General features: G+C 40.0%; 1 protein-coding gene and 1 pseudogene across 1 annotated transcript; one reads left to right on the forward strand and one right to left on the reverse strand.

The window, feature by feature from the left end:
* Positions 1-9599: 9599 nt before the first annotated feature.
* LOC126088258 (mutS protein homolog 5-like) lies at positions 9600-239713 on the forward strand. The gene is made up of 16 exons (XM_049906387.1): positions 9600-9709; positions 9791-9920; positions 10387-10455; positions 33816-34038; positions 62557-62788; positions 62872-63042; positions 63267-63405; positions 93944-94015; positions 94095-94224; positions 102205-102395; positions 149673-149718; positions 176970-177108; positions 177202-177418; positions 208859-209008; positions 209177-209389; positions 239540-239713. Exons 1-16 carry the CDS (start codon positions 9600-9602, stop codon positions 239711-239713), a joined length of 2406 nt encoding a protein of 801 aa, XP_049762344.1.
* On the reverse strand, positions 40592-40709 carry LOC126089651 (5S ribosomal RNA; annotated as a pseudogene).
* Positions 239714-254869: the final 15156 nt, after the last annotated feature.

The raw sequence follows: 254869 nt of genomic DNA on the forward strand, positions 1-254869 counted from the left end.
GTAACATAGTATAGGACATTGTCAAATAATTTTTATATCTCAAAAATACATGAAACAATTTCTGTGGTATTATTGCACAGTGTAAGTCAGCAGAGATCAACCACCAGACAGAATAAAATGACATGTTGCTCATTGTTATTCCATGCGCCCCCTCCAAAAATGGTGTATAAACAAATTTGGAAATTTCTGGTAAGATCCTATGGGACCAAACTATTGACGTCATAGGTCCCTAAGCTTACACACTACTTAATCTAGCTTAAACTAACTTACGCTAAGTACAACACACACACCCATGCCCGAGGGTGGACTCGGACCTTCGACGCACGCAGCCGCGCGAACCGTGCGTGAAAAGGCACCAGACCTCGCGGCTGTGTGTAAACAAATACCGGTACATATATTTTACATTTATGATTTTTTAAACAATTGTCACCAAATATGTATTACGTTAAAAACAATGCAAGCAGTTCAAAAATAGTTATTCCTTACATTCGCCACCATCAGTAACTTTTCTATACAGGGTGTTACAAAAAGGTACGGCCAAACTTCAGGAAACATTCCTCACACACAAATAAAGAAAAGATGTTATGTGCACATGTGTCCGGAAACGCTTAATTTTCATGTCAGAGCTTATTTTAGTTTTGTCAGTATGTACTGTACTTCCTCGTTTCACCGCCAGTTGGCCCAATTGAAGGAAGGTAATGTTGACTTCGGTGCTTGTGTTGGCATGCGACTCATTGCTCTACAGTACTAGCATCAAGCACGTAAGTACGTAGCATCAACAGGTTAGTGTTCATCGCGAACGTGGTTTTGCAGTCAGTGCAATGTTTACAAATGCGGAGTTGGCAGATGCCCAATTGATGTATGGATTAGCACGGGGCAAAAGCCGTGGCGCGGTACGTTTGTATCGAGACAGATTTCCAGAACGAAGGTGTCCCGACAGGAAGACGTTCGAAGCAATTGATCGGCGTCTTAGGGAGCACGGAACATTCCAGCCTATGACTCGCGACTGGGGAAGACCTAGAACGACGAGGACACCTGCAATGGACGAGGCAATTCTTCGTGCAGTTGACGATAACCCTAATGTCAGCGTCAGAGAAGTTGCTGCTGTGCAAGGTAACGTTGACCACGTCACTGTATGGAGAGTGCTATGGGAGAACCAGTTGTTTCCGTACCATGTACAGCGTGTGCAGGCACTATCAGCAGCTGATTGGCCTCCACGGGTACACTTCTGCGAATGGTTCATCCAGCAATGTGTCAATCCTCATTTCAGTGCAAATGTTCTCTTTACGGATAAGGCTTCATTCCAACGTGATCAAATTGTAAACTTTCACAATCAACATGTGCGGGCTGACGTGAATCCGCACGCAATTGTACAATCACGTCATCAACACAGATTTTCTGTGAACGTTTGGGCAGGCATTGTTGGTGATGTCTTGATTGGGCCCCATATTCTTCCACCTACGCTCAATGGAGCACGTTATCATGATTTCATACGGGATACTCTACCTGTGCTGCTAGAACATGTGCCTTTACAAGTAGGACACAACATGTGGTTCATGCACGATGGAGCTCCTGCACATTTCAGTCGAAGTGATCATACGCTTCTCAACAACAGATTCGGTGACCGATGGATTGGTAGAGGCGGACCAATTCCATGGCCTCCACGCTCTCCTGACCTCAACCCTCTTGGCTTTCATTTATGAGGGCATTTGAAAGCTCTTGTCTACGCAACCCCGGTACCAAATGTAGAGACTCTTCGTGCTCGTATTGTGGACGGCTGTGATACAATACGTCATTCTCCAGGTCTGCATCAGCGCATCAGGGATTCCATGCGACGGAGGGTGGATGCATGTATCCTCGCTAACGGAGGACATTTTGAACATTTCCTGTAACAAAGTGTTTGAAGTCACGCTGGTACGTTCTGTTGCTGTGTGTTTCCATTCCATGATTAATGTGATTTGAAGAGAAGTAATAAAATGAGCTGTAACATGGAAAGGAAGCATTTCCTGACACATGTCCACATAACATATTTTCTTTCTTTGTGTGTGAGGAATGTTTCCTGAAAGTTTGGCCGTACCTTTTTGTAACACCCTGTATACATCAAAACAAGGCACTGCATCATTCAGCATAGAGGTAAGAAATGAAGGAAGAAAGGAAGGAACTCGAATGCACTTGCTATCACCCTAACATATTTTCTTTTCCTCCATAACAAGATTTGTGCAGTAATGCTTTTCTTGTAGCTTCTGCCATCGGAGTTTATGCAATTTTAGCAACCCCATGAAGATCACATGATCAGTAGTATCTGGTAGCTGAACTCTGCGGATGGGAGACAGCACAAAATTCATTCATTCCTAAAGATAGCAGTACAATACAGAACCTCTATACAAACAAACTTTTAGCGCTATTCTCTCTCTCTCTCAGTCCCTCTCTCTGTCCCTCTCTCTCTCTCTCTGTCTCTCTCTCATTCTCGCTCCCTCTCTCTCCTCCCCTCTCTACGTCATACTGTATGCAGCTATATAACTACCATAATTGTTACCTATTCACAATAACAGGCAATAGCAGGTAGTGCTGGCAAACACTTCTACACCAATATACACTCCTGGAAATTGAAATAAGAACACCGTGAATTCATTGTCCCAGGAAGGGGAAACTTTATTGACACATTCCTGGGGTCAGATACATCACATGATCACACTGACAGAACCACAGGCACATAGACACAGGCAACAGAGCATGCACAATGTCGGCACTAGTACAGTGTATATCCACCTTTCGCAGCAATGCAGGCTGCTATTCTCCCATGGAGACGATCGTAGAGATGCTGGATGTAGTCCTGTGGAACGGCTTGCCATGCCATTTCCACCTGGCGCCTCAGTTGGACCAGCATTCGTGCTGGACGTGCAGACCGCGTGAGACGACGCTTCATCCAGTCCCAAACATGCTCAATGGGGGACAGATCCGGAGATCTTGCTGGCCAGGGTAGTTGACTTACACCTTCTAGAGCACGTTGGGTGGCACGGGATACATGCGGACGTGCATTGTCCTGTTGGAACAGCAAGTTCCCTTGCCGGTCTAGGAATGGTAGAACGATGGGTTCGATGACGGTTTGGATGTACCGTGCACTATTCAGTGTCCCCTCGACGATCACCAGTGGTGTACGGCCAGTGTAGGAGATCGCTCCCCACACCATGATGCCGGGTGTTGGCCCTGTGTGCCTCGGTCGTATGCAATCCTGATTGTGGCGCTCACCTGCACGGCGCCAAACACGCATACGACCATCATTGGCACCAAGGCAGAAGCGACTCTCATCGCTGAAGACGACACGTCTCCATTCGTCCCTCCATTCACGCCTGTCGCGACACCACTGGAGGCGGGCTGCACGATGTTGGGTCGTGAGCGGAAGACGGCCTAACGGTGTGCGGGACCGTAGCCCAGCTTCATGGAGACGGGTGCGAATGGTCCTCGCCGATACCCCAGGAGCAACAGTGTCCCTAATTTGCTAGGAAGTGGCGGTGCGGTCCCCTACGGCACTGCGTAGGATCCTACGGTCTTGGCGTGCATCCGTGCGTCGCTGCGGTCCGGTCCCAGGTCGACGGGCACGTGCACCTTCCGCCAGTGAGACCTCACGCCCCACGTGTTGAGCAATTCGGCGGTACGTCCACACGGCCTCCCGCATGCCCACTATACGCCCTCGCTCAAAGTCCGTCAACTGCACATACGGTTCACGTCCACGCTGTCGCGGCATGCTACCAGTGTTAAAGACTGCGATGGAGCTCCGTATGCCACGGCAAACTGGCTGACACTGACGGCGGCGGTGCACAAATGCTGCGCAGCTAGCGCCATTCGACGGCCAACACCGCGGTTCCTGGTGTGTCCGCTGTGCCGTGCGTGTGATCATTGCTTGTACAGCCCTCTCGCAGTGTCCGGAGCAAGTATGGTGGGTCTGACACACCGGTGTCAATGTGTTCTTTTTTCCATTTCCAGGAGTGTATTTAAGGTGTGATGTATCCTGCCACAGATCCGAATTCACATCCATGATGATGCCGGCCGCGGTGGCCGTGCGGTTCTAGGCGCTTCAGTCCGGAACCGCGGGACTGCTACGGTCGCAGGTTCTAATCCTGCCTCGGGCATGGATGTATGTGATGTCCTTAGGTTAGTTAGGTTCAAGTAGTTCTAAGTTCTAGGGGACTGATGACCTGAGATGTTAAGTCCCATAGTGCTCAGAGCCATTTGAACCATTTTAATCCATGCTGATGACATGGTGGCTGGTCAAAGACGTCGGCTGCCAGAACAACAATAACTGTGTCTACAGCTTCACAAAACACATTGTATTGTATTTCAAGGCATCCATTCCTTTATGCTTTGGGGTTAATTAGCCCCATTGTGACCACTTTCAAGATCTTTCAACAACGTCTGCGACACCATCAGTACACATCGGACAAGACCTTGCCTCCAGAATTGACTTGCATGTGGAACACACTATACAGCGAGATTCGAATGATAGTCAATATTTGTGTTGATTGTAGAGTCATTACAGAAGGAACACCTGTCAGCACCCACAGTGTGGATTCTGTGACACTTCAGAGAAGGCCTAGGTCTGTTGTATGTACGCACGAGCAACTAATCAGCATTTGGGAAGTTTGTCATATGTTGAAAACACGGAATAGTGACCAACTACAACGTCGAAGGATCGCATATACTGTACAGATCCAAGATCAATATAACAGATGGAAATGATGTTCGAGGGACCAGATAATTTATCAGTGGGAATTTTATGCAGACGGTAGGGCCTATATCATATAAGTAGCACGGTCTACCCTATTTAAGTGGCATGGATGGCGTGCCACTTGTACTCGCAGGAGTAGCCTCCCTTGCTCTCACAGAAAAATTGTCTAGTTCCTCGAACACTGTTTTCACTTGTTACATGCAGCTTGGAGAGACGCAGTGGGGAAGGGGGTGAGTGGTGGTGACATTGACCTTGACTGTGAACTTGGGTTTGGCGGCCATCTCGGATAGATTTGTCAGCAGTGTGGGAATGGGGACTGGGATGGAGGCTAGCTGAAACTGGTAAATCTGGCAATAGCCTAATGTATAGCACACCAAGACTAGCTCGACCACACATCTTCATCTACCTCTAGATATACATACGTCCGTATTCTGCAAACCACTGCAAAGTGCATGGCAGGGGGGTATGTCTCAGTGTACCAGTTATTTGGGATTTTTCCCTTTTCATTTACGTATAGAGTGTGGGAAGAATGACTTTCTGACTGTCTCTGCATGTGCCGTAATTAATCTAATCTTGTCTTCACGATCACTATGGAAGCAAAACCTAAGGGGCTGTAGAATATACCCAGAGTCATCATTTAAAGCTCCTTCTTGAAATCTTGTAAGTAGTCTTTCTTGGGATAATTTACGTCTGTCTTGAAGAGTCTGCTATTTCAGTTGTTTCAGTATCTCTGTAACATTCTCCCATGAATAAAAACAAACCTGTGATCAATCGATCTGCCCTTCTCTACAGACGTTCTAAGTCCCCTGTTAGTCCTATTTGGTACGGGTTACACACACACACACTTCACCAATATTCTACGATGGGTCACGTGAGTGATATGTAAGCAGTCTCCTTTGTAGGCTGATCACATCTCCCTAGTATTCTACCAATGAAATGATCGTATGGCATTCTTTGGCCGGGATATCCCCTTTCTGGGTTCGGCCGCCTAGTGCAAGTCTTTTTAGTTGACGCCACTTCGGCGACTTGCGTGTCAATGATGATGAAGTGAAGATGAAGGGCAAACACCCAGTCCCCTGCCGGGAATCGAACCCGGGCTCCCTTGCGTGGTAGGCGGTATCGCTACCGCTGCGCTATGGAATCGGACATTTTACCAATAAATCGATGTCTGCCAGCAGCTGCAACCACCACTAAGCCTAGGCGATTGTTCCATTTCATGTATCTAGAAACTGTTACAGCAAGGTATCTGACCGATTCCAACTGTGACTCACTGATATCATAGTCATAGTAAATCACTTTTTTTTTTTTCATTTCATGAAGTGCACAGTTCTGTACGAGGAACGGTTACAGCAAGTTGCGAATCTTGGCACAACTTTGAAATCTTATCAAGATATGACTGTACAATTGTGTAGCTTCCTTCAGACTGTACTTCATTATAGATATCTCCACCACCTGCGAAATGTCTGAGTTTATTCGTAATATTGTACATAAGGATCTTAATATACAACATGAACAGCATGGGATTCATCACGCTTCTCTGGGCATACCTGAAGTTACTTCTAGATTTGTGGATGACTCCCCATGCAAGATAACTTGCTGCGTCTTCCATACCAAGAAATCCTCAGTCAAGTCATAAATTTTGCTTGATACCCCATGCGATAGTGCTTTTGACAATAAGTATACGTGTGATACTGGGGCAAATACTTCTCGGAAATACTGTAACACTGTATGAATCTGACTGCCTTGATCCATGGTTTTGAGTTATCTCGTAATATTCCAACACATAATTGTGTTCTAAGATTCTACAGCAAGTGGTGGTCAAGGAGGATGGACGGTAGTTTTGTAAATCACCTCTGCCATCCTTCTCGTAGACAGGTGTGACCTGTGCTTTCTTCTAACTACTGGACACGGTTTGTTATTCGAGGTATCTACGACTGATTATGGTTAACAGAGGCGCTACCACAGCCGCAAGTTGACTATCGAATCAAGTATGGATTTCTTTGAGTCCAAGGGCTTTGTTCAGTTTCACCGATTTCAGCTGTTACTCAACGCCACTGACTCAAATATCTATTTCACACATCTTTTCAGTGCGAGAATTAAATTTAGGCAATACTCCTGGATTTTTCTTTTGTAGAGGAACATTTTACATCAAACTTTTGCTTTGCTGCTATTAACTTCCGTTCCTGCGTCATCTGTGAGTGACTGGACAGTACACTGGTGCCAATAGCAGCCTTTACACATGACTAGAATGTCTTTGGATTTTGTGTAAGACGGTTTTCTACTACGGTCGTCATTGATGGGTTCTTATATTACTCTCTTAACAGCCAAGTGCGTCTCTTTCAGCATGTCTGTATCGATAGCCCTATGCTGTACTCTTTATTTCTTTAGAAGTTTCTTAACAGTGACCATATACCAATGAGCATTCCTTCGATTCTGAACCATTCAACTGGATGAATGTCTATCCAGAGCATGGTCTTAAACTTGACCCATAGTTCCTCTCCGTGCTCCTGTCCTGAGATAAAAGCTTCGAATTCGTAATTGAGATATAACTCAACTCTTTCTTTGTCTAGTTTTCTGAACAGGTATATCTTTCTATTGATTTTAGTTGCTTTTTGTATTTTTTATTAATCATCTTTAACTAGTTGGTCAACAATACTTGCTTACTCACACAGAAAAGATCCACGCATCAAATAATAGGAACATCATATACTTCCCCCACGTACATTAATCGTGCTCATAAAGGTTTTATATACTAATTTGTGCATGCGTAATTTCCTGGAAATGGAGGCCGTGCGTAAAGAGAATTTCTTCCAGCCTATGGTGGAAGTCTTTGCGCTTTTTAGCGGACAACAGGCAGCTGGGGTTCATGTGTGTTTGACTGAGTAGTGCTTAGAAAAAATTCATAGATGATCACAAAGAAAAGTCGTATGGAATGCCGCTTCCAAAGACAATTTGGATACAATTTTTAGATATAATGCCCTGAGCGTAAGTAGTAGATAAAAAGTCTGTAGGAATAAGATAACTTGCGTTTAGAAGTAGGAAAACAGAGGAGCACATCCAGAAATTTATAAAAAGTTTATGTGAAAACTGTGGGCGTATTATTCTTGCTATGGAAACTTATAGCACAACAACTGAGGAACTTAACAACTGAACCAAAGAAATGACTGGGTATATGTAGCTCCTCAACAAACTGCTAGAAGTAGAAATGAAGAGCCTTGATGATGAAAAAAACACTAAATTGGAAAACACCATCTCCATTCTAGTGGATTCTGGCGCCTATAAAATTCCTAAATTTGCCGAGTCCGAGTATGTTACGCTAAATATAATCGTTCATGATTAAAGTTGTGTAAACAACTTTTTTATATAAAATGAAATACAAATGACCCATTGAAAGCTAATTAACCTTCACATAAAGACGAAGAACCTCCCTTAAGTATTTCTCAATGTCAGGATTAATACGTGAAATGATTTGCTTTGAAATGCGAAATAACCTGGTATAAAAGTTGCCTGGTATTAGCTAACGAAATTATTGTCAACTTCATCGCTGCAGTTTCCCAAGCAGTAAATCTAAAATCTAGCATTGACTTCCTTCTGAAATTTGCAAATAAAATGTTCTCGTCGCTTTGCATTTCTCGTACCTCTGTTATTGAGATACTTCTTTACTTATCCTCACCTTTGTGTTTTATTTTTCTGTCGTCTTTTCATCACAATAAACGCATCACAATCTCCAAAGCAAAGAAGGGGATCCATAGCAGAACGCTTGCGCAAAGAGGCACCGTGTGGATTTGTCTCCAGTATAACTATTATAAACATAACACAGAAACAGGACTTGTACACACCCAAGAAGTGAAAACTGGATGCACAGCTAGTGTTCAATAATCTAACAAGTACTTGCTGTGGAACATCCGTTGCTGCTGTAATGAATCATATATCTTGAGACATAAATACGATAATAAGCTAATTGTCAGTTCTTGTGTTGACAACATTATCAAATCTTGTATTTTAGTGTACATAACTTCAAACTTATGGTCCACATAAGAACCACCACAAGTCTTTAGCATCTGCTACCTTTCCTGGTCATAATTTTTGCGCGTTTCATTTTTTGAAAGGATCGTACTTCCACTCAAAATCATTTTAATTGAATCAACTGTGGCTTCTTGGTCAAACATTGTAAATTAACTAAACAAACAATCTTTTTTGCCTTGTTTCACAAATTTCATTGTTGTTACTATGCATCCTAGGTTGGCTTATAACACGAAACCTGGGTTGTGCAGTAACAATAACAAAATTTGTTAAACAAGGCAACAAAACAGTGTTTAGTAATCGTACTTCCATTGTAGCTGCTCTGTCGATCTATGTGAAGTTGTTTGTGAACTGAAACTGTTGCATATTTTTTCCCGCGTGTTTTATTCTGAAACTTAGGAAGATCACTTACTGATCAAACAACAATTACTTGATCTTTTCAGTAATTTCAAGGTAGATCTATATTTTACATACGAGTACCTTATAAGTTTTGCATTAATCTTTTCCTTGTATGAGCCCGCATCAGTTTTCGTGCTTTCTGCCACGCTCTTCTCATGTACATCATCGGTCAGCCTCTGAATGTCCTCAAGCGTATAGATTTGCCATCTGAAATGCTCATCGCCAATACACGCTGAAGTCTTTCGTCTGTGGCGGGATCGAAAAGAGCGGCCGATTGCAGTCGACCTTGCTGCCGAGGTTTCCAGGGATATACTGCTTCTGCGATATACCGCTCGCGTTGGAAAAGGGGGCGGAGGGGATAATAAGCAGACAGTGCATTGTTGTAGCATTATATTGCTTGTGTAATTGTTATCAGTTTGTGATTTATGTAGGTATTGGATCTTATGGCATAATGTCTGATGTCTCGGCAGATTTGGGTGACGATTGTGTGTCAACTGCTTCGACTGTACTGTTTCACAAGAAAACAGATGCCAAAAAAAGGGACTCTCCTAATTGCAACCCGTGAGTTTAACAATTAGCTATAACTTTTAATCGTTGTGAATGATTGATTACATTGTGAAACATGTATTTATTTTTCATTAGGCTCAGTTTGCTCTCATATTCGACGCCAGATACAGCGGAAAATAGTTTACTAGATAAGGAAGATAACTGTGGTGCCTCTGAATTCTATGTAACAGAAAAAGATGTTTCAACGGATAATGAAAGTGAAGAGGTATCGTAAATAGTTTTCCTGCTTTTGTAAGAAACCACAGAAGTTTCTCTTATAAGTAAGTAGAAAATAAAACAATAGAACCATTAGTTATTCTGAAAGCTTCACCCGGACATGGAAAAGAGATTTGCTGGTAATGTGGCTGTCTGCTAGTCACATCTAGTTTACAAACCATTCCAAGAAAGAAGCGTTTTTTGATTATCAGTATACTTGATTTGGCCACCTTCGCATTATATCTTTCTTGAAAAGGCGTCGCTTTGGTACGATTTGTATAATAATTTTTTTGGAATGAGATTACGCTATAGAAACGTGCTACCGGTACCGAAAGAGTTTTTGTTGTGTATGAGGCTTTATTGTTGCAGTTTACTGATATTGTATCTCGCTTGCCGCCTATTTTGGGTGCCACGAACTGGTTGTGCAAAAAAATTGTGAAACGCGGATGCCATATGATACTTATTTCACTTTTCAGGTAATTCTGTCGGTTTATTGGCGCAAAGGACTGCTTGGTGCTGCTTATTACACCATGGAAACTAGCCAGGTATTGATATGTTTTAGAACGGCAATTATATGATATACAACCCACATACGAAACTGAAATTGTACTTTTTTAAAAGTTGACTATTTCCTTGCATGCTGCTCTAGGTTCAAGGTGGCCTTCTGCCTATGGCGGCAGTCCGTGCAATTTTTACTTTAATTATTGATATTATACATTAACGCAAATGCAGTGTATAAAATGCAACAAAGGGGGATTCCATTGTCACGGGTGGGACAGTTGCACTACGTTTTTCAACAGTCAGATGCTGATATAACATTAAGTATCAATAGAAATAAAGTAAAGATTGACTGTTTGCCTTACAAATAATTGTTTTACCTTCCCTTTAAATCTGAATGTCAGAAGTTTACAACATATACTTAGAGGGCACTTTAAGTTTTAATAACTTTGTAGAACATTTTTGTTGCTTATAAATAATATAAATTTTGGTGTAGTATTAGTTTACAGTTCTGAGTACTTAATTATTTAACTTGAAGAATGTACCACTTCGAAAAAATATACACTTGACCTCTCACCCACTTTCGAAAATGTCTAAATTGCCGGGAAACTCAAAATTTAAGGTGTCCCTAACATGTTTGACATTTGGATTCAGGAGAATAGCAAGAACTTGTTTAAACACTATGTAGGATACAGCCTGCTTGTCAGCTTTAAATACCTTTGCTGAGTCCCCAACAGATCGCATACACACAATCTGTATTTCCCCATTGTCTTCTACACTTCTCTGTGCAATTACAGCATATTTGTATGTAGTGGATTTCTTTCTTGCAGTTTGGAACTCAACTAAAATAAATGTTCCTGGCATGATTTGTTCCACAGCTGGTTCTGAACCTGTAACTTCTTGGGAACTGGGTGTCAACAGGACATCAGGATATGATTCCTCATCACTCATCTCAGAAACTGTGTAGATTATTGAATATATGTTGGGTGAAAGTGGAAAAACCTCCACTTTCTCTAAATCTGACTTTAGGAAAGTTCTACGGCATACTGGGTTACAGGTATTGTAACCGTTGAAGTAATGCTTGCTGCAAATAACTTTTATTTTTTTAACAGCTTTCCAGCGTCCATCCAGAAGGTTTCTGTTTTCATCAATATGATCTTTTGTCAGAAGAAGAAAGTTTATTCCAGAAACAGATGATTTGGCACAGTCTAAAAATTCCTGTGCATTGCTGATGATGACTTTTCTTTGCTTAACTTTATTATTCCAAACAGTCCTTTTGTTACAGCTCCAATGCCATCCACTGCACCTTTCCCATGTGATGTTGCAAAGAAAAACCATTTTCCAGACACTCCTAAGTCTTGCATCATGTAGCAGAGGTTAGAAATGGAATTTGTTCTTAAATTGACCTGCGCAACCATCAGAAAAAATTCATATTGAGGTCAAATTGGGAAGCTCTTGTTTCAGCTCACTTATTATAATCTTCAAACATGCATAAACTGAGTACTTGTCATGGCACAGTTCATCGCTCACAATTGCAAATGACTGTAACCCTGTTTTCATCCAAACACAAATAGTGACCACTGTAATCTGTGTATCACTCCAGTGGGCACTTTGTATCTCATCTTGTGCCAGTGCTACATAGTTTTCTGCAAAATCTATTTGCAATATCACTTCATCATCACTAACTGATGCTCTCACAGTCTTGAAAGCTCCAGATTGCATCCTTTTGACAAAGAAGTGCTCCTTGAATGTTTTTAGTTGAGACTGAAGTTCAGAGAGAGCTTCACGAAATGTTCCACTGGTAGTAGTCAGTTTAGAGTGACACTCATGTTCAGTCCATTTTCTCCAAGATATTATGTCACACAAGTCAAACTTTCTATTTATCAATGTTTGCAAATTCATGATGCATTTCTTGCATTGACTTGTCATGCATATTTCACTTTCTACATCACAGCAAACAAGATTCATAAGGTCAGTGTGAGTAGCAGGGAAACTAGCTATTTCTTTGTGAATGGCTTCAATGATGAAGTTGAAGTTAGCATGATATCTGAACACACATACATTGTGATGCATTTGAGACGTTAGAACAACATTTTTAGGCCGCAACTCGTAGAATTTTGAAATCTTGATATCAATATCTGGATTGTGTTGCTTAAAAAGAAAAAATGCTTCCTTAACTGTCATATTCATGTGACGTTTCCACAAGCTAACTCTTTTCCCAGTTTCATGGTTCAAATGGCTCTTAGCACTATGGGACTTAACTACTGAGGTCATCAGTCCCCTAGAACTTAGAACTACTTAAACCTAACTAACCTAAGGACATCACACACATTCATGCCCGAGGCAGGATTCGAACCTGCGACCGTAGCGGTCACGCGGTTCCAAACTGACGCGCTTAGAACCGCACGGCCCCACCGGCCGGCTCCAGTTTCATGGTCTACAATAGACTTTACATCCTTTATACTAGGTGTCTGGTTGCTGATTTCATCATTTGTGAAAAATTTTTGTATTTTGAGCAGATTTTCACCTGTAAGTTTACGAGATGTTTCCTTCATTATTGGGAAAATCTGCTTTACTACCTTTTTAGGTAAGCTTTCACTTACAAGCTTTTTTATTACTGCTGATTTTTTTTGAGGGGCTTGAAGGAAGCACCTTCTTTACCCGAGAAACAGCTTTGCCAAGGGACTGAGGACATTTTTATGATCCTAACTGGGAAATACAGGTCTCAGACTGATCATCAATTAATATGGATTTTAGTTAAAGTCTGTACTTCCTTTTTCTTTCAGCTTCCTTCTTTCGATATTCCAATAAAGATTTTTCACTGGAGGATACCTTCATCTTCATATTTTCCCTTCTTCTTTTATCCCGCTCTCTTTCTTTTTCTTTATGGACATTGTACTTGCTGGTATCTTTCTTCAGTTTTTCTCGAAGTTTTCTCATACGCTCTGCTGACGTTGTTTTCCCCATTTTCTGAATAAACAGTAAGTTTTTATTTAGTGTAAACCATCAAAGCACTTGTTATATCAACCAATTTAACTTAAGAATAACAAGAAGTGTTAAATGGTTTAGATTTGAGTAACATCCAAAAAACTGTCACAGGTGGGACACAATTTCTTTTAACATTTATAAATGATCATTTACAACTTAGAAGGTGCCTTATGGTTCATTGGATGTATTTATTTGTTTTTCTTACTTCTAACCTAAAATATATAGAATTACTATAATTGCTGAGTTAGAAGGTAAACTTTTTCATGTTTTTTGTCATGGGTGGGACACTAAATACATAGTAACTTTTGTGAATTAGCTGCATACTTAATAACTTACCTTTCTTTAAAAACTGAAGTTTGTCAGAAAGATAAGATTCTGCTCTTGAAATTTAACAATTAAAACATCAACAATCGCTGCAACCCAAATTTAAACTGCTGCCAACACATAAAGCAAACCTTTTGTTTTCCATCCTCATCTGTAGAATCGCCAACTTTGTTTAACTATATTTCCTCAGCTAATTATGTAATTTTTATAATTTTTTCAGGACAGTAAAATTCAACTTTTGTAGATTCGAGAAACTATAACATTGTTAAGTTTGGCGTTTTTTTCAAAAAATAAGCCTCAGGCTCAGTTTGGCATGGAATGACCCCAAAGTTACTTTCAAAGCAAAATTTACTTCTAGTCAGAAAGTTAAAAGAAACTGTGTTAGTACAGCTGTTGGAAACTAGCTTCAAACTATTTAACCACCAAAAAGAAAATGACTGTGATCATTAGTTCTGTGTTGTATCTTACATGTATAAATTTTCAGTCTGCACCTCACACAGTAGTAAAGTTGAATCAGTGAAGTTCAGTTAATTAATTTTACAATCTATTTAATATAAATACTTAAGAAATTTTACCGAATCTGAAGAATAAACACCGGCGAGCATGTTTCTGGCAATTTGCCAGATGCCTGTTGATCTAAAACGACATTGTATCGGCTGGTGCAAGGACCTTCAGATAAACTTTGCCAAAGTTCTCTGCTAGAGACTGATGTACCAGTATGCGAATCATGACAAATGTAAATATCATTAATTTTTTAAGCATTTTATAGCTAATAGATTTTTTGGGCTACAATTATCAGCTGAAAGTTCATTTTTTATGATTTACATTTGCTGTGAAGATTATGCACTGCCTCAGCATTTTACTGTGGTCTTGTACATAGGTGCATGGCTATAGGTACAGGCATTACAAGTGGCCCTACATACATATGTTTACAATAATATGCAGTTTTGACTGTAAAAACAACATATTCTTGGAAAACCTAGATCTACAATATGTTAATAAAGAATACACTAAATTTTGCATTGTAAGGTACACATTCTAAAAACTGATAGTGCTTATGTCAGAAGAAGAATAAAATAAAAAAAAAAAAAAAAAAAAAAAAAACACACAGAACTAAAGACAGAAATTTTACTTTAGCAGGATGAAAACATGAAAAATCTTCCACTTACCTTAGTGGCTGCCAAATTACTTCCAATTGTGAACTGCTGTCCGGGTCATTCCATATCAAATCACCCAATAAAAAATAAATTTTACACCCACCTCCTTAGATTTTCATGAAATTTGGCTCAAATGGTTCTAATACCATCCTGACAACACCTGCAATTTTTTTTGTTGTATCTCTTACAGTTTTTTTTTAATAAATTTTTAAAGTTTTTATGTTTTGCGTTTTCTGAACCTTCGTAAATGGTCAGTTTAATTTGTATTCAAAACTTTAAATTTGCTTATCTTAAAAACTCTTTTAGATAACATGATGAATTTTTGCAGCAAGTTTATTTATTATACATATTTGAAGATAAAAATGATGCTATTAAAATATATTAATATTTTCTATGAAAAAAATATATATATGTATTTTTTTCTTTTTTTTTAACGGATGTTTTGTTTTATAAGAATTGCAATATCTCAAGTCTCAGACCTGATAGAATGCTCAAATTTGTTTTAATTTACTCTTAAACATATAGGCTACTTGATAAAACAAAAATAATGATGGCTTTTTAACATGTTTATTAATTATAGTAGATTACATTAGAATTATGTACAAAGATAGTTTACTTACAACACTTATGTATAACCCAACTGATTGCTTGAAACATTGAATTTTTTGAGTAATTTTGTCTTTTTAATAGACATTAATGCTGATTCAAACTGTTTTTCCACTTCATCCAAGAGCTTTCAGTTCTTTTGATACAGTCTTTTTTGAAGTAATACATTCTCCCAGTGCCGCTTGATTGAGGTGCGTCTACTACACAGACTATGTGCTCCAAAGGCACTATGCAGGAATCTTCTCTTTCAGGCCAATAAAATGATGCAGCGGGTCCTGAAGGATGTAGAAATAGAATTTCTGCATCTTCTTCATCATTGAATATTGTTTTTACCAGTCCAAAGTACCAGTTACCATCATAATTTGCAGCCACATAGCAATTTATGGATGGTTCAACACGAACCCAATCAGAAGAAGAATGGAAAGAAAATACTAAGGAGGGTTTTGCACTATCTGTAGTCCTTCTAATTTCAAGGTTGTTTGTTGGAAGTGGTTTGAAGTTATGAAAACTTCTAGTTCCAGGAATGGTTCGGGTTGCTGAAAAACGTTTTTCTAGTTTTAACCATAGCAAATCAGCTTCTTTTTTGTCAATAAAGTGAAAATGAATGTTTTCAATATTTTTTTCACAAAACTTATACACATCGATTGCTGTCATTATTTGTTCTTTGTCTGAAAGCTGTAGACTGGCTTTCCTTAAAATTCTTTTAATAGTTCCTCCTAGGCCATCACAAATTGACTTCCCATGACTTGTTGCAAAAAAAGAGTGTTGGGCCTTCAAATTAAAGTCTCTCAAGTGTTCAGTCAAATTTTTAAAACTGTTTCTGTTTTTGTACTGCCCAGCACAACCATCTGTAAAGTAGTGAACTGAGTCAATGTCAGTATGATGTAATGATAGCCACTTTGTAATTTCTTTTTGTACAAAGTTAACAAAACCAGTGTCATGTTCTTGGTCATCACTAATAAAACAGTGGTTGGAAACAAAAACATTGTTTTCCTCATTTCTTAGAAAAACTCCAACTGGGTGTAGAGTATAACCACCTCTATTCCAGTGGTAACTTTGGATCTCATTCTGTATAACAAAGGAATAATTTTCTCTGAAATCCATCACAATAATTGCTGTTTTGGGTGGTGGGTCTTCTTTCAATCTTTTAAACGCTGCTGATTGGGATTTTGCTATAAAAGAGTGTGGGGTGAGCTTTTCCAATGACCTAACCAATAAAGAAATGTAGTCTTCAACACTGATAGACTGTTTGATCATTTCTGCCCTGTCTGTGTTAACCCACTGACTGATTACAATTTCTTCTTCTATATCATAATCTTTACTTAGTTTTTCAGTTAAGCACTCTGTTAGCGCAGTATTTGCAGGACAGCTGTTGCAATGATGTAGCATGCAGTTTTGGTTTTCTGTGTTGCACACAAGCATCTTAATTAGGTCTTTATAAGATTCTTCAATTTTCACAGCATCCAGTAATAGTTTAACATTCTGGTGGATACTGCATACACATACAGTGTGTGTGCCTGCAGCACCAGCAAGGATACACCATTTAGGTCTCAAGAAACAAAATTTTGAAAATCCTACTTCTACCTCGGGATTCTCCCATTTGAAAGAATAATAGAGTTCTCTCAAGTTACACAAAATGAGTCTTTTTTGCATGTACACATTTTTTTGAACACTTACTTTGTCTTTTGTTCCAGTTAGCACTCTGGAACTTTCATCCTTTTCATAAAAATCTGTTACAAGTCTTACTGTATTTTCAGAAAGAGTTTTACCTTTTTTTGGACCAGGAGTTTCCAAAATACCCTTTTCAGATTTTAGTTTTCTAGCTTGTCGCACCATGTACTCACTTACATTAAATTCTTTCATCACTTTATTTCGAGTCCAAGAATCTGGAGCCAAGGTCAGAATCTGGATTTTTCTAGACTTCCCAACAGATGAAATCTTCTCTTTCATAAGAGAAATCATTACATCAAAATCCTTTGCTTTCTCAACCACACTTTTATCTTCTTCGTCATCATCAGAACTTGGTGCATCATATTTTAATGCTTTTGAAACCGCCTTTTTTGCAGTCTTTTCAATACTGCTAACCTTCCTTTTAAAATAAGACCCATAATTAAGAGCAATGTTTGTTTGTACGAGGGATTCATTTCTGGATTCCAATGATTCTAATTCAACCATGACTTCATCATCTGTTTCACTTTCATTGACTTCAACTCTTAATTTTTCCTCACAAAAGTTACGGCATGTTGAGCAAAGCTTTTGTCCAGGTTTTATGCTAATATTTTTTGTCAGTAATTGTTTAGAAAGATCCAAGCCTACACTTCTCAACGATTTTTTGATGGGCTTTTTGTGTTTTTTTAGTGAGTCTACACATGTTGTTTGATACTTTTCAAAAACATTTAAAAAGTAGTAGCTGTGGTGTGAACATATATTCTTAAATTCACACAGATTAATTCCAGATCGTAAGTGGATAAAATCTTTTTCTTCCTCACTCAATTCTGATATCGGTTGTAACTTTTTTGAGGGTGTGTAGGTTGTTTGGAAACAGTCAGATTTTTTAAATAACCCTACACTACAGGTTTGAATATCTGACATACTGATTTCACTTTTGGTCTGATTACTGTTCTGGTTACTTTTATAGGATATTGGAAAAGAATCTCTGTAAACTAAGCAACCGTACTTACTGAGAGTTCGAATAAACTTAATAAAATACTATCCAAGCACTATTTAACACTGTAATAATTTTTTACTTCAAAACACAGGAGTAACAATACAAAATCCAAGTGTACATTGTTACTCCAAGAAGACAAAAACTTATTTTCGGTGTCTAAGTCACTTGGCATTTTTTATTTTTAAAATATAATTAATATTATTTTAAAAATTAGATAACTATTAAACAGGTTAAAAAGCCAACATAATTTTTCTTTTATCTAATAGCCTATACAATTAAGAGTATTTTAAAACAAATTTGAGCTTTCTATCAGGTCTGAGACTCTAGATATTGCAGTTTTTGTAAAACTAAACATCCGTTAGCTAAAAAAATAAAATAAAAAACTTTTAAATTTTTTTTCATTTGGAAGAATTTAATATATCTTTATGGTAATTTTTTTTAACATTTAGATATAATATACAAACTTATTCCAAAATTTCATACTGATATCTTGAGTATTCTTTAATATACAAATTTTTTTAGTTGTGAGGACACGTTTAAGTTACAATTTCCGACTGCTGAAACAAAGCCAAATCTAAAAACTTTAAAAATTTATAAAAAAAAAACTATAAGAGATAGAGCAAAAAAAATTTTACAAGTGCTTTCAGGATGATAAAAGAAGTAATTGTACCAAGTTTCATCAAAATCTGACATGGTTGGTGTCAAGGCCTGGGTGACTTGACATGGAATGACCCGTCCAATTGTTTATAGAGCTGCCAGCCAACTGGTACCACAAAACTGAATGTCCATATTTTTTTTCCAAAATGTACGTTGCTCTAGGTAGAAGGTGGCCCTAAGTACTCTGGTCTCCCCTACATATTTTAATATTATTTTTCATATATTCTATTCTCTTATCATTCCCATAACAGATGCCCACTACAGTGATAGTAGTGACTGGGTAGCTTTGCAGACATTCTAACTGTCAGAGGAAAAATGAAATAGGGAATCGGAAGGTTAGGGTTCAATTCATGTTGGTTGTAGATCAGTCTGGGAAGAGTAGACTGTACCCAGTAAGACAGTGTTGTGAATGCTACTTCATACACCTAAAGTAAATATGAGTGATGACAGTGTCAGCTTGTTTCGAAAATTAGTGAGGGTGTTGTACCTGGAAATTTTTAGCCTTTGTTTTGAAATTATGTAATTTAGTTTTCCAGAACATCCAGAGAACCAAGACAAAATTAAGAACAACCCTGTGAAACGGAAACAGGCAAAAAAAAATCTGTTCATACACATGCAGAGCTATGTACTGAACTCGGTGGAGACATTTTTGAACATTTATTGTGAATGTATTGTGAAACTGTATGTACACTGTACAACTTTCTTAACACTGAACTTTGTTTTTTTGGGTTTGACATAAATTCATGTGTGCTATAGTATTAATAAAAGCAGATTGTCTGACACAATCTACAGTTTCAGTTAACATTATTACCATCATTTTTCCAAAATTAAATTCTCTACAACATCTGTTGAAAACTTAATGCAGTTGTCTGAAATTTAAAAAACTAACTGGGCCAAGTAGTTAATAAATTAAAAATTTTATGAAATTGCTTCTTTACTTCTCTGGATGTTCTGGAAAACTACTCCAGATACATGTCTGGGACATGTTTTATTAGATTCAACAGACCAATAACAACAAAGATAATAGAAATCGTGCTATACTTTAACCTCGTACAGTTCTGTGATTGCTTCATATTAGCAAAGTTCCTAAATTTCAGGTAAAATCTTTTATTAGCTGTAACTCCATAGCTAAACATTAGTGGACCTCTGTTCATACAAACTTTTTTCTTTAATTGTACTTGTAGGATAACATATTAAAATATTTGCATATCTTCGTGAATCACCCTGTGTAGCTGTACCATGACTGTAAACACTTTAGGATTAATGGTGACCACTCAACAAAAAGCAGGAGTGTTAAGTTGTTGGTAGACACACACAAAAGAAAGAAAACTTGCTGTTTTTTGGAGTTATCCATTGATGAGCTGGAGTAAAACACACACCCCTATGACCCTACACAGTGCTGGTAGACTTAACAGTCGTATTGTAACCTACCTGAACCTAACAAAATACCAGTAACTGAATACAAAACTGAAGGTCATGGTACAAATGTTGTCGCAAAGTTCTTGGAGAATGTAAATACGTTAGGGTTAAAGGAGACCACTCACCAAAAAGCAGGAGCATTGAATTGGCAATGTCCTTTGACTAGCTAGAGTATCACACACACACACACACACACACACACATACACTTGTGCGTGCATCTATGCCCCTACATGGTGCTGGGTAAACTTAACAGTGCCAATGCTATTTTGCAGCAGGTGGATTGGTTGTGGTGGGGTAGTGGTGGGTCTGTTGGACAGAGAGGGAGCGAATACGGAGGCAGGGAGAAGGAGTGGGATAGATGGCTAGTGGCTCAGAGGGAGATGGCTGGTTTGCTGGCTAGGAATGTGGGAGGGAGTGGTTGCAGGTACTAAATGGGCCGGCATGATTTTAGCAGCCTGTGGGAAGCGGCACATATTGAAAGCGACTTGTGGACATGAATTGGGAGGGTATGACAGGATGGAAGAAGGGAAAATGTTGGATGCAATGTGTGGGGACAGTGAGCGTAAGAATAACTCCCATCTGCATAGTTCAGAGAAGCTGATGGCGGAGGGAAGGATCCAGATGGCCTGGATTGTGAAGCAGCCATTAAAATTCAGTGTGTTGTGATGAGTCTCATGTTGTGCCATTGCATGGTTAACTTCGTTATTGGCAGCAGTTTGGCAATGGCCATTCATTCTGGTGAACAGATGGTTAATAATCATACTGACTTAAGAGCTGTTCATTGTTTGCAGCACTGTTGATATATAACATGGCTGCTTTCACAGATTGCGCAACCTCTGATGGGGTAGGATAAGCCTGTGATAAGATTGGAGTTGGTGGTGTTGGGTTGGTGGATTTGGCAGGTCTTAGTCATGCCCCTTGGGCAAAGGGGATGGAGTGGCATTGGTATGGACGAGGATATTATGTAGGTTGTGTGGGTGACACAGCTCCACTTTATGAGAGGTGGAAAGAATCTTGGGTAGGATGTGCCCCGTCTCAAGGCAGGGTGAAGGATAATCAAAGCCCCAGCAGGTGGTGGGTTTCAGTTGTTCCTGTGTAGGCTGACATGGTGATGAGAGGGTCGCTCCTTTGTGGCTGGTTCTTGGAGGTGGTGAGAGGACTGTGGCTGTGCGTGGATGTGGCACAGTAAATCTGTTTATGGACTAGGTCTGAGGGGTATTGCCTGTCTGTGAAGGCCTTTGTAACTCCATCATGAGCAAGGGAGTTTTTCTCACTGCAGATTCGTCATCCACAGGTGGCTAGGCTGTGTAGGAGGAGTGCAAGTGTCCCCTTCCTCTGTCTTCCACCCCTTCCTCCTTGTCAGTTCACATCCCTATGTTGCCTTGAGCATGTGCCACTTATGACCAGCTGCTACAATTGTGCCAGCCCACCCACATCTGCTGCCACCATCCCCTTCCGCATTCGTAACCGTCTGAGCTGCTAGCCACCTATATAACCTGTACACCTGCTATAAAATAACACTGGCACTGTTAATCTGCCCAGCACCATACAGGGGCATAGGCATTGCTCACTAATAAACCTGAACGCTTACAAATTGCTGTGATCACCAGAATTCAACACTGAAACTATTCAGAGGAGTCTAGAGTAACTTTAAAGGAAAGTGGTCAAACAGAATTGAACAACCAGAGCTTCAATTTATGATTGTCAACTCATGAAAAACAGCAAATCTCTTTGGTATGAACTGGTTCAATTCCTTCAGTTTAAATATTAGTGAAAATAAGTCACTGATTGTAGTCATGGTGGATCAAAATAGACTTAAAGAAACTGAAGAAAAAATATATCAGGATCATGAATCTCTTTAACAGGTTGCCTTAAGTGTCTGAAAAACCTTCAAAGTAGTCCTGGAATTGAAGATAGGATCCATACCAAAATTTTCCAAACCTAAAATCAGTGCCTTTTGCTGTGATGCATAAAGTTAAAAAAGAAATTGAAAGATCCATCAAAGAAGGAGTCTGGAAGCCAGTGAAGACGAGGCAATGTGTAACGGCACCAGTTTTTCTAGTTGGTAGTTGATAGATTAGTACTGATCGGCCCTGGCTAAAACTCGGCGATAGTCGGTAGAGCGATGATACTGTTATTAGGTAAAGACGACGTTACAAAAAAACAGTGCTGAATTGAACTCTCAACGTGTGCGTGATATTTACTTCACCAATTGTGACCAATATTACGCTACTCTTCATAATCAACTCGTTTATATTTGATGGTTTAACAGTTGCTATTAAAATATTAATGATAAATTCAATTCAATTCTACTGACACCCAACTTCCCCATAGTTTGCTTGTAATTTCAAATCTCTAATAAGTCGTAACATTGCAATTGCTTCCCAACATCAAAGAGTTTCTATATATGCACCAAGTGCTTCGGTCAAATATTATCGCAGCCTGAAAAGATCACAGTTATGTCTCTAAACAATTTTGTAATTTGGAATCACAAATGCGTAAATTGGCACGAAAGGGTGGTTTATTTCACAATAACAATCACTTCCTAACAAGGCCGTGAGGAAGAAGCTTTCCCAGGGGGGGATTTATAAATAGTCTGCTTTAAAGCTGTTGCCAAGTTCCAGAGTCCATTTGCAATTATGAATGAATTTAATTGTCTATCACTGTTCAACGCCTAACTAGAATGGCGTTCGCTAACTAGAATGGCGTTCGAGTTATCTAATTAAAAAGTTCACTTCGGTCTAATATAAGGTAGTCCTCTATCTGAATGATGTTATAGTTGAAGTCAGTGTTTCATTTCACAGCGTCAGTTTAGATCGCAATTATCAATCCTTGAAAAACAATCTAACCGTGCCTACTTATACGAGCATTCAAACAACTCTGACCAACTTCGGCTAACTCTCATAATGTAGTGACAATGGATCAAATTTTCCTTAGCCATTATTCACGATTCTCAAAGAGTACTCACACGAAGTATTCTTTGAGATCATTGGTCCTACTTTGCTAATTTTAATTATAATGATTCTGCGATTTACTATGATTTTGAGTTTGAGTTTACTGAGATTCTATCTTTCTTTTGTAATTTGATAAATTACTAAGTATAAGGTTCTTGTTTCAATTATTATCCAAATAATAGTGTTAAATGGAACTTTGGTTACTTGTTCACTTTTCATGGAATTTGGAACTTGTTTTGGGGAAATGTAAGTGCTCCTTAGTATACCAGCAATTTTTGAAGCAGATCACTAGTACCATACCTGAATGTGCCAGTTACTTGGACACTGTAATTATCACAGCCAAAATTATGGATAAGGAATTTGGACATACTTTTCACATGATGTGAAGAGAAAATGGCATCAGATGCAAAGGAAATATGCTGGAATTCTTCAAAAAGAAAGTAGAACACCTAGGTCACATCATTGATGCAGATGGAATCCAACCATCCGAAGCTAATGTGGAACAAATTAAAGAGCTGTCTCATAAAGAGAATATTCAGAAACTAGAATCTTTTATTAAAAGAGTAAATTACTATAACAAATTCATCAAGGGATTTACTGAAATCACTGTAGCACTACTAACTTCGAAAGAAAAACTCATGGTTCAGATAGACTAAGCAAGAAGAACCAGCATTTTTGAAGCTTAAGAAGATAATTATAAAAGAAACTAAGTTAGTGCACTTTGACCAAGCTCAAACTGTGTAATTACCCACTGATGCATCATTATATGATGCATCATCATATGGAATCAGAGCACTATTGTCTCACAAGCATTCAGATGGGAAAAAAGCCATTACCTTTGCTTCCAAAACTTTAAATGAAAATCAGGCCATTTAAATCCAGACTGAAAAAGAAGCTCTATCCATAATTTATGATGCCAAGAAACTTCACTAATACGAGTATGAAAGAAGTTTTGAACTGATTACAGATTACAAGCCTCTGGTTTAAGTATTCCATTCTAGCAAAAAGCTTCCATAAAGACAGTTAAGAGACTACAAACCTGGGCAATCACATTAGTAGAACATAACTATTAAATCAGGTACAGGCCTACAGAAAAAATTGCAATGCTGACACCTTACCAATGCTGCCTGCCAGTCAAGATGAAAAAGTCGATATATCATAACAATCGTGCTTGCAGCATGATGAAGAAATTAATGAACAGATGAATTCATTCCCAGTTGATCACAGAAAAATTTGAGAAGCAATGAGTGAAGCTCAGCAGTAAAAATGTGTCTGCATTTTGTGAAAAATGGGTGGCCAGATTATTTGCCAAAATAATAAAAATTGCAGCTACATTTTCACAAAATGACTGCCATCAGCACCAGCTGTAGTTTATTGCTTCTTCAGACAGGTTTCACAAGGGTTATCATACCCGAATGTGCCAAAAGAAAATTCTGGAGATACTCTTCATGATGGGCATTGGGGCATCATTAGAATGAAATAAATGGCAGGAAGACTTTGTTGGTGGCCAAAAGTGGACAAAGAAACTGAAGAAATGGTTTCACAATGTGATCCTTGTCACATGACAAAACTAAATCCCAAAAAGATTTTCAAAACTGGCCCCAAGCAACAGAACCTCGGGGAAGAATTCCCATTGATTATGCTGTACCAATTTGGGAAGCATCGTGATTCATATGTGTGGACACATACTCACAGTTGCCCCACACGTATATTTGAAATGACATAAATTACTTCAGAAGCCACAATTAAGGCACTAAAAATTGTTTGCCGTAGAAGGAATCCCCAAGACCATAGTTTCTGACATTTGCACACGATTTGTCTCAAAGGAATTAAAAGATTTCTGTGGCAAGAACCTGATTATAGTTCTGTTTCACTCCCCTTCAAATGGTGAAGCAGAAAAATGTGTCAAGATTGCCAAGGAAACCATGGAAAAGCCTAACTTGGGGAGGAGAGAACAAGCAAGATGCTCTGTAAAAAATACTGATTACTTATCACACAACTCCAAACACAATAACTGGAAAATCATCTGCTGAACTACTTAATGACCAACAGCCAGGGATCACATTGTCCCTTTTCCATCCCTTGAATGAGGAGGCAAAGCCAAAGAAGAGTTCAAAGTTCCAGGTTGGTGACCAAGCACAGAATTTTCCAAGTGGCCAACCATGGATCATTGGCAGTGTAATCAGACAGCTGGGAAATACACTGTACACCATGAAACTGTCTTATGGAACTGTCAAAAGGCATCAAAACCAACGCAGAAAATGCAGCACCCTGAAGAACAGTTGTCGTCATACAACTGAAGAGCAGAACTGAATGGTGTGTAATTTGGCTGACTCCTGAAACAGGTATAGAACAGGATCAAGTCTAACATAGTGGTTAGGCACAGCCCATCCTCAAATTAACTGGATTGGAGATGTTATAGTTCAACTTACCAATGTCAGAATAGAATTTCTATAGAAGTGACATGACTCTGTTTCGTATTAAGTTTTTTTTTATTTTACTACTCTTGTATGGGTTACAGTATGATTGTACAGAATTACTGCTTTGCATTTGGTGTTAATAAAAGTTGGAGTATTTCAAGAATTACAGTTACGTGGCTGCTAAACAAATAACATATATATATATATATATATATATATATACCAAACAAAAGCGCTGGCAGGTCGATAGACACACAAACAAACACAAACATACACAAAAAATCTAGCTTTCGCAACCAACGGTTGCCTCGTCAGGAAAGAGGGAAGGAGAAGGAAAGACAAAACGATATGGGTTTTAAGGGAGAGGGTAAGGAGTCATTCCAATCCCGGGAGCGGAAAGACTTACCTTAGGGGGAAAAAAGGACAGGTATACACTCGCACACACACACATATCCATCCACACATACAAGACACAAGCAGACATTTGTAATGGCAAAGAGTTTGAGCAGAGATGTCAGTCGGGACGGAAGTACAGAGGCAAAGATGATGTTGAAAGACAGGTGAGGTATGAGCGGCGGCAGATTGAAATTAGGAATTAGCGGAGATTGAGGCCTGGCGGATAGCGAGAAGAGAGGATATGCTGAAGGGCAAGTTCCCATCTCCGGAGTTCTGACAGGTTGGTGTTAGTGGGAAGTATCCAGATAACCCGGACGGTGTAACACTGTGCCAAGATGTGCTGGCCGTGCACCAAGGCATGTTTAGCCACAGGGTGATCCTCATTGCCAACAAACACTGTCTGCCTGTGTCCATTCATGCGAATGGACAGTTTGTTGCTGGTCATTCCCACATAGAACGCTTCACAGTGTAGGCAGGTCAGTTGGTAAATCACGTGGGTGCTTTCACACGTGGCTCTGCCTTTGATCGTGTACACCTTCCGGGTTACAGGACTGGAATAGGTGGTGGTGGGAGGGTGCATGGGACAGGTTTTACACCGGGGACGGTTACAGGGGTAGGAGCCAGAGGGTAGGGAAGGTGGTTTGGGGATTTCATAGGGATGAACTAAGAGGTTACGAAGGTTGGGTGGACGGCGGAAAGACACTCTTGGTGGAGTGGGGAGGATTTCATGAAGGATGGATCTCATTTCAGGGCAGGATTTGAGGAAGTCATATCCCTGCTGGAGAGCCACATTCAGAATCTGATCCAGTCCCGGAAAGTATCCTGTCACAAGTGGGGCACTTTTGGGGTTCTTCTGTGGAGGGTTCCGGGTTTGAGGAGATGAGGAAGTGGCTCTGGTTATTTGCTTCTGTACCAGGTCGGGAGGGTAGTTACGGGATGCAAAAGCTGTTTTCAGGTTGTTGGTGTAATGGTTCAGGGATTCCGGACTGGAGCAGATTCGTTTGCCACGAAAACCTAGGCTGTAGGGAAGGGACCGTTTGATGTGGAATGGGTGGCAGCTGTCATAATGGAGGTACTGTTGCTTGTTGGTGGGTTTGATGTGGACGGACGTGTGAAGCTGGCCATTGGACAGGTGGAGGTCAACGTCAAGGAAAGTGGCATGGGATTTAGAGTAGGACCAGGTGAATCCGATGGAACCAAAGGAGTTGAGGTTGGAGAGGAAATTCTGGAGTTCTTCTTCACTGTGAGTCCAGATCATGAAAATGTCATCAATAAATCTGTACCAAACTTTGGGTTGGCAGGCCTGGGTAACCAAGAAGGCTTCCTCTAAGCGACCCATGAATAGGTTGGCGTACGAGGGGGCCATCCTGGTACCCATGGCTGTTCCCTTTAATTGTTGGTATGTCTGGCCTTCAAAAGTGAAGAAGTTGTGGGTCAGGATGAAGCTGGCTAAGGTAATGAGGAAAGAGGTTTTAGGTAGGGCGGCAGGTGATCGGCGTGAAAGGAAGTGCTCCATCGCAGCGAGGCCCTGGACATGCGGAATATTTGTGTATAAGGAAGTGGCATCAATGGTTACAAGGATGGTTTCCGGGGGTAACAGACTGGGTAGGGATTCCAGGCGTTCGAGAAAGTGGTTGGTGTCTTTGATGAAGGATGGGAGACTGCATGTAATGGGTTGAAGGTGTTGATCTACGTAGGCAGAGATGCGTTCTGTGGGGGCTTGGTAACCAGCTACAATGGGACGGCCGGGATGATTGGGTTTGTGAATTTTGGGAAGAAGGTAGAAGGTAGGGGTGCGGGGTGTTGGTGGGGTCAGGAGGTTGATGGAGTCAGGTGAAAGGTTTTGTAGGGGGCCTAAGGTTCTGAGGATTCCTTGAAGCTCCGCCTGGACATCAGGAATGGGATTACCATGGCAAACTTTGTAAGTGGTGTTGTCTGAAAGCTGACGCAGTCCCTCAGCCACATACTCCCGACGATCAAGTACCACAGTCGTGGAACCCTTGTCCGCCGGAAGAATGACGATGGATTGGTCAGCCTTCAGATCACGCATAGCTTGGGCTTCAGCAGTGGTGATGTTGGGAGTAGGATTAAGGTTTTTTAAGAAGGATTGAGAGGCAAGGCTGGAAGTCAGAAATTCCTGGAAGGTTTGGAGGGGGTGATTTTGAGGAAGAGGAGGTGGGTCCCGCTGTGACGGAGGACGGAACTGTTCCAGGCATGGTTCAATTTGGATAGTATCTTGGGGAGTTGGATCATTAGGAGTAGGATTAGGATCATTTTTCTTCGTGGCAAAGTGATATTTCCAGCAGAGAGTACGGGTGTAGGACAGTAAATCTTTGACAAGGGCTGTTTGGTTAAATCTGGGAGTGGGGCTGAAGGTGAGGCCTTTGGATAGGACAGAGGTTTCGGATTGGGAGAGAGGTTTGGAGGAGAGGTTAACTACTGAATTGGGGTGTTGTGGTTCCAGATTGTGTTGATTGGAATTTTGAGGTTTTGGAGGGAGTGGAGCTGGAAGTGGGAGATTGAGTAGATGGGAGAGACTGGGTTTGTGTGCAATGAGAGGAGGTTGAGGTTTGCTGGAAAGGTTGTGAAGGGTGAGTGAGTTGCCTTTCCGGAGGTGGGAAACCAGGAGATTGGATAGTTTTTTAAGGTGGAGGGTGGCATGCTTTTCTAATTTGCGGTTGGCCTGTAGGAGGATGCTCTGAACAACCGGTGTGGATGTGGGAGAGGAAAGATTGAGGACTTTTATTAGGGACAGGAGTTGATGGGTGTGTTGATTGGCTGAGTGGATGTGTAGGTGAAGGATTAGGTGGGTGAGGGCAATGGATTGTTCGGTTTGGAACTGGTATAGGGACTGATGGAAAGAAGGGTTGCAGCCAGAGATGGGAACTTTAAGTGTGAGGCCTTTGGGGGTGATGCCAAATGTCAGACAAGCCTGAGAAAATAAAATATGGGAGTGTAATCTGGCTAGGGCGAAGGCATGTTTGCGGAGGGAATGTAAATAAAACTTAATGGGGTCGTTGTGGAGGTGTTGTGAGGGTGACATGGTACTAGAAGGTGGAAAGTGGAACACAAGGCTGAAATGAAATGAAAATAAATATAAAAATAAAAAAATATATATGGGGAGAGATAAAGGTAAAACTAGAAAGCAAATGGAGATCTGGTGTGAAAAAAGGCGAAAAAGGGTTGGTTAGAGCTGGGCTATGTTGATCCTGTGGTGAACTTGTGTAGGTAGATAATGATGTGCATAAAGGTTAGTGACGCCAAAACACGTTAAAGGGTGGAGAAATACGGGAAAATTTCGAAAAAACTACGTGAGGATGTATTAAAAGGGTGGTTTGGTGGTGGCAGATTATGGAAATGAAGCTAACAATTATCTGATGAAGAAATAATGACGTTAAAACCTGTGGGAAGCGGCTAAAAATGATCGATGATGTGAGAAAAACGGAACTGGAAATAAAGCAAAATATATTAAAACTAGCCGAAAAGGTTGTTTAATAGCTGAAAGGAACTGTTTGTGAACTGGAAACGGTGGATTTTATAGCAGCGGTAGTGTTGAAAGCGGAAAAAAAAAAAAAAAAATTTGGTTATGGTTTGGAAGTGGGTTACGTATTATTACGTATTATTGAGTATATATCGGCGGGATAAAATTGTATAATGGATTACGGTAAAAAAGGAGAAGGTGAATAGAAAGTAAAACTGCTGGCAAAAACAGAAGGAGGAAATAAGATGACAGAAAAGACTACGAAATGTAACAGTGACAATAACAATAACAATAACAAACGTGATTGTTGGATTCAAATTAATGATATGAATATAATAGAGGGAAACATTCCACGTGGGAAAAATATATTTAAAAAGAAAGATGATGAGACTTACCAAACAAAAGCGCTGGCAGGTCGATAGACACACAAACAAACACAAACATACACAAAAAATCTAGCTTTCGCAACCAACGGTTGCCTCGTCAGGAAAGAGGGAAGGAGAAGGAAAGACAAAACGATATGGGTTTTAAGGGAGAGGGTAAGGAGTCATTCCAATCCCGGGAGCGGAAAGACTTACCTTAGGGGGAAAAAAGGACAGGTATACACTCGCACACACACACATATCCATCCACACATACAAGACACAAGCAGACATTTGTAATGGCAAAGAGTTTGAGCAGAGATGTCAGTCGGGACGGAAACATCAAACCCACCAACAAGCAACAGTACCTCCATTATGACAGCTGCCACCCATTCCACATCAAACGGTCCCTTCCCTACAGCCTAGGTTTTCGTGGCAAACGAATCTGCTCCAGTCCGGAATCCCTGAACCATTACACCAACAACCTGAAAACAGCTTTTGCATCCCGTAACTACCCTCCCGACCTGGTACAGAAGCAAATAACCAGAGCCACTTCCTCATCTCCTCAAACCCGGAACCCTCCACAGAAGAACCCCAAAAGTGCCCCACTTGTGACAGGATACTTTCCGGGACTGGATCAGATTCTGAATGTGGCTCTCCAGCAGGGATACGACTTCCTCAAATCCTGCCCTGAAATGAGATCCATCCTTCATGAAATCCTCCCCACTCCACCAAGAGTGTCTTTCCGCCGTCCACCCAACCTTCGTAACCTCTTAGTTCATCCCTATGAAATCCCCAAACCACCTTCCCTACCCTCTGGCTCCTACCCCTGTAACCGTCCCCGGTGTAAAACCTGTCCCATGCACCCTCCCACCACCACCTATTCCAGTCCTGTAACCCGGAAGGTGTACACGATCAAAGGCAGAGCCACGTGTGAAAGCACCCACGTGATTTACCAACTGACCTGCCTACACTGTGAAGCGTTCTATGTGGGAATGACCAGCAACAAACTGTCCATTCGCATGAATGGACACAGGCAGACAGTGTTTGTTGGCAATGAGGATCACCCTGTGGCTAAACATGCCTTGGTGCACGGCCAGCACATCTTGGCACAGTGTTACACCGTCCGGGTTATCTGGATACTTCCCACTAACACCAACCTGTCAGAACTCCGGAGATGGGAACTTGCCCTTCAGCATATCCTCTCTTCTCGCTATCCGCCAGGCCTCAATCTCCGCTAATTCCTAATTTCAATCTGCCGCCGCTCATACCTCACCTGTCTTTCAACATCATCTTTGCCTCTGTACTTCCGTCCCGACTGACATCTCTGCTCAAACTCTTTGCCATTACAAATGTCTGCTTGTGTCTTGTATGTGTGGATGGATATGTGTGTGTGTGCGAGTGTATACCTGTCCTTTTTTCCCCCTAAGGTAAGTCTTTCCGCTCCCGGGATTGGAATGACTCCTTACCCTCTCCCTTAAAACCCATATCGTTTTGTCTTTCCTTCTCCTTCCCTCTTTCCTGACGAGGCAACCGTTGGTTGCGAAAGCTAGATTTTTTGTGTATGTTTGTGTTTGTTTGTGTGTCTATCGACCTGCCAGCGCTTTTGTTTGGTAAGTCTCATCATCTTTCTTTTTAAATATATTTTTCCCACGTGGAATGTTTCCCTCTATTATATATCTATATATATATATATATATATAGTTATAATAGAAGGAAACATTCCATGAAGGAAAAATATACCTAAAAACAAAGATGATGTGACTTACCAAATGAAAGTGCTGGCAGGTCGACAGACACACAAACGAACACAAACATACACACAAAATTCAAGCTTTCGCAACAAATTGTTGCCTCATCAGGAAAGAGGGAAGGAGAGGGAAAGACGAAAGGATGTGGGTTTTAAGGGAGAGGGTAAGGAGTCATTCCAGTCCCGGGAGCGGAAAGACTTACCTTAGGGGGAAAAAAGGACGGGTATACACTCGCACACACACACATATCCATCCACACATATCAACGTATTGCTGCAACATGTCCAAGTAGGAACATATATATATACATACAGGGTGTACATAAAGCATGGGAACACTTTCAATTATTTATTGCACAAGAACTAAACATTGTACAGATGTCATACATATTTCATTTTGAAGAGAAATTCTGGAAGTTTTTTTTCCCCCAAAAGATTTGATATGCAAATCATGAGTGATCTGGCAGACGTCAATACGTTAATCGAATTCTTGCGATACCCGGCCCAGCATGGCATCATCAACTGTGGCAGTCGCTTCCCGTATTCTCTCCCGAAGCTCTGCTACATCACATGGTAGAGGCGGTATGTACACCAGATCTTTAATGTGTCCCCGTAGAAAAAAGTCACACGGAGTGAGATAGCATGGCCGATCCATGAATGCAGCAGCTCCGTTTTCAGGTATCCACGAACTTCACATTGAAAATGGGGTGGATCCCCATCCTGCTGAAAGATGAATGGAGAGTCCGATTGCATTAGAGGCATCAGCCATTGCTGCAACATGTCCAAGTAGGAACATCCTGTACAGTGCTCTCGGTGGCGGTATACATGGAGAAAAAAAAAAAAAAAAAAAAAAAAAAAAAAAACTTTCAGGGTTTCTCTTCAAAATGACATATGTATGATATTCTTCTTCTTTTCTCCTGTCGGCTCCACTGGTGACACTCTTAATCTCTTCCTTCGTTGATCTCTGGCATATTGGTCGGTGTATATTTGTTCCTCCAATTTTCCTTTCCTTCAACCTTGATCCCCAGTACCAACCAGTCCTTCTTTAGTTCAACAACGTACTTGGTTCCTGTCTTTCCCCTTGTCCTCCCTGCTGTTTCCCACACTCTCTTCGTCATTCTGTCCATGCTCATCCTAATTACTTGTCTAGCAAACCTTGCCCTTTTGAGTCTGATTTCCTCAGATATTGTTCTCAAGTTCCGGTACAATTCTTCCCTAGGTATATATGATGTCTGTACAATGTTTGGTTCTTGTGCAATATATAATTGAAAGTGTTACTGGACTTCATGTACACCCTGTACATGGAATGGGCCATACAAGCACTAGAAAAGAAGTAAATTGTAGCATTTGAGCTATGGTATTATCAGAGAATGCTAAAAATATCATGGACTGACAGAATAAGCAATGAAAAAGTCGTGGCTCAGTTGAGAATGAAAGCTGATCTATGGAAGATATTAACTAACAGGAGGGTTGCATTGATTGGCCATGTTCTAAGACATGAATGACTGATAAATGCTGTTTTGGAAGGGATATTAGAAGGGAAAAAAGTCGAGGTCGATTCAGCCTAAATTTTATTGACCAGCAATAAAAGAAAAAAAGTTGCAGAAGCTACATAAGATGAAGAGACTTGTGGAAGACCAGGCTTGTAAAATGGCCACTGGAAACCAACCTATAGGTTGATCACAGAAGAAGGTTTTTCCTAAAACAAGTGAACTTCATAAAAATACACAGTTTGCTGTATTACATACGTATAAATAATTTCAATAATTATCAGTGTGAGAAGATTAACACTAGTCATAATTTGTTGTTAGTGTACTTTACAGAAATAGTCTGAATGTATAGTGAATGTCTTGTTCCACATCCTGAAGACTCTCCTTAATGATGGGTTTTAACGGTCATGACAGATCAATTAATTAGTTGATTATAATTTTCCAGGTGTTAAATATCTCTAAGTCCTTGTAGATGCAAATAATTAAAATTAAAATTAATTTATAATGAGTATTATTTTTAGGTAGTTTCTACGCTGTTGAATTTCGAAATAACATTCACTATTTAGTTCATGAATTCTCATGTTTTCTAATTGTGGTTGTACCTTGCTAAAATGATACATAGCTTTTTCCACTCACACATGGTAAATTGTATTTAATGATGAAATATTGTTGTTTGAAGTTAGTGGTCTTTATTTGACTTTTAACAACTTAACAGTTTCTTTTCCTGTTTTAGATTACCGTGATGAATGATATAGTTGATGTTAATCCAGAATTTAACATCCTCCACAGTTTGTTTTATCAAGTACATCCCACAAAAGTTATTACAAGCAGTAAATTGTCACCAAAATTTATATCTGCTATAAAAGTTTTATTATGTGGTGATACAGAAGACATATGTCCTGGAAAAGACTTATCTGACCAAAGCAAGCTTATTTTATTGCCTGGGAAGAACTTTCGTAAGTATTAGAATTTAACATATACTTTTTTGAGTAGTTAATAAACATGACAGTGCATTGTGACAAACACATTGTGCATTAAAAGTACACATACAAAAGGGAAAAGCGATGGGAATAGGTTAACTTTATACACAAAGCTCTACCATTATTGAAAAAATGTGATGACAACTAATGGAGTAAATGTAATGTATGAGACTTCCAGTCATTTTCTTTTAATTCACATAATGTTAAAGTCATGAGTTGTACAATAAGAAATTGCAGTAAACCAATTAATTAGGACTTTCACTCCACAATTTTGCCCCGTTTTTGTAATTTTCATTATGCTGCACCTACACCTATTCTTAGAATAAAAATCTAATTAAAATGTTTACATTTCTCTCATGACATTGCAGTGATGTACTGCAACTGCCATCAGGGAAAATGTTTATTTGGTTTGTCACTCTCCCTTTTCCTTCCAAACAGAAGTATAAGCTGTGATTTGTAATCAAGGTATAAAGCAAATAAGCCAGGATTCAGTCTCAGTTAACGTCAAGTACTTGGTGTTGATGTGGCTATTATATGAACCCGGATGCTATCCATGTAACTAAACGTGTAAATACAGTAATTCTCCAGAGTTACACAATAGGCGGGACCAAGCAATAACCATGTAAGTTCAATTCGCATAAGTCAAGGTCCAAGTTTGCATATAAATACAGTCACATTATGTTCAATTGAGACAAAAGGCTAAAGAAAACAGTGTAACTTATGGATAGAAGTTTAATAAAGTGTTCAATAACACAACAAATTACATTGCGGTACAGTATTATGAATTGCAACAATATCAACCAAAGTTATTTTGACATAAAAGGCTTCATAACATATAGCAGTATCACCTGTCAAGTCAAATTTATTTTCTTCTCGTGAAAAATTTCCTTGTAACACACTAATAAAGCTTCTATTCCTCATTTTGTAGCAGAAGTGTGCATTTCATTGGAGTCTATGTTTACTAAAATTTGTAACCAGTTTTCAACTGAACTGAGGTCTTCTGTCAAGTTTGCATCTGCCATTTGATCTTCTGATTGAACTGATTCTAAAGAATCAAGTTGTTCAATGTTTTCCTCTTGCTCATGCATTTCTATAAGCTCATCAGTTGTCAGTTCCTGATTGTGTGAACCCAGCAGGTCTTAAGAGGAACAGGGGAATGACCTGGTGTGTTGCCTATTAATAGCATCATTTGAAATGCGATTTGTTTTAATTAGCAATAACGTTCTACTTCGTGTATGAAGTGATGACCAAAGAAGTATTCAAAAAGAGAAGTTGTCACCCAAGCTGTAGCATTCAGCATCCAAATCACAGGTAACCTGGCTTTAAATATATTTTTTTAAAGCTCTTTGGTTTTCTAAGCGATAAACGTAGAGAGGTTTTAATTTACAATAACCAGCTGCAGTTGAACCAACCATCGCTGTCTGTTGATCTTTATCAGTTTTTTCCTTACCTTTTATAATTGTTATGGCTGTTGATTCTATTAGATCAAACATCTTTTAAAATTGACAAATTTTAATTTTTTCATCAAAGTCTTTGTTAGTTTAATTAACATTCCATACATAACAATTTTTTCTTGTTTTATGCAAGTAAAGCATTTCTGCTTCACTTTTGGATGTCATAGTTAGAATCTATCAGTGAAGTCATCTCAGTGGATAAAACAATTCTGCAGAAAACACATCCAAACTGTCGGAAGCTGAATACTGTATGGGCGAAGTGGGGAAATAGAAGTGTGAAACAGACAAATTGTTGCATAAAACGGTGTAAGGTAAGCTGAGGTAGAAGTACATAATATCAAATGAGCATTAACATGGCTGACTAATACTAAATGAGTGTTCATGTGGATGCTATCCCCTGCTCTTGTGTTAGCCCCAAAAGTATGTAAAAATTAATTGTTTATTGCAGATTTTGCAGAAGTAACTAGGCATTCTGGGTTTTGTTAGTTTTATGTTGTATGCCAAATAAATGAACATGAAGACCCAGAATGGTACTCTAAACCTAGAGTGTTTTGGTCCCCAAAAATTGTAAGTTGCTGTTACATGAGAAAAAGTCCTAATACGAAAATTACTAGATTCAGATTAATATATCCATAGCTGGTTAGACAGTGTAGCATGTTAGCACCACATCCCAGCACAGGTTGGTCGGTTGATTCTGGGGAGGAGACCAAACTGTGAGGTCATCAGTCCCCCTGGCACTTGCCAGAAGCGATTTAGGGAAATCATGGAAAACCTAAATCAGGATGGACAGACACGGGTTTGAACTGTTGTCCTCCCGAATGCGAGTCCAGTGTGCCAATTGCTGCACCACCTCACTTGGTCCCAACACATGTTCAGGCTACCAATATAGAGTTGGTATGGCGTGCGTGACGCAGTCAGGATGATGACGAGAAGATTGTTCTGTTGTGCTTTTCCCTAATTAACATTTAAAATGGAGTTGAGAGGGAGTAGAACCTTTGTTGTTTAGAATTGATGCTGGGGAACAGAGAAGAATTTTTGATAGGGTTGGTGACCTGCCAAGGTAGCAAGTGATTGAACTCTTTAAGCAGACTCATTTACCAGTAGACATGTTTACATGCAAGGTGTCTGCCCACAGAATCTACTAACACATATACATCAACTGGAGCCCTTTTCACTGTGATTTCATCCTGCTAAATGTGGGCTTCCCACTATCAAGACACAAGAGCCATCTATCTTCCTGTTATAATCACTGTTAAATGCACTATCTAGGGTGCCTCACTCAGAGACAAATGCACATGTTGCCACATGTTCTGCCATCTTATGAATCGCTGGCCATTTGGTCCAATTACTATATCACAGGTCCCTTGGCCTAAGTCGGAGACAAGTACCAGTACTATTCAGCCATTTGCTCCTAACTAGCAAGTGACTTCTACTACATGGTATGTGAGATAGGGATGGCTTGTCACTGTTCAACACTATTTAATGAAATGTATGTTGTACACTTGTAAGATTGCTACTTATCTGTCAGTTGTAGTTTTGCCACCGGAGTAATAATGTGTTCTTGTGGATGAAGTATGAGAGTTTGATCAGTAACTGCTGCTGTTTGCCAATGTTTCTGGCTCCTGTCTTGGTGTACCAAGCTTGTTACTGCTTGGATATTTTATTGATACTCTCACACACTGACTGTCGCTGCCCTTTTAAACACTTATTTAGGGTCTTTTCCACTCAGGTATGATTGCACGCAATGCCCTTCATTGTATTTTTGGCCTGCTAGGATATTCTTCCCCACAAGAATGTCTTGATTTCTGTCTAATAGACATAGCTCTCCTCATAAAGGTGAGAACATTGAGGAATTTCTAAAGAAATTAGAGAATGAAATTACAGATTGGTCTGTATGGATATGGAAAAAAATAAGAAAGGAGAGAAGTTGATCGAGTTCTGCAAAAGAAATGGTTCGATCATGAACAACACATGGTTCAGGAAGAAAAAGAGCCAGAAGATAACAAGATATGGGTGGGGTGAGAGAAGGATAAAAACTCTCATTGACTACTTTCTGGTGGAAAAGTAAAACTGTTGACAGTTGATGGATGTAACTGCACTCCTAGGAGAAGCTTTGATGGGTACCATTGAGTAATGGCGGTAAAGACGAGGATGGGTAAAATGAGAGGAATAAAAACAAAATGGGAGAAAAAAATAAAAGTGTGAGAACTAAAAGATAGGAAGGTACAAGAAAAGTTCAGAAGGTTACTTAAGTTCAAAGTCACAAGCACTGAATGTGGAAGTGTGGAAGAGGAATGGGGTATGTTCAAAGAGGCATTTCAGACTATGTAGAGAACACTTGTGGCAGAATGCCTGAAAGGGCAAAGCATAAGGAAATACCATGATGGAATGAGCAAGTGAAAGAAGTATTACAAGGAAAAAAGAAAGTGTGGCATGAGTGGAACAGAGATAAAAAGGAAGAAAATAAGAAGAAATACCAGGAAAGTAAAAAGAAGTATATGAAAGTGGTAGTGGAAAAAAAGAGGAAGAGCTTGGAGGCATTTACAAATGAATTGGAGTAGGATGTTACTGGAGGGGGTAAAAGAATGCTGTATGGAATTACAAGGAGTACCGTATTTACTCAAATCTAAGCCATTCCTGGAAAATGAGACTCGAAATCAAGGGAAAAAGAATTTCCTGAATCTAAGCCGCACCTGAAATTTGAGACTCAAAATTCAAGGGGAGAGAAAAATTTTAGGCCGCACCTCCAAATCGAAACAAAGTTGGTCCATTGTAATATGAGACACAATTTAGGTCAGAGGAATGATGATACAGCTACAGTAGTTTGGCTAGAGTCGTAAGCTTAGCAGTTACGCTTTACCAGGTTTTGCTATGCTTCAGGCGCTCCGTCCGTATTTATACAGGTACCCTTCCTTTTTCACATGCTTCGTCTGGTTTGAATTGATTCCTTATTTTTCTTTGATCTGATAAGTGCCCTTCTCTTTGTTATAGGTGTTTACCTCACTCTAAGCTGAAAATGCATTACAGTACTGTGTCATGCATTGTTTGTCGCATTCTGATAATGAGTGTTAACGGCCTGTTGCAGCTTGCGGCATGACTTGCTTTTGTGAACGCTACTGCCGCTTACGAACCAAATAATAGACTGCATATGATAGAAGATGTTCTGAACGAGAGTTTAGCAAAAATTTTTCTCCGTTTAAAAATCTTTGCAGGCGCCTTTTTAGTACATTACATTCTGCACAAAAATTGGAGTCATCTTAGATTTAAAAATCTAGTCAATTGCCGTGCTTCATTTCTGACTGTATCGCTATTAGGCATAAGAATAATACGAATATAAACATGACATGATATGTATATTGTTCAGCATTTGCTGTTGTCTCACTCTAGTTTCATAGTTTATTAGGCAGACAGGATTTAAATGAGATAGCAGCAAACATGAAAGAATACATGGCAAAATGTTTATATTCGTATTATTCTTATGGTGAAGACAATACTGCATGTGATTCACAATTCATAAAAGTTCCTATTAGCAACCATCTCTTCTCACAGGTAGGAAAAAATTCAGAACATGGAGTTGGCCATATTGACAAACATCCCAGTCTTGCCAGTCGGATTTTCATAGTACATTGAAATGCTGCTACATTCGAAGATGAACAATACGGAATTTGTGTTTACTTTGTTGGATAATGTATGAAAATGCAGTGGTCGAAACTCGGGGCAGAGAAAAAAAGCTCGTCTTCCACCTATTTTTTTTTTTTAGATTTATTTACTGACACAGAGGTTTTGGCGCCAGTATTTATCCTTGTGCCTGCAAAGCATGCCTGTGTAGCGCTACATATATTCGATGACAGTAGTTAGTTGTGGCAGCACCTACCAACATTTTTCAGAACTTCCGCTTACTTCGCACTCTATTCCAAGCAGCAGGCGGTTTTTTGGATTACAAAAACCGGAAAAAAAGATCAGCTTAGATTTGAGTAAATATGGTAAGAGGAGGGAAAGCACTAACACAAAACTGGTGAAAGGGGAAAATGGAGAGTTAATAAAACTAACCAGAGGAGATAAGGGAAATATGAAAAGAGTACTTTGACAAATGGCTAAATGTGAAAAACAGTGTTGAAAAGGAAATAAAAGTTTGGCATGGGAACCTGGGCATGAAAGAAGAGAAAAACAGGAAAAGCACCCGGGTTAGTTGAAATAAGTGTGAATATGATAAAGGCAGCTGCACGTACTGGGCTACAATGGCTGTGTAGATTGCTAAGGTGCATATAGACTCAGAAATGTGTGCCTTTGAAGAATAGGGATAATAATTCAGTGTTCAAGAAAGGAAATAAAAAATTGTGTGATAACTATTGAGGAACCACACTCATATCACACGTGGCAAGGAAAGAAGATTGAGGAAAAGGATGTCAATTAGAAGAGGAGCAGTATTGTTTTCAACATGATAGATCAACAGTGGACCCAATCTTTCATAGGAGACAGTTGACGGAAAAAAACATTGGCAGTATGGGAGACCTCTGGTAATGACATTTTTTGACATAGTGAAGGCTGACGATAGTGTCCCCAAGAAACGCTAAGAGAAACCTAGACGAGGAACGGAACTGGAAAACAATCAGTTGAAATCTTTTAAGCAATATGTGACAAAAGCTTCAGCTGTTTCCAAACTCAAGTTGGAAATTGGAAAAAACTGATTAGTTTAGGACACTTACGGGGTTGAGGCAAGGAAGTGTGGTGTCACCATTATTATTTATAATGGAGATGCCTGAAGTCGTGAAGAGACAAAAGAAGCTCATAGAGGAAGAGAGATAAAGTTATTGCTATATGCTGATGATATTGTGGTGTGGGGAACCAACAGCAAGGAGGTACATGGACAAATAGCAATCCATCTTCAGGCCACGAGTGGCCTACCGGGACCATTCGATCGCCGTGTCATCCTCAGTGGAGGATGCGGATAGGAGGGGTGTGGGGTCAGCTCACCGCTCTCCTGGCCGTTATGATGGTATTCTTGACCGAAGCCGCTACTATTCGGTCGAGTAGCTCCTCAATTGGCATCACGAGGTTGAGTGCACCCCGAAAAATGGCAACAGCGCATGGCGGCCTGGATGGTCACCCATCCAAGTGCCGACCATGCCCGACAGTGCTTAACTTCAGTGCTCTCACGGGAACTGGTGTATCCACTGCGGCAAGGCCATTGCCTGGTACACGGACAAATAGACATATTGATTGAAAAATCAAGAGATACTGAATAAAATGGAGTGTGGAGAAAAGCAAGACTATGATGGTAACCAGAAGAGTAGAAAAGCTGAATGAGAGGATTGATAAAAACATGTTAAAATAGTTTAGACATGTAAAGAGAATGGAAGATGGAAGAATACCAAAATAAGTGGTGAAGGCCAAGTTTGAGGGCAAGAGGGAGATGTAGATCAAGATTGATTGACTCAATAAAGACCAGTTTAAGAAGAAGGAATCTGGAAAGGAACAGAACAATTATAGAAGAATAATGGCAGACAGACAGAGGAAAAGTGGAGAAATACCAATAATCTCGCAATGTGACCGGATGCTGTGTAAAAGGGAAATAAAGATGACAACAATGATACATGGCACTTGGGAGTATTTTTTCTATCATGAGTGCAGCTTCAAACCTTCATCTTCATAGCCCGCTGACAAGTAGTAGCCATATGCTAGTGTCTTGCCTGTCCTTCAGTTGATAACCCGATGAACAGCTGGATCCAAATGTGATATCTTTTCCAAATATCCTGCCCACTGCTCCATACCTTGCAGTTTACTCAGGCCCATCCATCAAGTTCTATATTGAACACGCTGGCATGCCTGTCAAGAACATTCGCCTGAATCTTTTCTCCTCATAATATGGTGTACAACTAAAATATTTCTTTATTAAGACATCTTCTCGCAAAAATACATTAGTGTACCCTACACAAGGTGCCATTAATACAATAAAAAATTTACATGACTTGCTTATACTATCCTGAAAGAAAACAGTTACATTTATACATCATTTATTTTTTATGACTGCTCTGTCATCCATTCTCTAGGAAGCCAGTCATGTATCACCATTTCCTTGTCTCTCTATTACTCACAGCTAGGCAATCTAGTTGTCTCTGGTGAACTCACTACAATTATCTTCACACAAATGGAATGACAACAGCTTCCTTGTCCAAGTTTATCAAATGATTTCTTATATAAATATTTTCAACATTTATATTTGCATCTTATAATATACAGCATTCGCCTCATCCAATACTCGGAACAATATATTGCTAATTTCTCCTACAAAATTAAGATTTCCTGTCTTCTGTCCAGTGTATTAGGAACTTCATTTCCTGTGATCTCTCTACATTGTGTGTACCCCATTAATCATAATATTACATCTGTTTTACTGCTGTTTAGATGCTCCAGTTTATCCTTACATTGTTGATCTGCCTTCAGTCATACTCTCTTTAAGCTGTTAAATGTTTCACCCCATGTTGTCAAGATTTCCAGATTACCATCTTTCAAGCTTAATAGAAGTCCTCATGTGAAACTTGCAGGACTAGCACTCCTAGAAGAAATTATGTTGCAGAGACATGGCTTAGTGACTGCCTGAGGAAGGTAGGAGATAAAGTACTGGTGGAAGTAAAGCTGTGCAGCAGATAACCCGTATGTGTTCCCTTGTTGATGCAACATCATTGTATGTTAAGATCGCAGTGGGTTGAGGATCATCAAGATCGGACTATTCAGTGGAAATATGTTGTCTTGACAGATGATTTTTCACATTTCTTGTTACACCAAGTCAATGGTCGTGTCTGTATACACGGTCATCCAGGCAAACAGCTGCTCAAAACCTGCACTACACCATAGACATAGGCTCATGTAGGCTGTATTTAGCTGGCTTTCCATGCATGGCAGTGGTCTAAGGCACCATGACAGCTGTGGACTATGTGTACATTAATTGCAGATCACCTACATTCCTTCATGCTTGATGTCTTCCCTGGTAGGATAGCTGTCTGTGTCATAAAACCAGAATCACACCACAGTAGTTTGAATATCATGGTAGTGGACTCACTTTGATGTATTGGCTACGCTCTTCTAGAGACCTACGGTACACCGCTGCAAGAAGGGGGGCAAGTTCCTTCGCGTACTCTGTGTAAAGTCGAACTGGTATCCCATCAGGTCCAGCGGCCTTTCCTCTTTTGAGCGATTTTAATTGTTTCTCTATCCCTCTGTTGTCTACTTTGATATCAACCATTTTGTCATCTGTGCGACAATCTAGAGAAGAAACTACAGTGCAGTCTTCTTCTATGAAACAGCTTTGGAAAAAGACATTTAGTATTTCGGACTTTAGTCTGTCATCCTCTGTTTCAGTACCATTTTGGTCACAGAGTGTCTGGACATTTTGTTTTGATCCACCTACCGCTTTGACATAAGACCAAAATTTCTTAGGATTTTCTGCCAAGTCAGTACACAGAACTGTACTTTCGAATTCATTGAACACCTCTTGCATAGCCCTCTTCACACTACATTTCGCTTCACATAATTTTTGTTTGTCTGCAAGCCTTTGGCTATGTTTATGTTTGCTGTGAAGTTCCCTTTGCTTCCGCAGCAGTTTCCTAACTCGGTTGTTGTACCACGGTGGCTCTTTTCCATCTCTTAAGATCTTGCTTGGCACATACTCATCTAACGCATATTGTATGATGGTTTTGAACTTTGTCCACTGATCCTCAACACTATCTGTACTTGAGACAAAACTTTTGTGTTGAACCGTCAGGTACTCTGTAATCTGCTTTATGTCACTTTTGCTAAACAGAAAAATCTTCCTAACTTTTTTAATATTTCTATTTACGGCTGAAATAATCGATGCAGTAACCGCTTTGTGATTGCTGATTCCCTGTTCTGCGTTAACTGTTTCAAATAGTTCGGGTCTGTTTGTCACCAGAAGGTCTAATATGTTATCGCCACGAGTCGGTTCTCTGTTTAACTGCTCAAGGTAGTTTTCAGATAAAGCACTTAAAAAAATTTCACTGGGTTCTTTGTCCCTGCCACCCGTTATGAACGTTTGAGTCTCCCAGTCTATATCCGGCAAATTAAAATCTCCACCCAGAACTATAACATGGTGGGGAAATCTACTCGAAATATTTTCCAAATTATCCTTCAGGTGCTCAGCGACAACAGCTGCTGAGCCAGGGGGCCTATAGAGACATCCAATTACCATGTCTGAGCCTGCTTTAACCGTGACCTTCACCCAAATTATTTCACATTTCGGATCTCCGTCAATTTCCTATGATACTATCGCACTTCTTATCGCTATAAACACGACTCCCCCTTCACTGTCCAGCCTGTCTCTGCAGTATACATTCCAATCTGAGTTCAGGACTTTATTACTGTTTACGTCTGGTTTCGGTCAATTTTCTGTCCCTAGTACTATATGGGCATTGTGACCGTTTATTAATGAGAGCAGTTCTGGGACCTTTCTATAGACGCTCCTGCAGTTTACTATTAGCACATTAATATTGTTATTCCCTGTTGCATTTTGCCTACTCCTACCTTGCCGCGTCTCAGGAGGCATCTTGTCAGGCCTAGGGAGGGAATTCTCTAACCTAAAAAACCCACATGTGCACTCCACATGTACTCCGCTACCCTTGTGCATGCCTGACCTATTCAGGGGGACCCTACGTTTCTCCACCCGATAGCGGAGGTCAAGAAATTTGCATCCCAGATCTCCGCAGAATCGTCTGAGCCTCTGGTTTAAGCCTTCCACTCGGCTCCAAACCAGAGGACCGCGATCGGTTGTGGGAACGATACTACAAATAGTTAGCTCTGATTCCATCCCGCGAGTGAGGCTTTCCGCCTGTACGAACTGAGGATGACCTCTGAACCCAGACGGCAGGAGTCATTGGTGCCGATTTGAGCAACAATTTGCAGTCGGGTGCACCCAGTGCTCTCTATCACCGCCAGCAGGGCCTCCTCCACATCTCGGATGAGACCCCCTGGCAAGCAGACAGAGTGAACACTGGCCTTCTTCCCCGACCTTTCCGCTATTTCCCTAAGGGGCTCCATCACCCGCCTAATGTTGGAGCTCCCAATAACTAATAAACCCCTCCCCCGTGTGCCTGCTTGGACCTTGCTGAAGGAGCGGCCACATATCCACGCACAGGCAGAGCGGGTGATGCCACACAGCCAGCCTCCACATTGACCCTCCGCCTCGTGCGCCGCGAACGCCACTGAACCCACCACTCCCCTTGGGGAGAGGGTGGCCCAACCGCGCCCGGTACCCGCGAAGACGTCTCGACAGCAGGGACAGTGGGTGAAGCATGTAACACCTGGGGTGTACCATGCGACGCTCCAGACTCCCCACTGCCACCACACTCCGAGGCAGCAGCCTGAAGACGGCTGACCGCGGCCATCAACACGTTCAGCTGTTCAAGAACAGTGGCCAGCTCCTCCTGCGTCCGTACACAGCAGTCACACATCCTATCCATCCTAAGAAATCAATTTACTGTAGAGAGTTAATCAACTTTTAACTAGACTGCTAATTCACTAAAGGCGGCTGATTGTTGACTGAACTGTGGTTGCTAGCCACTTCTTGTAGAAAACAATGAAAATAGCACTACCTGTCTCTGGACTGTATTGAAAACAAACACTAGCACTACTGGCACTATGATTGACTAAAGGGATTCTCTCTGACCCGAAAGTTCTCAGTCCAGTCATAAATTTCACTTGATACCCCATATGATCGTACTTTTAACAGTAAGTGTAGGTGTAGTACAGGGTCAAATGCTTTTTGGAAATCAAGAAATATAATGTTTACGTGAGTGCCTTGATACAAAAATTTCAGTACGTCATGTGAGGAAAGTGCGAGTTGGGTTTCACATGATTAATGTTTCCAAAATCCATGCTGGTTGGTATTGAAGAGGTCACTCTGTTCGAGGTACCTCATTATGTTTGAGCTCAAAATATTAAGATTCTACAACATATTGATGTCAAGGGTATTGGATGGTAGTTGTGTGAATCCTTCTACTACCCTTCTTGTAGACGAGTGTGACTTGTGTCTTTTGCCAAGAACTGGGCACACATTTTTTGTTCAAGAGATCTATGATACATTGTTGTTGGAAGAGGGGCTAACTCAGTTGCAAATTTAGTATTAGCATAGGTGCTGGTACATCACGATTGAGCACAACAAAATGGGGAAAAAAGTTGCCTGGACTGATGAGATGCAGTACACTTTGACACGTCCTGCTGGCAAGATACACTATGTGATCTAAAGTATTCAGACACCCCCCCATAAACATACGCGGAACTCACAGACTTTGGACGTGATCAGGTGATTGGATGTCACTTGTGTCATATGTCTGTACACGAGATTTCCACACTCCTAAACATCCCTAGGTCCACTGTTTCTGATGTGATAGTGAAGTAGAAACATGAAGGCACACGTACAGGACAAAAGCGTATAGGCTGATCTTGTCTGTTCACTGACAGAGATTGCCGACAGTTGAAGAAAGTCGTAATGTGTAATAGGCAGACATCTGTCCAGACCATCACACAAGAATTACAAACTGCATTAGGATCCACTGCAAGTACTATAACGCTTAAAGCGGGAGGTGAGAAAACTTGTCTGCTCATAAGCCACACATCACACAGGTAAATGCCAAACGACACCTCGCTTGCCGTAAACATTGGTCGATTGAAGAGTGGAAAAATGTGGGGAGTGACGAACCACAGTACACAGTGGTGCAATCCAATGGCAGAGTGTGAATATGGTGAATTCCTGGTGAACGTCATCTGCCAGCATGTGTAGTGCCAACAGTAAAATTCAGAGGTGGTGGTGTCACGGTGTGGTCGTGTCTTTCATGAAGGGGGTTTGCACCCCTTGTAGTTTTGTGTGGCACTATCACAGCACAGCCTACATTGATGTTTTAAGTACTTTCTTGCTTCCCACTGTGGAAGAGCAATTTGGGGATGGTGATTGCATTTTTCAGTACGATCGAGCACCTGTTCATAATGCACGGCCTGTGGTGGAGTGGTTGCATGGCAATAACATCCCTGTAATGGACTGGCCTGCACAGTGTCCTGACCTGAATCCTATAGAACATCTTTGGCATATTTTGGAATGCCAAATTCATGCTCGACCTCACCAACCAACATCGATACCTCTTCTAAGTGCAGCACTCCAAGAAACCTTCAAGCAGGTGATTGAACGTGTGCCTTTGAGAGTGGAAGCTGTCATCAAGGCTAAGGGTGGTTCAACACCAGATTGAATTCCAGAATTACCGATGGAGGGCACCACGAACTTGTTAAGTCAATGGTCCGCCGCTCGTGGTCTCGCGGTAGCGTTCTCGCTTCCCGAGCATGGGGTCCCGGGTTCGATTCCCGGCGGGGTCGGGGATTTTCCCTGCCTCGAGATGACTGGGTGTTTGTGTTGTCCTCATCATTTCATCATCATCCAGGAAAGTGGCGAAATTGGACTGAGCAAAGATTGGGTAATTGTACGGGCGCTGATAACCACGCAGTTGAGCGCCCCACAAACCAAACATCATCATCATCATCGTTAAGTCAATGGAGGGCACCATGAACTTGTAAGTCACTTTCAGCCAGTGTCTGGATGCTTTTGATCAACATAGTACATTGAAAACAACCTGAGGTGATGCTTTCTGCTTGCTGACGTGGTAGGTTGTGGATGTTTTCTCAGGATTACAATTTTTTGCAAAAGAGCAAATACATGTATCTCTGAAAAGAAAAATTAATACATATAAAACTTAATCAACAGTATCAGGACATTAGTGATATTATTAAAGCTATAATGAAGTGCAAACATAAAGTGTGTCCAGCATTATCTTTAGACAATAAGCAAAATACAGATTTAAAAAAATCAGACAGTGCAAATAGAATTTGTACTCTGAGGGTTCTATATAAACTTTTTTATGTATATAGATAATAACAATAATTTCATGTGGCTCAATGGCCTGGTGCAAGTCTTTTCTATTTGATATCACTTTAGCAACTTACATACCTGTAACCTACCCCAGTTATCTTTTCGGGGAAAGAGAACTTACGATTTAAAGTGGACTCCAAACCACGTGTTGTTTCTGGCAATTCCTCACATTGTTGAGGGGGTAAAGGCTTGGTTAAAATGAAGTCCATTTACAACCAAGATCCAGTCTTGAGTCCTCTCCGTTTCCAGACACTCACTTTTCCAGTAGACCACCAGGCAGACATAGTTATAGTGCATGTATGTGTCTTGAAGAGTGAGTTTGCAAGTATTGAAATGTGTGACACATATGGCCATATCTTTTGATTGCTTTGACTTTTTGAATTATATGCTCTGTCAAGGGACTGTAAATGGGGATATTTGACATAAATTTCAACTGGCTACCCCTACCCATTCCTGAAAAGAAATTAGGTTTTCATAGACTGACAACAAATGATAAAAAAATTTATGTGATATAATTACAGATTAACAATTTTCAGATTTTTTCCTTTTCCTTGTACTGTGAAAGCTTGCTTCTTGCCAAATTTCATGAATCTAGATCAATGGTAATTTCTCTATTGGTTTTGATGAGTGGATTTGAGTATAGAAATATATGGCAGAAGTGGCTGTATTTTGATTGCATTGACTAAGAAACTTAAATTTTTCACACCACCAAGGGACCACTTCAGAATGTGACATAAATTTTAGCTTGATACTTCTACCTGTTGCTAAGAGAAAGGACTCTTTTAACAGACAGACAGAAAGACAACAGAGTGATCCTATAAGGGTTCTTTTTACTGACAGCAGTATGAAATCCTAAAATACATGTTTAAACTCAAGAATATTGAAATCAGAATCAATGACAGACTGTAGAAATTAGGGCTGAGATAAAATTGTCATAGTTCGCATGCATAAGAAATATGCCTGTACACAAATACCTCAGAATGATGGTTACATTTTGTTATCCATGCAAAATTTACTAGGTGATAGCATTTTACATTGCACTTTATCATTTAAAAATTCATGTCACTCACAGATACTCTGCTTAGTTGGTATCCTAACTAGCACTTCATAATCTTCACAAAAAAGTGCAGCAGCATTTTCTCTTGTTTGCTTACAATGGATGTTCTTCAGCTTGACATCATGCAGCATGAGTGTGTTTGTAAATGTACACTGCCAGTCTACATATAAAGGCATGCCTGCATTGCTGTAACAGATGCACAGCACACTCCATGTTCGCTGAATTGGTGTAATGTTAATAGCATTGTGGAGTTGACAGCAGAGCAGCATCATGTAGCTGGTGTGCACCAACATAAGACACTGTTGTGCAGGAGGGCATGTATCAAGGTTTATCATATGCTGAAGTACGAGGGTTGGAACTAATAGTGGCAACTATGTTTGTATAGCTTGTACTAAATAGGTACATGTTTCAAAGTTTTACTGACCTTCAAAGTAATCACCAGCATTGTGTATAACCTGTTGCCAGTGATGTGGAAGTTATAAGATACTCTTAGCAGTGCCAGTTGTGTTGACAGTTCAAGCAGCGCGGTCTATTGCCTAACGAATTTGTAGCAGTTCTGAAGCTAATGCCGTCAAGTGTTTCCTTCAGTTTAGGAATCAAGTTGAACTTAACGAGCGCTTAAGTCAGGGGAGTGCAGTAGGTGGTATAGCACTTAGCAGCCCGATCAGTCAAACAAATCAGTAACAGCTTGCACTGTACGTACTTGAGCATTGTCCTGCAAAATGATGGTCAGGTACTGCAGAAAGTGTCATCACTTCTGTCTCTATGCTGTTAATTTTTAGACCACAACCTACAACCAGCTTAGGGACAGAAGTGATGACACTTTCAGCAGGACCTAACCATCATTTTGCAGGACAGTGCTCAAGCACATACCGTGCTCTTCTGGATGTTCGGAAAAACTACTGCAGATACACATTTGGGACATGTTTTATTAGATTTGCCAGACCAATAACAACAAAATAAATGGAAATCATTCTGTACTTTTTAACTTCATACATTTTTGTGATGGCTCCATATTAGTGAAATAGCTAAATTTTAGGCAAAATCTTTTATTAGCCGTAACTCCAGGATTAAACATTTGCGGACCTATGTTTACATGGACTTTTTTTCTTTAGTTTTGCTTGTAGACCAACATATTAAAATATTTGCATATCTTTGAGAATCATCCTGTATATTGAATCTCTTATTATTTACACACAACCATTCTGTTAAGCCATGATTATGTGGAAGTAACACTTCTCAGCTCGTACAGTCTTCTTTTGAGCAAGATCACCCTGTATTTTGTTTCTTTGCTTTCTACAGTGTTTGTTCATACTAAAGAACATGGAAAAGACTTTGTTAATCCGGATATAACTTCATGATTCATAGAAGTCACAGCCTGAAAATTTACACTGAATTTCACACAGTTTTCACATGTGGGTTTTATGCCAAAAGGTTATCTTACTTTGTAGTAACTCATCACTCAGGAAGTAAGTTGTAGTAAGACAGAAGTATATCGAAAGTGTAATATGTGGTGTCCACTATACACGGAGGTGACAAAAGTCATGGGGTAGCAATATGCATATATACAGATGATATTGGTATCCTGAACATGATATAAAAGGGCAGTGTATTGGCGAAGGTGTCATTTGTATTCAGGTAATTCATGTGCAAAGGTTTCCAATGTGATAATGACGGCGCAACAGGAGTTAACACACTTCGAATGCAGAATGGTAGTCGTAACTAGAGAGCAGGGGACATTCCATTTCAGAAGTTGTCAGGGAATTCAATATTCCAAGATCCATAGTGTCAAGAGAGTGCTGAGAATACCAAATTTCAGGCATTACCTCTCACCACTGACAGTGCAGTGGCTGGTGGCCTTCACGTACTGTCCGAGAGCAGTGGTATTTGCATAGAGTTGTCACTGCTAACATACAATCAACATTGCATGAAATAACTGCAGAAATCAGTGTGGGACATATGATGAACATATCCATTAGGACGGTGTGATGAGATTTCTCATTAATGGGCTGTGGCAACAGGTGCCTTTGTTAACAGCATGACATTGCCTGCAACACCTCTCCTGGGCTCATTACCATTTCAGTTGGACTGTAGATGACTTGAAAACTGTGGCCTGGTCAGATGAGTCCCAATTTCAATTGGTAAGAGCTGATGGTAGGGTTTGAGTGTGGCACAGACCTCAGGAAGCTGTGGACCCAAGTTTTCAACAAGTCACTGTACAAACTGGTGGTATCTCCATAGTGGTGTGAGCTGTGTTTACATGGAATGGACTAGTCCAACTGAACCAACCATAGACTGGAAATGGTTATATTCGGCTACTTGGAGACCACTTGCAGCTGTTCATGGACTTATTGTCCCCAAAAAAAAAAAAAAAAAAAAAAAAAAACAGTGGAATTTTTATAGATGACAATGCACCATGTTAGAACGATCTGGAAAATTCAAGAAAATGGTTTGGCCAGCCAGATTGCCTAACATGAATCCTATCAAACATTTATGGGACACAATCGAGAGGTTAGATCGCGCGCAAAATCCTGCACGGGCAACACTTCTGAATTGTGGATGGCTATAGAGACAGCATGGCTCAGTATTTCTGTAAGGGACTTCCAGTGACTTGTTGGGTCCATGCTTTGTCAATTTGCTGCACTGTGCTGAGGAAAAGGAGGTCCCATATGATGTTAGGATGTATCCCACAATTTTTTTGCCACCTCAGTGTACAACCTCTTGTATACAGCTGTTTAAGCAATTGGGCATATTATAACAGCCATACAATGGATTACTCCCTTACGGAGTTTGTTACGGTAGAAATCACAGATTGAAAACAACATTAGCATTGATAGATACACACTGAGGTGACAAAACTCATGGGACACCTGATACCATGTTGGACCTCCTTTTGCCTGGTGTAGTGCAGCAGCTCATTGTGGCAAGGATTCAACAAATCATTGGAAGTCTCCTGCAGAAATATTGAGCCGTGCTGTCTCTATACCCATTGATAAATGCAAAGGTGTTGCTGGTGCAGGATTTTGTGCACGAACTGACCTTTCAGTTATGTCCCACAAATGTTTCATGGGATTTATGTTAGGTGATCTGGGTGGCTGAATCTTTTGCTCGAGTTGTCCAGAATGTTCGTCAAACCACTAGTGAGCAGTTGTGGCCCAGTGACATGGTGCATTGTCATCCATAAGCCAAAAGCAACCAGGACCCAATCCATTCCATATAAACACAGCCGATACCGTTAAGGAGTCACCACTAGCTGGCACAGTGCCTTATTGACAACTTGGATTCATGGCTTCGTGGGGTCTGCGCCACATTCAGACCCTACCATTGGTTCGTACAAACTGAAATTATGACTCATCTGACCAGGCCATTGTTTTCCAGTCATCTAGAGTCCAAATGACATAGTCATGAGCCTAGGAGTGGCACTGCAGATGATGCCGCACTGTTACCAAAGGCAATTAAGGCAGTTGTGTCAGTCTTCAGCTTCCATAGCCTATTAACGCCAAAGTTCGCTACACTTCCTAATGGATGCCTTCGTCATATGTGCTGCATTGATTTCTGTGGGTATGTCACACATTAAAACTTGTCTGTTAGCACTGGCAACTCTACACAAGCACCGCTGCTCTCAGTTGTTAAGACAAGGCCATCAGCTACTGCATTGTCCGTGGTGAGAGATAATGCATCAGATTTGGTGTTCTCAGCACACTATGGACCTTGGAATATTGACTTCTCTAATGATTTACAAAATGGAATGTCCCATGTGTCTAGCTCCATCTACCAATCCGTGTTCAGAGTCTTTTAATTCCCGTCGTATGGCACCGTATCACCTGAGTACAAATGACAGCTCTGCCAATGCACTGCTCTTTTATGCCCTGCGTACATGATACTTCTGCCATTTGTATATGTGCATAATATCACTATCCCATGACTTTTGTCACCTCTGTGCAATTTTAGAAGAAATAATGGTTTACACTATCTGTCAGTGTGATTGCAGCACAGAAGGAAGTGAGGTACTAAGCCAGAAAAATTATTGGTTACCTACCTGATGATGTAAAGAATTTAACAGATAATAAAATTCACTTCAGTCAGTAACAGAAGTCATATTGAGAAAGGAAGAGAGATGTTGAAATAGTAAAGCATGTTTGTATGTAAAATTAAAAGAAAAAGAATTAAGTAGTAATCATGTAAATGGTTAGCATGTTGCTATATTTTTCACTGAGAAAGTGTACTATAATTGTGAAACTGGCGTGTGCGCATCAAAGTGAGAGGCCACAGTTATCATGTAAGAACATGCAAATAACTTACAAACATAATTTCAACATGCAGTGAAGTACTTCAAGCTATGTTTGGCAATTCCAAAAATACAGCTCCTTCTTGCAATAGACAAAGAATTTGAAGAAAAGATGAATTTTCTGAGTTGTATTTCAGCAGTGGATGGCAAACATGTTAGAACATTTTGTCCTGGAAAAAATGGCTTGCAGTTTTTTGACAACAAAGAGTTTTTCGATGTTGGTCAGTTATTTATGTGTTTCATAGATCATATTCATGATAAACATTATGATGTGGAATGTGCCACCTGGACAAACAAAGAAACATATTTAAAAAAGAATATTAATATGACTACATGCTAGCCATTTATGTTTTTTCCCCCTGTGAAAGTGCTAATTTTTTACGTTCTAGAATTCTTTTTTGGTGTAGAAGGAGTTGTTAAAGGAGAAACATCTTTCATCTACATTTGAAAACACTTCTACTATCTGTCAGACATTCTGTTTCCCAGGGCAGATTGTCAAAGAGCTTTAAAGCTGCACATTTCAACCTTTTTTTCCAACGTTAGAAATAATATTATTTCCCCTTCTAATGTTTTACTTGTGAATAACTCTTTTACTCTCAACTAATATTCATTAGTGGATAGTTTTACTGTGAGCCTGTGGTTAATATTCCCAGCTACTTAAAGAGACACTTGCAAGATGTATGTGTGTGAACCCCACATAATTTAATCACTTTCTTTTCTGCAGTGAATGTTTTCACCCATGTCAGAAGTTGCACCAAAACATTAACCTGTAAGACATCAGCAAATGAAAATGTGTAAGATATGTTAATGCACTACCTTCTCTAACCCCAAAGTTGGTAGTTATTCTTATGGGAAAAGTAGCAAACCTAAATGTTTTAGAAGGTCTACTATATGCTTTACAAAGCTAGCCCCTTTTATGTAAAACCAGAGAGTAACTTTCGCAAAAACATTATTTCCTGTTTTCTCTGTTGATGGTTCTTTTCTAGGCTTGTCAGCAATGCTTGTATCATCTGCGGACAGGACTAACATTCTGTTTCCTTATAAAATAAAATGGTAGATCATTGACATAAAGAAAGATTAGTAGTGGGCCAGTGATCAAATGCTGTGGAATTCCCATTGTAATCAGGATGTATACAGCTGGGAAAAACGTAGGAATTTTTCATTGTTTTATTTTCCAGTTAAATATTTGTAGTGTTCACTGTAAGAACTGATACTTGAACAAAATATTTTAATTTAGTCCACTATTGTAGAATTATACTGCAGCAATAATACAAAACCTAGAGAAAAACAGGAAAATAAAATTCAGTTGCAAAGAAAGTGTGCCATTTACAACAACAAAATACAGTGGACACACAAGTCTCTGCCAACAGAAAAATGTGCTAAAGGCCTTAGGATAAAGATTATGCCATATTTTGTAATTACAAACTTCTTTCAATGTACGTGATGCCATACCAGTTTACATTTCTAATAGGTCATGTGGAAATATTATGAATGATGATTTGAGAAGTGTTACTTTCAAAGTAAATTTTCTTTTCCGCAAAATAAATTATGTACATATGAGAGTGTGTGATGGATTTTTTAAATCACAGAGTGTTTGACTCTCATTCACAATTAAATGTTTTGAGGATCAGCCACTTAAAAAAAAACTTCAGGCTCAGAAAACCAGCCATTTATGTCATTGTTTAAAATTTTATTGGCACATTTGTGTCTGAGATATATTAAAAGAGGTCACACACAAAAAAGACCACTATTATATATGAAACTTAGCTTTCCTTGTAATTATACTGTATGTATATTAATTTAAACCATTAACTTTTCCTAGTTGTATGTTTGTGTTGCTTAACAGTGATGTGCTATTGGCTGACAGTGTGCCCTGTGCTCTGAATATCTGGTGTCATTGGCTGATGAGATCACGCGATGTTAGCTGTGACTGTCTGACAAAAACACAGTACAATCTCGATTTCAGTGCTTCAGAAACTAACATGCTGTATTTGATAGAATTCATATTTATACTTTCGTAATAAGAAAATATGCAGTTTACATGTTGTAGTGCATCAAAGGTCTTTCCAAAACATGTTATTTAATATGGAAAAAGTGTATTTTTACCCAGTAAAAAGTGTGTTTTTTAACCAGGAAATCCGGGATTTTCTACTTGTTTCCCCCTCCCCGCCCTCCAGTCCTGGTAATGATTTTTGGTGTCCGTCTTTATTACTCAGACAGGCTAGGCTGAATTTCTGCATTCTGTTTCTTAAATAAAAGCTAAACCAAGACTGTGCTGAACTACATTTTCCATAAAACCATCGTGTGATTGACACAGTTAGACGCCTTTGACAAGTAACAGAAGATCCCAACTGGTGCCTTCCCATCAACACCAGCTTTTCTGAATTGCACAGTTGGGAACTTTCCCTGCAATACATCCTACATTCCCGAAAACCTCCTGGCCTCAATCTTTGTTAGTCACTGCCCTCACCCATCCAGCCCCTTCCCTGTTGCCATTTCAGAACTACCCAGCCTTCATTCCACCATCACATCCAGCCTTTTTACTTTTCTCCTTTTCCGCTACTTCCCCCCTCCCCACCTCTCCCCTGCCCTCCATTTAACCTGCAGTGCTTCACTGTCTGCCACCTCCACCATACTATCCCTCCCCATCCCTGCCCCAGCCTCCTCCTCACTCCGACCCAGTCGCCACTCCCATCATGCACTGGTGTTGCTGCTCGCAGTGTGGTTTCAGTTGCCTGAGAGTGCAGTTGTGTGTGTGAGAGTTGTGTTTGCGTGAGAGTGTGTGCATGCATGTATGTGTCTATTGTCTATTGTTGATGAAGGCCCAATGGCCGAAAGCCTTACTGTTCTTCTTCTTCTTTTCTTCCCCATAATATTGTTGCATGCCATCCTGGATTTTCCAGTGTCATATTTTAATAAGTCTAGGAAAGCACCCTGAATTAAGAATGCATTACATAAGTGATTAAGAACATAAATAATGTCATCCTTTATGGCTTCTTTCCCTAGCCTTCTTTTAAAAATTCCCATATTGAGTTGATTTTATTGTTCGATCCATTCATTTCAGACAAGCTGTGCATACTTCTGATTTTTTTTTTTTCAAACTTTTTTAATATGTTACATTGTTGTTTACAGTATGGAAGTATTTCTCGATTATTACTTGCTCTGGCTGTTTTGTGTATGTTCCATTTTCATTGTGAGCTTAATGCGATCTTTTTAGTGATCAAGGTTCCTTTGGTGCTTCCCAGTAAGTTTTTGGAAAACTGCTTTAAAAACGGATACAAATGCATTAAGAAATATGTTGAAATTGGAGGTTTATTATGCTGTTAGCAAACCATACCCAAGTCAACACTTATTAAGATTTAAAATCTCCACTTGGTTGTACTTGCTTTTGTAGGTGCTAGTTTCATTTTTGTAACAAAAGATACTGTTTCATATGAACCATGGACCTAGCTGAGGTGGGGTGACTTGCATGCCTCAGTGGGAAGGGGGATTCTGTGGAGAGGCCAGACAAGTGGTTCCTGAAGAGGGCCAGTAACCTCTTCAGTAGTTGTAGATGTAGTAGAATGTAGTGAATTTCACTGTCAGAATGAACAGGACTTCCTGGTCAGATGAGTACAGGGTTATAAATACAAGTCAAATAATAATGCAAGAATAGCTCTATTAATGAATAAGAAAAAGGAATGTAGGTAAGTTAATATGAAAAGCATAGTGAACTTTTTATTGTAGCCAAGATAGACGTGAAGGCAACACATATCACAGTAGTACAGGTTTATATGTCAACAATCTGCACAGATGACGAGGAAATGGAAAGAATGTAAGATGAGAAAAATAAAATTATTCAGATAATTAAAGGAGATGAAAATGTAAGTGTGATAGCTGACTGGATGTCATTAGTAGGAAGCAGAAAAGGTGGGTAAATAATGGGAGAACAAAGACTAGGGGAATGGAATAAAAGAGGCAGCCGCTTGGTAGAATTTAGAATGTGGAAGAGACCTGAGGATGCTAGAACACTTCAGACCGCTTTATTATGGTAAGACAGGGATTTCGAAGCCATATTTCAAATTTAAAATATTTCCAGAGGCAGATGTGGACTTCGGCCATATTTTATTTGTTATGAACTGTAAATTACAAATGAAGAAATTTCGAAAAGAAAGGAAAATCTAAAAATGAAGAAGGCAAAAGGGAATACAAATGGTTCAAATGGCTCTGAGCACTATGGGACTTAACGTCTGAGGTCATCAGTCCCTTGGAACTACCTAAACCTAACTAACCTAAGGGCATCACACATCCATGCTCCAGGCAGGATTCGAACCTGCGACCGTAGTGGTCACGCGGTTCCAGACTGAAGCGCCTAGAACTGCTCGGCCACAATGGCCCGCAAAAGGGAATACAAATGTCTAAAAAATTAGACTGAGAAAAAGTGCAAAATGGCTAACAAGGAGTGGCTAGAGGACAAATGGAAGTCTGGAGAAGCTTGCATAACTAGGGAAAAGATAGAACTGCCTATAAGAAAGTTAGAGTCCTTTGGAGAAAATGAAAGCAGCTGTTTGAATATCAAGAACTCAGATGGAAAACCAGTTCAAAGCAAAGAAGGGAAAGCTGAGAGATGGGAGGAATATACATAGAGGGGCCATTCAAGGAAAATGAACTTTAAGGCAATATTATAGAAAGGGAAGAGGAAGTAGATGAGCTGAGAGATATGATATTGTGAGATTGATCAGTTCAATAAGTTGCGGTTGCAAAATACTGACAAGCATTATTTACACAAGAATGGAAAAACTAGTAGAAGTCAACATCTGGAAGATCAGTCTGGATTCTAGAGAAATATAGGAACTTGACCCTATGACTTCAAAGGTAGGTTAAGGAAAGGCAAACCAACATTTAAAAATGTAGAAAAGTTTTGGTAGGATGTAAATATTTTTGCATTAAAAGTGACCATTTGCCGAAAAGCATTGGGGTTGTCATCAATAGGCACGCAAAAAGAAAGAAAATTTGCTAGCATTCGAAGTAATTCTTTCTCAAGCTAGAGTAAAATCTACACAGAAGACAGATATACATGCACACACATACACCTGCCTATGCCCTTATATTGTAACAGCTGGATGAACAGTGGCAGTGCAACATTTGGGTTGCATGGGTAGAGGGAGAGAGAGATGGTAGGCAGATAGAAAGCAGCTCAAGAGAGAGCCGGATAGCTAGCAGCTCAAGAGAGAGCCAGTTAGTTTGTGGCTAGGAATGCAGAGTAGGAGGGGCAACAAGTACAAAGGCTAGGCACTTGATGTAAGGTTGTCAGGGCCAGTGGTGAGCAGCGCACACTGAAGGTGACAAGGGAACATGAATTGAGAGGGTGGATGAATGTGATACTATTGGGTGGGGGTGGGGATAGTGGGTTACTGGATATTGAGGCTAAGATGATTATGAGAGTAAAGGATGTGTTGTAAGGACAACTCCCATGTGCATAGTTCAGAAAAAGATGATTATGAGAGTAAAGGATATGTTGTAAGGACAACTCCCATGTGCATAGTTCAGAAAGGCTCATGTTGAAGGGAAGGATCCAGATGGCCTAGGCTGTGAAGCAGCCATTGATATTGACTATCTTCTCAGCAGCATGTTGTGCCATCAGGTGGTCAGCTTTGTTCTTGGCAGCAGTTTGGTGGTGGTCATTCATCTTGGTGAAAACATGGTTGGTAGTCATACTGACATAAAAAGCAGTTTATTGTTTGTAGTAGAGTTGGCATACAACACGGGTGCTTTCGCAGATTGCCTGGCCTCTAATGGGCTAGGATAAGCCTCTGACAGGCCTGGAATAGTAGGTGCTGGGTGGATGGATTGGGCAGGTCTTGCACTTTGATCTACCTCAGAGATACAATCCCTTTGGCACATGATCGGGAGTGGGAGCGCATAGGGATGGACTAGGATGTTGTATAGGTTGGTTGGGCGACGGAATACCACTTTAGGAGGGCTGGGAAGGATCTTGGCTAGGACATTCCTCATTTTAGGACATGATGAGAGGTAATCAAAGCCTGTTGAAGGATGTGGTTCAGTTATGGCAGTCCAGGGTGGTATTTGGTGGCGAGGAGAGTGCTCCTTTGTAGCTGATTCTTGGGGCTGGTGGGATGATCAGGGGTGTGTGAGGATATGGCATGGGGAATATGTTTGTGGACTAGGTTTTGGGAGGTAATGTATGTCTGTGATACCTACAGTGTACAGGGGAAGAGATTTCTCATGACTGCAGATAGGTCATCCACAGGTGACTAGTCTATATGGGAGGAAGTTTTTGGTGTTGAAGGGATGGCAGCTGTCAAAATATAGGTACTGTTGGTGGTTGGTGTGTTTAATGTGGACAGAGGTGTGGGAGGAGCCATAAGAGAGTGGAGGTCAACATCCAGGAAGGTGGTACATTAGGTAGAGGGAGGAGCAGGTGAAGAAGATGGAAAAGAAGGTGTTGAGGATCTGAAGAAATGAGGATAGGATGTTTTGGCACTGAGTCCAGATCATGAAGATATAATTCATGAACGTGAAGCTACCAGGGATTGGGAGTTATGGAAAGGTAAGAAGGATTTCCTTAGACGGCCAAAAACAGATTGGCATAGGAGGGCCCCACAGGGGTGCCCATGGCTGTGCCACTGATTAGTTGGTATACCTTCCCTTAAAAGGAAAATTAGTTTTGAATCAGTGTATAGTTGGTAATGTGTATAAGAAATGAGGTCTGAGGGACATTGGGAGAGGTAGTGTTCGATAGTGGCAAGGCCGTGAGCATGAGGGATGTTAGTGTATAGGGAGGTGGCATCAACAGGGATGAGTAGAAATTCAGGAGGTAAAGGGTTCGGGATGATGGAGCATCAGTGATGGAAGTGGTTGGTATCTTTGGTCTGGGAGGCTAGGCTTCAAACAGTTGGTTGAACTCATGGTCAACAAGAGCGGAAATTCTTTCAGTGGAAGCACAGTTGCCAGCTACAGTGGTGCATCCAGGATTGCTAGATTTCTGGGCTTTGGGGAACATGTAGATGGTAGTTGTGCAGGGTGTTCTCGAGGTGAGGAGAGTGATGGACTCTCGGGAGAGGTTCTGGGAAGGGCCAGTGGATTTATATAGGGATCGTAGGTTATGTTAGACTTCTGGGATGGGATCATTATGGCAGAGCTTGTAGATGGAGGAGTCAGACAGTTGGCAGAGGACTTCTGTCAGATAGTCACCATGGCTCATCACGACGCTTGTCCAAAAGAACAGATGCCACATATATGTACAATATTGATGTTCAGACTTCATTGAAAAAATTGTTCAGAGTTTCTTATGAGATGCAGTCATGAAAACGTCTAGCCAGAATTTTAGGCCTATTTAGTCAATCTGTTAGAAGCAGTTAGGATTGCATGTTAAAGGAAACTTCTCTGGGTGTGTTATTACTCTAAATAGAAGAAAATTTCTCTTTCTGCATTATCAACACAGCAGATCAAAGTCCACAGGGGAAAAGCTGGTTCACGGTTCAAGGCCACCGTGTGACAGGATCTTTGCAGAATTGATATTATCCCTTGCAGCATTGCTATTGTTCAGTGACTGACAGAAAAGTAAGAGAATTGGAGAACCCAGTAAAATAAAAGAGCTGCAGATTGATTACTGAACTTTTTCAACAGCCCTTTACTATCACCCAGTAGGCAAATAAGCCACAGAACATTACAGGAGGACTTCATATTTTTATCATATACAGTGAATTGGTACTTTTCACACAATGCAGATATCTTTTCTAAATCTTTTGTAATTTATTTTGATCTCCTGATGATTTTGTTTGACAGTAAATAGCAAGATCATCTGCAAACATTCTAAGATTGCTGCTCAGATTGTCTCTTACGTCATTTCTGTAGATTAATAAAAGCAGAGGGTCTGTAACATTTTCTTGAGAAATCTATGTATAACTGAACAATCGAGAATCCAGGGTGAAATGTAACAATATTATGTAAAGGAAAGTTGCCACTCACCATACAGTGGAGATGCTGAGTTGCAGATAGGCACAGCAAAAATACTGTCACAAATAAATAAATCTTTCAGCCCATAAGGCCTTTGTCAGAAATAGATGACAGGCACATGCACGCAAACACACACACACACACACACACACACACACACACACACACAAACACACAAATGCAACTCGCACACACGACTGCAATCTCAGGCACCTGTAGCCACACGCTGTGTCTGAGACTGCAGTTGTGTGTGTGTGTGTGTGTGTGTGTGTGTGTGTGTGTATGTGTGTGTGTGTGCGTTGTCTATTTTTGATGAAGGCCTTACGGGCCAAAAGCTTTATTTACTTGTGACGATCTTTTTGTTGTGCCTATCTGCGACTCAGCATTTCTGCTATATGGTGAGTGGTAACATTCATTTCCATGTATAACCTATTTTCACGTGATGATTTCCTATTAAAGAGGATGCATAAGCAGACAGAAATTCTGGGCACCTTGTTGTCCATAGGGTAGGAAACTATTCTTAAAGGTGAAGAACCAGCACTGATCAATAGCATGAGGATGTAGACGGTGATAGAAACCACTGCATTGAAGAGACAAAATGTGTGTTCACAGGAAATGTGGCCTATAAGTGAAAAGATTGTGATGAAGGTAGGAGTTGGTCCCCTACTTGGGTGTGAGCTGACCATGAAAATAAAAATTGAAAAACCAGCAAAACTATAGCATTCTGTGAGTCGGAGTGTGGAACTTCGAATGTCTGGAGACGAAACAGAAGCTATAAGTCTTGAAGTAAAATTCTAAGGCTCTGTCTAAATATAGTAGGAATCAGTGAAATAGATAATGATTCCTGCTCAGATGAATAGACAGTAATATAAGTAACAGGAGAAAGGGAGTGGGGTTCATTATGAATTATTAATTATTCATTATGAATTGAAAGGAATTACAAGGAATGGTTTTCTGTTAACATTTCATATGTGGTATTAAACTCATCAGAATCAACAGCAAACTTAATGCCAACAACAATTGTTTAGGTACAAATGCTGATGATGTTATAGACAGAAAGAGAAGAGATAGAGAAAATTTTGATGACTCTAAAATGGTAACTCAGTATATAAAGCAAGTTAAATTCTGATAATCATTTGTGATTGAAACACTGTAGTTGGAAAAGGAATACTCTACAGTGTTACAAGAGAGAACATGCCTGTGTGTGCATGTGTGTGTGTGTGTGTGTGTGAGAGAGAGAGAGAGAGAGAGAGAGAGAGAGAGAGAAAGAGAGTGTGTGTGTGTGTGTAAAAAAAAAGAAGAAACTTAAATCATGTAAATGGTCAGCTTACAGCCTTCTTCAACATAGTCACAAAGCAATGTCATGTCTTACACTCCATCTGGCTTACACTGTTATAAACATTGTCCACTTAGTGCCCATCAAATTTAGCTGCCTTCTTTCTTCATCTTTACTATCGGATTTCTTTCTCATAGCCTCATACAAAATAGAAACAAAACACAGTGTCGGAAGATTATTTTTATGCAACTCTCTTTGCTGATTAGTTAATGTATTAAGTATTGCAATATTGTTCCAAGTGTTGATGGATATTGAATCTTATGTCCCATCATATATACTACATGCGACCAAACTAATTCACGCTCATGTATTCACAATGTGCAGAAGACACAAATCATAGTGGAGATGTTTTATACACTTGTAAAAAATGTAATTTGACACACGGTAAACAAAATAAATTTGTTTTCAGTTGTGTTGTTATGTGTTACTCAGTTTCATCTTGGTATGCAAGGTGTAAATATTTCTTTTCCACAGATTATGAAAGCTGTAGAAGAAGAGTTTTGAATATAAAATTCCCTAATGCTCCAGAGGAATTTGGTGAAGAAGAACATGTACGATATATTAATTCCTTGCTTGAAATGACTGCTGAATCCATGATTTTCTCCCTTGGATGTCTTCTTCAATGTTTAGATAAATCGTATTTGCACTTAAACTTAGACGTTAGACAAAAAACAGCTCCAGTGCTTGCCATAAATACAATATCTTTGTAAGTTTCTGTAAATCACATCTCAATCAGTACTTAACAACTGAAAATAACAAACACTTATCAGCAGTTTTGTACATTTTCAGGCAAGATATAGTAATGATTGATGCAGACTCCTATGAAGCATTACAAGTATTTAATCAGCTCTCTCATCCATCAAATTTCAAAGCTGGCACACCTGGAAGCAGTAAGGAGGGTCTAAGCATTTTTGGAATATTCAATAGATGCAAGACAACAATGGGAAGTCATCTAATGAGGTATTGGCAATTGTTGTATAACAAAGTTCTGCAGAAAATTGCTGTATGTTATGTGGCAGATATATTTTCAACAAATTTCTTGTCGTAATCTGTATCATTGTAAAGTCTTGTTGCAAAATGCAGATTTTTTGCAGTTTAGGTGGCTAAATGTTTTAGATTAAACAGTGAATGATCAGCTGCTTTATTTCTCTTTTTACTAGTTTCTTGTGTGAACTTCATTTCAGAACAATGTTTCTCCATCCAACACAGAAAATTGATGTTCTAAATAATCGACTGAATGCAGTAGAGTTCTGCTCAAATCCAAGAAATTGTGATTTTGTTTCAACAGCTCAAGATTGCTTGAAGTACATATCAAATGTATCGGTATGCTATTTTCTTTATGTAACATTACAAATATTTTCTTGAGAGACAACCTGAGCACAGCTTTCAGGATTAATGAATTGAATATTGATGGATGTTGTTATATCTTATCAGAAAGGCAGTCAGTAGGATGACTTTTTTATGAGATTTGGAACTTTTTCTTTGCAAGTTGATCTGATAAAAAAGTGTGAACTGATGATAATAGTTCCCAATAGGAACCTCCAACTCCAGATTTTATTACAGACATTGTATATTTTTTAAGAAAAACTTAATCTTCACATTTGAAAAGGCTTGTTTTAGTGTTAGTGTGTTGCATCATAAATATGCATCTGTGAAAGTACCCATTGTTCAGTGATGGAGACAGATACAAAAGTACCGTATTTACTCGAATTTAAGCCGCACTCGAATCTAAGCCGCACCTGAAAAATGAGACTCGAAATTAAGGGAAAAAAAAAAATTCCCGAATCTAAGCCGCACCTGAAATTTGAGACTCAAAATTCAAGGGGAGAGAAGTTTTAGGCCGCACCTCCAAAGCGAAACAAAGTTGGTCCATTGTAATATGAGACACAATTTAGGTCGAATGAATGACGATACAGCTACAGTAGTTTGGTTCGAGCCATAAGCTTAGCAGTTAAGCTTTACCAGGTAACCATTGATATGCGTCGGGCGCTCCATCCGTATTTATACGGGTACCCTTTGTTTTTCACGTGCTTTGTCTGGTTTGAATTGATTCCTTATTTTTCTTTGATCTGATAAGTGCTGTTCTCTTTGTTATAGGTGTTTACGTCACTCTGAGCTGAAAATGCATTACTGCACTGTGTCATGCATTGTTTGTCGCATTCTGATAATGAATGTTTACGACCTGTCGCCGCTCGCGACATGGTTTGCTTGTGTCAAGAGACTGCTATTTGTTGTTATTTACACTGCTGCTTTCTTTGTTAATGATCAACAAGAACCAAGTAATAAACTGCGTATGATAGAATATGTTCTGAACGAGAGTTTAGCGAAAATTTTTCTCCATTTGAAAATCTTTGCAGACGCCTCTTTAGTACATTACTTTCTGCACAGTAATTAGAGTCATCTTAGATTCAAAAATCTAGTCAATTGCCGTGCTTCATTTCTGACTGTATCCCTATTAGGCATAAGAATAATATGAATATAAACATGATATGATATGTGTACACTTCCGCGTTTGCTGTTGTCTCACTCTAGTTTCGTAGTTTATTAGCCAGACAGGATTTAAATGAGATAGCAGCAAACACGAAAGAATACATGGCAAAATGTTTATATTCGTATTATTCTTATGGTGAAGACAATACTGCATGTGATTCACAAAAGTTCCCATTAGCAACCATCTCTTCTCACAGGTAGGAAAAAATTCAGAACGTAGAATTGGCCATACTGGCAAACATCGCAAACAGTCTTGCCAGTCGGACTTTCATAGTACATTGAAAAGCTGCTACATTCGAAGATGAACAATACGGAATTTGTATTTACTTCATTGGATAATGTATGAAAATGCAGTGGTTGAAATTCGGGGCGGAGAAAAAAGCTCGTCTTCCACCTTTTTTTTTAATTTATTTACTGACGCAGAGGTTTTGGCGCCAGTATTTATCTTTGTGCCTACAAAGCATGCCTGTGTAGCGCTACATATATTCGACGGCAGAAGTTAGTTGTGGCGGCACCTACCAACATATTTCAGAATTTCCGCTTACTTTGCACTCGATTCTAAGCCGCAGGCGGTTTTTTGGATTACAAGAACTGGAAAAAAAGTGCGGCTTAGATTCGAGTAAATACGGTACTTCAAACACACAAAGTGTGAACTAAATTAAAATTTAACTGTTGATTTGTTGTTATTATTATTAACATTTATGCAGTAATCAAGATGCTGAGTCACAGATAGGCACAACAAAAAGACTGTCACAAATAACAGCTATCGGCCAGTAAGGCCTTCATCAGAATTATATGGCAAAAACACACATACACACTCATGCATAGGGAACTCACACTCACACATGACTGCAGTCTCAGGCAAATGAGACTTCAGCATAGACTATGGCAAGAGCCTCTTTTTCCACTTGAGAGTAACACTGCTGGGCCAGAGAGAGAGAGAGAGATCCAGAGGTGAAAGCAATAGGTCGATCAAAGCTGTAAGCATATCAGAACGCTAGGACTGCGCCGAGGCCATACTGTGAGATGTCAGTCTCAAAACCATGTGCCATTTTGGAGAGTATGTAGCTGAATAAGGAACCAAGAATCATCTGGATTTCAACATTTAAAAAGCACGTTCACAATCTGGGCTCCAGCAAAAACAAGTCATGCAATGGTTGGGACAATGTGGCCACCCCTGGCAGGATTTTTGTGGTAGTGGGCTATTTTCCATATGAAGGCCTGAAGCTACTTCATGGATGAAAGTTGAGGCATAGATGTAACAGTGGAGATGATGTCTGGCAGAGGGCAAACCCCATCCTGCGAGACTTCAAACCCCAAATAAACAACAGAAGGTTGGGGGGAAGAAAAAAAAAAAAAAAAAAAAGAAAAAAAACCTGAGATTTCACGAATTTACGCTATAAGCCTGGAGACTGTAAGACAGAAAACAAAGTGCACAAATTTTTCAAGTGATCAGCCATGGAGGAGTCCATGACACCATTATCATCCAGATAATGCAACCCACGACAGGCGTAGTCGTTGCTGTAAAAAATGTTGAAAAATGGCAAGTGCACTAGCCGTACCAAAAGGAAGGTGCAAATGTTGATAAGAGACTGGAAGGAGTATTCAAAACTAGAACTCATCGATACTCTTAGTCCACAGGAACCTGCAAATAAGCTTCAGACAAATCAGTTTTAGAAAAGTACTGGGCATCCGATGTTTTTGCCAATAGTTCCGCCTGGCGTGGGAGAGTATATGTATCCAAGATGACTTGCACATTGACTGTCGTACTGAAGTCACCACAGAGGCACTGAACTACAACCAGCTGAGATGACCATTCACTAGCCATAACATGTTGCATCACCTCTAGGAATTGAAGTCTATCCAGTTCTGCTTTCACTTTATCTTGCAAGGTGATAATAATAGTATACACATGAGTAAAGTGAGACCAAGCTGCGGATTTCAAAGATATATGAGCAGAAAAATTCTTAGCACAACCTATACCTTCCAAAGACAAGTCCGAAAACTCCACACACACAATTTCCAATTGAGAAAATGGTACCTGATCGGACACAAGATGAACTGGGATGGTGATGGAAAAACCAAATGCCTGAAGTGCGTACATCCCTAACAAGTTCTCAACAAGGACATCAGCAACCACCAAAAATGTAATGGTATGAACCACCAGCTTGTAAGAGGCAAATGCTGTAAATTTTCCCAACAGAGCAATGTTCTGTTTATTATAACTGACCAGCTTCCATGTGACTCATGTCAATGGCGACAAGCGGAAATTCATATAGGTTTGAGAATTCAGTAACTTCACTGCAGCACCTGTGTCGACCTATAGCCAGAGTACTTGGCGAAAAACACTTAACTCGATTACCAACTGTGGAGAAGTCAGTCACAAGTATTGGAGTCACACAGTTTATGTGTATGTCCACACCCTGAACAGCCTTCGGCAAACGACACATGGAAGTGATGTGGCCTCTTGTCTGGCAAGCATGACAAGTAGCCCAGCACTAATGGTACACTAACGTTCAGCTGGACAAAACAGAAAGGACAAGATGAAAACAGAGAACACTGCCACTGGCGCTTTGGTGGTCGCAGCTGCTTGGGCTGACCTCGGTCTGGTCAGTGCTTGGCCCGCATGATTGCCTTTGCCACTGCAGCTTCCTTGTTCCAGCTATCTGTTGTCCATTGTGCACACATTGTGACACTACTGCCACATCGCCCCATGCTTCAGTTTGGTCTCTGACTGCCTGAGGAACTTTGAAAGATTTCTATTTGCGAAACATCTGTCAATGGGGGTTTTTCAAAGAGTAAAGCCTTCTGGCACACTTCCTTGTCCAGAGCTAAACGGACAGTTGTGTCACAGAGTCTGCATAAGAGTCATTATGGGCATCAGTAATGAACTAATACTTACAGCTAAGGCCATGAAGTTCAGCTGCTCAAGCCTCTATGACTGGTTTAGTTTCTTGTGGCATTGGTAGAATTCAACTCATGCCAGTATGACATGTGTTTGTTTGTGATGGCAGTCTGACAATAAACTGCACGTGTGATCAAATGTAAGAGCTGCCGGTTCTTGGAAAGGGGCAAGCTGACACAGTAATTGATACACCTTAGGTGGAATCCATGAGAGGAATAATGCTTTGCACAAATTTGAGTGTGTCACACTGAAGGCCATAAAGTAATCTATGAATCTCTTTGCAGTAGCTTCCCAATCCTCGACTGAATCATTGTATGGAGGAAAAGTGGGGGATAGACCAGTGGAATGGTACCAGACTGTTAATGGAAGCCAACAAAATGATCACTGCCAAATTAAGCTGTTCAGTCAGGGCTGGTAGCATGGCATCCATAAGACTAAACCTGATCAAACAACTCGTAAAGACTGCACACATGGAAACCATTCCAAACCTGTCACCAGTCATGCAGTAACTAAGTAATACATGAAACTGATCCAACTAACACAAATATGGTTTCATTTGTAAACCTCTAAAAAATAATGGAAATAAGCAAAAATAATGGAAATAAGCCTCTCATGACTTCACAAGTAACAAGACAAAAGAATCATACAGGAGCAGTACACGGAACAACTGATGTGAGTGCTACAAACTAAAAGCACGTAGTGAGGGTTAGTCAGGGCTGCTCCATCCACAGTTAGGTTCGAGTCGCCAGTAGAAAACATGGTAGAGACCATGCCATGTGTAGACTTCCTACAGGCGGTCTCAAGTGCCCGGCCAGTGCTAATACCGTTGGTGGTTGATTTAAATATAGCCATGCAGTGTCAATACGCTCAGCATGCTCAAACTCATGTGCACTAGTAGGAGGATACAGGAATTTATTATTGAAATCTGTCATACACATTTCAGAATCACTGGTTGAATGCATTGGACAGAGTAGATTAGATGTGAATATTAGTAAGCATAGTTTCAGCTTCATTGCTCATTGCAGAGTACTGAGTGAGATGTATCACAAGGGCAAGAGGATAGGGAAACTGTAGAGAATAAGACACTTAAGAAGTAGAAAGGAGAAAATGAGAATTACACTGAGGATCATGAATGTATTTGGGAGCTATTGAGGGGGATGGGGGATATGTAAGCAGTCAAATGCTAACAGTTGTTATATAGAAAAAGGGTAGGGCTTATGTAAACAGAGATCCAGTCTAGAGGGTTCATGAGATGAGAAGATATTTTAGAGATCAACTTTTTACTTTCTGTGATCCACGAAAAATGTCTTGTAATGCAGTACTGCACATGCCTCTGTATGGACATTTACTCAGTTTGCCATACATTGACCTAATATTTTTGTTTAGTTCAGAAGTGACCCATACTTTTCTTCAGATGATGAGTGTTGATAGCAGCTATTCAGAACATTGTAAACAGTTAACCTCATTATTTCTCCATTATCATGACAGTGTAAAGACACATCCATTTAATTTTTTAAAAACACCTGCCAATATGGAAACTCGCAATAATGGATGAAAGGAAGTGATATAATGCAAAGTGTTATCCTAGAATATTTATGTATTGGTTTTGTGACACGCTAACACTGGTATATTACTGTTGGAGTGCAAAAGCTCTGAAGGAGCAAATACAAACGGTGATAGGCCTGGAGTAGCACTGTCATTAAAGGATAAAGAGAAGTGTGGTGTAAGGGTATTCCTAGCAAAATCAGTCCAGAGCACAAGTTCCAGTACCAGCCAAAGAACTATCCAAGAGACAGCAAATTGTTAGTAATGATCTGATAAATTGTGTAGTGAGGAGATATAGGCACATAAAATAGGGTAAAACACGTAACACAGAATAGTATTCACAGTAGCTTTTGAGCTCTTGCTCTTTCTGTAGTAGAAGTACACACATTCACATACATACACAACCCCATGGACACCAACAACACACTAGTAGTGTGGTCACAGCAAGACTCATTATTGATTATCGATTATTGAGAGCAGTTGCCTGGGGAGCTGGCAGTGAGGATGGGGTACAGAAGGACGTACGAGGCAAGGAGGGGGTGTTAATGGGATAATGTGAGGCATATTTTGCTAGATGACTCAGTGGCTGCATAAGATGAAAGGAGTTCAGAGGGTACAGCCTGTAAGAGATAGTGAAAGGAATTTGGGGGAGGGCGGGGGGGGGGGGGGCAGGTTTGAAAAAATAGAAGAGGGGAGGGGGGAGAAGGGGCACAAGGCAAGGGGGGAGGGGAAAAATGGTAGGAGAAGGCAGTACATGATCTTGATGGGGAAGTATTGGTGTGGAAAGAAAAGAGAAGGGAAAAGATAAGGTGAGGCAGTGAGAAACAAGTTAGCGGACATTTAGGCAAAGTGGATTGCGACAGCACAGGATATAAGGAGAGACAGTTTCACCTGCATAATTCAGATAACTCTTGCCGAAAGGGATCATCCAAATGGCCAGTGTAGAGAAGTGGCTGTTGAAGTTATTTGTGTTGTGGTGCACAGCATATTCCACAACTAGACAATCAAATTTGTGGTTTGCACAGTTTGGCAGTGGCCATTCATGTGAGTAGACAGTTGGTTACTTCTCATGCCCACATAGAATGCTGTCCAGTAATTGCAGCATAGCTGTTGTATAACATGGCTGCTTTCACACATGGCCCTGCGTTTTATTGAGTAAGAAATGCCTAGGGCTGGACGTCAGGAAGAAGTGGTGGATGGATGTATGTTACAGGGCTTCGACCTCAGTTAACTACAAGGGAACGACCCATCTTGTCCAGGAGTGGAGTAGATGGAGAAGGATATTCTGTAGATTGAGTAGGTGGCAGACCACTACTTTGAATGATGTGGGTAGGATATCCTTGATCTCAGGGCATGGAAAGCGGTAATCAAAGCACTGGTGAAGGACGTTGTGCCTCTCAAGGCCAAGTTGGTACTGGGTGATCGGTGGAATTCTGGTCAGTGGCTGTTTAATAGGTTTACTGGTTTCAGAGGAGGACGTGGCACAGATCATCAGTTTGCAGATAAGCTGGATAGGATATTTCCTGTCAATAAAGACCCTGGTAAGGTTTCAATATATTTCGACAATTCCTTCCTTCTTTATCACAGATTTGGTATCCATGGGTGATGAGGGGAATAATTTGTGGGTGTTGGTCAACAAAGGCAGAGTTTCATTCTGTAGGAGCATTGTGCCAAGCCACAGTGGGATGACCAATGGGGAGACATTTTGGGTTGGCTTTGTGAAGTTTGGGGAGCAGGTAAGTGCAAGGGTTGTTGTGTGAGGAGGGACATGGATTCAGGTGTCAGGTTACGGGATGGCCAAAGGCCTGGAGTAGTTGCTGGAGGTGCTGTTGGACTTATGGGATGAGATCCTTGTTGCTAGCTCTGTATGCAGATATGTCAAAAAGTTGTGGGAGACCATCAGCCTCATAGTCCCTACGATTTGTGGCTACTGTGGTGCAGCCTTTGTCTGGGGGTAGGATAATAATGCCTGGATTGGTTGTCAGGCTGTGGATAGCTGTGTGTTCCACAGAAATGTTGGATGTGGCTGGGGAGGGATTTAGGAAAGGAAGGTCAGGTTAGAAATTCCTGGAAAATGTTAGGGGATGACTAGGTGGAAGGGGAGGAGGATAATGGTTAGAAGGAGACTGGAACTGTTTTAAACAGGATTCTATGTGGGATTTTGGTTGGGTATTGCCAGTAGGGTGCATGATAAAGAAATGTTTCCAATGCAGAGAACGAGTACATGAAAGAAGGATCTTAACAAGTACAGCGTGGTTGAACTTTGGGTTAATGGTTAGGCCTTTAGAAAGCACTGATACCTATGCCGGGGTCAGAGTTTTGGCAGAAAGGCTGACAACAGTGGTATAGAGAGTATGTTTTATGGAGGGTGGAGGAAATTTTTGAGGATATGGAAGGCAGAGTAAGTCAGCAAGGCACGGTCAGTTAGCTATGGAGGGTCGATGGAGTAGTTTGATCAGTCTTACTTATGGGTAATCCCATGCCGGCATAAGGCAGAAGTACCTGGAACACCTTCTTCAATAGATGCTAGGAATGCTGTCCAACTGTAGGAGTGATAGCATTAAGGAAGTTGTGGTCACATAGCAAAAGGATTTTGTGAAAGGAGTAGAGGCTCTCAAGTATGGTTTGAGGTCAGGTTCTATGATTGTGAAAGACTAGATTGGTAAGAGTGAGGAACTGATGGAATTGGTTAGTGTGAAGGTCCTTGCGGTAGGATAGGTGATCGTCCGAGATGCCAGTTTTAATGGTGGGACACCATTTGCCATACAAGATTTCAGAAAGAGGATATGTGCTTGGGGTTTTGCTAGAGCAGAGGATAGTTTTCAGAATTGGCAGAGGTAGAATCACTAGGAATTCTTGGTTGGACAGTCTAGAGGCAAAAGGAGTGACTGAAAAAATAGTTAAAAAGGTTGAAAATACGGAAGTGAAAGCTTGTGGTCAAAATGTTGTAACAGAAATAAACAGTTGTATAGAGAACTGTGTATGTAGGAAGTTTGAACAAAAGTCAGAAAATGTTCTAAAGAGTCAGGAAGTAGTAAGTGCACCTATAAATTGATGTCTTTGATCACAACTTGACAAGCACAACACGCTATTGTACATTGTAGTTAGAGATAAACACATGTCACCATCCTGTGTAATAAAATAAACATGTGATTGGCTAACAGTCAAGTTGAGCAGTATGAACCAATAGTGGAGAATATGTAATGAATCATAGCATTATGAATCATAGTGGCCATCCAGCTTACAGTCTCTGCCAACTTTCTAACACCTTTGCATACAAACCTTACGACCATGATGATGCTACCTCAGGAGTTCAACAGGACCCTCAGCAGTTCATGAAGGCCTTTGATCAATCGCAAAACATAACAACTGAATCCATCTCTCCTGTCCCACTAGCAACACCCTGCACTCTTACCTTTTACCTACTTCCCAAATCCCACAAACCCAACCCCACAGCTCTCCCTACTGGTCTTGCCACTCTGGCTGGGTACGATGCTCCCACAGAACGAATCTCTGCCTTTGTTGACCAACATCTACAAACTTGTTCATAACTTCCCATCCTACATTCAAGACACTGCTCACCTCCTTTTCCACAGTTCCTGTCCATTTACCACCTAACTTCTTGTTGGTCACTGTGGAAGCGACTTTCTTATACACCAACATCCCTCATAGTGCTGGCTATAGCCTTGCAGCCTTGGAACACTACCTTTCCCAGCGTCCTCCTGATATCAAACCCACTACGTCTTTCCTCAACCTCCTAGCCATCAACATACTGTTCCACAATTATTTCACTTTGATAGATCAAATCTATAAATAAATCTGTGGTTCTGCCAAAGGTACTCGCATGGAGTTGTCCTGTGCCCAAATTCACTTCACCTGGTTCTTTTCAGTGCATTGAGCTACCTTCCTTGATGTAGATCTTGATCTCTCAGATGGCTCCATAAATACGTCTGTTCATATCAGGCTTACCAACCACCAAAAATACCTCTAATTTGATAGTGTCATCCATTCCATCTCAAAAAGTCTCTTTCTTACAACCTTTCCATCCATGGATGCCATTTCTGCTATGGAAAGCAGGCATCAAAATATGCTGATAACCTTACCAGCACCTTTATTGTCAGACAATGTCGTATCTAGCTCATCTATAAACTGATCTCCCAAGCCATCTCCTCCTCTGAAATCAGTAAACCTGTTAACCAGCTGCTGACCTGCACTTGCCTGATCACCTGTACCTCTCTGTCCTTGAAAAACTCAACCTCATCCTTTGATTACCTCTTGTCGTGCCCTGAGATGAGGGATACCTTACCCTTAACCCTGCTCACATCATCCAAAGTAGTGTTCTCCCAGCCACCCAACCTATGGAATATCATTGTACATACTTGCTGCAATCCTGCAGTCTATAGATCATTCCCTTGTTGTCAACCAAGGTCCAAGCCTTGGTCTGTACACCCACCCACCACCTCCTGCTGCAGTCCAATCACAGGCATCTCCTGCCCAATGCGAGGTAGAGCCCTGTGTGAGACCAGCCATATTATATAACAGTTATGCTGCAATCACTGTACAGCATTCTATGTGGGCATGACAAGAACTAATTGCCTACTCACATGAATGGCCTCCACCAGATTGTGGAAAACTGCAAACTTGACTGCCCATTTGTTGAACATGGTATGCACTGCAACACAAATGACTTCAACAGCTGCTTCACTACGTGGGCCATTTGGGTACTTCCTCCAGCACAAGTTTTTCAGAACGACACCGTTGGAAGTTGCCTCTCCAGTGTATCCTGCCTTCTCACAATCCCCATGGCCTAAACATATGCTAAGCTGTTTCCCCCATTGCCTCATGTTATCTTTTCCCTTCTCTCTTTTGTCCACACTCCTTCCCTGTCCAGATCATGTACCACCTTCTCCCACTACCCTTGCCCCCCCCCCCCCCCATCTATGTGGGCATTTTTCCCTGTCTCTTTCTTTGCCCTCCTCCCCCTCCCCCCCTCGCATCTCTTTCTCTCTTCTCCTTCCTCCCTCTTCACCTTGTTCCATTCTTCTCTCTCTCCCCTCCCTGTCTCCCTCTTCATATCCATATTTGTCTCATTTCCTCTCCCCACGTTCTGCAGCTCACATGCTGCACCATCTAAACTCCTTTCATCTTGTTGTGTAGCCACTGAGTCACCTTGCAAAAGATGTGTCTCATACTATCCTGCTAGCCCCTCCTTGACTCGTGCCTGCTTTCCTACCATCTCTCCAACTTCATCTGCCCAGGCAACCTCTCTCAGTAATTAAAAATCAATAATCAGTCTCACTTTACCACAGAAGTGTGCATGGTATCTTTGTGGTTGTGCATGTGAATGTGTATACTTTTACCAGAGAAAGAGCAAGAGTTCAAAAGCATGTGTAATTACTGTTTTCTGTTAAATGTTTCTGTGCATGCACCAGTCCCCTATAGGCAAGTGGTTGCATTTCCCTTAGTTTATATATTTTTCCCTCCAAGCAATTTCATTATTGTTAAGAAGGAATATATGTCATTCATGGTGAACACAGCAATGTCTGAAAATTGAAGAGTAAAGGCTGTTGTCCACGAGACATGACAGGAGCAACAGTCACAGTGACATCTAGAGTCTCACACTAGTAGTGCTCTTGGTGATGTGCATTTGGTTGCGTTCTTCATATCGCTGACTGCTGGGAATACCAAAGATTGCCATAGTCACTCAAACTGGGCCATGTACTTACACTCTAATTCAAACAGTGGAAAATTCGGGATGGAGTATTAACTGTATTAGATGAGTGAATTGCTGCTCACCATAGAGGGAAGGTGTTGAGGGGCAGACAGGCACATTGAGAAAAAGACAGCTAGATATTATTCAGCTATTGCAGTAAGTCCTTCACCATATGCATAGCTCTCTCTCTCTCTCTCTCTCTCTCTCTCTCACACACACACACACACACACAAGGCTGCTGTAGTATGTGGGCTTTAACAACCAGGTGCTAGGTGTGATGAAAGACTTAGTCTGATAGCTGAATAACAGCTAGCTGAAAGATTAAATGTTAAGTACAGAAGAACTTTGGTTTTACATTCTCCAATTTTATGTTTTTTGTGATTGTACATCATCAATTTGTAGCCCCAGTAAAAAACCCATAAGATCAATGCTAAAAATTCCCCCATTTTACATTTCTTCCTAGTAAGGTTTAACTCGATTCTAAGTTCTTACTTGATGTCTCGCTTCACTTTGTCCCGTTTCCTTACTATTGGCATTTGATGTGACGGAACAAGTTATAAATGGCTCAAAAGATAGATGGTTAAGGAAATATTTTAGGCCATTGTGGAGAAGGGAGATGTGAAAGAGGAAATACTGGCATAATCCATGATCGATGTTGCCATTACAACTTGCAACATTTAGCTTCACTGCACAATTATGATACAACTACTGCTAGGTTGCAGTGGTAATGGAAAAACAAGATAGTTGACGTGAAGTATTCCGGACCTAGCCAATACGTGATGAAGGGTTCCTGCCACCTCCTTTCCTTGTGCCACTTATGACTCGGTCTCCTCCTTAGTCTCTTCTTTTTGCATGTATTTCCAGTGTTCTGTATTCAGCAATAATATCAATCAACTAACTTTTACATTCAAACACTGAGTCTTGATGAATATGCTTGGTCATAATAGAGGAAACGTCGCCCATTTCCGGCAAGTGAACTCTTATTGGTTGGTGATATGTCAAGTTACCCAATAGTCAGTGCAGCTACTACACCAACACATGTAAAATGAGCTCACCTACTGGATGTATGGGGGCGGGGGCTTCACTGATGGGAGTGCAGGTAGGGGTGAAAGCATTTTGTGAAGTGCTGAAAATATACTTTTCATGCAACTGTGCTGTGACACAGATATCACACAAAATAGAACAAGGGTTTTGCAATAGCATTTTTTAGAGACTTATGCATTTGGCATAGTCCATATCAATTCAGGCAGGCTAGGAAAAAATCTTACCTTCATAGTCTCAGATGTGAATATGTTGTGACTTGGCAAGACAGCCAAGCCACTATGATTGTTAGCCGAAAGGCACGCGTTAAGCTCACGCTGGCTGGCGTGAGGTCTGGAACAGTTAAGGGAATTTATAGTATCAAGAAAAGTACTTAGCTTCTGGAATACTTAACTTTAATTCATAATTGGTGAACATCGGTCTGACGGTACAGGCGTCACAAGATAAATAGCAAATGATAATGGCGCCTTGCTAGGTCGTAGCAAATGACGTAGCTGGAGGCTATACTAACTTATCGTCTCGGCAAATGAGAGCGTAATTTGGCAGTGAACCATCACTAGCAAAGTCGGCTGTACAACTGGGGTGAGTGCTAGGAAGTCTCTCTAGACCTGCCGTGTGGCGGCGCTCGGTCTGCAATCACTGATAGTGGCGACACGCGGGTCTGACGTATACTAGCGGACCGTGGCCGATTTAAAGGCTACCACCTAGCAAGTGTGGTGTCTGGCGGTGACATCACATTCCTCCCCCGCAAATCGGCGAACGGTTGTGTTATAAGGCTTCCGCCCGCTGTGGGGAGGACCCCATGTTGACGTATGCGACGAGGTGGGGAGCCTAACAACAGGCGAGGCTGTGCCACCCGCACCCTGCCATTCGGTCCGAGGGCAGCTAGGAAACGCCTGAAAACCTAGTCCAGGGTGCACGCCAACATGCGGTGTATGTGCCCATAGAGAGACAGGAGTGGCCGAAGGGTCGACCTCCATCGGGGCGAGGCACCCGACGGGTGAAGACGTCCTATGGTCCGGAGCGGGCAAGAAGTCCATGGCGGAGGACAACGGGTCACGGGAAGCGATCGGCGGCGCGTGACCCAGGGAGGCGCCCGGCGATTGCAGCGACGCGTCCACTGCGGGCGTCGCCGGCGGGAGAACAGGCGGCGGCGGCGCGTCACCATGGGGCAAAATGGAAGGCATCGTCGGTAACACCTGGGGCTGAGGCGAGCCAGTAGATGGGTCCCCAGGGCACTGACCGGACGGCACCGTCGCTGAAAGCAGACGGGGAGCGGCAGATACCGTGCAACGACAGAGGCGCAGCTGATTGAGATGCCGACGCACCTCACCAGAGGTCCCCAAAACCAGATACATAGCGCGCGAAGAATGCGCCCTGCGAGCCAACGCTGTGAACCTCGATAGTTGCGATAGTACACAACGTCGCCTGGGGCAAAAGCAGGTGACTGCCGCTGCACAGGAACCTGATGCGGCGGATGTAGCAAAGACATCAAGGTTCGATGGGGCGACCATGAAGCAACTCAGCTGGCGAGCGACCATCTCGGGGCTGAGAGCGATACGAGGACAAAAAGAGCAACACACACGTCGTGGATGACATCCTGACAACAAAAGGAAAATTACTGAATGAATCTACCACAACCAACCATCGAGCATTCCAGAAGGACCAGCAAAATCTATGTGTAAGCGTTGCCAAGGGGAAGTGGCTTTTGGCCATGCAAAGAATTTCCGCGAAGGTGCTGATTGTTGCTCGGCACACACCATGCAAGAAGAGCACATATTCGTAATCGCGGCATCGATGCCGAACCAAGTACAGTGCTGACGAGCAAGTTGTTTCGTTCTCACTATACCCCAATGTCCTTGGTGGAGAAGCTGTAAGACAGAGGACTGTAACGAACGTGGTACCACGACCCTAGACTGATCATTATCAGAACGCAACAGCAAAACACCATGTCATACAAAAAGTCCCTCCTTCTGAGCAAAAAATCTGTGAACCAACGGATCCCCGATCCGTGACTTTGACAAGGGCCAGTGCGTAGCAACAAAACGCAAAACGGTAGCAAGGACAGGGTCAGCAGCTGTGGCTGTAGCTACACGGCGAAAATCAATCGGAAACGATTCGACCACGTCATCGGTTTCCGAATCAATGAACATGCAAGCAAGTTCGGAGGAATCGAATGCTCTATCCTCAGCAACAGGCAAACGGGACAACGCATCGGCATTTCCATGCTTAGCAGTGGACCGATACAAGATATTGTAGCGGTACTGCAAGAGGAAAATAGACCAGCGAATGAATTTCTGCGCTGTACGTGGAGGTACAGGCTTGGTCGGATGAAAAAGCGATGTCAAAGGTTTGTGGTCTGTGATGATGGTAAAGTGACGACCATACAAGAAATCATGAAACTTTGTAACATCAAATACGAGAGCCAATGCTTCTTTCTCGATCTGTGAATAATTGATTTTGCGCAGACGAGAGCAATTTGGATGCAAAGGCAATAGGGCGATCGTGCGAACCATCTTTGTGCACAAGCACAGCACCGATCCCGAAATCCGATGCATCCACCATCAACAAAAGGGGTTTCTGGGGATCGAATGGTGTAAGGCAAGTATTGGTAAGCAACGCCGATTTCAACTGGCGAAAGGCGCGTTCGCATTCCGTCGTCCAGACGAACGGAACACCTTTATGGTGTAAGCGATGAAGCGGAGCTGAAATGGAAGATGACATAGCGAAGAAGACATAGCGATGATAGTAATTTATTTTTCCCAGCACACTCTGTAGCTGCTTCAAATTCTGCGGCGAAGGCAAGTCTTGTATGGCACGGAGGTGCTCTGGACTGGGATGTATGCCTTGGGCATTGAGTACGTGTCCCAGATAGGGTAAGTCACGAGCAAAAAACACACATTTGTCTTTCCGTAAGCGAAGTCCATTTTGTCGCAAGACCTGAAATAATGTTCTGAGATTGGCTAAATGTTCTTCTTCCGTCTTTCCAAAGATCACAATATCGTCCAGAAAGTTTGCTGCAGTAGGGACCAACACACAAACAGTTTGTAGATATTGCTGAAACAGTGCAGGGGCGGATGCACACCCGAATGGCAGTCGTTTGAATCGGTACAAACCAAGATGCGTGTTGACCACCAATACGCACTGGGATTCGTCGTCCACCGGTATTTGCAAGTATGCACCGGCTAGGTCCAACTTCGAAAAATATTTACCCGGGCACAGTTTGTCAAAAAGATCTTCCAGGTGGGGTAAAGGAAAAGTGGCAGTCACTAGTTGTGGATTCACTGTTGCCTTGAAGTCCACACAAAGTCTCAATTTTCCGGAAGGTTTATGCAAAATTACTAAGGGTGATGCCCAGAGAGAAGCCTGCACACGTTCAATTACACCTTGTGATTCCAAATCGTGTAACGTTTTTGCGACCTCATCACGCAATGCGTGGGGAACATTGCGTGCTCTAAAGAAACTTCGGTTGCGCGTTTACTTTCAGTTCCAAATGTGCTTTATAGTTCTTAGCGCAACCGAGGCCCGGTGCAAAAATGTCTGCAAATCCTTCACATAGACGAGAAACTATGTCTGAAGGCACAGTCTGGTTCACTGATAGGACCTGATTTACTATAGACAAGTTAAACAACTGAAACAAATCTAAACCAAACAAGTTCACTGCAGCAGAAGAAGAACGAAGAACATAAAATGACACAAGTTTTGTTTGTCCCTTGTATGTTGCAAGAAGGCTGCACTGTCCTAACACAGGGATCGCTTGTCCGGAATAACTAGTTAGCTGAACATTTGCGGCACGCAACGGAGGTGTGCCCAGCTGTTTGTACGTGTCGTGATTGAGTAGTGAAACTGCAGCTCCGGTATCGAGCTGGAACGGTATCACTTTGCCGTTAATGTCCAAATCAACAAAAAGTTTATTGCCCTGCTGACGACAAGAGCGACTGTCTCGTGCAACGTGAACTGACACTAGGACATAATCACTTGCTACTTGACGTGATTTCTGGCGACGTCGACGCACACTGTTTGTGGGACGAACACAGTCACTGTTAGAGAGAGTGGCACTGGGCGGAGTGGAATGAACTACATGAATTTCCATGGGCGAAGGCTCACGAGCCCGAGTATTCATGGTTCGATTCCGGCATGAAGCAAAAGGCCTGGAATGGTTTTGAGCTTCCGATCGGAGATTTTTCTGGCAAACACTCTGAACATTTCCTTGTTCATTACAGAAAAAGCAAATAGCCTGGCGTGATGGGCAATTCTCACGCGAATGTCTAGTAGCACACCGCGGGCATGATTTCACTGCATTTGCATGCCGGCGCAGGACACGTGGCTGAGTGCCAGGTGGCTTTGGCACGGGCCGGCGCGAGGACAGTTTACTGTTCCGTGCAGCTCGCCCGGCGGGCCGGTTAACCTGACACACGGGCGGCAAAGTTTCAAATGATTCCTGAGCAAAGTCAAGTGTGTCCTGACAATCCAATATGTCTATCACTTGTTGAAGGGAGGGATTGACTAGTTTCAAAATCTGTTCCCGTATACAAACATCTGAAACGTTCAGTGCAATTGCATCACGCACCATAGTATCTGAATAAGGGAGTCCACATTCACACTCAAAAGCGCAATCCCTAGTAAGGCCTTGCAAGGTTGCAACCCACTCCCGATTAGTCTGACCGGCCGGACGTTTTGTACGAAAGAACGTATACCGTTTGGCAACTACATTGACTGATTCTTTGAAATATGCATCTAATGCAGACAAAATTTCTTCGTAGGACAGAGTTGTTACGTCGCGTCGGGGAAACAATTTGACTATCACACGGTACGTGGACACTCTGACGCAAGAAAGGAGAAAAGGCTGCCGCTCATTACCTTGAATTCTGTAGGTGGCGAGATGGAATCCAAATTGGCGTGACCACTCCGTCCAGCTTTCCAGTGCCGCATCAAAAGGATGAAAAGGTGGTGCAACTGCGTGTTGTGGCTGCGTGAGCGGTGGAGCGGCGGCTGCCGCCTCGTTTGCAGTGCACGTTGACCCTGGGCGAGCTGTCCAAGGGCATCCAATAAGGCCTGCGTCTGCTGATTCTGCAAGCGATAAAATTCGGACAGTACATTTGGAGATTGTGGCGAAGCCATGACACAAGTAAATTAGCAGTATCAATACGAACGCAAAATTCTCGTCGCCAAACGGTTGTGACTTGGCAAGACAGCCAAGCCACTATGATTGGTAGCCAAAAGGCACGCGTTAAGCTCACGCAGGCTGGCGTGAGGTCTGGAACAGTTAAGGGAATTTATAGTATCAAGAAAAGTACGTAGCTTCTGGAATACTTAACTTTAATTCATAATTGGTGAACATCGGTCTGATGGTACAGGCATCACAAGATAAATAGCAAATGATAATGGCGCCTTGCTAGGTCGTAGCAAATGACGTAGCTGAAGGCTATGCTAACTATCGTCTCGGCAAATGAGAGCGTAATTTGTCAGCGAACCATCACTAACAAAGTCGGCTGTACAACTGGGGCGAGTGCTAGGAAGTCTCTCTAGACCTGCCGTGTGGCGGCGCTCGGTCTGCAATCACTGATAGTGGCGACATGCGGGTCCGACGTATACTAGCGGACCGTGGCCGATTTAAAGGCTACCACCTAGCACGTGTGGTGTCTGGCGGTGACACCCCAGAATATGTTAAAATTAAGGACTAAGCAAGGAACACGCCAGGATTGGCATCACATTCTCTTCACCGATGAGTGTCACATACGCCTGCAACCAGATAATTGTCGTAGACGTGTTGGAGGAAACCTGGTCAGGCTGAACGTTTTAGACACACTGTCCAGTGAGTGCAGCAAGGTGGAGGTTCTCTGCTGTTTTGGGGTGGCATTATGTGGGACCGATGTACACTGCTGGAGGTCATGGAATGTGCTGTAACAACTGTACAATACATGAATGCCATCTTCCAACCGATAGTGCAACCATGTTGGCAGCGTATTGGCGAAGCATTCGTCTTCATGGACGACAGTTTGCACCCCTATCATGCACATGTTGTGAATGACTTCCTTAGGATAATGACATCGCTTGACTAGTGTGGCCAGCATGTTCTCCAGACATTAATCCTATAGAATGAGCTTGGATAGATTAAAAAGGGCTCTTTATGGATGACGTGACCAACCAACCACTCTGAGGTATCTACACCAAATGACCATTGAGGGGTGGGACAATCTGGATCAACAGTGCCTTGATGAACTTGTGGGTAGTATGCCACGACGACTGCAGGCATGCACCAATGCAAGAGGACATGCTACGGGGTATTAGCAATCTATACCACCAACTCTGAAGGTCTCGCTGTATGGTGTACAACATGCAATGTGTGGTTTTCATGAGCAATAAAAAGGGTGGAGATCATGTTTATGTCGATCTCTATTCCAATTTTCTGTGCAGGTTCCGGAACTCTTGGAACCGAGGTGATACAAAACTTTTTTTTATGTGTGTATATACACTGGTTTCCAAAAATAAAGCAACAAACCACTGTTTTCCTGTCCCGTATTTAATTCATGATATAATCACACAAACTATCAACAGATGTCTGTAGAATTGTGCTCTTCACAGAAGATGGCATTTCGGTCAATGGTAAACCACACCAACGCTGACGTCAGGGCACCTGTCAAATGGAGTAATGTTTGTTGTAAGAGCTCGATGGTACGGCCTACTGCATGGCAACTGGCATCATATCTCAAAGCATCCACTGGATGTGTTTTATCGAGGCAAACGGTGTAGAGAAGTCTTTAACAGAGTGACCTTTATTACTGGAGACCTGCTGTATGTGTGCCTCTGACACTTCACAGAAGGGAACCTCTAGAGCGACTTCATCAACATGCCACCTGTACAGTCAAAAAGTGAGCCAGTGTTCTTTTCACAGATCAGTCCTGAGTAGATCTGGAGAGTAATTCTTGTCAGATTTGCATGTGAAGGGAATGAGGAACACGTTTTCAAGATCCCAGCATTGTGGAAAGAGACCGACATCGAGGAGGATCGGTAATCTCGTGGGCAAGGATTATGTTGACCACTCAAACACCTATTCATGAAACTGTATGGGTGAATCGGAAAGGTTTAACTGCTGTCAGGTATTGTGATGAGGTCTTGGGACTTCATGTACAGTTGTTGCGAGGTGCTGTGCTCGACCTCATAGAGCACGAGTGGTTGCTGTTGTTTTGGACAATGGAAGTACTGGTACTGCATGAATGGTGTCTCCTGCTTACTCTTCCAATTGGAATCCCATAGAGCATGTATGGGATGCACTAGGGAGACGGGTTGCACCACGTCAACATCCACCAGCGAGCAGCTCCACAGGAAGTATGGGCATTATTGCCTCAACATGACGCTGATGACATTATTCACAGCATGCTCTGTCGTTGTCAGGCCTCTGATGCTGCCAGGGGTGGTTATACCCCATAGTGGGCACTTTAAAACAGTTGTTGAAAGTGTGTGCAAACCTGTTAAGTTGGATAAAAAGAACATTTTTGTCTACTGTTCTGCATGTTGCACAGCAGAATAAACACAAACTTGCAAAATTCCTTTTGTTGCTGTAATTTTGGACACAAGTGTACTTTGCACCACACAGTGTAGATAGTAAAGATTGGCAGCAGTGATAGAGGTCATGAAGTGAAACTATATCACCTCAACTTTCTTTCAAACTTACATTTTACACTGTGTACAGAAATTCACTGAGTTGACTTCTAATAAGCTAGTTACGTCAATTAGGGAAGTAAACTCATTTTTTCACATCTCTGTTTCTCTCATCAAGCATAAAATAACACTTTAACATTGGTGAGCATATGAAGTGCAGCTCATAATAAAAAGCATTAACCAATAACAGCAATGATGACAAAGTTTGTCATTAAGCAGATGTCTGAATTTATGCTTATGGTTTAACTGCTTAGATACTGTGATGTTTTTGGTTTAATTCAACTTGTTCATCAGTTTTTACATTTTTCTGAGTGAACAGAAAGGATGATCTCTGAGAAACAGTTGTTTTTAACATATAATTTTTAGTCATAGCATGTCAGAAAACAGCTCGATTACCATGTACACAGATACCAATTTCAATTTTTTGATGAGTGGTTACTTGTTACATATCTGTGATTTTTTAAAGAACTGATGAAATTTATTACCACAAATTATTATATAAACACTGTATTCTACATTTAATTTCCTTCATTTAGACAGATTTTATACAAAGTATTGGATAGGATTGTGATTTTTAATCATACATGCCCATTACATCTGTGTTTGCTCATATTGTAGGGGGTTTTTAACATTTCCTCAATTTTGCGGTTTTAAGCCTGGAGCTCACGGAAATGTAAAATAGGGGTTTCACTGTAGTATTTTCATTGTGCTTGTCTGCCACTAAGTGCCTTCTCTTTGTGGTGAGTAGCAGTCTATCTATTTCATAAACTGTAATTCATATTTATGACAGAGACACAACTGACTATACTGAAGCTCTTTGTTCAGCTGTATCTTTAAAAAGAAAAAATATGGTCATAGCATTTATGGTGATAACACTACTTGAAGAAATGAGTCAAGAGAGTTAAATTCTATAACTTAAAATCTTAAATTCTATAACTTTTGTGTGTACTTGTGGAAACAGCTCTGCAAATGAGTAAGATTTTGTTTATGAAAACTTGTGATCTGCTTGAATGTTCAGTGAACTGAGTTGCTTTCACAGCAATTAATAATATTCAATTTATTGATGATGCTCCCATATTTTATTTTATCAAAAAGATTTATTGAATGATGTATTTCATTGTAGAGAACAACAGCACGTCTTGCCTCAGTAAGGGCTTCTGTTAATGACTGGAAATGCCTTCACAAAGTAAGTAATTTTCTGCATAGAATAGTGAAAGAAATTATGATTAAAATTATTTTCTATAATGTTCAGATTCTCATGTAGGAAAAGTATACTCAGCATATTGTGAGCAGATTGGCTGGAAATTGAGGTTGTGGGCAAGTACATTTTTATTTCATTCTGTCATTGTCTGCTGTAGTAAAAGCTTTTTGTTACCTGCCTGTCACAAAATTTCTGAAGGTTAAACATGTTTATAATGCCAGTTATGAATAATGGCACATTTTCTGCAAAAATGATTCATCCCAGAAAATTAAATATTGCCATTCAGAGGGCAAATAGGAAGTATAAATCCAAATACAGGGTGATTCAGGGAGAATGATTCCACATGTGAAAATAACTGGAAAAGTTCTTTGAATATGTGTCAGATTGTTGATCATAGTGTAATGGGGTGGGTTGAAGGCTACACACATTCTTGAATGAATAAGGGGACAAGTGTGAATATCACTTACTGAAATGCTGTGTAGGTGCTGGAGTGGACAGAATAATGGTGGCACAGATGACTGATCCATCCCAGCAGAGGTGTTGGGATTCTTCAGTTGATAGCAGGCGGCACTGTGATGTCACACTGAGACAACAGCTGCAGGCGTACCCAGTGTGCGATCATGTATTGGATCAGTGAGCAGTCATGAGGCCATGTGTGTGCCAGGCTTGAGTGTTGTTTAATTGAGCAAGTCCATTGTGTCTGTGAATACCAACATATGCATAACCATGCAGAATATGCAGACATGTTGTTTGTGTATGGGTACCATAATGATAGTGCCCAGGCAGCTGTGACAGAATACCAGAGACATTTCCCTGATTGGTTAACTCCCTGTGCCAGGGTGTTTCCTAGGATTTCTCAAACATTATGTGAATCTGTAACAATACACGCTGTACACCTAACACCAGAATGTGAGGCAGTCCAGTCAGTTGAGAAAAGGGAAGACGTTATTGCAGTGATACAATTGAATCCCACCACCAGTACACTGTGTATTAGCCATCAGCTGGATGTTCCACAAACGTCAGTCTGGCGTATGTTATCTTCTGAGGGCTTGTACACTTTCATTTATTTTTATTTATTTAGCATCCAATAGTCACACATGTGATATAGGATTTGTCATTTGATTACACCTAACACATAACAACCCATACACATAATAAATGGACAAACATATACAAACAGCAAAACAAATTATATACACATAGTACATAAGTAGTGTACAAGACCTTATTACACAAAAACAAAAGTACGTGCTCATGATAAACAATTATAGATCATGAGCTACACCTTATACACAAAACGTATTACGGATATTTAACAGATTTTTCATAAGTACCATAATTATGAAGTTGAAAACATAATCAAATTAGTTTAAATTTTTTTCAATCCACAGTCTGAGACAGGTATTCATTTACACTGTAGTAGCATTTTTCCATCAAGTATTTTTTTTTACTTCACACTTGAAATTATTTTTGCCTTTCAATTCTTTAATTTGAGATGGAAGTGCATTTAAAAGCTTTATTCCTAAGTGGCTAACATGTTTCTGACTTCTAGTTTCTGCTACATAGGGAATGTGGAAGTCTTTACAATGCCTTCATGTGCAACCTGTGCAACATATGTATCCACGTGCCTCAATAAAAAGGCAGCAATTTTGTGAATGGTTGACTGTACCCAGAAACATCATGCAATACATTTTATTTATAGATGAGGCTACATTTACATGCAGTGGTATCATAAACACCCACAATTCTCATACACGGGCTACGCAGAATCCAAGAATCCACATGACACTAGGGAAACAAGAATCCAAGTTAGGTTCTCTGTGAACATCTGGTGTGGTATGTTTGATAACCTGGTGATAGGGTCATGTTCCTGCCAAATTGCATGATAGCCAAAGCGAATGCTCATTTCATGATCTACCTGCACTTTTGGAAGATTTGACATTATAGCAATGGCAAATGTACCTGCAACATGATGGATCACCGATTCACTGTTCCATACGAGTATTCCAGTATCAGAATAACACATTTCCTCAGTGGTGGATTGATCATGGTAGACCCACTAATTGGCATGCCAGATCACCAGACCTAACCCTATAAGACTTCTGTTTATGGGGCAGTTTAAAGGGGTATGTGTACACTACGAAGGTGAATACACGTGAAGAACTTGTTGCCTGCATCACCGACACTGTTGTCCCGACTAAAGCCCACCGAGATGATGTTCGATGTGCAACACAACACCTCCTAAAATGCACTGACAAATGCATTGAGATAGGTGGGGGACTTTTCGAACACCTCCTATAGAATGGATGAGTAATCTCTCCCAAGATTAGTCTGTTCACCACAGCACCTACACAGCATTTCAGTATGTAATATTCACACTTGTCTTCATAATCATTCATGGGTGTGTGTGGTCTTCCACCAGCTCCATAGGACTTTTTGAGTTTATTTTCGCATGTAGAATCTTTTTACAACTCAAGTGACTTTCCTCCTGAATCACGCAGTATATTGTACAAAAGTGCTTTGAATTCACATAAATTTTAACTGCAACTCAGTTGATGTGCCTTTGTTCTTGCAGTCAGAGAGTGATATATAGACAATTAAAAATTTGTGTCAATGTTGTTCCAAAAGCAATAGTACAACCAAGCTACTGATGTAAGAAACAATGTAACACAAAAACATTGGAAATAGTTTTTAGTAGAAAACATAATAAGGACTAGTGCCAGTGGCATGGTGAAATAGTAATTCACTAAAAGAAGTAGTTTAATTTTTACAATACTCCAAATACAGCATTATTGGCACAGTCCATGTTAAAAGGAAAACGTTGGTCAAAAGTAACCTTCATACTTTTTATTGCCATCATCTCTCAACAGTAGTTAATATATATATCATTGTTGATGTTATTTAGATTTAATTCTGCAGGCAGGATGTCAGTAAAAATGATTCATGTCAAACCAGTAAGTAGACACTTCATACTCACATGTAGGTTGTGCTTATCAAGAAAGCTTATATATATATATGTTTTTTTTCTTCTGTGATCCCTCTGAGAGTTACTACAAGTGTTGAGACATAAAAAAAACTCAAAGGACGTAAACAGTACAGTGAGTTTTGGAAATTTTACGCAGGGAAAGCAATGACATTTCTTTTTGGGGTAATACACTACATGACCTTAGATTTAAAACCTCTAGAGGACAAATATCAGTCAACTGTATTGAGTCAATGCATCGTGGTTGTCTTTAAGTATGAAGCCAGACACTGAAAAATATTTTTCTGCTCTCTTGCAGTTACATTGTCACCTTGATAAAGGAAAGGAAGAAACCTCTGAGGAATGAACTCTCAGTCTAATTGCCACAAGTTGAAATACAAAGAATAGGATGTGAGTTAAATGAAAGCATAAGTTTCCAGAATATATACAGGGCTATTACAAATGATTGAAGCGATTTCATAAATTCACTGTAGCTCCATTCATTGACATATGGTCACGACACACTACAGATACGTAGAAAAACTCATAAAGTTTTGTTTGGCTGAAGCCGCACTTCAGGTTTTTGCCGCCAGACCACTCGAGAGCGCAGTGAAACAAAATGGCGACAGGAGCCGAGAAAGCGTATGTCGTGTTCGAAATGCACTCACATCAGTCAGTCATAACAGTGCAACGACACTTCAGGATGAAGTTCAACAAAGATCCACCAACTGTTAACTCCATTCGGCGATGGTATGCGCAGTTTAAAGCTTCTGGATGCCTCTGTAAGGGGAAATCAATGGGTCGGCCTGCAGTGAGCGAAGAAACGGTTGAACGCGTGCGGGCAAGTTTCACGCATAGCCCGCGGAAGTCGACGAATAAAGCAAGCAGGGAGCTAAACGTACCACAGCCGACGGTTTGGAAAATCTTACGGAAAAGGCTAAAGCAGAAGCCTTACCGTTTACAGTTGCTACAAGCCCTGACACCCGATGACAAAGTCAAATGCTTTGAATTTTCAGCGCGGTTGCAACAGCTCATGGAAGAGGATGCATTCAGTGCGAAACTTGTTTTCAGTGATGAAGCAACATTTTTTCTTAATGATGAAGTGAACAGACACAATGTGCGAATCTGGGCGGTAGAGAATCCTCACGCATTCGTGCAGCAAATTTGCAATTTACCAAAAGTTAACGTGTTTTGTGCAATCTCACAGTTTAAAGTTTACGGCCCCTTTTTCTTCTGCGAAAAAAATGTTACAGGACACGTGTATCTGGACATGCTGGAAAATTGGCTCATGCCACAACTGGAGACCGACAGCACCAACTTCCATCTTTCAACAGGATGGTGCTCCACCGCACTTCCATCATGATGTTCGGCATTTCTTAAACAGGAGATTGGAAAATCGATGGATCGGTCGTGGTGGAGATCATGATCAGCAATTCATGTCATGGCCTCCACACTCTCCCGACTTAACCCCATGCGATTTCTTTCTGTGGGGTTATGTGAAAGATTCAGCGTTTAAACCTCCTCTACCAAGAAACGTGCCAGAACTGCGAGCTCGCATCAACGATGCTTTCGAACTCATTGATGGGGACATGCTGCGCCGAGTGTGGGAGGAACTTGATTATCGGCTTGATGTCTGTCGAATCACTAAAGGGGCACATATCGAACATTTGTGAATGCCTAAAAAAACTTTTTGAGTTTTTGTATGTGTGTGCAAAGCGTTGTGAAAATATCTCAAATAATAAAGTTATTGTAGAGCTGTGAAATCGCTTCAATCATTTGTAATAACCCTGTAATTCTGTGGACCATTTACCATGCTTTGATCAGCAGAAATTTGCATCTGGACGCAAAAATACTGTTGTGAAGCTAAAATGCACATGCACTGTGCCAAATACCAGCTCCTTTGTATAGCAGTGGGGCACAACTGTTTTCTACAATTCCATACAATAAACTTTGCATGAAAATCAGTCTCACCAACATCATTTCACTTTTGTATAGCTTTTTGTAATAAATTTTCATAACTATTTTAGATGTTTATTTAAAAACAGATTCCTAGTGAGTTAGATGATGAAGTGTGTCTGGCCACTTAGGCCTCAGCAGAGACATAGTCATTTGTTTGTAAGTTGTGCTTATGTGAGTGCGTGTGTATTTTCTACTTTAGAAGAAGGCCTTTTCAATTGAAAGCTCAGATGTGTAGCAGTCTTTTTGTTGTGCTTGTGTGCAACTCAACATCTCCTCTGCATGTTGGATAGGAATCTGTCCTTTTCGTTTCAATTGCTTAACGTGGTGTCTAATGGCCCTAAAATGGAAAAAGTTGTAAACAGCAACAGCTCTATAGCATTCTTTTTTTGGGGTATGCATGTAGTTACTTCCCCATCTGATGAGTTCTCCTGGTTCAAAGCAACATATCGAGTTCTGCCTCTTAGGAAGTCTTCAGTACAATCACAAAGATGTTCCAGTATTTCATAAGCTTGAATTTTATTCACTAGGCAACAGTGTGAAACTCCTATCAAAAGTCTTAAAAATTTCAAGGAAATCATCTATTTTGGCACTGTTGCCTTCTGGAGTGGCTTGGCCAATCTGCTTTACAATATCTACAATGGAGCAGTGTGATTAGCTGGTTGCTGTATATTGCCATGCAAGGTGAGCCACAGAGGTTGGACAGTGCAGCAGCATGAGCGAGGCAGCTGAGGGCTGACAGGTATGAAAACAGAACACACCATTGGGAAAAGCACAGAACTAACATGCCTGTTGAAGCGGGGGCAAATGCCAAGATGGCCTGGCAACTGAAAATGCTACATTGAAAGCATTGACTATTCACTAAAATATTCAAAAATGGCTACAGTTGAATTACAGAAAATATAAGGACATATTTGAAATTAGTGGAAGCCCTAGAACTCAGTAAAATTGTCACCACATTTGTGCAATGTCTTGTTTAGAGCTTATTAAAGTTTAAATGTTCATGTATTTGTAACAAATTAATAATAATTTGCAGACAAGTTATTAATATGTACAGTACACTGACGGATAGTTCATGATAACAGCTACATGAGCAAGCTTGATTGTGCAATATGTTTCAAACTAAGTTATTAAACGAAGTATTCATAGTATTTAGTTCCGCAGTGTCAAACAAAGAATTCCACACATGCACATTATCAGTTAGCTCCAGCAAGTTGATGTTGGAGTAGTGACTAAAATGTAATACTTTATGTTAAATGAATTTGTTAAGTTTGCATGAATTAAGAAATGTACTTTGAATCATATAGTGCAGCAATATCTGGTAGAATATTGACATGAAATTGACTAGGTTCTGTGACTTCCCCTCAAAGCAAACACAAAAATAATAAATCAAAAGAATAAAACATTGATATTTAGTTTTGGAATAAGATGTAAATATACATTGAATTATGAATGTGGTTATTAAATACATGTGTATAATGGATACAGATCAGTGTAAAGTGTGTTGTTTTGATAAGGTGGCCCAGGGAAAGTATCAGTCTTGACATGAGTGGTTGGTCATGTGATCAAGCTCTGAAGGACGCAAGCAGAGGGTTTACCTGGTCTTTTATCAGTGTAAGATTGGGCAGTCCTCGAGCTGTGGATAGTTTTATTATGCACTTTTGCACTGTTCCAGGTGACATTGTCGGGGCATTGTACTAATATGCTAGTGAGTAGTAGAACTGATAGTGGTGTCTGAGTTAATCTATCTTTTAGTGAGTTTTAGTGGAACTTTTGTGAACATTACAAAATTATTAAAACTGTGATATGTGTGCTACAAACTGTAAGATCAGTTAGCATTCAGAACTTTTGTTCGCCACTGTGCTTACTTTGTTGTCCTCTGTTAAATATTATTAGTAAGTCCAAACATTAGGCTATGTCGTTGTTGTTTGGGATACAGTACTTCATTTCACACCTTTATTAGTCAGTCTGATTTTAAAGGTGATATAAAACCTCTGTTTATATAAATATTTCACTAACTATTATACCAAGTTGGATCAATGTTTAATTGTTGTTTGGGACAAAAGTCAGCAGTACCCAATTTACCATTAGATCAGGTCGAGTCATCACTATTGTAGGTTGTGTGCTTACCCAGTTGCTCATATTGCTGTCAACAGGACCTCAGTGAGTGCGCAGTTGGATTGTTTGTTCAAGTAATGGCCCAGTGAGCTCGTAATCTCACGAATGAAAAGAATGACCTGAGTTTCACAAAGTTATTTGCGGAATTCATTTTTATCCCATAAGACAAGATATTTGATCCTCAAAAAGGTTGTAATATGCAAATGTAAAACACACTCCATAATTTTTGAAGAGATTGTTGACAGCAATATATGCTTATAGTTATGCCCATCTGTTCAAATACTCTTCTTGAAAATGAAATTTCTTGTGCCTTAAGTAAATTGCTTTGGAGCCCTTTGTTGCTCTAGTGACTGATGGTAAACTGTATGTTCATTCTCATAATCTGTATAGAATTGTACAGCTGCCCTCCCAGCACTAGCAGAATTTCCCCTGTTCAATGACTTAAGTTGATTTTCTGTTCTGTAATCACTTAGTCATACATCTTTCATTTTGGTATTTGTCCATTGATTGACAAAAAGAAATATGGTAGAATCTCTGTCAAGGAAACAGTTTTGGAAAATGATGATGAGACAGTATTCTCTAGTCTTTCCTTCCTCTCAGAAGACTGAATTCGGTATTTTGGTCTTTCTGTGTAATCACTAAGTGTGGATAGATGACTTTGACCCACTTACTGATATTACGTAAGATCAAACCTCGTACATTTTTCTGTTGGGCCAGTGGGGGTCATTTTACTTCTAAATTCATTGAACTGTTCTCTCATTGCACTCCTCGTGCTAATTTTGGCTTCCTGAAAGCGTTTGACTCAGTGCCCCACTGCAGACTCCTAACTAAGGTATGAGCATATGGGATTGGTTCCCAAATATGTGACTGGCTCAAAGACTTCTTAAGTAATAGAACCCAGTACGTTGTCCTCGATGGTGAGTGTTCATCGGAGGTGAGGGTATCGTCTGGAGTGCCCCAGGGAAGTGTGGTAGGTCAGCTGTTGTTTTCTATCTACATAAATGATCTTTTGGATAGGGTGGATAGCAATGTGCGGCTGTTTGCTGATGATGCTGTGGTGTACAGGAAGGTGTCATCGTCGAGTGACTGTTGGAGGATTCAAGATGACATGGACAGGATTTTTGATTGGTGTAAAGAATGGCAGCTAACTCTAAATAGAGATAAATGTAAATTAATGCAGATGAATAGCAAAAAGAGTCCCGTAATGTTTGAATACTCCATTAGTGGTGTAGCTCTTGACACAGTCACGTTGATTAATATTTGGGTCTAACATTGCAGAGCGATATGAAGTGGGACAAGCATGTAATGGCAGTTGTAGGGAAGGCGGATAGTCGTCTTTGGTTCATTGGTTGAATTTTGGGAAGATGTGGTTCATCTGTAAAGGAGACTGCTTATAGAACACTAACACAACCTATTCTTGAGTACTGCTCGATACGTTTGGGATCCCTATCAGGTCAGATTGAAAGAGGACATAGAAGCAGTTCAGAGGCGGGCTGCTAGATTTGTTACTGGTAGGTTTGACCATCAAGCGAATGTTACGGAAATGCTTCAGGAACTCAGGTGGGAGTGTCTGGAGGAAAGGAGGCATTCTTTTCGTGAATCGCTACTGAGGAAATTTAGAGAACCAGCATTTGAGGCTGACTGCAGTACAATTTTACTGCCGCCAATTTATATTTCGCGGAAAGACCACAAAGATAATATAAGAGAGATTAGGGCTCGTACAGAGGCATAAAGGCAGTGATTTTTCCCTCGTTCTGTTGGAGAGTGGAACAGGGAGAGAAGATGCTAGTTGTGGTATGAGGTACCCTCCGCACGCACCGTATGGTGGATTGCAGAGTATGTATGTAGATGAAGATATTTTTAATTTTAAATAATAATGAATATGATACTGACATGACCACTTTATCTGAATAATAAATAAGATTCCTGTATTCAGAATGTCTGATGGTTCCATCATGTTTGTTATGGGATTGCAGAAGATCACATGTGAGTGCTGCTCTGTCACCATTCCTGAATGATTCCTCTCGTCTTATTGCAGCTATCATCAGACCTGTTCTGGATCTTGTATGCTATCATTTTCCTTATAAAGATAACACATTAATGGCAATGAATCTTTTTGGGAGAGTAATAAATGTTTGTACTGCAGTAGAGATGGAACTGAAAACATGCTTGTGTCGAAAGCATTATTTGTGGATTTATATCTGCTCATTTTGTGTTATCAAGTTACATCCCAACAACTGGTAAAAATCATGTTTCCAACTTTTTCAGACCATACTCTACTCTGCAACACTAGGAGAATTGTGTTCACTGCATAAAGAGAAGACTGATTTGTTTAGAAAGGTACTTAATGGCTTACTTTTGACTTTAATTTTGGTAATAATATGTGTGCAAGAAGACTGATGACATTTTTATTTAAAAGTTTGCAGATTGCATTAGAAATGATCTGTATGAAGCGGGACACATGATTGGTAGCATAATTGACTTTCCAGAATCAGAGAAGCAAAATAGATTTGTAGTGCAGCTTGGAATTGATGAAGAACTTGACAGAAGTAAGTAGAATTACACCTATTTCAAATTCCTAACATTTTGTGTGTTATCTTACTGTTTCTAGTTTTTTATCTTTGTTTATAATATAAACTCAGGTTTTAGTTCTGACAGGTATTGTTGCAGTACAAATCCTTGGCCAGTATTTAAGAAACATAGTTTTGAATGACCTGCAAAATACAGTGTTTAATGTTTACCATTGTCATTGTTGCTTGTGGTGCCTCATTTTTTGACTTTTGTCTCATTGCTTCTCTTTTATTCATTTTTGTATTTTAAGTTATTCTTTTATCTCTGTTGTTAATCTTTTATGGCACCAATGTACCCTGTCTGTGTCATTTTTAAACATATTTTTTCATTTCTAATTTTTCCCCTGGGTATATGTTTTGAGCTGGTGATTTTTTGATTACTGACAGGCCTACTACATCTGTTTGTACTGCATACAGACTTTGTAAACCAATTTCAAGTGGACTTCGGTGTTTTCTTCTTCATTTTTTAATATTATCATTTTATCGTTTTTATTATTTTATTTGATCACTTCTATAGGAAAGAAAAGAAAAGCAAAAAGTGTGAGGAACATAGAACAGTGAGCCTGATATCACATGCATCCAAAGTCTTGTTTAGAATGCCCAACAGAAGGCTATATGGAAAGCTGAATTGTGCAATAGGAGATGAACAATTTGGTTGTAGGCGAGGAGTGGGAACTAGAGATGCCATTGGACTACTGAGAGTGATAGGGGAGAGGTACATGGAGAAGAAAAGGAAGGTGTATGTTGTGTTCATTGATCTTGAGAAGGCTTCTGACTGTGTCAGATGGGACAAACTGATTGAAATCCTAAGGAAACATGGAGTTGACTGGAGGGGTAGACAGCCAATTATAAATTTATATTTTAACCAGAGGGCAAGAGTAAGAATAGGAGGTGTGATGGATGAAGAAATTGAACTGGGAAGAGGTGTAAGACAAGGTTGTTGTTTATCACCAACACTGTTCAATATGTATCTGAAGGAAATTATTAATGAAAGTTTTGATGGAAGGAGAGGAGTTTTTGTTGGGGGTCGAAGAGTGGAGTATATAAGATATGCAGACGACATGGTTGTGATGGCAGAGAGTGCAAGAGATGGAACAAATGTTATATGATCTAAACACAAAACTAGAAGAATATGGAATGAAATAGCATGATAATTGGAGGAAAGGGGAGAAAATGCCTTATGAAAACAGGGGGAGAGGAAATAAAGCAAGTGAATAACTTCAATTACTTGGGAAGTGTAATAATAAATTATATGTATTGCTCAACAGAAATTAGGAAAAGAATTGCAATGGCAAAAGAAGGATTCAAGAGGAAACAGAAATTACTTTGTGGACCACTAAACAAAGATCTGAGGAAAAGACTTGGCAAATGTTACATCTGGAGCATTACACTGTATGGTGCGGAGACCTGGACATTGAGGAAGGAACATGAAAGAAGATTGGAGGCACTAGAGATGTGTATATGGAGAACAATGGAAAAAGTTAAATGGGAAGACCGAGTAAGGAATGAAGAAGTATTAAGAAGAGCTGGAGAAGAAAGAAACATGCAGAAAGTCATCAGAAAAAGAAAACAGAACTGGATTGGACATTGCTTGAGGAGGAACTGTTTACTGAAGGAAGGAATAGAAAGAATGGTGGAGGGGAAAGGGGGTAGAGGAAAAAGAAAATATCAAATGCTGGATGGTATCAGAGGAGACAAATATTCAGAAATGAAAAGACTGGCTACGGACAGACTAAAGTGGAAGAGACTTAACCCATGACAAGATCTGGTGTAAGGCAGAATACCATACTACTACTTATGTATCTTTTCTTTAGTCACCGGAATTAGTCTTGTGTACATAATCATTTCCATTATCCTTGGAAAGGGGGCAAGCAGTCAGAGTTGTCGGTAATCATGAATATTTGTTATACTATCTTCCTTGTTTGGAAGTATTCTCAGTGTTAATGATGTGTATGTGACTGAATGAATTGGTTATATGTGAGGAACAGGATTTTAGAAACTTACTTGAGGTATTATCAACTCCTTGAGAGATTTTGCTGTTGGGTAAGTTAATTATATTCTTAATTGCATTGACAAGGCATGGAGTAATTATGAGTTGTGTGACACTCTCTTTGCTGTTGGCATGTATTCTATTGTGTTTTCCCTTGAATAAACTGCACCAGTCTATTGAATTACTTTCAGGAATTACTTATAAGTATAGTGACTGTCTGAATATTATTTGACTGTTTTCTGTAGTAACAAAGTCTGCACTTTCCTTAAATGAGTGCTGTTGTAATTAGGGGAACTGCAACATGACCAGTAGACTGAGCACAACTTCATTAACAACTTGAACACAGTATTTAAGCAACATTCAGCAGGAACCAATTACATACACAAAGAGCTGTAGCAATGCACACAGAGAACTGAGGCCAAGTGTAGCTCGGCTAACCTTAAATAGCCTGGGGCCAAACCAGGCTCTAACAGTGATCTCTCTCTCTCTCTCTCTCTCTCTCTCTCACACACACACACACACACACACACACAAATCTGACACACCATCTGCAGAAGACATAGTACTGCTGCACGCATGGCCTTTTCAAAGTTCGTGCATGCGTCACTGCAGTTATCAGTTTCTCTTTTCTCTATTCCCCATATAAATTTAATTTCACCATCAGAATTACTTATTTTAGACATTATACAGAGTTTTTGTTTAATTTTTTTCATCATTTTCTTGAAACAGCACAGTATTTCTTTTAATATAAAATCAGTCTTTGTCACTCCTTCTTTTCCTCCATATTTAAAAAAAAACTTAAAAGGGGATTTGCAACTCTTTGCTTTTATTTCCTTTTTGTGCCTTCACAGTTTTCTGAACTCTGAACTCATCTCAGAATTAATAAATGACAGTCATTGTATTTGACAAAATAGGAGACTTTAATGTTTCACTCTACACTGGTATCATTGTGTTTCCTGACTCATGTATGACTACTACCATCAAGTGGTAGCTTGCATTTGACTTCCTTGTATATTTTCACTGATTATTTTTCTGTCCTTTTATTTTGCTGACACTTCTTCTAATCACCTATATTTCCCGCATTTGTGTGTCACATTTCTGATCTTGCCTGACTGTGTATATTGAAACACCAACTCTTGATTGCCCCAATTGGTACCAGAGCAGTGTGTGTGAAGTCAGCCATCACCAGTGCCATTTTCAGCTTCACTTTAACATTCTTCGCAACATTGCTGATAGATGCCTGACCATGGGATTGAAAAAATTCAACAAAGTACACATTGGTGTCATGAGTTAAGGGAGCTGCCATATCCAAGACACCACATATATTGTAGTCCTGCCCCATCCACTATACCCCTTTGTGAATTTCTTACATAGAGCCCCTAGATCATCGGTTCTGTCACTCAGCTGGGTACTGCATTATGTTTGAAGATCCAGTTGATGTGAAACTCAGTACCTAGCATTTCCTGTATACCTACACTTCACGTATGGTTACTCCCTAGCAGCAGTACCTTTTTCTCCTTACCTGTTAACCTCAGACCTTACAACTGATAGAATCTTTTGTGCACGTGTGTGTGTGTGTGTGTGTGTGTGTGTGTGTGTGTGTGTGTGTGTAAAATAAAACCGGGGGCAATCTCTTTTTCCCCACCTTCTTACCTGCTGCCAGTACCCTTCCTTCCAATCCTATATAGTACACATGTGCTCTGCGTCCTCTGGGTGTGTCTAGAGGGCACAGATCTTTTTTTCTGTTCCTCTACTAATATTTTCCTACGACATATGATGCATAGCCAGGAGAGGGCTTATTTGACTTTCGACGGCAGTCCCCACACCCATATTAAACCACTTATACCACAACTCACAACAAATCTAATAACTTACTAACCTATAACAGCTCCCACATTTTTCATAGTCAACTATTTGTAAAAAAATATTTCACAACAGAACCTTAAATGTGCTATTTGTGCAACAAGCTATGATAAATGACTCGTTTGTATTGGAAGTTTAAAAAATGAATGCAAACAAACCATGGAAAAAAGGAAGATTTTCGTGTGTGTGGTGGGGAAATTTGTGTAAACAAAAGTAAAAAAACTGGATGAGTGCAAGTAGGACATGTGCTCTGAGGGCTCAGTACATCCTTAATTATGTATTTAGATGATGATAATTTCATGAGGCTCATTGGCCTGGTGCAAGTCTTTTCATTGGATGCCACTTTGGTGAGTTGCATGTCCATAACCAACCACAATTATCTAACTGGAGAAAGGCGATCTAAAGTTTACCGTGAAATTCAAACCATGTATTTTTTCTGGCAACTCGTCACATTTTTTAAAGTGAAGGCTACATGATTTCCACACATATGCTTTACCACTAAACAACCTGCCTCGATGTGTGTATAGATAGTTCATCAGTAAGTTTTGATGACTGAGTTTACACATACCAAAATATGTATATGGCCTCATCTTTTGATTGCATTGACTTAGAAGCTTAAATTATTTACATTGCCAAGGGACTATAGACTTTAGTACTTGACATGAATTTAAGCCTGATACCTATACCTGTTCTTGAGAAAAAGGGGTCTTTGCAGAAGGCCGAATATTTTGAGTGCATTGATTTAGAAGCTTAAATTTTTTTCACCACCAAGGGACCGTAGACCTTAGTATCTGACATGATTTCAACTTGATACCTACAGCTGTTCCTGAGAAAAGGGATTTTAATAGGTGAGACTGGACAAGACAGCAAAAATATAAATAAATAATAAAAAAATTTTAAAAATGTGATTCGATTACAAATTAACAATTTGTGGATTTTTGTATTTGGTTTTACAGTGAAACCTATCTTCTTGCCAAATTTTATGATTGTAGGTCTATGGGAAGTAACCAGTACAGGTTTTTATGGACGAGTTTACAAATATCAGAATATGTACTTATTTTCAGTATGCTGTATGGCAACAAGGCAGCAACTAGAAATGATTGAACAAGATTGTAAAAAACAGGCACAGTTGCATAGATGTTTGTCTTTACGCACAGATGACTAGTTTCAGATCTTTTCATTCTATTTGCAAATCATCCACATATGTCATTCAGCATCATCCATTACAGGGGAATGCTGGCCACATTGTCTGTGTGAGTGGTTGGGGGGGGGGGGGGGGGTTGAGGGCAACATATTATTTACAAAATGACCATACTGTGCTGCCTGTATGATTGTTTTGTAAATAATATGTTGCACTCAGCCACACGCACACGCAATGTGGTGGCCGCACCCTCCTAAATCTTGTTTTTGTTGTGTGTCAGTTTGCTCCATCTTTTCTGTGACAGAAATATCAGTATCCTCCTCTTCCACATTCCATACCAAAATGGACAATACATCTAAATACATATTGGGAATGTGTACATCCTATAAAGTAACTATCACCATTTGTGCTCATACTAGTCATTTCATTATCTAGTATTGCAGTAACTGTCATTCTGCATGAGAAGCTAAGTCTGAAGCTAGGTATTTCAATTAACAAGTTGGTATCTGGAGTTGTATCAGTGGTGCTGAGGTTTTACTTGCATGTAATTCTGCTATTAGTTCATGTCTACAGATTCTATATTACTCACGTCCTCAAAACCTGGCTCCATAAGTGTTGAACATTCTGGAAGAAATAGTTGTGTTTTGTGTCTCATTACCTAAGTCCATGTGTTCTCTTGTTGTCTCATTTAAAATGTCTTCATCAATTCCTCTTGGTCCTTCTTAACCATTGATTTTACTTCAAAAGCAATTTTCTTTTGGCTTTCTTTCACATTAGGTACCTCAACCAGCAACTCAGTGTCTTGTGTCACTTTCAGCTGTTTATAATGAGAATTTGGAGGAGAAATAGGAGGGTTTTGCAATTAATTACATGTGTCTGCTTCTTTCATTGCTGGGCCCACTGCAGCAACTTCCAAATCACTTTTTTTTCCTTTTTCTTCTTATATTCCCCTATTTTCACATTAACCCTCTTCCTCATTTCCTTCATCCATCTCCTTTACCTCCTTAATCCTTAATTTACATGCTTCTTCAATTTTTTTATGCTTCTCCTCATCATATCCCTTTAATATTGACATCCATGTATTGCTAAAATTGATTACCCCCATTACATCCACTTTTTATTTCTCACTGTTGAAATAAACCTCTGCAGCAGCACTGACTACTGGTACTTGTTCCTTTGGTGACATTTTTAGACTTGAAAAACACAACCATAACCAGTTTCCATAACTAACTTCCTCTGCACAGAGTCATGATATGCCAAATAATGCAAAAGTTTGTCCTACAGTAACAATTCTAAACTATGTGCAGTTTGCATTATTGCAACACTTATGTTTCTGCAAATGTTGGTTGCCGTGTCATAATGTGATGCTGCAAACTACACTGCTCCCTTGTTTCATCAGGATGATCATCTCGAACCACTGCAATTCAAGATACTGTAGATCCTGCTTCACACACAGTATTATCAATGATTTATTACTTTCTCTGCATGTGGACACATCACTCTGTTCTCATTTATTATTATGGCAGTTGCACTCGCTATTCTTCACTGAAGGGCAGTTGATATTTCATGGTAAGCCAAGTGTAAACTCCGATGAAGTCTTTTCAGTTTATTTTTAGGTTCATTTTGTGGCTGTCAGGCTCGAGTATGGGAGCTTTGTTACCAAATAAACCTGACCATATGCTTAATATGAACACATGTATTGTATATTTTTCAAATTAAAGTTATTCAGTTGAAAAATGTCACTTTGCAATAATAACAATACTAGTCAAATTATTTTTTGTTTAATGTATGTTTATCACGTAACACACTCCCCTAAGAATGCCTAAACTCATCCAGTCTTGTATTTAGCAGTTAAACTCATTTCACATTCATACTGAAGTAACTGTTGCTACATTGTGTTTCCACATTCATTCAACAGATAATCACTAACTACTGGAAGCATTTTCATTGACAGTGTACTATCAGTATGTTCCTCCAAAAAAATACTGATTCACAAATACAACATGTGCCAACCACAAATCATAAAACTAACTCTGCCTGCCTTTCCATGAAATAACCTAATAATTAAACACTTTCTCTTACGAATTGATGTAACACTTCAAATAATTAATTATACTTTCTAGCAAATTCTTTATATTGATTTATCCACTATATGGCACTGTGCAACCACTCTGCACTGAAGCCCAACGACGACTTCAGCACACACCAAGACAGCAAAGGACCAGTAGTGCTGGGGCATTGTTGGGCAAAACAGCTAGACAGTGCTGTTTCAGAGGAAAGGTGCACTTTGAAAGCTCCAGAAGCCAGCGATAAGTAACGAGTACAAATGGTACAGCATCAGGGTATTCTGTCTACTATGTACTAAACTATGAATTGCAGTTCATTTTATTTCTGACTTACAACAGAGCTGTGAGCAGGAAATGGTATAACACTGCCCTTGTTTGTCATACATGCACAATATATTGACATCACAAATGAGGCTATATGTACATTGTGGCAGATACTGTTACAAGTATGGTGATAAAACTATGGTCTCCTGAATGGTGTGACCGTAGGATTGATCCTGTGTGATACATTGATTTGCAGTTTTACCACATAACAGTGATCCAAGTTTGCAACTAGTCATAGAAATGGAAAAAAATCTGTAGCAGCCATTATGGTTATAATTATGTTGTTATTGCAATATCTATCAGATTTAGAATACTGAACTTGAAATACATGACAGTGTTTTAACAAAATTAAATGAAATGTTGATGCAGTTATTATTATTTTTGACAGAACTACTTATCTTGATTGCAATCATTACTGGTTTTGGTGTTTGTGCCCAAGTAGTGTATGAGATGTTTATAACTTTTCTCCATTTTTTCCAAATAAAATATTTATGACAATGAAAAAAAGACACTATGAAAATTGTAAAATACTATTGCATTCACTGACCTATACACATTTTTTTTTTTTTTAATAGAGAAACATAAATATGGTTGTCTTCCTGCACTCATGACAACAATGGCACAGGAGGAGTTAGATGACCTGCCAGATTATGTAAAAGAATGCTCTGTTATATATATACCGGAAATTGGTTATTTGTTAGCTATACCAGTTTGGAAAGAAGAAATTAATGATGATGAAATCAAGATCCCAGGCCTTGAATTTATGGTAAGTGTTTTGTATGAAGTGTGTGTGGAGTATGTACACAGCTTATTTGCAAAAATAAATAAAAAAAGAATATTTTGAATTGTGATATTTTTGCAGCATATGTGCAGTTTTTACATACTGCATGCATTCATTTAACACAGTTCTGTCATACACAGGGCATATGAAAACATGTGAGTAACTTCAGGGATTTATTCTTGACATCAAAACATTACAAAACCTCTTTATAGAGGTACAAAAATTATACATTTTATAAAATACGCGTATGTTTACAAAAATTGCTCGAAGTGACCATCTCCTGCTTCCATGCATCCCATGAGCCTGTGTTGTGGAAAATTTCTGATGTTTCAGTAGTTGGTAAAATCCATTCTGGGTACACTCCCTCAGAACATATAAGGGGATTGATTTTGACAATAAATTATTATCTTTTCTAATAGAAGCATGTTAATATTTATTCAATGAATTCTAAGACACTGCTTTTGATATGAACCATTAGCATATCGGCTGTAACTTAGTATCAACAAATTTGAGCAAGTGAGGTGCTACTTGTACTTTCAAGACAATTTATCAAATGCCAATGCACAAGAAAAGTTGAGAAAGATAATACTTTTATATATCTGAGTGGAAGATTTGGTTCAGTTCCAGAGGAGGAGTCACTGACTGTGGATGAACAGATGTGTGCTAGTAAAGTCAGGTGTCATCTGAAAATATGTTTGCCAGATAAACCAGGTAAATTGTTTATAAATTTCAGAATGAAATTTTCACTCTGCAGTGGAGTGTGCACTGATTTGAAACTTCCTAGTGGATTAGAAGTGTGTGCTGGACCAAGACTCAAACTCAGGACCTTTGCCTTTCGCGGGAAAGTGCTCTACAATCTGAGCTACCCAAACACAACTCACGACCCGTCCTCACAGCTTCACGTCTGCCAGGAAGGTAGGAGACATACTGGAGAAGTGAAGCTGTGAGGACAGGTCGTGAGTTACGCTTGGGTAGCTCAGATGGTAGAGCACTTGCCCGTGAAAGGCAAAGGTCTTAAGTTCAAGTCTCGAACCAGCAGACTGTTTTAATCTGCCAGGCAGTTTCACATGTTTGTAAATTGTTTTTAATGTGTGGTGCATCTGGGTATGCCTCCAGTATGGAAATGTATACAAGACATGAACATGAATGGCATAAGAACGCTGCAGCTCTTGATCTTGGAGCCAGCAGCAATTTGGTTGTTAGATTATGCTGGAATGTACCAGAGAAAAGTAAATCACAAAGTTAACTTTCATAATTACTACACTTTAATACCACTGTTACACTATTTGGAGTAAGCTTTACTTTGATAATTACTTCATATCAATATCACTGCTACACTATTTGGAGGGAGTTGTTTCACTAACTATCACGTAGAGTAATTTTAATGTCTTCAGATTTATTTCAAATCAACATGTGGTTGCAGATCAGAAATATGAAATTTAAATTCATAGCTAAACATCTCACAAAACACAAAATGTTTGAGTTATAAAATATATTTATTCAAAGATTTCTTGTTTGAAGCGTTCTTGTCCAAATGTTTGTTGAAGAACAAGTTATGTCTGAAAGCATGATTAAATAATGAATTTCATACAGTTAAATGAGTGTTATAATTTTTGCAATATTTTTCCCTGTTGTTGAACCTTTCCTACCAAATATATTTTTGGAGCTAAAATTAAAGTTCATGCTGTGTATGATAAAAATAACATTAAGTTTATTGTAGGTGCAACAAATCTAAATATCATACTCCAATTACAAATGGTTGAGGTTTAATTAAAAAAGTTTATTGTTTAAACTATACACAAAATTCATACCGTATTTACTCGAATCTAAGCCGCACTTTTTTTCCGGTTTTTGTAATCCAAAAAACCGCCTGTGGCTTAGAATCGAGTGCAAAGCAAGCGGAAGTTCTGAAAAATGTTGGTAGGTGCCACCACAACTAACTTCTGCAGTAGAATATATGTAGCGCTACACAGGCATGCTTTGTAGGCACAAAGATAAATATTGTTCTTTCTCCGCCCCGAGTTTCGACCACTGCATTTTCATACATTATCCAACGAAATAATACAAATTCCGTATTGTTCATCTTCAAGTGTAGCAGAATTTCAATGTACTACGAAAATCCGACTGGCAAGACTGTTTGGGATGTTTGTCAATATGGCCAACTCTACGTTCTGAATTTTTTCCTACCTGTGAGAAGAGATGGTTGCTAATAGGAACCTGATGAAATGTGAATCACATGCAGTATTCTCTTCACCATAAGAGTAATACGAATATAAACATTTTGCCATGTATTCTTTCGTGTTTCCTGCTATCTCATTTAAATCCTGTCTGCCTAATAAACTACGAAACTAGAGACAACAGCAAACGCGGAAGAATATACATATCGTGTCATGTTTATATTCGTATTATTCTTATGCCTAATGGTGATACAGTCAGAAATGAACACGGCAACTGACTAGATTTTTAAATCTAAGACGACTCTAATTTCTGTGCAGAATTTGGCGTACTAAAGAAGTGGCTGCAAAGATTTTGAAACGGAGAAAAATTTTCACCTAACTCTCGTTCAGAACATGTTCTATCATACGCAGTCTATTATTTGGTTCTTGTTGATCATTATCAAAGAAAGCAGCAGTGTAAGTAACAACAAATAGCAGTCTCTTGCCATTGTTTCACTAATGAGATGATTCCTCTCTCTTGTTTTTCAATTGTAAGTGGCAGTGGCGACAGACCGTAAACACGCACTATCAGAATGTGACAAACAATGTATGACACAGCACAGTAGTGCATTTTCAGCTTAGAGTGACGTAAACACCTATAACAAAGAAAACGGCACTTATCAGATCAAAGCAAAATAAGCAATCGATCCAAACCAGACGAAGCATGTGAAAAAGGAAGGGAACCCGTATAAATACGGACGGAGCGCCTGACGCATAGCAATGGCTACCTGGTAAAGCTTAACTGCTAAGCTTACGACTCGAACCGAACTACTGCAGCTGTATCGTCATTCATTATACCTAAATTGTGTCTCATATTAGAATGGACCAAATTTGTTTCGATTTGGAGGTGCTGCCTAAAACTTTTCTCCCCCCTTGAATTTCGAGTCTCAGATTTCTGGTGCGGCTTAGATTCGGGAATTTTTTTTTTTTTTCCTTTATTTCGAGTCTCATTTTTCAGGTGCGGCTTAGATTCGAGTAAATACGGTAGGTTGGTGATAAATTCTGCTATGTAATTGAGTGAATTGAAAGTAGCTTGAACATATAAATATTCTAGTTGGAAAAATACGTGTTGTTTACAACTAAGTCTTCAATGCTAAATTTGCTCTAATGCAAAGAAATTCAAGACTCGTTGCAGTTACCTCTAAGCCTCCACTGACTGGTCTTCTAAGTCCTAAACTATGCGGCTAAACTACCGGCCAAACTGACATAAGTCTTGCCTCTTCAACAGAACAGACACCACATATACATCTAATTTGGTAATTTCAGTGACCACTGCAGTCTTCTATTTCTTCATCACTATGCTGAGTGGAAGGAGCCTATACTTGTTCAGTATTTATCTGTGCTGGCTTAGTATTTACTTGAAGCAACAATATCATTTGTGATACTGGTATGAAATTGGTAATGCATTATTCACTATTACACCTACTGCTTGACGAAATTCTATGTCACTTGTTCCCAAGTGTGAACTATCTTTTCAGAAATGTCACAATAGTTAGAAACAGGCCACCTCTCCTCACTTATGACTATTATCTCTGGATGTCATTGTACATTTTCCTACTTTGTACCATTGTAAACATTAAATTACATCATTGTGTGTATGGATCTCATAGGCCCTCTAATGGTGCTCCAGAATCACTCTCACTCTTGTATCACACAGGCACAAAAGCCATGTAAATTATTCAGAGGATCAGATAAGTGATTTGAATAACAGTGCTCAACCTGTAGTTAGTCAAACATAAAACATAAGTCTTACATCATACCTGGCCTACTCGCTGCCCCCAGCTTCGGGAGCAGTAGATACCACACTGAAGGTACATCATTGGCAAAGACAAGGTTGGATTTGGCAGTGGTCCTTGCCCTCAGTTCCAAGATCAACCATCTGACAGTGGAGCTCAAATGAAATGGGTTGTAACTACATTACCCAGTTTTTATCAAAAAGTAATAAGAAGTGGTGAGGAAGCCACCGTGAGGTATTGCATTAGTACCCGCAGGCTGTTAGCCATAAGTTTGGTGGCATCTGGACCAGAATAACATACACACAAGGGGATTGCGAGGCAAGGCCTGCCGCACTCAACAGAAAGCTGCATTGCATGGTGTCATTGTCGTAGCAGGTAGGTCAGTGTCACCACATGAGTGGAAGTCTCTTTTTATGGGCAACGTGACTCGGTTCCAAGATCTAGTGAAACAGATATACTTGGAGTGATATCAAATGGGTGATTTTTGAGGCAGAAGCATTTGCTTGTTGCTGGAGTGCAGCAGCACCATGGTGCCTGGTTCCATGCTAGACAGCAAGACTACTGGGCATTGCCAGCAACAGCTGTGGGTTCGAGACTAGGCTGCCAGGCCGCCAATGCGTAAGCTTGGTGTCACAGCCCTGCAAACTTGCTGTCCGTGCCTGCTGCCACCTGCACTGAGGTCCTAGTGGGACAAGTGCGTCGCACCAGCCACCATCTGACCCCTACCAGAGGGCAGCAAGGTGAACCCCACGCACAGCTGACTCCATGTGCTACTGCGGAAGACACATGCAGGACAGAGTCGCCACCAAGACTCCACATTGCCGAAGGAAGTGGAACAGTGCTGACAACATGGCCTGTCCCTCAAGGGGCCACCAGCCTGCCATCGCCTTCCATCAGCATTGAAGGGCACCTACTCACCATCCAGGGTGGAAGCTCCCGTCCATAGATGTTGGATTTTTTTATTATTTTTTAAGTCAAAAAAACAAGTAACTATGAGGCAGTAGTAAAATTAGAGACAGCATGTCACCATAGATGAGGCTATAAAGTCATTAGTCTATCATGTAGCTCAGCTAAGGCCAGATAGAGTGGTTGCAGATAATAAACTGGCAGAAAAAGAAGAGAAGATAGAATTGTTGAAGTCACAGACTCTAGGAGTGGCTCTTGCTAACCTTGTTTCTCTTTTTCCTGGTCGGTCATTTGAGGATGTGTTAGCGTTTATAGAGGATCTCAAGTCCTCGTGTGACTTAGGGAGTGATTGGATAAACAATTATTGCAGATGCCAGGGTTGCATTTAATGGGAGAGATGAAGTTGTTCATACAGTACACAGAAGCGGTACGCAATACAGAAACATGAGATGAGCTGAGACAAAGTTGGAGCAGAGATATAGGAAACAAAACAGTACACGATTTTTTCATGAGCAACTGGGTATTTTTTTCAGAAGGCATAATTAGGAAAACAGATAGAACTGGGAGGTTGAATGTTCACACTTATGAATTGTAACAGAGTGAGGAGGTGAACAAAGTTGTGCTATAGGAGGTTTAGCAATAAGCATTTGGTGATTTTCTGAGAGATTTAGTACCAGCAATGTCAAGGAGGGTGCTCCTAATGATCTCCATGTATAGGTGAGCATTAGAGCATGAGGAAATTGATACATCAGCAGGGGTAAGGGATCAAGTACATGAGTTTGCTTTAGATGTAAAGTATTTTAATTGTAGGCTTACAGGGCATATGCAAAGTCAGTGCTACCAGCCATGGAGTGATGGGGAAGCATGGACTACCAATGATTTAATGAGAATAGTAGTAAGGGTAGTGTACGTCATCAACAGTGGTGTAGCAGTGGTGATAGAGGCGGTCTTGGGGAGGAGGGACAGGAAATGTCTGTTAAAGAGGGTACCCTAGAGTCACCGACAGATGTTCCCAGTGCAAATAAAATAAAAACACAGGCGTATCAAAGACTCTACAGAATACCACAATCACTGCAACCATCTTTTAAGGATTTTATAACAATTGGCTGATGCGATAATGAAAGAAGATTTTAATAGTAAGACTATGACAGATGCCTGCCCAATTCCAAACATCACGGAAACTGTAGATAACCTGGGGCAACACTAGTACTTCTCGACAATAGACTTTAAGCGTGGATACCGTCGATTAAAAGTTGTTGAAGGGGATAGACCAAAAATGTCATTTTCAGTATCTTGGGGACACTATCAGTACAGAAGAATGCCTTTTGGGTTTAAAAGCACACCAGCGACTTTCCAGCTGTTATTGAATGATGTACTGAAAGTGTTGAACTTGCATCAGTGTCTAGTGTATGCAAGAGCATAGGCAACATTTGGTTACAAGCGGCTCATTTGACACTAAATAAAGAAAAATGTCACTTGGCAGTGCAAGAAGTTAACCAATCAGGCTGTATCATTAGTAGGGATGGTGTGACCACTGATCATAATAGATTAATACAAGCAGTGTAAGAGTTTCTGGTACCAGAAACAATCAAGGAGCTACAATTATTTGTGGGTCTTGAAAATTGTTATGAGAAATTTGTGATGGGATTTATGGATTTAGCTTGACTGCTTAGTCAGATGTAGACAGAAGGGATTAAGTTTGTGTGGTCAGAGGAATGCCAAGGAGCATTTGTTGAATTGAAAAATGTGTTAACATTGAATCCAGTGTTAGTGTTTCCAGACTTTTCAGGAGGAGTTCACAGTATCATGTGATGCATCAAATCATGCTCTTGAGTTGTTTTAAGTTAGGCAGTCAGTCAAGGCTATCCTATTGTTTTTTCATCAACACAGTTGAACAGTGCACAAAGTAATTACAATCGAGAGAGAGATGCTTAGCTTGGTAAACATAGTAAAATACTTCTGGTGTTACCTATATGATAGAAAGTTTGAGGTAGTGACGGACCATGCTGCTGGTAGTGACAGACCATGCTGCTTTCAAGTGGTTACTAGGTTTGAAAGACCTGTCCAGTAGGGTGGGTGCTGTTGCAGAGGTCACCAGAGGTGACAAAGTAGGCTAGCATTCTTCATTACAATAAGAGAAAGAGAAATTCTTTACACTAACCAATGATCCATAATACTGGACGCAGAAGTGAGAAAGGTATTTTGCCATAAAAATCTTTCACAACTTAATCATTGAAGCGAAGAATCTAATGGGTAACAAAATGAACTTAAAACACAAACTGAAACCATTATATTTGCTTGACAACTCCTTCTCTATAGAATGTTTTAAAAATGTGAAAGTTCATAATATGTTTATGTGGGTGTATTTGAATGTAGTTAAATCTAAATCACTGTGTGCAAAAAGGAATTACTGGTACCAAAGATTAATGCAAAAGACTACAGTGTAAATGGTCAGTATGTTGACATATTTTTCACTGAAAAACATCATGAGCATAAACTAACACTTTCCTCAGTACAGTTAGAGACCACACCTATTATCCACAGAACAACCAAACAACTTACATCATCTTCGAATAACTCGAGGGAATGCTGCCCTTTAAGTTAAGTACATAAAAAACAACCGATATCTCGACAGGTAAACCTCCCTGTTATTTTAACACATTTTCCAATTTGTGCCTTGAAAATGACAGTTTGTTAGTTGTTACCTGTTAAAATACTGCAGTTTTTGGCAAATTTATCCGGCTGCTGCAAGTGCATAGTAAACGCTGGTAAAAGCTTAAAAGTTCACAACTAACAAAATAGCTAGCTAATTCACCTTTGGTAATACATTGAAAATTAATGTCTGCATACTTCTTAGGATATAATAAATGCCAAGACATTTTCATATACTATAAATGCAACTGATATTTCGAAACACAAAAATACTTTTTTCAATTATGAGTCTTTAAAAACGAGAGCTATTATTACCTTACTTTGTTCCTGAGTCTACATCGTAGTAATACCGTTATCACTGCTATCTGAGTCTGTGTCCTAACCATCTGACTGCAGATTTACGATTATGGTTTCAAGGCTTATATCCACCTTCACCTCCCTATCAAAGTCATCTTTCTGAAGCTTTTCAGCGTGCCGCACACAATCTGCCCATGCTGAAGGGGATATGTTTTCTATTGCTTCATGCACAAGCGATTCAATGTCTGCTTTTCAGCCACATAGCCTTTAACCTATGCCCAAATTAATTTGATCTGGTTATACCGGCAGTAGTACGGTGGTAAACGCAGAACTGTGTAACCACATTCACGTGCAAGTAAGTCAAGTTCATACGTTTTCTTACAGGACTTGTTTAAATTCCCAGTGTTTTCTCTGTCATAGCTGAGTGATAGCTGCCATTGTCCATTACAGTGGCAGATTGCGGAGCCAGGAATGGCAAGAACTGTTCAGTGAACCACTTCTTGAAAGTGACAGCATTAATTTCTGAATGATAGTCATTGCTATTTTCTTACATCTAAAAACAAATTTACTCTCAGGAACAAAACCGGAAGAAGAGCCAGCATGGAGAATAATTATTCAAGAACCTTTTCCTATGGGAACGTTAAAATCGCCACTACCATCACTCATTTTCCAGCAGCTTTTCCTGGAATGATTTTGATTCACCCATGTTTCATCCAGGTACTACACTGTTGAACTACCTTCTCTTATTTCTTGCATCTTTCTCAGGAATGTGGATTGTACTGCAGCTATGTCACTTCGTTCCATTAAAACTTTTCTCCCATCATTACTTTTAACATATTTGAAACCAGTGGCTTTCAGAATCCTTGCACTGATGAAGCATTTCCTTTGAAGCCAGTTTTGTCATTCACAATTTTAACAAGTTTTTATGAAGTCGGATATTTACCATTCATATACATTTCAAAGACTGAGCACCTTAAAACATCCTTGTCGAAACCATCCATTTGTGTAACATGTTTCTTGTGATTTGGATGCTTTCGAGGGAACACGAAATCAACTTCTGCTGATGTCCCTACAGCTGTGACACTTTCATTTATAATTTGCTGTACAGTTCTCTTACATACATCACACACTTCTTCAGTTCGTTCTTGTGTCTTCAAAATGTCAACGATGGGAGCCCCACTTCCAGATTCGCGTTTGAGGAAGTTGTAAACTCGGTAAATAATCCCCCTCACCTGTTTGTTAAGCACTTCATGTTTATTGCTGTCACCCGACATACTTATTTGGAAATCACTCTAACACATTTAAAGAGAGATGTTCACAGCTGTAAGGCAACAAGGAAATAACACCGATGATTGAATGAATAGTTCACTCGCTCTGTGAATTGAATTACACTGTTGCGAAGTATGGCAACAGTGCAGCTTGCAGGAGAAAAATTCTCGCAAAACACGGCTAGTCACTTGGAAAGAGAATGAATCTTATTGGCTGCCAGTGCTTTATAGAAAGGTATGCGCAGAACGGCTAAATATTGGGCTGCCTTCCTACGTGAAGTGCACTTTAGCTCTTGGATGGGTAACCATCCGGTCTGCCAAGCACTGTTGGTAAGCGGGATGCACTCAGCCCTCAAGAGGCAAACTGAGGAACTACTTGGTTGAGAGGCAGCAGCTTCGGTCTCATAAACTGACATATGGCCGGGAGAGTGGCGTGCTGACCACATGCTCCTCCATATCTGCATCCAGTGATGCCTGTAGCATGAGGATGGCACGACAGCTGGTCGACACTGTTGGTCCTTCCTGGTTCTTGGCCTGCCCCCCTTTTTTTTACAAGTTAGGGCAATGGATGATCTTATTGAGTCCATACACTCTGAAAATGAAGAAATTACTAACAGAGCCCGTACCAAATGATGGAGACCACTTTACGAGCAAATGTGAAGCTGCAATTGCCAACCAGGTCAAAAATTGTGCTTGTTGACGATTTACACCCTTCAAAGATGCACCAGAAGCGATTCCACATGAGGTGAGAATGAAATTGAGGAAAGATCCGGGAAAGAAGAAATGAGGAGGTGACCAACAAAAGGAGGAGGTCAAGATACCATATTCAGCATGTGTTGATGCCAAAGAAATAATTCATGTGTATTGTGTTGTGAATTTAGGTTTCAGATAAGGTTGTGTGTTTTATTAGGGTAGGAGAAATATGTAGTGCATTGAGATGTGCTGGTGGAGAATGCAGGCTTCTGAGGGAGGTCTAGTAACCAAAATCCAACACGCTCGGGAGATGCAGCAAAAGTGGCCAGGGGCATCAACAGTGAGTCGCCAAAACCCACAGAAAGACAAGGACAACACCAACAACAACAACAACCATGAACGGATACGGCAGTATATAAGTCCGAAGAGTAAACCAGATAGAGAGCCTAGATATAGAAGGATCAGGATCTGACAACTATGCGTACCATAAACAACATAAGAGTGCAGTCGGAAAACGACTGACTTCTGAGCTCCTGCACCACCAGCTTTATAGGGCCCCCGTGAGTGCCAATAGGCTGGTGTGGCGTGCTCACAGCAGTGGCAGCCTGAGCTGTGCTCGTAGGTTATAGGGGCGGCCACTAGTGGCTATCATCTATGTCCATGCCTTCTGGTGAACTGTTCAAATTGTTGGACTGGGGTGCCAGAGGAAGGAAAGGTGATTATGGCCCCTGTCTTAAGGTCCACATTTGATGAATGATTGGATGATCAAAATGATCAAGAAGTGGGAGATATGTTTATTATGCAGTGAAGGGAAAGAGAGGAAGGAGGAGGAGGAACCCAAAAAGGATAGGAGCAAGCTTGTGGATAGTTTCCCTGTTCCTGCAGGATGTCTGAGTACCACTAATGTAGTTGAACCTGTTATTAATGTAGTTGAGCCTGTTGGTCCTGGGAAGATTGAATCAGTTGTGTATGGCATCGAAATGCAAATTCCAGGGAATTTAGGCAAGGCATAGAATAATTGATGTTGAAAAAGTTAAGGGGACTGATGTAGAAGTACTCCCTCCGATATCCACTGGAGCTTTGGAGTCTGAGGTAGCAGGAATGTGGATGGGCTGTACCAAAGAGTTTAAGTGTAGGATTAGCAATGAAGGGGTTTAATTGCTGTAATACTTGCCCTAATGGGTAGCTGTTAAAGCAATTAAACCCCTTCATTGCTAATCGTACACTTAAACTCTTTGGTACAGCCCATCCACATTCCTGCTATAATGGGTGTTGTGTTAAGGCTGTGAGCCAGGACCAGATGTACAGGGTGTGCATACGCCAGTGATTTCTGCATTTTGCAGAGTAGAACTGCAGTCAGTGTTGTTGTTTTAGGTACTACAGGGAGTGCAACACACTGATAGTGGTGTTGCAGATGTTGAAGCAGAAGGTGTGATCTTACAGGACTTACATTTCATTTATCAATCACCATGACAGGAGTTACTGTGTTGAATATAACACAGCCACAACTGTATATTGGCCAGATAAACCTCTCGATGTGTTGTCCACACAAAATCTTACCTTCCTTAACAATGTCTGGGAATCCAGCTAGAATCATTCATTGAGTCAGATCATAGCTGCACAGGAGGGGCAAATGACAGCATAACAATTGTTGCAGCATATAAGATAATATTGGAATGGTAGACAGCAAGTAACCATGACCTGAGTATCCAAATTCCTAGCACCACAGTGACTCTGGTTTTGGTAGGCTTAGCCTTTACATATTTGAGATAATGACCCATTCAGAGACAATTCAAGTCCATGGACTGGATTCCCAAAGTGAGGGATGGAAAATAGGTCGTTAGGAGCAGGATTAATATGGTAACTGTGTAGTAAGTAGGAGTAAGAAGTTTAGTGTTAATTGCATTTGTTTATTGATTAAGGGGGGAAATAATTGTAGCAGGAAACCTGGTCAAAGTAAGACCCAAGAGGCCAGATATTCTCCATGGAGGGTCGTATGATGCCACTACCAAGGTTTTATCAAAAGGTAATAAGAAGTACTGAGAAAGCTGCCATGAGGTATTGCATTACCAGTTGCATGCTGATAGCCTCAAGGTTGGTGGCATGTGTGCCAGAATAACATACACGTAAGGGGATTGCGAGCTGAGCCTAGTTGCACCACATAGGGGTAGGTGAGTCGACGTCACCACACCAGTGTAAGTTTCTTGTGGGCGACATGACTAGGGGCTAGGATTTAGTGAAACAAATGCACCTTGGAGTGATATACAGGGTTATTACAAATGATTGAAGCGATTTCACAGCTCTACAATAACTTTATTATTTGAGATATTTTCACAATGCTTTGCACACACATACAAAAACTCAAAAAGTTTTTTTAGGCATTCACAAATGTTCAATATGTGCCCCTTTAGTGATTCGGCAGACATCAAGCCGATAATCAAGTTCCTCCCACACTCGGCGCAGCATGTCCCCATCAATGAGTTCGAAAGCATCATTGATGCGAGCTCGCAGTTCTGGCACGTTTCTTGGTAGAGGAGGTTTAAACACTGAATCTTTCACATAACCCCACAGAAAGAAATCGCATGGGGTTAAGTCGGGAGAGTGTGGAGGCCATGACATGAATTGCTGATCATGATCTCCACCACGACCGATCCATCGATTTTCCAATCTCCTGTTTAAGAAATGCCGAACATCATGATGGAAGTGCGGTGGAGCACCATCCTGTTGAAAGATGAAGTTGGCGCTGTCGGTCTCCAGTTGTGGCATGAGCCAATTTTCTTTATTCGTCGACTTCCGCGGGCTACGTGTGAAACTTGCCTGCACGCGTTCAACCGTTTCTTCGCTCACTGCAGGCCGACCCGTTGATTTCCCCTTACAGAGGCATCCAGAAGCTTTAAACTGCGCATACCATCGCCGAATGGAGTTAGTAGTTGGTAGATCTTTGTTGAACTTCGTCCTGAAGTGTCGTTGCACTGTTATAACTGACTGATGTGAGTGCATTTCAAGCACGACATACGCTTTCTCGGCTCCTGTCGCCATTTTGTCTCACTGCGCTCTCGAGCGCTCTGGCGGCAGAAACCTGAAGTGCGGCTTCAGCCGAACAAAACTTTATGAGTTTTTCTACGTATCTGTAGTGTGTCGTGACCATATGTCAATGAATGGAGCTACAGTGAATTTATGAAATCGCTTCAATCATTTGTAATAGCCCTGTAGATATGGCTGAATTTTGAGGGAGAAGCATTTGCTTGTCACTGAAGTCCAGCAGCACCACCACTATGCCAAGGCCACGCTGGGCAGTGAGTCAACTGGTAGCAGCCATAGGTTTGAGGGTGGGTCATGCCTACTGTCACCAGCACTAAGTTCCTCATGGGATTTGGTACCACAGCCTCACCAATCTGCTGTCCATGCCTGCTGCTGCCAGTACTGTGAGTTCCAGGTATGACAGTGCCTCCGCATAAGCCTCCGTTTGACTCCTACTAGAGGGCAGTGAGTCAAAACCTGCACGCAACCGGCTCCAGACGCTATCATGGAAGGTGAATGTGGGGCCAAGGGCATGCTAGGGCTGTAAGCCACCAGTACTTGCAACATATGGTTGACTTCCGTCAGGGGCACCTGAAAGGTGATTTTAGAGGAAACTGGGACACCATTCATGTCACACCCATGGCCTCCAAGGGACTGCTGATCTATCATGCGCCTTCCATCAGCATCACAGGGTGCCTACTTAGTATCCTGGTCAGAAGCTGGCACCCATACATCAAGCACTGGCCAGGGACAACAGAGTGAGGCGTGTTTGCGTCGCTGAGATGTGACACATCATGTATTGGAGTTAAGTAAAGGCATTCTTATACTGTCAACAGTGTTTCCACAGGGGTTCCGGCCTGTCACCACCAGCCACCCGCTGAGTGCACTAGATTCTTCAGAGTGGTGTCAAAGTGGTCATCACTGCCAGCAGTCCTTCGGGTGTTCTGTCCACGATTAGCTCAGTGTTGTCAAGGTAACCAAGGTACAATGCTGCTCAGCCAAGCCAGGAAGACCAACACACACCATGGCTTCCATTCTGCTGTGCAACAATTACTAAGATAGGAAGAATCCTGAACAGACAAGAAATTAGCCCTGGCTTCTGGCTAGCCAGGAAAATAAAAGGAATTGTGATAATTGAAACTTCAGCTACATTTGTACAGAATTTTTTATTACTGAAGTCCTACACAACACGGTTTTGGGGTATCGGTATCAGCCCAATCCTGTAAGTTAAAAATGAAACATCTGCTGTTAATGGCTCTTCAGAGAGATTATCGAATTGTGACCACACTAAAATCACCTTTCAGATGCCCCTGACGGAAGTCAACCATATTTTGCAAGTACTGGTGAGAGCCTAGAATCTAAATAAGCCCAAACATAGCCCGATTACAGACCATATGAAACGCCATGAGCCATGAAGTAAGGCTAAAACAGAGCTGTAAGTAGCTGCATGTATGGGAGGCCAATTGGTGCCAAGTTTGCACAGCACTATCACTGATAGGCAGCATGCATATTGATGTAATTGTAACAAAGGAAAATGCTGTTCAATTATCCATAACTAACCAACTAAACATCTCAAAAACAATGTGACTGCAGCATCTGCCGCTTACCAGTTACTCATAAAAAGTAGTAGATAATATGGAACGGGGACTGGTTAATATGACTACAAGCACTCTAAGGTAAACATAGTGTGAGAAGTTCTCCATCCAATCAAAAGAAAAACAAAGATAAAAGTTCAAAGTGACAAAAATAGTAATGAGCAGCGGGAGGTAACGGTACCTGTATGAGGTATGAGTGCCCATATATATAACATAATGGGCCAAGTACAAAGTAAATATAAAAAACATGAGTTAAAGATCAATAAAATCAACAAAAATTTACACATATCACATGTAATGTCAAACCAGCACACTACGCAAGAATCATGTGGAAGTCCAATAAATAATTAATGTGACAATTAAAACACATGCCAGAAGCATTATAAATGTAAACATCGACAAAGTATAGATAATGCTGAATAAACCACTATGTAATACAATTAAAACATATTAAATAATAAATACCAGTAAGAAAATTGCCACAATGGTGCCATAAAAATCACTAATAATGTAGGTGAAAACCTCATGGCTGCAGAACCAAAAACATAAACAATTGCAGTGAGCAATCAAATTGGTACCCATACAACCAGACTTAAAATGGCCAACTATATAAAAATGGATAAAGAACACTAGAAACAGGAACTGTGGAACAACTGTGGACCAGTGCCACAAAGAAATAATTAAGTAAACAGTTAATTGTATATTGCATGCATTGCAAAAATTATTCAAAATATTTTTATGTTTAAGTTCTACCTGTTCTCTCAGGGAAGTTTCAGGATTACTGGTTCTACCTTTGAAGTTCTCTATTTCTTCTAGGATAGACAGGCAGTACTGAAAGATTGTCTGCAATATTACCCGGCCTATGATCATGAAGTGTAAGATGCATAGATAATGCAATTTGGGTTTACTTACATTGCAGTGCTCCTTGGGCTTGGTGTGAAAACTTCTACAGTCTGCTCCACATACTTAAAACTGCATTGCAGGCACTTGATAGGAGCGTGGCACATAAATATGGCCTGTAAAGTCAACACATGAACATGAAATTAAATATAATGCATTGAATATGATTACTCACCTTCACAGTACTTGCTGAAAGTGTCCTTCGCCAGCTTCAGTGCGTACACTTGAGGAGATTCATATATAATCTTGTCAGCTCTTTTTTTTTGTGATGCTACTGTTGACATCCTGGATCCTAGTCTTCAATTCTTCAGTTGTGTGTGGGTTTGTTTTGCATACTCTTCCCTTAACAGTCCCCACAAGTAAAAGTCACTAGTGGACAAGTCAGGTGACCAAGAAGGCCACAAATCTTTGCTGATTATCCTCTCTGGTGTGAACATCTCATGCACTTAAGACAATGATGCAGTATGTCTCATCATCCTGCCAAAAGTAACATAACTGATACCTGCCGAAAGTAACGTAACTGACACTCCTTTTCTGTCAAGTTTGAATAAAACTCCTCCAGGGTTCCCAAATACATGTCACTGTTTGCTGTTGTCTCAAAGAATATGGCCCCCATAATGCATGTGGCAGAAATGGCATACGAAACACCGATCTTTTCATCATGCAAGTATACCTGGTGGATTGCATGTGGGTCTTCTGTTGACCAATACTGGTTGTTCTGTCACTTGTGATGAGCCTTAGTGGGTCGAAGACACCACTGGCAACATTTCTCAACAGCTGTGAACAGAAATGCACTCTCTTCTGCAGGTCAGGCTCCTTCAGTTCTTTTACAACACTCATCCGCTACAGTTTTAACTTCAGTCCCCATAAAACACGTTTGCAACTTCTCTCACTTGCATGAACCTGTTGACTCAATCTGCTGGTTGACTCACGAGGACTTCTAGTCATTATCTCATGCACCTGCCTCTTTAGTTCAGGTTTGCAGACAGGTGGTGGTCTGTTCCTGGGAGCATTTTGAACCAATTCTCTATGTTGCAATTTTTCAATCAATTTCAGTATGATGCTTTTTGCTGGCACAGAATGTTCTGGAAATTTCTCCTGAAACAAATTCTTTGTTTTTACATCAGTACAAAGTCTACATGTTCAAAACAAGTAAAAAAGCAGTGGTTCATCAGAGGGAGTATGGAAAAGAATCTGTCACATTCATGAGTGATGGTGCAGCCAATCAGTTTAACCAGCATTTCCTGTTTACCAACTTGACATATTTCAGAGAATGCTATGGAATAAATAAATGGGATTGGTGAAATTGTAAAGCATACAGTCTGGAATATCTGCAAAGCTGGGAAACACATACTATCTGGTGCTGAGGACTTTGCAAAAGTTTCATGTGAAAGATATCGTGGCATAAACATTTTTTATATCTCTGCCTTGGAAATAGTTGAGAATAAGGATTCTTCTTCACTTTCACTGAGGATAGCTATGTCATCAGCAAATCTTAAACATTGGTATCCTCTTGTCCTTAATTTTAATCCAACTCTTCAACCATTGTTTTATTTCCTTCATTGCTTCTTCAATGTATAGATTGAACAGCAGGAACAAAAGACTATACCCATATTTGACACCCTTCTTAATCCACGCACTTCGTTTTTGTCCTCTTTTGGTTCTTGTGCGTATTGTATATTACCCATCTCTCCTTATAGCTTGCCCCTATTTTCCTCATGATTTCGAACATCTTGCACCATTTTACTTTGTCGAATGCTACCCAGACTACCTCGGATAACAAATTGGAGGAGGTGAAGCAACAGTCAAAAGTAATGCTTGAAAAGTCTACCCACATTAACCAGTTAATCCTCAACAGTAGCAAGACTGAAACTATGTTTTTCTTCTTGCACAAATCTACGGGATAAAGTGAATGAGTCTGACTCTGTAAGACTTCTTGGAATCCAGCTGGACCCCAAATTAACCTGGAACAGCCACACGGAACAGTTACGTACCAGGCTATCTGGAGTAGTCTTTTTGCTAAGGAAACTAAAAACATTAGTTAGCAGACAACTTTTATTTTCTTATTGTGCCTTCTTTCAATACCACTTGCAATATGGAATAAAACTATGGGGCAACTCTCCTGGTGCTCAGACAGTGGTTGTGTGGCAGCAGAAAGCCATTAGAGCAATTACAGGTATTAAAAGCCAAGAATCATGTCAAAAGCATTTTAAAGATCTTCACGGTAAATGATGACAGCCAAAACAGTTACAGGATAAGGGTTTATTCAAATTCTTGGCCACAGTTTTGGTATATCTAAATATACCTTCATCAGAAGTAAAATACACTAATATTACATCCTGCAATGGAGATTCATAAAACAATTGTGCCAAAGGCGTTTTTATAAATCTCCATTGCAGGATGTAATTTTAGTGTATTTTACTTCTGATGAAGGTATATTTAGATAAACCGAAACCGTGGTCAAGAATTTTAATAAATCTTTATCCTGAAACTGTTTTGGCTGTCATCATTTACCGTGAAGAATTTGCTGTTTCAGCCATGTTTAAAATATTCGCATGGAACCAGATATAAAAACAAGCTCGATGTAGACTTCACAGGATTGTGTAAGGTCCAATGTATCTTTAAATAAACAGACATAAAATTATATAACAAGTTACCACCATCACTGAAAGACCTACAGGGTGATACTTTCAAGAAGCAGCTTCACAGATTGTTAGCTGATAAGTGTATCTATAATGTTAAGGAATTTGAATATAAAGAGTAAATCTCTTCATCCTTATGTAGTGAAATATGAATGTTAGATTCACTATCAAATGTGGTGAACCTAAAAATTGTTAAATTGTCTATTTCAACTTATTGTTGGACATTGACAAATAAATAAATAAACAAGGTCAAAAGAGTGCCCTGAACCTCTGTCCTGTCCTCTGCCCTCTTTCACATTACACTGTTAAATTTTTCATCCCTTGGCCTAAGATTTACATATGTTAGCAGATTCCAAGTGGTACTGGCAATTCCTTTACTCTTTATTCCATTAATAATATATGGGTGATCTGTTTGAGATGTCAGAAAAATGAAACACTATGTATAGGAAACTGTGCAAGTTGATTGCTTGTTAATGGTACGAGGGTTGAAACTTAAATAGTGGCAACTCTTTATTCACAACCGATACAAAAGAGTTACATGTTTTGTCCTTCTAATAATTTCCGGGTATGCAGCCGGATCCCGTCGACATTCTGCCACGATATTTCGGCCCAGAGACGTCCGGCCATCATCAGGTGAGTACACAACTACTGAAGAGCCCAGGTGCAGTCGCGGGATCCGGCTGCATACCCGGAAATTATTAGAAGAAGAAATACGCCGGGAAAATTTCAGAAGTCACATGTTTTGTCCTGTTACTGAAGTTCAAGGTAGTCAAAAGCATTGTGTAGAACCCATTGCCAGCTATGTGGAGGGCGTAGTATACCGTTAGCAGAGCCTGTTCTGTTGATGGTGCGAATTGGAGCGGTCTACCGCCTGTCGATTCTCTGGAACAGTTCTGAAGCGAAAGCCACAAAGTGGTTCCTTCATCTTTGGAATCAAATCAAAGTAACAAGGACTTAAGTCTGGGGAGTAGTGGATGGTTCGGTACTTCCCAGTCCCATCGACTGAACAGAGCAGCTACAGTGCATTGTTGTGCAAAATGATGCGTGGGTTGTGCAGAAAGTGTCGCTGCTTCTTTCACAGAGCTGGTCACAGGTGATGTTCCAAAACATAATACTGTGCATTGACGGTCTGCCATGGAGGAACATAATGCTTTAGGATAACACCATCACAGTAATACACGAGAATCACCATAACTTTAGATTGCTCCATTCGCACCATCAACAGAACAGGCTCTGCCAACAGTATACTACGCCTTCCACATCACTGGCAATGGGTTCTACACAATGCTGGTGACTACTTTGAAGGACGATAACAGGTGCAAACATGTAAATCTTCTGTATCAGTTGTGGATAAATAGTTGCCACTATTTAAGTTCCAACCCTCGTACATACATGGGTAGGATAGTCTGGAGTTTGTGTCTGAAGTTAGTGTCACAGCACATGAGCACTCAACATGTCCACCATCACGAATGCAGCACATATCATACCTCGTGTCCGTGTTGCGCCACGTGGCGCACGGAAGATATGGAGTGATTTGAAAAAATGCTGCTATTATCTACCTCCATAGGTCAGTCAAATTCTGTGGTCTTTGTGTGTATGCTGTTGACATGACGTAGCCCCACAAAAAATTTAAAATAAATAAATGATCTGTAGCATTAGGTCAGGCCTATTAGGAGGCCATGGGATAAGTCCACCACAGCTCCACCAGCAGTCTTTTAATGTCTGGTTCAATTGCTCCCCACTATGAGAGCTCAGTGCAGTGGAGCACCATCCCGTTGATATATAATTGTGTCCAGTGTCCCATCTTGCTGTAATTGAGGGACCACATACTGCCCAGTCATTTCAAAGTAATTGACAGCTTGAACATTTTCTTCTCTGCACAAAAGAATGGGCTGATAACTTTGTACTGACATCTGAAAGTCTTCTGCTCTCTCCCAAATTCAAAAATTTTGTATATCCTATGAGACAATGGGCCCATCGTTGTGGCATAATGACCACGCTCTCTTAATCATTGAGACACACTGAACATGCTAACTTTTGCCACCAGCATACATCAGATGTTTGCATTGTGAACTACGTGCTATTACCTTGCCTACCAGATCATGGTCATACATTGTTACATTATTTTCGTGTGCATTACAGAAAATTTCTCTGAGACATAAACATTCACATTATAAATATAATGTTACACTTTTCTGACATTTCAGAAGGGTCACCCTGTAGTTTTACTCTGTAGGCAAGTACTTTTATCTCTTTCCCCTGTTTGTCTTTATTACTACACTAGCTGGGAATGCTATGCAGTTGCTAAATATGTTAGTCCAGTCAACGAAGACCAAAAATGGTCAATTAGAGGTAAAAAAATCATTCAGCAACAAATTTTTGCACAGTGCTAGGAAGGAATGTGCTGTAGAACATAGTAAAAACCCTGTTTGACGTGGTGTGATCATTGAAATGGAGGGGAGGGTTTGTTTAAAGGTAACTTTTTTGTTTTTCTTGAATAACTCTAAAACTTTGGCTTCTAGCAAACAAGTTTACAAGTACACAATTAAACTACACTAAATTATTTACAGTGCGCAGCTCATGGTCTTGCTTCCCGAGCACAGGGTCCCGGGTTCGATTTCCGACAGGGTCAGGGATTTTCACCTGCCCCAAGATGACTGGGTATTGTTGTGTTGTCTTTATCATCATCATTATCATCATCATCATCATTCATCCTCATTGTGATTGGAGGAAGGCAACGGCAAACCACCTCCTATTAGGACCTTGACTAGTATGGCGGTGCGGGTCTCCTGCATCTTTCCTCTATGCTCTGTCAAGAAGCGTGGGACTTCATTTCCATTTCCAAATTATTTACGAAAAAGTCCTGTTCCTTTATTTTTTGCTAGGATCAGTAGTTTCTGGGGATGGAAACGTCTCAGATTATTAAACATATTGTTTTAATGGTATAAAATTCATGTTCATCTTTAAATGAAAAGAGTTGAAAACTTCTTGTCTAAGGGCGATAGAGCCATATTGAGGGCAAAATTGTGTTCAGAGGGTGAATGTAAAAGATTTGTGCAACCTATCAGTAACACAATTAATGACGAGAGAAGTGCATTACCATTCTGGTAATTCATTAATTCACCACCAACTGACTATGACACAACTGTACAGTTTTACAATTTATGTCAGTGATAGACAGCAAGATGTCACATGTAACAATCCAATCGTTTTTGCCACCAACACTACATAGGTCTCTGACAACATCTTACTTACAAATTAAACACTTCGCAGCCATTGTTTACAGAAACACATTTTACGTAATGGTCCACTTAACACCTGCAAAAAATACTCATTTAATAAACTGGAAATAACTCCACTACGCAGGGTGGTAGGCTAAAGGTTGTAAGGGTGTTGCAGTGTAGGTTGTGCTGAGCAATAATTGTTAAGAAAAAATGTGATATACTGTGCAATTTCTGAGTGAATTAGCATTTAAGTTGGCCAGTCAGGCCATTACGTGTGCAAATTCAAGTGACCCCCCCCCCCCCCCCAGAGACTGTGTCGCCAGACCTGTTCTTCATTTAGTTTCGTAAGACCGAACAAGAGAGTGATACAAAATTTGGACATGGTACAGTAGTAAGGATCAAAACTAACCCAAAGGCAGTCTTGTGCGCTTATCACCTACACTACGAGAATAACTGTCATTAATTGTATCTGATGGGACACTTGAATTTGTGTGCACATAACGTGATTGGCTAGCTTCAGTACTAGTTAACTTGGAAATGGCATAGTTAACTTGGAAATGTGTTGATCTTGTCCTTAACAATTCTTTATTAGCCCAACATACCCTGCAACATTCGTACAAGAGGGCTGCCACAAGTCCTGGAAATCAGGGAATCTCAAACATGTCAGGGACATCAGAGAAATTTCAAAAGTATACTGGAAAAATCTTATTTTTGCCTCAGTAGATGGAATGGTTTCTTTACTGAGATGTCATGCATCATCGCTGGCTGGGCACAGCTGAGTATGTGTACTGCTTCCCTACTGCCACATTCTTACTCCTTCTCCCCTTCCTACCATTCCTCTCAGCTCACAGTCAGTGCTGCTACCATCTGTGCACTAGTCTAGCGGTTGCCGACGAGGGGCAGGGAGGCATGAGGAGTGATTTGTTGGATCTGATTCTCAGAGACTATTGATACAGCGGCTGGAGACGGCAGTCACATGTGCATGAGTTGTGTCTGAGTGATTATGTGAAAGTGTGTGTGCTCTGAAAAAGGCTATGGCCGAAGTTTTAGTTGTGAGAGTGTGATAGTCTCTTCTATGTGCTTGCCTGTGGCTCGGCAGTCATCTTCACCGTGAGTTGCTACTTATCCTCATTAGTACTGATTCTCAGAGTATTCGTGCAGGTTATTTGTTGCTTGGATTAATCACTGCAGTCTGATTTCATCAACACGATGTCTGTGACATGTGAATAGCTGGCCACACAAGTGGACTCCCACACTGGGCCAAAACCGCAGGCTATTTCTGTGGGTATCTCAAAATAGATCGGGCCTACCGATCTGAAGCCCATTGTTTCCCACTAATGTGCGGACGCTGCCCGCTGAATCTAGTCTCACATATCTGCAGGCTAGGTCTGTTTGTGTGTTGTGTAATGTGGCGGATTTTTGTCATGAACCCAGGACTGCGGTGCTCCTCGGCAGGACAAAGGCCACAGGCAGTGGATTTCAGAAATTGCGACTGTCTCACTGCAAGCACATTGTACAGTGCGATGTTTTATAGACATTTCATTTATCCTATCACATTTTGGCACTTTGAAAGTAGTCCATATATTAAAATGCATGGATGATGAGAAGAAGAAAATTGTGACAGTCGCTGACGGCTTGTACGCTATGTATTTGGGTATTTCTGAAAAGAAAAATCACACAACACCTGTAAAATGAAATGATCATGTGGCATTGATGGCCAGGAGTCCAGGGAAATTTGGCCATTGGGTTGCAAGTCTTCTTTCAGGTGACACCACATTGGCTGACTTGTGCGTCAGTGATCATGAAATGATAATTAGAACAACACAACACCCAGTCCATGAGTAGAGAAAATCTCCAATCTGGCTGTAAATCAAACCCAGGCCCGCTACGTGTTAGGCAAACATGTTACCACCCAGCTAAGCAGGTGGACGCACAATATCTCTAAAATAATAGACATAACACAGTGGGTATTAGGTGACCATAATGAACATAGTAGAGCCAAAATTTTATTAGCAGTCACCTATAGTATAGATTTACACAACTCTTCTCTGCCTTATACACTTCTTTCAAGAGGCCTACTTTTCTCTGAGGTTATTGCTGAAATCAATGCAGATATTTTAAATCTGTCTTGCGACTCCAAGGAAATGCGACTTCTTGTTGCCAAATGTGTTTCATTTTATTGAAATAAAATAAGTGGGCTTAATGAAACACATACCTGTACACCATATGGCTTGCTTTTTTCATCTAAGTGCAGTTCATTACAAAAGCTGTTGATGTTAGTACTTTTAGAATTACAGAAGTCCCTACATTTTTTTGTTAACTTACGTCTTTACTCGTCCCTGAGATCTCAAAATTTGCCAGGGAACAATGCTAAAACTTGTCTGGAAATCCAGTATTTTGCACAGTTTTAATCTGTGAATGGGTAAGATTACAATGCCATTCAGATTCTGCAGTAGTGTAATCATAGGTCAATACAACATGAATACTGCTTTCCTGTTCTCTGTTACAACATACATAAGTGGTTTAAATTCCCTGCTACAGTAGTTAAAACTGACTGTGAAAAAGTTAATGAATCCACACATTTTCACAACACAGCACAGATTTTTTTCTTGCTGGCAGTTTTAACATAAAACCTGTAAATCCTTGTTTAAAAGAATATAGAGGCTCTGTGAATTTTTATTAGAGGATTGTGTAAAAAGTTGATGTTAATTGGTCAAGCACTTTTCCAGATTTTTGTTATATTATCACATAAAAATCTGAAGCAAATCAGTCAAGAACCTTTTGAGATTTTCACTTGAAGTGTTAACCCTGTATATAGCATACATATATTTATGTAACTTATATATTTAAAATATATGTAGTCTATGTCCGTCCAAATGTTTATTAGAGTATTTTGTAAAGATTTGGAGTAAACTTTTCAAGATTTTTGGTAACAACATTAAACAACGACTTGCCATTATCAAGTAGTATAGATCTACATCTACATTTATACTCCGCATTTATACTCACAATAGTGTGTGGCGGAGGGCACTTTACGTGCCACTGTCATTACCTCCCTTTCCTGTTCCAGTCGCGTATAGTTTACGGGAAGAACGACTGCCGGAAAGCCTCCATGCACGCTTGAATCTCTCTAATTTTACATTCGTGATCTCCTTGGGAGGTATAAGTAGGGGGAAGCAATATATTCGATACCTCATCCAGAAACACACCCTCTCGAAACCTGGACAGCAAGCTACACCGCGTGCAGATCGCCTCTCTTGCAGAGTCTGCCACTATATAGATCAAATACTGTAGTGATTTTAAGTATTTGTCAATGATAAGAAATGAAAATGTAGGTTTGTGCTGGAATTTAGGCGACCTTGTTAGTTAGTTAATTTCATATTCATTTAATTGTTAAATTGTATTGATATGGAAGAAGTCATTTTACATTCACATCAACAAATTAATTTGTAAGTATGGCTAAATGCTGAACATTTATATTTTTTTGTTTTTATTATTATTGTTATTAAATATAAAGATGTGATTTAGTAATTCCTACCCACCACCTTTTAACATATTACAATAATAGAAATTTCTTCTAGTGAATAGAAGAATTTTTTTCTAGTGAATAGAAGAATTTTTAAGGAGAAACATGTTCTTTTGTTTTCAAATTTGACTGTGCTCTCTGTCAGACACTTTTATGTCACTGGGTAACTTGTGAAAAATTTTAGTTGTAGCATTGTGCACTGCTTTTTGTGCTAAAGACAACCTTAATGTGGAGCAGAGTAATGAATGTCATTTTCCTTCTGTATTATGTGTATCATTGTTCCTATACATATGTTAAACAAACTCAGTACTGTGGGAATCGAGAATGTTCTCTTTTCGAGGCCACATGTACACAAGAATGATACGTTAAGTGCCATTAGCCTCAGGGGAGTCTATGTTTTGGATGGACTAAGTGGAGTGACGTCCGCTAGGCACACAATCTGTTATATTTTTTCTATTTGGATTTCACTTAACAGTCTTTTACTCTTTTATTCATCATCATCATCTTCATCTTGGACAGTTTCCAGCCACTGGCTGGGTCTGTCGGGAACACAAGCCTCTCCATCGTGTTCTGTCTTTCCACCATTCCCCCTCTTCCACCTTCTTCCAGTTCTCTCCTCTTCTCATCACACATTCCTTCACTCCCTTCACCCATCTATCCCTTGGTCTTCCTCTGGGCCTCTTCCCCTCCAGTTGCAGATCAAACATCCTCTTTGGAATTCTTCCCTCATCCATTCTCTTCATGTGTCCATACCACTGCAGTCCTGATTTTTCTATCCTGTCCTGTACTGGTTCCTCCTTTAGTCTTTCCCTCACATACACATTTCACAATCTGTCTCGTCTTGTTACACCCAACCTGCTCCTCTGGAACTTCATTTCACTAGCCTGTATTCTACTTTTGTCGCTTTTGTGCATTACCCATGTCTCACTTCCGTATGCCAATATTGGGACAAAGTAGGTTCGGTATATAATTCCCTTGGATTTCTGTGGCACCTCCTTGCTCCAAATAAGCCCCCTAATGCATTTGTAGAACTGCCCTGCTTTTCTGCATCTTTCATTTATTTCCATTGCGTTTCCCCCCTTACTTTCAATCATGTTTCCCAGGTACTTGAAGTTCTCTACCACTTGTAGTTTTTCCCCTCCACAAGTTATATCCACATTTGGCCTATTCTTCTTCCTTGTTGTGACGATTATTTCACTTTTCTTTGCAGAGAAATGCATTCCATATTGTGCTGCCGTTTCCTCCCATGCATCTAACTGCTCTTGCACCTCCTTCTCGCAATTTCCCCATAACATCAGGTCATCGGCAAAAAGCACTGCTTTCATTTTATGATCTCCAATTGCATCTGATACTTGCTGTAGGATTTCATCCATAACAATAATAAAGAATAAAGGCGAAAGTGCACTTCCCTGTCGCAGCCCATTTTCCAGCTTGAACCATGCACTACGTTCCCTCCCCACTTTCACACAACTCTCACTTCCCTCATACATTTTTCTGACTTTTCGTGTTATCTCTTCATCTATCCCTTTTGCGTTCAGCACATCCCTGAGCTTGTCCCTACAGATACTGTCATACGCCTTCTCAATATCCAAAAAGGCCATGATTAAGTCCTTCCCGTACTCATAGTGCCTCTCCTGCAGTTGCCTTACCGCAAATATGAGGTCCGTTGTTGATCTTCCCGGTCTGAAACCGTACTGCTCCTCTTGCAGTCTACTTTCAATACTGCTTCTTATTCTCTTCTCCAGGATCCTTTCATAGATTTTTCCACAGTGGCTTAGCAGGGTGATTCCTCTGTAGTTCTCACATCTCCTTTTATCCCCTTTCTTGAAGATCGGGACTGTAATTCCTTTCTTCCAATCCTCAGGAATTCTGTTCTCCTTCCACACCACCCTCAGTACTCTGTATAGCCACTGGGTTCCTACTTCTCCTGCTGCTCGTATCATATCCACTGCCCATTCCTCTTGCAAAATTCCAGCAACAATTTTCCTTCTCTATTTCGGTTCCCCCAGCCCTCTGGTCCCATTATCTCCTCGAATCCTTTCCTGTCTGTGCCAACATGTGCATTGAGATCCCCTATTATAATCTGATTTCCTCCATTTAGCTGCTTTTGCATGTCATCTTCAAATTCCTCCTTCTCCTTTTTTGTACACCCCACCTGTGGGGCATATGCTTGGATGATTTCAATGCTTTTTCCTTTCACTCGTACTCTGGCTTTTATCATTCGATCATTAATACCTTCCACCTCCTCCTGCAGACCCTCTCTAACCACTATTGCCACTCCATTTCTTCCCCTCTCATTCCCTATCCAGTACAGTTTACATCCTTTACTTAGTGGTTTTTCACCAACTCCTCTCCACCTAGTCTCAGCAAGTCCCAAGATGTCCAATTTCCTCCTTTCCATCATTTCTACGATTTCTTCTAACTTCCCAGTTAGAGTCCTTACGTTTAGGGTGCCCAGTCGTAAACCATCTCGTAATCCTTTTCCATTGCTTGGTCAGTTTCCTTTAGATCCGTTCCGAGATCCGAGGCATGTTCCCTTTTTAAAAGCAGTTGATTTATCCACTACTGGCTTGCTAGGCCTATCGCAGCTTCACCAGAGCCCCGTTAGCCGTCACGTTTCAGGGTTCCCATAGGGCCTTCTCAGCTACCGTAGCGGTCCTGGGGCACACGAAGTCCCCGCTGTACATCGCCCCTATAGGCAGTCCCCTACTTTGTGCCGTTGCCCATCTCCCATGACTTGGACGAGGGGTTGGACTTATGGGAGACTCTTACTCTTTTATTGTATTCTTTAAAACTATATTTTCTTTACCTATCCAATACATGACAAGAAGAATACACACTCTGTCTCTTAGACATTCAGTGTAACCACATATTGTGTAATGAAATTTAGTATTACTATGGTTAAGGGTCTGTGTATGTTTCAAACATAAATTAATTAAAATACAATGGGTGTACAAGCTGTGCAGCATGACAGAAGATTCCATTCCTATCTACATTCATCACAATAAGCAGAAGAGGAAGCATGGAAAAATGCTATGTTAACTATATGGGGTATGATCTCTCTCTCACAGGTAATTTCAGCTTCGTTAAGTACAAATACAAAATTAAATGCATGTTGAGATTACGTGTTTTGCTGAAATTTTCAATGATGATACAATAGTGGCAATTCCTTGTGTTATTTATTATAACCACATGGACTTAAATATGTAGATTAACAAACTGTGAGCAACAAATAAGCTACCAGACTATGGCACAAATTAGATTGGCTGTTAGCGACATCACATTGAACAGGACAAAGAATGGGAAGGTAATACAGAGATTGATGTGCTATCATCCAGCATAGACCCAGATACAATCTATATAGGGATATTTGGAGCTACTGCAGCGTATTAACAGGAATTAAAAAGCCATATTTGAAGCTACTGCAGCGTATTAACAGAAAATAAAAAATGTGTACAAAGGAGTACACTCAAGATACAGTAGATGAGTGAGCTCAGCAATCCGATAAGCAGTCTATAGCCATGAGATATGACTCATTCAAAATATATCAAGAAAGGGGAAGAGTTGGAAATATATAATGTTAAAAAGAATAATTTACCCATGTATACAGGGCTATTACAAATGATTGAAGCGATTTCATAAATTCACTGTAGCTCCATTCATTGACATATGGTCACGACACACTACAGATACGTAGAAAAACTCATAAAGTTTTGTTCGGCTGAAGCCGCACTTCAGGTTTCTGCCGTCAGAGCGCTCGAGAGCGCAGTGAGACAAAATGGCGACAGGAGCCGAGAAAGCGTATGTCGTGCTTGAAATGCACTCACATCAGTCAGTCATAAAGTGCAACGACACTTCAGGACGAAGTTCAACAAAGATCCACCAACTACTAACTCCATTCGGCGATGGTATGCGCAGTTTAAAGCTTCTGGATGCCTCTGTAAGGGGAAATCAACGGGTCGGCCTGCAGTGAGCGAAGAAACGGTTGAACGCGTGCGGGCAAGTTACACTCATAGCCCGCCGAAAACTGGCTCATGCCACAACTGGAGACCGACAGCACCGACTTCATCTTTCAACAGGATGGTGCTCCACCGCACTTCCATCATGATGTTCGGCATTTCTTAAATAGGTGATTGGAAAACCGATGGATCGGTCGTGGTGGAGATCGTGATCAGCAATTCATGTCATGGCCTCCACGCACTCCCGACTTAACCCCATGCGATTTCTTTCTGTGGGGTTATGTGAAAGATTCAGTGTTTAAACCTCTTCTACCAAGAAACGTGCCAGAACTGCGAGCTCGCATCAACGATGCTTTCGAACTCATTGATGGGGACATGCTGCGCCGAGTGTGGGAGGAACTTGATTATTGGCTTGATGTCTGCCAAATCACTAAAGGGGCACATATCGAACATTTGTGAATGCCTAAAAAAACTTTTTGAGTTTTTGTATGTGTGTGCAAAGCATTGTGAAAATATCTCAAATAATAAAGTTATTGTAGAGCTGTGAAATCGCTTCAATCATTTGTAATAACCCTGTATATACGAATCTGCATAATTACTAGGTTGGGTGGATCCAAGGAAGGATGACACAAATTGAAGTAATTGAATATCTACAGGGATACTATCCATGTAAATAGTCAATGATGGTTTGGCAAGCCTGTGTCAGTGAAATATGGTGTCTTTGATGGTTCCTACAAAGGTGGAATACAGTTGGTTTTGAAGCTTACTTGAAATTTGCAAAGTAGATTTATCTACCTGTGTTTTTTAAGTCTGATCTTTGTATGCTATTCGTGACTTGGGGAATAATAAGTAGTAGTAGTAGTAGTAGCTTTTTTTCATCCATGGATCTCTTTTTACAAGGATATAGGACATGTCAATGTATTTACAAATTTAGATCAATTTAAAATAAGCAAATTCGTGTACACGTATATTTACAGACTTCTAGTAAGAGACGATCATTAAATTTACTCCTGGTATACAATACTTTTTTTTGCAAATAACTAATTAAATAAAGTAATGCCACATTGTTCACTCATATCTCACTATCAGTCACTGCACACACTATACACACATTGTTTCATAACACACACACACTGGTGATCTCTGGGTCGTGTTTTGTACTGCAACTTCCCATTTGCTATCCTGAAAAACTGTGTCAGCATCCCTCCATAATGAGTGAAATGTTGAGCTCAAAAAGAAGAAGAGGCGTTAGTATTGTGCTGTGCATAGCTTGGGGGTAAGTAGTTCTAGAAAGGAAAAAAGAAGGAAAAAACAAAGTGAAGGTGTTAAGTGGAATGGTGGATATTTTATAACCATTATTATTACTATTATTTATTTGTATAACATATTTTATCAAACCCCTACTCTGTTTTAGCTAAGTAATCCTTCAGTGTATAAAATGTATTGCATAACAGGTACTTTTTAGCTGCCTTTTTAAATAAGTCTGTTTTTGCAATTTCTTTAATCTCATTTGGTAATTTATTGTACAGTTTTATTCCTTGGTAGAAAATGCTGTTTTGAGTTTTATGTTTATTTTTTCTTGGTAAATGTACGTTGAGTCTATCTCTTGTTGTATGATCATTGACAGAGCTGTTTGTGCAGTAAATACCAATGTTATTTTTGATGTGTACAACTGACTGGTAAATGTATTCATGTGGAGCAGTTAAAATCCCCATGTTCCGAACAGACCTTTACAATGAGCTCAACTAGTATTTTTGGTTATTATTCATATGGCTCTTTTCTGGAGTTTGAAAATTGTGTTCGTATTTTGTGCATTTGTTCCCCAAAAAAGAATGCCATGGCTAAGAATTGAATGTACATATGAATAATATGTAACTAAAAGACACTGCATATTACACACTGATGATAGGATTCTAAGGGCACAACATGCTGATGACATCCTTTGTGCGTTCACACCACTTCTAGAAATTTTGCATCTGTTACACAGTCTATAGAGGTGTCATCTACATTTAATTTAACATTATCATTTTTCCTCTTCAAACTGAAATTCATGGCATTAGTTTTCTTTATTTTCAGTGTCACTTTATTACTTATTGACCAATCATAAACATCCTTGAGAGTTTCATTTGCTTTCTCGGCAAGGAGTTCTCTTGTTTTCTCAGCGACTATAATATTGCTGTCATCAGCGAAGAGGATTTTTTCACCATGAGTAACACTACTGGGGAAGTCATTGATGTATATCAGGAACAGTATTGGTCCTAATATGCTATGTTGCAGAATCCCTATATTAATGCTGTTTGGTTCTGATAAGTGTTTTACTAAATGTTTAGATCTATTTGAAGTATGTGTTATCTCTATTCTTTGCCCCCTATCTGTTAGGTATGATCGAAACCAGTCATTAGCTACCCCTCTTATTCCTAATGCTTCTTATTTAATTAATAGAATCGTGTGGTCAACTGTATAAGACGCCTTAGAAAGATCCAAAAAGATGCCTGTGACACACTCATCTTTATCAAGAGCATCAAGTACAACTTTTGTGAATTCTACTATGGCTGACTCGGTATTTTTGTGAATTCTACTGTGGCTGACTCCGTATATTTGCCACTTTGGAAACAAAACTGTGATTCGCTTAAAAGATTGTATTTATTCAGGAATTCATTAATCTGTCTTTCATAATTGCTTCTATTATTTCTGAGAATGCTGACAGCAGGGAAATGGATCGGTAATTTTCTATGTCTTCTGCATTACCTTTCTTAAGCAAATGTACAACTGTTGTCTGTTTTAACTGCTCTGGAGATGTCCCTGATTCATTTATTATATTTGTTAAGGGGTCTTATATAATCCCTATACATCGTTCCAGTACACACATTGGTACTATATCTAAGCCTACTGACTTTTTAATTTTTATCTTTTGAATTGTTTTACTGACTTCATTCTCTGTGGTTGGAAGTAACATCATTGTATTTAGTGCAACATTATTTACAGGTGTTATATTTGTTTGAAGGAATTTTTACTGTAACTTCTCTGAAATACTTGAAAAATGCTTGTTTACTTAGTTTGCTAAGTTCTGTGGATCATTTATTACTTTATCCCCCTCCCTTAGCAGTATGTTATTCTGTATTTGTTTGCCTCTCTGCGTTTCCTTTTTTATAACATATTATTATATATTATTTTGTCATTAAATGACTTTTTTGCAGCAATCAGCAGCTTCCTATAGATCTTTTTGTACCTATGATAGAAATTTAAGAATTCTGGACCACTGCAAATCTTTTTCATGGAACTGAGGTGTTTAAGTGTTTGGGAGGACTTCTTAATACCTGCTGTTATCCATCTGTTTTTGTGAGATGTTGATACAAACATGCATACTTTTGGAAATGCCTTTTCAAGGTTCAATTTAAACAATTTGGAGAATTCAGAGAATTTCATATTCACATTGGTATGCAGTGTAGCAAAAGTTGCTAGTTTTTCAAAGTGTGTTACTTATTTGGCTTGATGACAGGGTCATAATGAAATAAGGGATTACATTTCCATTTTTCTTTACTGTATTGTATCCCAGAGAGGGTCTGGATAAAAGTGAGTTTAACAACAAGAAATAACCTAATTTTTAAAATGCCTTGTGGAGGCATAGGTACAAATATAGATTCACTTGGTTTTGTAGAGTTTTGTATGCTTTTTGCACAAGAAGTAAATGTTTGTTTGTTGATTGTTTATACCAGGGGAATTTATACCCTTTTTTATAATATTTTAAGCTACATAGTTTGGTTTATTGAAGTTTTCTAGGTGTAGCACCCAGACCAGTAACTTAGTGATGAAGTAAAACAATGTGAGGTTCTCTAAATGAAGAAGCAATTGAATTACCAGTCCTTCTTGGTGGCTATTCCTTAACTGGTATGCAATAACTGTAATGTAAAAACTAGTTTATGCCCAGAACCTTGTCTTGACCATACCTTACATTAAAAATTTAAAGTTATGTGAAAAGTATGTTTATTTTAGCCAAAAAACACTTCTGTCACTTCAAGCAAAGTTGAAGTTATCTGGTCGTATATAACAGGTTTAGGTGAAGCCAAGTTAATTGTTGGACGTTTTTACTGTCCATCTGTTTTCTGCTGTGACAGTTCTAGAGTCATTTAAAGAGAGTCTACAGTCAGCAGTGTGTAAATACACAGATCACGCAATACTAGTTGGAGGCAACTTGAACCTACCAAGTATAGACTGGGGCATCTGTGGCTTCATTGCACGTCAGACAGTTTTGCGGAGTACTTTAGAACACTTAAGTCTGCAGGCTTTCCTGGCCATTGTCACTGAAGTTAAAATCTCCAGGGTTGTTAGGCCGTGTCATATTTCTTCAGACAGTCAACATTTCAACCCCTCTGCTGTAGATTGAGCACTGTCAGTGACCAATGTCACCTTTTCTTATGGGAGTTTTTCCACGCCAATAACCTCCTTCTTCTGCATTATCACAGGAAAACTTGTCTTACTATCTGGTGACAATGGCTTATCAGTGGTAGCCCAAGATTTTTACCCAATAATCCCACTTTTCCAATACAAGTCCAGGAAAACTCACCTTTGTAATAGAAGATGACACTGATCTCTGATGGTGTTTAATGTAGTGGATACCACAAGACCCTGAAGAAAATCTCAGCAGAGGGTTGAAGCATCAGTTATTGGAAGAAATGTGACATGGCCTATTAACCAGAAGATTTTAACTTCACTGTAGAACACATTTTCCAAAAACTGTCTCAAGCAGCTAGTTCAGCAGCCCACAGGACACGGAAATAGACAGACAGGCCATACATTATCAGTGGCATCAGTATAGAGATGGGGATTAGTAATCATGATGTCATCATAGCAAGTATGGTTACAAAAGCTAATAAACCAGTCAAAAAGGCTAGGAGAGCATTTCTGCAAAAAAGAGCAGATAAGCAGTTGTTAGCATCTCACTTAGACAATTAATTTCAATCATTTAGTTCCAGTATGATGGACATACATGTGCCTAGTAAGTGGATTGAGAATGGAAAAGATCCACCCTGTTTTAGCAGTGAAATTCGGAAAATGCTGAGGAGTCAAATAATAATAATAATAATAATAATTTTATTGTCATTCGGCCATTACAGCAATAGACAACGTCAAATACATGCTAAAATACAATTAATAGTTTGAAAGAAACAACAGGTTTCTTGTTAACATTATAGTATTATATTACAATTGATAAATTCTCTTATGTCATAGAATGGGTGGAGGACTAGCCAGTCATGAATTGCTTGTTTGAATAGTTGTTCAGGTAATTCTTGAACAGATTGAGGAAGATTATTAAATAATTTGTACCCCATGATTTCGTAGCTGTTGAGTGACTTTGACAATCTGTGGTAAGGAATATAGAGGCACCTGTTCCTTCTTGTATTGTGGCTGTGTACATTTTCTCTGGTTTTTGTTTCTGGTAATTTCTTCTTCGTATAAATTAGAACATAGTATATGTACAAGTTTATAACAGTCATGATTTTCTGTTCACAGAACAATGGTTTACAGTGTGCCTTATATGCAGAACCAGTAATTATCCTAATAACTTTTTTTTGCAGTATTAATATGTCATGTACACAGCTAGAGTTCCCCCACAAAATAATTCCATATGTTATTATACTTTGAAAGAATGAAAAATAGGATGTTCTAACATATTTTTCAGGAACACAATCCATAAGTCGCCTTAACAGGTAAATAACTCTTGACAATTTACCACTAATATATTGTACATGTTGACCCCAAGATAATTTATCATCAATGTATACCCCAAAAATTTGACATAACTTGGATCATCTGACAGAAGCTTGTCTCTAAGACTACAGACCATCTGCTGTGTTTTGTTTTCATTCAGCAGGAATCCATTTGCCTTGAACCAATAGGATGCTTGGTCAATTGTCTTTTCTGCACAAGTTTTAAGGCTATTGAAATCCTCACTAGCATGAAGAAATGTTGTATCATCTGCATACAACACAGTGGTGGACTTGATAAACGATGGCAGATCATTTATCATTATCAGGAACAAAAAGGGGCCCAGCACAGATCCCTGCGGAACACCTACCTTGACTTGCTCTATACTCGACATTTCTCTCCCTACACAAACAACTTGCTTACGATTCTGAAGATATGATTTTATTAATTTAAGGTTGTTATGTCTAATGCCATAGAATTCCAGTTTTTCTAGGAGTGGCTTATGATTTACACAGTCAAAAGCTTTGCTTAGATCACAAAATGTGAGTTGAGCATAGCCCTTATCCTCAAACACTTGATGTAAGTATTTGACTACAAAGTCTATAGCATCCACAGTAAACTAAGTTTTTCTTAAAACCATACTGAGATTCACTAATTATTCCTAATTTTTCAAAATAGACAGATAGCTGTTGGTAAATTACACATTCCAGAATTTTAGAAAAAGCTGGGACTCTGGAGATTGGTCTGTAGCTGGAAGGTGAGTCCATATCTCCCTTTTTATATATTGGAATTACCCTAGCCACTTTGAGTTCTTCGGGAAAATATCCTTCAGATATGCATTTATTTATACAGAATGTTAAGGGTTACACACTATAGTCTATTACTTTCTTTAGTAAATTACAGGATATGTCATATATATATCTACACTGTCTGAAGATTTCATCCGTTTTACAATGCTTAGGACATGACTAGGTGAGACCTCGGAGAACGTAAACGTACCTGTGTCTGTTGGTGTTCTGCAAACATTTTTAGAAAGTAACTCTGATGAACTGATATCAGGTTTGATTATAGTATTTCCTACATTTTCAACAGATTTAATAAAGAAATCATTGAATTTTTGGGGACTTATATTAATTTTTTTGCTTCTCACATCTTTAGCAACACCGTTTATTAATTTCCATGCAGCTTTGCACTTACTTGTGGAATTATCAATGGTATTGAAATTATGTGCTTTTTTGGCTTCTACGATGGCTTTTTTATACTCATTCCTGCATTTTATATAGGCTAATCTGGCATGTTCTGCTTTCTGATTGCTACATATATTGTGCAACACCATAACTTGGTTTTTCATATTTGATAATTGTTTAGTGAACCATGAATTTTGTCTGTTTGTAGCCCTGTTTGTAAAGCCTTTGTCAGTTAATTTGCATTTCTTTATGGGGATGTTGTCATTAAATTGTGTCACAAATGTTTTAAAAATCTCTCAAATAATAGTTTCTCTGACAAATCAGCACTAAGACTATAACTTGTGTCACCGTGACATTGGTTGAACCAGTCTCTCTCAGCAAGGGACTTACAGAGCTGAACAATTTTGTCATCTGTGACAGGCCTGGTGATTATAACTTTTGGGACAGGCTTAGGAATATTACTATTATCAATACAGAACCTACTTGTATAGTTTAAAGATACAGAGTCATGATCTGAAAATGGAAACGCTGTAACAGCACATGTTTCTTCTGTAGTTTTAAAGTTGACAAAAATATTGTCAAGACATGCTTTATCTCTTGTGGGCCTGTTATTGAGTGAGTGCAAATTGCACTGTCTTAGAAGGTTTTTCAACTCAGTCACAGCACGTTTATGTGTTGTTATATCAAAATCTGCGTTCAGATCTCCACCAATTACTATGTCATAATGCAACCATCTGGTCCCTCTTAGTGCATCTAACAGCATGTCCAATTTTTCTAGAAATACATTGATGATACCCTTAGGTGACCTGTAAAGGGATACTGTTACTAACTTAAGACTGTCCATAACTATACCAGTGGCTTCAAAGTTCTGTTCCTCACATAAATAATCTAGGTCCAACTTAACAATGGAGCAGCTGAATGACTGATTAATATATATTGCCACACCACCTCTTATATGCAGTTTTCTACAGTAACTATTTGCTACATTATAGTTATCAAGTTTGACAACTGGAAGTACACTCTCAGTAACCCAATGTTCACTCAGACAGAAAATATCAAATTTGTTATCTAGTCCAAAACTGTTTACAATAAATTCTTCATCTATTAGTCCTTGAACATTCAGATAGCAAATTTTAAGATCATAATCGTTGTTTATTTTAGATTGAACGTTTTGGTGAGGTGTTATGAAATTTGTTACACTACTTATCTCGTGGGCTTCTTCATCTTGCTGCCTTCCACTAAAAAATCATTTAGACGGACAGGAGGTGCTGTTTTCCGTCTACCCGTAACACTTGATGCTGCTTCTCCTGCTGCAATTCTCATTTCTCCTTTTAGAGGCACTATAGTTACTGTTGCTGGTGAAACTTCTGCTGTTGATGCTACTGTTACTTCCTTTTCCACTGCTGCTACTGATAATGCCACTGGTGACTGTGACGCTTTACATGTTTGCACAGTTGTAATTTTTTCATCGTAGGGTTGACGAGCCCTCATGAGACTGCGAGAACCAATATTGTTTTGTTATGTTAATCAAATCTCCAGAGCGTTGATGCACGGTGTTTTGTGTACAGATGTTTAGTCGGAGTTGTTTTTTATCTGTTTCGAAGTAAGTCCATTCGTTTCGGTCCCCCACTCATCCTCTCTTCTCCTTATAGCACATTTAAGAATTACGTGAAATTATGTTACGAGATGTTTCTTCCTCATATGCTGTTGGTGCACTTTTCTTTTCTGTTGTCATTGGCAGAAAACCTGTTGCAGGTAGTGCTATTTTTACATAGGCATCCACTCCTGCTGTCTTTATCACCTGGAGAATTTCTTTGGCCAGCACTTTCTTGCCTAGGTTGTTTCTGTGCAGTCCATGTCTAGTAAAATGCTCTCTTACTGAACTCGTTGCTTCAATGAAAGTTGTGTGCACAAAACCGCTACAAATCTTCCTGAATTTCCGATTTGTCGCGATGATTTCTTTGTTTACACACGAGTCTTCCGTTAAGTCGTGTATGTAGGGAATGTTTACAACAAATACCTTCGCCTGTGAAATTTTTCCTAGCGTTTCTTTCAGTGTTCTTACAGCAAGGCTGCTTTCATTTTTATAGACATCGTTTCCCCCTCCGATTATGACACAGTTGACTTCGCTTTTCACGGAACTTTCACAGTTTTTCAGCACTTCTCGTAGAGGAGCACCAGGTTTCGAAATTCCAATCACTTTATATTCGGACTGCATATCAGACATGATTGTAGCCAGTCCCTTGCCATGACTCGTCGATAATATGTATATTTCTTCCTTCTTCTTCTCTTTTTCCTTTTTTGCCTCGTGTTCAGTTTTATTACAAGTTGCTCTCACACGATTTTTTCGTTTAATAGTATTTGATGGTAACGTGTTTCTGCTGGCACTTTTTTGTTCAACAGATCTTTCCGAGCAGTTACCTCTTACACTGAGATTTTTTGTCCCTGATTCTGAGCTGTCTGCACTTAGAACATCGTATTTATTCATTAGTGGAACACGAAAAACATTGGTATTTAAGACAGGTCGAGAGATTTTCTTAGGCCTAGTATATACACACTCACGTTTGCCTGTTTGCATATCTGTGGGAAGGTCCATATAGTCGATCAAACTTTTCAGGCTGTTGTACTCTCAGTTCAAAAGAAAATACACAAATGACGACAGACAAAAGTTAGTAGAGATTCACGTGTCTGTGAAAAGATCTCTGTGTGAAGCATACAACAACTACCACAGTCATACCAAAAGATCTGGCTGAGAAAACTTGTGGAACGATGTAAATTTGCTAAGCAGGTCTAAGCTTTCCATCTAATCACTCTTTGAACAGTCTGGTGTGGCTGTTGAAGATGGCAAAACAAAAGCTGAAGCATTAAATTTCGTGTTTAAGAATTCATTCACACAGGAGAATGGTACAAACATACCATTGTTTGACCATCACACAGAGTACTGTATGGACAACTCAGTAATAAGCATCCCTGGTGTAGACAAACAACTGAAAGAGTTGAAAACAAATAAGTTGCCAGGTCGGGACGGAATCCCAGTTTGGTTTTACAAAGAGTAGCTCCTTACTTATTTATCGTGAATCTCTTGCCCAGCACAAAATTTCCAGGTGACGTAAAAAGCGTAGGTGACTCCTGTATATAAGAAGGTTAAAAGAATGGACTGGCAAAATTACATTGGTTTGCTTGTTCAAATGTAATAAATTTCCTAGAGATGGAAAAGCTCATATCCATGAATCAGCATGATTTTAGGAAACATCACTCGTGTGAAACTTGGCTTGCTCTTTCCTCACTTGATATACTGGGAAGTATGGCTGAAGGGCAACAGGCAGAATCCATATTTCTAGATTTTCGAAAAGCATTTGACACTGTACGCCAGTGCAAATTGTTAGTGACAGTACAAGCTTATGGAATAAGTTCCCAGATATTTATTTTTTTTCTACGTACATAAATGATCTAGTGGATAGGGTGGGAAACAATCTGTGGTTATTTGCTGATGATGTTGTGGGGAGAGGGAAAGTGTCAGAGATGAGTGATTGTTGGATGATACAAGATGACTTGGACAAAATTTCTAATTGGTGTGATAACGGCAGCTGGCTGTTAATGTAGGAAAATGTAAGTTAATACAATGAATATGAAAAACCAAACCCATAATTTTTAGATACAGCATTGATAATGTCCTGCTCAAGACATTCATGTCTTTTAAATATCTGGGCATAGTGTTACAAAGCAATATCAAATGGGTAATGCATGTGTGATTTGTGGTAGGGAATGTAAATGGTTGACTTCAATTTATTGGAAGAATTTTGAGAAATTGTGGTTCACCTGTAAAGGAAACTGCATACAGAATGCTAATGCAACCTGTTCTTGAGTACAGCTTGAGTGTTTGGGGTCCACATGAAGTCCTCTTAAAGGAAGACATCGCAGCCATCCAGAAACGAGCTGCAAGATTTATTACCAGCTTGAACAACACATAGTGTTATGGAGATGCTTCAGGAACTCAAATGGGAACCCCTGGAGGGAAAGGGACATTATTGAGAAAATTTAGAGAACTGTTATTTGAAGCAGAGTAGAAAACGATCCTACTGCTGCCAACATACATTTCGCCTAAGGACCACGAAGATAAAATACAAGAAACTGGCACTCGGACGGAAGCTTATAGTCACTCGTTTTTCCCTTGCTCTGTTTGTGAGTGAAACAGGAAAGGACACGGCTAGTTGTGATACAAGGTACTCTCCACCATGCACCATACAGCAGCTTGAGGAATACATATGTAGATGTAGAGGTAATAAGTTGATGTGTTTGTTTTATATGAGGGCATGCTAAAAAGTAATGCCTCTGAATTTCTCGTGTAAAAACTTCTAAAAGCTTTTTAAATAAAACAAATTTTTTAACATTCTACATCCTTATTCTTCCTGCACATACTTATTTCTCAACATTGTTATCCTGGCGATGAATACATTTTTCCCAATGAGAGACCAGTCTGTTGATGCTGTCACTGTAGAATGTCTGACGTCATTGACAGAATCACAACCTCACCTCAGCTTGCACTGCTTCATCAGTTTAAAAGTGAAGTTCTCGATGGTATTCTTTAAGTTTTGGAAAAAGCTGAAAATCGCATGATGCCATATGGGGACTGTATAGAGGATGATCGATGACAATGACTAGTCATCAAGCCTGCTCCAAAATGAGAAATATCCTCCCCACCCCTTCAAAAATTCGTATTTTGCCTCCCACCAAACCTCTGCAATATCTGTGTCTGCCTCTTCTACCCCTGCTCACTACCCCTTGCCTCATGGCTAACATCCTGGCAATAGACTTGTTGCATACATCCTACCACTTCAACCTACTTCACTTCTGTCACTGGCATCTCCTACCCCACTGCCGAAGTGTGGCCAAGAAACAGCTAGACCACCCAGTTGCTGAACATACCATACAACTTGATATGCATCACTTTAACGACTGCTTTGTAGCCTGTGCCATCTGGATTCTTCCCACCAACAGCAGCTTTTCTGAATTGCACAAGTGTGAATTGTCCCTACAACAATTCTTCATGCCTGTAACCCCCCTGATCTCAATCTTTGCTAGTCTCTATCCCTTTTTGCCCATCCCATTTCCTGCATTCACTGCAGAACCACATGCACCTCCTATCCCACCAATGCAACTATATAGTCCTTTCATCTTCTTTACTTGTTTCCTACCCCACATCAGTTACATTGCTTCTCACACACAAGTAATTACAGTCGGGCCTTAGCACCTAGAGACAGTGGCCTTGTGTCTGAGTTGTTCTTGTGCGAGTTTTTTACTTCTGAAGAAGGACTTTATCCACAAACTGAAACACTTGTAGCATTCTTTTTTGTTGTGCCTGTCTGTAGTTCAGTGCTTCATCTGTTGGTGAGTAATAATCTGTTGAATGTTGTTATGCCATTGTGCACTCAAAATAATACTCACCCACAATGCCGAATTTATTGATGTCTTTTGTCATATCTTACATACATGTTATTGTAAGACTCCCAGCCACTGTGTAAGTTGACACAGGATTAAGTTCTTTACTTTAGAAATCAGTTAAAGATTGGCTACTGCGAATACATTGTCTCCTTTATCCATAGAACAAGTCATATGAGTCATAATACCCATGGTTTTCATATTTGGTCAGAGATATCAAAATGAGGTTGTCAGTCTATTCTGAGGAGCATTTATTTTCCATATTAATACTTGAAACTGTTGTGTTATTCATTCTGTACTGTTTTGTACTTTTTTTAACAGCATTTGATAGCTTGTAAACTGGTCTACATATTTCCAACCCACAACTACCGTAAAGAAGCAAATGAAAACATGTTTCAGCAATGATTTAAGGACAGTTGCACAAACACTGCCTTCATTTTACAGAACTTGATGAAGTGTCTGTAGATGCTTCAGAACACAGCAGAGTTGCAACCGGCTAAAACGAAATAAATAAAACATTGAAAAAGAACAAAAATTATGGTCTCTTATGGCTCAGAATGAACCATAGTGGCCTGTTAAAGTTGTGTGTGAACAGTCCAAAAAATGCTGTTCTAAAACTCTTAAGAGCAGCACCATTATCACTACCATTTTAATTGTATAGAGTTCAGGAGGCCTCAAATTGAAGTATGTTAGGCGAAGTCCAATAAAACTATAAATTGGCAGAAGTAAAATGGTTGATAACAGGCACTGTAAACAAAACTTCACTCACCAGAATGACATATTGTTGTGAACCATACAAAGGAAATAATATTGAAATGGGAAGAATGAATGTATAGTGGAAAATACATTGAGTAACTCATTATTTTGTTAAATTCTGACAGCTAGTCTAGTGACCACACAGACAGTAGTGCAAGTGTTTCTCTACATGTATCCTTTTGGTGGTGCAACATGTTGGACCCAATACTGAGTTGTGTTCTCAGCTTGCAATTTTCTTTTGGTTGATTAGCAAATTTTTTACTTCAAGGCATTTGCTGATTGAGGATGAACACTTGTATTATTGGTGTTGTTCGTGCATAATCGTGTAGTTACAATACTAATGTACAGACTGCAGTGTCTACAATTTTTGTTCCTACTGCCACCACACCACCACAAATAGCGCCCATCCCACTGCGAACAAAGACAGTGACGACAAAATCACACGTTTTATTACATTTGCAGTGTGCATTACACTATTGTTCTCACGAGCAAATGGCTTGCTGTATATCATCCTGCAACACAGCCCCCCCCCCCCCCCTCCACTGCCATCCGTCAGTCACGAAGTTATCTTATTCAAACTATAATTAGCTGTCAAATGCAGCATACTACTAATGATTGTTTGTCATTAATTCAGAAGTGATTTGTAATATAAACACCAATGTGTTTATTTGTATACAGGGTGTATCATAATTAATGGCATAAATGCATTCAGCTGAAAGTACACGATACTAGAAGCAAAAAAGACTGAATAAACATGGGGTCAAAAATGCATACCTTAAGAACTATGAGCAATTTTTCATCTTTGATACTTCCACATTTTGAGAAGTAGTAGTATGGACCAAAATAAGAAAAAAATGTCCAGTAAACATGTGCTCTAAAATGCATACCTTAAAAGTTATGAGCAATTGTTCATTAGAAGAGTTGTGTTTCCATGTAGCAAAGATGAGCATGTGCTCCTAGGTCTTAAGGTATGCATTGTAGAGCACATGTTTACTGGACATTTTTTCTTGTTTTGGTCCATACTACTACTTCCCAAAATGTGGAAAGCAAAGAGCGTGCAATAAAAGAGATTTGCTTCACAGTATCGAAGATGAAAAATAGCTCGTATCTCTTTAAGTATGCATTTTCGACCCTATGTTTACTGAGACTTTTTTGCTTCTAGTACTTTCAACTGTATGCATTTACACCATTAATCATGGTACACCCCTGTACAGTAATGTCTATAAAGCATCAGATTTACATCTTTTGATACTTGATAAGGCTGATTTCCTTTATTACTGTTTTCTGTCTACGGAATGAAACATCTTCTAAAATACATGATATAATAAGAAATATGATATTAGTATTGTTTCATTTGGAACATCAATGTCATCTTGAAGTACTTAGGTTTAACGTAACTTGTATAGTTTACATGTTGCAAAAGAACTTAAGTTCTCATCTAGTGTGAGTGGATAATAATAATGGGGTAGCGGTTACATAAGCTCTTCATAGAGGGAGATGGTTTAGTTCGGTGTTATGAGGGAAATGAAGAGGGAGCTGTGTTAGTTGAGACAGGGACAAAGTTGACAGCGCTAGTTAATCCTATTTGTGGACTTCAAGGACATAGATATTTGTACTAAGAGTGACTTTAAGACTCAGCAAGTTCCATATATGAGGGGCATTCAATAAGTAATGAAATACATTTTTTTTCCTCCGCCAATTTTGGTTGCAAATTCCGAAATTGTTGTTGGAGATTGTGAAATATTCGTGCTTCAGCCCCTGGAGTCCCATGAAGCTCTGATAGGTGGTGGCACTATACATACCATTCAAAATGACATCTGTGACGGAGATGTGTTACGAGCTGAGAGCTGTCATTGAGTTTCTTTTGGGAGAAAACTAGAGCATCGCAAATATTCATGGACATTTCCAGAATGCCTGCAGAGACCTGGCAGTTAACAAAAGCATGGTGAGCCATTGGGTAAGGCATCTGACATAATAGCAGTGAAGTCACACAAATCACTCCAATTCCCATCTGACAGCTGGCCGCACGCAGCTATGTCTCCTGTTGTGTTGGAATGTGCGGACACTCTCATTCGAGGTGACTGACAGATTACAATCAGATGCCTCACTGCTCAACTGGATGTCCACCAGTTGGGGTACTCACAGGTGCACGCTTACTGTGTTCCTCACTGCCTCACAGAAAAAAATACTGAGCAGTGAAGGATCATCTGTGCAAAAGTGCTTGCACATTATGAGACTGATTATGACAATCTTTTGTTGAACATCGTCACAGGTGATGGAACATGGGTTCATCACTTTGAACCGAAAATGTAACAGCAGTCCGTGGAGTGGTGCCAGACCACCTCTCCTCCAGAAAAAGTTCAAAGCCACACCCTCAGCTGGTAAAGTCATCATCATCACCATCATCATCATTTAAGACTGATTATGCCTTTCAGCGTTCAGTCTGGAGCATAGTCCCCCTTATACAGTTTCTCCATGATCCCCTATTCAGTGCTAATATTGGTGCCTCTTCTGATGTTAAACCTATTACTTCAAAATCATTCTTAACCGAATCCAGGTACCTTCTCCTCGGTCTGCCCCGACTCCTCCTACCCTCTACTGCTGAATCCATGAGTCTCTTGGGTAACCTTGTTTCTCCCATGCGTGTAACATGACCCCACCATCTAAGCCTGTTCGCCCTGACTGCTACATCTATAGAGTTCATTCCCAGTTTTTCTTTGATTTCCTCATTGTGGACACCCTCCTGCCATTGTTCCCATCTAATAGTACCTGCAATCATCCTAGCTACTTTCATATCCGTAACCTCAACCTTGTTGATAAGGTAACCTGAATCCACCCAGCTTTCACTCCCAAACAACAAAGTTGGTTGAAAGATTGAACGGTGCACAGATAACTTAGTCTTGGTACTGACTTCCTTCTTGCAGAAGAGAGTAGATCGTAGTTGAGCACTCACTGCATTAGCTTTGCTACACCTCGCTTCCAGTTCTTTCACTATGTTGCCATCCTGTGAGAATATGCATCCTAAGTACTTGAAACCGTCCACCTGTGGTAAAGTCATGTTTTTAAAAATATTGGGAATCTGATATACCAGTATTTTAAAAAATATCAGTATCTGCCTTCGACAAATCGAAGAAAATTATCGCCGGAAAAAATACAGATGTGTCGGCAAAAAAATATCAGCTGCACATTGTAAATATACTGCCAGCTTTAGAGCTATATATTTAAGTACTGATGTATTATTAGATATTCTGTACATCAACAAACTAGCAGCCTGCTTGCCCTCCTTAGAGCAAGAATTGAAACGAAAACGATACACATCACGCTTGGCAATAATCACTTTGCAACAATGGCAGCTGCAGGTAAGTGGCATAATAAAAGGTGTCCAATGGGTCCATCATTCGGTTTCATCACTTATTGGATTTACCTGGAACACTTTATGTCAACTTCCATGTTTTTTTCATTTCTGCCAATTTCAGCGACCTAGCACTAGTAGTGTCAAAATAGCATGGAGAAGTTAAGCGTTGCAGTTTCTGTTTGCAGTGCCGAGTGCCGATTACATCAGCATCTCTCCTCACACCTCTTTGCCCATTGCAAAGACCAATCTTGTTATTTAGATTTTTGTTCATCAGTTTCAGCAACTGATTTTGAAGAATGCCGAAGTGAAAGAAATAGCACACTAGTTGTATTGAAAATTGTTTTTCAACATAACTGGTGTGCTGTTTCTTTACATTGGATATCGTGTTATTCCATTTACACTACTACCCCCAAGTGCAATCGGACTTCTTCTTTGTGCTCGGACTTCTTCTTTGTGGTAAATACTTGCTTCACACAGTCGAAGAGAAAGTGTGGAAGTTATGAAAGCTCGAAAAGTAATAAGATTCCTACACACAGTGAAAGTAAAATTATGCTCTACTAAAATTTCAAAAGAACAACTTCAAATATTTATTGAAAATTACGGAAAAAAATAATATAAAATGAAAATATCAGCACTCGATATTGCCACATCAGCATCAACAATATTTTATCATCAACCCTACCCTGAAGGGGTTATTCTGTTTGACATTGTCCGTCATGGTGCAATGATCAGATCTGAAATGTACTCTGTTACTCTCAATAAATTAAAGAAAAGATTTCAGCATGTTCATCACCACCAAAATACAAACAAGCTTCCCTTTTTCCATGACAACAGAAGGCCTCACATAACGTCTGTGCACCAAAGAGAAGCTCACGAAACTTCATTGGATTGTTCTTCCTTATCCACCCTACAGCTTGGATCTTGCAGCTGCCAAGTTACATTTGTTTGGTCCAATGAAGGATTATTCCGTGGGAAGCAGTATGTGGATGATGGGGAGGTTATTGATGCAGCAAGACATTGGCTCCGAAGTTGCCTGTATTGGAATCCTGAATAAAACTTACCTGCTTCCAGAAAAAAATGTTGAATAACATACTGAATGCCCCTCATAAAAAACCATGTCTGATAGAATTTAGCACAAATCACAGATCACGAACTTACAGTTTGCAGCAGTGTTGGCTGTCACGGACTTGCTGATAACTGGTTTTTATCCTGTCTAACTAAACAAATAAAGTGTGCCACATTTGAAATCTTAGGGAGCTTACACAACAGGAAGTGTACACAACTAAAGAACATTTTCAGAGTATACAATAAGGATCAATATTATGTCTGCTATTGTAGTATATCACAGTGGTGTGCAAAATGTAAGAGTGAAATCAACTTTCACATGATGTGCCACTGCCAAGTATCATAGCTCGATGAAACTTGGACCATACATACAACCAACTGCTTCAGCACAGTACAGGAGGTATCTGAAAGAAATATGCAATTAGACGAACAGAAATGACTCTTTTATTCAAAGATAACAATCATACTGAAGTGACAACAGTTCATGATGGTCTTATGGACATTACAGAATGTTCTTAATATGGTATGTGATCACCGTGGACAGCAGTGTATGCTCTGCAGTTTGCTCCAACAATGTTGGCAGAGGTTCTTGTGGTGGGGTGTTCCATTCTTCCATCAGTGCATTTGGAACTGCTGGATGGTCATTGGTGCATGTGGACATGCTGCAAAATGTATCACCAATGCATACTGCATGTGCTCAATGGGATTTCAGTCAGAAGAAAGGGCAGGCCAATTCATTCATGGAATATCCTCTTATCCAAGAATTACTCCATCTACATAGTTCACTGTGGTCATACGTTGTCATTACGTGATCCACCTCTCACCATATGAGGGTATGTTCATCACTGTCGGACATTTTGGTGAACCGTGGGTTGTGTTGTGGGGAGGCATCATGTTGCATGGGTGTACTGACTTCCAAATTTTTGAACACAATACACTCACCAATCAGCATTATTGTGACACTATTCATTTTCCACCAGTGCATCTTTTCAAGGGTGCATTCAGTCCAGACTTCATTTTTATGGATGACAGCGCATGACTGCATCAAACTGTGCTGATGCTTACACACAAGCACGCACAATCTGTACATTTTCAATGTCTTAACAACTGTTGTGTTAGTTTCAGGTTGACGGTGTAATACATTACAAGAGCACTCGTTGTCGTGGTGAGTAATTGCTGTCATTATCTAAATAATAATATGTTAAGTGCTAAAGATCAGTATTCACTCCAGAATTTTAATTCACTTAAAGTAAAATTATTTAAGTCCTATAGTCACTGTTAATCACGTTTAATCCTACATTTGGAATGATATCTTCTCATTATTGTCTGCACTGGCATTCTTGCCTCACTAATTGCTGAAGTATAATCTCACATGTTATAAACTTCTGCAATACTGTAGCACAAGTACATCAGAGATCTCCAGATTTGCATTAGATATATTTTATATTGCAGTTTTGGGATTGGAAACTGTTTCCTGTGTGTCCGCCCCCCATATCTCTCTCTCTCTCTCCTTCCAAAATCAACCTTTTATTTTGTTTAACATTTCTACTGTTCGCCACTGCAATTCATGTTGGCGTTCACAACCTGTGTCCAAGTGGGCAGAATGCTGGGGGTGGGGGCTAGTTGACGTGATGAAACTTTACGTCCTGGCACTAAAGCAAATCCCAAATCTGGTTGCCACAATACTATTCCCACTTCCTGCTGCCAAGGCTAGAATATTGTCAGTGCAGAATTGTGCAAGAGCTAGACCATAGCAGTATTGACTCGGATTACACCATGCCACTTCCTTGGTCTAAGCAGTCAAAAAATGATGCCTTGGAGAACAGAAGGGTCGATTGATGATAAATACTGCCCACTCCAGTCGTGCAGTATCTGTCATGGTTCACAGCCAGCTCTGAGGAGTACTCCATGCCAGTCATTGACATGTTGTGGGTCATCTTGCCTAACTACTGCTAGACACTGCCTCCATTAGCTGTGGGTCTATGGGCTGCAGCTAGTTGTGGTGCTGCCAAGAGATGAACTGGTGCCTTCCAGCTGGTGCCCATCTTTTGACTGATTTCAACCAGCTTCAGGGTGCCTCACTGGTGGTCCATGATTTGTAACCTGAACATACAAAGGAGCATATGCTAGTCTGCGCCCAGTTAGCATGGACAGTGTAACTTACTGTGAGCAAGGGGCACGGCTCAGTCATCACTTGTTGTTTGTTTTGAAATGTATGGAGTACTAACTGTGAGCAACCTCTCAGGTGGAGAAACTTAGTTGTAGCAAGAAGTGTTGCAATAGTATTAGAAATGAGTGTCCTGTTGTTCCAATTTTGTTTTTCCTATTGTTATTCTTGTGCTTTAGATTATGGTTTCATAACATCTGAGTCAAAAGCACAGGTAGTTACTAGTCAGGAAGCGGTGCAATCTTTAGTGGACCAGGTAACTTATGTTTTGATAGATGTAAAACTGTACCTTGGACAGATGAACTGCCTGCTGCAAATGACCAACACATTTGACAGGAGACACAAAAACTTATGTACAGTGAAGACCTAAGGAATGCTCGTGATACAGCAGATATAATAGCCATAGATGCTATCGTGAAGAGTTAAATGGGGGTTTGCAGAAGCAAAGTGAATCTGTAGAGAAATTTGTAGATAAAACTCTGTCCAAACAGGCCTTGGAACACCCAACAGTACAGATGGACTGCTGTGTTATCGTCAGCCAATAGGCATCTCTGGATGTAGGTATGGAGGGGCATGTGGTCACCACATCACTATCCTGGGTGTTGTCAGTGTTTTTGACCATAGATGCTACTTCTCAGTCAAGTAGCTCCTCACTTGGCCTCGTACAGACTGAGTGCACATCGCTTGCCAACAGTGCTTGACAGACCTGGACAGTCACCCATCCAAGAGCTAGCCAAGCCTGACAGTACTTAACTTTGGTTATCTGACAGGAATCAGTGTTACCATTGTGGCAAGGCCATTGGCTAGAGTTTTGTACATAGAATAGGAAAAATTAATGTAATTATCATCTGACAGTGATGAAACAAATGAGGTTGTTCTGCAGGAAGCAGAACAGAGGGCCTTAGAGGCATTTATTCGGGAACTGCCCCCCTATGTGTCCAGAACAGTGCATGCAGGATTTCCAAAGTACTTGGCTGATACGATAGGCATAGCTATGGCTGTGGAGGAAATAGATGCGGTAAGTAGAGCCCATGATGGGATAAATGTGTTTTCTGATGAAGATGTGACGTATTATCATTGTGGATGTTCAGATCACATATGAAGAAGTTGTTGTCAGCCACAATGTGGGAGAGTGGGACACCAAGAGCAAGATTATAGAAGTAAACAACATAATGGGAAAGGATATGAATAATCAACTGACAAACAGCAACAGGAGCCCCAGGTCCATGTGCAGTGCTCTCAGTGAATTTTCATGCTACAAACACATATGCAGCAGTGTAATGTTGCTTGATAGGCATAGTGAACAGTAGGGACACAGATTTTTGTTACACACAGACGCCCACATGTCCATGGCAAGTCTGGACCTTATGGGAAACAGGTGGTTAACTCACTGCGTCATATGTTACATAGAGTTGGGGGTAATGATGTGTAATCATTAGATTCAGTGATTCATGTGGTAACAAAGCAATTCTGGGAAACATAGAAGTTTTCTCCCTTATCGGTGATACTAGGGCTAGTTTTCCTGTATTAAGCATCAAGCTAAAATTTACCTTGGACAGCACATGCTACAACACAGGGGAACATTATTCCATCTGGGAAAAACTGTTGTCAGTGATATAGTGTTGCAAGGTTCATCTCTCATGAAAAATGAATAACTAAAACTGTGTGTATGAGCACTAAGGACACCAAATCATATGATGAAGAACTGCAAGATAGAGGGAAACCACTGTGGGCGAACATGGGAATGGAACTACATGTTAAGATGTGTGGTAGAACCATGGGGACTGAAGGTGTCGGTTTGTCTAAGAAATTATTGGTTATTAATTGAAATTTTCTAGAAAGACAAGTTCAGATCCTAATCGTGAACAAACCATGAATATAACTGCATTATGTGAAAACGTGAAGCATTTGGAAGTAACAAAGAGAATAGCAATGGCGAAGTTACCATTAGAATTCAAGGACCTACTTAAAAATGGTTCAAATGGCTCTGAGCACTATGGGACTTAACATCGGAGGTCATCAGTCCCCTAGAACTTAGAACTACTTAAACCTAACTAACCTAAGGACAACACACACATCCATGTCCGAGGCAGGATTCGAACATGCGACTGTAGCAGTCGCGCGGTACCAGACTGAAGCGCCTAGAACTGCTTGGCCACACCGGCCGGCAACCTACTTAATCCTCATGGCTGCAACCCCATTCACATAGAACAGGATCACGACTGGGAATCAGATCACATGAGTACTGTAAGCCCTACAGGGTGCTCCATTACTTATACTGGTAATAGAGTAATTCATTAACAAACAATTATGCTTTGGTTTGAGGAAAGTACCAGCAATGGGGTGCACCAGTGATGATAGTACCAAAGAAAAGATCAGACAGCCTCAATAGCTGCATGATTTTGGCACACAACCAGTATTGAATATAACAGAAATTCTTGATAATTTGGGCAGTGTTGATATTTCTTTGCTATATACCTTAAGAAGTGGCTATCATCAACTAGAAGTAGTGGCAGAAGCTCTGCCAGGACTGCATTTACAATTCCTTAGGGTCATTACCAGTTTTGGTGATTTCCGCATGGTTTGAAAAATGCACGAGCCATGCTTCAACAGTTCTTTGACAGAGTTTTGAGTGGATTAAAGCCAAAACAGTATATGGTGTATTTATGCTATATTATTGTGCTTGCTAGTGATGTGAAAGATTATGTACAACAATTGAGAAGTGTTTTTTAAGAGATTGCGCTCAACATATATAACACTTATCGCAGAGAAGCATCATTTTGCATTACAAGGAGTAAATTACATAGGACCCACAATTAGCCAAGATGGAATAAGAAGAGATCCAAGATTGTTGAATGCTGTGCGGAATTTTCCATCACCTCATACAAGCAAGGAATTACAGTCACTTTGGGTTAGCAGATTACTATAGGAAACTTGTCCCATGGTTTGCAAAAATAGCATGACTGCTCACACACGTAATAAAGAAAGGTGTGGTATGTAGTTCCATTGGACACCAGAGTGAAAATCTGCATTTTAAAAATTGAAGAAATCAGTTACAACTAGTCCAGTATTGGGCTTTCCAGGGTACAAGAAAGAATTTGTATTATTGTAAAAGAATTTGTATTATTGTGTGATGCTCTCAATCATGCATTAGGTTGTGTTCGAAACCAAGAGGTACAGATTAAGGAATATCCAGTCACTTATGCATCACAGCAATTGAACAAAGTAGAAAAGAACTATTCTATTCCAGTAAAGGATATGTGAAGCTTACTATATGGCATGATGGGAAAAAAATTAATGTGCTAATAGATCACACAGCATTGAAGTAGTTAAAGGGATTGAAGGGTCAGCTGAGTAGACATATGTGTTGGGCATTAGAATTGAGTGAGTTTCCAAATAATTCATAAATCCTGTAAGAAGAACATTAATGCAGATGGCCGTAGCAGAAAGATTCTTGTGATACAGACAGTAGACTGTAGCATAGTAGAGTGGTAAAGAGCACAAACTGCTAATGTGGATTGCAAACTATTTGAAGTGCAACCAAAATTTGCCATTCATGATGGTGGATTGTGTAAGACTGCAAGGAGAAGTATGTAAACAAGCACTTGATCATGTGTTATAAGTTCATGTGGAGCGTAGAACAACATACTGAAGAGCAGCCTAGCGTTACAGGAGAATCCATAGACAAAATATGGAAATGTATATTAAGAGCTGTGTGCCTTGCATACAAGCTGCAGAATTAAATCATCAAAGTGCGCCACTGCGGAGGTTGCCAGAAGCCTGTAAATCTTTTGAAATGACAATGATGGACATTTTAGGACCTTTTAGCCAGGACCTGTGGCAAACCACTACATTCTGTTTATTATGAATCATTTCTCGTGCTATGTAGTGATGGTTGTGATCCTGAATAATCAAGCTAATAACTGTAGCACAGGCAATGGTAAATAATTAGTTACTCAAATTCTTTCTTCAAGAAATGATAATCGTGTATCAGTGCACCAACTTTGTGTCAGAATTATTGAAGTAGTTTGCCATTTGCTTCGTAGTCACAAACTGAGAATGAACCCATTACATCCATGAGATAATGGAAGAACTGGATGTGCACATTGAACAACAGGGGCAATGCTGAACCACTGTGTGAATAGCAATCACATTGATTGGGATGCTTTATTGCCGTACTAGACACCGGCTTATAATTCTAAAACTCATTGAAGTAGAGGCCTATTACCATGCGAAGTGGTATATGGTCGGAAAATCTCATCACCAATTGAATGACCAAACCAAAAGTATGGGAAAAAATAAAAGAAATTTCACAAGAGCACTTCAGAGACATGTGGAAATGAGTACAAAGAGCCAATACTAAGGCTGTCAAGCATCAAGAAAGAGTGCAACTACATAATGGTAAACTTTAAGAATATTGTGGGGGTCAGTTGGTGACACTAATAAGCCGAAATATCCCAGTTGCTAAAATGGAAAAATTATTCACCTTGTGCAAAGGTCCATATCAGATTATTGAAATGACCACACCAGTGAATACAAAACTACAGTTACCAACATGTTTGTTCAACCATTTCACATGTTGAGTGTATTTGTCCTTTTAGGGGTGCACTAGATTCATTGCTACCAGTAATAGCAGACCTCCCAAGAAAGGGGGAAGAGATAAAAAGGAAAAGGAGAACCACACGCACTCACACAAACCGCGTGCGTGATTCTGTATGCGTTAAGATCACAAAAAAATTAGTAGTGTATTAAGATGTTTATCTGTTGTTGTAATTGTATGTATTGTGTCTTGTAGCCCAGGAACAAAAGTGTGTAGTTTTTGTGCAAATGGAAGATGTTGTATTATTGTGGATATTAGTTGCAGATAATAATGTGCAGGAAAAGTAACCAAGTGCCACATCTGTGATGTACAAGATCAGAAACATGGTGTCCTGTCCTAGCAGGGTGAGTCACACAGTCATAAATACTGCCCACTCCAGCTAAGCAAAGATACTGTATATCTCATCATCCACACCCAGCTCTGAGAAGTATTCGACACCAGCCATGGACCTTATGTGAGTCATCCAGCTTAACTACTGCTAGCACTGCCTCCTGTAGCTGCAGATCTATGGGTTCTGCGTAGTCCTCCTGTTGTCAGCAGCTGAACAGGCACCTTCCGGCTAAGGCCGTCTTGTTGCATACTTCAATCAGTTTTTGGGTACATACCTTTGGGTCCTTAGTTCCCAGCTCAGGCTCCAGTGCCACCCACACCTGACTTCGTGCCGAGTGTATCAGTGAGCCGCTGACATTGTATCGTATCTGAGGGGTCTTTGGTTCACAGTTATGCTCATGTGCGTCCTGCACCATACTTACCACAGGCTGTTAGCTGGTCATGCATTCATGCCAGACACAGCTGTACATGCCTCAGGAGGAGCTGATTTCACTTCTACACCATATCATGCATGTCTGGCATGGTGAGTCTGTACAGATGCCACCTCCTGCTACTGTATGCTGAGCTAAGCAAGAACCAACTGTCGAGGGCCAGCTCGTGCTGTTGGCTACTGACCACAGTGAGGCAATGAGTTGCATGCTGTACAAACTGTGATCAGTAAAATTGTTGTTATTTCTCACTACCTCCTTGATTCCACAATGGCCAACCACCTGTTCCTATGTACCTGCTTCCCTAGCAACCATCCTGCATCATCTTCACAACCTGCAACAAGGTCAATAAATACTCAAGCCATCATGACCCTTCTATGCTTTATTCCTCTTTAGAGATGTAAATTGAATTTTTTTTTCTCTTGTTGTGGGTTGATTTTTAAGTGATCGATATATTGTGAAATGCCAAGGTAACAGCAATTACCCTGTTTTTCCTTCTTTCCTGGTTGCTGTCTTGTTTCTCTTGATGTTGTGGTCCTGTAATGCAGTGCCACGTACTTAACACAGACTTTGTTTGCAATTGCAGTGGGGTGAGGGCTATAAGAAAGCTTCAACCTTTAAATAACTCACTATGAAATCACAGAACACTGCATTCATAATTCTTCTATGTTCAAATAACTTATCAGCTCATAACGTCAGATAATTAATGAAGCTTTTCAGACACCATCTTCGTACATGATACTTCAGTTCACCCAAAACCGTAAGTTAGTACTTAAATCGAGATACTATGAGATAGAGTCCATGTGACGATTCGATTTCAGTGCCAGCGGCCGCCACTGAAGTCCCACTGAGTGACATCTCCGGTGGTCACAGTGACTGAGAGTGCACTCCAGGATTTGTCATGTGCTTGCTGCTGGCAGTGTGCGGGCAGAACTTTCCGAAGCGGAATGACAAAAACCTCTCAGTACGACAGAGACGGCTGAAGAAGAGAGTGGCTGCAGTCTTTGCCTCGGCAATCTGTTGGAGTGATTGGGGCACATGATCAGTTATCTGGAGGTACCAAGCCATTGTTGGATAGGATGGGCATGAAGAATTTTATGAAGGGGCTCACTGGAACTGCTGCATACCACCATTCGCCAAATTGTGTACTCTGAGTGATGTTAAACAGCCACATAAAAAAAGCTGATGTTAGTCAAGATGGCCCTTTGAAATTGTTATCCTAAGTGGATTCGTGTGGCCATTACAGCTTGTAAAAGCATGCTGGGCCCATAACCTGGAGGTCTGTGGATCATAACCACACTCTGCTACCAAAGATGTAATGTAGCAATAGAGTGGTGGTGCTCGGGCTTACAGGCATTTGTAATGACATTCCAGGGGGCAAAGTTTCTTTCTTTTATTACACACAAATATTTAAAGAAAACTCAACAAGGTGAACCCCCAGTTAGCCTTACAAGGGAATTAATAATACAGAAATGGTGGTTTTTTTAAATATGATATTTAAGATCAGTGAGCAGGGAAAATTTGAATTTAAACTGTCATTCCCCTTTTACCTTTAAGAAACAACTAATATAAAGGCAGCAGCTAATGAACCAGCAAGACATAAACATACTTGGAATCAACCAAAACAACTTTCAAATTGTGTATTGGGTTCACCTTTACGCATTTAGAATAAACAATTTTAAAAGGTCCCACAGGTTATCTTTACATAAAAAAAACAAATCCAATCAACTAACATGGCAGACATAAATCACACAAATCTCACTAGCAGTTAACAAGAAATCAGCATGACATAAGTGTACTTGGAATCAACCAAAACAGCTTTCAATTTATGTACTGGGTTCACCTTCCTTCATTTAGTGAACAATTTTAAAGTGTCCACAGGTAATCTTTACACAAGGAACAAATCCCATTAACTAACATGGCAGAAAAAATTAACAAGAAAGATTTAAATTTACTCATTTGAGTTCATTGTTCTGGATTCCAGAATAAATAATATTAAAATTACCACATTTAATACTTACACAATAGACAAGTCCATTACTGTGAAACTTCCTGGTGGATTAAAACTGTGTGCCGGGCTGAGACTCGAACTCAGGACCTTTGCCTTTCATAGGGAAGTGCTCCACCATCTGAGCTACCCAAGCGCGACTCATGCCCCATCCCCACAGCTTTACTTCTGACAGTAGACTTCTGGAAGTCCATTACTACTTCGAATTGATAGCTCACACGTTAACATTACCCATATACAGACTCCCTTCCAAAATGTGAATGACATCTTTTTCAACAATAACCAAATGAATAACAGGATACACAATACTGAACATAATATAACAAATATGGTTCTTGTCAAGAGAAGCACACCCATCCAAAACCATGTTGACCCAATACTATAGCCATGAAGCACACCAGTAACGTACTTCACAACAGTCAAGTCACTCAATCATGTAAGCAGTAAATGCGCTTTTACAAGCTGTAATGGCCACATGAATCCACTTAGGCTAACAGTTGCAAATGGCCATGTCAGCCAACATCACCTTTTCTTTTATGTGGCTGTTTAACATTACTCAAGAGTCCACAGTTCAACGAATAGCAGTCCCAGAAGGCCCCCTCATAAAATTCTTAATGCCCACTAGATACAACAACGGTTCGGGCCTATGGATGACCGGCCATGTGTGCCGACCACTCCAACAAATCAGCAAGGCAAAGACTGAGGTCACTATTCCTCAGCAATTGCTGTTACAGTGAGAGGCTTTTGTTGTCCCACTCTGGAAGGTTCTGCCCGCACACAGCCAGCAGCACGAATGTGGCTGATCCTGTAGCGCCCTCTAAATCATTGTAGCCGCCGGAGGTGCCACTCAATGGGAATTCAAAGTGGCAGCTGCTGGTGTCAGAATTGAACCATCACAGTCTACATAAAAGCATTCATTTTTATTTAGAGCTTGACCATTGTCATCAGGCCCCTTTCTTCTTTGGAGTCCACAGCACCCCCAAAGCACAACTGCAAAGTGCAAGTGACCCCCCACTGGGCAGTCCACATTACACACCCATTGTCACTTTCTGCAGTGTGCCAGCATTTTTCTTTCTCATATCTGTACATAAATTCCAACAAACCCTTTACTACTAATGAAAGTTTGTTTTTTCACACACACATATTTCATTGGTCTAGTAAAAAGGAAAGTGAGGCCTGTCACTATGCTTTATAGCATACCACTACAAAATAAAACAACATTTAGCCTTTCTTGCATTCTCTCATTACTGCTTTTTGCATGCTTGATAAGTTATTTTTCCATTTCACAAATGGTTTCATGGTGTAAAATATTATTTGTTACATTCATTGTTGAAACTTGTCAGCACTGAAGGCAAACAGGAAAAAGTCATTAGCAAAACAAAGATGATCTAAGTACATTTCTTTGACAAAATTCCATTCTCTTTTTCCCAGTTAAAGGATCTGAAATCTTGCTATAGGGCTTTTGAGAACAGGTTTAGTGGCATGGAAACCACATGCCTGATTCCTCTTTCACTCTAAATGTTCCACTATTCTGATAAAATGTAATAGAAGTTGAAACATTGACACATATATTTCTTCACTCTACTAGTATCGATGCTTTGTTTTTCAAGGGCTATTAGTATAGAATTTACTCAAAATGACTCAAAACATATGAATCCTGGTCAGTGTTCCAATAAACACACACTTCTCATTCCATAATTTTGCACATTAATGTCAAATGGTACATACAGCTTTTTGAAAGACAACTTTTGTTTCATGATTAAAATCCAGTGTTTTTCTATTTAGTTGGTTGTGATGTTAATGGATTTTTGTGTGTTGTGGTGACAAGGCTGAAATATCTACAGTTGAGAACTTGTCTTCTACATTCTTTAAACAATTGTACAATTCGTTTTTGTATTACTTTTCCTCCAGCTTTAACCCCCTGTTTTGAGACACCATTATCTCCTGATACCTGTTCTTTCTTCAAACTTCATTAGTTTTACAAGTTATTGGGCAATACTTCCTTAATGTCATTAACTTTGTGTGTTTCTGATTGATCTCTTTAACTATACAAGCATTTAAAGAAATGTTAGAATGTCTGTGCAGTACCCATTTTGTTGTTAGTTACTATGCTGCCTGCCATAATTGATGGAACATGGTGGCTACCAAATAAGAGTTTTTGTTTGTTTCATGCTCTTGGTGTTTTCCAGTTGTTTCTGTAACAGTTTTTAGTGAATTTCTGGCATCTCCTGAAATACATTTCTGGTTTATAACAATAATAGTAAAAAGTATTATTTGTATATTGTTCAACAAGTTTTCATTAATGTGTGTTCAAAATTCTTGGCTACCCTTTAATAGGTGACTTGTTCTGTTTGAAGTTGTATTGTCTTTTTCTCTCCTCATTAGTATGACACCTTTTGCATAATTACTTTTGCTAAATAACTGTTCTTTTGTCTACGTCTGTAGAACCATCCTTTTTGAAGAGGCTGAAATTGTTGCTTATTTTGATGTAGTACATCTCCCAATTCATAAGTATTTTTCATTATTTTTAGCTTTGTTTTTGCTCCATGCCTTACTAGCATATGATCACTTAATATTCTGAAGCATTTAAGACGGCTCATCTAGTACCATTTGTTTATTGTTTGATAAAATATAATAATTTTCATATTTAGTTCCTGCAAAGTCCATTTTCTATTTGTTTTGTTCTGTAAGAATATTTTCAGCAGAAATGTGTTATTCTTCTTAGCAAAGTTTCCTCACCTCTTGTCACTTCTTGTATTTTTGCAGTCCTCAATTTATACCATTAGAGTCCTTTATTAACAGTTTGTTCAAAACACTGAAACACAAAATAAAGGATGCATAGTTCATAAGAGTAACTGATATTGTGAATTTTTCAGGATTTACTATGTAAAAGAATCAGAATTAACACCACTTGAATTATGGTGGTAAAAATTATTTATAGCTGCAGCTGAAATCAATCAGTTTTCCAAATAATATACAGTCCACTAAAGTAGAACTTGATAGCAGTAGGCTGAAAAACACTATACTTAGATCCCAAACAGACCTAGACAGAACATGAATAATTCAAAGAATAACAGATATACTATGGAGTCTTTGTTAATACTTTAATCAGCAGTGGAGTGGAACACATTGGCTTTAAGAGGGGAAAAAAAGTGGGAATGAATTTACAGCCAGCTGGTGTTGTGACCTACTGGCCAGAGATGCTGTTTGCTCATTGCTCACAGTAGCCCCATTGGACATTGTTATAATGTGGCATATCCATAGTATGGCATCATCCATCTGTGTGAGAATACAAGGAGTATCATATCTGAATTTTTCCACTGAAGAATTGTGTATTGTTTGTACAGGGAATCCCACATAAAACCAGTAGGCCTCATGCCCAAGATTGAAGTAACAATGAACTAACTAAAAAAGAATAGATAATAGTAACATTAAGAAACATGTTTACCTGTTTGTAAGAGATGCTGGAAGTGTTGACCATGGGCATTTAGGCATTGCTGACATCACATGGTGATGTTACCAGCTACACGCCACAATTCTACAGGCATGATGTTAATTTCTGTAGTAATGTTCTGTTTAAAATTGCCAATTGTGTGAGGATTGTCAGTATACTGTGCTTGATAGTGTGCCCCATAAATGAAAATCACACAACGTTAAGTCAGAGGACCTTGGGGCCAGAGGCCTCTACTGCCTAATCTGTCTTCAAGGAACTCATTGGTGATGTGGTCCATACTTTGGCTGGATGTGTGAGTGGTTGTTCCAGCTTGTCTGCACCTGTTAATTGTGCATAAGAAGAGTCAAAGATCTCAAGATATCTGGCACTGTTTAAGGTGTAACCGTAAAATATGGGCCAATAACGTGCATGCCACCTATCTTCTGTAAGTGGAGAGTTTTTTCATTCATAATATGTGGGTTGTCCTGTGACCAGTATTTACAGTTATGGGAGTTTACATAACATGACAAGCAGAAGCAGGTCTCATCTGATATGAAGTAAAGCAAGAGGTCGAAGTCACCATTAACAACTGATGTTAACAGCCAGTTACAATAATGAACTCTTTTTTTTTTCCGATCCTCACATATCAAGTCTTGCACCACACTCACATGATAGGCTTTTAATTTCATATCTTTTAGTACACAGTGACACAATGTATGAGATGCACCAGCCTTCTGCAACAACGTTGTTATTGGCTTGCAAGGACTTCTCATAATTTCCATGTGAATTCTGTGTGCAGTTTCAGGGGTCTTCACTGTTAGTCACCTATTCCTTTGTATATTCTGAACCAATCCTACAGTTCTCCATTTCTTGTACATATCTTGAATAGTGCTGGTAGTGGGGAGTTTCTTACCAGGTTACTTCACTTGAAACATTTCTTTGCATTCCTTGATGGAGCCTGTCTTTATGTAATACTTCACAATATCAATTTGCTGTTCTAATGCAAAATGCCCCCTTGTGCAGCAAATGAACAACACAAGCTTCTCACAACAACTGACACACGAACATACAGCTGCACTCAACTTTCCGATAAAATGCATTGTAACTAACCTTTGAGATAGTGTTGCCATTTCACAAGCAGTTATACTAGAGATGATTAACCAGTACATGAGGTGAACCAGTTTTATGTGGGCCTGCTGCACTTGCACATGAAAGACAAAAGTCCTGAGTATAAGTCTCAGTCTGGCACAGAGTTTTAATCTGCCAGGAAGCTTCTTATCAGTGCACACTCCACTGCAGAGTGAAAATTTCATTCTGGACCATGTACTTTACTTTTATGCTAAGATTTCCCAATATGACCTGGTAGCAGCATTTACTGTTATTTATTACTTTCTGTAACTCTTTTTAGACATCTTCCATGCCCTTGTCAGAATGTGAGCACTGTAGTTCATGTTTTTAAAAGATGTCAATGAATATCTTTTGTTAAAACAAGTCTTTGTATTTTGTCTGTTTTTCCTTCAGTACCAGTAATAATGAGTTTTATTTTGTAGTTAACAAGATGTGACTTTATTCTGCTTTGTCCCTCTGTAGTAAAAAAAACTTGCACTTATTAGGATTCTAATACATGTCTTAAGTTTCGTCCCGTAGGAACTTACCACCAAATACATGTCTTTGTCCCCTTATAATACCACCTGCCCCTCTGAAAAACATTCAGACATCTTGTTTGTTACTTAAATTTTTTATTGCAGTAATTTAAGTTCAGCAACTTATTGCCACTGAATAAAAAGTAGTTGAAGCAGTTGAACTGCTGAGGGGAGTGTTATTCAGTGTATGACAAAAAAATGCACCATGCAGAAGACATGGTTGGAAGTCTAATGTAACTTTGTACATATACACACTATCAGTGGGTATGTAAATGATTAGAGTTCCAATTCTCTGTGTGAGATAGAATGGCCACTGGAGTGCATTAATGTTGTTACCAGGCCTGTTGTACAAGGGGCATGAACAGTGTCAGATGTTGAGTGATCACTGTGGAGGACACAGAGTTGCTGCATACTCTTCATCAGTGGCTCACAATGTTTCCATTTGGCCAGCTGGTTTAGTTGTGCAATATCCAGATTTGTGGGGTATTCAGATATAACAGTGGCCCAGTGTTGGATTGCATGTGAATGTGACGGCAGACATAATAGTTTTCAAGATTCCAGTTGGCCACAGCTGACAACCATGAGGGAGGATTGCCATTTTGTTTTACAAGCACATTATACCCCCTTCATAGTTGCACCTGCCATCCGAGAACAATTAATGAATTTCTTGAAACATTCTGTGTCACCATGTACCAGCACTGTGTCACAATGTAGCAGCAGCCGGACTTGGGAATTACTGTCCCAGGCTGTTGTTAACACCACCATACGGACAGCTTCTTTTGGACTGGTGCCATGGTCAGGAAGCATGGACTGCTAATGAATGGAGTTACACTGAGTTCAGTGATAAATCACAGTTCTGCGCTATGTGGGATGACCAACCTTGATGAGTATGGCAGCAACTTGGGAGAGATTCCATTCTGCCATTGTTTTTTGGAAGCACAGAAGTATTACTCCTGATATCATGGTTTGAGGAAACATTGTGTATTACTTTTGGTCACAGATGGTTGTAATTGAGGGAACTCTTGATGGCAGAGTGGTACATGACAGACATTCTGCATCCTCATGTTACCTCCCATGTGACTGCTTTGTGGTGCCACTTTCCAACACGATAGTGCATGTCCTACATGATGCTGAGGTACTTCTGTGGTCAGCAAGATTCTCAGATCTGACCCTGATAAAACATGTTTGTGACCAGCTTGGATGTCAACTCCATCCCAATGTTAGTATCAAAAAAAGGATAATAAGGACCAGTTAAACAGTTGTGGGTTAGCTTGCCTGAAGTGAGGATACAACAGCTTTATGATGCTCATCTCATCCATGGCAGAGGGGATGCAACTCCATACTAATAAGCAGGTTGATACTGCTGAATTCGTTGTTAGTTTCAGTTTTGTAATCACCGCAATATAAAGCCCGTCAGCACACTGACAGTTATTATGAGACACTGAGAAATAGACATTGGAACAGTGATATCAAAAGTTTCTACTTAGATTTAGCATGAGTTCATGTGAAGTATTGGACTTGCTCACCAAGGTGAGAGCAGAGGTTTGAGATGTTTAACTCTGAAAGATGCTGATAAGGATGTAGGATGTCATCCAAAGGACTCGTAGGTAAACAAATATAAGATACTGAGTGTTCTGCCTGGCAGTCAACTATTCAAGGAAAACGCTGGAGGCTACAGATATGACTCATTTATCTGAAGGGAAATGTGATGATGACATTTGTACACTAATTTGTGTAAAAGATCACAAAACAGAATGAACACAGGAGCACGAGCTCGCTAAAGTGTTGAGGTGTGATTAAACAGCCTTTTTGAAGAAACCAGAAAGAATGCATGGCTGCATGTGTGATTCTGAAGTACATGAATATGACCCGTTTCACACTAAATTGAACTCTGTACCATCCTCTGGAAGATCTGCCACAGAAGCTGCAATACAACATATGCTACAGTAAGATGTCAAAACATAATCTAGCAGCAGTAATTCCAGCCCATTTCATGCAATTCCAAAGAAAGATTGACTTTTGACATTTGTCGTTGTTGTAAGAGTGATTAATCATATAATTTTACCTCAACAGGATCAGTCACAAAGCCCGGAAGAATTGCTACACATTTAAAAGGTGTGAGATATCTGGCTACTCTAGAGCTTACTATTAATTACAGGTAATTGGTATTGGCCATACAAGTGAGAGAGTATGTACATTTTGTCTTTATGGCAGGAGCTATTGCTTTAAAATAGTGTCCTTTTTTGTCTGTTTCAGCAGCAGCACTCTTTGGATCAGGAACTAGATGATGAACTGTTTATAAAATTAACTTTTATGTAGATTATATTCCAGTTTTCACCAAGACCAGGGAGGAACACTTGAATATCTTCACTGAACTTTTTCACAGTTAATTCAGAATCTCTCAGAATCCAATTAAATTCTTGGGGCATTTAATTTGAATTAGGGCATTGAATGTGGCTTAGAAAAGATAGAAGTCATCTGGAACTTTCTGTCACCAAATTGTAAGAAACAGCTACAAGTCTCTTGTGGGTTTTCAAGATTTTATTATTGCTTCACCAATGTTTAGAGTTTAATGGGTCCAGAATTATCATAATTACTGAAAATAGACATGATATATGTTTGACAATTTGAAAACAAGGATGAGTTACATTAAAATTATGTACTTTACCGATTTTGTACCATCCAGGTTTAAAAGAATCATTCCATTTACGTACAGATACATCTAGATATTGTTTCCACATTAACATCAGTGCATTTATTAATGCAGAATTTCAAACAGGGCTGCCACAAGTTCTGGAAATCAGGGAATTTCAAACGTGTCAGGGAAATAGGGGAAAGTTTGAGAAAAATAATGGAAAAATCTTGTTTTTGTCTCAGTAGATGAAATCGTTTGTTTACTGAGATGTCATGCATCCTTGCTGACTGGGTGCAGCTGAGTACATGTACTGCCTCTCTACTCCCTCATTCTTCCCTTTCTACCACTCCCCTCAGCATGCAGTCAGTGCTGCCACCACTTCATGCTGCTAACCTAGCAGCTGCCAATGAGAGGCAGGGAGTCGTGATGAGTCATTTGTTTGGATCTGATTCTCAGAGACTGTTGACGCAACAGTCGGAGAAGGATGTCACTTGTGCATGAGCTGTGTCTGAGTGATTGCGTGAATGTGTGTGTGCTCTCATTTTCTCGCAAAAGCTGTGGGCAAAAATTTTGTTGTGAGAGTGCGACTGTCTTTTCTATATGCCTGTCTGTGGCTCAGCAATCATCTTTATGGTGAGTTGCTACCTATCCTCATTGGTATTGATTCTCTGAGTATTTGTGCAAGTTATCTGTTGAATGGATTGAACACCACAGTCTCATTTCATCAACAAGGAGTCTGTGACATGTGAGTAGCTGGCAAAACAAGTGGACTTGGATGACAGGTCAAAACATCAGGCCATTTCTGTGAGTGTATCTAACAGATCGGGCCTGCTGATCTGAAGCCCATCGTTTCCCACTAATGTACAGGCCCTGCCTGTCGGATCTAGTCTCACCGATCTGCCAGCAGGCCAGGTCTGTTTGCGTGTGCCATAATGTGGTGGATTTTTGTGGTATATCCATGAATGCAGGACTTAGGTGCTCCTCGGCAGGCCAGAGGCCATGAGTAATGTGTTTCAGGAATTGTCACTGTCTCGCTGCATGTACATTGTACAGTGTGGTGTTTTATAGGCATTTTATTTATTGTGATACATTTTGGCACTTCAGAAATAGTTTATATATTAGAAAGCATGGACCATAAGGAGAAGAAATCAGTGAAGGTATTTTGAATTTGTCTTGCAACTACAATGAAATCCATATTTTTGTCACCAAATATGTTTCGTTTTATCAAAATATAATAACATCAGTGGTCTTCATGAAGCACATATACCACTTGGCTTACTTTCTCCATATAAAAACAGATGTAGATGTTAGTATGTAAGATTTTTGCTTGCATGTTTAGAATTACATAGCCCCTACATTTTTTGGTTAACTTATCTCTTTGCTTACTCTTGAGATCTCAGAATTTGTCAGGGAAGAATGCTAAAACTTGTCTGGAAATCAGGAATTTCATTTGGGGAAACTTGTGGCAGCCCTGTCAAACAATTTTGAATAAGTGGTGTCTAGAGTAATGTACTGTGATGGATCCATTGTAATAAGGTAACCATAAAACACAGTTACTCTGCCATTTGTCATCTATAGCATGCTGGAGTGAAATTTGAATGCATGCTTGCTGCTCATGCATTAGCATGTGTATCCTGTTCATTTTTGAAAGCATATCATGTATTACACTGCCATTTGGCCCTTTGATAGACATAATGTTTAATGTTGGATTATGTGGCATTGATTGAAATGTATTTCATTGCAGTTAAGTGACAGATAGAAACTGTGTTTTCCTTGTTTGTTGCAGACCTTAAAGAAGAAGAAGATTGGTTGTTAATTTATATCTGCAATTTGTAATTTTATGAAGTATTAAAATCGTGCCGACAGAAACAGTTATAAATCTTTCCACCATAATGCATTAATAGTTCAAGTTATATCATAAATACTAACATATATTAATGAAAGTATGTTGTATAGAGCTCATTGGAAATTTGTTACCGAATTAAAGATTTCCAGGAATGACTGACACAGAAAGTTACATTGATTGGAGCTTTATTCATTGATAGAAGTGAGTAGGATCAGGTGTGCTGCAGGCAAGTGTTTTGAAATTACTGGCAGATAACATTAAATATTAGAACTTTATTTTGCACTACTGTTGGTGTGGTGAGGACCCAGAAGAGGAGGACAAAACCTCATGAAACTTCATGGGATGAGAGTATATGATGTTTTTGCAGTAGAGCTGGTCCTCTCAGCCTCCAGACTCATTTATAACCTCGTCGCCACTGTGTTGCATAATCACAACCATGACGTGGAGTGGGGCAGCAACCAGTGATAAAAACCAGATGCAATAAGTCTGAGTTCTCACTGATCACATAGGACTCAGTGACACTCGAGTACTGTTTGCCACAGAGCTATGATGACAAGGAAGGACATTCTGCGAAAGTTAACAGGTGAGGTGTACATACTAATGGACAGACATGGAATAGACTGAGGTAGTTCCAGCTGGGATAATTTAAAAATCCCAGTTCTTCAAATTTTATTAGGGATTTACATCAGTTAATGTCAGATGAACCAGGTGCCCAGAACAATGTTATGAGTAGAGACCGGATTATATGCATTTGCATTTTGCGTATGCAGTTGCATATATGGCTCCTTTTCACTGGTTATTGTACGGATGCCACTGCCTAGCGAAATCATTACAGAACAGGAACAGGCAGACAGAGCCTATGCTCCTGCACCCGTGCCCCCAATTAATCTCCTCTGCTGTCATACCGTATGCATTGGCAACGATTAAATTAAACTATGCAAGCTTTTAGTCTTGCATCCAGTGTTTAGCTTTCTATTTACCTGTACACAGTTGAACATGTTTACAACGTGTAGTGTGTAATGTGTTGTGCACCATGCCGCCCAAAAAAAGAAATGAAGTTTCATGAATAGCTAACCATCCTGGAACATTTACAAATGATGGAATTGTTTTATATTGTCGAGTTTGCAAGAAAAACGTTTAGTGCAAAAAAAAGTTTCAAAGAGACCAGCATGTCAAGACAATTGCAGCAGTGCAGAAGAAAGGACCATGACAACAACTTCTGACAACAGCAAGTTACAGTAGCACGGATTTGTCCAAAGGTCATCAAAAAAGTCGGTTTAACATGGATCTATGTGAAGCATTCATTGCAAGCAATATTCATCTTCACAAACTTACAAACCCTATCCTCAAAGGCTTCCTGCACAAATATTGTTTAAATAAAAATATACCAGATGAATCAACATTGCGTAGAAAATACATACTGATAATCTACGTAAATGTTCTGGAAGAAATACACAATGAAATCAAGGACAGCATTATGTGGATTTCAGTTGATGAAACTGCAGATTGTTCCATAAAAACACGGGAGAACTGCCGGATATCAGTAACTTCCTGCCACGATATTTCGGCGCAGAGTCTTCTGGCCATCTTCAGGTGAATGCCACTGTAGTAGTACTGGCGAGTACGCGCTGAGCTCCGCTATTTAAAGCCTTCTGAGGTGACATTGCGCATGCGCTGCTCAGTGTGCGAGTTCATAACGGCTCCGTGCGCTGCGCCTCGCGCCCTCCACTGCGAAAGCCTGGCGTATCGGTGTCAGGTCGCTTTAAATAGCGGATCTCAGCGTGTACTCGCCAGTACTACTACAGTGGCATTCACCTGAAGATGGCCAGAAGACTCTGCGCCGAAATATCGTGGCAGGAAGTTACTGATATCCGGCAGTTCTCCCGTGTTTTTATGGAACAATCAGTACGCTGGGAAAGCTTTAAACATCACGAAACTGCAGATACTTGTGGCCATTACATTGCAAATTTAGTTGTGTTGGTGCTTTAAAACAAGATCCTTCCTGTTCCTACTTAGCTGCCTGCAAAGAAATTGAAAAAGTAAATCATTCTACGATTGCCAGATTGATAAATGAGGGTGTTAGAAAAATATTTCCAGAATCTTCTGCAGATGAAAGGGTGTTTGTGTTTATTTTAGATGCTGCTCCCTGTATGATCAAAGCAAGGAAAGTCCTCTGAGTATTTTATCCCAATTTGATTCATGTGATGAGCTTTGCTCATGAAGTACATTGCCTTGCTGAAGAAGTATGTTCCACATTTGTGAATGTAAATAAGCTGATTTCATCCACAAAGGAAGTGTTTCTAAAGGCCCCTGCTCGCATCAAGACATGCAAAGGAAAACTACCAAATGTGCCTTTACCTCCCGAACCAGTGGTAACCCATTGGGGTATGTGGATCGAAGCTGTGTTGTTTTACACTGAACATTTTGAGGCCATTAGAAGGATAGTAAATGACTTTGATATTGCAGAGGCTTTGTCAGTTTGCCAGTGCAAGAAAGCTATTAATCATTCTAGTATTGCTGTGATTAGCACACTTTTTTTTTTTTTTTTTTTTTTTTTTTTTTTTTCTATGATTAGCACACATTTTTCCCATATACTTGGAAGTATTCAAAAGCTTAAAACTCAAGGTTAGGCATTGAGTGAATCTGTTCAGTTAATGAATAAAATTATTCTAGTGAAGTCATTGCCAGAGGTATTCCCAAAAAAGCTTAAAGAAAAGTTTGAACACATTTTAAACAATAACCCAGGCTTTGAACCTTGTGCCCAATTGGTAGTTTTATTAATGGGACGTGTGGACTTTTACCAGAAACAAGAAATGCCAACATAGCACCTAAATTCAAGTACTGCCCAGTTACCTCAGTTGATGTAGAATGGTCCTTTTCTGAGTATAAAAATGTTTTGAATGATCGAAGACACAATCTTACTACCAAACATTTGGAACAGTAGTTGGTCGTTTATGTTTACAGTAGTAGAAAAATGTAAAATAAATTGTAATTGATGCTTTGATCCAATAGTATTGATTAAAAATTAATGCTGTTCAAAAAATTTCATGATTGTATGTTTTTTGTTGTTTTTTTTGTTTTTTTTTTTTTTGTTTTTTTAAATATTACAGAGTTTTTGAGCGTGCCCCTCTGCATGCAATATATGTCGAAGTTGGTCCTGTACATATTGATTGTTTTGCTGCTACTCACTCGCATCAGATCCCCTTGTTACCAATAACAATAGCGATGAAGGAACAGTTCTTGAAACATGGTAAGTATCCCCATTTTGCAATTTTTTAGAAAATAATCCCAGAAAGGCCTCCTTCCTAACCTCTACCAGAAAGTGTTCAGAAAATGATATCAGCATTCTAAATGTACCGATTTTTCGTGTGGCTGGCACTCTTCATATTTGATATGTATAGGTTCAACTTTGACATATAATGCACGCAGAGCTACCATGTTTTTTTATTTCTTGATCTTGCATATTTTTACACTTTTCATGCATTTTTAAGCTTTTTTCGTGCATATTTAAAGGTTTTTGTGATGCATATAATCTGGTCTCTCCACCCATGAACTATGGACCTTGCCATTGATGGGGAGGCTTGCGTGCCTCAGCAATACAGATAGCCATACCATAGGTGCAACCACAACGGAGGGGTATCTGTTGAGAGGCCAGACAAACGCATGGTTTCTGAAGAGGGGCAGCAGCCTTTTCAGTAGTTGCAGGGGCAACAGTCTGGATGATTGACTGATCTGGCCTTGTAACACCAACCAAAACAGCCTCGCTGTGCCGGTTGAAAGCAAGGGGAAATTACAGCCGTAATTTTTCCTGAGGGCATGCAGCTTTACTGTATGGTTAATGATGATGGCGTCCTCTTGGGTAAAATATTCCGGAGGTAAAATAGTCCCCCATTCAGATCTCTGGGCGGGGACTACTCAGGAGGACGTTGTTACCAGGAGAAAAAAAACTGGCGTTCTACGGATCGGAGCGTGGAATGTCAGATCCCTTAATCGGGCAGGTAGGTTAGAAAATTTAAAAAGGGAAATGGATAGGTTAAAGTTAGATATAGTGGGAATTAGTGAAGTTCGGTTGCAGGAGGAACAAGACTTTTGGTCAGGCGAATACAGGGTTATAAATACAAAGTCAAATAGGGGTAATCCAGGAGTAGGTTTAATAATGAATTAAAAAATAGGAATGCAAACAGCATAGTGAACACATTATTGTGGCCAAGATAGACACGAAGGCCACGCCTACTACAGTAGTACAAGTTTATATGCCAACTAGCTCTGCAGATGACGAAGAAGTTGAAGAAATGTATGACCAAATAAAAGAAATTATTCAGATAGTGAAGGGAGACAAAAATTTAATAGTCATGGGTGACTGGAATTCGGTAGTAGGAAAAGCAAGAGAAGGAAACACAGTAGGTGAATATGGATTGGGGCTAAGAAATAAAGAGGAAGCCACTTGGTGGAATTTTGCACAGAGCACAACTTAATTATAGCTAACACTTGGTTCAAGAATGATAAAAGAAGGTTGTATACATGGAAGAATCCTGGAGATACTGACAGATTTCAGATAGATTATATAATGGTAAGACAAAGATTTAGGAACCAGGTTTTAAATTGTAAGACATTTCCAGGGGCAGATGTGGACTCTGACCACAATCTATTGGTTATGAACTGTAGATTAAAACTGAAGAAACTGCAAAAAGGTGGGAATTTAAGGAGATGGGACCTGGATAAACTGACTAAACCAGAGGTTGTACAGAGTTTCAGGATGAGCATAAGGGAACAAATGGCAGGAATGGGGGAAAGAAATACAGTAGAAGAAGAATGGGTAGCTTTGAGGGATGAAATAGTGAAGGCAGCAGAGGATCAAGTAGGTAAAAACGTGAGGGCTAGTAGAAATCCTTGGGTAACAGAAGAAATATTGAATTTAATTGATGAAAGGAGAAAATATAAAAATGCAGTAAATGAAGCAGGCAAAAAGGAATACAAACGCCTCAAAAATGAGATCAACAGGAAGTGCAAAATGGCTAAGCAGGGATGGCTAGAGGATAAATGTAAGGATGTAGAGGCTTATCTCACTAGGGGTAAGATAGATACTGCCTACAGGAAAATTAAAGAGATCTTTGGAGAAAAGAGAACCACTTGTATGAATATTAAGAGCTCAGATGGAAACCCAGTTCTAAGCAAAGAAGGGAAAGCAGAAAGGTGGAAGGAGTATATATAGAGGGTCTATACAAGGGCGATGTACTTGAGGACAATATTATGGAAATGGAAGAGGATGTAGATGAAGATGAAATGGGAGATATGACACTGTGTGAAGAGTTTGACAGAGCACTGAAAGGCCTGAGTCGAAACAAGGCCCCGGGAGTAGACAACATTCCATTAGAACTACTGACGGCCTTGGGAGAGCCAGTCCTGACAAAACTATACCATATGGTGAGCAAGATTGTATGAGACAGGAAAAATACCCTCAGACTTCAAGAAGAATATAATAATTCCAATCCCAAAGAAAGCAGGTGTTGACAGGTGTGAAAATTACCGAACTATCAGTTTAATAAGTCATGGCTGCAAAATACTAACGCGAATTCTTGACAGACGAATAGAAAAACTAGTAGAAGCCAACCTAGGGGAAGATCAGTTTGGATTCCGTGGAAATATTGGAACACTGGAGGCAATACTGACCCTACAACTTACCTTAGAAGCTAGATTAAGGAAAGGCAAGTAGACTTAGAGAAAGCTTTTGACAATGTTGACTGGAATACTCTCTTTCAAATTCTGAAGGTGGCAGGGGTAAAATACAGGGAGCGAAAGGCTGTTTACAATTTGTATAGAAACCAAATGACAGTTTTAAGAGTTGAGGGGCATTAAAGGGAAGCGGTGGTTGGGAAGGGATTGAGACAGGGTTTTAGCCTCTCCGCGATGTTATTCAATCTGTATATTGAGCAAGCAGTGAAGGAAACAAAAGAAAAATTTGGAGTAGGTATTAAAATCCATGGAGAAGAAATAAAAACTTTGAGGTTTGCCGATGACATTGTAATTCTGTCAGAGACAGCAAAGGACTTGGAAGAGCAGTTGAATGGAATGGATAGTGTCTTGAAAGGAGGATATAAGATGAACATCAACAAAAGCAAAACAAGGATAATGGAATGTAGTCGAATTAAGTTGGGTGATGCTGAAGGAATTAGATTAGGAAATGAAACACTTAAAATAGTAAAGGAGTTTTGCTATTTGGGGAGCAAAATAACTGATGATGGTCAAAGTAGTGAGGATATAAAATGTAGACTGGCAATGGGAAGGAAAGCGTTTCTGAAGAAGAGAAATTTGTTAACATCGAGTATAGATCTATGTGTCAGGAAGTCATTTCTGAAAGTATTTGTATGGAGTGTAGCCATGTACGGAAGTGAAACATGGATGATAAATAGTTTAGACAAGAAGAGAATATAAGCTTTCGAAATGTGGTGCTACAGAAGAATGCTGAAGATTAGATGGGTAGATAACACAACTAATGAAGAGGTGTTGAATAGGATTGGGGAGAAGAGAAGTTTGTGGCACAACTTGACTAGAAGAAGGGATCGGTTGGTAGGACATGTTCTGAAGCGCCAAGGGATCACCAATTTAGTATTGGAGGGCAGCGTAGATGGGAAAAATCGTACAGGGAGACCAAGAGATGAATACACCGAGCAGATTCAGAAGGATGTAGGTTGCAGTAGGTACTGGGAGATGAAGAAGCTTGCACAGGATAGAGTAGCATGGAGAGCTTCATCAAACCAGTCTCAGGACTGAAGACCACAAAAACAACAACAACAATCTGGTCTCTAGTTACGAGGTTTTCTCAAAGATTTCCTTGTCCATCCTTACAACCATTATATATATATTACTTCCTCTTTACACATGAGATCATCCAAACATTCATTTTGGCTCCAATGCCCCATAATGTAATCTATAGCTCCACCATCTTTGTGCTGGTAAGGTCGGGGGGGGGGGGGGGGGGGGGGTGGTTATAAATTTAGCATTATACTGTTTGCTCTTTGAGCAATATTTGTATAAAAACATGTCTTCATACCTGTGATAATTTTCATATATGTTGATCATTTTCCTATTCCCAAGCATGCACTTCTCTGTCCATGTATGGAAGCCAATCCTATCATACTAATGCTTTTTGAAAGGGTGGTTTTTCAGGATGAAAAGTGATTACATTGGTAATGTTTTGGGTTTACAGGATCTGTGCTGAATGCCATGTAGGATGTCATTCTCTTTAAGATACGTTCTTATGTCTTGTCTTAGAATATGCTTTAATATTCTACAAGAGATGGATGTCAGTGATATCAAATGGTAGTTTTGTGTGTCACTTACGCTATCCTTCTTGTAGGTGGATGTGACCTTAGCTTTTTTCCAGCCACTTGGTACAGTTTTTTGTTTGAGAGATCTGTGGCGTATTATCATTAAGAATCTTAGGTGCAAATTGTGTATACATTCTGACAGGAATTCCATTGGATGCTATTCAATTGACAGGAAGTAGGATTCCAACCTGTGGACATCAACACTTTTGCAGTTGGCCACTGCAGTATGTGTGATCTTCCTTACCTTATAGTGTTCTTTCCAAATTATTTTTTACTACACTCTTGATTAATGTTTTCTCTGTGATTGGAGAGAATAGCCTGCTCCTGTCATTGAAGATATTTTCTTCCTTCCAGAATTGCCTAGCTGCCATGTGCTGAATTTCAAACATTATTCTCCAACCTCCTCATTAGAGTTGTTACCTGCTTTAGAATTATTCTGAGTTCCAGCAGGTAAACCTCATTAGATTTTGGAATTAAATTGTTCATCTCATCTCCCAGAAATTCAGTGAAAATATGTTATTCAGTTATTTAGTTAAATATTAGTTCGTTGAGGCAAAGCTATAGAACAGAGTACATTTCATTTTATACTATTTTTCATTATGTAACTGGTACCATAAGAAGGTATAATGGGCACGCACTAAATGAAACTCAGTGTTTGAAAATTACAGGACTTTGAATGAATAAAAGACTGATATAGCACCAGCATGTAGGTAATTTAATGACAAATCTCAGTTCCAACTGCTTTGCACTTACAAGGAAAACTTCCCATTGCATCCCCCTTGGATTTAGTGGTAAAATGGCCTAGTGGATAGCCTGTCAAAAACTGAACACAGGTCAAGCATGAAAACAGGGAAAAGGTATACTGAACTCTGAAAAATGAAGCAAGATATAAACATTGAACAGGCCAGGCTGAAGATGTGCAACATTGAGTGAACTTCAGGAATCACAGTGTTGTTATTGGTTATAGAATATGGGTTGTGGTAAGAATATATTAGTGTCGGAAGTGAATGGAATGAATAATGAGAGCAAGTGAATGTCACATAGACGTCGCACAGAAATAAAACCAACAAATAAATGGGTGTGAACTCTGTTACAACAGAGGAATTCAAGAGTCAAAACTTCCAGAATGGAATGCAACAGTCATAACATATGGCACTTGTGTAGAACAAATAGAAGATATGTACGTCTTGAGGTCCCTACCTTACACATTGTTGTTACAAACAGATGTTGCACCACAGCACAGACCCAAATCTGATTACAGCAAACAGACATGTTAATGACAGGATGGACAGTTCATAATTTTGTGAAGAAAAAAAAAGGAAGAAGAAGAAAACATGGGGCACCAGGGAGATTTGAACACAGATCTCCCCCTTCGCAGTTCAACACTACTTAACCACGATACCATGACTATTCAAAATCGCTCAGTCTTGCACATCTTGAGCTTGGACCATTTACCATTCAGATTGTGCTTCTTTTTTCCCAGTTTAGTACACCTTCCTCCTGATCATGCTTGGTCTGTGTTCAGTTTTTGACAGGCTATCCACTGGACCATCATACCACTAAATAAGAGGGGGGTGCAATGTAGAGTTTCTCCTGTTAGTAATCTTGTTCATTATGTTAGCTTACAGACGAGATTCCTGGCACACTTTCCATACTTCTTCTCAGTTCTGTCCTATGGTATAAACGTCTGGACAGTGGAGTGAAACTTCAAATTGCCATCCATGTATCCTGATTTATATTTTTCACAGTTTGCCTAAAGCACTCCTAGGAAGTGCCAAGACGGTTCTTTACATGATGCTACAAATTATTCTGGACCTTATCCAGTTAACATAGTTCTCCATCTCTGTAGACACCAGCTGCAACAAGCCCTTAAACTAATCTTGTAAACTGTTCAATTGAACACTTTTTGCTAAGAGTATACCATTCACAAGAATGCAGACAAATAAATTCCGTCTTTATTACAAACTTTAAAATGTCACAAACTTCTACAAATTTCAGAGTTGGACATTGTTCTTGGTGATGTCGTTGTTCAGATAACAGAGCATGAAACGAGTATAATGATCAAGCTTATAAATTATATCCAGCCATATTTGGAACTGGTCTGTAAAGTGGTGCAGTTGGCTGCTGAACTTGATTGGTAATACAAGAAAAAAATTTAACTAGTTGAAGTTAGATTGCTGAGTGGTACAGTTATTTACATATGTCAGGACACTTGCTTTAATTTTTGCAGTATGATTTCTCTTGCTGTTGTTGCTCAAGAAAACAGTTATGTGCGACCCATTCTGACTGAAGAAAGAATAATTAAAATAAAAGATGGTCGCCATCCATTACAAGAAAAGTGTGTTAATGATTTTGTTCCAAATGATACACTTTCAAGTAAGTGCAATGGCCTGATGAAAGTACTGACAGGTCCTAATGCATCTGGGAAGAGTGTGTACTTGAAACAGGTTAGTACCAATTTCATTTTATTTTCAGTTGTTATCAGTAATGTAATTTAGAATAATTTCTGTATTCCACTTCTTCAACTCCATATGACGCACTTTCTGTTCAGTTTCATAATTGAAAATTAAAATAGAAGGGGCAGCCACTTTATTTGAAGGGGAATAATGAGTGGTACATAGACAAAGGTCATTAAATCACACTATGGTTTGAGTTTTTGCTCTTTTTCTGTACAAACTTCTCCTGTCATTCTCCACCACCCCAAAAATATATATATATATATATATATATATATATATATATATATATATATATATATATATATATATATATATATATATATATGCATGCGCGCACACACACACACACACAGAGAGAGAGAGGTTATGTCATGTACTCAGTTTTTATTGGTTACAGAGATATGGCTGGTTACAAAAATAAGCTTTTATTTCACTTTATGGTATTCCAATTACTATGGGTTATTTTATGATTGTCTTTTTCATGTAGTTTCAACCTTTTGTTGAGAGAGGAGCAACAACTTAGATTTGATAATTCCCAATTTAAATTTCTGTCACAGTTGTGTTACGTGCAACTGGGTTCAGAAATTTAAGTTAAGGATTGTCATTTTGTTTTGAGGTACAAATGATGAAGTTGTGCTTGAGTTTTCATAACTGACTTTTCAACTGCAATTGTGATTTGTTGTCCAATTATACTGTAAGCATGTCATTTATTTATTTGTCCATATAAATCATTTTTTCAGTACATATATCGTACACAGGATATTCAACAGAAAACCTTTTTATCTATTGGTTTTTTAAACATCAGACTTACATTATCCAATTTTTATAACAACTTGGATCTATACAGTTAATAATTACTACTGTATATTTTTAACATATTTCCACAATTAAAGATACAAATTCCATTTTTTATTGCATGAGATACTGTGAGATTGAATAGTAGCAATTTTTCAGAAGGTAGGTTGTCACAGGCTTTTTAAAGCTCTATAGTTCAGGAAACGATTTTATTTTTCTTGGTAATGTGTTGTATATTTCTGTGCCAGCATGATATACACATTTTTGGCACAGTGTGGTGTTGCAACGATTAACATGTATGTCACTATCTGACCTGGTAATGTAATCATAGACACTTTTGTTTTGAGGTAAAATGTTTTCTTTTCTCAGTGTACTTTTTTTGATATGTGTGACTACTTTCACTATGTAAATGCATAAAGAAAGGTTTTCATGGTTTTTTGCTTCTCACGTGTTTTATTATTTTTATAATTGCCTTTTGTTTACTGAAAACTGTTATGGCCTGGTTTACACAGGGTGTATAGAACCCGGGAGATCCGGGAAAAACCCGAGAATTTTTTCATCCGGGAGAAAATCGGGAAAAACCCGGGAATTGTTTAGAATTCCGGGAATTTTTCATTGTTTTAGTTTCCTGTTTAAATTTTTGTGATTTTGACCGGTAAGAACCAATACTCTAACAATGGATATTACTGTATCCCGCTACTGCAGAATAATACTGCAACAAAACATGAACGAGAGGGGGGGGGGGGGGGGGGGGATGAAAATAAAACTTAAGTTGCAAAGGAAATGCGTCGTTTACAACAACAAACCAGTGCTCATACAAGCGTCTGCAAACAGCAAAGTGTGTCAAAGGCTTTAGGAAGACTATGCAATGCTTTGTAACAACAAATTGTGGGCTGATGCACAGAGCAGTCTGAGTTGTGGTGGGGAGTTGGGTCATCTCCATGTGACCTGTGTTTACGTTTAGTGATTTTTGTTGTTTCCTCTTTGTTTATTGCTCTCACGTTAAATGGTAACAAAACGGATTTTTGTGGCCGGGAACTATCAAATGAATTAAAATTCGTTCGCGTAATTACAGGAGGCTAAAATATGTTATTAGTTTTAGATTTTATTTCCACCTTTCTGATAGTCAAACATTAATCGTCTTACAGAACAATGAAGCTATTTTTGCCAGTTTGCTAAAGAGATTTGGATTTTATTAATCTTTTCTGTTGAGGCAGTCAATTTATTTGAAATGAAATGTTTAATTTCACAGTATTGGCTAGTTTCAACTGTTCGCTGCATTTCAAGTGCATGTATGGCATTATGCCATAATAAAGGACCAAACACGAGATAATACAGTACTAGCACTCCAAGAAAATTTACATACGAATGTGCATTTTAAGCTGAACTATGCGTTTTAGTATGGTTCACGAAATTCCAACGCTCTTGAAGTATCCTCTGATGTCTTGTTCCTTTTAAGACATAATTTAAGATCTTTTAATATCTTATACGTACGAACATATGGGCTTCCTACATCATCGTAGCTGCCCAAGCGCGGTGAAGCTTGTTATCTGGCACTCTCTTGCAACTGCTGAAACGAACGTATTTATAACAGGTCACGGGAAAATATTACGATTGGTGGTTTCCTTTTACTTAAGATCAGGAATGTGCGAGAATGTATGATGAATTTCTTAAATCACAAAGCATTTGATTCTCATTTAAAAATCAACTCTTTGAGGACGACCATTGAATTTCGAACCCAGAAGATGAGACATTTACGTCATTATTAAAAAATTTTCTGGCAAATTTTTGTGATGTATCTTAAAGTGTAAGAAACGCGCTACGTAACAGTGATCTTGCTATGGGCTGACTACATCACGTGACATGAGTGGTGACTGGCTTACAAAAGCGCATCGCAATCTCGATTTCAATGCTTCGGAAAGTGACATGCAGTGTTTGGTGGAATTCGAATTTATACCTTCGTAATACGAAAATATGCAGCGTTCATGTTGCTGCACATCAAAGGTCTTTCAAAACTTGTTTTTCTTCCTGAGTTTCGTTTTCTAAAGTGCTGGGAAATTCTACTCCGGTATATAAAACCATAAACATTCAAAGGATTGATGAATTTTACAGTGCCGAATAAGAGTGTACTGTCACTTAACATAGAAAAAGTGTATTTTCACCCGGGAGAAAGCGTATTTTTTAACCGGGAGATCCGGGAAAAATCGGGAATTTTTTTTCCTTGTCCACGTTTACACCCTAGTACATTTCCCCAGAAAATGATACCGTACTTCAGTATTAAATGCACATGAGCAAAGTGTACTGCCCTAACTGTTTCTGCACTAGTATTGCTGCAAAAAATTCTTACTACATAGCTCATTTTTGACAGTACTAATGAATTGGTTATCTACACATATTATACTTGTGCCACATTTTTATTCTGATCTATGTGGAAATTCATGAGCACCATTTTTTGGGAACTAACTATTAGCCTGTTTCTGGTAAACCATTCAGACACTTCTTTCGTAATATCTTTTGCAGATGCACTGAGATTTTCTTCTTTAATTCCTTCAATCAATAGACTAGCGTTATCTGCAAACAGTACAGGTTCAGAATCCCTAATGTGTGATGGGAAAACATTAATGTATACCAAAAAAAGAAGGGGACCTAAATTAGAACCCTGTGGAACATCACGACTTAGTCCACATGGTGTACCTGGAGTTCATTTCTACATCTACATCTACATCCATACTCCGCAAGCCACCTGACGGTGTGTGGCGGAGGGTACCTTCAGTACCTCTATCGGTTCTCCCTTCTATTCCAGTCTCGTATTGTTCGTGGAAAGAAGGATTGTCGGTATGCTTCTGTGTGGGCTCTAATCTCTCTGATTTTATCCTCATGGTCTCTTCGCGAGATATACGTAGGAGGGAGCAATATACTGCTTGACTCTTCGGTGAAGATATGTTCTCGAAACTTTGACAAAAGCCCGTACCGAGCTACTGAGCGTCTCTCCTGCAGAGTCTTCCACTGGAGTTTATCTATCATCTCCGTAACGCTTTCGCGATTACTAAATGATCCTGTAACGAAGCACGCTGCTCTCCGTTGGATCTTCTCTATGTCTTGTATCAACCCTATCTGGTACGGATCCCACACTGCTGAGCAGTATTCAAGCAGTGGGCGAACAAGCGTACTGTAATCTACTTCCTTTGTTTTTGGATTGCATTTCCTTAGGATTCTTCTAATGAATCTCAGTCTGGCATCTGCTTTACCGACAATCAACATTATATGATCATTCCATTTTAAATCACTCCTAATGCGTACTCCCAGATAATTTATGGTATTAACTGCTTCCAGTTGCTGACCTGCTATTTTGTAGCTAAATGATAAAGGATCTATCTTTCTGTGTATTCGCAGCACATTACACTTGTCTACATTGAGATTCAGTTGCCATTCCCTGCACCATGCGTCAATTCGCTGCAGATCCTCCTGCATTTCAGTACAATTTTCCATTGTTACAACCTCTCGATACACCACAGCATCATCTGCAAAAAGCCTCAGTGAACTTCCGATGTCATCCACAAGGTCATTTATGTATATTGTGAATAGCAACGGTCCTATGACACTCCCCTGCGGCACACCTGAAATTACTCTTACTTCGGAAGACTTCTCTCCATTGAGAATAACATGCTGCGTCCTGTTATCTAGGAACTCCTCAATCCAATCACACAATTGGTCTGATAGTCCATATGCTCTTACTTTGTTCAATAAACGACTGTGGGGAACTGTATCGAACGCCTTGCGGAAGTCAAGAAACACGGCATCTACCTGTGAACCCGTGTCTATGGCCCTCTGAGTCTCGTGGACGAATAGCGCGAGCTGGGTTTCACATGACCGTCTTTTTCGAAACCCATGCTGATTCCTACAGAGTAGATTTCTAGTCTCCAGAAAAGTCATTATACTCGAACACAATATGTGTTCCAAAATTCTACAACTGATCGACGTTAGAGATATAGGTCTATAGTTCTGCACATCTGTTCGACGTCCCTTCTTGAAAACGGGGATGACCTGTGCCCTTTTCCAATCCTTTGGAAAGCTACGCTCTTCTAGAGACCTACGGTACACCGCTGCAAGAAGGGGGGCAAGTTCCTTCGCGTACTCTGTGTAAAATTGAACTGGTATCCCATCAGGTCCAGAGGCCTTTCCTCTTTTGAGCGATTTTAATTGTTTCTCTATCCCTCTGTCGTCTATTTCGATATCTACCATTTTGTCATCTGTGCGACAATCTAGAGAAGGAACTACAGTGCAATCTTCCTCTGTGAAACAACTTTGGAAAAAGACATTTAGTATTTCGGCCTTTAGTCTGTCATCCTCTGTTTCAGTACCATTTTGGTCACAGAGTGTCTGGACATTTTGTTTTGATCCACCTACCGCTTTGACATAGACCAAAATTTCTTAGGATTTTCTGCCAAGTCAGTACATAGAACTTTACTTTTGAATTCATTGAACGCCTCTCGCATAGCTCTCTTCACACTACATTTCGCTTCGCGTAATTTTTGTTTGTCTGGAAGGCTTTGGCTATGTTTATGTTTGCTGTGAAGTTCCCTTTGCTTCCGCAGCAGTTTTCTAACTCGGTTGTTGAACCACGGTGGCTCTTTTCCATCTCTTACGATCTTGCTTGGCACATACTCATCTAACGCATATTGTACGATGGTTTTGAACTTTGCCCACTGATCCTCAACACTATCACGTACTTAATTTCATGTACCTGGGAGTGATATTCCAAATATGATTTAATCCACTGATTTGGCACACCTCTTACACCATATGGTTCAAGCTTCCATAGGAGCACAGAATCAAAAGCTTTTGCTAGGTCCAGGAATAAAGCTGAGATGTTTCTGTGGTCGTGCACTGCATTTAAGACATGGTTTATCAGGTTGAAAGTGGTTGTTTCAGTTGATCACTGTGGTCTGAAGCCATGTTTACATCCAGAAATAATATTATTCTTGTCAAAGAATGTAGTTAGTTGTGAAAGGAACACATTTTCAATAATTTTCGAAAACCCTGACAATAGAGACACGGGTCTATAGTTACCCATACATTGCTACTCAAATTTTTTTTATATAGGGGTATTACTTTTGCCGTTTTCAGTTGCTGTGGGAAGACACCACACGATAAGGAAGAATTTCATATGTCTAATAAAGGAGAGAGTATTTGTCTTGCTGTTACTTTTATAACATAATCTGGAATATCATCAATACCAGTTGAATAATTACTCTTCAGTGAGTTAATGGTATTTAGCAGCTCTGTTGGGCCTGTTGGACTGAGGAACATAGATATATTATTTATTTCTATAGATGGAAGTTCTTTCCATGTATTAGGCGCATTTCCAAATTTTTCCTTCATTTTCGAGCAACAGTTGCATAATAAGAATTGAAGCTGTTTGCAACTGCCCTAGGATCAGTGACATTATTGCCATCGTGCGGTATCGCAATATTTTTGTGAGTTGTCTTCTTCCCCGTAAGATCCTGCACAGCTTTCCACATGGACTTAGTTTTATTGGATGACTTCATAATATATTTGTGATTTTCCTTAATTTTTTCCTCTTTTATGACACGTTTCAAAACTAGCTTTTTTCTATTTTTTAATAATTAAGATTTTCTGGACTGCTGTCAGTTTTTGACTAGAAAAAGGTCCTGCTTCCTTTTACAAGATACTCTGATGCCTTATGTAATCCAGTTTCTGAATCTATCTGTGCTTCTGGAAATCACTTTCCTTTGTGGAAAAGTTATGTCAAAGTTACGCTTGAAAATGTTTAAAAAATTTCCCATCCTTTCATTGGTAATAGAGGTATTATATACTATCTCTCCAAGATTGTTCACTGATTAGATACTGGAAGTACTGAATATTTCTCTGACTATAAATCCTTTCATAGATAATATTTTGTACACAGGATGAAATGCAATTTACAGGTATGGTTAGTAATTGTGAAAGGTGGTCAATATAACCAGTATCAAAGTTTTCTGATGCACACTTGTCCATGTTTACACATACCTGATCAATGGGAGTGACACTAGTTGGAGAGCTAACAGTTAGTCTATTGTATTTTGTTGAGGAAAAAAATAACTTATTTATTCTCAACAAAGATCAGGTGCTGACAAAAAGTGGTGAGTTTGGTTTTCAAATACTTAGATTTATTTCTGAATCTGGAGGCACTGCTTCCACAAGAAGTCAGTTGACCAAGGAGCTTCTAAAAACACATCAGAGTAAAAGTGCAAGTGTTGTAACTCAAAATAAAAAACAGAGATTTCAAAAAAGCATATGATTCGATTGATAGAGAATCTCTGTTATCAGTCCTGGAAGAAATGGGTTTGGATAAGAAAATAACTAATATTATAAAAGCGACCCTTACAAATACATTTTTGAAAGTTAAATTTATGGGCAAATTATCGGAACCCTTTGAAATAAAAACAGGAGTGCGACAGGGGGATGGGCTCTCATCGTTGCTGTTCAATTGTGCACTTGAGAAAGTAGTCAGAGAATGGAACACAAATATTAATAGTAGTATAAGACTGGGTCACAAAAAGAAGAACCTTAAAGTAAATTGCATTGCTTTTGCAGATGGTATGGCCCTGTCTGCAGAAACAATGGAAGAAGCACGGGAGCAAATCCTTGAACTAAAGAAACAAGCAGCTTTGAAAAAACTAAGATATTGACAAACATGTAAATACCTCAAAGTTCAAGAACACAAGTTTGAAACAGTAAAAGAATTCAAATATCTCGGAGAATGGATTAGTTGGAATGCTGGGGAAAGCAAAGCAATGGAATCCAGAAAAAAATAAACTTGAATTTGGCCTTCCAACTAACAAAAAATACATATAACAAAAAAATCCCTTTCATGGGGGTCCAAAATTACACATTAAAGACAGTAATTAAGCCAGAAGCACTGTATGCAGCAGAAACACTAAACATGAATTTCAAAGGCCAAATGGACAGACTTGAGCTAAAGGAAAGAAAAATTTTAAGAAAAATCATGGGACGAAAATTTCAAGACAATAAGATTATATACATAAAAAATGAAACTCTCTACAAGAAAAGTGAAAAACTTGTAGATACTTTTCGAAAAAAGAGGATAAATTTTTTATGATCATCTTCTCAGAATGAATTCCAACAGATTAACTAAAAAATCTTTGACTTTTTCCGTATCCACAAAATGAAACCCAACTGGTTTAAAGAAACTGAGAAAGACCTAGTAGAATTAAAGGTTTCAGAAAACTCACTTATTGATCCAACAGCTAAATTAATTACTAAGGATGAAAACATAAGGTTCCAAGACAAATCTACACAAAAGTCCAAACCCTTCATCTCCGAAGAAGAGAGCAAAAGATCAAAAAGAGTGAAGAAATACTGGGCCCTAAGAAAAGAACGCTAACGGCTTTGCCGCAGTGGGTACACCGGTTCCTGTGAGATCACCACAGTTAAGTGCTGTCAGGCATGGTCGGCACTTGGATGGGTGACCATCGAGGCCACCATGCGCTGTTGCCATTTTTCAGGGTGCACTCAGCCTCGTGATGCCAATTGAGGAGCTACTCGATCGACTAGTAGCGGCTTCGGTCAAGAATACCATCATAACGAGCGGGAGAGTGGTGTGCTGGCCCCACGCCCCTCCTATCCGCATCCTCCACTGAGGATGACACGACGGTCCTGGTAGGCCACTCGTGGCCTGAAGACAGAGTGTGTGTGCTTTTTTTTTTTTTTTTTTTTTTAAAAAAAAGAAAAGAAGAACGCACAAAGTAATGACTGATCCACATTATGCTCATATATGATGTTGATTAATTGTTTAACACAAAACTTCTTTTTAAATACGTTAATAAAAATAATTTACTTTAACACCTTCCCTTGTTAAATAGAAATCAACAAACAGGCAAACCCACAAAACAAAACAAAACTGAGTTTTACAACAGTCCCATTTGATTACACAGTATCTTCATACATGTCTTCAGTAGAGCTTTGGTCATTATATCCGCTACCTGCTCTTCAGATGGGATTTGATGAACTCTAATTCTTCCTTCATAAAGTTTTTCACGAATAAAGAAATGCTTGATGGCTACATGTTTGGTTTGGCAATGATATTCTGGATTCTCTGCCAACTTCACTACTGCTGAATTGTCAATTTGGAGGACTGGAATTTCAGATAGTCTTGTTGTTTCTCCGAAAAGATGAGTTAACCAAATAATCTCATTGACAGCTTCATTTGCGGCAACTAGTTCAGCTTCAGTTGTAGATTTTGCCACCATGGTTTGTCTCTGACTTAGCCATGATATCGCCCCTCCTGCGTAGTTCATGATTACTCCAGTGTGATCTGCCTGTCTTTGAGCAGCCTCCAAAATCTGCATCACTGTAGCATTCCAGAGTTGTGCTCTTTCCTTTTGATTTGTATGTGATTTCATATTCAGTCATTCCTGATACATAACTAAAAACCATTTTTGCTCTTAATATGTCTTCTTTGGTGGGATTCTCTAGAGATCTTGACAGAACACTTACACTGAAGGCTAGATCTGGTCTTGTGCCAAGCATCAGATACATTAATGCTCCAACTGTTTCTCTATATGGAAAAGCCTGTTCTACCATGTCATCTTTCCCTGACTGTGAAACATCTGTAACTTTCAACATTGGGGTAGAAACTGCTTTACGCCCTGAAAAGTTGAAACGCTGTAAAATTTGTTGTGCATAAGCCTTCTGGTGAATCTTGATACAGCCATCCCTGCCACGTTCAATTTGCAGACCTAAATAATAGTTTGTAGGTGCCATTGTGATCTTGAACTCCTTTTGCAATTATTGAAAGAAAATGCTCAAATCATTTGAATCAGTGGCAGCTACCAACCCACCATCAACATACATAATTACCAGAACTTCTGTGCCAATTTTATTTTGAATGTACAAGCATGGATCTGCTTGACTTACTCTGAAATCTAAACTGACCAAAAATTATCTAGATTGCTTGTTCCAGCATCTTGATGCTTGTTTTAAACCATACAGGCTTTTCTTCAACCTGCAAACTCTGTTGGTACATCTTCATAATCTATTGGTTGTGCCACATAAATGGTTTCCTTGAGTTTTCTGTACAGGTAGGCCATTGACACATCAAACCGTCCAAGATACATTCTTTTAGTTGCAGCAACATTCAGAATAGACCAAATAGTTGTCATTTGTGCAACTGGACTAAAAGTTTGACTGCAGTCTACACCTTCTCGTTGACTGAAACCCTTTGCAACCAGTCGAGCCTTAAATTTTTAGATCTGACCCTCTTCATTTGTTTTCATTCGAAACACCCACTTAGATGATATTGCCTTTGCACCCTTCGGTAAGTCTTCAAGCTCCCAGGTTTTATTTTGGATTAGAGATTCCATTTCTCTGTCCATTGCTTCTTTCCGTTTGATGCTGTCTTCATGCCTAAGTGCATCCTCATAGGTTTCAGGAACCTCAGCTGTGACAAAGAAATCTTCTGTTATCATTGCATAATCATTGAGGTATTTTGGTCTCTTTAATGTTGAACGATCTCTAAACTTCACTCCTATTTCCTCTTTGCAAGTGTCCAGAATGCCATCGTCAGATTCTGTGTCTGAACTAGTTTCATGCTCCAAACTATCTTCTGAGTGTGCATTTCCCTCACTCTCTGATTGATTTTTAATATAATCTGGACCTGCAATGGGCTTTTCAATATCTTGAAATGGTAATGCAACTTGTTCAGTACAGCATCCCAGTTTTTCTTCAAATTCCACATCTCTGGACAGCACAATTGAATTACTTTCTTTTATCCAAATCCTAAAGCGTTCATCACCATCATAACCAATGAGATGTCCTTCCACAGCTTTCTTGTCCATTTTCCTTCATTTTTAACTTGGAATGTGTGCATAACATGTTGAGCCAATAATCCTAAGAGGCTTAGTTCAAGGCTTTTCCTTTCCTACATCTCGTAAGGACTGACATCTTCTACAAGTGACTTCCGTGTCCTATTCAAGATGTAAATTGGCTGTGTTAACCAGTTCAGCCCATACCTGTTCTGAATAAGTGACATCTGGATTTGAATACTTAAGGGGCTCCGAAACGCCCTATACTTGCAATGTTAAAATAACGCTTATAAATTACATCTTTCCTCACAAAGTATTTGAGGTAGGAAGTTGAACTTTTTACAGATTATTTATTGGAATATGGGCTACAACTTAACACAGGGATTTTACAAAATTTTAGTTCAGTTATTAAAGATGATTTTTTTTTCAATTGTAATGAAAATTCACAACATTTTTTTGCAATTTTTTATTTATATATTCAAAAATATACAGTTTTTTGCAAAAAGGCTGTGTTAAATTATGCAGAAGGTACTGTGTAACATTTACTGAAAGTTTGAAACAAATATGTTTGGAAGATCCTTAGAAAACATGTAATTAGTATGAGAAAATAAAAGTTTTGGGAATCAAGCGACAAAGATTGGATTAATTTTTTAGTGCATTCCAGGTCCATAGGATGGATTACCTTCATCCTCTGCAAACTCCTCCTCCAGCTTCCTCTTGTTCCTCCTCCTGTTTACTCTTGCTTGTATTTCTAGACTCTTTACAGCCCTGTCTGCAACCCGAAGGCGTTCCTTGTCTAAAGCAAGCATCGCTCGTACCATGTTAGAACCTATCGTCTTTGTTGTTTACAGTAATAACACATACCTTTGGCTTTCCAACATTTCTCCTTTTCTTAAAAGCCTTCAGAGGATTTCTAATAACTTTACTTTTACTCATTATTATACTTCAACAAAACAGAGACTCAAGAAACAGAAATAATTACGAATATTTTCGAGATAACGACAGAGTAAATAAACATGAAACAATCGACAATCACACCAGCGATATATATTGAACCATCACAGGTTAGCCACAACACATACTTTATCTCACATCACTAAAATGTACCTGATGAACACGGACGTTAATAATAACACCATTTGACAGCAGTTTAACAGCACCACAGTGGGTCACGCCCATGTAGAACACATTTCAAAAAAAATTTAAAAATAGTTGTAGTCTTCGGAATTGAATAAATTATATATCTATTAAAAGGTAATAGTCTGCAGATTCAGAAAACGCAAAAAAGTAAAAATTGAACTTTTCATGATTTTGAGCCTTTCCGGAGCCCCTTAAGTGTCCTGGCCATCTCAACAACTGTTCTGTTATCCTACTCACAAATACCGTTTTGCTCAGGAGTATAGGTAGCAGTCAATCACTGTGTTATACCATTTGAACTTAAGATGGATCTAACCTCTTTGTTATCAAACTCCTTCCATTGTCAGTCAGCTTCTCTTTAACAGAGTACCCCTATGCCTGTGTACGTGAGAGAAAATCTTTGAGGATTTTGCTCAACTCTAATTTTTCTGCAGCAAAATAACCATAACGAAACTTGGTGTAATTGTCTTTGAACAAAATGAGATAACATTTTTTTCTGAAATGGCTCATCAAAAGGTCCACACAGATCAGCTGATATCAACTCAGCAGGCCTTGTTGACTTTTCTCTAGTTCCAAATTGTAGACAATGTGCTTTCCCAAATTTGCATCGTTCACAAATCTCTGCCCCTTCCTTAACATCAATGTGAAATTCTTTTTTGAGTTTTGTTTTAACATTACGCTTGTCTTAATGACACTATCTCTCATGATACAGTTGAAGTACTCAAATCTATCTTCCACTGAAAGATTCACAGTTGCACCCTTCTCTGGCAGTATGCCTCATAAAATCCGTCCAGTTTACAGTATCTAAAATTTTGTAACTATGATGTTAATTTTCAGAAATGTTGTGGCTAAAATTTATTAGCTATCTTAGCAAAACTATAGTTAGAATCAGTAAAAGTAATGTATTTTATTGGAAAACTGACAAAGCAAATATGTACTTGGACTTACTCCATAGATGTACATCATAAGCTGCTAAATAAATAAATAAATAAATAAGTTAAAAGAAAACTTTATCTGTCACTTTTTGCACACGTTTTTACACACGTAACTGGGCACATAACCTATTGTATTTTGTTGAGAGGAAAAAAAACAACTTATTTATTCTCAATAAAGATCAGGTGCTGACAAAATGCGGAGAGTTTGGTTTTCAAATACTTAGATTTATTTCTGTATCTGGAGGTACTTTTTACACAAGAAGTCACTTGAGCAAGGAGCTTCTAAAAACACATAAAAGTGCAAGTGTTGTGACTCAAAATAAAAAACAGAGATAAACAAAACGTTATGATCTTATATGATGTTGATTAATAAATCTCCACATAGTACCACGGTTTTCTCAGTTGTCTTGAGGTTGCCTAAAGTAAGGTCCAGTTTTTTGGAAAAACACTTGTGTTGCTAACAGGAGATCTATACACACATAAAATAATAATTTTTTCAGACATTAACTCAACAGCTGAGATTTCAAAGTCTCTTTCACACTCTAGTTTGCAAACAGAGGCTATACTCTTACAATCTACATTATCTTTTACATACATACAAGTTCCCCCATGATTTGATCCCATTCTACAAAAGCAGTTTGCAAGGTTAAAATGCAATATTTGTAAGGATTGAAAATACTCATTTTGTAACCAATGCTCACAAAAACATAAAACTGAAACAGCTTTCCATTCACTATTGAGAAGTATATCTATTTCACCAACTTAGTTTGTTAATGACTGCACATTCTGGTGTACAATCTTCAGTGTGTATTTGCAATTTAATTCTGCATCACATTTTTTTGTGATACAGTCTACTTCCCTAAACAATGCCTTTCGCCCTTTTTATAAGCCATTGCATCTTTCTTTATGACCCATTTGTCCAAGGTACTTTGGACTGCTTCTATACTATGCCTGTTGTGACTCAAATTTGCTAAATTATAGAATTCTTCAACCAAAAATTGTTTCCCACTGTGATTTAAATGAAGGCCATGGCTGGTATGCATGTATCTGTCTAACATGCTTACATTAATTAAGTTCACATACAGAATGTTTTTGGATACTTCATCTATCTCTTTGTTCACTTTTCCTTTCGATTTATTTACACATGACCAAGGAGGTAGGTCGAATCTGTGCGGTTGATTTACAACAGCTACATTTGTGATATCTATTTTGGGTTGCACGCTTTCAAGAACAGTGATGACTTCACTGCCTTTATCTCTGGCAATATCATTTTCACCTGCACAAATTACAACACAGTCTTTTGAATCAAGGTTTCCACATGATTTCAGCACTGTTTTTGTCACTTTTGACACTTGCTCTAGTTTTTGTGTCTGCCACTTATTCTGTTATTTGATGTCCATGATTATTGGCAGAAATTAAGACTTTTAGTTCTTTTTTACACACTTGAGGCCATCAACTGATTTTTTAATCACATTACTTTGTTTATGACGCGACACACAGTTTTTGTTGTTTGTAATTATTATCTGAACTAATATGTTTCTGAGTGACATTGTTTGCAGAAACACATTTGTCATTATAGCTATTTGATTATGCACTCACTTTTATATTTCCAAGTTTTGAGCTGGTTTCCACAGTCGTTCTTCCTTTGTTTATGTCATTGGTAGCCGATCTTTGTTTAGGGTTTAGTCGATGCTCTGTTTGTTGAGTTTTATAACCAAGATGTTGCAGCTCTTTCTCCAATAAGGCTACAGTTCTTTTAAGTTCACTTATTTCACTGTTTTTCATAGTTAAAATGAGACGAAAGTCATTGCAGTGTCTGCATATGGATGTCACTGAATTTACATTGGCCATGGTTTTTTCACTAGATTTTGATCTTGTAATGATTTCGTTTGCATTTTTTGCTTCATCTTCACAGCAGTAACATTTTCCAGGTCAAACCACAATACTTTTTTTACACTGAATACATAAAGACTCATTCTTTTTTAAATTTTTCGCGGAACTCAATTTTCGTGTGCCTTTTTTCATCGCCATCATGTCCAAATAAAAAAAAAAATTTAAAAAATATCCAAATGCTGAATATTCCAATATTGTATTTGTGTATGAGTTTTGTAATCGAAACGCTGCTACTGTGTGTAGAGAATGTGATAAGACTATTTTCTAACTGCAGGATACCAGATTCAAATTCACTAAACTGTGTGAGACTTTTACAGTGACCAAGTTATATTCGTTCTTGATATGCAGATGAGCAACATATGTTTGAAGTGGAAGATATTATTCAGTTGGTAGTCTGGTCATGCAGAATTTCTACAAATATTGGGTGTTCCACATACAAGAATATGGGCAGATTCAACGTCTTTGAGAAGGAGGTGGCTAATTGCAAATAGCTGAGTAATTACATTAATATTATTTACTGATAAGCCACTTTCACTCACGATGGTGTAACTCATAACTAACATCAGTGGTCTGGCAAAAACCCACATGTCTTTGTGGAGACATTTTCAAGAATGCTTCTCACTCTGTAAATTTTCAAATTGCTCAATTTCCAAAAAGCTTTTGACTCAGTATCACACCTAGACTTATGACTGGGAGCATAATCATATGGGTTATCAGATGAAGTATGTGACTGGATTGAGGATTTTTTGGTAGGAAGGATGCAGCATGTTATCTTGGATGGAGAGACATCGGCAGATGTAGAAGTAACTTCGGGTGTACCCCAGGGAAGTCTGTTGGGTCCCTTGCTGTTCATGTTGTATGTTAATGATGTTTCGGACAATATTAATAGCAACCTCAGACTTTTTGCAAATGATGCAGTTATCTACAGTGAAGTACAGTCTGAACGAAGCTTAAAAATATTCAGTTAGACCTTGGTAAGATTTCAGAGTGGTGCAGTGATGGGCAACTTCCTTTAAATGTTCAAAACTAAAATTGTGCACTTCTCAAAATGAAAAAAACCTGTAACCTATGAATATGGTATTAGTGGGTCACAGTTGGAATCTGCAAACTCTTAGAGAACGGGGTTGTAACACTTAGTAGAAACATGAAGTGAAACGATCACATAGGCTGAGCCATGGGTGAAAAAAGTAGCAGACTTGGGTCTATTGGTGAAATTCTAGGGAAATACATTCAGTCTACAAATCACTCATGTGACCCATCCTGGAATACTGCTTAAGTGTATGGGACCCCTAACAAATAGAATTAGCGGGAGATGTGTAACATATATAGAGAATGGCAGCACAAATGGTTACAGGTTTGTTTGACCCACAGGAGAATGTTACTGAGATGTTGACAGAACTGAACTGTCAGATTCTTAAAGATAGATGGACACTACACTAAGAAAGTCTACTGACAAAGTTACAAGAACTGGCTTTAAATGATGACTCTAGAATGTACTAAACTCCCTCCACATCACCCCCCTAAGGCTTTTGGTCTCGCGGTAGCGTACTCACTCCCCGAGCACGGGGTCTCGGGTTTGATTCCCGGCGGGGTCAGGGATTTTCACCTGCCTTGAGATGTCTGAGTGTTGTTGTGTCATCTTCATCATCATCATTCATCCCCATTACGGTTGGAGGAAGTCAATGGCAAACCACCTCCTCTAGGACCTTGCCTAGTACAGCGGTGCGGGTCTCCCACATCATCCCCTATGCTCTGTAGAGGAGTATAGGACTTCATCGTTATCATCATCATCATCATCATCATCATCAAGGGTAAGAGTAGATTAATTACAGTACAAAGAGAGGCATTTAAACAATCACTTTTCCTGCACCCTGTACATGAATGGAATGGGAAAAGTCCCTAATAACTGGTACAGAAGGACGTACCATCTGACATGCACTTCGCAGTGGTTTGCAGAGTATAGATGTTTATGTAAATGTGTTGTATGGTTCAATAGACAATCACTTGAAGGAGCCTCTTGTGTTACTGCATTGTCATCCTGGTCCCCATTATGTAGGCTTTCTTGAAATGAGCTTTGGCATTTTTAAACAAGGTTGCTTAGGCTACAAGAATGAGTATTTTCTTGCAGTATGATGGGGCCCCTGCATTCTGTCAGGTGACACGTCATCTATACCCAGCATTCCCTGGAAGATGCATTGCTGAAATGGTCGTGTTTCTTGGCCCCCCAATGTACCCAGACATTACCAATTTAGATTTTTGCCTCCAGGAATAGCTGAAATGGGAAATCTACAAAGAAAAGGTAAGAGAGGATCATTTGGATTGTGAATGCTAATGAAAGAACGTCAAAACAACCTCAGACGAGCTACACATGATTTTATCAAGAAAAATCAAATGTGCATCAAAATCACAGGTGGAAATTATGAAAATCGACTTTCACCATAATCGTTTGCCTTTGCATAACACCTCCTGTGAGTACCAGTAAACCCCCAACACTGATTCTTTAAAGAATTGAGCTCCTCTGCATGAAGCGTTCAGGTCTACAGAGCTATGTGTCACTCAGTGACAAAAATTTTGCAGCCACATTCAGTGTTATTTCATGGATATTGCCAGCAAAATGTGTCTGAGTAGAGTTAATAGTAAGGAAGCAGTAAATTAAAACATCATGCTTGATGCTGCAGTTTGCTGTATGAGCAGCAAAAATATTCCTTTTATGATTTTGTGCAGGTGTCAGCAAGAAAAACATGATGAGTGTAGTTTGTTAAAAGTCCTGATTTTTAAATATTGGATGAATACAGTTACGTAATTTGCTTGCCATGAGTTACACTGCTTCCAATTGTAATTGTTGTTGTTGCTGTCTTCAGCCCAGAGACTGGTTTGATCAGCTCTCCATGCTACTCTATCCTGTGCAAGCTTCTTCATCTCCACTGCAACTTACATCCTTCTGAATCTGCTTAGTGTATTCATCTCTTGGTCTCCCTCTACAATTTTTACCCTCCATGCTGCTCTTCAATACTAAATTGGTGATCCCTTGATGGTTCAAAACATGTCCTACCAACCAATCCCTTTTTCTAGTCAAGTGGTGCCACAAATTCCTCTTCTCACCAATTCTGTTCAGTACCTCCTCATTAGTTACATGATCTACCCATCTAATCTTCAGCATTCTTCAGTAGCACCACATTTCGAAAGCTTCTATTCTCTTCTTGTCTAAACTATTTATTGTCCATGTTTCATTTCCATACATGGCTACACTCCATACAAATACTTTCAGAAAAGACTTCCTGATACTTAAATGTTAACTCAGTAATAACAAATTTCTCTTCGTCAGAAACGCTTTTCTTGCCACTGCCAGTCTACATTTTATATCCCCTCTACTTCGACCATCATCAGTTATTTTGCTCCCCACATAGCAAAACTCATCTACTACTTTAAGTGTCTCATTTCCTAATCCAATTCCCTCAGCATCACCTGATTTAATTCAACTACACTACTGGCCATTAAAATTGCTACACCACGAAGATGACGTGCTACAGACGCGAAATTTAACCGACAGGATGAAGATGCTGTGATATGCAAACGATAAGCTTTTCAGAGCATTCACACAAGGTTGGTGCCGGTGGTGACACCTACAACGTGTTGAGGAAAGTTTCCAACCAATTCCTCATACGCAAACAGCAGTTGACCGGCGTTGCCTGGTGAAACGTTGTTGTGATGCCTTGTGTAAGGACGAGAAATGCGTACCATCATGTTTCCGACTTTGATAAAGGTCGGATCGTAGCCTATCGCGATTGCAGTTTATCGTATCGCAACATTGCTGCTCGTATTGCTCGAGATCCAATGACTGTTAGCAGAATATGGAATCGGTGGGTTCAGGAGGGTAATACAGAATGCCGTGCTGGATCCCAACGGCCTCGTATCACTAGCAGTCAAGGTGACAGGCATCTTATCCACATGGCTGTAATGGAGTGTGTAGCCATGTCTTGATCCGAACAGTTTGATGACGTTTGCAGCAGCATGGACTATCAGCTCGGAGACCATGGCTGCGGTTACCCTTGACGCTGCATCACAGACAGGATCGCCTCCTGTGATGGTGTACTCAATGATGAACCTGGGTGCACGAATGCAAGGTGTATACGGCCCGGGACATCCGGGAATTCCGGGAAAAACCCAGGAATTTTTTCATCCAGGAAAAACCCGGGAATTTTTTAGAATTCCGGGATTTTTCGTTGTTTTAGATTGCAGTTAAAGTTTTGTAGGTGTGACGTGTAAGATCTGATACGCTGACAAAGAACTTTAGTCCACTACTGCTAAATAATATTGCACCAATGAAACACAAATCACAGAATAACACCAAAATAAAAGTTTAGTTGCATAGAAAATGGGTAAATAGTGTCAAAGGATTTAGGTCGAAGATTATGCAGTACGTCCATAACAACTAACATGCATTCGATGTGTGTGACGTCACAATTGTTTACATTTCTAACAGATCACCAGAAATTATTACGAATAGTGGCTTGAGATGCGTTACTTCCGAAGTAAATTTCCACGCAAGATGATTTATGTTACGTGTGAGGATGTGCAGTGCATTTCTTAAATCACAGGGCGTTATAACTCTCATTCAAAACGTAACACTTTGAGGATCAGCCATTTGAAAAATGTCGGGCCCAGAAGATAAGTCATTTATGCCACAATTTAAAATTTTACCGGCACATTTGTATTTGATATGACTTAACGTGTAACAACGCTAAAAAAAGACCGAGCTTCAAGTTAGTTTTCATATTTAATGTTGTTCTTTCATAGATAAAAAATTATGCAATCGATGGCAAAAAGTTCCATTGACCTTCACAAAAAATGGTTCAAATGGCTCTGAGCACTATGGGACTCAACTGCTGTGGTCATAAGTCCCCTAGAACTTAGAACTACTTAAACCTAACTAACCTAAGGACAGCACACAACACCCAGCCATCACGAGGCAGAGAAAATCCCTGACCCCGCCGGGAATCGAACCCGGGAATCCGGGCGTGGGAAGCGAGAACGCTACCGCACGACCACGAGATGCGGGCTGACCTTCACAAAATGTGCATAATGTGTTACTGAGCAATGTCACAAGTCCCTTCATGCCAGAACACTTAGACTTTTCTAAGCAACTGATAATCATTTTGGCACGATTTTAATTGCCAAGTTAGAGCCTGTTAGTACGCCTACGGACTTCCTATCATTGTAGGACTAATAACAGTGGATGCCAATAGAGGATGCAATTCTCTTTCGTACATACACATCTGCTTACGAGTTAACCGGTGTAGAAACGCACTTTGCTGAATTGAGCGAGCTCGGCCTACCTTCGTAACGTACGCGCCGCGGCCTGTCTTTCTCGTAGGCCTCGTGCTCTGAATAACTGCCGTCATTCGCTAGCGAGGTCACGTCTCGCATCAAACAACTTTCCAAACGCATTGTTTTTCCTGGATTTCGTTTCCTAAAGTGCTGGGACGTCCTCCGCCGGTATAAGACCTTTAAGATTCAAAGGACTGATTGATAGGTTTTACAGCTCCGAGGGAAAGTATACTGTTACTTAACACAGATGTATTTTCACCCGCTTTATACGTAATTTCATCTGGGAGAAATTGTGTTTTTAACCGGGAAATCCGGGAATTTTTTTTCTTGTCCACGTAGACACCCTGGAATGGCAAAACGTCATTTTTTCGGATGAATCCAGGTTCTGTTTACAGCATCATGATGGTCACATCCGTGTTTGGCAACAATGTGGTGAACGTACATTGGAAGCATGTATTCCTCAATCACCATAGTGGTGTATCAGCCGGCATGATGGTATGGGGTGCCATTGGTTACACGTTTCAGTCATCTCTTGTTCACATGGATGGCACTTTAAACAGTGGACATTACATTTCAGATGTGTTACGACCCGTGGCTCTACCCTTCATTCGATCCTTGCGAAACCCTACATTTCAGCAGGATAGTGCATGACGGCATGTTGCAGGTCCTGTATGGGTCTTTCTGGATACAGAAAATATTCGACTGCTGTCCTGGCCAGCACATTCTCCGGATCTCTCACTAGTTGAAAACATCTGGTCAATGGTGGCCGAGCAACTGGCTTGTCACAATACGCCAATCACTACTCTTGATGAACTGTGGTATCATGTTGAAGCTGCATGGGCAGCTGTACCTGTACACGCCATCCAAGCTCTGTTTGACTCAATGCCCAGGTGTATAAAGACCGTTATTAAGGCCAGAGGTGGTTGTTCTGGGTATTGATTTCTCAGGATCTATGCACCCAAATTGCGTGAAAATGTAATCACATGTCAGTTCTAGTACAGGGTGTCTACGACCCGGGACAACCGGGATTTTTTTCATCCGGGAGAAAACCTGGAAAAACCCGGGATATTTTTAGAATTCCGGGAATTTTTCATTGTTTTAGTTTTCAGTTAAATTTTTGTAATTTTGACTAGTAAGAACCGACACACTAACAAAGGATATTACTGTATCCCGCTACTGCAGAATAATACTTCAACAATAAAACATAAACGAGAGAAAAAAACGAAAATAACTTAAATTGCAAAGGAAATGCGCCATATACAACGACGACACGTGCTCATGCAAGCGGCTGCCGATTGAAAATGTGTCAAAGGCTTTAGGAAGACTATGCAGTGCTTCATAACAACAAATTGCCTCCAATGAGTGTGAAGTCACAACTGTTTACATTCGATTTGTTTTAGCAGTTAATGCGCGGGCTCATGCGCATGCGCAGTAGAGTCACGTTTGAGTAGTAGATTCTCCCGCTTCTGTCAACAAATATGTGGCTGTTGGCTGTGCAAGCAGTCGCAGCAAGCAGCTAGATACTTCCGGGAAATGGGGGCGCCTAATTCATATTCTTGAGGGGAAAAAAAAACTTGTTTCACAAAGCACCTAGCATCCAGCGCACGTTTGCCTATCAATTAGTCATATGATTTGGAAACGCTTCTCTGTTGGTTTTTGAACACATTTTAAGTTGATTTCTGAATGAATCATAAGCTGACTTTTGAATGCATGCATAGTGTACGCGATGTCTCTGTCAGGAGAATCCTCGTCGCATCTTGAAATAAACTTTCCACAGACAAAAGGGGACGGGGCTATACGAGTTGAGTGGAGTAAAGCCGAATGGATGAATGGCAATCCCTGTCTGATTATGTGGCTGATTGGGTGTGCGAATGATCAGCGTTGTTATAATTACTAGCGAAATCCATAGATTCATACTATCAGAATGGAAATAAACGACTGATAGGAATAACAGGTGAGAAAGATTATGTATTATCTTCTCGGTGTGTCCAATAAAATGAAGTTTTGACAGAAAATGTTTGGCTAGATCGCTACACTAGTAAGGACCAGTAGTCGCTACACTAGTAAGGACCAGCAGTACAGTCCCCGGCTACCAGCCGCTTAAGTTCTATTATGGAAGTAACACGGAAAACGTGTTGTACGAACACGTAACAACGCCTAACCGGAGAATAATTGCGGGAGAACTAAACCAGTGATTCTGGCAGGGTTAGTGAAGTTAATCGGCGAACAAATTTTGACAGTGGCAACAATAGCTACAGAATTGGTGATGACAGGATTGTTTGTTAGAACGAGGACGGAGAAGAAACGAGGACATCACACAAATTATGGAAGAAAAAGACGATTCCAAATTTATATAAAAATTTCGTAATACTAGTTTTCGATCTTAATTAATTTATTTATTTATTTGTCCATATAAATCTCTTTTTAAGTACATATATTGTACACAGGATATTGGACAGAAAACATTTTTTGGCTATTGGATTTTCAAATATCAAACATAAATTTTATACATTTTTATGACAAATTGGATCTATACAGTTAATAATTACAAATTTTTGAAATACTGTATATTTGTAACTTATTTCTACAATTTAAGATACAAATTACGTTTCAAGCTGGTGCATATGAATGAAACGTGAAACTATTTCCTAACATAAAGCTTTTTGCCTGTAGTAGGCCTAATAGGCTTTTGATATTGATAATTATTGGATTATATTCTGTCGTGTTATAAAAATGACCATTTGTCTCGTTTATTTGGTGTGTTATAAAATTGCTGCCGCATTAGAAAGGCCTATTTTGTTTTATCTAGCAGACAGTGACAAAATAGACGTAATCAGATCGAGAAAACACACCAGTCTTGGGTATTATTTGTATTAACAGCTTTTTCAGTATTAGATAACTACATTTCGATTTTCCATGTAGCAAAACGTTTGACAAACTTTGATAAGGTAAAAGATCCTTTCACAGAAAGGAAAACACGCCATGTAAAGCTGTAGCAAGATTAGAGAGAAAAAAATGCTAGGAGGTAAGGTTTGAAGAAATGTGTCAGTACTGGTTTTATATATCCTATATTTAATTTTATGTCACACAAAACAGCAAGCTAATGGGCAATGAAGAGTTCAGATTTTCCAAAGAGTTCTTGTTCTCTCGATTACAAATAATCCCATCCGCTATTAATTGCGAGATTTTTTTTAAAGAGAGGCAGGCTGCCAAACCGGCCGACTGGGAGCAGGAGAGACACCACAGGACATTTCAATTTCCACTCTCCTGAATATAGTTTGGACGTGCAGTAGAAAAATGCTTTATGAAGAGGCATGGAACTGCACTTGGGCATACTTAAGACCAAATAATATGTCTTACATTTCCTCGAATACATACGTTTTATGTTTCAGACTTTTCAGAAAGATGTGCGCTACAAGATGAACATATTTTGAAAATCCGATTTTTTTTTAGTATTGACCCGGTTCGCAAATGTCGTAGATCCGGGGCTGATGCACGGAGCAATCTGAGCTATAGTGGGTAATCTCCACGTGACCCGTGTTTACGTTCAGTGATTTTGCTGTTTCCCCTTCGTTTACTCTCACGTCAAATGAAAACAAAACGGATATCCGTGGCCGGGAGCTATCAAGTGAATTAAAACACATTCACATAATTACTAAAGGCTGAAATATGTCATTAGTTTCAGATTTTATTTTATTTCCACCTTTCTGACAGTCAAGCATTAATCGCCTTGCGGAACAATGAAGTTATTTTTGTCTGTTTGCTAAAGAAATTTGACTTTTGCTAATCTTTTCCGCAGAGGCAGTCAATGTATTTGAAACGAAATGTTTAATTCCACAGTACTGGGTAGTTTCAACTGTTCGCTGCATTTCAAGTGCACGTTTTCATTTTCTAGCACGTATGGCATTATGCCATAATAAAGAACCAAACATGATATAATACAGTACTGGTGCTCCAAGAAAATTTACATCCTGAAAACCACACTTAAAAGCTTAATATCAGGTCGGGGTCTACGGTACTTCATTGGGAATCTGAACATACGAGTGTGCCTTTAAGTATGCACTTTAAATGTGCACATTGTAATATGGTTCACGAAATTCCGATGCTCTTGCAGTATCATCTTTCATTGATGATCTTTTACACGTACGTACATACGGGCTTCCTACGTCATGATATCTACCCAAGCGCGGTGTCGCCTGTTACCTGAGCTCTCTGGCAACTGCTGAAACGAACCTATTTGTAACAGGTCGCGGGAAAATATTACGATTGGTGGTTTGAAAAGCGTTACTTTCAAAGTAAATATCCTTTTACGTAAGTTGAACTACGTACAAGAATGGACCGTGAATTTATTAAATCACAAAGCGTTTGACTCTCATTTAAAAGTCAGGTGTCTGATGACGAGCCATTTAGAAGCATCTCGAACCCTGAAGATCAGACATTTATGTCATTATTAAAATTTTACAGGCACATTTGTATGATATCTCTTAAAGTGTAACACGCTCAAAAATGATCAACAGTATATGCAAAAGCTTATCTTCTCTTGCAGCTTGAGACCAATATTTTATGTGAAAGCTTTGCTTTTCTTCTAACAACACTATGTATATTAATTTAAACTATTAACTTTCCCTGTTTGGCGCGCTACTTAACACTGATGTTGCTATTGGCTGACTACATCACATGTCCTATTCTCTGAATATCCTCTGTCATCGGCTGGCAAGATCACGTGACATGAGTTACGGACGGCTTACAAAAGCGCATCGAAATCTCGGTTTCAATGGTTCGGAAAGTAACATGCGGTGTTTGGTGGATTTCCAATGTATGTTTTCGTAATACGAAAATACGCAGTGTACATGTTGCTGCACATCAAAGATATTTCCAAAACATGTCTTTTTCCCTGAGTTTCGTTTTCTAAAGTCCGGGAAATTGTACGCTCGTGTACAAAACCATAACCATTCAAAGGAGTGATAGGGGAAAATATACTGTCATCCGGGAGAAAGCGTGTTTTTAACCGGGAAATCTGGGAAAAATCCGGGATTTTTTTTTTTTCTTGTCCACGTAGACACCCTGTAGTATAATATATTTTTCCAATGAATACCTGTTTATCATCTGCATTTCTTCTTGGTGTAGCAATTTTAATGGCCAGTAGTGTACATTCCATTAGCCTCATTTCGCTTTTGTTGATGTTTATCTTACATCCTCCTTTCAAGACACTGTCCATTCCATTCAACTGCTCTTCCAGGTCCTTTGCTGTATCTGATAGAATTACAGTGTCATTGGCAAACCTTAAAGTTTTTATATTTTTACCATGGATTTTAATTTCTACTCTAAATGTTCCATTTGTTTCCTTTACGGCTTGATCAATATATAGATTGAGGGATAGGCTACAACTCTGTCTCACTCCCTTCCCAACCATGGCTTTCCTTTCATGCCCCCGACTCTTATAACAGCCATCTTGTTTCTGTACAAATTGTAAATAGCCTTTCACTCCCTTTGTTTGCCCCTGCTACCTTCAGAATTTGAAAGAGAGAAGTCCAGTCAACATTGTCAAAAGCTTTCTCTAAGTCTACAAATGCTAGAAATGTAGGTTTGCCTTTCCTTAATCTATTCTCTAAGATAAGTTGTAGGGTCAGTATTGCCTCACGTGTTCCAACATTTCTACGGAATCCAGTTCTAATGGAATGTTGTCTACTCCCGAGGCCTTGTTTTGACTTAGGTCTTCCAATGCTCTGTCAGACTCTTCACGCAGTATCATATCTCCCATTTCATCTTCACCTATGTCCTCTTCCATTTCGTTAATATTGCCCTCAAGTACATCACTCTTGTATAGACCCTCTATATACTCCTTCCACCTTCCTGCCTTCCCTTCTTTGCTTAGAACAGGTCTTCCGTCTGTGTTCTTGGTATTCATACAAGTGGTCCTCTTTTCTCCAAAGGTCTCTTTAATTTTCCTGTAGGCAGTATCTATCCTACCCCTAGTGTTATATGCCTCTACATCCTTACATTTGTGCTCTAGCCATCCCTGCTTGGCCATTTTGCACTTAATGTCGATCTCATTTTTGACACATTTGTGTTCCTTTTTGCCTGCTTCATCAATTAAATTCAGTCTCTCTTCTGTTACCCAAGGATTTCTACTAGCCCTCTTCTTTTTACCTACTTGATCCTCTACTGCCTTCACTATTTCATCTCTCAAAGCTATCGATTATTCTTCTATTGTATTTCTTTCTCTTGTTCTTGGCAATCGTTCCCTAATGGCTCTCTCTGAAACACTCTACAACCTCTGGTTCTTTCAGTTTATTCAGGTCCCATCTCCTTAAAGGCCCACCTTTTTGCAGTTTCTTCAGTTTTAATCTACAGTTCATAACCAATTGTAATATGTGACTTATTATGTGAAACATTTAACTTGTGATTACAGTTCTTAATGAGTAAATTATGACAGTTTTTAAAATTTGTTCAGTAACTGTATGAAATATTGAAAATAAAATTTTTATTGCTCCTGGAAGCTGTTAGATAGATAAACTGCAACAGGGTCAGTGCCCCATATGCGCCTTTTAGTAATATAGTTTTCTTTGCATTACATTCCAACAGCTGTATTTCTGTACCCAGTAAAAATTGAACACACATTCCCCTGAATCACACTGTGTGGATATACAGGGTAGAAACAAATTACATTTACAACATTTTAGAGTTTGGAGGAGATAAAAAAGAAACTTTCTCATGTGACAAAAATGTAATGTGCACCATTTCCCCACTAGGGTTCCAAGAATGTTTTGAAGCTAGTGGTTTTCAGAGATGGTGTTCAAGCTGTTGTGTGATGAATGTTGTCTGCTCAAAATGTTGTTCTTTTAAATTAGTTCTGTCAGTGTCTTGTTCACCAGGCACTTAAATAAATCTTCCCCCACAAAAAGAAATCTATGGGAATGACATTAAAAGAATGTGGTGGCCATGGTACCGGCCCCCACTCCCAACCCCCACTGTTGCTGGAGCCATAATGGTTACTTGACAGCTAGGACAGTGGCACTGCGGGTTTTTATGTCAATAGGGCCAAAACATTTTCCTCATACATGTGATTTAGGAATTTTGAGGGCATTGTTATCTGTTCATCGTGTGATTATAGAAAAAATTGTTTTTGCATTCCTAGATTTTACATTCTGTCGTAAGCCTACTTTGTCATTTAATTGTTTTCATACTATGAAAAATTTAATATAGACAACATTTTGCACTTTGAACCATTATCATAAGCTTCAACACTGGTTTTCAAATCAATTTACATAGTTTTCTCAACTATGCACTGCCTGTAGAATAACGCAAATATAAATCTGTATGATGTTTCAGAATCCAAACCATTTTAGTTTTGGAAAGAAATATTGAGGGGGGGGGGGGGTGCCCTCTTATTAAAGGGAAGTTATGTAATGCAGGAAACAGTTTATTTCAACTTAGCATGATTAGTTTGTACTACGAGGTGCATTCAAGTTCTAAGGCCTCCGATTGTTTTTTCTAATTAACTACTCACCCGAAATCGATGAAACTGGTGTTACTTCTCGATGTAATCGCCCTGCAGACGTACACATTTCATGATTCCATGGCAGCGGCAAAGGCTTCTTTAGGAGTCTGTTTTGACCACTGGAAAATCGCTGAGGCAGTAGCAGCACGGCTGGTGAATGTGTGGCCACGGAGAGTGTCTTTCATTGTTGGAAAAAGCCAAAAGTCACTAGGAGCCAGGTCAGGTGAGTAGGGAGGATGAGGAATCACTTCAAAGTTGTTATCACGAAGAAACTGTTGCGTAACGTTACCTCGATGTGCGGGTGCGTTGTCTTGGTGAAACTGCACACGCGCAGCCCTTCCCGGATGTTTTTGTTGCAGTGCAGGAAGGAATTTGTTCTTGAAAACATTTTCGTAGGATGCACGTGTTACCGTAGTGCCCTTTGGAACGCAATGGGTAAGAATTACGCCCTCGCTGTCCCAGAACATGGACACCATCATTTTTTCAGCACTGGCAGTTACCCGAAATTTTTTTGGTGGCGGTGAATCTGTGTGCTTCCATTGAGCTGACTGGCGCTTTGTTTCTGGATTGAAAAATGGCATCCACGTCTCATCCATTGTCACAACCGACGAAAAGAAAGTCCCATTCATGCTGTCATTGCGCGTCAACATTGCTTGGCAACGTGCCACACGGGCAGCCGAGTGGGCATCCGTCAGCATTCGTGGCACCCACCTAGATGACACTTTTCGCATTTTCAGGTCATCATGCAAGATTGTGTGCACAGAACCCACAGAAATGCCAACTCTGGAGGCGATCTGTTCAACAGTCATTCGGCGATCCCCCAAAACAATTCTCTCCATTTTCTCGATCATGTCGTCAGACCGGCTTGTGCGAGCCCGAGGTTGTTTCGGTTTGTTGTCACACGATTTTCTGCCTTCATTAAACTGTCACACCCACGAACGCACTTTCGACACATCCATAACTCTGTCACCACATGTCTCCTTCAACTGTCGATGAATTTCTATTGGTTTCACACCACGCAAATTCAGAAAACGAATGATTGCATGCTGTTCAAGTAAGGAAAACGTTGCAATTTTAAGTATTTAAAACAGTTCTCATTCTCGCCACTGGCAGTAAAATTCCATCTGCCGTACGGTGCTGCCATCTCTGGGACGTATTGACAATGAACGCGGCCTCAATTTAAAACAATGCGCATGTTTCTATCTCTTTCCAGTCCGGAGAAAAAAAATTGGAGGCCTTAGAACTTGAATGCACCTCGTAATTTCACAAGATTCACACTGACAATTTCTTCTGCACTTGTAGTTGGTTTCTTATAATATTGATGAAATTACTTGACTTTTCAACTGCATCTTTATGCATTTTGGCAGATTTGTGAAACTTTGAAATTGGTGAATGGGACGGCTTATGAAGGTGGCATGATGACTGTTATGTGTTGTATGTGCCCGAGAAACCACACATAATTTAAAAAGTGCACCATTAACTACTTTAGAATAAATCAACCATGGATATAATGACAGCCAGTCCAATCAAAATGCCCTCACAGCCATTGAAATCAAAATGTTCTCATTATGCCATCTACAGCATTCCTGAAATTACAGTCTGTGCATATTACCATAGATTCAGGAAAACCTTATATTTTAGGGACTCATCAATCTCCTTGTCTTCAAAAGAATTTCCAACATTGGAAATAGCAATCAGGAGGCTACAACCCTTTTCGACAGAGTACTTGAAGTTCTGGCTTGGTCTGAATTTTCTCTATCAGTGCAATCACTAGAATTTTTAATAGGCATATTTGAGTTTGATTCATCCCTTTCTTATGATATTTCATTGCTTTCATGAAAGTACTTGATGCCAGAAATTGGTTGGTTAATTTGGGGGAGGGGACCAAACAGTGAGGTCATCAGTCAAGCCATAAGTTCTGGCCAGGTCTAAATTTTCTCAGTCATTACAACTACTAGAATTTTTAATAGATATATTTGAGTTTGACTCACCCATTTCTTGTGATATTTCATTGTGGGTAGTATATTTTTCAATTCTTTCACTTTCATTTCCAATTTTCGTTCATTTATGAAGTATAAAACACTGAACAATATCAGTCACATTTCACTCTGTTCAATAAGTTTTTACACCTCACAGTGCACCAGATTCTGAGTAAACTACATCTATGCACCATACTCATTTACAATGTATTGTTGACTATGAAAAAATTTAGGGATAACTTCATTAACTGTACTCATTGTTCTCACTCCATACCAATGAGATGAGTTTTGTGACATAGCATAACAGAGATATTCATGCTCAGTTATGGTGCTTATTTGCAGTTGTGGTTGCTCAGTGAGTGCCTCCTAGTGTTGAATCGCATATTTTGCACTAAAGTACCAATGACGACGACTTCCACCTCTAGCAGCAAGCACCAGTCACCAGCCACACAGTGTAAATGAAAGCCCCCCTCAGCAAATGTAAAGAAATATGACACAATGTGCTACTTTAAAGTAGCATCTAATTTTATTTGAAGTTTGGCAGAGTAGATTTATTTTAGTGTGCTTTGATGTGCAGCTGATTTGTTACGCCAGTAGCCATTTGCAGTTTATGAAGATTGGCAAAACTAGTGACATGGGAAGTGGGAGGGTGAATTTTTAGGTTGCCTTTGAAGGCAACATGGTGGAAAACACCCATTGTGATTTAATAACAAAATTCAGAAAATGCTGAGGAACCGACAGGCAAAAGTTGGTAGAAATTAGTGCATCTGCGAAAGATTGATGCATGAAACATACTACTACTTCCACTTTCATTCATACCGTGTTAATGAAAGTCACACTGAGAACCCGGGAAAATTCTGGTCCTATGTAAAATCACTAAGTAGTTTGAAGGCTACTATTCAGACACTCACTGACCACTCTGGTGTGGCAATAGAAGAAAGCAAAAGTAAAGATGAAATTCTAAATTTCACATTCTTCTCATGAAATACTATTTAGAAAATTTAGAAAAGTGTCATCTGTGGGTGACTGCAGAAAGATGCTACTGCTGCTGACATACGTTTGGCATAAGGACCATAAGGGCAAGATATGAGAAATTAGGGCTCTCACAGTGACAAATAAATAGGTGTTTTTCTCTCTCTCCATTTGCAAATGGAACAGGACAAAGAATGATTAGGAGCAGTAAACACCGCCCCCCCCCCCCCCCCCCCACACACACACACCTTATGGTGGCGTACGGAGTATGTACATAGATGTAGACATGTACATGTGTAGTAGATTCATCACTCAGTCAGTCAGCTGCTTCTTTACATTTTATTATAGTTTACTTGCAACTCCAGGAGTTTGTTGAATGTAGTCTTCCCTTCCTCATGAGCTACGCATTGCTCATAGCTACTAAAATCCTGAATATTGAGGCTATAGAAACGTAATTCTAATTTTGCCTTTTTGTCATATGGGTACTGTACTTTGTCTAATTTTTCATGGATGACGTCATCTTTAAAGTTTTGCTTCATTTTGTAGATGTTTGTGTTTAACATGCATATATGACACAACAATTCACTCTTTTAATGTTGGCAAGATCAGACAATGCATGTGCCTCCAAGATGCATCAATGTTGCTCAAGAATGATGAAAATAAATTGATGGTTCTTCTGTTTATTGTCATTATCATGTCACTTACTGTTGTTAGCTTGTACCAGGTATGGTACTGAAATAAAAATATTGCTATTCCTTTCGACATTGTGCCAGACATTATATGACCTTTTGTGAAATTTTGATATTAGTTCTTTGATTTTTTAGATTCATTTTTGAAACTAAAGGGAACTATCAAGTGCATGCTACAGTTGTTTCAGCAGATGGTGAAAGATTTTTTAACTACAAGCACATGTTATCTGTCAATAGATGTTCCCTCACTTTCGAGACTTCATACGCTGCGATAGTTCTAAGGTGGAAGTTCAAGCTATTGTCAATGATATACTGCTTCACATAGAAAACTGATCTTTGTGTACAAACATTTTATTTTATGTGCATTTATAGGTGGCACTGATTGCGTATTTGACTCACATAGGTAGTTTTGTACCTGCCACTAGTGCAACAATTGGATGCTTGAGTCATATTTTCACGAGGATACAAACAGTGGAGTCAATAGCTACAAGGTTATCAGCTTTCATGATTGATCTTAAGCAGGTAAGAAAAATACTGAGAATATTGTTTTTCATGGCAAAACTTAGTTGGATATTGCCTTTTTGATATACTGAAATTACACTGACCTTTGCTTTCATCATTTCTATTTATACCATTGTCTAAATTTTTTGACTGCTGTTCATGCTAACTTCATTTCTGTTTGTTTGATAGATGTCAAAGGCACTTTACTGTTCTACACCTTCATCCCTTATCATCATTGATGAATTTGGTAAAGGGACAGTTGAATCAGATGGCTTAGGATTGTTAGTAGGTAGCTTGGAGCAATTTTTAAGTCGTGGTGACAATTGCCCTCATGTGTTTGTATCAACTCATTTTCACCGTGCTGTGCAGTTGCTACCAGAAACACAGTACTTGAATTTTCAGGTAACGTAACGTAATGGAAATCGATACTAAGTTATTGAAGATTTACTATGTAGCGCTATATTGTTGAAAGCTGACATATTGTGAACTGTGGCTGTAGTACAGTTATAATGTTTATAATTTAAACAGCAAGCAGTCACAGGTATGGTTTATAAAAAGTTTATTTAGATCAGACTATTGCCAGTACCAGATTTAGTACAAATCCTTCATCAGATTGCTTTTACAGATTTCCTGCTGGGGCCTTTTTTGTACTCTTTACTGGTTTGATGCCCTAAGGTAAAAAAAAAAGTTTTTCATTGACATTTAAGTAAAATTACAAAAGATTTGTTTTAAGCTATACAGAAACATTTACAAAATGATTTTAAAGATAGTAAAACGTGAAATGAGGCAAAAACTTTCACAGTGCGTATTTCTGTGCAACAAATTTACTCTATATTTTTGTTATGCATTTTGAAGTTAACACATTCTTTGCTTGTGCACTATGTGAGGGCTATAAAAAATATAAACTTTAAAATGCATAACATAAACACAAGATGAATTCATCACACAGAAATGTACACCTTGTAAGTTTTTGCCACATTTCATGTTTTATCAACTATAAAATCATGTCATGAATTTTCCAGTGTAAGTCAAAAAGAAAAGGAAAATCTCTTGTAAGTTGACCAAAATATGAACAAGTGAAAAATAAGACCCGTGCCAGGAAAGTAACGAAATCTGTTTGAACCAACTGAAGATGGATTTGTAGTAAATCCAAAGAGGTAACTGTCTGATTTAAATAAACTTTTTTAAACCATACTTTTGTGTGGTTGCTGTTTATAAAGTTTATGATTTACAGACCTCTCTCAGTTATTATTATAATCATATAACAAATTTACTTACACAACAGTTTCTACATTTTATTTTGTTAATGTCTAGAGTAATAAAGGTATTTGAAAGTTAATTTGTGTTTGTTATGTGTTGTTTTGTCCGCCTCTGTAGTTGAGTGGTCAGTGCGGTTGATTACCATTTAGAGGACCCGAGTTTGATTCCTGTTACTGGCATGGATTTTTACTTGGTGGGAGGATTGGTACATGGTACATTCAGCTTCGTGAGGGTAACTGAGGAGCTGCTTGACCAATTAGGAGCAGTTCCAAGGTCAAGAAACCCAATAATGACGGGGAGAGCAATGTGCTGACCACACAGTCCTCCATACCACATGCAGTAAACCCATTGGCAGAGGATGACACAGCAGTTGGTTGGGCCCAATTGCAGCATCTAGTGCCAGAATTTGGAGCTTTACTTAGATGGTATTTTGGTCATCAACCCAACAATTGGTTTTTTGCAGCTTTTCTTTCCTGTCACTTATCAGCTAATTGCAGCACAATCATCTCATCTCAGATTATTGATGATATACCTTATGTACTCATATTTACGCTTGCCACTGTGATTCTTTCTGCCCAACATCCCTTCAGCTACTGCTTTCAGGAACTATCAGTGTCATAACATGTGCCCAACCATTCTATCTGTTCATCATATTCCTTAATAGGATATTGTATCTTTCCCCTTCTCATTGCAGAATTTCTTCGTCTTCTTTTCTTTGTACTTATTTAATCCCTCTAATCTTCTAGTGACTCTACATTTCAAATGCTTCTAACAATTTCATATCTGTCTTTCCAGTTGTCCATGTTTTGCACCTATATAGAGCTGTGCTCCAGACATAACTCTTCATGTGTCTTTTTCTCGTTGTAGTTGTGTATTTCTGAATGTTAGTAACTCTTAATTTTTATAGGTGTCCCTTTTGCCGTGCACAGTCCTACTAATATGTTTTTCTTGCATCTGTCTATTGAACTTCTGAGGTAGTGAAATTTATTCACCTCGTCAGTTGTTGCCTGTCCAAGTTCAATAAGCAACTTCTAAAATTACCTGCCTTCTTCAAACCTAGTATTTTTTCTGCTGCATTTACATAACCTTTTTTAAGACCATTTCATTTGCTTTCCATCGAGTAACTTATTGAAGTGTCATGTGCTTTGCAACATGTTCTTCAAGGTAATATAAATTTGTCATTCTTTCTACTTGTGTAGATACCAATGCTTCAGTTGCTTTCTTTTTAATGTACTTAATTTAAACTGCCATATTATTAGTGCTAGAGGATGATCATTGACAGAGTCTGAACCTGCACAACTTAAGCAGTCTTCAACTTGATTCTGGAACTCTGTTGTACCAAAAATAGTTTGTTACCTGTAATCTGGTGGCTTCTTCCATATGCATTTCCTTCTCAAATGGTTCTTTGAATGTGCTTTTGCAATGGCTAGTTCATCTATACACATCAAAAAAAGTTTTGCCTCACCTTGGGTCCCAGAACTCCTGAAGATAGACGTTGACTGTGGATATTGTATCACAGACACAGTCCCTTTGACTCTTCAGAGATGTCACTAAACCCGCCCAAAGATGTCAACAACCATGCATGAGAAGCGCCTGTGAGATGGAGGGGGACCAACAGCCAATCAGTTCCACCAGGAAGGAGGTACACAGCTCACGTTGTCTGTAGTTCAACCATTCCTAGAAGGTCAATACCGCAGTTCCATCGCATCCGCATTGTTACTTTGTGCCAGGAAGGGCTCTCAACAAGGACATCTTGGAGTGAACCAAAGCGATGTTGTCCGGACATGGAGGGGATACAGATAGACAGGAACTATTGATGACGTGCCTCGCTCAGGCCGCCCAAGGGCTACTACTGCAGTGGATGACCGCTACCTTCGGATTATGGCTCAGAGGAAGCCTGACTGCAATGCTACCATGTTGAATAATGCTTTTCGTGCAGCCACAGGACGTCTTGTTAGGACTCAAACTGTGCGCAATAGGCTGCATGATGTGCAACTTCACTCCCGGTGTCCATGGTGAGGACCAACCACAACACCATGCAGTGCGGCACAGATGGGCCCAACAATATGCTGAATGGACCACTCAGGATTGGCATCACGTTCTCTTCACCGATGAGTGTTGCATAAGCCTTCAACCAGACAATCGTCGGAGACGTGTTGGCGAGGCATTCGTCTTCATGGATGACAATTCGCACCCCCATCGTGCACATTTTGTGAATATATTCCTTCAGGATAACAACACCGCTCGGCTAGAGTGGCCAGCATGTTCTCCAGACATGAACCCTACTGAACATGCCTGAGATAGATTGAAAAGGGCTGTTTATAGATGATGTGACCCACCAGTCACTCTGAGGAATCTACGCCGAATTGCCATTGAGGAGTGGGACAATATGGGCCAACAGTGCCTTGACGAACTTTTGGATAGTATGCAAAGATGAATACAGACATGCATCAATGGAAGAAGACGTGCTACTGGGTATTAGAGGTATCAGTGTGAACAGCAGTCTGGACCACCACCTCTGAAGGTCTCAATGTATGGTGATACTACACGCAGTGTGTGGTTTTCATGAGCAATAATAAGGGCAGAAATGATGTTTATGTTGCTCTCTCGTCCAGTTTTCTGTACAAGTTTTGGGACTCTCAGAATCAGGGTGATGCAAAACTTTTTTTGATGTGTGTATAACAAAGAATTCCTTTAATCTTTGTTCCCTCTCATATCACTTCCTGGGGCAAATTGTCTCATTATTTTTCATTCCCTAGCTTCACCAATGGCAGTGTCCTAGTTTCCCATTATGAATAAATTCTAATTACCTTTGACATATGTTACAAGTTCTTTGGTATTATCATATATTTATGTAATATCAGTGTAATCCACATCTCTGATTGTCATGTATGTTCATTATTATTCATACTCCTGCTCTACCATCATCTGACCCTGTATTAATAGCCTACAATATCGACAGCAAAAATTCTTTCCATTGCTATCTTTTGGTTTTCTAGTTCTACAGCCTTCACTATATATATGACAAGAGGGTCTTAGGGGATACCATCTGGACCAGTGAGACCAAGTTTAATATGAAGGTGTTATGACTTGCTTCCTGACAAGGAAATGTAGAAGCATTGCATTTACCAATAATTAGGTGCCCAAGGTAAAGGTAGCAGGAAGCTGACAACAAGTTGAAAAATTCCAAGGGTATAGGAAAGCAGCCTACTTGCACACGTACCAGGGTAAAACATTACACTGCAGTGGTCAAATCAAGGACAATATATCTATAACAGAATAACTGAGGCAACATATGAGAAATAAGAACGTTCATTTATTAAAATAATATGCAACAAAATGTACTCAACTTTTACTTTGTGAGAAGGTGTAGCACTGATGTAAAGTCCTGAAACTAACCTGATGCCACACAGTAGATGATTACTAACAAGACTACCTGAAGTTCAGCAGGGACTGAAATTAGAGATGTTTTATAAGTTCAGTCTGCCAGTAGATGCACACTTTGACTAGCACTTCAACTAATCTTTGACACTCAATGTTAACTGTCCAACAACTGGAACTGGTCGGCAACTGATGACAGCACATGAGAGCTATCCAATCACTGCAGGCAACTGGAGTTGGCCAAGTGTTGTCTTGCGGCCATGTAAATATTGTCCGTGGTGTAATAGTGTCCCGCTGTGGTTTATTTGACAGATGTATCAAATAGTTCCAGGTGTTCTCTCTGTCAGCATCATAACCATTGATGGATGAATGGACTATGTATGTGGTGTAATAGTGTCCCGCTGTGGTCTATTTGACAGATGTATCAAATAGATCCAGGTGCTCTCTCTGCCAGCAGTCAAAACCATTGATGGATGAATGGACTGTGGACTACTTGAGTGTCTTGTAGCAAAAGTGTAAAATAGTTCCTGATATGTACATCATCTGTGAGATGGCTGACCATACTTTTTGTGGCATCACGCTGAGACTGCCTGGTGTGTGGTGCACTCTGAAATCTGTTGCATCTGGTGGAAACACAGCAAAAAGCATTACTGTCGTGGCCATGGAAGCTCCAGTCATAGGTAGTCCCTTTCAACAGTGGCAGACTTCAGTCAACAAAATTCTAATAGCAGCCAGTACACCTAATTGACTCACTGCTATGAGAGTGGATAAACTGCTGTTCAGCCAAACAATCATGTTTCTAACTCTATGAATGCCATCCAGGGAGTAAAGATCTCAATACAGGGTTTCTCCTGAGAATGCTTACACATTGGGTAAATTAATATAACTTGCACTCAGAAGAGTAGAAGAATATTAAGAGTGTTACTTACATATTGGCAGTTTCTCTGTGTTGTATATGAGACTCTTAGCCAACGAGGTCTCATTTCTCTTGCTGGCAGCACTATGAGTGAAGTAACAACATCCTGTGCTTTGCATACACATAAATTTGAGTGCTTCTTGAATCTTGGTTTGTGAGAGCAGCCAGTAGAAAGTTCATGGACAAAGAACAGATACAAATTGAGATTTGTGTATGTCAGTCTGGTATCAATGACTTTTATAACTGTTTTCATGGAGTCTGTCAGATTACGACCACCAACTTTAAATCATGGATTGTTTTCCTGTTCTTTTTGTTGTTTATAGAACTTATTTAGGTGAAATATATGTTTTAGCGAATATCGTTGCCACAGCTACAAACTGAGATGAAAATACAAACAATACTAAATTGTAGCATCAAAATATTGGGCATTCATATTTTTCTAAAAAAATTGAATTGAAATTTATTAAATTATTTCCAGACTACATCTCTCTTTTATAAAGAACCTGTAACCAGAAACAAAATTAATTAATAAATTGTGAGATATAGTTACTGGTCAGTATTTATCTTCTGTATGTGAAATTTTTAGTACTGCTAGTAGAAACATAGAGAAAAAAATTTACGACATTATCCTAGCTTACAGAACTACAGGGTTGTCAAAGGAAAACTGCTACTTATATGTGTGGCATCTGTTCTTTCGGATACGTTCAAAGGGGCAGACACTACTTTTTGATTCAGCAAAGTGGAAAGCATGCTCGGATAGCTGAAGCACTAAAGGGAAAGTGAGAAATTCTGTTGTGAGTGTCAGCCCAGCACAAGTTTTAACTTGTCACCATTGGATTTATTTCAGTGCCCAATTGCAGCTGAGATCTGAATTTTTATTATATCATGAATGTAAAACTGACCCATAAAATATTTATTAGACTGACTAGAAATAGAGCCTTGTTACTGATCAGGTGAACTGCCCATCACAGAAAATTCTGCGGACTGTCATTTCAATGCACGAATCATTTGCTGTCACATGCCTGGGCATGCACATGTCCTGCATGATCTGTCCTGACTACTTTGTTGTATCCATAGGAGTGGTGTGTGTTCCTCTGTTTTCTTGCTGACGAATGATACTCACGAATGAAAACTATGAAATAAGTTGCCACAGGTAAAAATCACAAATACCGAGCAGGTTTGTTTTTTTGTGTTAGCAGAAGCCAACACCGTGTTACAAGTGGAGGCCAAAATGCACGCGTTTTAGCTCATGCAGGCTGGCATGAGGAGGGAAGAACTTTACTGATGCGAGGTCTGGAACATGACAAGGAATGAGAATTCAGAAAGCGGACGTAATTAGTTTGATACTTAACTTTAATCCATTAATGATGAATGTCGCTCTTGACGGTATATGATTCACAATATTATCTGTTCAGAATACATTCTTGAAGATAGTTCTTATAGTAACTGAATAGGGCGCCTTGCTAGGTCGTAGCAAATGACTTAGCTGAAGGCTATGCTAAACTGTCGTCTCTGCAGATGAGAGTGTATGTAGACAGTGAACCATCGCTAGCAAAGTTGGCTGTACAACCAGGGTGAGTGCTAGGGAGTCTCTCTAGACTAGACCTGCCATGTGGCGGTGTTTGGTCTGCAATCACTGATATTGGCGGCAAGCGGGTCCAACGTATACTAATGGCCCGCGGCCGATTTAAAGGCTACCACCTAGCAAGTGTGATGTCTGGCGGTGACACCACATGTTTTTTTATTTGCATGTATTGAATCATGCTGAAGGGTGAGACACACATCTTCAAGATGGGACGGCAATCAAATCAACTTTGCAAGAGGAGATACTGCTTGGATGTGAATACAGAAGTTCTGGGGATCACCAACCTGCTTTGGAAAAGCACAGAATTCCTAAGTTTATTAGAGTAATGTATTTGGATAGGTAAAAAACGTTCTCACCAAGCGGCAGCAGGAGAAAACACATAAAAAAGTATTACAGTTTGCAACCTTTTGGAGCCAATGGTTCCTCCTTCTGGCAGAAAGGTTGAAGGGAAAAGAAGAGGGGGGAAGGAAAAGGACTGGTGAGGTTTAGGAAAAGAGGTAGAGTTCAGTAAAGTCGAGCAGCACCCCGGGCCATGTGAGACTTACAGCACGAGAAGGAAAGACTGGCTGTGGAAGTTCCTCCTTGTAAAGGTAGGCCACATTTAGTCACTCTATAGAGACTTCCATGCCTGTCACTATGATTGATCTTGAAAGTGTTCTGTAAGGACCAGTATCTGGTGGGCATAACAATTTGTACATGGTATCATCTCTGAGGCAGACATGAGATCCTGTAAGCAGATCTTTATGATTGGAAACCTTTCTCTGTGCATGCTTGACAGGTGGGCCTGCAAGCAAATGTCTTATCAGGGAGATGAACTGTCATGCAAGTTCTGTCATTGTTTCTGGAATGATTGGCTGTACTGGTACTGGTACAATGAGTTCACATGATACATGAAGCTGCTCACCATGGATCATATGGGCTGGAAAACATATTCAGATCCTCCTTTACTGATGTGTGCTGGCAAACAATACCAGCTGCATTGTGGCTGTCCACATTGATGAGAAATGCATCAGCGCCATCTTTAGTGTTTGCTGCAGCCTCCCCACCATTCCATTACTAGTGGGATGGTTGCTAGTGGAGGGCAAATAGTTGCATCCACGTAATTGAAGAAGCTCATTAAACACCTGTGACTTGAACTGGCATCCACGGTCCATCTTAACAGTTTTAGGAATGCCAAGTCTCAAAAACCATGTAGGCAACAGTACTTATGCTACTGCCTCAGCAGAGATGTCTGGAATGGGAGTAGCTTTGGGCCACCTCATAAAACGATCCACTACAGTAACTAGATAGCAACGACCATCTGAATCAGTTAAGGGTCCTCCTTTGTCCACATGAATACATGAAAATCTTGCTTTCAGCGTTGGAGAATGTGCAAGTGGTGTGAAGGCACATCAGCCAACATTGCTGTGGTAGCAATGGAGGCAGGAACATGCCCATTCTCGGCAGTTCTTCTGGATTCCTGGCCACTCCACCTTGCTTGCCACTAACCTTGCCAATGCCCAGATGAGCAGGGTTATGCAATACTCAGTAAACTACGTGCCGAAATTCTTTGGGAATGTATGGGTGTCACTTGTCCAGGAATATTCGTGGCACATTATGGAACAGAAATATGATGCAGCTGATGGAACAGAAATATGATGCAGCTGCAGGGCCATGTGTTCACTTTGGAAGAAGTCATGCAGCACAGTGTCCTCTTGTTGCTTGGCCGCTATCCCAGCTCATGGCACTGCCTGTAGGCTGGCGCAGTATTGCGACAGGCAGGCGACAATGTTGTTCCTACCTGAAATGTGACATACATAGGTTGTAAATAGGGCTATATATTCTGCTTGTCTACACTGCCACGGTGAGCCCTGATCCAATGTGCATTGGAAGAAACACGTTAGTGGCTTGTGGTCAGTAAAAAGTGTAAAATGTCTTCCTCTGTCATCTTTTGACAGAGTTTTGGAGATGTTTTACCTGTCATGCACATTTCGGAGTAATGCCCATCCGCCAGTTCATCCATGGTTTTACCAAGAAGTTACAGGTTTTTATGTGCACTTGCACCTTGGAAGTCATGGCACATGAAGTATTAGTTTTATACGAGCTGAAGATATACTTCCAGGGTACGAAACTGGTCGTCATACAGGGGAAAATACAATAAAGAGAAATTGCAGATTTGGACTTTCACTTTGTTTAATATAGACTATTTTACCCTCTTTGATTTTAAATTGCTTGATTGTCCTCCACATTATGTACAGGTTCTTTAGCTGTGGTTGCCCAACCTGAAAGGTTATTTGCATCCACACACTGTTGCAGCAAATTGCCAAGGAGCTCATGTCCACCAATAGAGCCAATGGAGCATTAACGTGCAGGTGAGCCAGCTGTGCCAATATTGCTCTACTTTATGAATCACCTCTTCACTCACTGAAATCCAGGGTATCTCTTGGTTACCAGCTGTCAGAGGTAACGGGGCAAAATTGCAGTCTGAATGGCAGCCAGAAAACTTCTACAAAGTTGGAAGACATTATTGAAACTGAAAAATAAAATTAAATGTCAAAAAGTTGCTAATATTTTTGTATCTGAGCTAGTGAGCAGATCACTAAAAACTTGTTCCTGTAAAAAATCTTCATCCTATGACTAGTAATAATTGGAGATGGTTAAGAAGAGAAGAGATGGTTATGAAGAGAAATAATGTCGAAATGCAAAGCACTGAGTAGAATCTATTTGAGAGAAACTGACAAAGCTATCACCAGTTTGAAGTTTTAATCTAGGATTCTCTTACTGACATCTGACAGGAAAGATCAACATACTTATGTGTGAGTTATTACAAGCATGTAGGATAAAAAAAAATGAGTTCAGATAATTTCAGCTGGAAATCTCAGAGGTTAGATTCTACATTGCTTTGTTTCTGCTCTTGTGTTGACCACTAAGTTGGGTTGCAATTTTTTTAATCGTATCACTTTTAAATTTATGCTTTTTTAATGGTTGACACACCAGCTTTCTAAACAAGTATCTGGGACAGACTTTTCTTGCAGTGCCAGTAATATTTCTGTTGTGAAACCTCAAGTTTTTATTTCATAAGTGACACCTGAAGAAAAAGGAAGCTTGTATGAAAATATTATAACAGTATTTATTAATCATTTTGTAGCATATATGTTCATAGACAATTTACTGGTCTAGAAATCAGTATGCAGAATCCACTTCTACATCTACATCTACATACGTACTCCGCAATCCACCATACGGTGCGTGGCGGAGGGTACCTCGTACCACAACTAGCATCTTCTCTCCCGGTTACACTCACAAACAGAATGAGGGAAAAATGACTGCCTATATGCCTCTGTACGAGCCCTAATCTCTCTTATCTTATCTTTGTGGTCTTTCCGCGAAATATAAGTTGGCGACAGTAAAATTGTACTGCAGTCAGCCTCAAATGCTGATTCTTTAAATTTCCTCAGTAGCGATTCACGAAAAGAACCCCTCCTTTCCTCCAGAGACTCCCACTCGAGTTCCTGAAGCATTTCCGTAACACTTGCGTGATGACCAAACCTACCAGTAACAAATCTAGCAGCCCGCCTCTGAATTGCTTCTATGTCCTCCCTCAATCTGACCTGATAGGGATCCCAAACACTCGAGCAGTACTCAAGAATAGGTCGTATTAGTGTTTTATAAGTGGTCTCCTTTACAGATGAACCACATTTTCCCAAAATTCTACCAATGAACTGAAGACAACTATCCGCCTCCCCCACAACTGCCATTACATGCTTCTCCCACTTCATATCGCTCTGCAGTGTTACGCCCAAATACTTAATCGACTTGACTGTGTCAAGCGCTACACTACTAATGGAGTACTCAAACATTACGGGATTCTTTTTCCTATTCATCTGCATTAATTTACATTTATCTATATTTAGAGTTAGCTGCCATTCATTACACCAATCACAAATCCTGTCCAAGTCATCTTGTATCCTCCTAACAGTCACTCAACTACGACACCTTCCCATACACCACAGCATCATCAGCAAACAGCCGCACATTGCTATCCACACTATCCAAAAGATCATTTATGTAGATAGAAAACAACAGCGGACCTACCACACTTCCCTGGGGCACTCCAGATGATACCCTCACCTCCGATGAACACTCACCATTGAGGACAACGTACTGGGTTCTATTACTTAAGAACTCTTCAAGCCACTCACATATTTGGGAACCACTCCCATATGCTCATACCCTAGTTAGGAATCTGCAGTGGGGCACCGAGTCAAACGCTTTCCGGAAGTCAAGGAATATGGCACACGTCTGATACCCTTCATCTATGGTTCGCAAGATATCGTGAAAAAAGGGCGAGTTGCGTTTCGCAGGAGTGGTACTTTCTAAAGCCGTGCTGATGCATGGACAGCAACTTCTATGTCTCAAGGAAATTCATTACATTTGAACTGAGAATATGTTCGAGAATCCTGCAACAAACTGATGTTAAGGGTATTGGTCTGTAATTTTGAGGATCCGTCCTTCTACCCTTCTTATATACAGGCGTCACCTGTGCTTTTTTCCAGTCGCTCGGGACTTTACGTTGGACAAGAGATTCGCAATAAATGCAAGCTAAGTAAGGAGCCAATGCAGTAGAGTACTCTCTGTAAAACCGAATTGGAATCCCATCAAGACCTGGCGATTTATTTGTTTTCAACCCATTCAGCTGCTTCACAACCCCAGAGATGTCTATCACTATGTCCTTCATACGGGAATCTGCACGAGACTCAAACGGCGGTATGTTTGTACGATCCTCCTACGTGAAAGATTTCTCAAATGCTAAATTTAAAATTTCAGCTTTCATTTAGCTGCCTTCTGTTGCCAGGCCAGACTGATCAGTGAGTGACTGGATGGAAGCCCTCAACCCGCTTACCGATTTTACGTAAGACCAGAATTTCCTTGGGTTTTCAGCAAGATCTTTTGCTAAGGTATCATGGTGGTAGTGCTTGTATGCTTCGCTCATCGCTATTCTTACAGCAGCACGAATCTCTACTAACTTTTGCCTGTCCTCATTCTCCCGATCTTTCTTGTACCGCGAGTGCAACTTTCTTTGCTTCATGAGCAGTCTCCGAATTGCGCTGTTAAACCACGGTGGGTCTTTTCCGTCCATAACCCACTTTTCTCTGGTGCGTGATTTACAATGTGTTTAAAATTTGCCCATAATTCTTCCACGTCCATCATACCGGAAGTAAATGAAGTCAGTTCATTTACTAAGTGGGATGCTAACAACAGCTTATCTGCTCTTTCTAGTAAGAATACTCTCCTAGCCTTCTTGACCGACTTTTTAACTTTCGGGACCATAGTCATAATGACAACATCATGATCTCTAATCCCTGTCTCAACATTGACACCGTTGATGAGGTCTGGACTGTTCGTGGCTACCAGATCTAAAATATTTCCATTACGCGTTGGCTGTCAATTTAGCTGCTCAAGACAGTTTTTGGATAATGTGTTCAAAAGTAATTCACACGACGGCTTGTCTGTACCACCTTTAATGAATCCATAGACATCCCAGTCTATAATAGGTAGGTTGAAGTCGCCTCCGACTAATATAGCATGATCCGGGTACTTCTGCGATACAGAGTGTAGACTCCCTTTGAATGATTCTAGAACTATCATGGTGGAACCTGGTGGCCGATAATAACACCCAACAATTACCTTTATTTCTCCTAGCCCTGTTAAACGTGTCCAGATAACTTCACAATCACACTCTACTTTGACCTCAGTAGACACAATATTTTTGTCAACTCCAATGAAGAGACCAACTCCTATGGTGTCTAAGCTGTCTTTCCGATACACGTTCCAACCCTCACTAAATATTTCAGAACGTCCTATCTCAGGGTTCAGCCAGGTCTCAGTCCCGAGAATAATTTGCGTGCCACACACTTCCTGGAGGGCAGTAAATTCAGGAACTTTATTCCGAACACTGAAAATTTACTGCTAATATCTTGATAGCTGAAGTGTCTTTACACTGAGCACGTCCTGATTTCCCTGCCTACATGTCGACTGGTGAGTGTTCATCAGGACACCTCGCACTACTGCCTAGCCTAAAAAAAAACCCATGTGCACGCCACAAGTACTCTGCTACCCGAGTAGCTGCTTCCTTTGTGTAGTGCACCCCTGAACTATCTAGGGGTGTCCTACAATTCCCCACCCAATAGCGCAAGTCTAGAAACCTGCGGGCAAGACCGTCACAAGAGTCGATGAAGCCTCTGGTTGAGAGCCTCCACTCGGCTCCAAACCAAAGGACCCCAATCCACTCTGGGAACAATGCTGCAAATAGAGAGCTCTGCTTGCACCCCGCGTGCGAGGCCAGCGGTCTTCACCAAATCCGCCAGCTGCCTGTACAAACGGAGGATCGCCTCAGAACCCAAGCGACAGGCATCATTGGTGCCGAAGTGAGCAACTACTTGCAGACGACTGCACCCCGTACGCTCGATAGCCGCAGGCAAGGCCACTTCCACATCTTGGATGAGGTCCCCCGGCAGACTAACTGAGAGTGCACGTTGGAATTCTTTCCAGCCCTGTACGCTATTTCCCTAAGGGGCTCCATCACCCACCTAACTTCAGACATTCTGGGTGATGATTTTTACGAATTATACTAAGATTTTCTTTTAAACAATGACAGTCCTTGTCAACATTTTGATACTAGTTTCCATTTGTTTCCTAAATAGAATACTGGTCCCTCAAAACTTACTCATTTACTTAAGGAAAAAATTTGTATGCACTAGGGTATCAAAGTACAAAATGTGTCAGGAAAGGGAGTAAATAATTGCATGATTGTTTTTGACATGGCTAGCACAGAAAATATCATACTTATCTTGGTATGTATGGAGAGCCAGAACTCTACTGCAATACATCTCTGTAAATAAACAACACCCCAAAACTTCTTATTCTGTGTATATGAGATCTCTGGCTGTATATAAGGAGATCTCTGGCTGTCAATACAGGCGAGTAGCCAATATAGACCTTCCGAGCAAGAAACATGGGGTACCCAGATGAATATCTGCTACTTTCAGTGTTTGTCCGTAACTCTTATTTATAGTGGGCAGGAAGGCCGCATTCATTGAGAACTGCAAGCATTTAAACTGGAATGGTAAGTTTGTTTGGATGATGGGAATTTGTGGTATTATACGGTCTCTTCCTTGTCTCTGCCAGTGATGATGGAGACCTACATGATATGCCTTCTCAGGTCTATGATGCATAACCTGGCGCTATTGCATAATCATGGTGCATCCAGCTTATGCATTAGTAAGAGAGGCACACCCATCTTCAGCTTCAACTTGTGGGACAGCACCTGAAACAGCTCTAATGAGTTAAGAAACTGTACAGGGTATGAAGTAACGTCATCTCGTCATCACTGTATCAATAGACATGCAGGTGGCACCTCACCATGTACTTGAGCAATGTTCCCACCGATTCATTGTTCGATTCATTGTTCGGTGCCAAGATAAGTCTTTCATAAAACCACTTCCCGTTGCTCAAGTTTTCATATAAGCTCAGAAAAACCTTATTAATTAGGTTATCTTACAAGCTTGCAACATTGCAAAAGCGGCTTTCAAAGTTTATTAGGTGTTCCGCATCCATTGTGATGCGGCCCTCGACAATCTCAAGTGGTTATTGAGCAAAGAGCCCAAACTCTTGGTCATTGTGGAGTTGGACACTCTTATTAGTTGTCAGCTGTAAACTTTCTACATGTGCCCACAGTGGTGGGAATTTGAGGCATGCTTTGATTTCATCTGCTGTACTGCCTTGCCCAGTTACTGACAGTGTCTGTCGGAAGTCATCAGCGAGCAGGACAACTACTTCACCCATTAACAACAGTTACCACTGATATCTTGCAAGCTTCGGTCAAGGGCCTCGATCATATGCTTGTATGAAGTCAAGCATTCATCCCACACAAACAATTTGCACTGCTGCAACATAGCGGCACAGCCACTGCTCTTGCTTACATTGTTGTTGGTCATTTCCTCACTTGCAAGGCTGAGAGGAAGCTTGAACACTGATTGGGCAGTTTTCCTCTGCTGAGCAAGGTCGCATCTATCCCAGGGGATGCAACAGCTAGCATGACTCCCTGCTGCATGTGCTCCCTGCCGCCGTTGGATAAGCAGCTGCAGCAGCAAGTCGTATACTCCTAGCTCACTCATTTGTTACATATTTTAATTCTTAATTTCTTTGTGTGTTTTTGGTACTTGCATTGTTTAATTCATAAATTTCGGGCGTATTATAGTATTTGAGAGTTGTAGCATCGAGTTTTAGTACCTGAATAGTGTAAATTCGCGTAGTTGTTTGTCTTCTGTTTTTGTTTTGAACGGCCAGTATCGGTTGGTCAGAGTCAGTGCGCTCCCTGCCGCCATTGGATAAGCAGCTGCCAGCAGAAAGTCGTATACTCCTAGCTCACTCATTTGTTACATAGTTTAATTCTTAATTTCTTTGCGTGTTTTTGGCACTTGCATTGTTTAATTCATAAATTTCGGGCGTATTATAGTATTTGAGAGTTGTAGCATCGCGTTTTAGTACCCGAATATTGTAAAATCGCGTAGTCTCCTTCCGCCGCTGAGCAGTGTGTCAGCAGTGCGCAAGTAGCAGCATTACTGCATTTACTAGGCAATCTTGTATTTTAATAACCGTTTAAATTTTTTGTGTTGATTTGTTTGCGCTCTCTGTAGATCAGTTCAGACGTTCGTTGCACAACAGTTTTTAGCATGGATAGGGACTGCAACTGCTATGTTCGGATGCAGGCTGAGTTGGCATCCCTTCGCTTCCAGCTTCAGGCAGTGTTGGCTTCGGTCATACAGCTTGAGGCTGTTGCCAATGGGCATCACTGTGGGGGTCCGGATGGGGGTTTGTCGGAGACGGCCAGCTCGTCCCACGCATCCCCCGATCGGACTAAGACTGTGGTTGCCCGGGATACTGCCCGCATTGAGGCTGATCCCTCGCCTGTGGTAGAGTGGGAGGTCGTCTCAAGGTGTGGCAGGGGGCGAAAAACATTCCGCAGGGCTGAACGGAAGGCCTCTCCAGTTTGTCTGACGAACCAGTTTCAGGCTCTGTCTCAGGCTGATACTGATCTTCGGCCCGACATGGCTGCTTGTCCTGTTCCAGAGGTTGCCCCTCAGTCTGCAAGATCCGGGCGGTCGCAGAGGGTGGGCTTACTGGTAGTTGGGAGCTCCAACGTCAGTCGCGTAATGGGCCCCTTAGGGATATGGCAGCAAGAGAGGGGAAGAAAACCAATGTGCACTCCGTGTGCATACCGGGGGGAGTCATTCCAGATGTGGAAAGGGTCCTTCCGGATGCCATGAAGGGTACAGGGTGCACCCATCTGCAGGTGGTCGCTCATGTCGGCACCAATGATATGTGTCGCTATGGATCGGAGGAAATCCTCTCTGGCTTCCGGTGGCTATCTGATTTGGTGAAGACTGCCAGTCTTGCTAGCGGGATGAAAGCAGAGCTCACCATCTGCAGCATCGTCGACAGGACTGACTGTGGGCCTTTGGTACAGAGCCGAGTGGAGGGTCTGAATCAGAGGCTGAGACGGTTCTGCGACCATGTGGGCTGCAGATTCCTTGACTTGCGCCATAGGGTGGTGGGGTTTCGGGTTCCGCTGGATAGGTCAGGAGTCCACTACACGCAACAAGCGGCTACACGGGTAGCAGGGGTTGTGTGGCGTGGGCTGGGCGGTTTTTTAGGTTCGATGGCCTTGGGCAAGTACAGAAAGGGCAACAGCCTCAACGGGTGCGGGGCAAAGTCAGGACATGCGGGGACCAAGCAGCAATCGGTATTGTAATTGTAAACTGTCGAAGCTGCGTTGGTAAAGTACCGGAACTTCAAGCGCTGATAGAAAGCACCGAAGCTGAAATCGTTATAGGTACAGAAAGCTGGCTGAAGCCAGAGATAAATTCTGCCGAAATTTTTACAAAGGTACAGACGGTGTTTAGTAAGGATAGATTGCGTGCAACCGGTGGTGGAGTGTTCGTCGCTGTTAGTAGTAGTTTATCCTGTAGTGAAGTAGAAGTGGATTGTTCCTACGAATTATTATGGGTGGAGGTTACACTCAACAACCGAGCTAGGTTAATAATTGGCTCCTTTTACCGACCTCCCGACTCAGCAGCATTAGTGGCAGAACAACTGAGAGAAAATTTGGAATACATTTCACATAAATTTTCTCAGCATGTTATAGTCTTGGGTTGAGATTTCAATTTACCAGATATAGACTGGGACACTCAGATGTTTAGGACGGGTGGTAGGGACAGAGCATCGAGTGACATTATACTGAGTGCAATATCCGAAAGTTACCTTGAGCAATTAAACAGAGAACCGACTCGTGGAGATAACATCTTGGACCTACTGATAATAAACAGACCCGAACTTTTCGACTCTGTAAGCGCAGAACAGGGAATCAGTGATCATAAGGCCGTTGCAGCATCCCTGAATATGGAAGTAAATAGGAATATAAAAAAAGGGAAGAAGGTTTATCTGTTTAGCAAGAGTAATAGAAGGCAGATTTCAGACTACCTAACAGATCAAAACAAAAATTTCTGTTCCGACACTGACAATGTTGAGTGTTTATGGAAAAAGTTCAGGGCAATCGTAAAATGCGTTTTAGACAGGTGCGTGCCGAGTAAAACTGTGAGGGACGGGAAAAACCCACCGTGGTACAACAACAAAGTTAGCAAACTACTGCGAAAGCAAAGAGAGCTTCACTCAAAGTTTAAACGCAGCCAAAACCTCTCAGACAAACAGAAGCTAAACGATGTCAAAGTTAGCGTAAGGAGGGCTATGCGTGAAGCGTTCAGTGAATTCGAAAGTAAAATTCTATGTACCGACTTGACAGAAAATCCTAGGAAGTTCTGGTCTTATGTTAAATCAGTAAGTGGATCGAAACAGCATATCCCGACACTCCGGGATGATGAAGGCATTGAAACAGAGGATGACACGCGTAAAGCTGAAATACTAAACACCTTTTTCCAAAGCTGTTTCACAGAGGAAGACCGCACTGCAGTTCCTTTTCTAAATACTCGCACAAACGAAAAAATGGCTGACATTGAAATAAGTGTCCAAGGAATAGAAAAGCAACTGGAATCACTCAACAGAGGAAAGTCCACTAGACCTGACGGGATACCAATTCGATTCTACACAGAGTACACGAAAGAACTTGCCCCCCTTCTAACAGCCGTGTACCGCAAGTCTCTAGAGGAACAGAAGGTTCCAAATGATTGGAAAAGAACACAGGTAGTCCCAGTCTTCAAGAAGGGCCGTCGAGCAGATGCGCAAAACTATAGACCTATATCTCTGATGTCGATCTGTTGTAGAATTTTAGAACATGTTTTTTGCTCGAGTATCATGTCGTTTTTGGAAACCCAGAATCTACTATGTAGGAATCAACATGGATTCTGGAAACAGCGATCGTGTGAGACCCAACTCGCTTTATTTGTTCATGAGACCCAGAAAATATTAGATACAGGCTCCCAGGTAGATGCTATTTTCCTTGACTTCCGGAAGGCGTTCGATACAGTTCCTCACTGTCGCCTGATAAACAAAGTAAGAGCCTACGGAATATCAGACCAGCTGTGTGGCTGGATTGAAGAGTTTTTAGCAAACAGAACACAGCATGTTGTTATCAATGGAGAGACGTCTACAGACGTTAAAGTAACCTCTGGCTTGCCACAGGGGAGTGTTATGGGACCATTGCTTTTCACAATATATATAAATGACCTAGTAGATAGTGTCAGAAGTTCCATGCGGCTTTTCGCGGATGATGCTGTAATATACAGAGAAGTTGCAGCATTAGAAAATTGTAGCGAAATGCAGGAAGATCTGCAGCGGATAGGCACTTGGTGCAGGGAGTGGCAACTGACCCTTAACATAGACAAATGTAATGTATTGCGAATACATAGAAAGAAGGATCCTTTATTGTATGATTATATGATAGCAGAACAAACACTGGTAGCAGTTACTTCTGTAAAATATCTGGGAGTATGCGTGCGGAACGATTTGAAGTGGAATGATCATATAAAATTAATTGTTGGTAATACGGGTACCAGCTTGAGATTCATTGGGAGAGTCCTTAGAAAATGTAGTCCATCAACAAAGGAGGTGGCTTACAAAGCACTTGTTCGACCTATACTTGAGTATTGCGCATCAGTGTGGGATCCGTACCAGATCGGGTTGACGGAGGAGATAGAGAAGATCCAAAGAAGAGCGGCGCGTTTCGTCACAGGGTTATTTGGTAAGCGTGGTAGCGTTACGGAGATGTTTAACAAACTCAAGTGGCAGACTCTGCAAGAGAGGCACTCTGCATCGCGGTGTAGCTTGCTCGCCAGGTTTCGAGAGGGTGCATTTCTGGATGAGGTATCGAATATATTGCTTCCCCCTACTTATACCTCCCGAGGAGATCACGAATGTAAAATTAGAGAGATTAGAGCACGCACGGAGGCTTTCAGACAGTCGTTCTTCTCGCGAACCATACGCGACTGGAACAGGAAAGGGAGGTAATGACAGTGGCACGTAGAGTGCTCTCCGCCACACACCGTTGGGTGGCTTGCGGAGTATAAATGTAGATGTAGATGACATTCCCATCCTTGGATATGTGAGTCTGCAGCAAATTCAATAGGAATGTCTTGCCAATGCCCTCAGATGTAGCCAAGAAATGAAGACCCCATTCTCCATGTCTCTCAAAATTTCATTGAAAATGTGCTTTAGTTTTGGTACTAGCAGGGGCTCATTCTGGCCAACTTGGCCTCCAAGGGTGCCATGTCGTAACTGAGTTCCCTGAGCAACTCAGTGGACGACCCTGCCGCTCAGTGTGGGGTAGTTGTATCGAAATCAGTCAGTTGTTTTCCCACCATCAGGAAACTTTGTCCTCAGTAAGCTTCAGCACTTCATTAAGATATATGTCACCACTGACCTGTGTTGTCTCTTGGTACTGATGTGTGATTTCTTCAGATAATGCTGTTCTATACTTATTCCAAAGCGCCATAGGGTTCAGGAGTCCACAGGTCTCAATAACCGCAAACAGCTCTCTCTACTTGATTAATGACTGGCACAGTATGGCATCCTCCATTGTAGCGTCCCATCATCTTCCAAAAGTCCCATTACTTCACATGCTTCCCAGAACATGCCTTTTTCTTCTCTGTCATCTGTTTTCAGGGCCTGAAAATTGATGAGACCCCAGGCACAGGTCAGAAGCAACCATACACAGTAACACTCAAAGTCTGTTACATGCGTGGGTGTAAATCATGTCCTCACGCTTCGCCAGTTATGTGTTCTGTGTGTAATATTTTGGCCCACTGGTGTACAGCAAAGTTCTGGCAAAGTCATCTATCTGGCACAGACGGAAAAATGTGGTGAAGGTGGTGGTGGCAGTGTTACTGTTCAGTAATGCAAATTGGCCTCCTTGAAGTACATGCACTCACTGCTAGATTTGTCACTATTGGGTGCCTATCGTGAAGTGGCAAGCCCAATATCCATCACACTGCTTCATTGTTTCTCACATATCGACATGCTTGAAACATCTGCACTTTGTCTTATTGAAAATGTTAACGTAGCCCTGCTGTTGCACAATAAATATCACCTGGTCATGCCTTTGTCTATGTATTTGCAAGTGTCGTACAGCTGTTTGTCCGCGTTGGAGTCTGGCAACTCTGCTGATATCACTTCATCGTTTTGGTTAGGCCGCAATTTCTGTTTTAACCAGAGCAGCAAGTGCTCATGGAGCAAGCTATCTTTGGCACTCAGTAGAGTACATGAAGCACTGTGCTTCACGAAAAACTTGCCCTTTCGTAAGGTGGGCCACCAGCTTTTGCTCTGTAACCTTAAAAAGTCATGCAACAATGTCATGGTAGTCTGTCAGTTTCTGCCTGGCCATCAGTTCTTCCCTGACCTCAGTTGAGGTTGGGTTGCACATGAAGGTGATAAATAAATCTGGCCGACCATAGTTCCAGATAAAGGAGAACGCATGGGAGGATGGCCATCTGACGTAAGTAATTTGCATTTACAATGCCATATTTCGCAATTGCGTCTTGCAAGTGGACATAATTCTCTGGAGGCAGCTTAATTTGATTTAGTGCCATGAATCTTTTATATTCACTCTCGATCTCAGTGTACATGTCTACCAAAAATTGTGACAGAAGTGTCCTGTGCAAGATGAAGTTGTGTTCATGACCATCGGGTGAAAGGCATAGAAATCCATGTCTGTCACTTTTTTGTTTGGCTTCAGTCGCCAAGTCACCGAATTTGTTTGAGGAGTACTAAAATGATATCTTTCTTGCCCTTTCCAAGACATAATGGGATACTCTAGAGCATCATAATAGCAGTGCGTGTCTGCGATCCTGGTGACAGAGTCATCGTGCTTGCGCAGAACAATGTCCCTTGGGGTGGTGGTGTCAGCGCCCATGACCATGGCCATGGCCAGTTCATTGTAGCACGTGCTGCCCAATCAGCAGATGATCTTTATCGATCACTACCTTCCAACTCTTGTCAGGCATGTTCTCCAGAGGCTTAAAGACTTCTCATGTTCCTTCTGGCGTTGGTTCACAGTTTGTACTGTTTGTCCACTGTAGCAGCAGCCACACTGACATGATATTTTGTGCACTCCAGGCATTCTAAGCCCTGGATCATCCTTCATGGGCTTCTTGAGCTGTTGTATTTTTGTTGGTGGTCTGAACAGTGTTAAGATGTCATGTCTCTTCAGGTGCTGGCTAAACTTTCCCAACACTGTGCCATGGAAACGCAAAAATGCAAGTCTCTTGTTCTCTTTTTCAGTGGTGTTTTTCCTGCATGTCTCACCAGAAACAGCCTCTGATACCTGGCAGTGATTGTAGCCATTTTCCCAGAAGACTTTTCAGTGGTGGATTAGTTCTAGTCATAGATTTTCAACATCTGAGATGACTTTGTCACAGTGGACGAGGATGTTCAGAACACCACATTTTAGTGCTGGATGGTGGTGGCTAAGAGCGTGCAGATACTGATTCGTGTGTGTAGGTTTCCTGTACATACTGTGGCTGAGGTTTCCATTGGTTTTCCAGTGAATGAGGACATCAAGGAAGGGAAATGTACCATCTATATCCACTTCCACTGTAAACCTAATGTGGTCGTGAATGCTGTACAGGTGGTCTAAGAATTCTCCCAGTTTTTCAGATCCAAGGGGGCAGATGATAAAAGTGTCATCAATGTAACGATAAAAGTAACTTTGCTTATCTGGAGCCATGACCAAAGCAGTGTTTAAATTTCACAATAATGAGGTTGGCTATGGATTGAGCTAATGGACTTCTCATTGCCAGGTCGTCCAGCTGATGGAAATACGATTATGTCAGTGTGTGCTTAAACAATCCCAAGTTGTACTATCGACTAACTGGGAGAGGAGATCAGTGCAGTCTTTAGCAGCAACACATGTAAATAGGGAGACCACATCACTCCTGACCATCAATCACCTCACCCAAAATACAGATGTTTAATTTGGTTGATAAAATCATTAGTGTTCTTGATGCGACACACACAACGATCTAGGCTGGCCAGACATTTTCCCGGCATGGCTATGTACCAGCGATATAGCAGTGATTTATCTCTTCATAATGTCCGAAGAGAGTTCTGTCAAAAGCTTGTGAGATTTTGAGTACCTGATGTAGCTGGAAGCCCGAGAAGATTTTTATTAATTCATTTCACCTTGAGACCATGCATTCATACACAATTGTTGTATAAGGCATCATCAGTGCATACAAAATTATGCAAATGGTAGACATATATAAATATTATTACATAAATATTGTACATAGATACTGCTTACCCTGTACCCATAATTAAAAAATAAAGAATCACCTTTTTTCATTTCATATAAATTCCTTTATGTTAAAAATGCCTTCTTTTTCAACCATACCTCTACCATTATTTTGAGTTTATTTTCATGTAATGCCCTTGTGATATGTGGTATATTATTGAAAAATATTTTGCGAGCGTGTAGAAAATTTTTTTTTCATGGAATTTCAAATCTGCCAGGGAAATATCAAGGAAATTAAAAAAAAAAGCTCCAGAAAAAGCTTGGTTTTGTCTCAGTAAATGAAATGTTTTGTTTACTGAGATGTCATGCATTGTCTGTGGCTGGGTGCAGCTGAGAACATGTGCCACTTCCCTACTCCCACATTCTTACTGCTTTTCCCCTTCCTACCACTCCCATCAGCTTGCAGTCAGTGTTGCCACCAGTTCTTGCTGCTAAACTAGTAGCTGCTGACAAGAGGCAGGGAGATATGAGGAGTGGTTTGTTTGGATCTGATTCTCAAAGATTGTTGACGGAGCAGCTGGAGATTGCGGTCATGAGTGCGTGAGTTGTGTCTGAGTGATTGTGTGAATGTATGTGTGTTCTCATTTTCTGACAAAGGCTATGGCCGAAAATTTAGTTGTGAGAGTGTGATTGTCTTTTCTACATGCCTGTCTGTGGCTCTGTGATCATCTTTATAGTGAATTGCTACCTGTCCTCATTAATATTGATTCTCAGAGTATTTGCGCAAGCTGTCTGTTGCATGGATTGATCACCATGGTCTCATTTCATCAACATGGTGTGTATCTGTGACACGTGAATATCTGGCCACATGAGTGGATTACCACGATGAACCTACAGGCCATTTCTGCAGGTATCTCTTAACAGATCGGGCCTGCCGATCTGAAGCCCATCATTTCTCACTAAATGCGCAGGCCATCGGATCTAGTCCCTCTGATCTGCCCACAGGCTGGGTCTTTTTGCATGTGGTATACTGCAGTGGCTTTTCGTGATTTATCCATGGACCCAGGACCGAGGTGCTCCTCGGCAGGCCAGAGGCCAAGGGTGATGGATTTCAGGAATTGTGACTCTCTTACCTCATATACATTGTACAGTGCAACGTTTTATAGACATTATATTTATTGCTGTACATTTTGGCACTTCAGAAGTAGTTTATATATGAGAAAGTATGGACAATAAGAAGAAAATTGTGGCGGTTGCTGTCAGTTTGTACGCTACATACTCATATATTTCTCCAAAGAAAAATCACACAATACCTGTAAAATAATAGACATAACACAGTGGGTAATAACTGACAATAATGAACATAGTGGAAACAACATTTTGTTGTCAGTCACCTGTAGCTTTGGTTTACACAACTCTTCCTGCCTTATACACTTCTTTCAAGAGGCCTACTTTTTTTCTGACATTATTTGTAGAATGAGTGAATGTACACTCCTGGAAATGGAAAAAAGAACACATTGACACCGGTGTGTCAGACCCACCATACTTGCTCCGGACACTGCGAGAGGGCTGTACAAGCAATGATCACACGCACGGCACAGCGGACACACCAGGAACCGCGGTGTTGGCCGTCGAATGGCGCTAGCTGCGCAGCATTTGTGCACCGCCGCCGTCAGTGTCAGCCAGTTTGCCGTGGCATACGGAGCTCCAGCGCAGTATTTAACACTGGTAGCATGCCGCGACAGTGTGGACGTGAACCGTATGTGCAGTTGACGGACTTTGAGTGAGGGCGTATAGTGGGCATGCGGGAGGCCGGGTGGACGTACCGCCGAATTGCTCAACACGTGGGGCGTGAGGTCTCCACAGTACATCGATGTTGTCGCCAGTGGTCGGCGGAAGGTGCACGTGTCCGTCGACCTGGGACCGGACCGCAGCGACACACGGATGCACGCCAACACCGTAGGATCCTACGCAGTGCCGTAGGGGACCGCACCGCCACTTCCCAGCAAATTAGGGACACTGTTGCTCCTGGGGTATCGGCGAGGACCATTTGCAACCTTCTCCATGAAGCTGGGCTACGGTCCCGCACACCGTTAGGCCGTCTTCCGCTCACGCCCCAACATCGTGCAGCCCGCCTCCAGTGGTGTCGCGACAGGCGTGAATGGAGGGACGAATGGAGACGTGTTGTCTTCAGTGATGAGAGTCGCTTCTGCCTTGGTGCCAATGATGGTCGTATGCGTGTTTGGCGCCGTGCAGGTGAGCGCCACAATCAGGACTGCATACGACCGAGGCACACAGGGCCAACACCCGGCATCATGGTGTGGGGAGCGATCTCCTACACTGGCCGTACACCACTGGTGATCGTCGAGGGGACACTGAATAGTGCACGGTACATCCAAACCGTCATCGAACCCATCGTTCTACCATTCCTAGACCGGCAAGGGAACTTGCTGTTCCAACAGGACAATGCACGTCCGCATGTATCCCGTGCCACCCAACATGCTCTAGAAGGTGTAAGTCAACTACCCTGGCCAGCAAGATCTCCGGATCTGTCCCCCATTGAGCATGTTTGGGACTGGATGAAGCGTCGTCTCACGCGGTCTGCACGTCCAGCACGAACGCTGGTCCAACTGAGGCGCCAGGTGGAAATGGCATGGCAAGCCGTTCCACAGGACTACATCCAGCATCTCTACGATCGTCTCCATGGGAGAATAGCAGCCTGCATTGCTGCGAAAGGTGGATATACACTGTACTAGTGCCGACATTGTGCATGCTCTGTTGCCTGTGTCTATGTGCCTGTGGTTCTGTCAGTGTGATCATGTGATGTAGCTGACCCCAGGAATGTGTCAATAAAGTTTCCCCTTCCTGGGACAATGAATTCACAGTGTTCTTATTTCAATTTCCAGGAGTGTATTTTAAATCTGTCTTGCGGCTCCAAGGAAATGCGTATTTTTGTCACCAGGTGTGTTTTGTGTTATTGAAATAAAATAACAACAGTGGTCTTAATGAAACATATATACCATTTGAGTTGCTTTCTCCATCTAAAAGCAGTCCTTTACAAAAGATATTGATGTTAGTAAGTACTTAAGATTTTTGTTCACATGGGGGAAAATACAGAAGTCCCTACATTTTTTTGTCAACTTATACCTTTATTTACCCTTAAAATCTCAAAATTTGTCAGGAAAAAATGCTAAAAGTTTTCTGGAAATGAGGGAAATATCAGGGAATTTCACTTGGGGGAACTTGTGACAAACCTGTTTGCATTCCACATGAACAAGTCTGTGGAATATCCAGTAAGTTCCTGTTTCTGATTTCATATGGGTGCACATCTAATTTACTTTCATACATGTGGATGTTCTGTTTGGCATGCCTAAGTACTTTGGTATGTATAGACTGCATACTGCAAGTATTTTTGCTCAATAAATTACTGTCTGCAGGAACTTTAGTTGCTGCATCTAATGACTTTTTCTGCTAGAGGAAACCTATTTTGCTCCAGCTTAGTTTCCATAAAGAAGTGTTGCGTAATGCAAGTGTGTATGAAGAAAAGCATAGAATGCCATGAGCATGAATTCTGTACTCACACAATTTTTCAGTTACCCAAGGAGATATAAAACCTTCGCCAACTTGAGTACAGAGCATTTCTGTGTGAATGTTCCAGCATAATTTACTATTGAGGTACATGTCTAACAATTTTACAGGGTTCTTGAATTCATTTGATCCAGTATTGATATTTCTAAGGGAAAAGAGGATGTGTTACTTAATGTCAACTAATTTTCATGGAACTACTGAGCTTCCTTTTCCATCATGGAGTTGTTCATCTGTTTGACAACATTCACATCATTATGTGATGTGATAAAAGTTGTGTCATCAGTGTACATAATGGATTTATATGATAATAAGTTGGGCAGGTCATTCTCATAATCAATAAATAAGAAAGATTCCAACACAGATTCTTGTGTGTCTCAATATTTTGCCTTGGGAAGGTCAGATTTTTTTTTTTTTAATTTACAACAATCATTTGGTTTCTGTTAGTCAAATACAATTTTAGTAGTGATAGTCTTATTTCAGTTCTTCCATATCTTTCAAGTTTCTTAATTAAAACACTGTGTGAGACAGTGCCAGATGCTATGGTTAGAAGTGCTAGACTGGTATAAGTGTGCTCCCTATTCTCAAAATCATGTAGAACTGATAATACAGATTCTTGTCAGTTGTTGATTGTGCATTTTGGTAACCATATTGAGACCTCTTAAGTAAATTGTAACACACAAAGAGATCATTTAATTGGTCTTGCATTAGAGTTTCAATAATATTAGATTTAATTGGTAGTACTTTTACACTGCCGCCATGATGTACTCCGTAATGTATAAAAAAACAAAAAGTCATCTGTCTTCTTTATCCTATGCTCAACCCACTTCAGAACTTCATTTTGTGTGGACAAACTATTGGACACTTGTTGCTCAATGGTGAAGACAGCACATCAGCTTTGCAAAAGAGTGGAATAAACAGAATCACTGGTAATTATGAAAACCTGGATATGGGGCAGTCTGGCATGGCAATATCCACCCACTTGAAAAAACACCATCAAAGAAGGAGAGGGAAAAGGAGACTCTACTTTTCTTCTACCTAAAGAATGCCACATTTACAATGAGCAACATGAATTCTTCCATAACATCCACTAAGGGAGGAAGATGAACTGCCTTGAAATAATGGAAACTGAAGAACATATATCTACTTTCACAAACATAGCACTGAATGATCACAGTTACCTTACTTGCCACTTCTAATTGCAGAGACTGCTAACAATCCCATCCTGACCATAGTGTAAATTGTCTCTCCTACTCATATGCCCCATTTTCCTTTATTTTAGTTACTATATGTACATTTACTATTAAAAGAATCATTTTGGATGATTGTAGATGTTTCACTGCCTTCTTAGTCACACTTGTAATATTTTACCTGTTTGTAATATTTGGCCTGTTGAGTTTATCTTGTTCAATCACCCAAAGGTTACTACATGTTGTTCAACTTATTTCCTTCTCAGGACAATTGCTTTAATTTGTTGTATAGTTCATTATTTAATGTGTCACATATTTTACATAAGCTAAATAGTTTCACACAGCAGCTAAATAGTTTCACACATTCATCTTACTTTAGTCGTAAGTCAAACCTTAACAATTGTCATCTTTAAAAAGCAGCTGAGATTTTCTGTATATGCAACAGGTAGAAAATCTTTGATACCACAAAAATTTTACAGTTTTGATGAAGGTGTAACTGCCGAAAACAAGTTTGTAAAATAATAAATATTGTGGTATATTACATCAGTATTGTGTGGTTTTTTCATTCCTATGGATTACTAATAGTTTTGGTTTCACATCATCTTAAATTTGGTTAAAACTTTTGCAGAGCTGTCACAAAATTTTGCAGCCACTACAGAAATGCCTGTTAAATCTTTGGTTATTTTGCTCATGAGTTCAAATTTTGCATGGTTTAGTTTTTTCTGTTTAGGAGCATCTTTGCAAAATTTCATTGAATTGGAGATGGTCAGGATGGGATCACTGGTCCACGTGGTACACAATGACCCTTCAGTTAAATCTTTCTGATAGCAATCCTTGCAATCCTTCTCCTAGGCTTGTATATATTATTGGGGTAGAAATCAATATTTATCAGTTTGTATATGTGGTAGCATTCTAAACTTTCTCATCACCATAAATATGAAACTGACTGTGTACAAAATGTTTTTGGAGTGGAACAATTTCTTTTAAACTGTAAGTCTCTTATATATGTGATTAATACATCTTCCCTTCATGTGACATTTATATCTAGTTTCACACTTACTTAATTACGAACACGTCTTTGCATAGGCTTTCAGGGTAACAAACTGTCTGGAAAAGCGAGAATTCTCAGGGAAATTAAGTGTACTGGAAGAGTTAGGGAATTTTGAAAAGCATGGAATTATGAGATACTGAACAGTATATGTTTACAAATCACTGCAAGATTCTGATTTGAAACATTGTTTGTGGAGTCGCATAACGAAAGGTGAAGAAGGGGGTTTGGTTACCTCTAGCTGATGTTAAGAATCTATCTTATTTCAGAATGAAATTTTCACTCTGCAGCAGAGTTTGTGCTGATTTGAAACTTCTTGGCAGATTAAAACTGTGCGCTAGATCGAGACTTGAACTCAGGAGCTCTGTTTTTTGCAGGCAAGTGCTCTACTGACTGAGCTACCCAAGTACAACTATGACCCATCCTCACAACTTTACATTCACCAGTACCTGATCTTGTGCCTTTCAAACTTCACAGAAGTTCTGTGAAACTTGCAAGACTAGCACTGCTGGAAGAAAGGATATTGTGGAGACATAGCTTAGCCACAACCTGGGGGATGTTTTTGCAGAATGAAATTCTCCCTCTGGAGTGGAGTGTGGGCTTATATGAAACTTCGTGGCAGATTAAAACTGTGAGGGCGGGGCATGAGTTGTACTTGGGTAGTTCAGTTGTTAGACCATCTGCCTGCGAAAGGCAAAGGTCCGAAGTTCAAGTCTCAGTCTGACATACAGTTTTAATCTGCCAAGAAGTTTCATATAAGGGCAGACTCTGCTGCAGAGTGAAGATTTCATTCTGAAAACTATCTCCAGGCTTTGGTAAAGCCATGTTTCTGCAGTAACCTTTCTTCCAGGAGTGCAAGTTTCGCAGGAGAGCTTCTGTGAAGTTTGGAAGGTAGGAGATGGGGTCCTGGCAGAAATAAAGCTGTGAGGGCGGGTCATGAATCGTGCTTGGGTATCTCAGTCAGTAGAGCATGTGCCCGAGTTCAGTCCAGTCTCAGTCCATCACACAGCTTTAATCTGCAAAGAAGTTTCGTCTTCCGTATTGCCCATTGGTTCTCAGTCTCCAGGTCTGTTTCCCACATCAGGCTTTTTAGAAGTACAGAGTATAATGTGCACATGAGAATTTTTCACGTAGATGCGAATTTGTCACCCACCTCAAACGAAAAGTTGAATTTTTAACTTTATAAAAAAAAAAAGATAAATATGGCCCTTATCAGAACATGCTTGTTTGTATATCAGAACTGAATATTCACAGTTAAGTTCTTTTTCACTAATTTCAATACAGAGTAGCAATTTACCAACTTCCTTGCAGTGTCTTGTTTTCAGTCAATGATGGCCATAGTGTGAACAGCATCCCATCCAATGATGACATAGTGCGAAATATTATGTGTTGTTGTTGTCAAAGTCTGCTGATCTAACATTCCAAAGACAACAGTTGTGAGCGTGATCCTTTCAAGGAGTCACAATGAGACAACATGGCAGAGAATATTGTTGGATGAAAGTGATGCAGAAATCTGCAGTGCCACCAAGACCTCACAGCTTACAGAACTGTTAATAAAACTGTAAATCCTAGTTGAACTTGCACTAATAAGTGACTCAGGAGCTCAAAAACTTTTAATTTGTGGCCATTAAAACTAGTAAAGTAAAACATGTTCTCACATAAGACAAATATTAGTTTGGGAATATTTTGAAATTTCAGCTGGTAAGGACCTTGAAATTTCAAGAAAATCTTTTTATTGAACAAATTTTCCAACCAAGGATTTACACATGGGTTTTACTTTTTTAGTTCTTTAAGCCATATTCATGACCGTAACTATATGTGATAAACTCATTATGTTATTTTAAACTTTTGGCATCTAAATTTCAGGTGCTGGAGTACACTATTGATAGAGATGGCAATATTATTTATTTATATAAATTGAAAGAAGGAAGCACAGAATCAAGTTTTACACTACGAGTTGCACTTTCTCTTGGAGTGAAAGAAACTACTGTAAAAAGGGCACAAAAGGTTTGTGAATATGTAATCAGGTATTCAGCTTAATATTTGTTTCCTTAGATTAAAAGAAATGAACAATTCCAGTTTAGTTTTTGTTCCCCCTTCTTGTGTGTTTTGTATAAAGATTACACTACGCAAATGAGTTGTGTATTTTATTTTGAGTGTGATACCTTTTATTACACCATCCCATATTTTCTATTAGCTTCTCAGACGCACAGTAGAATGAACTTCGTTAAGTGCACTTAATGAAATGAATGGATTGATGTGTATGATATCAGTGAAGGTACAATGACATGAAATGATATCAGTGCATACCCTTCAGAATAGATCCCATATCCTCCTTGTATCCAACCTGGAAGGTATCCGAAACACTTGAGAAATTTTCAAGATTACTGGTATTTCCCCCAGAATCTGAAACCTGGCATTCTTAGAAATTTGCAAAATTTTGGCAATGACATGGATCATTTTTTTATACTGTCATTTTATCTCCTTTTTTATGTAGTCCTTGACAATAATTCAGTGAATGACGTCAAGAAAATACTACAATGAAAAGATTCATTACATCAGAAACTGATCCTATTACAAAGCTGGTTCAAACAACATGTGGTGATTTTACTGCCAATTTCATTGTAACCACTATAACATTTAAGTAACCTGGCAATGTTGATACTTCTTGAAGATGAGAATTGTAATTAAATTATGTCAATCTTGTTCTTAACACCTTTTATTGCAAACAGTAACTTACTCACCATATAATTCTTCAATTATAAATTATTTACTACTCACAGAAACAAATTAAAAGTCTGAACCATTTGTAGGCTGTCTTTGTCTTATAGGTACTGCTTAACAAAATTTCCTCGTGCGCTTGATTTGATTTTCCTCTCTTTTTTTTGTATTTTTGCAAAGTTTTACTTCTCCAGACATCACTTACCTCAGTACCTATAAGACAGTCAACTGTATTCGACTGTACAACACATTATCACAGTGCCTTGACTTCCCATTCTCAAGACATTAGTGGATGAAAAAGGAAAAGTAAGTTAAAATCTGATATTATCCCCTATGCAAAACTTGCAGAGCTAAGATGATGAAGATGACCTGGGACATGTGATTTGCAGTTTATATTCTTAATAATGCAAGGGACATTCAATAATTAACCCACCAGCAGGCGGGCTGGCATATAAAGTACATCAAGCACAAAATAAATTTAATTTTTTCAAGTTTAGATTGATTGTTTGGCCTGGGAAAATAGCTGTTCCTTCACTGCTGCTTCAGCCATGTTGCTGACAAGGTTGTGTTCATTGCTGAACACTTGTACATCTGTGAGAAGTTAAAAAGTGAGTGCATCATGTTTGGCATGCAAAATACACTGCACGTTTACTTATGTGAGTAAAATTTCTCCTCTTTGTTTTCTCCCTTCTCTATTATAGTTGTTGTTTTGTGTCTGGTTTTGTATGCAAGTGGTCTACAAAGTACAAAAGACATTTTTGTTGTTCAGGTCACATAAAAAGGTCACACTTGACAGTACTCTATGAGCTATCCAGTATGAATTCAGATGATGAAATAAAGTATTCAGATGGGGATGATGACAGTTCTGATGAAGAAGAGGAAGTCATTGAATATAACGAGTGTGAATCACAAAGTGAGCAGGAGTATGGTCCAAAATACGATTGTAATGAAGGTGTAGTAGGCTTGCAAATGAGATATATTCCACAGGAAGGGGCAAATAGATTAAACAAAAGAAAATCTGCAATTTCAGTTGAAGCCAAAACATCGTGAAAATATTTGCTGGGCAAAAATCTGTCACCAAATGTATTACTATTGAATTATCTGCTCTCACAAGCATCGTGTCTTTGGATGTCTTTGATACTGTAATGAAATATACAAGTATTTATATTGAATATGAAAAGGAAACTGTGTAGTATTGGAGAGAAAGAGACATTCATCTGATCTCCAGAACTGAGAAATGACATTTCTAGGATTACTTTACTTCATAGATGTCAAGAAAGAAAACCATACAAATGTCATTCAGAGTTGTCTCTTCCTGCTTAAGTGTTTACAATTTAATTACATGAACACTAGGGATCAAAGAAAAGCAAATGACATATTAACACCAGTCTGTTTAGTTCTGGATGAACTGTGGTTAATTGAAAAAAAAAAATAAAACCAACACTCTCTGTGAAATTGTCACCATAGATGAAAAACTGTCAGCTTTCTGTGGGCATTGCAGTTTTATTCAGTATATACCTAACAAGCTGGAAAAATACAACATCAAAAAATTCATTTTAGCTGATTCCAAAATCTTCCATACTAGTAACATACTGTGGAAAGTACCTTCAGGCCCAAATAATATTTCCGGTGTGCCAACAGAAACTGTCAAGAGATCAGTTACTTGGATCGAGGGTTCCAAAAGAAATATGTCCATCGGCAATTGATACACAATCTACCCTTTAGCTTTGTTACTAATAGAACAGCGATTGACATGCTTAGTCACTGAGAAAAAACAAAAATTTGGTTCTCCAAGAATTTCTACCTGCCAAGTCTCAAGGTATATCATCATCTCTCATTGTGTACCAAAAATATATCACTTTGGTCTCCTTTATTCCAGAGAAAAACAAAGCAGTTTTAATGTTACCTATGATGTATAATGACGAAACAGTAGATGAAGCACTGGGAAACCAGTTATTGTAATGTACTGTAATTAGGAAGAGGAAAAATTCGTTTAAATGATGTGACGAATAATGCGAATTTGGTTGTTTTTAAGGAAGTAACGTGAATTTGGCAGTTTCTCAACAAAATTTCTGAGTGTCCTTGTAACAAGTGACATAAATGTAATGATGTCAGTGATATATTTAATGTTGAAATGTTCCATGTTCAACTGTTGCACTACTTTTTGCAGTCATGACATAACTAGTGGCCTTTCAACTATTGATCTTTGCGAGCTTGTACAAAGGACCACTGTGTGAATTTCGATTATTTATTTCTTTTGTAGTGTGTGTGTGTGTGTGTGTGTGTGTGTGTGTGTGTGTGTGTGTGTGTGTGTATTTCAAAGCAATGACACAATGAAAATATATCCAGGGTGTATACGGGAAAAACACGGGAATTTTTTCATCCGGGAGAAAACCGGGAAAAACCCAGGAATTGTTTGGAATTCCGGTAATTTTTCATTGTTTTGGTTTTCAGTTAAATTTGTGTGATTTTTGACTGGTAAGAACCAATACTCTAACTAAGGATATTACTTTGTCCCGCAACTGCAGAATAATACTGCAGCAACGAAAAATGAACGAGAAAAAAAAAACGAAAATAAAACTTTAGTTGCAAAGGAAATGCGCCGTATACAACAACAAAACACAGTGCTCATACAAGTTTCTGCCAACAGCACAGTATGTCGAAGACTTAGGAAGACTACGCAATGCTTCATAACAACAAATTGCCTCCGATGACGTGACAACTGTTTAAATTAGAGTCGTTTGAGCAGTTGCGGGTGGGCTCTTGCGCAGTTTAGTCGCGTATGCGTAGTACCTTCTTCCGCTTCTGGTACCGAAGTGTGGCTGGGCGCCACTACCTAATATTGCCCCGGTTCGGGAATATAGTAAATCTGGGGCTGATGCACAGAGCAGTCAGAGTTGTGGTGGGGAGATGGGTCGTCTACACGTGACCCGTCTTTACATTCAGTGACTTTGTCGTTTTGTCTTCGTTCATTTCCCTCTTGTTAAATGATGGTGAAACGGATTTTTGACGCCGGAAGCTATCAAATGAATCAAAATGTGTTCGCGTAGTAACGGAAGGCAAAAATATGTTATTACTTTCAGATTTTATTTGCACTTTTCTGACAGTCAGGCATTCATCGCCTTCCAGAACAATGAAGTTATTTTTGTCGGTTTGCTAAAGAGATTTGACTTTTATTAATCTTTTCTGCTGAGGCAGTCAATGTATTTGAAACGAAGAGTTTAATTTCACACTCTTGGCTGGTTTCAACTGTTCGCTGCATTTCAAGTGCATAATGGCATTATACCATAGTAAAGAACCAAACATGAGATAATACAGCACTGGTACTCCAAGAAAATTTACATCCGAATATGGACATACGAATGTGCCCTTTAAGCCGAATTATGCATTTTAGTGTGGTTCATGAAATTCTGATGCTCTTGAAGTATCCTATGATGTTTTGTTTCTTTTATGACATAATATAAGATCTTTTCTGGTAATGTTTTACACGTACAAACATATGGGCTTCCTGCGTCATAGTAGTTGCGCAAGCGCTGTGACGCCTGTTATCTGGCGCTCTCTTGCAACTGCTGAAGCGAACCTATTTCTAACAGGTCGCGGGAAAATATAGTGAATGGTGGTTTGAAAAGTGTTACATTCATAGCAAATATCCATTTGTGCAAGATGAACTGTGTGCGAGAATGTACGATGAATTTCTTAAATCACAAAGCGTTTGACTCTCATTTAAAAATCAACCCTTTGAGGACGACCATTTAGAAGAATTTCGAGCCCAGATCAGACATTTACGTCATTATTAAAAATTTTACTGGCACATTTGTGTGATGTATCTTAATTTAAACCATGAACTTTTCTTATTTGTGTGTTCACGCTACTTAAACTGATCTTGCTATTGGCTGACTACAGCACGTGTCCTATGCTGTCATCAACGGGCGAGATCAAGTCACATGAGCTATGACTGGCTTACTAAAGCGCATCGCAATCTTGATTTCAATGCTTCGGAAAGTGACATGCGGTGTTCGGTGGAATTCAAATTTATACCTTCGTAATACGAAAATAATACCCCCTCCCGGGAGTTTCGTTTTCTGAAGTGCCAGAAAATTCTACGTCGGTATATAAAACGATAAACATTCAAAGGATTGATGGGTTTTACAGTGCCGAGGAAGAATGTACTGTCACTTAACATGGAAAAAGTGTATTTTCACCCTGGAGAACATGTATTTTTTACCGGGTAATCCGAGAATTTTTTTTCTTTGTCCACATATACACCCTGATATCACAAACACATCATCCTGCTCATTAAATGCTGCTAATAGAGCAGCAATGATATAAGGCTTGAAGAAATGTGATCATTGAGAATTGAGACAGTAGCCGATTGAGTAAGCCATAACTTAATGGGTAATTTTGTGGTTTATGATACGAATGGATGTAGTTTTGTGTCCCACTGCATGCTAATATCTATTTTTTCCCACCGTAGCATTGCCAACACAGTCTGGGTCTTTTGTTGTGAATGTAATACAAGTATTTGGAAGGAGGTGAGCGCAAACACTGCCATCAATCATTGAGCTTTTTACAGTAAAAATAAACGAAAAAATCCAAAAGTTTAATACGGTATGTTCTGCAATAAATGATGTTAACATTTCCGTCTGATTAGAGATCGAAGAATGAAATCAATATTTGGGTGTTTATTTCTGAATGTGATGAGTTTTGAATGGTTGGTGAGGCAGGTATCTTACACAGGACAGCATTAATTTCTGTGACAAAAACGAGCAGCTATAAAATTCACCTTTTTGGATTTCCAGCACATTGGATTAATAACAGGTCAGCAACTTGAGTTAACCAGTTTCATGCAGAAAACAGTCAAAGTTGCAAAATTCAGTTACTTTTGTTTAATTGATGACTGGTTTCATGTATTAGAACCCATTTTCAGATATCCAACAAAGGAAAAAATGTACTCTGTGATAGCACACAAGTCAAGATTACAGAGACCATTCATTGGTAGGACAACTGTTTTGCATATGCTCACTGCCAACCCTTGTGAATGAACAGCTGTGCAAAATGCCAATAGCATTGTGGTGTTCAAGGCTGAATTCGTATTTTTCTGTGTGTATTAACTTATGAAGATTTAATTAACATTGATATGATTGTTTTCGAATTTTGTTGAAAGAAGACTCGTTTAAACAGTTATGAGACCGCTTGCCGCACATGCATAGAGCTGAAATTGTGTATAAGCAGCACCTACTCCCACTTCTGGTTACTTGGAGTGTGGCTGTTCGGCGTATAACCAGTGAGAGAAAGCATCCAGAATCTACCCGGAAAATTTTTTCTGATACTGCCAAGCTGACAGATTCATGCATGTGCGTAGCTGCCTGCATTAGAATGGGGATACACTTCATTTGACTTGTGTTTTGTTTGTGACACATTTTTCAATCATTTTGAAGCTATTGCAGTTCCCATGTTCTGATACTCATATTTATCATGTGCTGTTTTTTCTTTTCATTGTATTCGTACTCTAGACTCAGCAACGAATGTGTGTTCTGTGAAAACCCGAAGCCTACAGTAACGGCTGATGAAAGGGTGTGAGAATTTGAAATCATTTGCTTATATGCCTCCCCGATAAGTTAACAGTATTTTCTAAATTCTGCAATATCAAAGTTGGTTGATTGGTTTGTGCCATAAGTGACCAAACTACAGGGTCATCAGCTCCTTTTTCCTGGCACAAACAAGGCTAAAGATAAAACACACCAAAATTTAATTTGGGAAAGTAAAAGGAATAGGGAGCCTCCCTGAAAGAGAAAAAGAAAGAAACAAGCAAAAAAGGGGGGAAACGTACACCACAAGAAAAAGTAAAGGAAAGTATTAAAACCAAAGAGCAGATGGTCTGGGCGGGCTGACCACAAGAATAAAAGAGGATGAGCCAGCCACTCTGCAACACACAAAAATGTCCAGCCCAAAAAGACAAGGCGAAATGAACACATGTAGGGAAAAAAAATGGTTCAAATGGCTCTGAGCACTATGGGACTCAACTTCTCAGGTCATTAGGCCCCTAGAACTTAGAACTAGTTAAACCTAACTAACCTACGGACATCACACACATCCATGCCCGAGGCAGGATTCGAACCTGCGACCGTAGCGGTCTCGCAGTTCCAGACTGCAGCGCCTAGAAGCGCACGGCCACTTCAGCCGGCCTGTAGGGAAAAGACGAACAATAAGGCAAACAAAATGCAAAGAAAGGATGACATCAGAGGGAGGGTGGAGAGAAGACCAGACATCCACCCTTAGATGGTACGATAGAAACCCCTCTCATGAATGAAACATAAAACTAAATCTGCTGTTGAGGCATTGTTGCCCAACACCGCAGACAGAGTGCTGGGAAGGTTAAACGTCTGCCACAGAGTGGCTAAAATTGGGCAGTCCAAAAAGATGTGGGTGACAGTCATAGGAGAGCCACAGCGACATCGAGGTGGGTCCTCGCAACAGAGGAGGTGACCATGTGTTAGCCACATATGGCCGATGCAGAGCCAGCAAAGTACAACAGATTCCCTACGAGTGGATCACATGGGTGACCACCACACATTTGTTGTCTCTTGATAACACAAAGTATATTTGGTGTACTGAGGGTGCACCATTTATTCCAGATTGTGAAAACTTTGTGGCGGAAGACCAATCACAAATCAGTGTCCGGCAGACCAATCTTCAGAGTTGGTTTACTGGTAGCCTGTTTGGCCAGGTGGACAGCAAGTTCATTCAGAATGAGATTTTCACTCTGCAGTGGAGTGTGCGCTGATATGAAACTTCCTGGCAGATTAAAACTGTGTGTCCGACAGAGACACGAACTCGGGACCTTTGCCTTTCGCGGGCAAGTGCTCTACCATGTGAGCTACTGAAGCACGACTCACGTCCGGTACTCACAGCTTTACTTATGCCAGTACCTCGTCTCCTACATTCCAAACTTTACAGAAGCTCTCCTGCGAACCTTGCAGAACTAGCACTCCTGAAAGAAAGGATATTGCGGAGACATGGCTTAGCCACAGCCTGGGGGATGTTTCCAGAATGAGATTTTCACTCTGCAGCGGAGTGTGCGCTGATATGAAACTTCCTGGCAGATTAAAACTGTGTGCCCGACCGAAGTTTCAGCAAGTTTCAGCAAGTTCATTGCCCGGTATCCCAACATGTCCTGGAGTTCAAGTGAAGGTCACTGGACATCCACTGTTCTCAACGGCACAAAGAGACTCATGGATGGTCATTACCAAAGGATGTCGAGGGAAGCACTGGTTGAGAGCTTGTAGGCTGCCTAAGGAGTCATTACGGATGACTAAGGACTCACCAGTGCAGGAACGGATATGCTCAAGGGTGCAATAAATGGCTACTAACTCTTAAGTCAAAACACTGCAGCCATCTGGCAAAGAGTGCTGTTCAGTATGTCCAACTTGAGCTTAAGCGAAGCCAACAACACTGTCGAGGGACCCGCAGGAAAGGTGGTAGGAGGAAATTGTCAAGTTTATTAGGAAGTGACCGGGCACATATGGCGAGGGGATTCTCAGTGCTGGGCCACCATTGCGGGAGATGGGTCGCTGTGTTAGGAAAAAGGAGACAAATGTGAGCAATATAATTTGCAAGCAGTAGTTGCTGCCAAAACCGCAATGGAGGAATGTCTGGTTCTACAAGGAGGCTGTTCATGGGGCTCATTCAGAAGGCTCCCGTTGCAAGCCAAACCCCACAATGGTGTATAGGGTCCAGCAGATGCAGTGCGGAGGGCAATGCTGAACCATACACCAGGTTCCCACAGTCAATACAAGACTGTATAACTACTCGATGTAGCTTCATCAGCTTAATGACAAGTCCTGGCAGTTCCTTAATATTATTCGCTGCCTGAGCCACACTGCTGATTGTCCTACACTGCTGCAGCTGTTCAAAGCCCTCGTACAGTCTCATATTGACTATGGGAGTCTGGTGTATGGTTCAGCTTGGCCCTCCGCACTACATCTGCTGGACCCTATCCACCATTCTGGAGTTTGGCTTGCACAGGAGCCTTCTGAATGGGCCCACCAGTGTATAGATGGGAGAAGGCCAGGACTACAAACTGAGAATCAATGGCCAAACATGTGCCACACTGAAATGTGTAGGGACACCTCTATTTAGGAGGCAAAGGTCGAGTTGAGTTAGCAGGTCCTCAACATCTTTGCCACAGCCAGTAACCTTGGTTCCACCCCACAAAGGGTTATGGGCTTTGAAATCACCCAGAAGGAGAAAAGGTGGGGGGAGTTGCAAAATGAGTGCAGCCAATACGTGGTGCATCACCATCTGAAGGGAGGTAGATGTTACAGATCGTAATTTCCTGCATTGTCCTCACTGAGATAGCCACAGCTTCAAAAAGTGTTTGAAGGGGTACATGTTCCTCACGGACAGAGGTAAGGACGAAGATGAAAACTCCACCTGATAGTCTGTCACAGGCAGGACGGTTTTTGTAGTACCCCCGATAGCCACAAATTGTGGGTGTCCGCATTGCAGGAAACCAGGTTTCCTGAAGGACAATGCAAAAAGCAGGTGTAACACTTAAAAGCTGACATAACTCAGCCAGGTGGGAGAAAAAACCGCCTCAGTTCCACTGGAGGATGGTGCTTTCTGGAATCGGGGAAGGTATGTGATGACCAAGGAGGCTGGTTATGCTGCAGCATCACCAACATAAGGGCAACAAGTTGAAGCAGACCAGTTTGCCAATAAAGCAGCAGTTTACAATTAGCAGCAGCTTTGAAGGTGCAAAAAAGAAGATGAGCTAGTTTGAATGTATGGCCCAAAGGGCTGTGGAAACATTTTTGAAAGCCCACATTCCACTCCACAAATGGGAGAACGAAGCCTTTCGGCAATGGATGAACGAGTTCATTGAAGGTGAGCAGTGGTGTTACTTTTTTATTTATATTGTGTCTACAGCCTGCTTCAAATTTATTTTGGTAAATCTTCACTTTACATGTACTCTCGATCAGTTCAGAATTGTGCAGTCTGTACCTCTCATCTTTGATAAAAATTTAGGGCGGCCAGGGCAATTAGAACAGAAATTAATATGTATTTTTAAATACCTGCAAATCTTCAAAAGAAAGCAACCTAGATATTTCGGTTAAAATTTATATTATTACTTAGACTTTCCCAATTTTCTCATCTTTGTATCTTATGTTAGGGGCAAACCATTAATAGTTAAAAAATTAATAATGTTAAGTGTGCAACTGTAATTTCTAATTACCACATCTGGGGGTACTGGAACAGTGTGTCCCACTCCTTCATACTTATAATGAATGTTTGTATTGTAATAATGTTAGGAACATACGGAACCTCAGCACTACATAGCCTGAAATTTTCACCAAAATCTAATTAGTGAATTTTAAATAATGGTATTAATTTAGGCATAAGAGCTGATTGTTACAAATCCACAACAACTTCTTGGTACCTTTAAATTTCTTGGTTTACTGTTCATAGGCCATTGTTCTAATAACCCAGTGATCCAGTTACCCCGGTTATCCCTATTTTGCTCATGTATAGTATCATATTATTTTAAAAGTTCAGATAACTGAAGGACTGTTCTTTTTAGGTGCTGGTAACATCCCATGTATTAAAATAATGAGTGAGATAATTGTGCCTTCAGTACTACAGCAAGGGAAAACTGAGGTAATGGAGCAACTAGCAGGGAAAGATGTTGTTATGTTAGCTGACGAGACCATTGATGGAAGAGGCCATTGTGTTTTTGCTGTTTTGTTGAAAACTATTGAAGCTTGGAATGAGTAGAAACTTTTTGTGGAAAGTGTGAAAGTTCTCGGTGCAACGAACTTGACACTATATGCTCGTGCTATTTTGGGGGCTCTTCAAACGTATAATATACAGTATGATAATGTTAAAGCAGTAGTGAGTGCAGTGTTAGGTGTATATGAACAAATGTGTCGACTCCTTGAAAACAGTAAAAGGTGATAATTTAATCCATGTTCAATGCTGGGCACATAAAATTAATCTAATCACTAACATATATTCCAAGGAACTTGGTAAGTTAAATATTACAACCAGTTATTTATAGAGTGCTTTTTTAAACAGCAAGAAGAGGAAACATTTATGTTTGCAGTTTCTTAAAGAGAAAAATAGAAATCCAAAGGTTTTTCCTCATCCAGTTTCAATACGATGGAACTCTTGGCTCTCCACAGCCATTTACATAACAGAATATTTGGAAGTAATGATTGAATTCTTCCACAGTTATGATAGGTGAGAGCTGGTATTGAGTATGTAGGCATTGAGTATATTATTTGAATGACAGATAACGATGTAATAGGATCTTGCAGAGGCCATGTTTGTTAAAGAACATGCCAGAGACTTGATGAGCATTGCTGTCTTCTTAGAGACTTCAAAGCATCCAACTTCACATGTACTTTATTCAAAGTTGAAGTATCTTGAAGTATGCTTCAGTACTGTGGGAAAAGGAATATTTGAAAATGAAACCAGTGAGATTTTAGAAACGATAAAGAGGTAAGTGCTTCAGGCAGGAAATAGGGAGGAATTGAAGCGAACTGGACTGCACCTCCATACAAGATTGTCGACTCTCTTGGCCACAGATCCAAGTAAATCAGTTTTCAAAACCTTTGATTGTTGTTTTATCCTAGGACAATAATTCTCAATCCTATTAATTCTGAAATGGCCAGGATATTGCTATCTGTACATGGGATTACTGTTCTTAGTACTGTAGATACTCTGAAGGGATATTAATCTCTCCAGAATTATGTTCGAAACCAAATGTCAGAGCAGTCAGGACATGTTGACATAGTGAAATGTCTGCAGGCAACTGCAGCCGACACTGAGGAATTGGCAGCTGCAGCAATGAAAGTTGTTTGGTACCCAATTTCCAATGTTGACAGTGAGAGGTTGTTTTCAAACTATAACAAAGTATTGACAGACAGGCGACACAATCTCTCTGAAGACAATATTGAAATAATGACAATGCTGACATTCGAAAAACTGTGTACAGAGTGAAAATGTACTTGCCGTAGTGCTACTGTAGGCTTATCTTTGTTAGCTCGTTGCCTTATTCTCCTTAAAAAACTATGCATATTCTCACTTTTTCAAATGTTTACAAGTTTTTACTTCTCTGATGTAAGGATGAACTATGCTTCTTTTGTTTGAGGATGGATTTCTATTTTGTCTGTTTTTACCCCATTTGTCCAAATGTTAGTAGAAACAGCTGAAAATGCGGTACATAAATGAGCCGTACTACCAGTTGTTTAAGATTGTATTACTGATGGGAAATTGAATTTAACACTCAAACTTGTACTGAAACATATTATAAACTTTGTTTCCAAGCAACATGTGAGTGAACATTATAAAAATTAAGAAAATTAAATATTGTCATATTTTTAATCCAAGTTAAATGCTTTTTGTAAGTGTATGTAAATATTTTGTTACTTAGGAATACTTAAAAAATAATCTTCGAGCTTTCTTGGTGATATTCATACAGAAAAATCTCTTGGGGAAGCAAATATGACATTTTACTTATTAACAATAGCACTGCAAAGGCAAAGATTTTTCTTTACATTAAAATACACTCCTGGAAATTGAAATAAGAACACTGTGAATTCATTGTCCCAGGAAGGGGAAACTTTATTGACACATTCCTGGGGTCAGATACATCACATGATCACACTGACAGAACCACAGGCACATAGACACAGGCAACAGAGCATGCACAATGTCGGCACTAGTACAGTGTATATCCAGCTTTCGCAGCAATGCAGGCTGCTATTCTCCCATGGAGACGATCGTAGAGATGCTGGATGTAGTCCTGTGGAACGGCTTGCCATGCCATTTCCACCTGGCGCCTCAGTTGGACCAGCGTTCGTGCTGGACGTGCAGACCGCGTGAGACGACGCTTCATCCAGTCCCAAACATGCTCCGGAGATCTTGCTGGCCAGGGTAGTTGACTTACATCTTCTAGAGCACGTTGGGTGGCACGGGATACATGCGGACGTGCATTGTCCTGTTGGAACAGCAAGTTCCCTTGCCGGTCTAGGAATGGTAGAACGATGGGTTCGATGACGGTTTGGATGTACCGTGCACTATTCAGTGTCCCCTCGACGATCACCAGTGGTGTACGGCCAGTGTAAGAGATCGCTCCCCACACCATGATGCCGGGTGTTGGCCCTGTGTGCCTCGGTCGTATGCAGTCCTGATTGTGGCGCTCACCTGCACGGCGCCAAACACGCATACGACCATCATTGGCACCAAGGCAGAAGCGACTCTCATCGCTGAAGACAACACGTCTCCATTCGTCCCTCCATTCACGCCTGTCGCGACACCACTGGAGGCGGGCTGCACGATGTTGGGGCGTGAGCGGAAGACGGCCTAACGGTGTGCGGGACCGTAGCCCAGCTTCATGGAGACGGTTGCGAATGGTCCTCGCCGATACCCCAGGAGCAACAGTGTCCCTAATTTGCTGGGAAGTGGCGGTGCGGTCCCCTACGGCACTGCGTAGGATCCTACAGTCTTGGCGTGCATCTGTGCGTCGCTGCGGTCCGGTCCCAGGTCGACGGGCACGTGCACCTTCCGCCGACCACTGGCGACAACATCGATGTACTGTGGAGACCTCACGCCCCACGTGTTGAGCAATTCGGCGGTACGTCCACCTGGCCTCCCGCATGCCCACTATACGCCCTCGCTCAAAGTCCGTCAACTGCACATACGGTTCACGTCCACGCTGTCGCGGCATGCTACCAGTGTTAAATACTGCGATGGAGCTCCGTATGCCATGGCAAACTGGCTGACACTGACGGCGGCGGTGCACAAATGCTGCGCAGCTAGCGCCATTCGACGGCCAACACCGCGGTTCCTGGTGTGTCCGCTGTGCCGTGCGTGTGATCATTGCTTGTACAGCCCTCTCGCAGTGTCCGGAGCAAGTATGGTGGGTCTGACACACCGGTGTCAATGTGTTCTTTTTTCCATTTCCAGGAGTGTATTTTCTTCTAAGTTTCATAATTGCTATTCTGTAAGAAATTTCAACCATTTAACATTTTTTAATCTGCTGTATACATAATTGATAAATAATTTTTTCATAGTATTTGAAATATATGTATCACTCCACACCATTCTGGCCAAGTGTAGCAGCAGTATACAAATGTTAAAAATTGAAATAACGGTCTCTGTTGCAGCTACTTTGTTGATGACGTGTTTCATGCTTCAGATCATTCTTGAGCCGCGGAAACTGGCCATTATGGTCTCCATAGATCAAGAACGATATGAAGAAGTGTGAAACATGTCATCAGTAAAATATTTGCAACATACTATTATTTTCATTTTTACTTTTGGTATTTGTTTTTAAATGCATAATTATTTGTGTCAAAATCTTCTGTTAAAATAATTTTTCTCTACATTTCTCTCATGTTTGGCCCACCCTATCTTAGGACTAGTTCCATTTTAAACATAGCATTGAAAAATGGTAAAATAAGATAAAAATAGTTAACTTATAATAGAAAAAGCTTGCCAGAAAATAACACTGATAAATAACACCTAAAAGCGCAAAAAATAAGACCGATTTCAGCCATAAAATAACACTGTTTTTTTCTTGTCCCTAACTATAATGCTACAAAAGGTGGTGTCAATAATGTGGACCAGATGTGAGGAATGTATTCTGTCACTCACATTATAGGAATGTGACCTCTTGTTGCGTTCTATTCTCTGATGGATATGGCGGGAATAATGTCTTAAGTTCTCTACTTTGGTAATGAGGATCCCAGAACTCCCAGGCAATTATTTCTGAAGCAGTTGTCTGTATCCCTGATGAAATCACACCTTCAAGAGTTAATTGTAACGTGTGGCCTCTCTGCAAACGTCAGCACTATCCTAAGAAGAGCACAATCTGAAGAAGTGTAGACAGGCAAATAATATAATGGCCACAATAAAATGTGATAAGTATAAGTGTTTTCTATGTAAGCAACATGTTAAAATCACTCAGGTGTGTGAGAAGTGTCAACATGATAATTCTGAGCCATATGAGTAAAGCACACTGCAGCTGATGAAGGGACTTACTAGTGTGCATTTTCATTAATTATAATGAAGTTAGAGATTGTGATTCTTAATAAAAAAAAAACATTTAATTTAACTAATAAAACAAAAATGCATTATCTCATATAGTTAGCAGACTTATGCGTACAGGGTTTTTATAAATGAATGGTGTGGTTTTAAAAATTAATAATAAATCCTTTTATTACTTAATATGGGCAAGACTTACAGCCTAAGCAGTGAGGCACTACCCGCTGTTCACTTGTCGTGCATACCGTGCATCTGTTTCCCAGATGGGGTCACAATGGGAAAAGGCTTCGTGTGTGCTCCATTTTGAGGTGTCCAGATCTGTGGTTACAGACCAGCATGAATTTTGTGCATAGTTTAGGAAAGACCGACCATACAAGGATAACATAGGTAACTGGTACTGACAGTTCGTGGATCCCAATTGCCTTT

The sequence above is a fragment of the Schistocerca cancellata genome, chromosome 6 (assembly GCF_023864275.1).
Source record: "Schistocerca cancellata isolate TAMUIC-IGC-003103 chromosome 6, iqSchCanc2.1, whole genome shotgun sequence".
Taxonomy (NCBI): Eukaryota; Metazoa; Arthropoda; class Insecta; order Orthoptera; family Acrididae; genus Schistocerca; species Schistocerca cancellata.

Bases quoted from the DNA above. Each gene is read 5' to 3' on its own strand.
- LOC126088258 (XM_049906387.1), top strand. From the start codon at position 9,600: ATGTCTGATGTCTCGGCAGATTTGGGTGACGATTGTGTGTCAACTGCT. The intron at 63,406-93,943 runs GTATGCTATTTT...CAACTTTTTCAG, and splicing joins AGTACATATCAAATGTATCG to ACCATACTCTACTCTGCAAC. The intron at 177,109-177,201 runs GTAATACAAGAA...TAATTTTTGCAG, and splicing joins TTGGCTGCTGAACTTGATTG to TATGATTTCTCTTGCTGTTG.